The 250211-nt window shown below is 34.8% G+C and overlaps 4 protein-coding genes across 4 annotated transcripts; 2 read left to right on the top strand and 2 right to left on the bottom strand.

The window, feature by feature from the left end:
- Positions 1–21176: 21176 nt before the first annotated feature.
- Positions 21177–40686, bottom strand: LOC132551224 (ferric-chelate reductase 1-like). Its single transcript, XM_060215337.1, has 5 exons — positions 40647–40686; positions 37514–37738; positions 22559–22817; positions 21823–21899; positions 21177–21343 (listed from the first exon to the last, which is right to left on the bottom strand). The coding sequence occupies exons 1-5, from the start codon at positions 40684–40686 to the stop codon at positions 21177–21179; spliced, it is 768 nt and encodes a 255-aa protein (XP_060071320.1).
- An 11143-nt stretch (positions 40687–51829) lies between these two features.
- LOC132551225 (uncharacterized) lies at positions 51830–54221 on the top strand. The gene is given in 4 exon segments (XM_060215339.1): positions 51830–52049; positions 52602–52808; positions 53219–54154; positions 54157–54221. Coding segments are annotated over 4 exon segments (1428 nt in total).
- A 6216-nt stretch (positions 54222–60437) lies between these two features.
- On the bottom strand, positions 60438–82054 carry LOC132551226 (uncharacterized). Its single transcript, XM_060215340.1, has 18 exons — positions 81977–82054; positions 80015–80135; positions 78698–78776; positions 78048–78101; positions 77119–77214; positions 76159–76238; positions 75680–75750; positions 75221–75346; positions 73394–74536; positions 72102–72241; positions 71191–71268; positions 66978–67080; positions 65752–65874; positions 64312–64424; positions 63832–63963; positions 62380–62459; positions 61863–61938; positions 60438–60985 (listed from the first exon to the last, which is right to left on the bottom strand). Exons 1-18 carry the CDS (start codon positions 81996–81998, stop codon positions 60833–60835), a joined length of 2790 nt encoding a protein of 929 aa, XP_060071323.1. The 5' UTR covers positions 81999–82054; the 3' UTR covers positions 60438–60832.
- A 139-nt stretch (positions 82055–82193) lies between these two features.
- On the top strand, positions 82194–176638 carry LOC132551211 (uncharacterized). Its single transcript, XM_060215325.1, has 12 exons — positions 82194–82310; positions 84882–85204; positions 88426–88586; positions 89415–89541; positions 89846–89967; positions 91084–91206; positions 91522–91608; positions 92115–92203; positions 93434–93653; positions 94805–94927; positions 105550–105706; positions 176381–176638. The coding sequence occupies exons 1-12, from the start codon at positions 82194–82196 to the stop codon at positions 176586–176588; spliced, it is 1857 nt and encodes a 618-aa protein (XP_060071308.1). The 3' UTR covers positions 176589–176638.
- The last annotated feature ends 73573 nt before the right edge of the window (positions 176639–250211 follow it).

Here is a 250211-nt window from a genome sequence, read left to right on the forward strand (position 1 = left end):
ATCTCTCTCTGTCTCTCTCTGTCTCTGTCTCTCTGTGTTTCTGTGTCTCTCTGTGTCTCTCTGTCTCTCTCTGTCTGTCTCTCTCTCTATCTCTGTCTCTGTCTCTGCCTCTGTCTCTGTCTGTCTCTCTCTCTCTCTCTCTCTCTCTCTCTCTCTCTCTCTCTCTCTCTCTCTCTCTCTCTCTCTCTCTCTCTCTCTCTCTCTCTCTCTCTCTCTCTCTCTCTCTCTCTCTCTCTCTCTCTCTCTCTCTGTCTCTGTCTCTGTCTCTCTGTCTCTCTCTCTCTGTCTCTGTCTGTCTCTCTCTGTCTCTCTGTGTCTCTGTGTCTTTCTGTGTCTCTGTGTCTCTCTCTCTATCTCTCTCTCTCTGTCTCTGTCTGTCTCTGTCTTTCTCTGTCTCTGTCTGTCTCTGTCTCTCTCTCTCTCTCTGTCTCTCTCTCTCTCTCTCTGTCTCTCTCTCCCTGTCTCTGTCTCTCTCTCTGTCTCTCTCCCCTCTCTGTCTCTCTCTGTGTCTCTCTCCCCTCTCTGTCTCTCTCTCTCTTTGCTATTTATCTGCACCAATAGTATGATAATTCATTTTCTTTTTTTGTGCGCTTCTCTCTGTCGTGTAACTTTCGTATCTGGTGTATACTTTATATGTCTATTTCTCTCAATCCTATTTTTCTGTCACCGTATACATCCCACATCCCTTTTCCTTAAACTCCTCTCATCATTGAAATGACTTATATATATATTCTTCCCTCCCCTCTCCACCTCCTTTTTTTCTATTTTCAATATCTTATAGACATTGACCTTGATTGAAATATAATATATATCGTCATAATCTCATCACTGCCTTAATATCGCCCCCTCCCCCGCAACCCAATCCCCCCTCCCAGCCCCAAACGTCCTTAAACATTTAGTGCATATTATAATTCATTATATTTAACAATTTTATCCTAATTCTATGTTCCGTCATTTCAATAGACAATGAGATTGACTAGCGTGATATCGTGTTCTGTAATATCTGATGTCACAAAGGATGTTAATGCTCCATTTTGTAGTTAAACCGACTACACGTGCCAACTTGCTAATTACTAGAGTGGTGTCGCTGTGTGTTGTTACCCAAGAGGCAGGGCTGGACGTGATGATACCTAAATAGCTCGCGACATAAAAATCACGTGGACGTAATCGCCCAGAGTCAGAACTGCATATTGTATCAACGAGTCCTTGTATACACGTTAACTTAACACCTTGTATAGAGAAGTATTTAAAAACAAAAGTCGAACACTATCAATTCTATCCATCATTTTTTTAAACTTTTAAATAGACAGCCATGCAATATATACATGTTATATACCTGTACACATGTGTTACATACACTTTTTATTTTCTGTATACACACATGAAACACTTGTTATATATACTAATACCTGTACCCATGTGTAATACATCGTACTGAAGTATGATACACTCGTTACGTGTTTTGTACATGTATATCCGTGTGACACATACATGTTATATACCTGTACTGACGTGTAATACACACCTGTTATATACCTGTACTGACGTGTAATACACACCTGTTATATACCTGTACTGACGTGTAATACACACCTGTTATATACCTGTACTGACGTGTAATACACACCTGTTATATACCTGTACTGATGTGTAATACACACCTGTTATATACCTGTACACACGTGTAATACACACCTGTTATATACCTGTACTGATGTGTAATACACACCTGTTATATACCTGTACTGACGTGTAATACACACCTGTTATATACCTGTACTGATGTGTAATACACACCTGTTATATACCTGTACACACGTGTAATATACACCTGTTATATACCTGTACACACGTGTAATACACACCTGTTATATACCTGTACTGACATGTAATATACACCTGTTATATACCTGTACACACGTGTAATATACACCTGTTATATACCTGTACTGACGTGTAAAATAAACCTGTTATATACCTGTACACACGTGTAATATACACCTGTTATATACCTGTACTGACGTGTAATATACACCTGTTATATACCTGTACTGACGTGTAATATGCACCTGTTATATACCTGTACTGACGTGTAATACACACCTGTTATATACTTGTACTGACGTGTAATTTACACCTGTTATATACCTGTACTGACGTGTAATATACACCTGTTATATACCTGTACTGACGTGTAATACACACCTGTTATATACCTGTACACACGTGTAATATACACCTGTTATATACCTGTACTGACGTGTAATATACACCTGTTATATACCTGTACACACGTGTAATATACACCTGTTATATACCTGTACTGACGTGTAATATACATCTGTAATATACCTGTGCTGACGTGTAATATACACCTGTTATATACCTGTACACACGTGTAATACACACCTGTTATATACCTGTAATGACGTGTAATACACACCTGTTATATACCTGTAATAACGTGTAATACACACCTGTTATATACCTGTAATGACGTGTAATACACACCTGTTATATACCTGTAATGACGTGTAATACACACCTGTTATATACCTGTAATGACGTGTAATACACACCTGTTATATACCTGTACTGACGTGTAATACACACCTGTTATATACCTGTAATGACGTGTAATACACACCTGTTATATACCTGTAATGACGTGTAATACACACCTGTTATATACCTGTACTGACGTGTAATACACACCTGTTATATACCTGTAATGACGTGTAATACACACCTGTTATATACCTGTAATGACGTGTAATACACACCTGTTATATACCTGTACTGACGTGTAATATACACCTGTTATATACCTGTACACACGTGTAATACACACCTGTTATATACCTGTACTGACGTGTAATACACACCTGTTATATACCTGTAATGACGTGTAATACACACCTGTTATATACCTGTACTGACGTGTAATACACACCTGTTATATACCTGTACTGACATGTAATACACACCTGTTATATACCTGTACTGACGTGTAATACACACCTGTTATATACCTGTAATGACGTGTAATACACACCTGTTATATACCTGTAATGACGTGTAATACACACCTGTTATATACCTGTACTGACATGTAATACACACCTGTTATATACCTGTACTGACGTGTAATATACACCTGTTATATACCTGTACTGACGTGTAATATACACCTGTTATATACCTGTACACACGTGTAATATATACCTGTTATATACCTGTACACATGTGTAATATACATCTGTTATATACCTGTGCTGACGTGTAATATACACCTGTTATATACCTGTACACACGTGTAATACACACCTGTTATATACCTGTACTGACGTGTAATATACACCTGTTATATACCTGTACTGACGTATAATATACACCTGTTATATACCTGTACTGACATGTAATACACACCTGTTATATACCTGTACTGACATGTAATATACACCTGTCATATACCTGTACTGACATGTAATGTACACCTGTTATATACCTGTAATGACGTGTAATACACACCTGTTATATACCTGTACTGACATGTAATATACACCTGTTATATACCTGTACACACGTGTAATATACATCTGTAATATACCTGTGCTGACGTGTAATATACACCTGTTATATACCTGTACACACGTGTAATACACACCTGTTATATACCTTTACTGACGTGTAATATACACCTGTTATATACCTGTACACACGTGTAATACACACCTGTTAAATACCTGTACACACGTGTAATATACACCTGTTATATACCTGTACTGACATGTAATGTACACCTGTTATATACCTGTAATGACGTGTAATATATACCTGTTATATACCTGAACTGACGTGTAATACACACCTGTAATATACCTGTACACAAGTGTAATATACGTCTGTTATATACCTGTACTGACAGGTAATATACACCTGTTATATACCTGTACTGACATGTAATATACACCTGTCATATACCTGTACTGACATGTAATATACACCTGTTATATACCTGTACTGACGTGTGATATATACCTGTTATATACCTGTACTGACATGTAATATACACCTGTTATATACCTGTACACACGTGTAATATACATCTGTAATATACCTGTGCTGACGTGTAATATACACCTGTTATATACCTGTACACACGTGTAATACACACCTGTAATATACCTTTACTGACGTGTAATATACACCTGTTATATACCTGTACACACGTGTAATACACACCTGTTAAATACCTGTACACACGTGTAATATACACCTGTTATATACCTGTACACACGTGTAATATACACCTGTTATATACCTGTACACACGTGTAATACACACCTGTTATTTACCTGTACTGACGTATAATATACACCTGTTATATAATTGTACTGACGTGTATAACACACCTGTTATATACATGTACACACGTGTAATATACACCTTTTATATACCTGTACTGACGTGTAATATACACCTGTTATATACCTGTACTGACGTGTAATATACACCTGTTATATACCTGTACTGACGTGTAATACACACCTGTTATATACCTGTACTGACGTGTAATATACATCTGTTATATACCTGTATTGACAGGTAATATACACCTGTTATATACCTGTAATGACGTGTAATACACACCTGTCATATACCTGTACTAACATGTAATATACACCTGTTATATACCTGTACACACGTGTAATATACACCTGCTATATACCTGTACACACGTGTAATACACACCTGTTATATACCTGTACACACGTTTAATATACACCTGTTATATACCTGCACTGACATGTAATATACACCTGTTATATACCTGTACTGACGTGTAATACACACCTGTTATATACTTGTACACACGTGTGATATATACCTGTACTGACGTGTAATATACACCTATTATATACCTGTACACACATGTAATACACGCTTGTTATATATATGTACACATATTCTACAAAAGTGTTATACAGCTGTAAAAAACTGTGAAACACACCTGTTATGTACTTGTACACGTGTGATGCACACCTGTTATATACCTGTATATGTGTGTAATATGTAATACTTGTATGTGTATATCTGTCATATTCTGATCATACCTGCAACACATCTGTACTGACTATGTAATAGACGTGCATATGAAATATACATATAGTTTCACTGACCGCCTACTTCAACAGCCTCGTCTGCCAAAACTCGAGACATAGATGTGATATTAGTATTATGAACTAAAATATTAAAATTTGTGACGAAAGCAAAAATTTCAGATATTTTTTTAAATAAACATTTACCTGCTATTTCGTCCATTGTGTCATCCAGGTGAGGTTAAGTAAACCAGACATTGAATAAATATCCTGGTAATTACAGGTATTTAGTACCATCCACGTGAATTATAAATATAATCCGCGCTATTCGTCCTCTGTTGCTTTCTGTTATATCCGATCTTACCTGAACACACCTGTCGCGGTAGTTTGTCACACAGCCAGGTGTTTCTCAGGTAAACGGAAAATGAAACACTCGCTGACTCTTGGGAAAAAATCATTCAGTACATATTTTCCGTTTCACATCATAAGTTATCTCATCTCCAATTTACCACAGCTTCGTGTATGATTCGTTTGATTTTTTTTATCGAACACCAGCATTTAAAATTCTATTTTTAGCTCTTTTTGTACTAACAATGCTCAATGAAGTCACCTGTAGCGGGTATACACACGCGGTATCCGGTGTTCATGAAGAGTACATCGGGAAAACTAAAAACGACTCAGGTGCGCCGGTGACTGCCAAACAAAGACACCCCGTAAAAATCCTTCATCGTTGTCTCAGACCAATTGTTGACGAGCGCTCATTACACGATGGACCAGGCGTGGTCGTGCCGTTGTGTGTGACCATGCACTTGTATGTGGTGCGCTGTTTATTCGGAACTCTTCTCATTTTACCGATATTCCTGTTAAAATACTGCGTGATGCTGACTAGTTCTGTTCATCGATCGATATCGAACAGCGTATGCTCAGATCACACATGCGCAACACTAAGAGTCCTTGTGAGTATACTCTAGGGTCTGTATCAAATCACATAACCGATCTTATTTCATTGATGTTCCGTGTATAATTGGTCCTTGTTTTGACAATTAAGCTGAAGTCAGATATATATTACAGAGCGACGTACAAAGACGGTATATAGGTTTTGTTTCAAACCTCCATATCAATGAAAATGTTTCATTCATTTGATTGATAAATCGATAAACCAATAACTATTTTTTCATTGTGTCTTCGTCCTGACAGTTAGTGAAATAAATTCGCCCCTGGTTTTATAAATGGAAAAACCTCTAACGACGTGAAAAGACGATATATTAGTGATTATATAATCACGTGTTATAGTCTGGATAAACCCGACAAGGTTAAGTTTTTTGTACTTGTGATTTATATTTTTATATATCTATTTTTTTATTTATTTACTTTTTTTATTTGCACTTTACTCTAGGTTTACCCGGTATTGCATTTCAAACAGTTATATTTAATTCGGTGAGAACTTCAGATAATATTATATCACTGGAAGACATGAACATTTGTTAACTCATTTTTCAATAAGAAGGAAGAAGGAAATGGTGGGTGGGTCGGAGGCGAGGTGGGGAATATTTTCTTCCAATTTTCTCTGCATAACAATTGATAATTTTAGACACACAAAAGGCGAGATCTCGTCAGCAAATCTGTTGTGTGTTTTTTTCTTCTTTTTTTTTTTTTTTGCGAACACGCGTTGCTGGAGATATTAGAATCGGCCTCATTGTCATGCGACTCATGCGAACGATCCCGACTCAGAGACATGAAGATTTAGTAATATTTTACAATACGCCATGTAACATGTTAAAATTGGATGTTTCAATCCCGACACAAGATGTGCTATCAGCGCTCTGAACTTATAATTAAGTTTAGACCTTCCAAAAAAATCTATTACCCAGTTAAACTGAATTATGGAGTCTCTTAAATTTGTATTTTTTAAAATTTATTGAGTAATTAAATTGGCACTATTCGTCATGACTAACATTTTTGAAATTAAATCAAATGATTTTGGTACACATCGAAATCGCATTTGGACTCCACACATATATTTTATCAGCAGCCAGCAAACCTCATGTACGTTATTGATATGATAACCTTGTAAAGCGAGAGTGAACGGGGAGATCTACGATATGATGAAATTGAACATAACTCGCACAATGTTCCCACCTAAAAAGTTTGGGAAATTATTTTTTCAGCTGATTTTTCCCGAGTTTTTTTTCTTATAGAATAAAACTTTGTATCGATCAACTTCTAGAAATATATATGCCATGCGTGCAAGATCTGATGAACGGAACCTGCAGGTACCGTCAAGTCAACGCTTGGCGTCATTAATAATAAATTTAAAAATATGATTTTGGTTTAAACACGATTTTATTCAGAAACATGTTTACATGAACAAAAAAAATTTAATTTATCTAGATATATTTATTTGGTACGCAATAAAAAGCCATCAAAATTTAATTTAAAAATATTTAGATAACACTGCGATTTAAAATACAGTAAATAAAATCATTGATATCAAATTTCTAAACTGTACAGGAAGCTTGATTTAGATACGTACCTCATTTCATATAGTGATTCTCGCGCAGCGCGTGTCATTTTTACAAATTATAGAGGTCACACATGTATATTTTAGATACTCGGTTTACATTTTTTTAAATTACTGAAATTTCATGGCTTGTTCATGGCAGTAGAACGTTAACTGGTGTAAGCTTAATAATGCAGCGATTTTATTAGGAAATAAGATTTTTATGAAAGACGGATTTAATTAGTATATGCATGTATAAACTAGGATTGTTTAAAGATGCTTATCCCTAAATAAAACAGAAAATTCCATTAAAAATGCCCTACCCTTGATTATTAATCAGAAGAACACTCATTAGGTATTGAAAGTTTTATGCCAGACGAACTGACATTTCTTTATGTTTAAATAGGTAAAAACCGATAAATTGACCGGTAGTACCTATTTCACCGTAGTATGAGTCGACATATGTGATATCGAATCGGGTAGGATACGGGGATACGGGTGACATTGGGGTGGGGTGTATTTGTAAACTCTAACTACGGAACATCAGTCACTCAATATCTTACCTTATCATTGTAACAGTGTCATTGATTGGTTGAAATGTATCAACTGACAGGGAGATTCGACATCGAATCTCACCTTAGGGAAATAAAGCAGTGTAATTCCCGGGACCACGTGTCTCAATGGAGAGTCTCAGTCCTATTCCTCTATAAAGTGTGAATTCCGTCATTCAGCAGTCGTTTATTTGTATAAGTTAAAAAATCTTTTAAAATTTCGTAAAGTCAGACCCAACATCAAAATGACACTGTATTCTAAAAACCTTTCATGTTAGGAGTTGTCGTTCCGATCATTCCCTTTGCTTTGTGCTACTGGTTGAAAAGAACGATAACTCTAGACCATTGTGTTTGGTCTTGCTACTGTGTAAGGCGGAAATATGACCCATTTAAAAAATACTTGGGTCGAAATTCCCTGTTACACCGACAACGCAGTTTAATCGCCATTGATTTGGGTCTCAAGTCATTCCAACGTTCATTCGGTTTATGTCGGTTATTGCCGGCTTGAGTAACTTAACCGGGGTTTTGTTACCAATATCAGATTACACGACACACTATGAATATTTTATTTGATTAAAACTTCCTTATACAATAAATTGCGCACGTGCTATATGCAAACACAGACAAATAAGAGATAATTTCAGCAAAATATTCCTGTCGGTCTTAAATCAAACCATAAAATCAAAAAAAGGCTAGCGTGTTTCCGACCCTGCCGTATGAATTAGAATATCAATGTCTGTGATACTGTTGAGCGTAGAATGGCAGTTACAAGTTGACAGGTACTAAGTCACAACAAATTCAATGATAAATGTGTTTTAAATCACTCCGCACGAGATTTATCTTCGTTATAATCAATGGGAAATTTCCGTCGTGAATTTTCAGTGAATGATTTTATATTTGAATACACGTCATTAGATGTATTCAAATTGAATTTGAATTAGATGTGAATTTTTGACTGAATTGCGAGCTCAAGCGGAATTACCTTCAGATAAGCCTCACGGCAAAAGTACTTGATCTTTAATCGTTAGCAAATGTAAATAAATTTTGTACTTGGTATATATTTGCTATCTATTTACCAACTGTAATGTGCAAAATAAGTATATCAAAGTCATCAAATATATTTTATCTGTGAAAATTTAATCAGGTCGGGCGTTAGAATGATACCTACTGTCCTTATTGCATGATCGTAAAACCAGACTATTTGGGATGTGATATCTCGTACTTCTTCCTAAACAACATTTTTTTTTATTATTCCTTGATATAGCCTCAGGTTTTGCTTTAAGTTGAATGTTCGCCCCCGTAAGGAAGGATTTTGGATCAGTCCACTGATCAGAGTGTTTCAAGTTGTAGTTTTAAAATACTTCCTGCTTAATGTTCATGCAGCTGAACTGTCATTATAATGTGACTAGCATACTTCACTATGACAGCACTATAAAGTCATCTTCCCCACTGTTAAATAGAGGCTTACATGTGCATATCGCAGCCTCCTATAAACACACGCGCTTAACACATGCACTCACCTCGCTGGACTGTCATTATAATATGACTAGTATACTTCAGTATGACAGCACTATAAAGTCATCTTCCCCACTGTTACATAGAGGCTTACATGTGCATATCGCAGCCTCCCATAAACACACGCGCTTAACACATGCACTCACTTCGCCGTCATTAAAATCCATAGCTGTTGATAGGACGTTTAACAATATCAAACCTCCAGTGTCACGGTATCTTATTTATGAGTGTGTTTTAGCCTTGAATCTTTTTTTTCAAATATTAAAAATCAAAACAAATAAAAACTGTAATAATGATATGTAACAAGTTTTGACGTATTACGCATATGTAATACAGCTTTTTGTGACGTCAGGTCTTAATAATGAAATGACGTCACACACTCAAATACTCACGGTATTGTGGTGTACACGTGACAATGGCGACTAGAGCTATCGAACCGGAACGATTTCAAGTTTGATTCCGAAATACCTGTTTTCTACAACATTTGCACCCCAAAATGAATTCATTTCCATTAGATATGTTATGTATGAAAATCGAATCATTTCTTCATTTTCCCTTCCCAGAAACACGATAAAATCTAAATCTAGGCTCGTTTCATAAATCAGATATCAACTTGTAGCTCGTGTAAGATTCATATATGTATGAATATTAATGACTTAAACAAAACGCGATATCAATGACTCTAATGGTCAGAAGTAGAACAGTTTAATATATAATTTCTTTCAAAGTTCTAAAATCCCAATATCATGACATGCCCCTGAATTTAAAGAACGCTTTTACATTAACAGTTCTGTATGCAGTAAATGGTGACAATTTTTTAAATGACACTTTATTCAAGATCGTTGTCAACTTTCTTTGTTTTTTTAGATGATTCTTCGCTGTAACAAAGTATGACAGAGAGTGTTTCTAGGGTAACGTAGCCTTATATCAGACTTCCAATTCAATTGGCCTTGAGACTCCAGATATATCATGTCATCACTTTCGGTTCGTTGGCAATAAATTCTGGGGTTTTTTTCGTATACGCATTACATCTGAAGCCAAGTTAAAACTGTTTTGTATTATTAGGAAACCTTTCAAGGAACAATGACCTCCAGCTGTGAATTCGCATTTCATAATCATGTCATGATTGTCGACATGTGAAGGTCAGCCTTCTGTGCAATATCACACAAACTTCACATACACACGCGCAATGCTTTCTTATCTAAGTTCGTTTCTATCCGTGACTGTTTCTATCAAATATGTGATCGATTATATATATAATTATACTTCGGGACAAGACGAGAAAAATTCACTTCCGAAATAAAAAAAAGCTTTGAAGAATATGGTAATTATATCAGTATGAACTTTATTTATTTCACAACCATTGCGAAACAAATTATTCAACTGGAGCCGCGGTGGTATTACGGACAATGCCCCTGACTGTCTTTACACATCTCTGGGTCGCGGGTTCTGGATCTACGCGGGCAGTCGCTAGGTATGGCTGCAGGGCATTGCTCCACCACCCAAAACCTAACATGTCCCTAAATGACACTGGCTGTTTTTAGGACGCAAAACAACAATAAGCATAAACAAAAAGAAGTTTTCCAACCTATTATAATCACTCATGCTGGCCTGAATTGAAGCGCGCGATTGGTCTTACCATGGTAGGTAACCAGGATACCTAAGGAGACCCAAGTGGTAGGGCAGGTGACTCCATGCCTTACCACGTCTGTTCGGGGAATCGAAACTCGAACGTCTTGGTTAATTGCTAGTGCTAACATTATACACAATCTACAAGTACGTGTAATTTGTTAGATTCCCGTATGCATTTTTATTTTGCTGTAGAAGGTGAGTTGAACATCACGTGTGTTGGAACTGAATTATAAAAATTGTAATATATATGAAAAAGCAAGTGATGGTAAGACTGTGTGTATGAAGAGCTTCACTTCATTTCCGGAAGCCACAGAACATGGCAACATTAGCGCCGTTGTGCCTAGCTTACAGAATATAATCTAAAGAAACCAATAGGAGTCTTCGAGGTCAGATATACATAGCCGTTGTCGCCATTACCGACGACTATTATTCCAGGTATACGTATGCCATGTAAATTTTTATTAAATGTCAAATGGATATTAGATGTTCAGAAATAGGTCACATAACTCATTGAAGATGTCATTCGGCAAATGAATCCCCATAAACGAAACTTATGATGAATGAAACTAAAATGAGGAAAAATCCTATTGAAAATAAGATTCTTATCGAAAACCATAGCCCATTTGTAAAATTCCGTATCACCCGCTAAAATTTTTATCATCGAATCTGCAAAAATTGAACCACCGAAATTTTCTACCCATCGGAAAAAATAATGAAAAAATAATTACACTCTACTGGGCCTACCTTTATAGGTGAATGTTATTTCATTGTCTTTCAAACAATTAGAATCTCCCACACACTTTTCTCTGTAATAGTAGTTTTTGCCATAAATAACCCAGTCTAAATTCCCAGAGTTACTTCCCTTTGTTTTATTCTTTTGGTCGTATAGCCATAGCTTCCGTCAAAGAATGAAGTCATTTGCCAACGCAAACCGTTTGTAATTTAAATCTGACTCTCGTCAGTCTAGACAAGGGAATTTATTTTCAGCTGACACCATTTTTTTGATTACATGGTTATACTATGTCTGAAGTTTCAATCAGACATGTAATTTTATACAGCGATTATTCTAGATCACTGTACCATTTTGTGTTGATCGAATGAGATGGATTTGGCACATGTCGGCTAGAAGACTTAATGATGAAGCTTATTGGATTTGAGAAACACTTGTTCACAGATGGTCACTTGAGTATAGACAAGGCCAAGTTACTGTATTGTCGCATGCGCGTCGATGTCTATATCGTTTTAGTAAGACAAGCATTACGTAAAAAATAAAGAATTTTATAGTATGAGTATGTTACGAGATCAGTTAAATATAGCGAAAGGTCAGAAGGCATTTACAAGTATAAAAGACAAACATTATTTCCATAGGGAAAGGTCAGGGGTCAAAATAGGAATGGATTACTTATGTAAGCATAGATTAATTGCGGCCGAATATGCAAACGCAAATGGTCTGCCACGGTAGATCTTGGTCGTTTTCAGACTCGTTGAAAATGTTGAAAGGTCAGTCACGTAGACAGAGGCGTGCAGAAGGTCACGCAGATGAAGTTTAATGATCAGTCAGGCAGAAAGATTCCAATGGTCAGTTATGTCTAAAAAGTCCAATGGTCAGTTACGTCTATAAAGTTCAAGGGTCAGTTACGTCTATAAAGTTCAAAGGTCAGTTACGTCTATGAAGTCCAAGGGTCAGTTACGTCTATAAAGTAAATTGGTCAGTTACCTCTATAGAGTCCAAGGGTCAGTGACGTCTATAGAGTTCAAGGGTCAGTTACGTCTATAAAGTACAATGGTCAGTCAAGTTGATAAAGTACAAGGCCAGTTCCAGTGATCAGTTACATAGAACTTGAGGTAATGGCCAGTCCCCATAGAATATTGTCAATTGCAGCCATGTACACAATTCCTAATGGCCAGACCTGTCCGTTGTTGGTGACAAGTTCCGTATATATTTCTCAATAATCCGTCAAGTTCATTGTCGATGGTCTTTCACAGCGGCTTTTCTCAATGGACACTCAGGTAGGCCATTGTAAATAGCACGTCACGTGGACCTTTGTAAATGATGAGCCCGAACGTTTGTCAATGGTAAGTCACGGAGACCTTTGTTAATGGTCAGTCATTGTCAGTCACGAAAACAAAATAACTCACGCAAACAAAAGTCAATGGCCAATGTCGTGCGTAATATTCAGTCACGTGGGGGAAAATCACACTCACGAACCGAACAGGGATTATTGACTCAAAATGACTAAAAATTCGATGGTTACTCACATACACCAGAAATGTTAACTGGTACAATGGAGCCAACACCATCTACGCCACTGATAAAACACCATTAGGTCAAGGCCATCCTGCCAGACAGTTCTATCCAATGGGGAAGATACAGGCTCGATAGAACACTAACGTTGGTCGGTGAGAAAATGCCGTAAGATAGGACGAGTCACGGAGACGGAAACTTCGTAACCAACTAAACAGGTTACTCACATCAAAGAATATAACTAGTAAGTGATCAACAACGACTTCGCACGCGCACGTGCACGTGCACGCGCACACATAAATATATCTTTTACACTTTACGAGTGTCAACAACCATGAACACATACCAATAGCCACATACATGGTCACCAGATGACGGTCACTTACCTTTCCAAGGGTCAAAGGTCAAGAGTAATTTACACTGTAAAAGTAATTGGACAAGATCGTAGTCAAAAGATATCGTAATCTTTCGAAACAGTGAGTATTGTTGTACATATTATAAAGGGTGCACGCTCATACTTTACCTCCACAGTGTGAAAAACACAAATCAGCGGAGGAACCAGCGCTAATTATCACACAGAAATGTAGAATAAATATAGAAATTTTATTGCTATCCGTACGTACAAGAGTTCAGGCAGGTGCTCAATAATTGCTGACATATTCTGTGTTACGGATTTCAACTCCCACATATCTGTGGTCTATATATATATATCCATGGATATTAACCATCACTTTCCATTCTGATACTTTCTACAACGACGACTGATAAGTAACCCCGCTCCGTCTTTTTCATGTAAAATAAAGGAGGATATCTAGACTTTTTTCCGATTAGCATTTGCTTTCGTAATCATTCATCCGTGCTCCTTGCACTTGCTTTCGTAATCATTCATCCGTGCTCCTTGCATTTGCTTTCGTAATCATTCATCCGTGCTCCTTGCATTTGCTTTCGTAATCATTCATCCGTGCTCCTTGCATTTGCTTTCGTAATCATTCATCCGTGCTCCTTGCATTTGCTTTCGTAATCATTCATCCGTGCTCCTTGCATTTGCTTTCGTAATCATTCATCCGTGCTCCTAGCATTTGCTTTCGTAATCATTCATCCGTGCTCCTTGCATTTGCTTTCGTAATCATTCATCCGTGCTCCTTGCATTTGCTTTCGTAATCATCCATCCGTGCTCCTTGCATTTGCTTTCGTAATCATTCATCCGTGCTCCTTGCATTTGCTTTCGTAATCATTCATCCGTGCTCCTTGCATTTGCTTTCGTAATCATTCATCCGTGCTCCTTGCATTTGCTTTCATAATCTTTCATCCGTGCTCCTTGCATTTGCTTTCGTATTCATTCATCCGTGCTCCTTGCATTTGCTTTTGTAATCATTCATCCGTGCTCCTTGCATTTGCTTTTGTAATCATTCATCCGTGCTTCTTACATTTGCTTTTGTAATCATTCATCCGTATCTGCTTGCATTGTTTACTTCCGGTCATGAAATACTACTTTTGTAATGTTCTTTTTATTTCTCTTGATCAATTCACGCCGTTTAATAAACAAACTTTTAATTTTTTTGTGTACAAAACACTTAATATACCCAATGAATTGATGATAAACATGTAAACATGCTAAAAAAGTCGGATTGGAGGGGGAAGGTTGGTTTGTTGGTTGGTTCTTTGGTTACAGATTTCCTGCCTCCTTGACTCGTCCTATATCTAAGCGTTGTCTTATCGATGAACGTCAGTGTTCTGGCGACGTTATAAGGGATTCGGAAACAAATGTTTCGCCTTTAATCACATGTGTATACGTCTTTGTGGTTTAAATATTTTTTTTCTATGAAGTACAATTGTCATGTGAGATCACTGATACCTTTTTTATCAGCTTGTCTATATTTTACGATTTTTGATTAATCTTCAACTGTACAAAATATTTACAACTACAAATCTTCAATACTCTTTGGAAGATGATCTTAAGGCTCATGAAAAGAGTAAAATGATTAAATAAATCACATTTCATGAATGCTTTATAAACCACAATTAAAATTGTCTAGAGAGTTGCAAGCAAAAGGGAAATAACTCCATGTTATACTAATTAATTCTATAGGCCTCGGACCACAATTAATTTAATGTTCTGCCAAAGGGAAACGAAACTTAAAACATCATAGAATTTTGCTAATGATGTGATCGTTATACCATTTTGAAGATATAATCAAGCTGAACCAACAGTGAGCTGAACAGTACTCTGTAATGTTTTGACTTTGAGTCTGCAGTCAGTTCTCCAATTTTATCGCAGTTTTTTCCAGTTTTATTTCAGATTATTTTTAACAGATTCTACAGACATTTCTCAAGTTTTATTATGCCTCGACACGACAATGGAAGGGCATGAAGCGTTTCCGCCAGACTGCATGGTCACGTGATGATGTCTGTAACATGAAGTTAAATGTATTCTAATGTCACATTAAAGTTTTCAATGTCAATTCGTAATTTTATATTTCTAATTTTTCTGTAGACAGCTAAAAGGTTTTGTTTTTGATTGATCGGACAAATGCTTTCTTGCCATATTAAAGTTTCAATTATAACTGAAGAGTATCCCAACATATAAAAAGGAAGTTAGACGTCTAATTGCTGATAGAACAATAAAAAAACTGTTTATTATCGTCGTCTTTCTTTTAGAAAATATAACAATTTTGGTATTTTTTATAGCTACAAGTTCCATTTCTGACAATATTCTTGAAATTCATTCATTATTGTTTGTAACCCTTCAGCTGTCTCCGATAACAGGGCTGTATCGTCAGCATATAAAATGTCCATTCATATTGGACTGTCATTGCCTTCTGCGATATTTGTAGATCACTGTGACCTATATTTCTGAGTAGATTTGGCTTGTTCTTTTCAGCAATTGATTAACTTATGATTTTTACCATTGCCAACCAACAATGCTGAAAAACTTTGGGGATACGTCTTACAAAAGTACAAAAAACATAACCCAGACTTCTCAATGCTTGTCAGCGGGATCCTTATTTCCGTTATACCGCCACATCTAATCTTGAAAAGACTTTCGAAGCTGTCAGAAGAACGGAGGGGTAATATAATTTGTAAATAAATTGCAAGTAAATATATATATATAGTATTATGCAGATTTAATGATAAACAATACAGGTTTTCCAATATGTATTAAATGAAATAATATCTGAACAATATTTTGAAAAGTGGTTGCCGATTATGAATTTCAACGCTTTACAGTGTAAATGTATACATGATAATTAGTTTGTCGTGGCGCACCCTTGGGGAGGGCGATAATTAATCTTGTATGAATGCTGTTGACGTGTGCTATGTGGGGGACGTCTCTAAATATGTAAATTTTATGAGATTTTTTCGTTTGAGGTTACTGGTGTCACGTGGATAATACACAAAATCCAACATGACAATTTTTTTTTTATTTGTATTTTTGCACTGCAAGTCATGTCATTGATCAACGCCAATTGTAAAAGAGTTTCATTAAGAAACTGCGAAAGAAACGAGACAAATTTCTACGTATGAATCACAATTGTTTTGGAATATCATGAACAGAATCGATAAATCAAATAATCAATACAATACTGACTTCTCAATCGATGAACTGTATCTATGATAAAATACTGAATGGTCCAATCACTCCCGAAAAAGTTGTAAACTCAAATTAAAAACTAGATAATAAAGCACACGGTATAGACTATGTATATAATGAGTATGTAAAAAGCACAGAGGATATTATACTACCTTCATGCGTTATAATATAAATATATATAAACTTTATTTATTTTACAACAAGTTATTTCAACTTATACTAATCACTCTTGTTGACCCGGGTACAAGCGCGTTAGGGGTCTTATTGTTTAATTATTATGAAACAGAGAGTGGTATCTGTGTGTTATGGGTAAATGAAGGTTTGTGTGTAAGGGAGGGTGTGTGATGGTGTGTTTGTGTGTGTGGTGGTGTGTGTATGTGTGTGTATGTTTGTTTGTATATAATTGGTTCATATACTGATGAACCAATTGGTTTAAAGTAATAAAGAACTTAACTTATATTATTGTGGGAGGAAACCTACGTACCCGGGGAAAACCTACGTGGCCGGGCAGGTGACACTTACCTTTTCACGTCCGTTCCAGGAGTCGGACACCGGAGGCGAGTGCGTTACCACTGCGCCATGCCGACCATCCTCTTCATACGTTAAACCTTTTGATATTACACTAGATACTGTTTTAATACTGGAAAGTTTGAGAATTGGGATAACTAAACCCATACACAAAAGTAAAGGTGGTCCTATAGACAGAGCAATAACGCTTGTTTCATGCACTGATAAAGTATTTCGATCGATTTTGAATACCAGATTATATCAACTATCCGATGAAATCAATGCTATTAGTAAAGCTTAGAGCATAGAAGGGTTTCAGGAAAGATAATACATTTGTCTTTGGGTAAAAAACTACACTGTGCCTTCATTGACTTCAGAAAAGCATTTGACCTGGTGTGGCGTGTAGGTTTATTGATCTTTAAGAGCAATTTAACCGGTAAAATAGCTTTATATGGTATGTATACCGATACAAAATCACGTGTAAAAATGGAAATGAACTATCATAAATGTTCACATCTAATATCAAGCTGAAACAAAACCTTTTTTGGCCTTGTATCTTAATGATCTTTAAACTTTATTTACTGAAAAAGTATGTTGACTGCTTGCTCAAAACTGATGATTTATGTCGTGATGATATTGACATGCATGTAAAAATGTTTGCTTTCTTATATGCTGTCGATACACACTTTCTGTGTCTGAGATAAATAAAAAAAAATCTTGTCTTGTCTTAAAGAATAACATTACAACCGAAATTTTAATTTGAATATTTTCTGTATCGTCGATGTAATTGTTTCTTAAAGATAAAATTATAACATAGGACAATGTGTCATTTCCATTTTGAAGCAACACTAACCTCTTTAAGCCAAGTTCAAGTTTTATGTTACAATACACTTCTCTTATGGTGTGTCACTTAGTAAATAATAACAAAGAAAAATATCCTTCGTAATATTTGTTGCAATTTAGATAATAGATATATAGATGTACTGTGATATACTCTCGATCCTCCTACTCAAAATGTTGTCCAGTTTTGTTTAGCTTGTTTTTCGTATTCAAGTCGAAATGTTCGACATGACTTACAAATTGCTTGCTTGTAAGCACAAGCCTCAGGAACAGAAAACGGCGAATGGAAAAAAAGTGCAATGAACATTTGACAAAGGCTTTCAGACAAGTGTATACCAAAGGAATTGGTCGTGCATGTTTTGATATCAACGTGTCTGTGATCAAATTTGTTGCCATTTTTAATACTGAAAGAATAAAAAGTAAGAGCAAGATATTTGGATTTACACTGTTTTCACATTTCATATATCCCCTTCCAATGACCATCTAGTTTTTCAAGTCATTTACACGTGATCGGTACAACTTAACATTTTGGTACACAGCAGCATCCAGCTTATCGTCATCCTTAAATTTCCGGCCCCGATGGTGGCTTTCAACTTGGGGAAAGGTGGATGTCATTTGGGACTAGGTCTGGAGAGTGGTGTGGGCGAGAATCGCCTCACCTACGCACACCTTCCATTTATGTTCCTTCGCCTTATTGTTTCATCTGGTTAGCGTACTTCCCCCTATTAAACAAAATGATGTCGGTGTGTATGATTCATTAAAATTCCTAAAATACGATCACTTTAACCTTCTTGATGGACCTGATGACTGTGAATGTCTTTTTCTTTGACGATGCGGCGTGTCACCATTCCATCGATTCCTGTTCACTCGGCAGATCACAACGATAAAGTCCCGTATCATCACAAGCTACATCCCTTACATCATTGCCAATATACGAATTAGCAAATCTAAACCGATAGTGATCTCCAAAATGACATCATATCAGCCGAAATCATTCCATCTTACACGTACTTTGGATAAGCTTTTGATCGTGATGAAGAATGCTGTGTAGGGATACATATGAAAGTCTCATACTAACTCATTAAGAGAAGTGCGGCCGTTTTCAATCACTAGTTAGTGCACAGCATCAACGTTTTCTGGACTAGTACAGGATGATGGCCGTCCTGACTTGTAGTCATCATATAAACTATATTTCTGTGCCACGCTCGGATTCCATCACCAAGTGTTTGATAGTTGCAGACTCAGGGGAAGACTTCCGATAAACAAAGTACTATAACCTGTTTGGCAGATTGACTCTCCAGGTCTAAAAACATTGATCATACACAATTTTGTTCGCTCACTGGGGTATGTTTTAAACCTTTTTAAAACAAGATTATATATTAAGTGATGGTCATTTCATATCCCAACAAGGAAAAAAGTTTCCGGCTCCAAACATTTTGGTAACCCCTCGTAGGCGTTCCGTTGCCTGCAAGTATACCCATTGTTATAGACCATGCTTTCATTTAAGAGCTGAACATTTCTCCAAAGGTGTCGTTGATGAAACAAAAGACATTTTCCCTTCTGGTCTAATTCCCAATGTATTCTCCCCACAAGATTAATTTCGGTTGTTCAAACTTTGACCTTTGACTTTGCGTTTGAGTAACAATGACCTTTACATTTCGGTATTATCATGATGTTTCACATTATATCGTAAATTCCAATTTGCTGTTATGCTATTTCTAAAGTCTAACGTTAGAGACGTACAAATACAATAAAGATAATACTTAAATGTAAACAGAAACCTAATCTGAATTCAAATTCAATAAAACTTGGGCAAAATACGAACAAAAGACAGATCTGCATGCAGAGGTTTGAAAAAGCAAGGAAAATAAGACCAGTTGCTCCGGAAGAGTAAGCGTCTTCTGCTTTATCGACGACATATTGGTCAATGTGAATAAATAATGTCATGTTCAGGAACCAACAGGTTCACTAATGAACGTCAAGCACGAAACCCGAAATAAAATAAATTTCTGAAAATAGCCAGAAGGCAGAATCGTATTAAATTGCTCCACGAGAATGCAATAAAAATTGAAAATGAAAACAAACAACATCAGATTTATCTATCAATTCTTTTTAATCTTATTACAATGACATAATTAATTTCCTCGAACGCAAAAAGTCTGCTAAGTAGTATATCTGTTCCGTCGATATCTAATACTTACATGTGCCATTGTTGATGATGTGTAAATGTATTCTGGACATTATCTTCGATTTTTATAGGACAGACAGGGAATATCCACTCCGCATCTCATGCAATTCTATAAAGATTTATTATTTTGGGATATTGTCCGAGATTGCTTGGAACTTTTTTTTTCATCACAACTCAATCTTGTTTTATATGTGTATATATAATATACATAAGATTATCATTCTGTTCCAGAAAATCAAAAACAGGTAGTAAAAAGACAAGAGGTCTAACAAACGAAAGCTAAGTCATGAATATTCATTGTTTGTCAGTAACAACAACACGTTGTTTTCCCATTTATGTCAAGAAAAACATCGTAACGAAAACCTACACGTGTTTTTTCAATGTTCTGACTTTCTAACCCTGTCGTATCGTCCTACCTATTACCCACGTGTTCTGTCAGTGCGTATATTTATTTCTACACAACCCCAACCCATGTAAGTCCAGCAAGCACGTGCTTGTTTTGGCTCAACCCTGTTGAAGACCTTGTGGGACCATAGGTGCTCCCGGACGATTGGCAGCCCCTGGTTGCCTGACATTGGCCATCTGTAGACGTCTAAGCACCTGCAGTACTTGCTGTTGTAGTCGCTGGTTAAATGGATCGTAATACAATCGGCACAACAAACTTCTTTGTCCTGGATAATAAAAAGATGGTTTATTAGTATATAAATCTTCAGATCGATGTGTATATCAACTTATTGCGAATTCTGCGTTCCGGAAATTCCGGACAACCTAATATTATCACTAACGAAGCAATGTCTACAATGGAATAGTATCTGACCTCAAAATGACGTTTTATATCATCGTCATTTTGTTCAGTAACCAATGTCCTTGGCCTTTTACAGTTAGGAATGATAACTCTGATTAGAGTTTTGATTCTTGGATTGTACAAAAGCATCTTTTGATACAAACTTTCGAGCTCGATATTGTAGAGCAAAACAAAGAATTAAAATGCATTATACAGCTGTTTCGTCCTTCTAAGACTCGTCAGCGATGAAGTTATCAAGTCTAGGAGGCGATTCGGAAACATCCAAAATGATTGAAAGAATTTCAAATTTAAATGGGGAGGTACGCAAGACCCAATTTAATCAATTTTCGTATATCTGATAAATACCTTGGAATCCAACAGGTGAGACAGGGTCGGACCTCACATCCACCCAATACTGACTATACGTCTTTACTACTGTAGCTCTGTAAAACAAAATATAGAAAAAAAATCATATTTCATATTGCCTCACAGCACAGTTCTTAACACGGATTTTAATCCACGAGTTTGATTGTCATTCTGTTTATAGAAGTGTGTATTTGTAATGTTTCACGAGATCAGATCATTTGAACTGTCCAAATGACAAATTTACAAATAAACAAAAATGAATCAACGTAGTTTTGTGTTCTATTTTGTCGTAGTTTCATCTTTGGCCTGTTCAATTAGTCTAGCGGCTCAGGGCAGTTTTAAATATATTATACAAAATTATTTCAAATTATTTTCATTTAAATTTGGCCGTCGCTGCTAAATCACATCAGTATATATTGGCTGGTATAATGGTGAATATATTGGATTTACTCTAACGTATAAGATGAGTTTAAGTAATATTGCTTAAAGTGTTTTCAATGTAGAAGATAAAATATTTTCTAAATACAATTTATCTTCTGGCAATTCTTCAACGGGATTTACCAAAAAACTAATAAACCTATGTATAAACCCCCACAGTTTAATGGCGTCCTTTTACTTTTTTGAACATGATGTAACAAAGAAGGAAAAGAAGAAGAAGAAAAAAAAAAAACCAATCATGCCAAAGTTTGTTTTCCAATGCGGTGAAAGGGAGTTATAAGCCGAAAATTATACATACACAAACTGAATGTCTCCTAGATTGCATCCGACCGGAAGTATGAAATCAACAGACACTTCAGTTTTGTTACTATTTCCGGTGTGTGTGATTCCACCGACTTGTCCGACAGCTGCCCGACACAAACGAGGCTGTGAATTAGAGTCGACTGGCCTGAAGGTTCCATATGCAGGTCTGTCCTGGGAATCTAATGGATAATTGTCACGTGTCGCTTGGATGAAAAACCCTCTGAAGAAATCCCCTGGTGCTGCCTTCAATGTTACTGAAAAGTAATTAAACTACTTAAAGTACTGAGGACACAAAGAATGTTGTTTATGTAAATATTGTACATATATGCATGTATATGCTGAATATATTTACAGTAGTCAGTTTTTTACATGACATCAGTGTTATACAATGTATTTTTGTTTAGATATTTTTTGTAATGTCAACATGACCTTTCCATGATAAGCAATAATCCAGTTACACATTTTACAGTTTTGTCTTTCCCGACTCTTCAAATCCAGTGTCACAAAGCTTCAAATGAATGATAGAATCACACACACGAAAAATGTTTAAGCAAAAATCAAAAGCATTTACAATCAATATGTTTGTATTCTCTAAATATGACTGTAAAGCATATTTTCTACAGATTTTCTTCGAAACAAGGATCCGCAGTATACATTGTGGTATTTGCATCAAAAGATAGTGATGAATTATATCTAAAAGATAAAAACAGTAAAGGACCTGAAACTGAACCTTGCTGCACACCATGTGTAATTGAATTTGTTTCCGACGAAGACCACGTGATATCTTGTGTCTACGTGAAAGATGTAATTCAAACCAAGCAATGAACTTTCAATACAGCCTAAAAATCCAACTTTTCTGATGAAACACAATGACTTACTAAGTAAAGTCCCTTCTTGAAGGGTCCAAGAGTTGACAAGACTTAACATGACTGTTTCACACGAAGGTATTTTCCCCTAATACTAAGCGGTTATGAGAAAGTGAGCTTATGCATCTTCAATACATATTCAAATTACTTTCCAGTATTTTCGATAAAATATGTTTTTTTAAATGATAGGTACTATCCTTGTTTAACGTGATCGGGCGGGGTGTCCTGAAAGAAGCTTTCAACAGTTTACTTCAGTGTGGCAGCACTATAAAGTTGGCTTCAGTTCCGCACTATCATGAGAAGGTTTACAAATACGGATGCACTCGCAACATACATTCACCTCGCCCACACCGAGAGGCCGGTGTTAAATGCTCCTAGCTGTTGATAGGACATAAAACAATGTAAAACAAGACCAAATCACCCAACATACATCGGGAGGTCGTCCTCATAAATAACCAGAGCTGTTAATAGGACGTTAGCAATACAAGCTAGACATATTGTCTTTCCATCAAAAGATTTCGAGAAGTTATCGACAAAACCAACTGAAATGCACGGGAGAGAAAATCTGTCCTTCAAATAATGTACCGTGTTATGTGAACATAGAAATTCATTTTTGTCAAAACCGTAATAAATAGATTAATATCGTGTATCTAGAAATTAAGTCAGTATTAAATGATTTTATCATGTTATTGGAATCTACTTATCACGAATTTCCTTTTTCATATTTGTCTGTCCCGAACGAAACAAAACCCTGAAGGATAAAAATTTTGCTTAATGAGCACATCACATGCCCATATTGCCATCCACACACGCAAACCAGTCATTTCACAACAGATTAGGCTAATACTTGAATATATGAAGAAACTGCATGATTTGAAATTCTTTCCTGCATCGATAAGCTTTTATTTACACTGAGATTGAAAGTTTCTTTCGGAAAACAAATCTTTTTCATTGAGAAAGACACATTTTCCTCATAATGCCTGCCTTTCTAGATCTTTGGTCTCAGGATTCCTTATACCACAATACAGTAATATTTCGAAAAGCAAAGCCGCAATATTTTGCGTACATGGTTTATCTCCGTGATCATTTATCTATGGTTACAGAAACGTTTGCTTGTTACGAACATCATCTTGTATGAATATGATAGAGACAACATCACTTAATATCAAAGACAGTATTACGACTCTCACATTATTACAAACGAGGGACATTATATAAAAAAATCACTGTAAATCACAAACAGAGGACATATGTCGAAGTTTTCACTGTATTTTACAAACAGTGGCATTTTGTCCAAGTTTTCAGTGTAAAATTCAGACGGAGTACTTCTATCGAAGTTTTCAGTGTATATTACAAACGGGGGCATTATATCGAAGTTTTCACTGTATATGTCACACAGGGTACAGTATATCGAAGATTTCACTGTATATGTCACACAGGGGACAGTATATAGAAGTTTTCACTGTATATGTCACACAGGGGACAGTTTATAGAAGTTTTCACCGTATATGTCACACAGGGTACAGTATATCGAAGATTTCACTGTATTATGTCACACAGGGGATATTATATCGAAGTTTTCACTGTATATGTCACACAGGGGACAGTATATCGAAGTTTTCACCGTATATGTCACACAGGGTACAGTATATCGAATATTTCACTGGATATGTCACACAGGGTACAGTTTATCGAAGATTTATGTATTATAAACGTGGAACGTAATGTCGAGGTTTTTAGACATGATATAAACAAAGATTTAAATAGAGGTTCTTTCTGTATATAACAGGTATAAAAGGGGACATCACATCGAGGTTTCCATCTCTAATCATAACCGATCATGTTACCAATGCTATGTAACAATGCTTTTATTGTATATCATTAACAAGCGACATTATATCAAGATTTTTCTGTGTAATGAAGAGAAAGATTTTTCCTTCAGCGGTAGAGTGGGTTATTGCCAAAGTGTCTTTTTTATCATCGTTTATAAGGAAGAAGATATATATCTCTTATACACACCAATCGATCATGTACATGTCTCATTGTCCAATCATTGCCCACTTCCAATCAGGACAATATGTCCTGGACCATCAAACTGTCCAAACTGACCAGTGGTTCACATGCACATCCTTAGACATACATCACCTGTCCAGTGTAATGTATACACATATATATCGTAAAATATATCACTGTATGGGCGATTGTAATCAGTGTAAATCACCTCTCTTATCCGATCCCTGAACTATTTCAATACCAGTCAACGTCACGTATAAACCAAGAATATCTAATGTAATCCTATGTCTGACTAATTCTACCGATAAAGCAAGCTTATTCCGAAAGTCTATCCATTCTGAATGATACCACAATATCATATAGTGTCAGATTGGACAGGTGTTGTTTTAAACGGATTTCGTGGAAGTATTCATTGAATTGCAGAGCCCCTCCTCATAATATGGTTATCATGAATGTCTTTTCGTTTTGAACACAACCTATAGAGTCATTAAAACTGTTGTAGAGTGCTACTGTGAACGTATTTATTTTGGCGCAATACCCTTTGCAATGTTTACAGTATTTGCGTATTATTTTCACTTCGTTTGAGCTGGATTTAATGTACATCTACAACTTTCTTTTTAAAATGGGTGTTCTTTTCTATCGAGATGTATATATTTTTACAGACAAGTGTTTCCCGGCAGGTGTATATTTCTACGGGCAGGTATATATTGTTACAGACGAGTGTTCATTTCTACAGACAGGTGTTCGTTTCTACAGACAGGTGTTTATTTCTACAGACAGGTGTTCATTTCTACCAACAAGTGTTCGTTTCTACAGACAGGTGTTCATATCTACAGATAGGTGCTCATTTCTACAGACAGGTGTTCATTTCTACAGACAGGTGTTCATTTCTACCAACAGGTGTTCATTTCTACAGACAGGTATATATTTCTACAGACAGGTGTTCATTTCTACAAACAGGTGTTCATTTCTTCAGACAGGTGTTTATTTCTACAGACAGGTGTTCATTTCTACAAACAGGTGTTCATTTTTACAAACAGGTGTTCATTTCTACCAACAGGTATTCATTTCTACAAACAGGTATTCATTTCTACAAACAGGTGTTCATTTCTACCAACAGGTGTTTATTTCTACAGATTGGTGTTTATTTCTACAGATTGGTGTTTATTTCTACAGACAGGTATATATTTCTACAAACAGGTGTTCATTTCTACCAACAGGTGTTTATTTCTACAGATTGGTGTTTATTTCTACAGACAGGTATATATTTCTACAGACAGGTGGTTGTTTCTACCGACAGGTGGTTGTTTCTACTGATAGGTGTGTTTTTTCCAGAGAAATAATTAATTCGGGAGCAAATGGAGATTTCTATGTCTAACTCAAAACTGATGACCATACCTTCTCTACAATGGTAACTTCTCTCATTTTTCTTTTCGTCAACCATAAAGCAGTTGATCTTTGGAATTTTTCGCTTTGCGAAGAGTCAAAGAATTTTGTCTCAGAATTTTGAGTTTTGCCAGCTATCTAAAGTGATGTAATCTTGTGCATGCGTTATTCTTCCGTAGTATTCCACTTGAGTAACTTTCGTTTGTTTAATCAATTTATCCCGGAAAGCGTAGATTCTCTGGAAAGGTAGATCATCTCTAAAAGTCATTCATTTAAGTTTTAAACATTTACTGATATTTTCTATGCCCTGAACTATTCCTAAAACCTATCATTACTCTAGCAAAGGGGACGAAATTTCTTTCCGCAGATAGAGACTATCCGTTTCCGTAAATCTCACATTCTTGTTTTTACTTCTTAACTTTGTTATGAAATATACTACAATATGAAAATGAATTATTGTGTCTAAGGATATATTACCTCTTATCCTCATCCGGTTGAAGTATCTCCTTGTGGATGTTTCCAGTGTATAAGGACTTGATAGCATATGTTGTGGAAAATAAAATCCGACATGGCTGGAATTAAGTCTCCGGGAATGAAAAGGGGCTGGATCTGCACATGTGTTATAAGGGGCCCCGGAGGGATAGGACCTCACAAGGGCACACAATAATCCCCACACAATCCCTAACAAGGGTAAACTTTTCACTACTTTCAACGATATCATAACAGTGAATTCCTTGGAACGTTTGATAATGTTCGGCAGACTGGCCTTGAGACAAACGAGCACGTGATGTCCAGACTGGACCCAGGCGCTTTGACAGATGACCGCTCTGTCAAAAGTAGTTATTGTGCTGAATGGCGAGACAAATTAATGACTTATTGTCTGTCATATGCTCTCAATACCACCAAAAACTCCAAGAGAAAGGGACAACTTCCACCGGATTGTACACTACCTGTATCGAATTCTTCACAAAAAACTTTCCTCGGAAGACCTCAAATAATTATAAAGGAAAATAATCTATTCACTTAAGAGAGAGACAAGTGTTTGGTCCGAGTCTAAGGTTAATTATAAAAGTGGTTTTCTTGTGCTGGAGTTGTCATGTAAAATATGTAAGAAAATAGCCACAAAATTTCAGCATCTGAACTAAAGCCTTTTATGTCCATCTACCATCGGCCGTACCAACATCATAAGCTTGGTTGTACATATGTTGAATCACCTATTGTGGGAAGAATGTCAGAAAAATATCGTACAAATAACTCCTCAGAAGTTCCAAGTAAGGTGTGAATAATCTTTGTAACCCTGTCTGGGAATGTATCCTTCGATCCCTATCTCGTGTGCGGTGGAATATGAACAAGTTGCGCAAGTCCACGGACTTTGTTCTCCCGTATCTTGTAGGACTGTGCTGTGGTACCTGAAGTACCTATGTGAGTAATGTATATGAGGTGCGTTCGACAAGGTGGGAGGCAGTTAGAACATGTCGTTAGTGTTTTGTATGTCAGACAGGGAACTATTTAATGGCCATGTTTGTACGTCAATAACGACCATCAGACAACAAACTCACAAACCTGTACATAGCTTAATTATTACAGGCTGCCATCAAACACAATCATTTCCGATTGTCACTAATGTCTGTGTTGTATTTACATTAATGTCCTGACTCCTTCCTTGTACTTACCATCACGCGTATAGGCACGTGACGTCATTAACGAATACGTAGTAATATAAGCAGCAATACCAATTAATCAATTATCAATCTATAATAAATAAAAACCCCGCCATTGAAACACGTATTCGGATTATCAAACTGTTTTGGCTTGTATCTGATGTAGCTTTACGGTTAACAAGGTCAATTTATCAACCTTGATTTATCACGAATCCGCCTAGAATCACGGTCATATTTTTACGTATGCATATAAGGAATTAACTTGTTTAAGCTTTAAGCGTTAGGTGTTGTCCTTTGTAAGAAATTTTCAAAGATTAATAAAATGATAAAGAAAATATTTGCCAGTGAATCGCTCTCTTTATTTTTCAGGCCAGCTTACTTCGTGATATTATAAATATATTTTTGAGGGCAGAATAAAAATTGTTTATTCACAATGTCCAAATTGTTTATTCATAATGTCCAAATTGTGCTTATTTATGATAAAAGATAAAATGAAAAAAAAAAATAAAAAAAAATAATAATAATAAAAAAAAAAAAAAAAAACACACAAGCAAACAAAAATCCATGTTGCCTTCCCCAAAATTAACGTGCAAACATCACGTACATGTAATGTTTTTGTTAGGGTTGTTGTATGTACATACAATACATGTAATATCTAGGTGCAGTGTATCAACGCCTAAAACAATTTTTATTTTGGCGGAAATAAAGAGAAAAACGATAAAATCCCGAAATATTCGATAAAATATTGATAATAAAATGGCGTTTTTACATATTGTGGGTATATATCGTATAGAACGTTAAGTCTCCAATGTAAAGAGAAATTGCTTTGTATTGATTTGATATAGATTGATCCCCCTAACTAATCATTGACACCACTTTAATGTTCGAAGATAAAACTTCTGTCCCTTTAAAGAAGAAGAAGAAGAAGAAGAAGAAGAAGAAGAAGAAGAAGAAGAAGAAGAAGAAGAAGAAGAAGAAGAAGAAGAAGAAGAAGAAGAAGAAGAAGAAGAAGAAGAAGAAGAAGAAGAAGAAGAAGAAGAAGAAGAAGAAGAAGAAGAAGGAGGAGGAGGAGGAGGAGGAGGAGGAGGAGGAGAAAACAGGAAGGTATGTAAAGAAAACGAAAAAACGAGACACAAAGACCTTATCAGTCAGTCAGGAGTGAAATTTGATTCACTGCGGGCTTAATCACGCACATCCAAGCGATCAGTACAAATAGCCCTTGGCACACGTATAGTGCTCTGTTTCCGTGAAAAGTGCGGAAAACATTAGCTCTGGACTTACGTACTTCCTATAACCAGTAAAATTTATGATACGCCGATAAATATGTACAGGAAAATTGCCATCGTCGTTCATTGACTTGTGTCCGTCGTGAAAAAAAACACAACAGTGAAGTTTTATTGGTTCCGGAACAATACCATAACGTCATGACCCGGGAGAAATAATCTGGACAGTGTGTAGACAGATATGATTCTGGGATAAATCTTGTTTGAAATGTCCTTTAAATGATATCACGATAACGTGAACATCTTGTGAGAATGCAGCCCATGCAAAAAGAAATTTGGAGGTTTTTGGCGGACCAAGCTGTCAATAGAAGTAACAGAGAATTTGAGATAACCTTTTAAATATGGTCGCTTTACTTAAATAATATTGCTGCAAATGAAATTTTACCGACGCTGAGTAGTGACAGCAGGGTATGTACTCAGAGCAGACCTGAACTTTGTAACTTATATCACAAACACGATACATTTTAATCAACAAAAATATTTACAATTACAGCTCCGAAAAGATGCAAATTAACATCACAGGAAAACTTGTATATGATCAACATATTCAACATTTCAGAAAAGTATTATGAAAGTTTGTAATTAAAATTTCGTTGTTTTACAATCACTAAAATTTATCAGGAACATCTTGTGTATTTACTAATGTTCGATTGGCAGAATCGATAAAACACCAGCCATCCCTCACACCGCCTGCCCTATCAGATTGCTTTTAGGAAGAAAATGCGCCCTGGCAATTTGACAGCTGACTTTACACTTTGCCAAATAAAGACTTAGTCATTCGTTCACTTTGCTTCATAAAAGATACAGTTAGCTTTCAAAAATCGGTTACAAATACAGCTTTCAATCCACGTTTGTGTTTAAGATAAAGAATATCCCCGCTACATCAAAATAGTTGATTTGTTCTCACTGTCATAAATAAGTTTATATATATCAATAAGAAAATTACTGTAGATCGCATTATCATGTGAAATGGAATAAAACATCAAGTTAACGGAGACAAATGAAAAATGGCCTACAAGACGGTAAACATTCTCTATCAGACGGACATTCTCTATCAGACAGACATTCTCTATCAGACTGACATTCTCTATCAGACTGACATTCTCTATCAGACGGACATTCTCTACTAGACAGACATACTGTCCGACAGACATTCTTTATCAGACAGACATTCTCTATCAGACGGACATTTTCTATCAGACGGACATTCTCTACTAGACAGACATACTGTCCGACAGACATTCTCTATCAGACAGTCATTCTCTATCAGACGGACATTCTCTATCAGACGGACATTCTCTACTAGACAGACATACTGTCCGACAGACATTCTTTATCAGACGGACATTCTCTATCAGATGGACATTCTCTACTAGACAGACATTCTCTATCAGACAAAAATTCTCTGTCAGACAGTCATTCTCTATCAGACGGACATTCTCTACTAGACAGACATACTGTCAGACAGACATTCTCTATCAGACAGACACTCTCTATCAGACGGACATTCTCTATCAGACGGACATTCTCTATCAGACAGACACTCTCTATCAGACTGACATTCTCTATCAGACTGACATTCTCTATCAGACGGACATTCTCTACTAGACAGACACACTGTCCGACAGACATTCTCTATCAGACGGACATTCTCTATCAGACAGACATTCTCTATCAGACAGACATTCTCTGTCAGACAGACATTCTCTATCAGACGGACATTCTCTATCAGACAGAAAGATTTCTACGAAAAGTGATTTTAGTGAAGTCTTTGCTTTAAGTTATCGGAGCAATGTTAGTTGGTTCAAAACCATTATACAAAAGACAAATTTAGATAAGATACGTAGTGGTAAACAATTAATTACACTACATCATACAGCTGTTCCGCCCTTCTAGGACTCGTCAGTGATGCTACATCATACAGCCGTTTCGCCCTCTAGGACTCGTCAGTGGTGCTAAGGACATAAAGGTTGAAGCCTAGAAGTAGGAGGCGACTGAGGAAAATCCAAAGTGGTTGAAAGAAGTGTCAAAATTTTGATATGGAGATTCAGAATTCAGTTAATTTTATACTTTTTATAAATCAGATAATTCTAGGAGAGTGCCACGTACATGTGTATATTTTGAACTGTGCCTCTATTTAACTGAATTATGCCGTTCAGGTTAAAGCAAACCTCGAGGATACAGCGGTATTTGACAATACAAGGGAGGTAACTCTCATCAAATCGACAAATTCTTAGGTATAAAGTACATCGTGTCAAAAATTGAAATAGCAATTTGGTGATATGTCCGATATCACAATTATGGAATATCAATTACTCATCAATAAAATAATATTTTTTTGATAATAATAAAACTGATTCAGGATTCTGATAATTCATCACCGAGATATTAGGCAAGCATATCTAGCAAACGCCTTCAGACAATGTTTTCCGTTTATTTAATTTTTTATTCCAGCTGAGATTTTCCGGCTACATGTGTCGGTTCTTAATTTTAAATCTTGCAATACATCATGAGAAATTTTACTACCTGTCAAAAACAACCATAAAAACCATCATTGTCCGTTTCCCACAGAACATTTATGATGTATATCCAGCAAACATCGCCATTTTGATGTTCCATATTACATGAAAGCAATTAGATAAACGCTTTTTCATACAATTGTACTTAGAAATTGAAAAACAAATTATGACGTCAAACTCTATTATGTTACAAATTGAAACTTTTTTTCTTTTCCACAATTAAATGAAAACACAATAAAAAATAGCATGTTACAGCATTACGTAATACTTTTTTTTCTGACAAACTACATTAATCATTAAGACCAATCGGGAACCTTCGTCACTTTCCGTAAAAGGGAAAATGTCGCCCTAATCCGATTGTATAAGTGTTGTTATGTCGTTTTCAACACAAGGGCTTAGAAATTTATTTCTGGCATCTTTACATTATAAAGTGTATATTTATGGGAGATATTGAGACACTTTATCATGAATTATAATAATTTCCGTACTTTGAGGCTTTTGAAATCTTTTTAGAAAATAGAAAATAGTGTCAATCTATATACATTTTATTTCCATAGGGCTAATATTTTGTGGTTTTCCACAAATACAAATTTTCGTGGGTAAATAATTTCGTGGATAACTCTTGCTCATAAAATCCGCTATTAGTAATATTGTAATCCACGTCAACGACTGCGTATTTATCAGTTTGTAGATTTAGAGTATCCACTAATCAAACGGAAATAACTTCTCACGGAAAATAATTGATTTTACAGCATGTTCTAAATAGCATTATTGATATTCTTATGAAAGGAAACGAAAGGTCGCTGGCCTGCTTAAAGGGAGATAATCAGATAACCGTTCTGATTTCATATAATATTGATAAATAGGTCGAATGATTCCATACTATTCAACCATCGACAAATGTTACTGGAGGCTCAAAACTGTGCGGTGGGACACTCAACTTTAAGACTCTAATGAGAGGTCTTGAATTTAAAAGAGAATTATAAATAAACTGTCTTTGTTTATCTTATAAAATTTACAAAGGGATATGTTTTCATGAATATGCCGAAAAAAATCTATGTTCCGCTTTTATTTAAGGTATATTATATAGATTGTATATAGATTGAAACGATAGACACAAAAATAAATAATAATAAAAAAAAAAGAAAACACTAAAAAAAAGCGAAATACCTGACGATATTATGACGACTGACATCCCATTTTTGCGTGTGGCGAAGTTTCTATACCTCAAAGAGTGGGATAAACACTAATGAAAAAGCGATATAATAATATTTTAATTTCAACGTGTAAAATATAGTTAATATTTTTTCCTGAAGAGGACTATACCTTTTTTAAGTAGGTAATATTTATTGTCTCTTGTCACCATAAAGAGTCAAATCGCTTTCGTAATATATTCTAGAATATAAAGAACGGACCGGGTTTGGTTTTTTGAGCGTGTCATTAACGCAGACTTGTCTCACTTTATCACCCATTAATGTCAAACGTATTAATGATATTGACATTTTTATTGTCTCCTACTCATTATGTACACCTGCGTCTGCGTCTTGCTTATAAAATGTAATTCATCATTACTTCCGGTAGTCACAACAATAATTGTCATCAACCACTACCTCAGAAATCAAAATTTCTGTTTATGAAATACGAGACATAAATATTTCTGTGTTTAGTGAAAAGCAAAATTAAGTTTAGCGTGAATGAATTAATCAAATGTGTCATTTTGGCTTAGAAGGAAACTACATCTTTAAGACACCATTTCATAACTTATATATGTCTTGGAAATAGACTTTATACAAAATTTTAGCCGAACAAATACAAAACAGCATCAAGTTTTTTTATATATTGATTTCAATTAAGATTTGTATGAAATAATGCGTGCGCTATCATGACGAAAACAACGTGTACTTGGTCTCTTGATTGTAAACATGGTTTCGGTAAAAAAAAAAAAAAAACTTTTGTTAATCGAATACAGACTGATCGCCTAATTTCCCCCCTTGTACCAAATTAACATATCAACGGCCATAAAAATCTGTAACATTGACATATCAATTAGCATATCCAAATACGTAAAATAGCACATTCACCAGAAGCCTGTTACACCTAACGACAGTATGTACTGGTGTTGACCTTTATGTAGAGCAAGGAATTAACACCAACTGAAAACTCCTTGTGTACATGAATAACGGGGTTTTTAAAACCCGAATTGATACGCAAGACAAAGAGTCCTAGATATTAACCTTACTTCTTATAATTAACCTTTTCACTAAAACTATTTGCGTAGTAATTTCATGGATCTAAAATCGATCCTATTTTTTTTCTTTTTCTGTTCCGTAGTGGAAAAACGTTACTAGTACAGTAGTGTGTAACGATTGCGTTGTGAAATTTTATAACAAATGGCATTGACATAAAAATGAATATCCGAATATTCGAGTACTGAATCAGACGAATATTCGAGTACTGAATCAGACGAATATTCGAGTACTGAATCAGACGAATATTCGAGTACTGAATCAGACGAATATTCGAGTACTGAATCAGACGAATATTCGAGTACTGAATCAGACGAATATTCGAGTACTGAATCAGACGAATATTCGAATACTGAATCAGACGAATATTCGAGTAGTCATTTTTAACAAATTGACGTCCTTATTGTAAACACATTACACTTGATAAAAACATTGCTAATATTTTAATTCGGTGTTATTATTTCTTATTCTGTGCTAACCTCTCTAACTCTGTGTTTATCTTTCTAATTGTATCTCAACCTTTATAGTTATGTGTTTTCTAATTCTGTGTTTTTAAACTCAGTGTCAACCATTGTAAATTAGGGATGATCTTCGAAACGTTGTGTTAGCTTTATCTACTCTGTCTTAACCTTTCTCATTCTGTCTTAACCTTTCTCATTCTGTCTTAACCTTTCTCATTCTGTCTTAACCTTTCTAGTTCTGTCTTAACCTTTCTAGTTCTGTCTTAACCTTTCTAATTCTGTCTTAACCTTTCTTATTCTGTCTAAACCGTTCTCATTCTGTCTTAACCTTTCTCATTCTGTCTAAACCTTTCTAATTCTGTCTTAACCTTTCTCATTCTGTTTAACCTTTCTCATTCTGTCTTAACCTTTCTAATTCTGTCTTAACCTTTCTAATTCTGTCTTAACCTTTCTTATTCTGTCTAAACCGTTCTCATTCTGTCTTAACCTTTCTAATTCTCTGCTTAACATTTCTAACTCTGTGTTAACTATCACTTACTTACTTTCTAATACTATGTTAACTTTTAAAACTGAGAGTTAATCATTATACATTAGGAATGATCTCCCAAACATTGTCTTAGCTTTTCCTTTCTAACTCTGTGTTTAACCTTTCATACACTATGTTAATTTTCTATCTCTATATCCACCTATTTAACACCATATCACATTCTCTAACTTTGTGTTAACCTTTCTAACTAAGTGTTTACCTTACCCACAAAAGTGTTAACTTTTCTAACAGGTACACAGTTCTTACACAATGATTTTAATACACTTTCTTGTACACATTAAAAACTTTGTTGATACAATGATAAGCTTGATCATAGGCTATCATCCCTCCTTGTCGATTATAATTTACAACACAATCAAACTATGTAAATAACACTGTGATTAATCAATCGAAATTGAAATGGTATTTATAGGCAATATGAATGACATACCTTTCCAAAAAATCATACTTTTCACACTAAATTGATTACCAATATCATAAATTTATCTGAAAATCTGCTTCATTTACACTGAATGTAAATGTCAAATAAAATCATTTGGATGGGAGAACTGTTGTGGTCAACAGGGATAGGTTGTTATCATAAAGATCACTTGATTGATAGCATTTACTTTTTGATAAATGCCACTTCTGTCTTATATATTTTTACGGGTTTATAGAATCGCATTGCATATGAAGTCGAGGAAAGCTGTTTTGATGTGAAGTTTTACTATAATATAATATAATAATTTTGTATTGTACAATATTGATTTTCAGAAATTAATTGAGAGAAATATAATCCTGGTCAGATTTTTTTTATATTTCTTTTTTAAAGAAGCAAAATCATGATGACAATATTCGTTCATTGTTCAATCATACAATTGTGAAATGCTTCCCGGATAAGACTTAATATATGATGTTATTATTAGATATAAAGTATATATACACAGGTAACATTTACCTTTGACCAATCACGAATCATTTCCTGGTGTAACAAAACTCCTACATGTATACGGTACAGAGTTTTTACAATGTTTACAACGTTATGTAAGTAATACATTTCATATTAATGAGATACACTTTCAATTTTCAAAAAAAAAAAAAAAAAAAATTAATTAAAAAAGTGACAATTTCATATATTATGAAATTCCAGTCAAGCAAATTTCAGAAATTAAAACTCGTGTTCTTGTATATTTGAAGGATCATGAATGAGTTTCTATTTAATAAGGTAACACGTCTCTAAGAATTGTTAATTATAGTGAAATGTTAGCGAGTTCAGATAAAACAATATGACGAGTTTCCTAAATAACAAATTAAATGGGAACGAATTAAAAATAATAAACATCACATAATTTTGCAGAAAACGGACAATTTCATATAAAACATTTAGTAATTTCTTTGTCGATTTGTATGATATCCATTGTCACGTCACAATCCTATCTGTATGACGTCATAACATAAACCTTACGTCACAATACATTACACATGTGTAATACGCAAAAAAACATCACGAGTGTAATAACTGAATATGAGATGATCAGATGACGATTGCACATATACGTCATCTCCAATTCTCAGACGATTGATGACGTCATTAAGGAATGACGTCATAAAGGGGTGGCGTCATGTTTAGTACCGACTCAATGGAACGCATCGCTAAGCAGCTTGTGAATAACAAAACTGTCTCTATATAGAAGATACGTATCACAATTTAATTGTATTTTTTTTACCTGAATATGGACTCCTACACGTACGATTCATCTTGTGACGTGCTTGATGATTGTTTACATGTAGTTACTCTATTAAGATATTAAACATAACAACTATTTTAAAAAAATCAACAGAAGTCTTGTGAATTCTAGTTTGGAATAGATAGTCCATTAGTCCCAATCCAGTGAAACCTTTTTGGAACATTTTTCTTTCGGAATAAACTATCGATATACTTTAAAGCATCTCTTCTAAAACTACTGAATAGAATTGAACCAAACTCACCTCGAATGATGTCACTTTGTTTCCGATTGCCGAGAGTTTTGTTTCGGTAAAATACCTTTTCGACCACAAGTTTGTAATGACTAGTAGATGCATTCTGTGCAAGAAATTGTCCCACGTGAGTTTCATTTAAAGCCTCGGTGTGAAATGTAACGGGATTTCCGCATGAATCCGGAGGTGCACCGTAAATAAACCCATGTACGACACAAAGGAATATAACGATTAAGAAAATCGACAGCACCAGTCTTTTTCCTCCGAATTGGCACAATACATCCCCGGCCATTTTCGCAACAGCAGGCTTAAGTCACAGGTAGACAAACCAAAGAACTTCTCACCTGTGATCACGTGATTATAAAGGTAACATGTGCATGTCAGGAAAGACCTGTCAATCAGCTACAGGTAAGACAATCCAATACGAGGTCAAATGCCAGCCAATATCTGATGAGACGAGACTTAGCACATGGTATGATAAATACGTTAATGTCGACAGCGGTCATAAAACTTGAAATGTCAACAATAGCTTTGTCAGGCCTTGTGTGACCAACGACAACGACCGTTGAATCACATTTAGTCTAACTTCACTGACAAAAAATGTAAAAAAAAAACTAATGACTTTAACGTGTCTCAGCGTTCAGGTAAATTAGTAATCATAGACATGGACTTTGTCAAGGTATAAAAAACGTACTTCGTGAGCACGCGACGAAGCATTAAGTTTGTATAACCGTCTTCAAATGTTAAGTGACAGGTTTATATTGTTTGGGGAAATAAATAGCCACATCCTAAAATTATAATTAAATTTCACACTTGACAGATAGATGAACTACAACAATACGGTTTTTGAAATAATTCGAATATAATGAAATATATGTAGGAGATTTCTGTGTAAAACTGAGATTTGAATTCGTCCGGAACAGAAAGATCAGCAAGTGCACGATATGGAGAAACGTAAAACAAAATGATCAAAAGAAAAAAAAGGGTGAAAAAACAACAATAAAAACCCGAAACAAACAAAAAACAAAAACAAGATACAAAATGAACAATGGACTCTGTAAATTTGGTTACGTGTTCATCACACCACATGTTCGATCTTCGCGCAAATCAATTTTGGCGGTGAGAGGTCCTCCACGTAAAGACAATATATAAATGACCAATAGCACGTTCCAAAATTCCCAACATTAAAAATTAATCAATAACCGCGTAAGAGTACAACCTCAAAGAGTTCAGATATTATTTAAATACATTAAAGTGATAATGTAAAACATTAAGTAATTGCTTTACTCGTTAAAACGTGTCAAATCTGACGCATAAATTATGTCATTTATTATCACGTTACCATTTTAATTATCTCTAAATGACGTGAATTCTTCCTAACAATTAACAAGTGTCAGATTAATGTCTTATCATTCAGTCTAAAAGGCGTAATCACTCAGCTCAATCGAGTAAAAACAACAAGTAAATACCAGCATGTCAACAAAATCAAAATCCAAATTCAAATTCAATAAAAATTATGGCAAAGTATAAAAAAAATCCTCAAGGAGACTCATGAAAAAGTAGAAGCAGAAAAAAGACCAGGTGTTCCTGAAGTTTAAATGACGACAGCAGCCATATTAATCTTGGTCAATCAAAATAAGTAATGATACGTTATCTCGTAAGAACATGATGTAAACAACGGCAGACTAACGAACATCAAACTCGTCCAGCTTCATATCGCATAAAAATAGAACATTTTCAGTGGGATCGTGCTAGATTCTGTATCTGAAACAGTTCTTTTGGATCTCTTTTCAATTTGTCCTTACTTCCCAACTGAAACTCGACATTTTTCGTCCCTATTTCCACGCTGAAGGATGAAACAGATGTATTGTACATTCATATATACATTCACTTATTTGTATGTAATTCCAAATGTAGTTCATTTGTGTGTCTTTTAGTGAGTATTGACCAATACTTAAGACTGTGCAGAAATTTAAATCACGATGATTTTGTCACCTGGAAAATACGGCATTTGTTTGAAACTGTGTAAATGATAAAATAGTTTACTGCCTGGTGACTTTTGATAATGAAATGCGTATGCCATGAAACTGTATTGAGGCAGTGTTTGAGAACAACCCGTTTGGCATGTAACTTTGTATAGCTTTGATGCCTCGTCTCGCCCCAACCAAGCCCCTTCAGTTTTTAGGAAACGGAGCTCTAAAATGAATCTCTAACAGCCAGGAGAGGGACGCGATTACGATTTGCTCGCAGCAAATAAGATAGCATAGCAAATGCCAGGAACGTAATCATGATTTCGTAGCATGTGTCTAGATAAATAATCATGATTATTGTACAACGTCAGAGGACAGAAATAGATTGGCATGCAGTTGCGAGAAGCAGAATCATGATTGATGCAAAGAAATGCTGAGTTGAAGAAGGACCTTCTCACAAAAGTACAATTCATCTGACATGAAACTGACATTGTTTGTAGCATAATATTTCCTCTAGGTATATTTACAACGGTCAAATGGCCAAGCCACAGACGTTAATGTGTGGCCAGAGGGCCGATTATTTGTCATTCCTTAACCGTATCCGAACAGAGTGACCATCGTCCAAACTCGCAGCTGACAGGGGCTGTCACTTAAGGGTCAACAAGTGGAAATTATAAAGAAATTTATTACATGGCCATTGGTTACTAAATAAACGTGGATCTTGACCCTTTGTTTCACAACAGACACTAGGACAATCCAAATTGTTACATAAATTCCTAAAGAAAGAATCTGCAATTTTCAATGTTTCCCGGCGACATATCCAATACATTTCAAAAAAAATTTTTAATAAATATATGACTTTACACGAGTTTCAGACTGATAAGTGAACTTATAAAACGAGTACTACTCTTTTTTTCAACGCACGTTTCTATTAAATTTGAAGTCATTTTAGCTCTATGTTTTTGGTCTCTTTGTTTCGTCATAATGCAAATCTTTGAATTTGTGACGTCATTTCATTATCTAAAGTGGCGTCATAACAAGCTATATATTAGCATATGTAATACGCCAAAATATTACGCGAACATCTTCACAAAATATAAAATATCGTGTGGTACACCATTGTACTGTGAAGTTTATTATTTTCGGTTGTTCAAATTTTCGCGGCTCTACAAAACCTTGAATCACTCGACGTACTCTCCGTGGAGGTGATGACATACTTCTGTTATCTGTTATACATCATCTAGATTCGTGATTTTATCCATCTTTAAATAACGAAAAAATAGATATACTCTCGAAGTTAAAAATACTTATCATAATGATCATACTAAATATGAAGGGGATAATTGATCATTTCATCAAGGAATGTCCAGAAATATGCTAAACAACATTGTATAATGCTTGTGCGATAACAGTAGCGCCTCGCGGATGATGTCGAACCCTGTGCCAACTAGTGTGAAAACGATATACACGATGAACGTATTTAGAACAAATAAAGGTTGTTTACGTCAGAATTCTTAATACATTATTAAACCTGAATAGTTCTTGGTGAAGATGATCGTAAAAACACACTTGAAAACAGCGGGAAAAGGATGAAGAAAACGAAGAATCGTGACGAGTTTAATAAATCTCGTAAATAAAAATCATAATGATAGATTCTATTTATCACATAACTTAGATTGACTTAAAAGCATTCGTGAAAACAGCAATTTTTACTGGTATAGAAAATAAGATGAAATGATATTCACAGTCCAGCTCTATTTATTTGGTGACGTCACAAAGTTATGATGTCACAATTGAAAAAAAATGAACAAGATGTATCTCAGGGGTTTCTATAAAATGCAACGTTGACCTGAAACTGGCGATTTCCTGCACGATAAGGTATCGTCGCGAATTCATAAACTAGACTAAAATAGTAACCAGGGATTTCAATGACGCGAAGTTATAACTGCAAATTCATAACCTGGACTAAAAATAGTAACATGGAATTTTCGTAACATGAGGTTTGCATCGCAATTTGATAACGTATAAAAACGTGTCATATAGCAAAATAGTGTCTATGTTTTTATGAGGATTTTTCAACCTGAGAAATGTAATAACACATGCGGCCTCAAGTTAACAAATCCTTGTATCAACCTAGGAAACAGTCAATACTTGTATATCATTACACTGACAATAGAGTTCATGGGAGCTATGTGAAAACAAAACAAACAAACAAAACTTAAGTCCCGAAAACCTCAGCACACAACATCATATATCATCATAAACATCACATTTGTTGATTTTGCTAAAATTCAGCAACATTATTGATAAATACTTATATGTATATACTCATTTATTTATTGTCATTATATCCTTTGACTTATTTGGAGAATATTTCTTTATTTGCATATCTGATTTGTACGTGCTAAAGATGTTGACGATCCATGCGAGCTAAGCTACAGAAACGCTGTCTTGACCATACTGCAAACATTTCTATTAAGTGAAAGGATATATTATTACACACAAAACGAACAGTTTTGTAAGACTTACATTGGATGTAAGGGGCGATAACTCATACGGTTAGAGCGATCGAAAACGTAACGTAGGTGAAATAACATTCTGTAATATAAAATTGTGTCGTGGCGGTTTGTGTTTTCACGGATGATCAGAAGCTGAGAAACGGACCGGTCTTTGCTACTTAGTGTGGTTGTGTCCTTGGAGATGGCATGTCAACAGCTTCCAGCATGTTGTTCAGTAAGTTAGTCACCGGCCATTATAAGGAGACCCCTCCTTATAATGACCCAGGACGTTAGATTAAACAAACGAACAAACAAACCGGAAATAAATAAATAAATAAATAAATAAACCCATTGATTATTTGTACTTTTGTCGTCCATTATGATAACTCCTTCATGACACCAGCAGTTTTCGTGGACATAAATAGAGTACATGTACTTTATTCTGATAGATAACATTTCATCCAGTTGATACTAAGAAGGCCAAACATGTAATTATGCAGAAACTTTTCAGATTTCACAAAAATTCATTCACAAAAGCAATATTAGATATAACGATAATATGACAAATGGAAAACAACTATTGATTGCGACATTTACTGATGCTGAAACTGGAAGATTACTTCCGGAATGGAGATTTCTGAAAATGACATTGTTTGTGTTGATTTCTATTAAAATTGAACTCGACCCACGCGAAAAAAAGAATTAATTTTACAAAACAACTACTGATGTAACGACAATGTAATCAAATTTTAAGTTGTAGTCGCAGTATATCTGTCTACAGAAAATATAAGCGAAAGATAATGTATCTATTCATTAAAATACAAATAAGACTCAAAGTTTATGATAAAAAAAAATTTAGTCGATACTTGATTTTATGCCTTTTTGTAACGAAATTAGCAAAGATTAATACCCAATTAAAAGAAAGCTTTAAAGAATAATAATTAATTAATGACGTCACAGAATTGATGACGCACGAAGCAGTTTTATACTGCTTCATTACGTATTTATCAACTGACATGAGAAATGCAGAAGCGGTGATGTATGGATTAAGAAATTCTTTAAACTTCAGGGCGCAACCGATGACGTATGATACTTTGACTTGAAAAGGCATGAAAATGGCGTCAATGGGTCAACACTGACCATTCACGTGACCGGGGCGATTTATAACCATTAACTGCACACCTGGGGCGACGTCACCGGATATTATTAATGCTAACCTGGTCACATTACTACATAACGTTTTAATACACTCATATTGACCTACTTGTTTCGTGGACAATTCATCAGGGCATCAGTGTATATTTTTATTACAACATCTAAGTACATTTCATTTCAACATCTGTGTACATTTCATTACGACATACGTGTACATTTCATTACGACATCTGTGTAAATTTCATTACGACATCTGTGTACATTTCATTACGACATCCGTGTACATTTCATTACGACATCCGTGTATCTTTTGTTACGGCATCTGTGTACATTTCATTACGATATAAGTGTACATTTCATTTCGATATCCAAGTACATTTCATTACGACATTCGTGTACATTTTATTACGACATCCGTGTACATTTCATTACGACATCTGTGTACATTTCATTATGACATCCGTGTATATTTCATTACGACATCTATGTACATTTCATTACGACATCCGTGTACATTTCATTACGACATCTGTGTACATTTCATTACGACATCCGTGTACATTTCATTTCGATATCCAAGTACATTTCATTACGACATCTGTGTACATTTCATTACGATATCCAAGTACATTTCATTACGACATCCAAGTACATTTCATTACGACATCTATGTACATTTCATTACGACATCCGTGTACATTTCATTACGACATCTGTGTACATTTCATTACGACATCCGTGTACATTTCATTACGACATCTGTGTACATTTCATTACGACATCTATGTACATTTCATTACGACACCCGTGTACATTTCATTACGACATCTGTGTACATTTCATTACGACATCCGTGTACATTTCATTACGACATCTGTGTACATTTCATTACGACATCTATGTACATTTCATTACGACATCTGTGTACAATTCATTACGATATCCAAGTACATTTCATTACGACATCCAAGTACATTTCATTACGACATCTATGTACATTTCATTACGACATCCGTGTACATTTCATTACGACATCTGTGTACATTTCATTACGACATCTATGTACATTTCATTACGACATCTGTGTACATTTCATTACGACATCCGTGTACATTTCATTACGACATCTGTGTACATTTCATTACGACATCTATGTACATTTCATTACGACATCCGTGTACATTTCATTACGACATCTGTGTACATTTCATTACGACATCCGTGTACATTTCATTACGACATCTGTGTACATTTCATTACGACATCTATGTACATTTCATTACGACATCTGTGTACAATTCATTACGATATCCAAGTACATTTCATTACGACATCCAAGTACATTTCATTACGACATCTATGTACATTTCATTACGACATCCGTGTACATTTCATTACGACATCTGTGTACATTTCATTACGACATCCGTGTACATTTCATTACGACATCTGTGTACATTTCATTACGACATCTATGTACATTTCATTACGACATCCGTGTACATTTCATTACGACATCTGTGTACATTTCATTACGACATCTATGTACATTTCATTACGACATCTGTGTACAATTCATTACGACACCTATGTACATTTCATTACGACATCTATGTACATTCATTACGACATCTGTGTACATTTCATTACGACATCCGTGTACATTTTATTACTTTATTTGTGTAGATTTCATAACGTCATCCCTGTAGATTTCATTGCGAGGCAGACTTTAAAACCGATGTCATACTTTAAATTCTACCAGTACATACGGAAGAAAAGTCAGCAGTAAGCATTGTAGAAAGTTATACAATCCGTGACTTACCTCTGAGACTGTTAGTGGCTGGATTATAGGGACTAGCCGTAATCGTGTATTGACTGAATCGTCCGTTTTGTGCTGAAGCACCCATGTGTCCCGGTTGCAGGTTCACATTTCGACTAGCGAGATTATCGTAATAGCAGAAATTGGTTGGAGCACCTGATCGATACCCGGCTGTTACACCGATCAGGATTAACAGTCCAAAACATACAACGTGGGTGTCCATTTTTATGGAGCAATGATTTTGGTGTGTAGTCTACAAATGATTGTTGTTTTGTGAAGGACGTAGCACCACAAGACGCGAAGGACACACGTGCTGTTTTAGGCGCCCAAGGCAAGAGTCATCTAGACCGATGGTCAACAAGCGATGGTCATTTGATGTCAAGCCGCTTATCTCACATCAGGCGGAAAACTAAACCAATCTAGACATATACGTACATGTATGTGTGTCGGATATAAACGACTTTTGTGATAAAATAAGAAAACTGCGTCCCTGATACTAAAACCACAGATGACGTCACTACCAAGATTTAAGCTCCAAAGAGACACATACTGGCTCCTCAACTTATTCATGAAGATGTTTAAATGGTGTTCAGATACAATTTAAATCACCATCACACATTAATTATGTCCTTCATTAGCACATATTTGTTTGTTTGTCTTACACGTTAATGAAAAAGGCCAATGACCCCGGTGATAAAAGGTCATCCTGACGTCAACTTTATAGGTTGTAAAATAAGTACGTGATTTGTTTTGACAATCTAAAATCGGCTATCACTATTTTTGAAGACAATGTAATATGCAACGTTTTATAATACTTATCATTAATATAAAATTATGACGTAATCACGTCTTTTCAATATGTCTCAAATATTTCATAATCTGTTCAATTCTCAATAAGTCCATTTTTGTTAGACAAGACTGATTGACTAAGCAAGATAAAATAACAATTATTGTGGTGAAATGCCATCTTTAAGGACGGAAGGTTTGTATTTTGATGAAACAGTCCAATTTAATGTAAAATATCAGCTCTCGAGCACGAAAATGTAAATTTTCCATATATCATGTTTCGTTGTATATGTATGTATTTTGTAACGAGAATTGATATTTTCAACTTACTACTTTTCAACAAGATATTTAAAAAATCATGTTGCCGATATACATAACATGAACTTGTTGTTTACTGATGATTTTTACAAATTCTTACCTCTGTATGATGACGTTGTTGGATTGTAGGAGTCAACCTGTATACTATATTGACTTAGCTGCGGTTCCGTCTGTGGGGCTATCCCCCTGTGTCCGGGGCGGAGACCAACATTTCTATTCGTCAAATCGTCGTACTGGCAAAAATCAAAAGGTGCCCCGGAACTGAATCCATGCACAGCACCTATTAACGATACTAAACACATGATTACACCCTCCATGTCTATTAACGTGTACTACCAGTACTTTGAAAAATCCGTCACAACAGAATGGAGTCCTCACTATTTATCACGTCAGTTCAATTGTTTTATGTGCTGTATATGACGAATATGCAGATAAGCCAATTTGACAGGTGTGAGTCCGGATCAACGTTGCTTGTCAGTATCTGTTTATTATTGACAAGTGAAGGCCAAACGAGCGTGGTTGACCAATATGACGTCATATTGACGTATCGTAATAAAGATATCTGGTCTAACAATTGTCGATGACAGCGTGTTGTTGGTATTTTGTTTTTATTTCCTCAAAGCTGATGATGAATTACTAATGGTTTTAAACATAGCTTGTACAAGATGTATCTTCATGAATAATTGTTATTACTGAGAAAGACAAGACGGATGGGGTCTGGTGGTGGTGGGCTGGGCGGAGAGGGCGAGGCGAGATGAGGGAGTGTGTGTGTGTGGTGATGGTGATGTGTGTGTGTTTGGTGGTGGTGGTGCGTGTGTGTGTGTGAGTGAGTGTGTGTGTGTGTGGGGTGGGGGTTGGGGGTTGGGGGCTGGGGGTTGGGGGGGGGTACTTAAAAAAGGTAAAGGAAACTAACTTTTACATTTTATATGAATTCAGCTATTGCGGAGGAGGAAAGAGTTTCTCAAGGCACATAACCCCACTGAAATATTTCCATACCACCAACATTAGTAATTCATACAAAACTTGCAAAAGAATCCAGCAAGAACTGTAGAAAAACTACAAGTCGAGTATCATGATTCTGCATTTAGACATTTAGGTTATCAGAAGGTGGCATTTAAAATTTCGACAAATTTCGCCTTTTGCACTAATACATCGGTCAAGGTCATTTCTTTCGCCAAAGTTTGTTGGACTTCATCCCAGGAACCTATATGACCAATTCTAGGCCTTTTGGTTAACATAAATATTCTAACAAATGTAATCCCTGTGAGCTTGAATGTAGGTCAATATAGTTTCTTTACGCATATTGTGTTGGCAATCATCCGAGGAACGTTCTAGAAAAAATGTTATGCTTCTATACCTTTTGTTTATTGAAAAAAAAAGTCATTTGAATGATTACCAAATTTGGTCTTTGTGATCTTGAATATGAGTCAAGGTCATTTGTTTTCGTACACTTTCTTGTGCTTTATACAATAGACCTGAAATAGCCTTCTGTTAAACCTGAGAAAGATTTAAGCAAATCTGACCCCAGTGACCTGAGTATGGGACAAGATTGTATACTTTTCATAAACTGTGTTAGCCTATCCTGGAAAAAAACTTTATTATGATATAATATTAAATCACTTTTTGCGCTTAATGGGAAGAAATCATGTTTAAACGAAAAAAATTATGAACGGACGATAGACATCCCATCTGAGCTTACTTGGCCCCATGGGCCCGTTGAGCTTAAAACCGTAATTTTCGTTGTTATGACATTTCACAAAAATCATCTTGTGAACTGCGTACATGGTACATACCATACAAAGGTAAACAGATAAATATACAATGCATGTTATCAAAACTGGTTATATAAACAAAAGTAAACTTCATTATCCCCCACACTCTTTTAGAGATATGCGAGACCCTTGGGTCATTTACATTTGTGATAAACCATCTTAAGACACTTCTTCATTTTACCATATCTAGAGCTTAAAAGGACGATTTTTATATGACCTGTTTCATGGTATATGTCATATTGCCTACATCCCAATTTAATCTTTATTGTGTGTTATTTGCAGTACCCAAGTAAACTCCTAAGAAGTGTGTTTAAAAAATCCAAAAGTCACCAATGGCCTGCACTATGACGTTTTTATGTCCTTGTCATCGGCGCGAGCCAGAACGCACGCCTTACCCCCAAATCGTGTTCTAAAATCTTTCGTAAATCATTAAATTGGGTCAAATTTTCTTCATTAAAGTCTGATGCATCTTTTAAACTCAAATATGAAGCGAAGTGTTGCAAATATAAAAAAATTTATTGAAGTTTGACTTGGTAAAAAATTGATAATTGTTCATGAACATTTCAACAAATTCAAGTTTTGGAAAACTGTTTGACAATCGTTCAGTTGCTGTTTACTACCTAATATATTTACACTGTTTTGGTCGGATATATGTACTTACAGTACCGAAAATTTCATCAATTCCGTAACCGGTAAATTTGTTCCAAAGACAAATACTCTTGTGATGGCAGAATCATGAAAATATTTAAAATGTTCTTTCTTTTCATAATGGAACAGAAATAAATAGGCGTGGCTATAACTTACATGTGTTAAGACAATTCTTTTTAAGAAATAATATTAATTTATAATTTATCATAATTTCAGATAATGAATGATGCCTTACTTCAGGCGTACAATGGTGATAATTCAAATTTCTGATTTTCTGTCTTTCACTGAGACATTGGTAGTTTAGTTCATAGAAAAAATCTTTAAGTTTGATACTGTTGCAATGGTTTCGGATGTTCCAAATGCACATAATACCCCAAGTAATATATTATTGATGTAACTTGGGTTACACATGCCAGAGATTCTCTTTCCTGTAGTACATAAACAATAGTATACCATCACTGAACCGTCAGATTCATTCTCGTCAATCATTGTACTTCGGGACGACAATGAGTCTGTCCTCAAATGAGATCATCGTGCAGATAGACCCAAATATCGTTATCACCGTTATCTGTCTGATGTTTCATAATGTAACCAGGTGACCGTTTGATTTGTTACATACCGCATGTGATGGTCTTAAGGTATTCCAGATTCACACGAGGAAATGGGATATCAGATGCTTCAAGTTTCTGCCATTCACATTCAGTTTGGCGTGTCATGTTGTGGTCTTCACCATCTCGCTTTGCTAAAACGTTGTCTTTTTGTAGAACCGAAAGCATTCGCTGAGCCATTTCAGTATATCGCTGAGCCATTCCAGTATCTCGCTAAGCCATTTCAGTATCTCGCCGAGCCATTCCTGTATCTCGCCGAGCCATTCCAGTATCTCGCCGAGCCATTTCAGTATCTCGCTGAGTCATTTCAGTATCTCGCTGAGCCATTCCAGTATCTCGCTGAGCCATTCCAGTATCTCGCTGAGTCATTTCAGTATCTCGCTAAGACATTCCAGTATCTCGCTGAGCCATTCCAGTATCTCGCTAAGCCATTCCAGTATCTCGCTGAGTCATTTAAGTATCTCGTTGAGACATTCCAGTATCTCGCTGAGCCATTCCAGTATCTTGCTGAGCCATTCCAGTATCTCAATGAGCCAGTTCAGTATCTCGCTGAGACATTCCAGTATCTCGCTGAGCCATTCCAGTATCTCGCTGAGCCATTCCAGTATCTCGCTGAGCTATTCCAGTATCTCAATGAGCCAGTTCAGTATCTCGCTGAGACATTCCAGTATCTCGCTGAGACATTCCAGTATCTCGCTGAGCCATTCCAGTATCTCGCTGAGCCAGTTCAGTATCTCGCTGAGACATTCCAGTATCTTGCTGAGCCATTCCAGTATCTCAATGAGCCAGTTCAGTATCTCGCTGAGACATTCCAGTATCTCGCTGAGCCATTCCAGTATCTTGCTAAGCCATTCCAGTATCTCGCTGAGCCAGTTCAGTATCTCGCTGAGCCAGTTCAGTATCTCACTGAGCCAGTTCAGTATCTCGCTGAGACATTCCAGTATCTCGCTGAGCCATTCCAGTATCTCGCTAAGCCATTTAATTTCCGTATCTAGCTCCACTTGAAGTGGATCTGAAACATATATGTGTCCTCTGAAAACATTCAGACATGCAGTTACAATGCGAACTAACTTGCCAATGAGCTCAATGAAGTAATTTGATAGAAGTTAATCCTTGAAAATCACCCACTTCTTTAAACGTCCGTGGTAAGACCTTGCAACCAATCGTGTTTTGGTTCAACAGCGATCGCTATTAGCTGTTTGAGAGTCCAACTGTGATTTTCCCGCTGATAAAAACGACGACATTCTAGTATCATACCCAAGCTCAGCAAGAAGATCTAAGACGTCCCTGAAACCACGATCCACAATCATATTGTCGTTCATATCTCGATCTTGAAAAGAAAGGTTTTGAAATTCGATGCCTTTTTTTTGTCCAACCATTGGGCCCCTAGGGAGTGGGAACCATACAATTCACAACATGGGTTCATATTTTGCCATAAAAGGCTTCAACAAAATTTCAGTAAAAATTACAAATGTAGTTCAGTGTTTTCTGAGATGTCAAAAATGTTAATTGTTCGCGAGTGCAAGCGCACGACAAACGACTGACGACGCCGGACAAAAGGCGATCGTAATAGGTCCATGAGACTCGGGTGACGTGTTGGTTTACGTTACTATATTGCTATACATGTACATCGAAAAACCATGTTTGCGTCTTTAGAAATGGTAGTTACTTCTCCTTGCTGAACGTTCAACATCATGGTAGTGTAAATGGCTGGTTCGCCCATACGTTGTCAGTATGATTTGACCGCGTGGGGTGTCCAGCTGATGTACGTTCCACACTTTCACTAGGAAGTTGATACAAATTTATCACAGCCTTCCAAAAACACACGCATGGAATACACGAATTCATCTCGTATACATCAGGAGGCCTTCCTCAAATGACCTTTGTAATGATAGAACATTATGCAATATAAACCAAAGCACAATTTGCATGCATGTATTGATCGATAGGATAGGTGCTCAGGTGTCCTTATACGTGATACTTCTTTATCATCACGTTCATTTATAATCAACCCTTCGATATCTTATCTACGTGAGCTATACATTGAATATATGTCATTAAAGAAACAACAATACAGATTATCTCATCAATAATTGATACTAGATCTTACGATAGCCTAGAAAGGTCAAATTTAGAAGGGCAAAAAATATAAAATCGCGTTACTACGCGAATACAAGCGTAATAACATCTGTCAAAAGTCGTAATAACGCGAAAAAAAAAGTCGTATTAACGCGAAAAACGTCGTTATAAAGACTTTTACAGGTAAGAATACAAATGTCATTGCTTCTGTTCAGTCTACGAAAGCCTTTGAAAGGCGTTATTACGACATTTTTCGCGTTGTTACGACATTTTTCGCGTTATTATGACTTTTGAAAGGCGTTATTACGCTTGTATTCGCGTAATAACGCGATTTTGTTGGTTTTCCCTTCGAAATTTGACCTTTATAGGCTTCCGTAAGATCTACCTTGGTATGAAGTAACGATGGGAAGTTTTGAACATTCTTATCGACTGATTACCAGTCACACGACCGTGGTCACGTGATAGTGGCGGACACACGATAACAATGTTCACTTATTTATCACTTGGTCGTACTAACCGTTATGTGATTGTTAACTGATTAAAGTAACTTGTAAATCCAGGGTACATGGGGAGCTAAATTCTAAAATGTCATGATGCTATCGTTTGGATTCCTGACCAGTTGCATATACCGCGGATATACCATTAGCTAAATCACCGGACGAACAGACACCCAACATGTCGAAAGTTAATCGAAAGTTATCTGATGTTATAGCCACCAGTCAGGAATCGGACCGGCTGTTTTCTCGAGCCTCGACCCCCGGGAAAGTGACATTTCTGAAACGCCTGCTGCCCCTCGGGGTTGGCTGTTTAGGGATGATAGCAGCGGGTTCTGTCTTTGCGTTTGGTGCCTACACGAATGCTGTCAAGAAACACTTCAGCTATTCACAGTCGGAAGGTATTCTTAATATATACTACACTTATGATTAGTAAATTTCATCGGGGGATATTTAATGTTAATTCAACAGAATATTTGTTTAAACAATTACTTCACGGATAAAGTGAAAGCGCCGAGAAAAATAACTTTAACCGGAAAAAACCGTCACAAGTGAAAATCGTTATTTATACAATTACAGGACAACCTGAACAGGTCTATATCTTTACAAATAAATAAACAGATAAATAAATCGATAAATAAGTAAAAACCGGTAGGTAACAATATAAATATTGATCCAGCGTTATAAAGAATCGATTTGAAGAAATTAATTGATCTTAACGATACTGGTTTAAGTCATACTATGAGGAAATCTTAAAGGCGATTAGTCATCATGTACTACTCCACCCAGATATTAACCCGACCTGAACTTTTCACTAAATTGCAAAACGAACTATGGATTTCTCTATTTAGATTTATTTATTTATATTAAAATACATCGAAAATAAAATCCCTTGAAAATTAAATGATATAAAACAAATTTTACATAAACATGTTTCCTGCACCTGTTTACAGTCGAGGTGATATCTTCGATGGGTAACTTCGGTATATGTATCGGACTGCCAGCAGGGTTTATGTGCGAGAAGCTGGGGGCTCGCTGGACATCGTTTGCTGCCCTATTGATGACCTCGACGGCAATGATGTTACTTTGGAGTACGACTTTCTCAATAGACTTTTACAGTGGGCGTGCGCCCCTACAATATGTCTACTTCTTCTTAGTCGGTAAGTTGGTATGTATGTATAAAAAGGACGGAACGTATGTATACTTTTCTAACACGGGCGAGTTAACCATTTTTAGATCGACATGGAGAGGGATAGCAACTAAATCGTCCTTGAGTCGAGTAAAGTAATTTTTGGTCGACACACTTTCGTCGTAAGTCACTTAGCTCTTCCTCAGACTGTTGCAATGACTTGCCCAAATATATCGCCAACCAAGAAAATTCTTTTATAAGTCGACACGGAAGTGTTAGCGTCTTCTGCTTCATCGACGACACCCGCCATGTAATGTCTGGTCAGTCCAACTAATAATGTCACGTTCCTAAATAAGAACAAGGTAAACAACAACTGCACTAACCGGTTTAATAACGAGAATCAAACACTACCATGAATTCACATATCTCCTTTTGTTTCAGGTTTTGGAGCTATATTCATGTATATGGCGTCCCTTATCACAAGTATGGAGAATTTCCCTCCAAAACACCGTGGAAAGGTCGTTGGAACTCTTGACGCTTGCTTCAGTGGTGGACCCGCCCTTTTCTCACTGCTTTATGGCGCGTTCTTCGTCAATGGTCACGTGAACGACGAACAGAATCAGGACTTGAGGGGATTCTATCTACTCAATGCGATAGCATTTGTTGTAGTTGGTCTACTTGGAATACTTTTATTAAAACGCTACCCTCTGGACCTTTCGGAACATGACTTTACAATCACGCAAGATTTAGAAGCAGACCGGAAGTCAAGTCATCAATATCATAATTCTGAAGTCCCGGATGTTACCGGGTGCGCATTATGTCGCCGATCCGAGTTCCATTTTATGTTATGGCCTTTTATGTTCTGTTCTGGACTTCAACTGATGTACCAAAACAACATTGGTGTGTATTTGAAATCTTTTGATATAGAACAGTATACAACTCTTTTCACCACGCTAAACCCAATAGCCGCCATCTGCTGTAAGTTCACAGTTGGCGTACTGTCTGACGCCATAGTTCACAAAGTTCCACGACCGGCCGTCTTGTTGTTCTTCTATTGTTTACAAACTCTTGTACTCACCTTATGTATATTCTTCTCGGATAACTTCATCCTTCTTGTCATAACCCTTCTAGTCATCGGATTCGCAAATGGCGCTCTCTGGTGTTTATCCCCGACGATCATCTCTGAAGTATACGGTTTGAAATACTTTGGTCGGAACTGGGGCACGGCTATGATAGGTAGCGGGCTAGGCGGTTTGGGCTGTCAGCAAGTATTTGGTGCTTTGTATGATTACAATATTGTGGCAAAAGGTTCTCAGGACTGTTATGGTATAAAATGCTTTACTCTCAGTTTCATTGTCGTGTCAGTGTTGAGCCTGTGTTCTTGCTTATTCTGTGTCGGGCTGTTACAGTCAGTTATAGAACAACGGGCACGTGTCAGTCGTGAAATAGAAGAAAGATAATCTTCAAAAATCTTTTAAAAAGTGTATGACCTGAACCGATATCGCAAATCTAGAATGCCTTTGATCGCTTCCCACTCTTCAACAACAGCTTAATGATGTTGTTTAATCTAAGTATATAATTTGTATTGAATGGTGTTAACAGACTTGTGTGTCTTTTGTATATTTCATTCACGTTTTCACACAAGAAGAATTAATTTCATTTTCTAAAGAGAGAGAGAGAGAGAGAGAGAGAGAGAGAGAGGAGAGGGAGAGAATTCTTCATACTATTGAAAAGTGTCAAATTATTAAATGTTGACTTGTTCGTTGTCAATTGCAATTTTCTTAATTCTTGACAATGACTTCGATGTTTTATCGTATAACTGTGATATTGTCACGGTCAGTGAACATTTCAAATCTGCTTTTCGTCTAATTTTCGAGGTAGATGTATTTCGAAAAAGAGGTCAATAACGGATAAAGAGATAAAGTACCAGTCATGGACGAATTTAGACCAAAATTCGACACTGATTCTTCACAAATAAATCAAAATGCGTAGCATCCCAAAAGTATGCAGTGTTTCAACGTTGTCATTAAGTTTGAAACAATTTCGATCAATTTTCCAAAGAAATGTTTACAGATTTCCGACGTACAACTAGTTTTCTGTTTCTGGTTCTTGTAGCGATTGATAAATAGATTAAGGAAAGGCAACCGAAAATGAATTGATCATCACAGACTGCTAAATATTACGATTTCCTGGAGCGTGGATACGGCTGGTTCCGATAAAGCGACTTTCAAATATCTTTTTCACCTGTTTACCGAATCCCCGGTCTCTAAGCATGTATATCTCTTAATTTTCACGGATTCGACTTATCGGGTTGCTCATACCAATATCAATATTATCGGTTTTCTTGAATTCTTCTGGTCTCCTCCGTGAGAACATTTATTTATTTGCTTGGTTTGTCGCCCCGTAAATAGCCAGAGTTATTTTGAGATGGTGTTTTGCTTGTATTAGCCTCGCTGAATATCATATGAGAGGCCAGCCTCATATCATACAGAGCGACCGGGATAAGGCGACTGTGATGGCCCCCAGATCTTAGCTTCAACAGAACACAAACCACTCAGGAAGGGATTGGATCCAACGCATCGAATTTTCAACTATGGTTGAAAATTCGGCGCCCCTTGATATGCCTCTTATGAATTGGATGAATAACTTCATTTTCAGACATGTGTGACGCTTTATGGTAGACGAAACCATTGGCGGGGTAGGGGTCAACTTCGGTGCCGTGATTCCACTGACAAAAGTTTGATACATATTTTTTTTCGACTAAAATATATGGATAATGTCGTTTATAGCCATAACACTTTTTGAAAAGTGATATTAATCTCTTTCAATATAAGCGATATATATAACAATACTTGTTTTTGCATGGAAGAAGGTAAAAACACCTAAATTTCTCCTAAACGATCAGACTCAAGATTGTCATTGTTTAAACATTGGTTATCGACTAGATCCAACTAAACTTGTTTGTTTTAAAATAATTTTCTTGCCCTGAAATCTGAATTGTATTTTTATCCACAATTTCCATAATTTTTACAAACTGAATGAAACTTGGCTGGAACAAGCTAGAATTTTCAAAATCATTCTCTGGTATTTGAGTTAATCGACTCAAAAAAAAAAATTTTTTTTCACATATTTTATAATTAGTTCTTTCAATCCTATGAAGTTTTTAGGAAGTTACCTATGACAGGGACTTAAAGCAGTACCAGTTCCAACAGTTAAAATTTACCTGTAAAAAACTCACCTGTGGGCACTCTGTTATTACTTATATTTATCTTTATGTGTATGATACTGTTTTTAATATAAATATTGAAGAATATGTTTAATAAATATTCATATTTTAATTAATTGAATTCTCTATATTCTTATTAAGTATGATAAAACCTATTTAATATATCTTGTGAAATATTTAAATGTCTTTTTGTTTTATTTTGAAAGTAATATTGATGATAATGCTGTAATGTTTAGATAACTAATATTTCTAGTATCTGACATTTATGATCTTTGACTATATTCACATATACATTGTACAGTGTGTTTAGGTACACCTGTAATATTGATGGGCCCTTTGGCCAGAAGTTAATAAAAATAAATAAAACTGAAATAACTATTAACAATTTCTCATTGATGAATTAGTAGATTTGATACCAATTACCAGAAATGTGATATTTTTATAACAATAATTTTATATTAAGTGAATTTGTTTTTATTTCAAATATTACCGTTTGATGGCCCTAATGACCTTTTTTGTGTTGACGGGCTGTTAAGAATGTAATAATAATAATATTTCAAATATTCTAATTTTATATCTTTCAATTCTCTATTAGGTTTTATTTCCAGTATTTTTTCTCTCTATTTCAAATACTCTAGTTTTATTTCTGGTATATTTGCTTTTATTTCAAATACTCTATTCATATTTGAAATACTTTCCTCTCTCTTAATTTTCAAGTTTTGTTTCGGGGTACTTTATTGTATAACACTAAAATGATTATCGTTTAAGTAATGTATAGTAATTAAGTTAAATATAATATCTTATCTATGATATATTACTTTGTTCAATACTAGTTCTATAACAGGTACTTTTCTCTTCGTATTATAATAATTTTAGAAATATGTTAGGGTGTAGTGCTAAATCATCAAACATCATGATTTACTTACCTATTTAAGTGAGATACTTCAGTTTGCAGGAACCGCTGTATATAGGGAAAATTTTGACATAGTTTGTTAACTCAATATTTATTTACTATTTTGTCAAGAAAATAAAAATCAAACATGGGTTAAAAGAATAAACAAGAGGCCCATGGGCCTTAACGGTCATCTGACAAAAAGCAAGTAGAAATTGAGGTCAATTTGAACAAACTTGGTAGCCTCTCCTCCAAGCATCTTACGGGCCCAATATCAGCACTCATGGACTTTTGCTTGTTGAAAAGAAGTCGTTTGTATATTTTAACATATTTGACCCCTGTGACCTTGAAAGTTGTTCAAGGTCATTTAATAAACTTGGTATCCCAGCATGCTACAGAATATGCTTATTTGAAGTCCTTTGTATATTTTTGACCCCTGTGACCTTGAAAGTGGGCCAAGGTCATTCATTTGAACAAACTTTAAGGGCTCCAACATGCTATGGGCCAAGTATTAGCCCCCTATAGTATTTGAGAAGAAGTTATTTAAACATAACCCCTGTGACCTTGAAAGTTGTTCAAGGTCATTCATTTAAACAAACTGGATAGCCCTTCATCCCAGCATGCCACAGGCACAATATCCGCAATCTGAGCCTTTTGGTTATTGAGAAGAAGTTGTTTAAAGATTTTAACATATTTGAAATCAAGGTCATTCATTTGAACAAACTTAGTAGTCCTTCATCCCAGCATGTCACAGGCCCAATATCTACACTCTGAGCCTTTTGGTTTAGTTGTTTAAAAATTTTAAATATTTGACCCCTGTGACCTTTAAAATTCATTTGAACAAACTTGGTAAGCTCCATGCCAGTTGTGCCAAGTATTAGCCCCCTAGACCTTCTAGTATTTGAGAAGAAGTCGTTTGAATGAAAAGTTTACGGACGGCGCACGGCGGACGGCGCACGGCGCACGGCGGACGACGGACGAAAAGTGAATTTCCAGATGACCTAAAAATGCAATGTTTGTTTTCGTATTTTAAAAGTAAATTTAATAATTAGATAAATATCTATGTAAAGCTAGTAAATTCCCTGTGTGAATATTTTTTGTAAGTAAAACCAACACAATGAAAAATCTAAACGCAGAATGTTACATATTAAAAGATTTCTTTATTGTGTCACGGCAACATTAGGCTTCATTGTATTATGTAAATAAATATTATTCACAGGTAAATTAATATATAAATAACCGTACAATGAAACAACACATGTTGAACATTCAAATAAAATATCAAAATTTCTGATCAATTAGATAAAACACGGGTAATATGAAAATAAATACTACTACGCTACGTCGGTTACTAGAATTTCCCAACAACATTAATGTAAATGAAAAAAAAAATGTTTAAGTAGTTTGGTAACCCACACCAAATTTTAAGTAAAATCTTATTTTTTAAACTCTTAAAATAATATGCAAAATTAAAATACATGCATATTTGTTTAAAACACAATTATATCTCTTTCTTAATCACTGGGAAGAATTAAGAATGTAAAAGAAAAGTACACTAGGGTTTGATTTTTGCAAAAAAATAGATTTTTAAACATTTATAGCACAGTTTTAACACATACTATACATTTTTCATTAGAATCAATAATAAGAAGAAAACCTGTACTTACATTTACAGCCGAATATATTTCAATATTGTTATAGATTTCTGATCATAAAGCACTGAATTTATTTCACTTATTGAAACTTATGTCATTCTGGTACAATAGATTCTATGAACTTGTCAAAGGGCTATAACTCTGTATATCATTTAAAAAGCAGGACAAGTCTTTTACTTTGAAGAACTGTCATTGCAATAAGAAAAATTTTGATTACTAGAAACAAAAACACAATTGATAGCAAGGCCATTTTTCGTCATAACAAGTGACGATAATTGTCTAAATAAAGGTTGTTCTGGGGCTAAACCCGTGGAGTTTGAAGGTATTGGTCAAAGAGGCTTGACAGTGTGATATTTACTTTTTCAAAATTAACATGAAATAAAGTGTTCTTTTTGAGAAAAGGGATGACAGGTACCACAGAAGTACCTCTTGTTTAAAGCCTGGGATGAAAAAAAATAGCTGAGATGTATGATCATCACCAAGCCATTTGATTGGTTGAAAATATCCTGATCCATTGTGATTTGAAGACTGACATCACTAAGAATCGACAATGTGTAGGATGCCAACACACAAATACAGTTTCCAAGTAGTAATTTCACAATCACTCAGAATTTATACAAACGGTTCACTACAGATAATTAATTGACACTACGGCAGAAAACAGTCAATTACCAAAAACACAACTTGCATTAAGGCTATTTCAGTAAGAAAACCTATTCCACCTTATAGACACTTCTATCCATGACTTTGGTTGCTTCAACGTTCTTGCCTTTTTTTTTACAAATTAAAAAAATTAAATCATATGGTTGGTTTCTCATAATGAAACTAGGGAATTCTGGGAATGGGAAAATATTTTACTGAAAGAGCTCTTTGTTAATTTTAAAAATCTTAAAAAGAAATCTTGCTAAAGCATGCTAATTTGAAATAAATTGGAAAACACCTCACTGGAGTCAGAAAAGAAATTAACCTGCATGGAATAATCATTTGTTCTACAAACCTAATATACATTCTTATGTATAACAAATGTTGGGTGTCATATTAAAATTTTCTTGCCACAAATTTGTCCTGAAAAATCAGCCTACACTAATGAAATATGCATCATGCATTCACCCAAACACCTGGTAATATTCCTGCTTCATATACAACACATTCTCCTCCAATACGTTTGGCCTCTTAAGTCATAGGTTTGACCTGTGGGTCTAATGAAGGACATCCGCAGTGATCTCTCTCTCTCCCTCACTCTCTCTCTTTCTCTCTCTCTCTCTGTATACTGTATATTTCACATGTAGCTTCACACAAAGCTCGGACAAAATCTTTATTGTACAAGTTATACTTTACCATAAGGAGACTTGGCACAGATCAAATACCTACATGGCCTGTATTTGTGTGTTACTGGCATAATTTCCATGTGTGGGTGGACACTTACGTCAAATACCTGTGATGCATGGACTTTTATCACACACATTTTTTTATAATATAATTTTTTTCTCTACATCATTAACCATTATTTACCGATACATACAATTTATCTTCTTTAAAATATGCAATGACTACTTGATTAAAAAACTGATTAAGGCAGTGAAACCCCACTATGTTTTGCATCTCCAAATAAAAATTTTTAATATTGTTCAAAATTTCTTTCTGCTTTCAATTTTTTCTCAATAACTAAAACCAAAAAGGTAAATAGAATTATGAAAAAGTTAAGATCTACTGCATGTCCCTGAATTACTGCATAAATTAAGAAACATATTTGATCGAATGATTTTTCTCCTGTTGTACTCCACTGAAAATAATTTTAAAAAGTTAAGATTTTGTTATAAAAGGAAAACAACCTTTCACTTTTTCTAAAATATAAGTAAAATAGCTTTAATGGAAGAATATCTTAAAACATGTTTTCAGTAAAAACAACGAAATTTTTTAATCATCATAGGACAACTTTGTACACCATGTTCAATCTTTTGTTCAGTTAAATATCCCTTTTTTTTAAAATACACAGGTAAAAGCATTTGTTGAAAATCTCATTTTTTCATTAACTGCATTGCGTAAAACTTTAATTTTTATGAATTCACAATTTCATTGCTTACAAGCTAACCGTAAAAGTCTATTTTCTGTCTTATATTTGGCAGCTGGTATTTTTTTCACTTGGTTTCACAGTAATGTTTTTTTTTCTATATAACTGCTCTTTTAATAAGTAAGAATGTATATTGTAACATATTAATCTTGGCAATACATCAACCATCTGCCCTTATGACCTTTTGACCCTACTACCTCCGTGTCCTCTACTACCGATGAGGAGAGTAAGCATAATCATGGATATCCGGTGTGAGAGCCTCACTATGACCCAGTGATTTGCGGCTATCTCGACGATGACATTTCGGACAATGACGAGTGTCTGTTTTACAGCTTTTGTGAAAGACAGACTTACATCGATGACACTGAAACACATAACATAAAACAGTAAAGAGTGCTTGTAAAACACACAGATCACAGCCAGTCAACATATTTACTATAATCCTGACTCTAGTAAAGCCCTTGAAGTCCAAGGGCCATAACTCTGGTTATTCAAGAGTTGACTAGAACAAAATTTGAATTGGTGCTGTATCTTCTCAAAATTCAAATTAGTCTAAATTATTCTGATATTCTTTCAACTGTTTTTATATCGATCTTAAATCAATGAACACCTGCGTCAGCATTCAAACAATAATTGCATAAAGGATATGGCACATGGACCAAAATGACTGTTCTTAAATATACAAGTTGATACTAATGTCACATCGTATATCAGTGAAGATATTTGTTTAAATACTTTTTCTGTATCTGCCCATATTTTGATGGCAATTTGGGCAGGAACTTAACCCACTTAACAAGATCCCAAAAATACCCAAGATATTTCCCAAAAAATGTATACTGCATATCATTACAAAAATAACCTAGACAAACATGAATGTTCTCTGATAACATTTACCTTTTTGTTTTTAATTTTAAATGAATTACGTCACAGTGATATCTTGAGATATGTCTTCATCCTTTGTGAAAATGACATAGAAGTGACGATGATGGGAGCAAAATGCCTTTGTTTAAATAATTGTCTGAATGTCAATGCATTTGCAAGGAGTGGTGAGACCACACACAGGTGATGAGAGGAGGCGTGGATAATACAAAGGTAAACCAAAACAGAGCATGATGAGGAAATTGTATGTTTAATGAGTGTACTGGTATAATGAGATGCATCTTGTGTAAAAAAAATATTGTAGATAAAATAGAAACATATATTAGAAATTATCTTGACCTTTGACTTATAGATATACTTACCCTCACAGTAAGTGCCACCTCAAATGGGTAGATGACATTTGGGTTGTTACAAAGCTCACAGATAAATCCTTTCTGGCTGCTTGAAAGTGGGTTGAGGTCATTCATTTGAATAAACTTGGTAGCCTTTCCTCCCAGCATGCTACAGACCCAATATCGGCACTCATAGACTTTTGCTTATTGAGATGAAGTCCTTTGTATATTTTGACATATTTGACCCCTGTGACCTTGAAAGTGGGCCAAGGTCATTCATTTGAACAAACTTTGTAGGGCTCCATGCCAGCATGCTATGGGCCAAGTATTAGCCCCCTAGGCCTTCTAGTATTTGATAAGAAATTATTTAAAGATTTTGACATGCGACCTTGAAAATTGTTCAAGGTCATTCATTTAAATAAAGTAGACCATTTGAACAAACTTTGTAGGGCTCCATGAGCATGCTATGGGCCAAGTATTAGCCCCCTAGGCCTTCTAGTATTTGAGAAGAAGTTATTTAAAGATTTTGAGATATTTGACCCCTGACTCGTACACATGCTTGGAGGCAAACTTGATGACCTTTTTAAGGCTCTGCTGTAATTGTCCTGAAGGAACTTGAAGGAGATCCTGCAAAAACAAATGTGTTTTAATGATTCAATGCAAGATATAAAAATTCCACATACTTTGAAACTATTTAATGCTTGGATATAGAATAAAAAACATCTGGAGCGAAGATGCTTATTTCACATTACTAGTAAATAATTAATGACAGTGCAATTGGCAAAAACAATTGCCATGGCAACAGACGTATCAGACAGTGAAATAGGTAACAAAATTGCTTCATAGTGCAATAGGTGACACAAATGGTCCCAAACAATTGCCATGGCAACAGATATGCATGAAAGTGCAAAAGGTGACATTGATGGTCAAAAACAATTGCCTCGAAAGATAACCCTGACACTGCAATAGGTGTCAAAGATAGTTGAAAAAATGTGTCATATTGACATACATACTTTACAGTGCAATAGTGCATTGTCATTGCTCCTCCACTGCTACAGCAAGAATTTATTTTGTGGTTATATGACATTACAATAATTACAGTTATGATTCCTTGTCATGGAGACAAAGAAAATAATTAGCTAGCTGGTATTCAAAAGAACATAAAAAACAAGACAAGAGCATCAGTGAACCTGATGAATGCTCTTAATTGGACACAAAATTTTAACAAAGGACAATAACTCTGTAATTGAGGGGTTTCAGCTCATCGTCTTAGTATGATCAATGTGTACAACAAGTTTCATTATCCTGGCTTAAAAAAAAGCAAAATTTTGCTCTGGACACAAAAGGGGCTTCGAACAATGTAGCACCAATATGCTCCCTTCAAAATGTTTCCCAGAATATAGAAATCACTACTCAATAGTTTACCGTTAATTTAGAATTCCATTTGAAAATATCAGCATTTCAAAAATTCCAGATATTCATTATTTACAAAAAGATTTGAGTCAATGTTTGCTGCTAGAATATTTCAAATGCATCCTATGCTACGCTAGAGTGTAAGTAAACTGGACAGAAATGTAGCATGGATATCTGAAAGTAAACTAAGCTTTAAACTTAATTTATCACATAACAATTATGACATCGAAAAATTCTTAGTGTGGATGAAAAGTGAGGGGTTTGATCTCTGAAGGAAACAGAAGTACACATAGAAAACCCAATTGGTCAAGCAGGTGACCCTATTTATAATTTTGTTTTTGTTTTTTTATATTTGTGCCAGATTCAGGAATCAAACCTTGGCTGCTTATGTGAAAAGACCTTTGATTCAAAGTTATGGGGTGGGCTTTTAACAGGACAGTTAAAAGGCATTGGTTGGTATTTTATAAGTAAAGCAATGAATGATATGGATTAATTACGTCATATACTGGAATTCTTAGATAAAAACTGAAGTTCTACCAAAGCTGCAGAATCTCTTGCAGTATTGTAGACGTAACTAGATACTTACTGTCAGTGAATACACATCCATTGTATCGTAAATGTAATCTTTTGGCCAAACGCTCTTTCGGAACTCTTCAGCGATGGATTGTTTACAGGTGAACAAGTAAGTCTTTAGGTAAGTAAGCTGCATTCGACTCAGCTGGACAGAAAAAAAAACATTGATCATGATTATAACAAAAAATTAAAAAATGTATATTGAAAGTATTTTTGACCTCTTAATGAGACCATAAAACCAATTGGTTTACCAAACTTAAACTGATCTGTGACCATGACTCTGTGTGATACCAAACAATTAAATATATTACCAAGCGTGACTGCATTACTGATCATGACCTTTGTGATCTTGACCTTTGAAAATGACCTCTGTGACTTTACGGCCTGCTTTTCCCTCCATGCATGCAATATGTATTGGTGGCATATATATATGTTCATTTCTGGTGCAAATTGCCCTCTGACCTTAGTAGTTCAGAGGTGAAATATTACATACCTGTACATCTTCCATTTCTTTTACATGTTCATATAATTTGGGGTTAATTTCTGAAATATTGATTAAAGCCTGATCTTCAGTGTCTTGTAGAAATCTTAAGTTTCTTTTTGAAACTGAAAACAAAGAAGAAAAAAATTACATTAGAATCAAATATTTGCCAATGACTCCATACAAATGTTTGTTAACTGATACAAGTATTCATAATAATAACCATTGCATTTATACTGCAACAAGTCCAGGGATCCAGCACATGACATCTGACTCAAAATTCAGGGGATGGGCTTATTACAGGACACTGAAATAGCATTCACTGACAAATCTACTGATCATGAATAGTTATAGGTGGGCTTATTACTAGACATGAACTTACAAATTGATATTAAAAGTATGGTTTGTGTGTATATGACATAACGTAAACAACTTTTATGTCATTAACCTATGTAAGAGTTATCCCCCTTATGTCAACAGATATTGGTGAGCTTATTACCAGACATGAATTTACTTCTTGATATTAAAAGTTTAATAACTTTTATGTCATTAACCTATAAAAGAGGTATCATCCTTATGTCAACAACTAATGTGTATTTAACATGTTTTATCTTTATACTATTGTCTTATGTTAGAGTTATTCCCCCTGATATGTTAAGTTAAAGATGCTTTTTTTGTGATAAGTATCTGTTTATAGAACCATATACTTCTAATTCTTAATAATCAGAGGACAGACCAACAGTACTCCCCCATTTTGAATGTAATATTAACATAAATACAGAAATAGTTTTCTGAAATGTAACAGGTAAGACTTCATGCGGATCAATTTTGACAGATCTATGAATTAACTGCAGTGTTTGTGGAGAAAGACACCCAAGTTGGATGTACATAACTATATTTCAAAAACTGGATCAAATCACACTTATTATCCTGCAACCATTGCTGCCGTTTTTGGAATACATCTGACACATATATTTTTGCTGTATCGGGCAGTGACAGAAAACAGCAGTATTTTAGTATATGTGTTATTTCGACAGAATTACATAATTACTTTCTGAATTTGTTTAAAAATAAAGTTTACCAATATAATTAACTTAAAATAAAGGCTTGCCACTTTTTGTCTTTCTTCATCCTTGTCAAAATACAGCTTATATTTTGAGAAACTGTTCATGTATTCTCAATGTATTCACATTTTCGAAATTGGACATATTTTAAAGACCATATCCGGTAATAAGCCCATCCATGTTGAAATATGTAACCTATTGGTTTTCAGCAGAACAAGAGAAACCTATATTGTTCCACTGACCTTACATGCTTTGAGTGGTAGTTTCTGTTTTTACCCTGGTCTTATTAGAGGATATCATCAATTTTTTTCTAGGTTACTCATGGTGAATTGTTTTTATTACAATTTATTCAGACGTTTGATCTAAATTGAATCTATCGTTTTAATACCTTTATGTTTTCTGAAATCCCAGTTATGTATGATGAAGGCAGGAATGTAATATTCTTCATTCTCATGGCATTCATAACAGTAATACATGCCATCAAATGTACAAAGGCGTGGGTTACCATATACTGTGAAAATAGGAAAACAGGTACAAAATCATCAAAAAAATCATATCATATCAGATGATGATATCAGATAAAGGGTTACCCAATGACATTTACCATTGAAGTAACAAGAACAATAGGTTACTGTTGACTTAACCAGAATGGAAAACAGAAGTTACTGACCATAAGTTAAAAATTCATAAAAAATGAATGTATTTTCTATGGTGGCAATTTCTTTTTTTTGTAATTTTAGCTAAGATATCCCACTTACTTTGAAGTTACAGAAGAATGAATATTATTTGCAACTGGTGTCTTTATTATGTATCAACTGAATTTTATTTTTGTTAAAACACAGGAAAATGATTTCAGATACCTAATGATTAAGGAACATTACAATCAATCATTGTATCACATATGAGGTTAAATTAATAGATAATCTATTATATCTGGTCTTTGTCCCATCACTAGATAACATGTGCTATACAATACTGCAATAGGGATGCGTCATTTTTTATGATGCGTAATATATGTAATCATGTCACAAATTGATTACGTAATCAATTTCAACGCATATTGCATGGAATATTGATGATTGATTTGTTTCACAGTATGTTGATTTTTTTTTTAAATTATGGCAGAAAAATAGTACAAATGAGGTCTCTTCCATGAATAGGGATACCTCAACCTTGTATATGAGCTTGGCTGGTCAGCAAAATGCAATAGAGCCTCGCATTAACAAGATAAACTCTTACATTCAGGATAAGATAGTTCTGACTCAGGTGAAATTCTTTTATTTACCACAAATGAGGAAAACACTGTATCTTTCCCTAAGTATGTGATTATGGAACATAAAATCTTGATATCTGTCGACTACTGTAAAATTAGATATTTTTGTGGAGCTCAATTTTCATGATTAAAAAAAAAAAAAGAAAACCCAAAAAATCATGGACACTTAATCTTGTAGTTTCATAAAATTCATAAATCTATTTATACTAATTTCAATAGTTTGTGAATTCCTTGATTACAGTTGCACCTAAAATCAACAAAAATATTTCCCCCACGAAAAATGAATAATTTACAGTATGTGTGTTTTTATATATACATATTACCATCGTACATATACTTACTGAGACCTACAGGCCTACTACAGCCCCCACACTTATAGTTTTGTGCATCCAGTCCTTTCTCACAGGCAATCTCCCCAAGTAGAGCTAGTCGGCTTTCCATGTGCTGAAATACAGAATTATCCCCTCTTTTAAATTTCTAAACCTTATAAGCATCATGTATTTTTATATCATTGCTACATATACTGTAGCCCATTGAATATATGACATAAATCAATTCTTTTAATTTTCCGAAATGCTGTACATTTTATCAACACATACCATATATCTGGTGATTTTTACAGGTCTTGATTTTCTATCAAAATAAATAGATCATATCTTAAAAATACTAAAGAATGATATTTTCGTGACCTAGTTTCAAAAGAATATATAAAACACTAATGTTTTATTATTCCATGAATTAAATTTTTGTGGTGACTTTCATATACCGCGAAATAATGAAAATATCACCCCCACCAAAATAATAGTCTATACAGTATGATATTTCTCAGCCGTGTTTATTTCTTTAAAAGTAAAATCATATTAAGTTTGTCTACAATCACCTGAAACAAACCTGAATTCTATGTTTCAATCAATTCACACTATAACAAACCTTGCAATGTAACACAAACTGCATGCACCTGTAATACATATTAAAATAATACAGAAAAGATGTATGATCACTTTAGTTTTCTGCACCCCTCGAACATTTCATAGCAAAATTGAAAGCACAAAGACAGTACATGACATTATATTTTTATTTGTCTAGAGAGGGTGTCAGGAGACACAAAAATTATCAATCACAGACTGATATGCTCTTTTGAAGATTACAAAGAAATGATATCCTACTTCAAAGCCAGTACAACACACTGTGGAGATTCGTTTGATGTATGTCTAGGGATCAAACTCGCCTTCTGGTTTTATCCAGTGGTGTTACATATGGAACATTCAATTTTGTCATGAAATATTCAAGATTTGTAAAGAGCAAAAGTGACCTCTGGGGTATCAAGGATGATTTTTTTTTTTTTTTTTTTACAAAATTACAGCTAATGTTAAATATATAACTATGTTCTATAGTGTTTACTCCTGATTAATTAAGATGTATGAAAGCATAATCTGATTAAGCATGATTGTGAACAGAAACTAAGATTAGTTGCTGCGATATTTAATGCCAAGGCCAGCACTCAAAGAGCAGTTTGAAACCTTTGAGTGTTCAAAGCATCGTTATCAAAAGATATTTTTAAATTCCCACCAGAGTAAGGCAAACTTCTTTAATTCATTTTCGTCAAACTTTTATTGATGTTAAAGTTGAAATATACATTTTTATTTATATATATTGTACTTATACGTGTTTAACACCTGGTGATACTAAAAATAGATAATTTTTAATAGGGATGAAAACAAACCTTAAAAAGTTGTTGAAACTTTCATATCAAGTGTTTAGTGGAAATTCCTTTGAAGAATCACTGCCATATATTTATTTGTAAGTAATAATCTTATTACTAAACATTATAAACTCTGTATCACCTGTACTGCATTTATGAAGCAAGACCCAGGGGTCAATGATAAATTCTGACGTAAAGTCAGGGGATGGGCTTATTGGAGAACAAGAAAATGAAATCTATTTATAACCTGCCTGGGATGGACCAATTTGTCATTGTAAACTGTGTTCATGCCATTTGTTGGTTTGATTTTTTGTGCTTTTTTGACTGTACCTTTTAATTTTATATGTAATTTTAGTTCTGCATGAGCTGAGATCTTCACTTGCTAAAATGCCATTTTGATTTGCATTGGTAGTGTTGTTATATTCAGGGACATGACGTCTCTGTAATATCCTAGTACTGCTGTGTCTACTTGTTTTGTCTGTGATAATTTACAGAGCTTGTCCTCCACTTATTGATGTAAGTGTACAATATCATATTTATTCCTGGATCAATTTTAGTCATGATTTGAATTAATTAACATAATTTATGCTTGCTTGAATTATAAGCTCTCCAGAGCTTATGTTGTACGTCTGAAACACATTTAACAAGGACGTAGTCTTCAAGATCCCCTACCCATGTTCATTTTTAAAATATATACATTTAAATTGGGACACATGGAAAACTGGAAAAGATATCAGCCAATCAGGTCACAGCAGCCTCATTAATCATGCGCAGAATTTGTCGATAATCAAACTTGAACAACCGTTTAAGGTAAAAAGTTTACCAAGCAAGTCTCGTCATAATTAATTTGTTCCTTCAAAAGGTAGCGTGCAAAAAGCATTCAATTTGAGTGCAGAAAGATATCAGCCAATCAGGTCACAGAAGTCTCATAAAATATGCATAGATAATCAAACCTGAACAAGGAGCTAAGGTAATAAGGCTACAAAGCAAGTTTCTTTAAAATCTGGTCATTCCTTCATTGTGCAGAAAGATTAAATAAGTTAAGATTTAACAAGTGATTAAAGAAAACAGCCTCATTAATTATGTGCAGAATTCGCCGTAATCGTACTTGGGCAAGGGATTAAGGTAACAGGTGTACCAACCAAGTTTCATCATAATCCTCCCAGTCCTTCAAAAGATATCATCGGGAAAGCAGAGAGTGATAAAAGAAATCAGCCAATCAGGTCACAGCAGCCTCATTAAATATGCATGGAATTCGCTGTTAATCAAACTTGGGCAAGGTATTAAGGTAATAAGTGAACAAAGCAAGTTTCCAAAAAATCTTACCATTCCTTCATAAGATAATATGCAGTACGATTTCCTATTGAGTGATTAAAGAAATCAGCCAATCAGTAGCCTCATTAAATATGCGCAGACTTCGCCATTCATTGAACTTGGGCAAGGGATTAAGGTAACAAGTACATCAACCAAGATTCATCAAAATGTGACCAGTAATTCAAAAGATATGTGGAAAGCAACATCCCAACTAATGGAAAGACAGACAGAAGGACGGACAGAACTCATCTGAATATCCCCCTGCCAACTTTAGGGATAATAAAAATTGTTTTAGTGTATCATATCATATAAATAGATATTTGGGTGGGCTTATTACCAGACATAAGCTTATCATTGGATAAATATGGTAATATATATATGTACAAAGCTTTGAAAGATTAAAAATCTTCCTACTGTCCAGTTATCACAAAGTTGGGACAAGGGAAAACAGCTACTTTATAACATGCAGAGAAATAAAGATAGAAAACACAGCTAATTAATGTGAAACCTGCCATAACAAACTTCATCATACTCTCACATAACCTGTCTAATATGTCATAATAATTTCACATGAAAACAAGACCAGTGACTTCTGAACAGTTACTGAATGATACCAGCGTGTTGTGTTAGGCAAGTAAATCATACCAATATGTTGCGTCAACCAAGATGTCAGATTAGACAGGTAAATCATACCAATATATTGTCTCTGACAACATGTCAGATTAGACAGGTAAATCAAACCATTATGTTGTGTCAAACAAAATGTCAGATAAGACAGGTAAATCATACCGATATATTGTCTCTGACAACATGTCAGATTAGACAGGTAAATCAAACCAATATGTTGTGTCAAACAAGATGTCAGATTAGACAGGTAGATCTCACCATAATATGTTGTGCCCCACAATGTGTCAAGTTAGACAGGTAAATCAGACCACTATGTTGTGTCAAACAAGATGTCAGATTAGACAGGTAAATCAAATCAATATGTTGTGTCAAACAAGATGTCAGATTAGACAGGTAGATCTCACCATAATATGTTGCGCCCCACAATGTGTCAAGTTAGACAGGTAAATCAGACCACTATGTTGTGTCAAACAAGATGTCAGATTAGACAGGTAGATCTCATCATAATATGTTGTGCCCCACATTGTGTCAAGTTAGACAGGTAAATCAGACCACTATGTTGTGTCAAACAAGATGTCAGATTAGACAGGTAGATCTCACCATAATATGTTGTGCCCCACAATGTGTCAAGTTAGACAGGTAAATCAGACCACTATGTTGTGTCAAACAAGATGTCAGATTAGACAGGTTATTCAGACCAAAATGTTGTGTCAAACAATACATCAGACAGGTAAAATTTAACCATCATGTTGTATCAAAGAGAGGGTCATTATAGACAGATTTCACTTAAAGCTGGATTAGTAAAAAAGTTGTGTCAAAGAGAGGGTTATTATAGATTGGTTTCACTTTAAGCTGGATTAGTAAAAGAGTTATTTCCCATGCAGACAGAGTTATCTCCCATGCAGACTTACTCCATCAAGCTTCTCATGAGAAGCATAGCTATAGGCTGATACTATTTCAAAGTCATCAGCACTAGTTTCATTATCCATCTGCAATCAAACAAGCATGGAGGCCATCAGTAACAAGCCTAGCGAGTAATTATAGCTCTCACACAGGAAAAGTTTATCAAGCTGAATTAATTACACATCATTACATGTAATTACATTAATCAATTAATTTAATTGTTTCTTAAATGTGTAAATGTTCATAATCCCTTCCCCCTCCCCCAACCCAACCCCTCAAAAAAAAAAACCTTCTTAACAAATTAAATACCGTAAATTTTCGCGTATAGTGCACACTTTTTTAAGCTAAAAAAGGGGGTGCGCATTATACGCAGGAACATGCCATTCTTATACAAAAATGTATTAGTAATCAATTTAATATTGAAAACAGGTAAAAAAAAAAAAAAAACAATTATACAGTCATAAAGTAAAGGGTCAAATTATTTCAGCTGGCGATCCTTTTAAAGCACCAATATATATATATTTATGTGTGTGCGTAAGTGCATGAAATATCAAACATAGATTTAAAAATTCTTAAAATGTTCTTAATTCTATTGAAAAATATCTAACAACTTATTGAAACAATAAAAACATTTCTTACTTCACTTAGAAAAAGAAGTAAGCCAAGGTGTTCCTATTTAGGAATATCTTTAATTTGTCTTATTTTGTGTATGGAAATCGCATATCTTTGTCCACATTCATAGAATATGCCGAAGTCCATTGATCTGACCATAAAATTCTGTATATAAATTCTGTACTGCAATATCTTATTTGGAATATAATTGTGTGGGTGGTGACCTTCTAGCAATGATGAGTCTATATCAGGAGCTGTGTATTGCAGAAATACATGCTTGACTAGCTAGTAAACAAAGAATAGCAACCTGTTCTGCAGGAATGTTTCGTTTTGGAGAAGATACTTTGTTTAATACAGGTAAATCCTGAAGCACATCTTCAAGGGACGGAGACGTCATGGCCGAACTGGAGGGAGTGTAGTTCTGTAGAAGAGTTCCGAAACTCTCCGCTGCAGAAAAAAAGTAAATAAATACTAACATGTCAATAGAATATTGCTTAAAGTCATATTCGCTTGTTGAGACCCCCTTGAAAAGTACATGGATGGAGATTAAGACCAGGTGTTCTGAAAGGGTAAGTGTTCTCTGCTTCATCAACGACACCCATCAAGAAGATAATGTCAGGTTCTCAAAATGAGAAAAAGGTTATTTAAGTAATGGCAATGAGGCTCAATACATTTTTTTCTGTAATTTATTAAGCCCATGCCTGTTAATTAGCCCATCCATGTATATTAGTGCTAGACACAAACACAAACTAATATCATTTTATCAATATAATAAAAAAAAAAGCTGTGAGGTAATGTTGTAAAGAGTAATATGCTTGACCCCTTGAGAATTGTTGCAGGGCAAATTTGGTAATCACATTGATACAGATTCCTAATAAGTACTTTCATATCATAATTTTTCTAAGACAAAGGACAGTAAATTGTTTGTAGCAGTAATACAATTATAATGTAGCTAGTGTATCAGATATAACATATATATATTATCTTACCTGAGCTCCCATTTACGGTTATATTTGATTGATGAAAAGAGTCTGAGAATTTTTTTATTTGAAATGAAAATGAAGAATTTGTGACAAGTCTCATAAATCACATGACAAATGGAAGTGAGTTTCAAATTTCTTTAAAATTGTAAGATGTGATGAATTATTCAGACAAATATTGTGGAAAACAGACATTTCTGTGTTAAACATGAAGTCATTTCGATTCTATATTGATGGTCTCCATACTGTTTCGTCACAATTTAATCTGTGAGTTGGCGAGCTTGAGGATCATTTCATCGTCTAAACCAAAGGTCAAAATAGATTTATATATTACATTATAGTTTGATACAAAAGAATTATTACATTTCCTATCATTTCTATTTTAGATTTAGAATGTACAAATGTCATTGCTATGTTTTCTATAATTTTTTAACTTTATCTGCAAAGAAATGCTTGCAAAACTGTTATTGAATACAGGATCACAGATTCCATGAAAACAGAAACTAAACAACTTTTGCTTACTTTGTCTATGCAATTAAAAGAAAGCACCACTCTGATTGGTTGAAAATTTAAAAGTTTCCTCATCAAATAAATAGGTTGATTTTTTAACGGTACTTACATTTGGGTCGTCCTATGGTCATTGTTTCACTGGCCCTGGGTGGCGGTAGGGGCTGAACAGTGTCCTGAGCCTCAAGGTCAAATGAGGATGACCATCCACTTTTAGCACCAAGACTGTTACCAACATATGGTGAGCCTACCTGAGAATCATGGTCATTTTCCTCATTTAACTGTCCTGGAATGTCAGGCTCTGATTGAGCATCAATAACACCTAACCTGTTCCGTGGTTCCGACATGGCTACATTACGAATGTCAGGCATGGATAATCTCCCCCTTCTTGACATTGCGCCTGCTGTTTCTATACTAACTGCCACAGCAGGTGACAATTCTGGTGCCACAGAAGATTTTTGAGGAGGACTTAAATTTGGTTTAAGTCTGCGCATCTTTCCTTTCACTTTAGAAGTTTTTGTCCGTGTTTCCGAAGGACTAATCGGAGAAACAGATACTCGATCAAAATCTGGTGTTGAAGATAAAGACTTTGAAGCAGGTGAAATATCTGTATTCAGAGATGTAACTGATAAGTCGGGAAGTCCTGATTGCTGGAAATAGTTGGAAGCTTCAATTTTTGTACTTTCTTCGTCACTTTCATTCAAAATATCATCAAGAATTCTTGCATTTATGGCATCGTAGTCTATATTATTAATTTCTGGAGAATTTCCAATTTTAAACTTTGCTGTCTCTTCTGGTTTTGTTGTAAAATTCTCACAAACAGCTGATTCCCTATTCTGCGACTCAACAATATCGTTATCTTCTGTTAAACTGAACATGTTTTCTTTTTCATTTTCAATGTAGGACACTGGACTCTTGTTGTATTTCACAGGATCTGGACAGGAAATATGACTAGAACTTGAACACTCAGACATTCCTGTATCTTGAGATGATGTCCTGCCCATATTTCTAATTTTTTCCACATCGCTGCGAGTGAGTTCAGAGCTTAAAGCTAATGTTTTGTTATCAGAATCACAGGAAGAATCTTGATTTTTTTTCTGAGACTTTTTCACCTTATGACCTTTAAACGCCCTTGACTCACTTTCAGAGCTACTTCCTCTTGACCTCGTTCTTAAACTTCTCACATCAACAGTTTCAAGGCCATTAGAAACCTCCCCATCATAGTATTTCTCATCAGGGCTGTTCTCTTTTTGTTCTAAATCCAAACAACATAAAAGCACACACATAATATATATACATCATATATATATATTTTTTTTTCTCTCTCCAGATTAAATTTCACGGTTTCTCAGAATATTGCTATTTTGTATGTTTCATGTTTCATTGACATGTGAATTTGCAGGTTAAGAAAAAAACTTCTGTGAAAATTATTTGACCAAATACAATTTTGTGAAAATAATACCACTTCAACAAATTCAGTATTGTTTGAAACAAGAGGCCTGATCTTGGTACATTGTCAAAATCAAAAAACTGAAAACATCAATGATACAGCTGCTTTTATCCAGTGGTTCATATTTTGCAAAAGGGACATATTTTTCATAAAGGTCTTGGATCAGACTTTGGTTTTCTTCATCAATTTTATTTTGTTATAACATTTTTTAATTTCATTTTTTATTTCAAATGATCCCAAGTTACTTAGTACTTTGTGTATAGACACAGCCAAAGATAACATGCATAATTTCATATCCATCAAAATTTCTTTTAAAAGCATCTTCGATTTAATTTCCAGGGCATGTAAAAGAGTAGAGTTTAATGTTAAAGTTATATTTTAGCTTTGCAACGTTTCTGTGTAAAGATAACAATTTTACCTGCTGTCAGGACCTGTAATACGTTATGGAGGTGAATTATCTCCCCATACACAGACTTCAAATAAATATACCTGAAGATATCACAGGTAGAGGGGTGTTGTCTGGCTGTAGAAGTCCTGCTAAGACCAGTGGAGATTTAGACCAGCTGTTCAACACTCGAGAGTTGTATGACAGTTTGAATTCCAATGACATCAAACCTGAAATTCAATATTAATTGCTTTTAAAATGAAGACATCAAATGAAGTATCAATTATCAGTTTTAAAATAGCACAGGACAATGTTAGAATATACAAAAATCCAATAATTTACCACATCAAGAATTTCCATGAAATAGTTGTCATCATGACATTTTTAGGTCAAAGGATATTATTTATGTGTCATCAGTCATAAAAAAAAAAAAAAAAATTGTCAAAAGCTTTTTGCTGAAGACCAATACTTCCTTCGGCAAGAGTACAAACAGTGAATGAAGCATTTAATTGATCACTGCAGAAAATACATGTACTTAATTTTTATTTGTATAGCATACCCACCTTTAAGATACGATTTGAATATCTCTGGTTGTTCATGATCACGAAGGTACGCTGTTCGATGATAAAATGTCCTGAAACAACAATAATAACAAGACATTGCGAAACACTATAGAAATTAAAGTTATATATTCTTCATATGTTTTATGTTTTTCTAAACAATTTTTTCTAAGAATCATATCCTACAGACCATTTATATTAGATAAAAAATTAAAAATTACATTGACTTCAGATAATATTTCAAAGGCAAAAATATAATTTCTATAGAAAATAGAGCCAGTGCTTGTTTCAGTTTCTTTTTCTTAAGTGATTTTTGGCCAAGTTTTGTCACGCCCATGTCGTCGGAAAACAAGAAGAACACCAGTGTTGTTGTACAATACTACCATTTCATATATTTCGTAAAAAATCTGAGTTGATGAACAACAGACTAATTTTGTCAGCTGATCTAACAAGAACAACAGTGACACAGAATAAGTACTTACTCTAGTGTTTTCTTATCAGCTAACATCGCATCAACGTAACTCTCCATCAGACAGTCATTCAGAGCCATACGGATCCAAGCCTAATATATCAATCGAAAAAATGAATAAATAGATAAACAAGAAAATAAATAAGAAATTAATTTTTAAAGAAAGATGTGTTATTTACTTATAAAGAAAGGTCAAAATCTTGGTAGGAAAGTGTACTAGGTTCACATATCTGATAATTTCATAAGAACATTGAGTATATTGGTAAATTGTGAATCGTGTCACTATTCAAATGAATTAACCTCGTGACATAAGTCCACCAGTATTGTTTACCATCTACAATTGCAAAGGATAGTGAAAAAGATGTACAAGAGAATAGCACCTTTTAATAGAGAATAAGATAAAAATGGTTACTCATACATAAATATACCCGAGTTACATTGTATATATTTATATATACGCCAATGAATGGTAAAAAAACGCATATTGATTTCTTTCCACTATTCAGGTAAGACACAGTACTGCATACCTGTAATAGCCAATGCTAATACACTTTATTTATCTAACAACAATTATGAAAAAAAGTTTTTTCAACTTATATTAATCACTTTTGTTGACCAGGATGGAAGCATGAGAGGGGTCTTCCTGTCGGAGGAAACCAGAGTACCCAAGGAAAACCAATGTGGTTGGGCAGGTGACCCCCATACCTTTTCACGTCCATTCCAGGAATCGAACCCCGAACAACTAGGTGAATGGTGAGTTACCACGGTGCCACCTGACCACCCATACATACATAAATATACTTGTAATAGCCAAGGGAGACAGCATACCAACTTTTACCCACAGTAAGTAGAAGAGATTATAACAGTGAGTAAAATAACACTGACTTGAAATTATGGATAGACTTATCACCAGATATGGTATCATTAGCTGATAAATATGTAAGGTCTCCAATTCCTAAATGTTGAAAGTTACCCGACAGAGTCCGATTTCTGTTGTGACCTGACCAAGCCTCTTCAGCTGGGCTGAGACATCACTGTGTGTGAACTTCACAGCAAACTGCCAGAAACTCTGCAGAAAAAAAAATAATGCAATATGATATATAAATACATGAATATATGCTTCAAAATATGTAAAGAATAACATACAAATTTCCAATAATCATGATTTCAAACATATATTTGATAAGATGTGCTGTACCAGATGACACCTTATAAGGAAAACACACACATCAGTGAATCTGTCTTTATATTCTTTAACTATCTTAAGAAAATATGTTATATACCCCTACTTTGAGAGTATAGAGTAGAAATTGCATCTCATTCTCAATGTGTAATCTCAGGCTTGTTTCAACTTATGATTAGATATTGAAAAATCTCATCCCAAGGATTGAGACCTTTTGATATACATGATGTATATATCATCAACAAAGAAGTGAGTTCTCTTTATGTAATATCTTCCAAATAAGATATCAGTATTTAATTTGCCAAGTTTTTATCCATACAGAGTAATATCAGGGCTCTCACCTCCCATTTTGGGACTGGGCCCTTAGAATTTGGAAAAATAGCAGTGTTTTCCTTAGAATTGGGAAAACTTGGGGTCTAAATTGGGAAAAAAAGATACTATCTTGCTTTGGGAATGGGGCCAAATATCGGCCCCAAATCTGGCAGATCGAGAGCCCTGAATATATTTCACATCTGATATCAGTATTTTCCAAAGGTAATCAGTGATAACTTTTCAGAATTTCTTTGTCCAATAGTGTCACTTCACTCTTATCTAATATATTTCCAGTAAATAATATAACATGCTTCACATGCATATAAGATATATCTGACTTCCATTATACAATAATCAAAATCCTTCAAATAAAAAATCCATTTGATTTCCTCTTCACATGTACTCACAATTGAAGTATCCGCATTCTCTCCAGTCTGAGTAAGACCCATATAACTTGCAAACTGAAAATAATGCAATTCTGTAAACATTCATTTCTATATACACATGTATTGTAAGGAAATATACCAAGATAAAAAAATAGAATTTTAATCATTATTTTTTTTTTTATAAAATTACTGATAATTACATTCACAAAATACTATAAATTCATTGAATAACCGTAAATTTGCTTACTATTATTACAAAAATTACAATATTTTTTACGATGTTTGTAATTTTGGCAGTATTACTATTACATGAAAGGGACATCCCTTTCTTGGAGTGGCAGAAATTTGACATACCATTACTTTAAAACATTTTACCTTCAAGATGATCAAACTATCATGGATAATGTTACGTTGAAAATAACCATTGACAAAAACCTATCATTTAGATATCGTGTTTTAAGATTCACACTTACCTTTTTAGAAACTGAATTCTTTAGATTGTGTAGAAAAATAGCTTCTAATATATTACACACACTTACCTTTTTAGAAACTGAATTCTTTAGATTGTGTAGAAAAATGGCTTCTAATATATTACACACACTTACCTTTTTAGAAACTGAATTCTTTAGATTGTGTAGAAAAATGGCTTCTAATATATTACACACACTTACCTTTTTAGAAACTGAATTCTTTAGATTGTGTAGAAAAATGGCTTCTAATATATTACACACAGCGTTTGCCTTATCCGTACTAAAAAGGAAAATAATAAAAAGGTTAAACAAGTTGTTCATTATTCATAAAATGGTTATAATACGATCATTTGCATTCATATATTAATCAAACTTATGCTGAAATTTTTTTAAAAAGAAGATCTCATTAAATATTTCATCCTATGATACAATTTGCTGTCCCCACGCTGGAGTGCTTTCCCTTGTCACACGCTCTCTGACATATATTATCTGTTGTTTACACTCTGTAGTTCAGGTTCATACAAGTACCTTTCTCATTTTTCAGTTTATAAATAACGTAGCATGTACTTAGTTCTGTCATACTGACACAAGTCATATATTAACATACTGGATTGAAACAAAAGACTTCTGTAAATATATTGATTTTTTTCTATACATACTTGTCATGTTCATTCATAGTTCTAAATACACAATAAATAGTAGCATTCATAATGGAATTTGATGGATTGAAAGGTACATGTATATATCATCAAACTGTATCAGGGAGCTTAACTTAAACAAAATATTGATCCTGAAATATTCATCTCATATACAATAGCCTAAACAATATTGATTGATTTAAAATACAAATATGTATATCGTGCCACAAAGATGCATACATATGCAATTTAATACTATACGATATCTACAGCATAGAATATTATAATGAATTTCTCATTATCATTTCACAGGCTAATAAAAGAAGTCAGATATTTCTCTGCCCCCTATGCCAGATATTGGACACTTTGATTGACAGATGCCTGGTGTAGAACCAGAGAAAAATGAGCTAATAATTATAAGTATAAGTATGTATATGAAAACCTTATTGCAATAGTAAATCTGACCACTTTATACAGTTTATCAAACAATATCATTTTAGAATTATTAACACAAGAATTTCATTAAAGTATGTATTTCAACAGACAAATGAAATTTTACAGAAAGTCAGGTTTTTCAAACATATAACCCCCTATATGAATTACCTAATGGTTTTACCACAGGGATTGGTCACAATTAATGTCATAAAAGTTGACTTCTATATAACAATAAAAAGTAACCAGTAGCTGTGGTACATTAGATGATATTCCACTTACAATATCCCATAATACAATAAGCCAAGGAGGTCACACATTCAAATTCTGACTTAAAATAATAACAGAGTCACAGGGTGGGCTTATTGTGGGACATAAAATAGATCTTCTGGACAGCAATTTTTATGATGGGCTTATTATCAGACATGGCTTATTGTTGGATTGATACCTTGTGATGACTTCATCTTTGCGGTGATGCTCCCTTTGGAGGGTTCGTATTGATGAGGACAGCTCGTTTGTAATGGTCCTCTTAATTTGATTCTCACGTGCCACATCTTCTGAGGTAGGACCTACAATTGATTAAATTGTACATATATGTAAAAGGTGAATTATGAGCAAACTGATGTACATCTGTATATGTACCTTTGATGGAATTTGTATCCAAAAGTGACGAGGACAGGATAAAACTGATGGCAAACTAGAATATTTGAGATGTACATTATATGTGAACTGGCCCCACTTGTATAAAACATCTCAATTTAAGATTTCCTCAAGCCCAAATTTTCCTCAGCTAATATCTCCTTGAAAATATCTTGTATGAAAATTCCTCAAGGAATTTCAGGACATCCTAGCCAATGACTTCCTCCTGTTCCATGAGATAATTTTATACAAGCCCGATTTTTGAGTTGAGATGTTTTATACAAGTGGGGCCTGGATTATCAGGTCAGAGATCCAGATTCAATTCCTGGTATGGGTACTCTACCGGATACTGTGTTTTTCCTATTCTTTCATACATGTTACTTGAGATGAGATGGTATACCTGGGCTGAACCACATGATTTACACTTTTAGATGTTATAATCACAAACTTTTGAAATTCAGTGGGACCTGGAATCCTAATATGGATGCCAAAATAAAGTAAAACATACAAGTTTAAAGAATCAACAACACTGAATCCTACATGTTGTTCTCCTCAGAATTTCTCAACTCAAATTTGAAAGTAAATTTACATATAATGTAGAAAAATAAATGGAACTTAACTTCACATTTTAACCTACAACTTATGAAAAAAAATAAAAATAAAATGTTTCCAGTGATGTATAATACTGAGTGATGATTATATAAGGAGTAATTTTCTATATCTCTTGGTAACGCTGGATTCAGGATAACTAGCCTTGCTGTTTTTATAAACAATTTGTCTTGCAAAAAGTACACCATTCCAAATAAAGAGTATGAGAAAGTTTTAATAACTTTCGAATTTATGAACTTTTGTAACAAATAATTTGTTAGCTTTTGATATTTGCGGAATAAAATGCATGTTTTTAAACTATTTACAACTGAAATACCATCCTAAATTGTATATCACTTTGGACCCGTAATATTAAGGAAACCATCTTTAAAATTGTAAGGCCGAGTAATTTTCTGATGGACTTATTGAGATACACTTTTCTCTGTTAGTATTATTTTTGTTATGAAAATGAACTTCACTTTTTATCGGTCGACAATAGACCCTTCTACATTAACTACATCACAGAGGCACAGGTAGATAAGATAGACAACAATAGGAACTAAAAATAGAACAAAGATGGAAGGTTCAGTAGATTCTAAAATATTTTCATATTGAACATCCTGTAGATATATGTATATTTTGATCTGAAGGGTTTTGCTTCCCTGTCTATGATTTCATCTTATTTTTGTCTTTGTTCCCATCGATATCAAAGACAAAAATATTTTTGTGAATATATATAGAACCCTTCGGCTATCATACATGATTTGTCAGAATTTTTGAGAGAAACATAATACCATTTAGAGCTTTTCATTTCCCTAATTAATAATCTGGAAGAATTATGAAACGACAAGCAAATAATGAACCCATAACAGGCACAAGTGTATCTTCCTGAAAAAAAATTATGAAATAATATAAAAACGTTTGAACTGTGTTTTACACAATACACCACCCAACTGTTAAACTGAGAGGGTGAATTTTTTCGCGATTATTTCGGTGTATCCTCTCAACGATGCTCTGGCTCATCTTTTAAAAGGCCTATATGGATGAGCCATTTTAAACAAAATATTCAATTGCTGAAAGTGAAATTGTTGAAAGTGGGTGTCCCTGCCCATTTCATCTGACTTAATTTCCATTACTTAAATCACAAATAATCGTTCTCTCACTCTGATCTCACAATATTTACCGCGCTTTCTAAATAAACTCATCTGGGTGGATCATCACAGTTGATAATGTTTCCAATTTGATGTAAAACGCTTATGTATTTCCTCGTGATGGGTGTTTTGTCAACAGAACTTTCCCCTTAATTGCGCCCTCTTGTGGGGATTCCCTTAACTTCCTGTGACTTTCGGATCAAAATATGTTGGCAAATCAAGAGAGATTCCGAGAAAAAAACAGCAGCAATGGCTGCGGCAAGAACTTCAACGGCATTGGAAATACGAAAGTTGAGAAAGAAACTTCGGCAAATTGAAAACTTGGAGAGAATCGACAGGGAATTGACGGATGAAGAGTACTATAAAGTATATAGCATTGTTTGAAAAATGTCAACCGTGTTATTTTTCAATACAAATCATTTAATACCCGTAAGAAAACCAACCGGTTTGTAAAACGTGTCAATATTACAGTATCACTTTCGTTTTTTCACGTTTAACACTCTAATTATTGAAAAAAATATTCGACGTGATTATAAGACTTCCATGTTTGTACTTTATATTGTTTCTATATCAAGTAGGTAAAACTGGACTTGAAACAATAAAGGCCCTAGTTTACATTTATATGCACTGCCACAAGATACAAAAAAATTATTTTCTCTCCTATACAATACAACATGACATTAACCCGGAAGAGCTATCATAACGACAAATATATAAAAATAAACATAAAGAACAAAATTACAGAATTAATATTGAAAGGAATGAAAGGAAACATGCATGATGTAATAGACATGGTATCAGCATAAACATTATCACAGTGAGCTAATGAACATAGCACAACTTAAAAATATTATGGCTTAATGAAATCACAAAATTTAATTATGATTACAGAACTAAGTCATTTAGAAATTGATTTTTGGTAAAAATCCGTTAGATTCAACGTATATACAATGCACAGTATAGTGAAAAGAATCAAGTTTACTTGTGTTCCGGTGGATCATTTTGAGTCAAAAGAGGTTCCTGAAATTGCCTGTTGAAATGTTGATTGTGGTTAATTATTTATTTTCTCATCATAGCTGCTAATGTCACATGCACCTGGGCCTATTACTAATGTGTCCAGCATCAAAAGTAAACATGATGCAGTGATGATGCTGTGACATGGCAGTTTTCATGAATGGGTAAATAAGAGTTGCATAATCATATCTGAGATATGAGTTTTGGTCCTTTCAAAGATCAATCTACACTTTATTTTCATGAGTCTTTTTCAACTTTATTGTTAAAACAACAGATCCCACAATGTAAAAATAAAAGTATTTAATGAAGTTCTATCAATCCCATCAAAATTCTATGAGTACAGGACTTGGGAGTCATATGTAGAGATATCGCTGCATGACAGTTTTAAATAGAGTTAAAAATTTACAACAATTTTATAAAAATATCTTTTTGCTATGTGTTTAAACAATGGTAACACCTTTCTGAATACATTTTCTCATCTCAAAGCCTGACAACTCGTCTCTGTTCATGCTATTATGTCCTAATTTTGGGAGCAGTTATTGCGAGGGTGATGTCATTGATCATTACAACATTTTATTTTTATTACTGTTAACCTGAATTTATATCCTTCATACTCCAGAGGTTTTGTTTACTATATCTCTCTGCACCCCTGGAACATTTCATGGCAAGCTTGAAGGTTCCATGTTCAATGTACACCTTGTTGATCAGACAAAAAGGCCTGTTGGATACTTTGATGTACATGAAATGAATCTTGAGGTTGCATAATGGTATGCTGTTGGATGTTGGATGGATGATCAGTCTGTGATTGGTCAGATTTTTCTCCTGAAGCCTGCTCTAGACCAATCACTTTGCTTGTACCTTCTATTTTGCCATGAAAGGTTCGCGGAGTGCAGAGATCGATAGTGATCATAACCACTTGAGTATCGAGGATGCTGAATTTATACCTCGGTTTAAATCACAATTTTTTATTTTCTCTGGAAGTTTGACATGTTACAGCGACATGTGAGGTCACACAGGTGAACAGTGTGTGTGTTACGCCTGGACAGAATTGCTGTTATGAAATACATAATGGACCAGAATCGATGTTCAGACGATACTCTTCATTTTTTTTTCATTGTGCTGTTTTTTTTGTCCTTATATAAACTGCGCAGGTATATCAACCGCACGCCTGACAGCTGAGGAAAAATGTGTCAGCTTATACTCCGAAAATACAGTAGCTTATTTTTAGGACACATACAGCATTCACATGTCGTTTTGTCATTTTTGTCAATATTGAAAGATATCTTTTACTGAAAACAACATTTTAGGTATTAGTACAGTGTTGTCATAGATATGTGTACAACTTCTTTCCTGGAGGAGGAGTATGTAACTCCAGTAAATACTACAGCTGCAATAGACCGCTCGGCTAGAGAGAACCTCTCTTTAGCTCAATCGACTGAGCATCAGACTTCTAAACCAGAGGTCCTGGGTTTGAATCCTCTGTTACATTCATGTTTTACACAATATAGTTAGTTCGAGAGAACTTCTCTTTAGCTCGATCGATTTAGCATCAAATTAGTAAACCAGAGGTCCTGGGTTTGAATCCTCTGTTACATACACAATATACCCAGTATAGTCAGCTTGAGAGAATTTCTCTTTAGCATGATCAGTTGAGCATCAGATTAGTAAACCAGAGGTCCCTAGTTCAAATCCTTTCAGGGGCATTGAAATAAATAATGACCTCTAGTATTGTTACATTCTTGTAGTTAGGAGTAATATATTACCCATTACACTATTATGGATACCAGACAATTATAAAAGTGTACATTATTTCCTTACAAAAAAAATCCTGATTACAAATTTTCTTGCTGCTGTTTCCTTCGTTAATTGTGTTATTTATTTTGGGCTGTTTACAAAATTGTTATTGATGTTTTTCTTTTTCAGATTGACAAAAAAGATAAAATCAGAGAATCCCTGCTGAAATTGTTAGCCACTCAAAATGAACCTGAGTTTGAAGGAAGCATCACAGAATCTACAAGGTCAGAGTTCAGCAGTCAAGGTCAGAATACAAGCTCCATAGCAACAGATGATTTTTCAGCTTCCTTTTCTGAAATGGATATCGGTAATGTGGAGGTTACAGTGATTGAACAAGAAGATGAAGAAAACTTTGAACAAATTGATGTGGAGGAGATTGATATGCCAGCTGAAAGTGCTATTAAAAAAGGAGTACATATAGTTACACCTGAGTCTGCAGACACAAACTTAAGGTAATATCATGCACTGAACCCACCCGTATGTATTGTTGTTACCAATACTATTTCTTCATCCTTCATGAGCCTGTATATTTTGATTTTGACATGGTTCAGAATAAAAACATGTAGGTACTTTAATATATCCTCTAAAATTATCAGATCTATGGAATTTACAAAATTTACAGAATTATGGGGCTAGCGCACATCTCAATCAATATTTTTGAATTTTTGTCATTTGCCTCCGAGATTTAAAATTTAGGCCCTTAGCATTATTGACGAGTCCTAGAAGGATGAATCAGCTGTATGATGTAGCATCACTGACGAGTCCTAGAAGGACAAAACAGCTGTATGATGTAGCATCACTGACGAGTCCTAGAAGGACAAAACAGGTGTATGATGTAGCATCACTGACGAGTCCTACAAGGACGAAACAGGTGTATGATGTAGCATCACTGACGAGTCCTAGAAGGATGAAACAGCTGTATGATGTAGCATCACTGACGAGTCCTACAAGGATGAAACAGCTGTATGATGTAGCATCACTGACGAGACCTAGAAGGATGAAACAGCTGTAGTCTAATTCATTGTTTGGCTCTACTGTATCTTATTTAAATTTGGGTTAAAGGTACTATTCATTTGTGTGTCTTTAGTACAACCTTTGAATCAGAATTTTTGTGCTGGCCCCTTTGTTTATTGGTGAACGAAATTGAGACAGTATATTGTGATGATGAGACAGTATATTGTGATCAGACGGTATATTGTGATGATCAGAATGAGACAGTATTTGTGTATATTGTGATGCCCCAGACAGTATATTGATGTGATTGTGATGATCAGACAGTATATTGTGATGATGAGACAGTATATTGTGATGATGAGACAGTATATTGAGATGATCAGACAGTATATTGTGATGATGAGACAGTATATTGTGATGATCAGACAGTATATTGTGATGATCAGACAGTATATTGTGATGATCAGAACGTATATTGTGAAGATCAGACAGTATATTGTGATGATCAGACAGTATATTGTGATCAGACAGTATATTGTGATGTTCAGACAGTATATTGTGATGTTCAGACAGTATATTGTGATGATCAGACAGTATATTGTGATGATGAGACAGTATATTGTGATGATCAGACAGTATATTGTGATGATCAGACAGTATATTGTGATGTTCAGACAGTATATTGTGATGTTCAGACAGTATATTGTGATGATCAGAACGTATATTGTGATGATGAGACAGTATATTGTGATGATCAGACGGTATATTGTGATGTTCAGACAGTATATTGTGATCAGACAGTATATTGTGATGTTCAGACAGTATATTGTGATGATCAGACAGTATATTGTGATGATGAGACAGTATATTGTGATGATGAGACAGTATATTGTGATGATCAGACAGTACATTGTGATCAGACAGTATATTGTGATGTTCAGACAGTATATTGTGATCAGACAGTATATTGTGATGTTCAGACAGTATATTGTGATGATCAGACAGTATATTGTGATGATGAGACAGTATATTGTGATGATCAGAACGTATATTATGATGATGAGACAGTATATTGAGATGATCAGACAGTATATTGTGATGATGAGACAGTATATTGAGATGATCAGACAGTATATTGTGATGATCAGAACGTATATTATGATGATGAGACAGTATATTGAGATGATGAGACAGTATATTGTGATGATGAGACGGTATATTGTGATGATCAGACGGTATATTGAGATGATCAAACAGTATATCAAACAGTATATTGTGATGATGAGACAGTATATTGTGATGATCAGACAGTATATTGTGATGATCAGAACGTATATTGTGATGATGAGACAGTATATTGTGATGATGAGACAGTATATTGTGATGATCAGACAGTATATTGAGATGATCAGACAGTATATTGTGATGATGAGACAGTATATTGTGATGTTCAGACAGTATATTGTGATGTTCAGACAGTATATTATGATGATGAGACAGTATATTGAGATGATGAGACAGTATATTGTGATGATGAGACGGTATATTGTGATGATCAGACGGTATATTGAGATGATCAAACAGTATATTGTGATGATGAGACAGTATATTGTGATGATCAGACAGTATATTGTGATGATGAGACAGTATATTGTGATGATGAGACAGTATATTGTGATGATGAGACAGTATATTGAGATGTTCAGACAGTATATTGTGATGATCAGACAGTATATTGTGATGATCAGACAGTATATTGTGATGATGAGACAGTATATTGTGATGATGAGACAGTATATTGTGATGATGAGACAGTATATTGTGATGTTCAGACAGTATATTGTGATGATGAGACAGTATATTGTGATGATCAGACAGTATATTGTGGTGTTCAGACAGTATATTGTGATGATGAGACAGTATATTGTGATGATCAGACAGTATATTGTGATGTTCAGACGGTATATTGTGATCAGACAGTATATTGTGATCAGACGGTATATTGTGATGATGAGACAGTATATTGTGATGATGAGACAGTATATTGTGATGATCAGACAGTATATTGAGATGATCAGACAGTATATTGTGATGATGAGACAGTATATTGTGATGATGAGACAGTATATTGAGATGTTCAGACAGTATATTGTGATGTTCAAACAGTATATTATGGTGATGAGACAGTATATTGTGATGATCAGACAGTATATTGTGATGATCAGACAGTATATTGTGATCAGACGGTATATTGTGGTGTTCAGACAGTATATTGTGATGATGAGACAGTATATTGTGATGATGAGACAGTATATTGTGATGATCAGACAGTATATTGTGATGATCAGACAGTATATTATGATGATGAGACAGTATATTGAGATGATCAGACAGTATATTGTGATGATCAGACAGTATATTATGATGATGAGACAGTATATGTATGTATATTATGATGATGAGACAGTATATTGTGATGTTCAGACAGTATATTATAAACCCTGATTTAATGTTATTATCATCTTTGTAAGATAACTACAGTCATAAGCATGTTTTCTGGCAAAACAGTTTTGTCCATGCTGGACAGTCATACAACTGGATAGTTACCTGTATAATCTTGCAGTATTGCTGGGCTTTTAAAAGCACATCTCATGCATGCATTAAATTACTTAAAATTAAATTATTTTGTTTCCATATTTTTGCAATTTTGCAATTTTAGGTCATTAGAGGTTTCAACCTCACCAGAACCTGTGCAAAGCATTAAAGAATCCCAAAGAAAGGAAGATTCTGTATCAAACACTGGTGAATCATCGACAAAACCAAAATCTAGCAGTTCTCTTACAAAAAAGAAGACCAAGAAAAATGACCAGAACATCAAAGGTTTGAGATCTATTTTTCAACAAAGATTTCTTTTATTATACAGCAGATTGTTTCCTTAACTAAAAGTTGATACGTTCTTCTCCTTTTGATAACATCCACACTTGTTGTCAACTTTCACTCTGAAAGTCTTATTTAATTGATAAAGGTACATAATTCTTTCATTTCTAATCATTGGAACAAGGAAATATTAATTGATTGTTCCCTTAACTAAAAGTTGTTATGTTCATCTCCTTTTGATAACATCCACGCTTGTTGTCAACTATAACTTTGAAAGTCTGACTCTAATTGAGGAAGGGAGATAACTCTTGCAACTTTAATCATTGGTATTATAACAATTAAATTATTATTAGAAAGAAGAAATGCTGATTGATCTTACTTGAAGTTTTCAGAAGTAAAGAGAATTTAATTAGAGGGATTTTTATTGGCGAGTTGACCATGGCTTTATGGAAATCGCAGCCAGTATCATTTATTTTCTTTTGTTGTAATATCTGGAGTGTACCTCTTTTTCCAATCAAATAACGATTATCATATCAGTATGTTTCAATTCAAAAATAGAAGATAAAAAAATGTTTGGATTAAAAAATAGTTAAAAGTGAAAGTTGGCAATAAATACTACACTGATTTTCAGATAGACTTGAAAATAAAAAACAAAATATATTTTTGTTTGTTCATTCATTTTGTTTCTGTCAGTTTTTATTTATTTTTTGACTTAGTGAAACTAAAAAGCAACAATTTGTGAAGAACTACAAAGCAAGAATATTATTCTGAGAAATCTTTTCCCAGTCTGAATTTTCTGTTTTGATTTTAAGTTTTATTGGTTTAACACAGATTGTGCTAAGCTGAAAGCAGTTATTCAGCGGTGGCGTCAGTGTAGATTTGATGTCGTGGAAATGGAGGGTCACAGTGACCTAATTACAGATGTCTGCGCTGAAGGAAAACTTCTTGTGTCTGCTAGGTAAAGATTCTTGTTTCCATTTTATCGATCACAATAAGAAAATCATTGGTATCATTTTACATAATCAGTTATGGAGATAAGCTGAAAACTGTACTGAAATAAAAGAGAGTTGATTAATTGTAAACATAAAGTCAATGAAAACTAAAACCCTATGAAGATACATGTTATTTGTGTGATTCTTGCATGATAGGTAGATTCAACATTATCAACATGTTCGCACTTAACGAATATTAGACTCTAATGTACCAGTGACAACTTTTTACTACATTGTACAATATGTATATAGTTTGTGTTATTTTGACAGTCGAGACACCACCTTGAAACTGTGGGACCTTGACACCCTGACAGAGTTGCACAGTTATGGAGGTCATACTGGCACTGTTACATCTGCTATCATCCTCAACAGGGACGATACTCTCAAAGTTTGTATGTATTGTCATTTTTTTCCCCCCCCTTTTTTTAAACAGATTTTTTTTCCTCATTCCAAAATTTGGAACAGACATAGGCTTGTGAGTAAAGACCAATTTTCTTTGGCTGATGTTTAAAAAGTAGATGTCACTTGCAAGGAAATACATGTAAGCAATTTTTACAAACACTTCTATGACAGACAACCATGTACGTGTAGTCAATAGATATATTTCCTTGAACCTGCATATGTACCATATTTATCTGACAATAAAGCTCATACCTGGTAATGACCCCACCCATATGGGCAGATTATTTCATATCTGACTGCCCTGTCTTAAGCCATATTTTAGAATCAATAGCTGATTTCCATGGAAACATGTGATGCAATATCATAGGTAAACATTTGTAAAAGGAGAGTGTTCTGTGGTTTATACATGGTGTGAAATACAGTTTCTCAGCTGATAGGGCGTGCTTCTTTAGCCCACTCGGTAGTGTTGTAGATCATCACGCTGGAGACTCAATTTCAATTCTTGTCTTCCCCTATTCTTTCACATAGGAATCCTAAGGGTCGTGGTATTTATAGTCTCAATCTCAGATTAAAGAAATCTCAGGAGGGAGTAGTGTAAAAGGAGGAGGTCTGTGGGGCTTTAACTTAGTGTTAAATTCAGTCTTACTCCACTGGCAGACCATGCTCCTATGGCTCAGATGGTAGAGTCCTGGCCCCACTTGTATAAAACATCTCAAGATCCAGATTCAATTCCTGGTATGATTTTCTTTAGCTAATATCTCCTTGAAAATATCTTGTATGTCAAGAAATTTCAGGACATCCTAGACAATGACTTCTTGCTGTTCCTTAGAAAATTTTATAAAGCCGTTTTTGAGGAGATATCAGGTGGATGGAAAGGAGAGAGGAAATCTCAGTGGCTCTCTGAGATGTTTTATACACGTAGGGCCTGGATTATCAGGTCAGAGATCCAGGTTCAATTCCTGGTATGGGTACTCTACCGGATACTGTGTTTTTCCTATTCTTTCATACATGTTACTTGAGATGAGATGGTATACCTGGGCTGAACCACATGATTTACACTTTTAGATGTTATAATTACAAACTTTTGAAATTCATTATTTTGCCAGGTGAGTCGGTGGATGTTGATGAAGGAGAGAGAATTGTAATCAGTGGCTCTCTGGACTGTTCTTTTAAAATATGGTCTACTGGACTTGATGTCATCATACCGCCTTCAACAGTCATCAGGGGAGGTAATTACTGATCACATTTTAGATGCTGTATCCCTGGAACGAAATTAAAGTCTTCATGAAATCATAACTTATTCTGTATATGGAAACCCTTGCATTTCAAAAGTAAAATCTTAAGAGATTTCTCTGTGTTTAAATATATCAAGGGAGGTAATTAATCTTTATACTTGTGAAGCCTCTTCAGTGTCTCAAAAACAATTTTATTCCAACCTTGTAAAAAGAGAAAAATTGAACTCCTTCAAAACAACAAAAGTTCTGTTTTATGATACATCAGTTATATAGTCCAGATCACTTACTCAGTTTACCTTCCTTTCACAGGTCAAGCACTGCGGTCAATTTACACCTACAACCCTGTCACTAGGGTAGCATTTCATTCTTCTGCTGGAGCAATTGTCACAGGATCAGGTAAGTCAGACCGAAGCAGAAATTCTGTTCATATTGTCGGAGGTTTATGGATAAAGGTATGGATCAGCTTCATTAGATCTGAACTGATATTAGCTACAATTATAGTGTTGTGATTTTAGATAAAGGAAATCTCGACAGGCCTCTGCAGGTTTAAGTTGAGAATCTTTCCCTAATTCTTAAAGAATTTATTGAATATTAAAAAGTGTCTTATGTTTATGTTTGACTGCAAAACTGTGTCATTTACTAGGCCTATATATGCCATAAGAAAACAACATTTAGATTTTAAACATTTTTTTTCATTTTTCTGTTCAACATCGCTTTCATAACATCAGTTAAATTGATAATTACCCAATCTTTATGATGGAACAACCATTTTGAAAGTATACCTCTGTGATGGGTATTATTACAGAATCACAAGTAATTGTATTTATTGCCAACAAATTTACTGATGTCTGACAGGTTTATGTAAAGGTAATTAAAACTACCTAATCAGTAAAACATTGTAGATGGTGGAAAAGTGGAACTGTGGAATGCCAGCAGCTGTGAGAACATGGAGAGCACCAAACAGTTTGATTCAGCTGTCACTGGACTAAAGGTAGATAACTCCGGCATGTCTAATCTTACATCACAAGTAAATCCAGTTCTATGGATTTACCTTATTGTGCTTGTGTTGACTCTATAGTTGTGTTGTGTAGTTGTGTTTCATTTTGAAACACCAGAAAATATGTGGGATTGAACTTGTAAAATCTCCAAGCTCCCTAACATTGACAGTTGGAAAATCTTACAGTGCAGGACCTCCTACATAGTTACAGTGTATGTAACTTTTATTTCACATAAATCAAAAGAGTCTAAGATTCAACTCTAAAATTATTTGGAATTGATAGGAGTTGTTTTCGTTGCACACAGCTAATATTTACAACTAAATTAGAATTGTTTGCCTGTTGGATTTTTTCCCCGTCAACAGTCAGGGTCATTTTGAGGCAGGGTCTCCTTAGAGTAGCCAGTGGTCTCGTTACTGCACAATCAGTGGAAGGCCCATCACATGTCATACAAAGCAGTCAAGGCTTTTTTCATTTTTCTGTTCAACATAGCTTTCATAACATCAGTGACTAACTCTAGTCCTAAGCCAAAGGGCACAAACTGGTCTGTTTCTCAGCTTTCTAATCAGGAAAAAAAAATACTTCAATTACACATGTCAGAGAAAACTTAGCTGGTAAAAAACAATTTTCATTTGTAAGTATCAGTGTATGGTTCATGTGATATGAACAGAAAGTGTTAGAAATCAATGAAATACATGCCATATCCGTCAATAAGCCCATGTCTGGTAATAAGCCCACCCGAATCTGTTATTGCTTATCTGATTTACCAACACATGCTATTTCAGTATGGTGCTTCTTAAGCCTTCATAACCTCATATAAAGATTAGAGGAATGTTGTTTGTTGCTGGCTACTCTTGGCAGTTTGTGTTTCTCAGGAAGCTGAGAAATGGACTAATTTTGATGTGGTTGTGTTCTTCGGCAAGACACTTTACCCTAATTGCTCTGAATGGCATGTGATGGGCCTCTCATATGTTGTTCATTGAGGCAGCCACCAGCTGCAATTGGGAGACTCTGTGTCAAAAGACGCTGGCTGTTTACAAGGCAATAGACCAAGCAAGCAAGCAAACAGAACAGCTAATCTAGTAGCTATGTCCTAATAAGCTATATATTCTAATATGTCATATATTCTAATAATTTGTCAGTAATTATGTGGAAACTGCCTAGACTTCTTGCAGGAAAAAATATGATACATGTAAATGTCAAAAAATATGATTAATCTTTCACAGGTCCATGGTGATAGAGTGTACTGCTGTTCTGAAGAAGGACTCATTAAAGTGTTTGATATTAAAGATGGATGCTTGTCCTGTTTGTTTGCATCTGAAAATGTCAAACCAGCTCCAGGCTGTAACCTCACTGAACGACCAATCAGAGGCCTGACTGTTGCCGAGGATACTGTTTATTACGGGGATGAAGGCACCAATATCAAGGTTCTCAGTTGGAAAAAAGGTAAAACTACCAAAATACAAATTTAAGTATTTTGAAATACTTTGAAACAGCTATGAAACTATATCCTGATGAATAAAGATTCTGTAACATGTAGTTGATTTCATTTTACAAGAATGCTACAAAAATACAAATTAAGATTCTTTCATATGTAGCGAATTTCTGCAACGTGTAGTTGATTTCATATTTCGAAATTGCTATGAAAATACACATTAAGATTTTTTTGATATCTACCAAATGTTTTGTAACTTGAAGTTGGTTTCATATTACAAATTCCATGTTACAAAACAGCTACAGATAAACAAATTCAGATTCTTTTTTTGTCCATTGACATATTATTTACAGATATCTGAACATCTATTTCATGTATTTTATGTTACCATGGAAACATAGTAAATGAACACAAAATAAGTGTAATATCTACTCTCAAGGCTACAACTTTGAAAGCATTCCACTCAACTCCACAAAACATTCTGTATATATTAGGTTAGTACCCTGGTTGTGCATTTTCTTATTGAGGACATTTTACTATTTATCATTTTTCTGTTACCATCCAATTTTTCAATTTCTTGTGACTTCTTGTATTAATCAAGAACTTACAGTGTTGCATAAATCTGTTCATATACAATACCAAGCTGTATTCAAATATCAACAGTCAAACACACTGGATCTACATCAAGATATAAACTCTTACTATGAGGTTGATATATAAGATATATATATATATAATGCTGAAGTTGAGGAGATGCAAGGAAATTTAATTGATAATTGACAAAAGAAGGCTCTATATTTTGCGCTAGTGCTTTCACTCTATTAGATCTTCAGATGATAGTAGCGGTGCATAATTGAATGATGTCACCAATTGTTATAGCAGTAAGTATATATCATAATAGGATTTTACACAAACAGCTGGGTGCGGGGGATAATGCCATGCTTTGTGGCTCCTTTTTGTATCTTTCACTGGGCTACATATTCATGAAAGATACTAAAATATTAGACATACTTGTGAAAGATATTAGTTATCACTGAAGACACTATTAAATGTCCTTGATATCTTTGTAAGCCTCTTCTTACATTGTTTTTATTTATATTTGAAATATTTTGATATTTTTTTTACGTCACTGTAAAGTAACCTGTACCTTTTGTTTTTGAAGGTGAAGTTAGCAAGTTAAAGAACCATTCAGATGAGTTTGGCATGACTGACAGTCTGTGTTGTCATGGTGATACCCTTCTGACCTCATCATATAACCTTGACACTGGAAGAGGATCCATAAATGGTGAGTCTTGGTCTGTAATTTTGACATCAGGAGATGTGTTTTTTTGGACCTTGGCCTGTAATTTTGACATGAGGAGATGGTGTTTTTGTGAATCTTGGTCTGTAATTTTGACATGAGGAGTTGATGTTTTTGTGGATCTTTGTCTGTAATTTTGACATAAGGAGATGGTGTTTTTGTGAATCTTGGTCTGTAATTTTGACATGAGGAGATGGTGTTTTTGTGAATCTTGGTCTGTAATTTTGACATGAGGAGATGTGTTTTTGTGAATCTTGGTCTGTAATTTTTGAGGAGATGGTGTTTTTGTGAATCTTGGTCTGTAATTTTGACATGAGGAGATGGTGTTTTTGTGAATCTTGGTCTGTAATTTTGACATGAGGAGATGTTGTTTTTGTGAATCTTGGTCTGTAATTTTGACATGAGGAGATGGTGTTTTTGTGAATCTTGGTCTGTAATTTTGACATGAGGAGATGGTGTTTTTGTGAATCTTGGTCTGTAATTTTGACATGAGGAGATGGTGTTTTTGTGAATCTTGGTCTGTAATTTTGACATGAGGAGATGGTGTTTTTGTGAATCTTGGTCTGTAATTTTGACATGAGGAGATGGTCTTTTGGAGAACCTTGTTCTGTAATTTTGACATGAGGAGATGGTCTTTAGGTGAACGTTGGTTTGTAATTTTGATAAAGGGGGATGATCATTTGGTGAACCTTGTTCTGTAATTTTGAATTAAGTGCAACCTTAGTGTTTTGAAATTATGTGTCGTACATATGAAATATTAAAACATCAAAGAAAATGAGTAATTATACTGTGTAAAAGACGTTCAATATTAAAAGCAATTTTTCATGTCTATTTAAATAATAAAGTTTTAATATTAACAAGTCAGTCGAATCTGTATGTGATAGGCATCATCACTTGGTAGGTGTTGCCTGTATGTGATAGGCATCATCACTAGGTAGGTTTTGTCTGTATGTGATAGGCATCATCACTAGGTAGGTGATGTCTGTATGTGATAGGCATCATCACTAGGTAGGTGATGTCTGTATGTGATAGGCATCATCACTAGGTAGGTGATGTCTGTATGTGATGTCTAGGTGTTGTCTGTATGTGATAGGCATCATCACTAGGTAGGTGATGTCTGTATGTGATAGGTATCATCACTAGGTAGGTGTTGTCTGTATGTGATAGATGTGGAAGGTGATGTCTGTATGTGATAGGCATCATCACTAGGTAGGTGATGTCTGTATGTGATAGGCATCATCACTAGGTAGGTGTTGTCTGTATGTGATAGACATCATCACTAGGTAGGTGTTGTCTGTATGTGATAGACATCATCACTAGGTAGGTGATGTCTGTATGTGATAGGCATCATCACTAGGTAGGTGATGTCTGTATGTGATAGGCATCATCACTAGGTAGGTGTTGTCTGTATGTGATATGCATCATCACTAGGTAGGTGTTGTCTGTATGTGATAGGCATCATCACTAGGTAGGTGTTGTCTGTATGTGATAGGCAACATTACTGGGTAGGTGATGTCTGTATGTGATAGGCAACATTACTAGGTAGATGATGTCTGTATGTGATAGGCATCATCACTAGGTAGGTGATGTCTGTATGTGATAGGCATCATCACTAGGTAGGTGTTGTCTGTATGTGATAGGCATCATCACTTGGTAGGTGTTGTCTGTATGTGATAGGCATCATCACTAGGTAGGTGATGTCTGTATGTGATAGGCATCATCACTAGGTAGGTGTTGTCTGTATGTGATAGGCAACATTACTAGGTAGGTGATGTCTGTATGTGATAGGCATCATCACTAGGTAGGTGTTGTCTGTATGTGATAGATGTGGTAGGTGATGGCTGTATGTGATAGGCATCATCACTAGGTAGGTGATGTCTGTATGTGATAGGCAACATTACTAGGTAGGTGTTGTCTGTATGTGATAGGCATCATCACTAGGTAGGTGATGTCTGTATGTGATAGGCATCATCACTAGGTAGGTGATGTCTGTATGTGATAGACATCATCACTAGGTAGGTGATGTCTCTATGTCATAGGCATCATCACTAGGTAGGTGTTGTCTGTATGTGATAGGCATCATCACTTGGTAGGTGATGTCTGTATGTGATAGGCATCATCACTAGGTAGGTGTTGTCTGTATGTGATAGGCATCATCACTAGGTAGGTGATGTCTGTATGTGATAGGCAACATTACTGGGTAGGTGTTGTCTGTATGTGATAGGCATCATCACTAGGTAGGCGATGCCTCTGGTAAGATGGAGACTAATTAAAGTGCAGACCACATTTCGTTCTAACTATTTCCTCTCTGAGGCATAATCCATCACACTCTGTCTTCTGAAGCTTTGACTTCAACTACATGCTGTGAGGTTCAACTTGACAAGGATAGGTAAGGGATGATAGAAATATTTTAAAGCCATATACAGTCATATTTATGTATTTTTTCTCAATTCTGTGATGCCTACTATGTATTTTTTAGTGCCTATTCCTTGCTTGGAAATATCAAAACATTCTAAAATTTTGTTAACTTGCTCTAAAATTAAAACATTGAAAATTCTCAGTTTTTGATCTGTGGTCTATTATCTAAAATGGCTAGAACTTCCCTCAATTCTTACTACAATAGATGTGACTGAGGATGGCAGGAAGACTGACTCATTTGTCGTAAGATGGAGATGGTTATTTTCACTCAGTGATTATGCATAATACAGATATATTGTACAACAAACACACATTAAGTGAATAGTACCATTTAATACAACTTAAGATTAGAAAAAGTAGAGTCAAGTAATAATTAGACTTCATCATCCTGCCATTTTATCTTATTTGGTCTTGTCATTGATGAGTCTAACCATTAAACCTAGGAGGTGACAGAAGAAAGTCCAAAAAGAATGAAATGTTAAAATCTTGATGGGGAGGTGCACTTAAGCCTGATATTGATTAAATTCTATAATTATCATATATCTGATGATCTTGAAGAATGAAAGAAATGTGGCATGCAGCTTACAGCAAACATCAGGGTCTAAAAGTTCATCAGGGGTGTCTACCAACTGTTATATAACATATCTAACCTCAGCACTGCTAAAAGACTTGAAAATTCCCAGTGTCATATCCTTTAATCCTAGTGACATAACCTCTAATCTGATTGCCTTATCCCTTAAACCTAGTATCATATCCTTTAATCCTATCGTCACAATCCTTAATCCTTATGTCATATCCCTAAATTTAGTGTGCTATCCCTTAATCCTAGTGTGCTATCCCTTAATCCTAGTGTGCTATCCCTTAATCCTAGTGTCATATCCCTTAAACCTAGTATGATATCCCTTAAACCTAGTGTGATATCCCTTAAACCTAGTATGATATCCCTTAATCCTAATGTCATATCCCTTAATCCTAGTGTCATATCCCTTAAACCTAGTGTCATATCCCTTAAACCTAGTATGATATCCTTTAATCCTTATGTCATATCCTTTAATCCTAGTATCATATCCCTTAATCCTAGTGTCAATCCTAGTGTGATATCCCTTAATCCTAGTGTGATATCCCTTAATCCAAGTGTCATATCCCTTAATCCTAGTGTGATATCCCTTAATCGTAGTGTCATATCCTTTAATCCTAGTGTCATATCCTTTAATCCTATTGTTATATCACCTTTTCCTACGAAGTATTTCTGACCCTTTGGACCTTCCAATCAGCTGTTGAAGCACTGTCTGACTAGGACTGAATTACTTCCTGACAGCAATAGAGAAACAGCTTGTGATAGGAAACAAAGCCATAAAGGAACCGTTGATACACATATAAACAGGGAATCATTTGTTGTAGAATGTAGGTCACATAAAACCTGACCTTCTTCTCTGAAAAACACTTGAATTTTAATGCCTTTTCGAAAAAAAAAAAAAAAAAAGATTAATGACTTGAACATTTTTGTTCTCTTGCAACATAAACCAACATAATTTGTAAATATCATAAATGAAATTGTTTAGAATATTAATATTTTATAATTGAATTTTTTTCCCCTGATTTCCAGACTTTTTCCGTTCATGACCCTAATTCTTCCCAACTTATATATGAATGTAGTTTATACAATATTTGTAAAGTTTACTGTAATAATTAAAAATTAATGAAAAAAAACATGTTGAAACCAGTATCAATTTAAGTTTCTGATATCTTTAACCATATTACACCTGTAAATTTTATATATATCCTTAAGTTCAAACAAAACATTATATGTTTTATCCTGTAATATGGTCGCCAAATTTATGATAGGTAAGTAGGTAAGAAATTTTATTTCAACAAGTAGTGTCATATTGTTTATATAGGAGAGAGATGCTGACTTTAAAAATGTTTCTTTGAAAAGGTATAAATGTATGTAGGGTTACTTGAAACAGGAAAATATAATTTGTTTGGCCTAAAGAATACCTCTGTAATTTAGGTCCTGTTGGGTGTTTGTGGAAATATAACAATTCTTAGAGTCTTTACATTCAATAATCTAAGTAACAGAATTTGTCAGCATATGTATAAGTTTAAACATGGAATCACCGTCATACCGCAGGCTAACACACGAGTTAAAGGTGCATGGGGCAGTCACCTGACACTGTCCTCATGGGTGAGATCAATCTCTTTACTTGTTTATATGTACTCTTACAGATGTACTGGTACTAACCTGTCTCTAAAGTAACGGTGTACTTTTATATAGAAAAGCTTCAGTGTATTGGTTTTAGACGTGATTTTGCACTGTATGAAATATCAAAACTCACCAATGTAAGGTATATATTCAGAACAGGAAATCACAAAAAAGCACATTTATATACCATTTATGAAGTAATTTGGAAAAAAAAAATTCAAGCTGCTGTCAGAGTGGGCCTTTGATGGATAATTGGGTTTTTGAAATTATAAACAGATTTATTAATATTTCTAAATCTATACAATGAAATTTCATCCTCGATAGTGATACAGTGTTGCATTGATTATTTCAACCATAATGTATATGTAACAGGGAATTCTTAATGACAATATATGAGAAAAATGTTGAGTGTGAAAAAAAAAGCAATTGTTAAAAGTTAATAGCAGGATAAAAGTACAGTACAATTTCTCCCAAATGGTTTGTTTTTGAAATGTGGTATCTCTTAATTGTAAATTAGAATTGATTGTTTTTTGACAGTATAGTGTCTCCCAAATGTTAAATAGAATTAATTGCTTTTCGCAGTACAATATCTCCCAAATGGTAAAAAGAATGGATTGTTTTTAGGTCATCTGGACCCGAAGGGTCCGATGACCTATAGTCATCATGCTTCGTCCGTCGTCGTCCGCCGTGCGCCGTCCGCCGTGCGCCGTGCGCCGTCCGTAAACTTTTCATTCAAACGACTTCTTCTCAAATACTAGAAGGTCTAGGGGGCTAATACTTGGCACAGAGGATACTGGCATGGAGCTCTACCAAGTTTGTTCAAATGAATGACCTTGACCCACTTTAAAGGTCACAGGGGTCAAATATGTTAAAATCTTTAAACAACTTCTTCTCATTAACCAAAAGGCTCAGAGTGTAGATATTGGGCCTGTGACATGCTGGGATGAAGGACTACCAAGTTTGTTCAAATGAATGACCTTGACCCACTTTAAAGGTCACAGGGGTCAAATATGTTAAAATCTTTAAACAACTTCTTCTCATTAACCAAAAGGCTCAGAGTGTAGATATTGGGCCTGTGACATGCTGGGATGAAGGACTACCAAGTTTGTTCAAATGAATGACCTTGAACCACTTTAAAGGTCACAGGGGTCAAATATGTTAAAATCTTTAAACAACTTCTTCTCAATAACCAAAAGGCTCAGATTGCTGATATTGTGCCTGTGGCATGCTGGGATGAAGGGCTATCAAGTTTGTTTAAATGAATGACCTTGAACAACTTTCAAGGTCGCAGGGGTCAAATATGTCAAAATCTTTAAATAACTTCTTCTCAAATACTAGAAGGCCTAGGGGGCTAATACTTGGCCCATAGCATGCTGGCATGGAGCCCTACAAAGTTTGTTCAAATGAATGACCTAGGCCCACTTTCAAGGTCACAGGGGTCAAATATGTTAAAATATACAAAGGACTTCATCTCAATAAGCAAAAGTCTATGAGTGCCGATATTGGGTCTGTAGCATGCTGGGAGGAAAGGCTACCAAGTTTATTCAAATGAATGACCTCAACCCACTTTCAAGGTCACAGGGGTCAAATATGTTAAAATCTTTAAACAACTTCTTCTCATTAACCAAAAGGCTCAGAGTGTAGATATTGGGCCTGTGACATGCTGGGATGAAGGACTACCAAGTTTGTTCAAATGAATGACCTTGAACCACTTTAAAGGTCACAGGGGTCAAATATGTTAAAATCTTTAAACAACTTCTTCTCAATAACCAAAAGGCTCAGATTGCTGATATTGTGCTTGTGGCATGCTGGGATGAAGGGCTATCAAGTTTGTGTAAATGAATGACCTTGAACAACTTTCAAGGTCACAGGGGTCAAATATGTCAAATTCTTTAAATAACTTCTTCTCAAATACTAGAAGGCCTAGGGGGCTAATACTTGGCCCATAGCATGCTGGCATAGAGCCCTACAAAGTTTGTTCAAATGAATGACCTTGGCCTACATTCAAGGTCACAGGGGTCAAATATGTTAAAATATACAAAGGTCTTCATCTCAATAAGCAAAAGTCTATGAGTGCCGATATTGGGTCTGTAGCATGCTGGGAGGAAAGGTTACCAAGTTTATTTAAATGAATGACCTTGAACAACTTTCAAGGTCGCAGGGGTCAAATATGTCAAAATCTTTAAATAACTTCTTCTCAAATACTAGAAGGCCTAGGGGGCTAATACTTGGCCCATATCATGCTGGCATGGAGCCGTACAAAGTTTGTTCAAATGAATGACCTTGGCCCACTTTCAAGGTCACAGGGGTCAAATATGTTAAAATATACAAAGGACTTCATCTCAATAAGCAAAAGTCTATGAGTGCCGATATTGGGTCTGTAGCATGCTGGGAGGAAAGGCTACCAAGTTTATTCAAATGAATGACCTCAACCCACTTTCAAGGTCACAGGGGTCAAATATGTTAAAATATACAAACGACTTCTTCTCAACAAGCAAAAGTCCATGAGTGCTGATATTGGGCCTGTAAGATGCTTGGAGGAGAGGCTACCAAGTTTGTTCAAATGAATGACCTCAACCCACTTTCTAGGTTTGGCTTGCTTTTTGTCAGATGACCGTTAAGGCCCATGGGCCTCTTGTTAAAAATACGATATTTCTGATATAGTAAATACAATGGATTGTTTTTAACAGTACGATATCTCCTGATGGTAAATAGAATGGATTGTTTTAAACAGTACGATATCTCCTTGATTGTAAATAGAACGGATTGTTTTAAACAGTACAATATCTCCTTGATTTCAAATAGAATGGATTGTTTTTAACATTACGATATCTCCTTGATTGTAAATAGAACGGATTGTTTTAAACAGTACAATATCTCCTTGATTGCAAATAGAATGGATTATTTTTAAACATTACGATATCTCCCGGATGGTAAATAGAAGGGATTGTTTTTAACAGTACGATATCTCTCGGATGGTAAATAGAATGGATTGTTTTTAACAGTACAATATCTCCCTGATGGTAAATAGAATGGATTGTTTTAAACAGTACAATATCTCCCAGATGCTAAATAGAATGGATTGTTTTTAACAGTACGATATCTCCCGGATGGTAAATAGAATGGATTGTTTTTTACAGTACAATATCTCCCTGATGGTAAATAGAATGGATTGTTTTAAACAGTACAATATCTCCCAGATGCTAAATAGAATGGATTGTTTTTAACAGTACGATATCTCCCGGATGGTAAATAGAATGGATTGTTTTTAAAAGTACGGTATCTCCCGGATGTTAAATAGAATGGATTGTTTTTAAACATTACAATATCTCCCGGATGTTAAATAGATTGGATTGTTTTTAAACATTATAATATCTCCCTGATGGTAAATAGAATGGATTGCTTTTAAACATTACAATATCTCCCTGATGCTAAATAGAATGGATTGTTTTTAACAGTACGATATCTCCTTGATTGTAAATAGAATGGATTGTTTTTAAACATTACAATATCTCCCTGATGCTAAATAGAATTGATTGTTTTTAACAGTACGATATCTCCCGGATGTTAAATAGAATGGATTATTTTTAAACATTATGATATCTCCTTGATTGTAAATAGAACGGATTGTTTTAAACAGTACAATATCTCCTTGATTGCAAATAGAATGGATTGTTTTTAACAGTACAATATCTCCCTGATGGTAAATAGAATGGATTGTTTTTAACAGAACAATATCTCCCAGATGGTAAATAGAATGGATTGTTTTTAACAGTACGATATCTCCCAGATGCTAAATAGAATGGATTGTTTTTAACAGTACAATATCTCCTGAATGTTAAATAGAATGGATTGTTTTTAACAGTACGATATCTCCCGGATGTTAAATAGAATGGATTGTTTTTAAACATTACGCTATCTCCTTGATTGTAAATAGAATGGATTGTTTTTAACAGTACAATATCTCCCTGATGGTAAATAGAATGGATTGTTTTTAACAGTACAATATCTTCCGGATGTTAAATAAAATGGATTGTTTTTAACAGTACGATATCTCCTGGATGTTAAATAGAATGGATTATTTTTAACAGTACGATATCTCCCGGATGTTAAATAGAATGGATTATTTTTAAACATTACGATATCTCCTTGATTGTAAATAGAATGGATTGTTTTAAACAGTACAATATCTCCCAGATGCTAAATAGAATGGATTGTTTTTAACAGTACGATATCTCCTGGATGGTAAATAGAATGGATTGTTTTAAACAGTACAATATCTCCCAAATGCTAAATAGAATGGATTGTTTTTAACAGTACGATATCTCCTGGATGTTAAATAGAAGGGATTGTTTTTAAACATTACGATATCTCCTTGATTGTAAATAGAATGGATTGTTTTTAACAGTACAATATCTCCCTGATGGTAAATAGAATGGATTGTTTCTAACAGTACAATATCTCCCTGATGGTAAATAGAATGGATTGTTTTTAACAGTACGATATCTCCCTGATGGTAAATAGAATGGATTGTTTTTAACAGTACGATATCTCCCGGATGTTAAATAAAATGGATTGTTTTTAACAATATGACATCTCCTTGATTGTAAATAGAATGGATTGTTTTAAACAGTACAATATCTCCCAGATGCTAAATAGAATGGATTGTTTTTAACAGTACGATATCTCCCTGATGGTAAATAGAATGGATTGTTTTAAACAGTACAATATCTCCCAGATGCTAAATAGAATGGATTGTTTTCAACAGTATGATGACTCCTGGATGGTAAATATAATGAATTGTTTTTAACAGTACGATATCTCCCGGATGTTAAATAGAATGGATTGTTTTTAACAGTACGATATCTCCCGGATGTTAAATATAATGAATTGTTTTTAACAGTACGATATCTCCCGGATGTTAAATAGAATGGATTGTTTTTAACAGTACGATATCTCTCGGATGTTAAATAGAAGGGATTGTTTATAACAGTACAATATCTCCCTGATGGTAAATAGAATGGATTGTTTTTAACAGTACAATATCTCCCGGATGGTAAATAGAATGGATTGTTTTTAACAGTACGATATCTCCCGGATGTTAAATAGAATGGATTGTTTTTAAACATTACGATATCTCCCGGATGGTAAATAGAATGCATTGTTTTTAACATTACGATATCTCCCTGATGGTAAATAGAATGGATTGTTTTTAACAGTACGATATCTCCCTGATGGTAAATAGAATGGATTGTTTTTAAACATTACGCTATCTCCTTGATTGTAAATAGAATGGATTGTTTTTAACAGTACAATATCTCCCTGATGGTAAATAGAATGGATTGTTTTTAACAATAAGATATCTTCTGGATGTTAAATTGAATGGATTGTTTTTAACAGTACGATATCTCCCGGATGTTAAATAGAATGGATTATTTTTAAACATTACGATATCTCCTTGATTGTAAATAGAATGGATTGTTTTAAACAGTACAATATCTCCCAGATGCTAAATAGAATGGATTGTTTTTAACAGTACGATATCTCCCTGATGGTAAATAGAATGGATTGTTTTGAACAGTACGATATCTCCCGGATGTTAAATATAATGGATTATTTTTAACAGTACAATATCTCCCTGATGGTAAATAGAATGGATTCTTTTTAACAGTACGATATCTCCCTGATGGTAAATAGAATGGATTGTTTTTAACAGTACGATATCTCCCTGACGGTAAATAGAATGGATTGTTTTTAAAAGTACGGTATCTCCCTGATGGTAAATAGAATGGATTGTTTTTAACAGTACCATATCTCCCTGATGGTAAATGGAATGGATTGTTTTTAACAGTACGATATCTCCCTGATGGTAAATAGAATGGATTGTTTTTAACAGTACGATATCTCCCTGATGGTAAATAGAATGGATTGTTTTTAAAAGTACGGTATCTCCCGGATGGTAAATAGAATGGATTTTTTTTAACAGTACGATATCTCCCGGATGGTAACTACATGTCTACCCTGGATGATGAGGAGACGGAGAGAATCATAGCCATTACCAGTACTGTTATCTCACCAGCAACAATCACCTTAGTAACAGCTGGACTGCAACTGAAGATATGGACACTGGTCCCACCAAACAGGTCAGTCTCTATCTTAAACATACTGTATTTATTTATCTGACAGCAGGATTATGTTTTGTGATAGATACATCCTAGCTGATTGCAGTATCATTAGATAATGTGGAGCCAGTTATTTTCGCAGGACAAAATTTTTATGATTTTAAATTAAAATTAGAGTATTTTTCCGAAAATTTAAACGAATGAAAATTTTCTTGATCAGGATGTAAGAAAATTTTGTGAAAATTGTTCCCAATGTCAGCTTCAAAATAAATGAGTGTTTATTTATTAGTCAAACATTGTCATGATATTTGCTTTGAATAATAAACAATAAATGATAGCAGATAATCTATTTCACACGTCCATTTCATCTGTTCAATCAGCTGTGTCTGTGGATAATTGAAGAGTCAACAAGGGAAAGTACTGATATGATAAAAGTCTAACAAGTTTATCATACTACAGATAATACTTAAATGCGTCTTATAATTTCAGAGAAAATTTTCTCAATTATGTTATTGCAATGTGTAATAACAAAAATATCATCCCGTTGAAAAAAACTGACTAAACAATATAATACCAGATAATTTTATCTTCTGTATTTATCCGGCCCCGTTTAACTTTAAATCAGATAATTACTGTTGGCCCCCGTCTTGGCTGATTTCAGAGTGAATACAATTTATATATTTCTTTAGACTGTACTAAATCTGAATGCATTGATTTCATAATGAATATTGGTTTGTGGGGTTATCCTCGCTTTCCATCAATATGTTTCTGCCTCAGTGAAGTTTGATTGTGCTTCCTTGAGGAATACTCACCAATCTTCACACACTTATCAAGCATCAAATTATCATGGACAGTTTGAGTTTCAGGATTATTGAGTCCATGTTACTATTTTTAGAAAATTTGTAAATTATTGCTGTGCTACAGCTTCTTGGGGCTGGTAGGAAACATGTTCTGTTTCAGCAATACTTTGTATGGCTTTTTCTTATGATTGTCTTTAATCTGCATGTATCAATTTCTAAATCAATCACTGGCTTATTGATTCAGATATTGTGTAAAGTGTCATTTAGTTATTTAAATTTCCAAGATCCAGAATGTAGGATATAGATGTTAATTGAATATCCATTTTATGTTGGATTCTATGAAACAAGTCTTAGAAATTTTTAATTTTTTTGTGCCATTACTAATTAAATGATATTTAATTCAAAATGAAAACAAATTTTAAGACACTTTTTATGATATAGCTTAGCAAATTTAATGAAGAAAAACTGAATATAAGGATTAATTTTCTATTTTGTTAATCCAGGGAGATAACTACAATTGTACTCAGTAAATTTGACATATTTAAGTATCAACACAAAGGAAGACCTTTGCCCCTGAAAATGACCTTGACCCATGTTAAAGGTCACAAGTTTTTTTTAAACCATAAAGTGACTTTTGATGAAACCGAACAGCCTAGAATTATGATATTTGCTCAGAAAGTTTCACTGATAAAGCATAAAAATGTTTATAGAAAGAAATGACCTTGACCCATATTCAAGGCCACAGAGGTCAAATTTATTAAAACATTCAAACATCTTCTTATTAATCTAAAGGCCAAGAATCATGAGATTTGACTGGAAATCTAGATCCTTATGACAAATGGCAATGATGTGAAATGCTAATGTACCAGGTATTTGTGAAAAGCTTTGAATACCAGATGAGTGAATTGTAGGTCCCTTGGGCCTCTTGTTTGGATGACCTGTATCTGGTTACATTGAATCTTGCCTTGAGCAGTCAAGAATTTCCCTCGGTATTGGAACCAACCCAATGAACTGTGTTTCCTGAGGCTACAGGTACACTTTTGATTATAGAATCAATCTTGAAATCTCAGATTTGACTTTGTCAGTATATGTGTCAAATCAATATTTGGGTTATGAGGACAAACTGGTGCATTACAAACAGATCTCATTTTCCAATTTTATCAACTTCCTTTGTTTTCATTTTCTTTTTCATATTAGAGAAAAAATATTTGTGACCTAGAAAGCTGACCCTTCTGTCTATTCATGGGAAGTCAGGCATTGTATGGTGTCAATTCTTTGTACTGTTATGTAAAAATGTTATCGTCATTTCTACGATGAACATTTGTTGCTAAGGTGACATCTGCAGAAGTAAGATGTAACCTTCTGGGAAATGACCCCAATCTTCTACTCTTGTGTACTTTTATCATAGAGTTATAAAATGGCATACTTAAAATAGCTTCTGGGAAGCATAAAAAAATCTTTTATTGCATGGATTCCAACAAATGTTGACAATCTGATTGATCCTAGAGGTAAATTTAAACGGTATACATCTGGAAATAAGCCCATGCCAGGCAATAAACAAAAATATGAGTTGCTCCAAAATTACCCATAAAAATGTTTTCTGGTTCCGTTCTTCGAGTCCATGCAAGTTATTGCCTCTCCCTCCCTCCCTGTAGAAAAATTTTGTATCATTCCATAATTTTCGAAATTAATTAAGTTCTATTTGAAAAAAAAAATAATGGTAACTTTTGATTTATAATTAGATTTTTGACATTCTGGTGAAGGTCATCATTTTTAAGGGAGCTAACTGTGATTTTTGCTACTGGAGAAGATTGGAAAGCAAAACTTTGTATCGGATTTATCATTTAACAGGTGTATTTTATATGTTCATATCATCTACTCATTGCTTGTTTAAACCATTTATTTATCACCATGTCAATAAATATCATTTTGAGCTTCACTGTGTTTTGATGATGGTGGAGGAAGTTGGGCTAGGTGTGCCTGCAGACAACTTTTCCTATTAATATCTTCCTGATATTGACAAACTTCTTTCTTTGACATTAAGCTTGCTTATAAAATGTTGAAAATCTGTTGATGAAATTGTAACCGGCCTTATATTGATTTGATGCATGAATGTTTGAGACATGTTGACGTCTAGTGGTGACAGTCTTTGACAGATCACTTAGCTCTGCTGTTAATCTGACGGGCCCCTGCTGTGTTTCAGAGGTAGGTCATCTGGGTATATCAACCTGTGATCATAAATCTGAAATTAGCTGAGTCAGTTTTGTACAGTTTTTGGCATTTACATCAAATTTAATGGAATCTTTGCCATAAAATCTTCTTTTATAGAACTGCAAATCCAACAGTCATGACATTTTATATTTATAGTTTTGATATATTAAATCAAGTGTCGTTGAGATGAAATTATCTTGATGATACTGATGGAAAAATGCATTGACAAATTGTCTTAAAAAGCCCTAAAAACAAAAAACTAACTGAACAATACTTAAATGCTTCTAAATGTGTAACTTTTCAATTATAACTTTCCAAATGAGCCAGATCTTATTAAATGGACCTTTTTCTTTGTTTTTTTTAAAGAGCTCCTTTGTTTAGTGTCTAAATGTAGCAGCAGTAGGTGTTTACAGTACAAAAAGATTTCAGTAAATATGTAACCATTTCTCAGAACAAGGAAAAGTTGTCTTAATATATAATGTATTATAATGATTATTTTCATAATTTGGCTAAAGTTCATCTCTGAAAGAGTTCAGGTTAACCACAGTGATTGGATCGAGTAGACAGGCTAGTTTGTGTCTATTATACAGAAGCAGACTGATTTAAATTTATTTGAGGTCAGTAACCAGTGCTGCAGAATTGATATCAAACTTGCCTGTTCAGGCCTGTTTCTTTAAGTGAATAGTCTTAATTTGTACTTACATACACAAAAGTGAATTGATTTCAAGAGCTCTTTGAGAAAAATATTCTGTCTAAAATACTCTCTTGGTGTGAAATTCAGACCTATAGTTGGTGGTCGATCCTGACAGTGTCACTCAATGTTAAAACATTTTTTTGGCTTTAATTACTGTGTTTCAAAGTGGCAAGTCTTAAAATCCATGAGGATATTGATTTTTTTCATCTCATTCACAAAAGTAGATTTAAAAAGACTGTACATCTGTAGATATGAGGGCGTCAGTTGTTGGTTACTGTATATTTTTGTTGATTTTGTGGGTTCTTTAAATCCACGAATCCACGTGTCCATGAACCGTCACAATAGGTACTGCATTTATAGAGTTGTATTTATCCGCAAAATTGTGATTCTTTTAAAAAAAAAAAAAAATGGAGTCTCATGAAAATTTGCGAAGATGATTTACAGTATGTAAATGTGTGAAAAATATATTCTAGAATTGACCAGAATGTGACATTAAAAATGTGTTTATACAAAAAACAACCCAAGACTTGACTACTAGTTAAGGTGTTTATTGATAATGCACGAGAAGCCTTCTGTAGCAACAAAAAACGATCTCTTTGGCGTGACGATCTCTTTGGCGTAACAGGGGCTACTCACTCATAAGCAAACTATTGAACATTTAATTGTGACAAGCTTGACTCTGCGACATCAGAGAAGCGAAGTAAAAGTGAACTGTGCTTGACTTCGGAACAGGAGAAATCACTTGACTCTGATGAACAGAGAAGCAACTAGACTCGCTGATGCCAGAGAAGCCAGGAATGATAGGGCTAGACTCTGTAAGAGTGTAGAGAAGTACTTGACTCTTAAGAGACTCAGAAAAATGTGTAAACAAAACATTTCAACACCAATATGATTACCAGTATTTTAAAGGCACAGCATTGGGTACACATTAAGATGGCTACTAAATTATGTGCAACACAGTATCTCGGAAGAGAAACTTTACAGCAATATTCAAAGTGAATTTTTCACAAATTCGGCTAATTCTATCGTAGAAAACTTGAAAATCGAAAATTTCTGCTTTTGTAATATAATACAGATAACAGCTTGAGTTTCCAGCAAGTTAAATGAACTACGGGAGGCCTTAAGTTACTAAGGTCCATTAGAGGTACAGTTCAAAAAAGAAAGTTGTTTGTAACATTAGACATTTCTTCATCCAGTTATAAGCTCAGGTGATCAGCGTTCAAAATCTTATCATGTATAAATCTAGGAGAGGAAAATCCATTGATAGGATTGGTTGACGATTTTTTGAGTCTAGGCATTTGTACATATCCTGAATTGCTGCCACATAAATATAGAGTTTATTTTTGTAAGCAACTGAAAGTCTTCTGTCCTGTGTTTTAGATTAGGATTCAAGAAATTAAAATTTTTCCCATAAGTGGTAGGTCATGTCAATTGTAAGCAACAGAAAGTCCGCTGTCCTGTGTTTTAGATTAGCGTTCAAGAAATTAAAATTTTCCCTGTGTGTGTGTGGTAGGTCATGTCAATTGTGGGATCGATTCCCGATGTATGTACCGCAAGGACATTTTTATGGTTGACAGGTTACAGGTGTAAACGGAATCAAATGTGACTTGTCCCTCCCTGTCACAGAAATGTTCGTGTGTTTCAAGGTGTGTAGTTATATCATGATAAATCAATGTCAGAAGAGGGATGTAAAGATTGACATTGGTGTACTTAAAGTTCTTCCTGAATCTGTAGGAGGGCTCAGAATTAGTGCATATCCTTCATCAATGGCAGACAGACTGGAGTTTTAAGTGACTGAAATGAAAGTTCATTTAAGTATTGATGACAGGGCTCTCGATCTGCCAGATTTGGGGTCGATATTCGGCCCCATTCCCAATGCAAAATAGTATCTTTTTTCCCAATTTAGACCCAAAGTTTTCCCAATTCTAAGGAAAACACCATTATTTTTCCCAATTCTAAGGGCCCCGGGCCCCAGTCCCAAAATGGGGTGTGAGAGCCCTGGATGACCACGAGAAGAAATATATTTCCTAAAAAAATGTTTCAGTCTAAGATTACCAATGTAGCTGCTGATTTATCAGAATTTAAACTTAGTCTGATATAGATGAAATTTAGCATGTAGTTGTGTTATATAACACTAAAAACACTTCTACAACTTTATTTGTCTGATTAAACAAAATGGCTGCCTTTTCCTGGGTTCTGATTGGTCTGTATTTAAATATTGTCCATTTTGTTAACATTTATTTCATATACATGTAGGTATGTTAAATTGCTTTGATCTAAGAAGTTCTTCTGCTTTTCCAATTAGCTGATTCAGCAAGATGTATAGCCACCATTTCCTGGCCTCTGATTGGTTGAAATTTATATTGTCAGATTTTGACAAAAAAAAAAAAAAAAAAGGTTAACATAGTTGACATAGGCATTACAATTAGCATTCTGAAGGTCAATAGAGCATAACAAAAACCCTAATTTTTAAACTTTGGTGCTTAATTTTCAGGTTACTTACACCTTATCTAGATTAATGGGTTAAATCTCTTGAAAATTTGAACAGATGTTCAATGAAATAAGAAAATGACTCATTAAATTAGATGATGAAATTTAAAAATTAGACAGAACATGCTACAAAAAAATAGACCTAAATTATTTTTGGCTGTGATTCCAAAATTAATACTTAAAATTTAGAAAATTATTCCCCAGCTCAACGTTTACAAAGGAAATATTTTTTTAGGCTGTGATTCCAAAATGAAGACTTGAAATCTAGAACATTATTCCTCAGCTCAACCTTTACAATGGAAAGGAAGATCCCCTATCTCAAACTTAAGTAAGGGAAAGGGGAATCCCCTATCTGAAGCTTAAGTATGGGGAAAGGGGAATCCCCTATCTGAAGCTTAAGTATGGGGAAAGTGGAATCCCTTATCTGAAGCTTAAGTATGGGGAAAGGGAAATCTCTTATCTCAAACTTAAGTATGGGGAAAGGGAAATCTCTTTATCTCAAATTTAAGTATGGGGAAAGGGAAATCTCTTATCTCAAACTTAAGTATGGGGAAAGGGAAATCTCTTATCTCAAACTTAAGTATGGGGAAAGGGAAATCTCTTATCTCAAACTTAAGTACGGGGAAAGGGAAATCTCTCTATCTCAAATTTAAGTATGGGGAAAGGGAAATCTCTTATCTCAAACTTAAGTATGGGGAAAGGGAAATCTCTGATCTCAAACTTAAGTATGGGGAAAGGGAAATCTCTTATCTCAAACTTACATATGGGGAAAGAGAAATCTCTTATCTCAAACTTCAGTATTGGGAAAGGGAAATCTCATATCTCAAACTTAGTGTGGGGAAAGGGAAATCCCCTTTCTCAAACTTAGTATGGGGAAAGGGAAATCTCTTTATCTCAAACTTAAGTATGGGGAAAGGGAAATCTCTTATCTCAAACTTAAGTATGGGGAAAGGGAAATCTCTTTATCTCAAACTTAGTGTGGGGAAAGGGAAATCCCCTTTCTCAAACTTAGTATGGGGAAAGGGAAATCTCTTATCTCAAACTTAAGTATGGGGAAAGGGAAATCTCTTATCTCAAACTTAAGTATGGGGAAAGGGAAATCTCTTTATCTCAAACTTAGTGTTGGGAAAGGGAAATCCCCTATCTCAAACTTACATATGGGGAAAGAGAAATCTCTTATCTCAAACTTCAGTATTGGGAAAGGGAAATCTCATATCTCAAACTTAGTGTGGGGAAAGGGAAATCCCCTTTCTCAAACTTAGTATGGGGAAAGGGAAATCTCTTTATCTCAAACTTAAGTATGGGGAAAGGGAAATCTCTTATCTCAAACTTAAGTATGGGGAAAGGGAAATCTCCCTATCTCAAACTTAAGTAAGAGAAAGGGGAATTCCCTATCCCAAACTTTAGTGTGGGGAAAGGAGAATCCCCTATCTCAAACTTAAGTAAGAGAAAGGAGAATCCCCTATCTCAAACTTAAGTAAGAGAAAGGGGAATTCCCTATCCCAAACTTTAGTGTGGGGAAAGGAGAATCCCCTATCTCAAACTTAAGTAAGAGAAAGGAGAATCCCCTATCTCAAACTTAAGTATGGGGAAAGGGAAATCTCTTATCTCAAACTTAAGTATTGGGGAAAGGGAAATCTCTTATCTCAAACTTACGTATGGGGAAAGGAGAATCCCTTATCTTAAACTTAGTGTGGGGAAAGGGAAATCCCCTATCTCAAACTTAAGTATGGGGAAAGGGAAATCTCTTATCTCAAACTTAAGTATGGGGAAAGGGAAATCTCTTATCTCAAACTTCTTTCTCAAACTTTAGTATGGGGAAAGGAGAATCCCCTATCTCAAACTTTAGTATGGACAAAGGGAAATCCCCTATCTCAAACTTTTGTGTGGGGAAAGGGAAATCCCCTATCTCAAACGTTAGTATGGTGAAAGGAGAGTCCCCTATCTCAAACTTTAGTGTGGGGAAAGGAGAATCCCCTATCTCAAACTTAAGTAAGAGAAAGGGGAAATCTCTTATCTCAAACTTAAGTGTTGGGGAAAGGGAAATCTCTTATCTCAAACTTACGTATGGGGAAAGGAGAATCCCTTATCTTAAACTTAGTGTGGGGAAAGGGAAATCCCCTATCTCAAACTTCAGTATGGGGAAAGGGAAATCCCCTATCTCAAACTTAAGTATGGGGAAAGGGAAATCTCTTATCTCAAACTTAAGTATTGGGGAAAGGGAAATCTCTTATCTCAAACTTACGTATGGGGAAAGGAGAATCCCTTATCTTAAACTTAGTGTGGGGAAAGGGAAATCCCCTATCTCAAACTTAAGTATGGGGAAAGGGAAATTCCCTATCTCAAACTTAAGTATGGGGAAAGGGAAATCCTCTTTCTCAAACTTAGTGTGGGGAAAGGGAAATCCCCTATCTCAAACTTTAGTATGGGCAAAGGGAAATCCCCTATCTCAAACTTTAGTGTGGGGAAAGGGGAATTCCCTATCTCAAACTTTAATATGGGCAAAGGGAAATCCCCTATCTCAAACGTTAGTATGGTGAAAGGAGAGTCCCCTATCTCAAACTTTAGTGTGGGGAAAGGAGAATCCCCTATCTCAAACTTAAGTAAGAGAAAGGAGAATCCCCTATCTCAAACTTAAGTAAGAGAAAGGGGAATTCCCTATCTCAAACTTAATTAGAGAAAAGAAGAGTCCCCTTTCTAAAACATAGTGTGAGGTATGGAAAATCCCTTATCTCAAACTTTAGTGTGGGGAAAGGGGAATTCCCTATCTCAAACTTTAGTATGGGGAAAGGGGAATTCCCTATCTCAAACTTAATTAGAGAAAAGAAGAGTCCCCTCTCTAAAACATAGTGTGAGGTATGGAAAATCCCTTATCTCAAACTTTTGAGTGGGGAAAGGAGAAGCTGCTTATTTCAGCCTTTAAGGTAAAAAAGGTGAAAACCTACCTTTTATGAGAAAAAAATAACAATAAACATGAATATTCTATCCATGAGAATTACCCTGTTGTAGAATTTTTAATAGACCATTTTGTTGTTCTGAGTATGTATATATATGAATTTAATGTTCTTTTATTATATACATGATAATAAAGTTCTGCGTGACAATGAAGAAATGCTCATAATCAGTATAATTTTCAGTATATGGAAACCATTTCTCAGACGTCGTGATATAAATCAACCCCAAACACTCATTTTATAACGAAACTAATCAATCAATTTCCTGTTGGATGTGATTGATGAATCACTTTGTGGAATATTTTGTCATGTTATTCAAATAGCAAGGTTAATGCACTAAAGCATAGGATGTCCAACTTCTCAGACAAGTCATTTGCTTTCTGAGTTGGTGAGATGCTAGTCAGGAATTAGTTTTTGCTGATTAATTTAATTAACTGTAAAGAAGATAATGTAATTAGATATACTTGATTCATCTAAATTCTACCGCAACAATTTGTGTTTGAAGTCTTCATTTTAGACTCAATTCATATAGGAATGATATGCATTTTTTTTTTTTTAAAGTTCAAATTTTTATAAAAAGCTAGAAAAGGACAAATGTTTTGTGAAAGCTATGGAATGGACTGAGCTTTTGCAATAAGTTATATTTTAATGGAATATATTTTACTTAATCCTTGAAAAAAGTGGAAAATAACACCCCTCGAAAAATAACTCTGATTCTAGCTGAAATTTTATAATCTTCATTTCATTCATATTTCATCTTGTCTCATCTTTGTTTTCCTTTAAATCCCCGCTTCTTCAGGTTTTTTAAACTATTTTTTTAAGCTTCATTTTCTGCTTAATGGCTCTGATTTGAATTTCAGCTAGTGACACACTTATTATCTTATTAAATTTAGAGTTTGATAAAAATAGAAAACAAATTTATAAAATAAATGAAAGTTAAAAAGTTCTTGACAAGAATGGATCTGAATATTTTGTATAATTCTGTTAAATATTAAAACAAATTTAACCATGGATAACTCTTGTAAGATTAAACATTTTAACTAATTATCTCAGATTTATAAGAGTTACTTCCCTTTAAATATTATGCCAAATACCAATATGCACTGTTAAATGCTCTATGCAGATGATAGTCATTGACTCATCAACTAGGAACCTGCCTGACATGTGTTTACATGAGATGTACTTGTGTAGGTGAAAATATATATCAAATTGTTGTGAAGCCCATAAATAGAATTCATGAATATTAAATAGTGACTTTAGCAAAAGGTGGTTTTCGTGACTGGGAGTTTGGCTGTAAGTGCACAAACAGGTCTATAAAACTGTGACAAGTTGTGTTAACTATAAACATGTATTACAGGAATTTCTTAAAGCCACAATATATGCACTTTTCACTGAAAAGCAAAAGTAAATTATAAACTATTCATATCGATATAGTGAAAATTAATTTATCGGAGAAGTTTTAACGGCGATATCGTGCATTGGTATTTAAGTTAGAGCTGATGTATTTCACTTTTTTGTAAATCTGCCTCCATACCTGATCTTTTTGACATTTCTATGATAGGTTGGTATTTACTATAAACACATATACATCCTACGCAGACATCACACCTGGATTCTACCTGTGTTATGACATCATGAAATGCATGCAGCAATATCGCACCTGTTCATTTGAGTATGCAAATTGGTCACATGGTTCATCTCGTGACAGCCTTCTGAACTCCATATATTATCACTTCATATCTTAATGGGACCCACTGTTATTAATTTTTATTTGTTATGATAGCCATACAAAGTGAGTAGTTAAAGATACTATTCAGGTTGAATATGTTTTCATCTTATCATTACATAATGACTTAGTGGGTTTTTTTTTCAGAAAGTTTCTGAATCTCGTAAAATTTACTGAATGGTGTATATTTTGGGGCTTTATGAGTACCCAGATCTACAGCGCCAGGTTGCTTCAAAGGAAAACACAAGTCAACTTGGCAAAAGTTATAACAGTGAGAAAATGAACACTTGACTGAATACCAAATATAAATAAACATTTTAAGTACCTAGAATGGGAGACAAGATCATTTATGTTTGGAAGAAATAAATGGAAGATAGGAAAAACAGAGTTACATTATTAGATAGTTTTCGATTTAATCCCAGATCCACTATTTTAAAACAATCATTTTCAGTCCTGTCAAACCACACAGTATTTCTCCCAAACCACACAGTATTTCTTCCCTGTCAAACCACACAATCTTTCTTCCCTGTCAAACCACACAATATTTCTCCCCTGTCAAACCACATAATATTTCTCCCCTGTCAAACCACACAATATTTCTCCCCTGTCAAACCACATAATATTTCTCCCCTGTCAAACCACACAATTTCTCCCCTGTTAAACCACACAATATTTCTCCCCTGTCAAACCACACAATCTTTCTTCCCTGTCAAACCACACAATATTTCTCCCCTTTCTCCCCTGTCAAACCACACAATATTTCTCCCCTGTCAAACCACACAATCTTTCTTCCCTGTCAAACCACACAATATTTCTCCCCTGTCAAACCACACAATATTTCTCCCCTGTCAAACCACACAATATTTCTCCCCTGTCAAACCACACAATATTTCTCCCCTGTCAAACCACACAATATTTCTCCCCTGTCAAACCACACAATATTTCTCCCCTGTCAAACCACACAATATTTCTCCCCTGTCAAACCACACAATATTTCTCCCCTGTCAAACCACACAATATTTCTCCCCTGTCAAACCACACAATATTTCTCCCCTGTCAAACCACACAATATTTCTCCCCTGTCAAACCACACAGTATTTCTCCCCTGTCAAACCACACAATATTTCTCCCCTGTCAAACCACACAGTATTTCTCCCCTGTCAAACCACACAATATTTCTCCCCTGTCAAACCACACAATATTTCTCCCCTGTCAAACCACACAATATTTCTCCCCTGTCAAACCACACAATATTTCTCCCCTGTCAAACCACACAATATTTCTCCCCTGTCAAACCACACAATATTTCTCCCCTGTCAAACCACACAATATTTCTCCCCTGTCAAACCACACAATATTTCTCCCCTGTCAAACCACACAATATTTCTCCCCTGTCAAACCACACAATATTTCTCCCCTGTCAAACCACACAATATCTACCCCGTCAAACCATACAATTTATCCCATGTCAAACCTCACAATATCTACCCTATCAAACCATACAATTTATCCCATGTCAAACCACACAATATCTACCCTATCAAACCATACAATTTATCCCATGTCAAACCTCACAATATCTACCCTGTCAAACCTCACAATATCTACCCTGTCAAACCACACAATATCTACCCTGTCAAACCACACAATATCTACCCTGTCAAACCACACAATATCTACCCTGTCAAACCACACAATATTTACCCTGTCAAACCACACCATTGTCCTGTCAAATACAGGCTTTGTCCTGTTAAACCATTCCCATTGTTCTCTCAAATCACAGACTTTGTCCTGTGAGAGCATTCCCTCTGTTCTGTCAAAAACACTCTTTGTCCTGTGAAAGCATTCCCTCTGTTCTAGCAAATACACACTTTGTCCTAACAAAGCATTCCCTCTGTTCTAGTAAATACACACTTTGTCCTGTCAAAGCATTCCCTCTGTTCTAGTAAATACACACTTTGTCCTGTCAAAGCATTCCCTCTGTTATAGCAAATACACACTTTGTCCTGTCAAAGCATTCCCTCTGTTATAGCAAATACACACTTTGTCCTGTCTATTAAGAATTCCGGCTGTTCTGTAAAATACACTCTTTGTCCTGTTTTGTTGAACTACACACCATTTTTCTTAAACAATTACTCATTTTCTGTTTTTTCAGACCATTTATTCTGTGTCCTGACCAACCAACCTAATAAAAAAACTCAAACCACACCATGTGACTCTCTTTCTGTACAGTCAAATTAATCATAATTTGTCCTGTCATACCACAATTTCTCTGTCCTGTGAAACCACACACTTTCTTCGTCCTGTCAAATAACTATCCTATTAAACTACACATCCTGTTCAATCAAACCACTCTGCATATCCTATCAAATACACATTTTGTCTTGTCAAAAGATTCTCACTTTTCTTTCAAATACACACCTTGTCTTATCAAAGCATTCCTTCTGTTCTATCAAATACACGCCTTGTCATGTCAATGAAGAATTCCCACTGTTCTATCAAAAACAATTTTGTTCTGACAAAGCATTCAATCTGCATTTCCTGTCAAACCACACTCCATGTCCTATCATACCACACTCCATGTCCTATCAAACCACACTCCATGTCCTATCAAACCACACTCCATGTCCTGTCAAACCACACTCCATGTCCTGTCAAAGCACACTCCATGTCCTGTCAAAGCACACTCCTTGTCCTACAGACCACACTCCATGTCCTATCAAACCACACCCCATGTCCTATCAAACCACACTCCATGTCCTATCAAACCACACTCCATGTCCTGTCAAACCACACCCCTTGTCCTGTCAAACCACACTCCATGTCCTATTAACCAAATTCCATGCCTATTAAACCATACTCCATGCCAATTAAATCACATTCCATGTCCTATCAAACCACACTCCATGTCCTATCAAACCACACTCCATGTCCTTTCAAACCAAACTCCATGTCCTGTCAAACCATGCTTAATGTCCTATCAAACCACACTCCATGTCCTATCAAACCACACTCCATGTCCTGTCAAACCACACTCCATGTCCTATCAAACCACACTCCATGTCCTGTCAAACCACACTCCATGTCCTATCAAACCACACTCCACGTTCTGTCAAACCACACTCCATGTCCTGTCAAAACACACTCCATGTCCTACCAGACCACACTCCATGTCCTATCAAACCACACTCCATGTCCTGTCAAAGCACACTCCATGTCCTGTCAAAGCACACTCCATGTCCTACCAGACCACACTCCATGTCCTATCAAACCACACTCCATGTCCTATCAAACCACACTCCATGTCCTGTCAAACCACACTCCTTGTCCTGTCAAACCACACTCCATGTCCTATTAACCAAACTCCATGCCTATTAAACCATACTCCATGCCTATTAAATCACATTCCATGTCCTATCAAACCAAACACCATGTCCTATTAACCACACTCTACCAGCAATCTCTGTCCTATCAGATTTGAACAGTGTGGCTGACTTAACCTCAGGTGATCTGAGGTGAGATGTGGTGTGAGGTGAGATGTGGTGTGAGGTGAGATGTAGTGTGTGGTGAGATGTGGTGTGTGGTGAGATGTGGTGTGAGGTGAGATGTGGTGTGAGGTGAGATGTGGTGTGAGGTGAGATGCGGTGTGAGGTGAGATGCGGTGTGAGGTGAGATGCGGTGTGAGGTGAGATGCGGTGTGTGGTGAGATGCCGTGTGAGGTGAGATGCCTTGTGAGGTGAGATGCCGTGTGAGGTGAGATGCGGTGTGTGGTGAGATGCGGTGTGAGGTGAGAAGCGGTGTGAGGTGAGATGCTGTGTGAGGTGAGATTTGGTGTGAGGTGAGATGTGGTGTGAGGTGAGATGCGGTGTGCGGTGTGAGGTGAGATGCGGTGTGCGGTGAGATGCTGTGTGAGGTGAGATGTGGTGTGAGGTGAGTTGCTGTGTGAGGTGAGGTGAGATGTAGTGTGAGGTGAGATGCCGTGTGTGGTGAGATGCCGTGTGAGGTGAGATGCCGTGTGAGGTGAGATGCAGTGTGAGGTGAGATACGGTGTGAGGTGAGATGCGGTGTGAGGTGAGATTCAATGTGAGGTGAGATGCGTTGTGAGGTGAGATGCTGTGTGAGGTGAGATGCCGTCTGAGGTGAGATGCTGTGTGAGGTGACTGGTTCTTCTCTCACATCCCCTGATGGATTGTGCTTTCCAGGGAAAATCAGACTGGTCTATGGTGACATGGTTGTGCCTTTGGGCAGGACACTTTGCCCTAATTGCTGTAGATGCCATATACACCTATGTCATTCATTGAGTTATATTGCCACCAGCTGTTAGAAGGAGATCCCGCCTCAATATGACCCTGTATATTCAGGGGATAAATCTAGTAAACACATCATCAAATACACCTTTCTGTGTCCTTTTTCTGTGTCAAACCACACAAGCTCTCTGTCCTGTCAAACCATTCTGTCAAACTACTCTCTTTCTTGTCAAATCATTCACTCTGTTATATTAACCCAAATTCTCTCTGTCCTGTCAAACCACACTCTGTCCTGTCAAACCACACTCTGTCCTGTCAAACCACACTCTGTCCTGTCAAACCACACTCTGTCCTGTCAAACCACACTCTGTCCTGTCAAACCACACTCTGTCCTGTCAAACCACACCCTGTCCTGTCAAACCACACCCTGTCCTGTCAAACCACTCTCTGTCCTGTCAAACCACTCTCTGTCCTGTCAAACCACTCTCTGTCCTGTCAAACCACACCCTGTCCTGTCAAATCACACCCTGTCCTGTCAAACCTGATACATTCTCTGTGCTGTCAAACCAGTCTCTATCCTGTCGAATCACACTATGTCCTGTCAGACTTGACAGTTATACTCTGTCCTATCAAACAATAATTTGTCCACAACCTCTCTGTCCTATGAAGCCACAAACTCTTTGTCCTGTTATACCTTGAAAATTCTCTGTCCTGTCAAATTACTCACTCTCCTTTCATGGGAAAACAAACTCTCTTTCTGTCTTGTCAGAGTACTCTCTGTCCTGTCAAACTATTACTCTGTTCTATGAAGCCATTCTGTCCTGTCACACCACATTCTGTCCTGTCACACCACATTCTGTCCTGTCACACCACACTCTGTCCTGCACACCACATTCTGTCCTGTCACACCACATTCTGTCCCGTCACACCACATTCTGTCCTATCACACCACACTGTCCTGTCACACCATATTCTGTCCTGTCACACCACACTCTGTCCCGTCTCACCACATTCTGTCCTGTCATACCACATTCTGTCCTATCACACCACATTCTGTCCTGTCAGAGCTGACACACTCTATGTGCAATCAAACCATACCCTGTCCTGTCACACCACACTCTGTCCTGTCACACTACATTCTGTCCTATCACACCACACTCTGTCCTGTTAAGCCATATTCTGTCCTGGCACACCACATTCTGTCCTGTCAGAGCTGATACACTATAAGTGCAGTCAAACCATACCCTGTCCTGTCTAACTATTCAGTCTTCTTTCCTGGAAAACACTGGGCTCTCACACAATCTCTGTTCTATGAAGCCACTCACTCTCTGTCCTGTTATACCTTGAAAATTCTCTGTCCTGTCAAATTACTCACTCTCCTTTCATGGAAAAACAAACTCTCTTTCTATCTTGTCAGAGTACTCTCTGTCCTGTCAAACAATTACTCTGTTCTATGAAGCCACTCAGTCTGTCCTGTCACACCACATTCTGTCCTGTCACACCATATTCTGTCTTGCCACACCACATTCTGTCCTGCCACACCACATTCTATCCCGTCACACCACATTCTATTCCGTCACACCACATTCTATCCCGTCACACCACACTCTGTCCTGTCACACCACATTCTGTCCTGTCACACCACATTCTGTCCTATCACACCACCCTCTGTCCTATAACACCACACTCTGTCCTGTTAAGCCATATTCTGTCCTGGCACACCACATTCTGTCCTGTCAGAGCTGATACACTATAAGTGCAGTCAAACCATACCCTGTCCTGTCTAACTATTCAGTCTTCTTTCCTGGAAAACACTGGGCTCTCACACAATCTCTGTTCTATGAAGTCCTGTCACATCACAGTGTCCTGTCACACCACATTCTGCCCTGTCACACTACATTCTGTCCTGTCCAAGCTGACACACTCTATGTGCAGTCAAACCTTACCCTGTCCTGTCACACCACATTCTGTCCTGTCACACCACATTCTGTCCTATAACACCACACTCTGTCCTGTCACACCACAGTGTCCTGTCACACCACATTCTGCCCTGTCACACTACATTCTGTCCTGTCAGAGCTGACACACTCTATGTGAAGTCAAACCATACCCTGTCCTGTCTCACCACACTCTGTCCTGTCACACTACATTCTGTCCTGTCAGAGCTGACACACTCTATGTGCAGTCAAACCATACCCTGTCCAGTTGAGCCATTCTTTTCTTTCCTGGAAAACACCGGGCTCTCACACCTAACACACTCTCTTTGCTGTCAAACCATACACTGTACTGTCAAACCTGACTTACTGTCTGACCTGTCAAATCACACAATGGTCTGTCAAAGCTAACATACTCTCTGTACTGTTAAATCTGACACACTCTGTCCTGTTAAATCTGACACACTCTGTCCTGTTAAATCTGACACTCTCTGTCCTAAATCTGACACACTGTTAAATCTGACACACTCTGTCCTGTTAAACCTGACACACTCTGTCCTGTTAAATCTGACACACTCTGTCCTGTTATGTTAAATCTGACACACTGTTAAATCTGACACACTCTGTCCTGTTAAATCTAACACACTCTGTCCTAAATCTGACACACTGTTAAATCTGACACTCTCTGTCTTGTTAAATCTGACACACACTCTGTCCTGTTAAATCTGACACACTCTGTCCTGTTAAACCTGACACACTCTGTCCTGACACACTCTGTCCTGTTATATCTGACACACTCTGTCCTGTTAAACCTGACACACTCTGTCCTGTTAAACCTGACACACTCTGTCTGTCCTGTTAAATCTGACACACTCTGTCCTGTTAAACCTGACACACTCTGTCCTGTTAAATCTGACACACTCTGTCCTGTTAAATATGACACACTCTGTCCTGTTAAATCTGACACACTCTGTCCTGTTAAACCTGACACACTCTGTCCTGTTAAATCTGACACACTCTGTCCTGTTATGTTAAATCTGACACACTCTGTCCTGTTAAATCTGACACACTCTCTGTCCTGTTAAATCTGACACACGCTGTCCTGTTAAATCTGACACACTCTGTCCTGTTAAATCTGACACACTCTGTCCTCCCTCACACATGTCCTGTTAAATCTGACACACTCTGTCCTGTCTCACATACCCACAAACCCACACACCACACATGCTATTCTGTAATTGATCACTTCCTAGTACTGTCTTACATGTCATTCTTTTCCCTCTCTGTCATTATTACCTTAATTCCATCCTTATCAAACCACTTATCTCTACTCTTCCTCACAAATAACACAGCCACCTAATCCTATCCTGTGGTAACCTTGTGGAAGCTGGCTGCCAGCCAAGTATGCTAATGCTGAGGATATGTCAAGGGCTGGTTAGATGTAGGTCAAGAACACTTTATCTGTATACCAATAATACACTTTTTTTACCAGCTATTAACTCAAAGTTGCCCCATACATTTAAATTACACCATAACAGAGGATTGGTATGGATGGGTGAATATGTCTCAGGGTGGTAATGGCTGAGAATTTCGGCGGGGCATGTTTTTATCAAACAGTGTTAATTTTTCATTCTATAACCCTACCTCCCTCTAGGATTTGTCCCAGTTGCTCAGATGTACTTTAACAATTATTAAAACAGCTTGATCTAATGTCATAAATCTTTTTACGAGCATCTACACAGAGAAAGGTCAGAAAGATTTTTCTTTCTTCTCTGATACACATTTGCTACTTGAACATAATTGTTATGTCAGAGTCTATAAAGAAATCTTCAGGCCTGGCTTAGAGAGATTTGTAATAAGGAAATCTAATTTATGACAAAAGAGAAGACTAGATATGATTACAAGGATAGTTTTTGAATGAACTGAACTTTTCAATTTTAACGTAAAGTGTTCGTGTGATATGGCCCCATAGATAATTTTCAGCTTTCCTGCACAATTTTGTCTGTCAACATTTATTAAAATTTGCTACTGGTTTTGAATGACTGGATTTTTTATCAGATTTGTTCAGGAGAATCCTTGGGGGAAGGGAACCAATTTTGTATAAATGGTACAGGGTCATGCCTCCATGGGGCAAAGTCAAAAAGGGGATGTTAAACAAATGTTGGAAAAAGATGTAGAGTTAACTTCAGGACCACCACCCTAAAGAAATCCAGTAAATATTAAAAAAAAAAAATATTAAGCTTCTTTTGCGACCAGTGGCAGTTTGTGTTTTTGTTTCTCAGAAAACTGGAAACAGACAGGCCTGTTTTTAAATGGTTGAATCCTTGAAAAAGTTTACCCTCATTGCTTATTATTGATAACATTTGATGGGCCTCCAGTATGTTGTTCAGTTAGGTAGGTTCTTTATACCCCTTAACTGGATACCATCTGCTATGCAGTGTGATTGAAGAATAGTGACAAAAACAGTATAAGAAAGTCAATCACAACAAGCTTGTGTTAATTAAAAAGCTGGTCTTCTTTTACCATTACTATCAAACAGTTTTGCCCAGAAATTTGGGCCTTTTCAGCTGAAAAAATCCAAAGATAGGGATGAAACAGTCAAATGAAAAAGCTCCAAGTTTTCGGCAAAACAAGTCTGTGGTAAAATTCAAGGACGACCAAGTCATCGGCTTTCGCGCCAAAACTTCAGTCTTCTTCAGCTGAAAAAGCCCACAAAGCTCAAGGCAAATCAGTCTACCGTAAAAAGAAAAGAATACGAAGTCAACTGGTTTCGCCCTAAAATTTAGTCTTTTTTAGCTGAAAAGGACCAAAGTTCAGGGCGAACCAAGTCAACAGTAATGATGAAGAAGACCAACTTATCCCAAGCTTGCTGCATCTGACTTTGTTGCAAAAACGTAACTAAATTCATATGGACAATATGCTTGTCGCTGTAAATACACCTAACTGAAGTACTTATAAAACACAGCTTTCATTTCTATTTAGTTACAACATAAACCCTAATAAGTATATATTTCAATACTCACATGACTTTTAAAAGTGCAGAAAAATGATAAATGGGCATGATTAATAGTTCTTACTCAGAAATTGAGATATTTATATAATGATAGGCATCAAATTACAAATAAATTAAATTCAGATGACAGGATAGAAAATAACGAGAAATAATATTTATGTAATGGCTCTTACAGACTTTCATCACTTTGAGATCCCCCGTCAGCTTGCAGCTGAGATCTTACTGATTTCAAAAAGTGATGCAATTAATTGACGAAACTAACAGCATTATAGGTGATTTAAGGAGTCTTGTGTAATTTTTTTTGTTTGGTGCATATATGATGCATTTAGCTGTTTTAACATAGAAATAGGTAAAATATTGCACCATTATAGCAGTGTATAAAATACATTATGTCTGTATGCACCTTGCAAGGTTAGGAGATTGGCTGTCCTTGATTTCAGAGTACAGGGACTCCAAGATAGCAATCTTCGAAAACGTTTTTAATATTTTTCTTTGAAAAATATCTTAGAAGCAACAACCTTTTCTGAAGGGTAATAGAGTACACATTTCATATAAACCTTTATTTAACTACAGTATCTCTGAGTCTGTTGACCTGTACTCTGGTACCTGTTAAAAGCTGTCCTTGATGAAACGTAATTTGAAGGCAGCCTGCATTCGTTACAAAACAAAAGTTAACAGATGGTAAGTTAAGAGTCGCTTGAAGTCAGATTATTTGCATTTTATTGTTTTCATATTTTCTTAACAGAAAAACAAGAAAGAAAAATGTTTTCTTTGAATTCAAGAATTTAGTGTCAGCAAGGACTTACTTATATATTGCTGGTGTAGGACCAGATGATTGAAAAGATTGTGAAAAGGCAAAAAATTCCACTCAGACATGTTAAATTTTTAATCATTTAAAAATAGACTTGAAATATGGCTGACGTTTTTCCCTTGTAGGGATTTGTTAAAAAAGATTTTTAGTAATTATTGATGAAGTTTAATTTTTTTTCTTCAAATCCAATTTCCTTTTCTAATAAAACATACGCATTAGTCAGCACTGAATTGTATGTCGATTGCAATGAAGAGTGCACTTTTCTTTAAATAAAAGTACTTTGTCAATATTTTTTTTTCAAATCATCCACGGAGTGTCTAATATAGTCTTATAAACACACAGCATCAAAAGCTTGTTAGAAATCTGATAGATATTTTCTGTACTCCCCAAATATTTGTTGGGGGGCATAATGTCACCGCCTTGTCTGTCTGTCCATCTGTCCAGCCATTTTTTCTTGTCTGGAGCGTAACTTTGTCTACAGTAAAGCACAAATCATGAAACTTGTTGTGCACTTTGATCATACTAAGGCAATGTGCAGTGTACCAAATTCAGGGCCATTGACTCCTCAAGCACAGAGTTATTGTCCTTTGTTAATTTTTTTTGTCTGGAGCAAAGCTTTGTCTACAGTAAAGCAAGGATCATGAAACTTAGTGTATATATAAATCATACTAAGGCTATATGCAGTGTACCAAATTCAGGGCACTCAACCACTTAATTACAGAGTTATAGCCCTTTGTAAAAATTTTATGTTCAGATCATTACTTTGCCTGCATTAAAACTAGGATATTAAGATGTTTAAGCAAAGTCAGGGCCCATGAGCCTTCAGTACAGTTATTGTCCTTTGTTAAAATTTTGTTTCAGAAACATCGCTTTGTTTGCATTAAAACTAGGACGATGAAACTTGGTGTATACATTGGTCATACTAAGAGAATGTGTAGTATACCAAAATCAGGGGCCATCAACCCCTTAATTACAGAATCATTGCTCTCTGTTAAGTTTTTGTGTCCAAAAAGTAATTTTCGGGGAGAATCCATCTGTTTCACTGATGCTCTTGTATTATATTTACATATATATCTGAAACATTGGTCTCAATATTCTGACACTATGAGATAGCAGTCCCACTCTTATTTCCGAAATAACCTGAAAAGCAGAACATGATACATTATGTCACAATGTAGAATGATTTTAAAATGGAGGTAAATTTTTACATTTCCATTGAGGAACTCTTAAACAAACGAGGCAGATTGTCAGCGTGAACCAAACCACAGGATGTTCAAATCAAATATCTCAACCTTATCATGTTTCATATGTTTCTGTCTTCAGCAGGAAAAAACTAAATATGATCAATGAGGAATTTCAACAATGTGACATTAATATTCAATTAAGTGTTTCTTTTGGTTAGGTAAGATATGTGCTATTTAAACTTGACTGCCTGTCTTGTTTGAATTTTTTGTTCATTTTGACAAAATTTGTAGAAGTTTCAGGTTTTCCATTGCTACACTAAACCTTTTGCCTCCAAAACCTCATGATAAATGACAAGATTAAAATGTTTTTAACTCCAGCACATGAGATTCTTGGAAGGGAAGTAACTCTGCAAGCGAGAAAGCTCCTGTTGTATGATAAACAATATTTGATAGATGTAGACATCTGTAACAGAATTTCCACAAATATCATATACATCTAGAATGATAAAAGGATATCTTTGCTTGTCATATTGAAATTGTTGCTGAACTTTTGGCTTATAAAACAAAACTGTTTTTTTGTCTAGAATGGATCATGCCATGTTTGTCTATATCATGCATCAAACACAATGGCTGCAGGCTTCACAGCGATGTCCAATAGTTGGGTTGTCTCAAAACATTTTTCTAGATCGGATAAACCACCTAATACATACCTGTACAGAATTTTCTATCAGCACTCTTGCTCAGAATCTTCTTTTTGATGAATGGAGATCCTTTCACAATGGTCTCACTCATTCGTCTTTTGGGTCCAAATAAATGAAACCAAATTAAAAAAAATAATACAAAATGCTGAATTTGCACAATCTTTGATCGGTTGAATGTCTGTTGTTGATTGTATGTTACATATACCGGTAAGTGAATTGAAATTTCAATTTTTTTTCATTTTTTCCAAAGCACTGACTTGCATTTTAATATTTTGCATGCATGAGATACTCACATGTCTAGGTTAGATTATTCAGCTGTTGATACATTTCCATAGAAGTTTTTTTGTTCTGTTAATCTTAACAGCATGTGCAGCCTACAGGTCAAGGACTTGTTGAACATTTTGTTGTAGTTATGTAAACATTTTTTTACGCTGTTACGAAACTTAGCGATTTTTAAACAAAACAAATAAGAGGTTAAAGTTCAAAAGCAAGAGGTCAAGGATAAATTTCGTATCGTCTTAATGGAAAATATTTTGTTATCAGTTTTTTCAAACTGTCATTTAACTAGTACTGTCTGCCCTGGCATCCTGTACCACTCTCTGTCTGATCATCCTGTCCAGATTCAATGTAAGACTCTAGAAACTCAATTGTATGACAGATTTTGCCGAACTTAATACAATGTTAGGGGGCATTTATGTCTTACAGGCTTTTTTTATATATATATATAAAACTGTATGTAAAAGTCAAATAGGACCATTTTTTACAGAGACTTGGAGATAAAAAAAAATATCAAAATCATTAGCTTCTATATTTAGAACAACTCATTCAAGAAATAAGTCGCAACAATCTAGCAAATTTCTTTCAGACAGGATCTTGATAAAACATTATGGAAAGGTCTTGTTTTGGAATGACTGATAAGTTTGTGTTTCAGGGTTGCAGCGCTTAAGGTCAAGGTCAATATTCATGATTAATGGAAAATATCAAACCACTGAGTGATACCTGAATCTTGAAATTCTTAATTTCCATGGATTTTTATCAAATTGTATTATTAAAAAAAAAACCTTGGGTTGTTTTTGTTAATTAATAGAGATAATGAAAATTTAAGGCAAAACTAAAGATTAGGTTTGATGGTAAAAATTACACGATGATTCATGACGACTGGATCGGTTTCAAAGTACCATTTGGATACACAACTATAGCAGATAATACTGCCATTTTGATTTATTTACAAATGAATGCTTTTATATAACTTGATAAATCAGTAATATTAGGTAATATATTCAGTGTGAATGTCAGTAGAGGGTGGTAAATGTCACTCACACACTGTCTGTCTTTTATACACCTTAGACTGAAACTGTCTGGAGCACCAGTTTTTGCCCCATACAGATCTGAATAATTCGGTTAACACAACTGTCCCCCTATTTACGTGTAGACAGTGTTGATTGTAAGTCAGGGAATCCATAAGTCTGTCTGTGTGGGCACTGCAGAACTGTTAAAGCATGTGAAATTTGTGCTCCTTAAACTATATTAAGCTTCTGATTGGTCAGAGTAATGACAGTCTAACTGTTGACCTGCTAGAAGGGTCAGGAGATTCATAAAAATCAGTGAAGTTTACTTTTTTCAAAATCGCAGATTTATGTTAACATCTTTACAAAACATCTCCAGAAATACATTTTGTTTGCAATAGTTTTGTTTTCTTTATTCCCGAGGTCATAGGAGACGGATAATTAAAAATCTTTACCCAACTTTTTCTGAATAATTGTAAACCCTAAATCAGGATACTTTGCAAGCAGTGATAAAAGGCAGAAAAGACCAGAATTTTTTTTTTCCAAACAAATGACCTTGATTGACCATGCTTTGATTAAAAAATTTGAATTGTAAAAAATAACCGGACATTCTGGGATAAAGGACTATCAGGTTTTATCCGTTGGGTTGGAGGGTAGAGGGTTGGAGATTGAGGCAGAAGTGAGAGAAGGCTGATCACATGGCAGTCATGAAGAGGGTAATGGGAGATCAGAACTTAAGTCACATATAGAGGTAGGAGTGGGAGAGAGACAGGTCACATATAGAGGTAGGAGTGGGAGAGAGACAGGTCACATATAGAGGTAGGAGTGGGAGAGAGACAGGTCACAGACAGATATAGAGGTAGGAGTGAGAGAGAGACAGGTCACATATAGAGGTAGGAGTGGGAGAGAGAGAGACGAGGTAGTCACATATAGAGGTAGGAGTGGGAGAGAGACAGGTCACATATAGAGGTAGGAGTGGGAGAGAGACAGGTCACATATAGAGGTAGGAGTGGGAGAGAGACAGGTCACATATAGAGGTAGGAGTGGGAGAGAGACAGGTCACATATAGAGGTAGGAGTGGGAGAGAGACAGGTCACATATAGAGGTAGGAGTGGGAGATCAGAACTTAAGTCACATATAGAGGTAGGAGTGGGAGAGAGACAGGTCACATATAGAGGTAGGAGTGGGAGAGAGACAGGTCACATATAGAGGTAGGAGTGGGAGAGAGACAGGTCACATATCGAGGTAGGAGTGGGAGAGAGACAGGTCACATATAGAGGTAGGAGTGGGAGAGAGACAGGTCACATATAGAGGTAGGAGTGGGAGATCAGAACTTAAGTCACATATAGAGGTAGGAGTGGGAGAGAGACAGGTCACATATAGAGGTAGGAGTGGGAGAGAGACAGGTCACATATCGAGGTAGGAGTGGGAGAGAGACAGGTCACATATAGAGGTAGGAGTGGGAGAGAGACAGGTCACATATAGAGGTAGGAGTGGGAGAGAGACGGGTCACATATAGAGGTAGGAGTGGGAGAGAGACGGGTTACATATAGAGGTAGGAGTGGGAGAGAGACGGGTTACATATAGAGGTAGGAGTGGGAGAGAGAACAGGTTACATATAGAGGAAGGAGTGGGAGAGAGACAGGTTACACATAGAGGTAGGAGTGGGAGAGAGACAGGTTACACATAGAGGTAGGAGTGGGAGAGAGACGGGTTACACATAGAGGTAGGAGTGGGAGAGAGACAGGTTACACATAGAGGTAGGAGTGAACAGGTCACATATAGAGGGGTGAAGTATACAGGTCACATATAGAGGGGGGAGTGAACAGGTCGCATAGAGGAGGATAGTGAACAGGTCACATATAGAGGGGTGAAGTATACAGGTTACATTTGGAGGGGGAGTGAACAGATCACATAAAGAGGGAGAGAGTGAACAGGTCACATACAGTGGTGGGGAGTGAGCTGGTCACATATAGAGGGAAAGAGTGAACTGGTCACATATAGAGGGGTAGAGTGAACTGGTCACATATAGAGGGAGAGAGTGAACAGGTCACATATAGAGGGAGAGAGTGAACTGGTCACATATAGAGGAGGAGAATGAACAGGTCACATATAGAGGGTAAAGTGAACAGGTCTCATATAGAGGGGGAGAGTGAACAGGTCACTTATAGAAGAGGAAAGTGTGAACAGGTCACATATAGAGGGGGAGAGTGAACTGGTCACATATAGAGGGGTAGAGTGAACTGGTCACATATAGAGGGAGAGAGTGAACAGGTCACATATAGAGGGAGAGAGTGAACAGGTCTCATATAGAGGGTTGAAGTATACAGGTTACATATAGAGGGGGAGAATGAACAGGTCACATATAGAGGGGTAGAGTGAACTGGTCACATATAGAGGGGTAGAGTGAACTGGTCACATATAGAGGGGTAGAGTGAACTGGTCACATATAGAGGGAGAGAGTGAACTGGTCACATATAGAGGGAGAGAGTGAACTGGTCACATATAGAGGAGGTGAGTGAACAGGTCACATATAGAGGGAGAGAGTGAACTGGTCACATATAGAGGAGGAGAATGAACAGGTCACATATAGAGGGTAAAGTGAACAGGTCTCATATAGAGGGGGAGAGTGAACAGGTCACTTATAGAAGAGGAAAGTGTGAACAGGTCACATATAGAGGGGGAGAGTGAACTGGTGAACTGGTCACATATAGAGGGAGAGAGTGAACAGGTCACATATAGAGGGAGAGAGTGAACAGGTCTCATATAGAGGGTTGAAGTATTCAGGTTACATATAGAGGGGGAGAGTGAACAGGTCACATACAAAGGGGGATAGTGAACAGGTCACATATAGAAGGGGAGAGTGAACTGGTCTCTTACAGAGGGGGAGAGTGAACAGGTCACATATAGAGGGCGATAGTGAACATGTTGCATACAGAGGATGAGAGAGCTAATTGATCAAAGTTAGTTAGATAAAGAGTAAGAAAGAATGTTAATCACACATAGAGTATGAGTAAAAGAGCTTGTCACATATAGGGAGGGGAGTTGGAGAACTGGTCTCACACAGAGGGGAGAGAGAGGTGGTCCCACATAGAGTGGAGAGAGAGATGGTCCCACATAGAGGGGAGAGAAAGGTGGTCCCACATAGAGGGGAGAGAGAGGTGGTCCCACATAGAAGTGAAGAGAAAGCTGGTCAAACATGGAGAGGGGAGTGAGAGAGCTGGTCTCACACAGAGGGGAGAGAGAGGTGGTCACACATAGAAGTGAAGAGAAAGCTGGTCACACATACAGAGAGGAGTGAGAGAGCTGGTCTCACACAAAGGGGAGAGAGAGGTGGTCCCACACAGAGGGGAGAGAGAGGTGGTAACACATAGAAGTGAAGAGAAAGCTGGTCACACATGGAGAGGGGAGTGAGAGAGCTGGTCACACATAGAGGGGAGAGAGAGGTGGTCACACATAGAAGTGAAGAGAAAGCTGATCACACAGACAGAGGGGAGTGAGAGAGCTGGTCTCACACAGAGGGGAGAGAGAGGTGGTCACACATAAAAGTGAAGAGAAAGCTGGTCACACATGGAGAGGGGAGTGAGAGAGCTGGTCACACATAGAGGGGAGAGAGAGGTGGTCACACATAGAAGTGAAGAGAAAGCTGGTCACACAGACAGAGGGGAGTGAGAGAGCTGGTCACACATAGAGGGGAGAGAGAGGTGGTCACACATAGAGAGGAGAGTGGAATAGCTGGTCACATATAGAGGGGGAGAGAGCTGGTCATACATAGAGGGGAAGAAAAAGCTGGTCACACATAGAGGGGAGAGTGGAATAGCTGGTCACATATAGAGGGGGTGAGAGCTGGTCATACATAGAGGGGAGAGAGAGGTGGTCACATATAGAGGGGAGAGTGGAATAGCTGGTCACAAATATAGAGGGAAGAGAGAGGTGGTCACATATAGAGGGGAGAGTGGAATAGCTGGTCACAAATATAGAGGGAAGAGAGAGGTGGTCACACTTAGAGGGGAAGAGAAAGCTGGTCACAAATATAGAGGGAAGAGAGAGGTGGTCACACTTAGAGGGGTAGAGAAAGCTGGTTACACATAGAGAGGGAAGTGGAATAGCTGGTCACATATAGAGAGCAGAATGGAATTGCTAGTCACATATAGAGGGAAAAGGAAAGCTCACCTTTGTTACAAATTTAGGCAATATGGGTGATGAGTTCCAGCTTTTGGATTGCATGGGAAACACTATCTACTGCAACGTAATGATTCCATGATGTAAGGCATATACTGAAGATTACTTAACAGCCTCTGATATTGTTTTCAAGTAATTCTTCCACGCCAGATTCGTGTGACCTCTAAACCTTAATCAAATGTCACTGATGTATCCTAAATAGGTCTTTTGCCAAAGATGGAAACAACAAGCCCAACTTTTATTAGATTCTTCATTAGAAGAATGAAAAATAGTTACTTGGAAACAATCAGATACAGCGGGCTCGCATTACATTTGACTGACGTCGATTGTGAAAGTCTATTTTGAGAGACTGCAGAGGACAAACATTGCCTCATTAGGTTGTACAATGCCTTAGATTTGCTTAAAAAGAATTGAAAAATTATATTAGAATTTCAAAGAAAAATTGTTTTAAAGATTGAAGTGAAAAAAAAAAAGACCTTGACCATTTATTTTTTACGTGTAAAATCTGAAGTCAATTTGAAAGAACCCATCTTGAGCTTGTTATTGAGACAGGAATTGTTCAATATGTTCGCTGAAACAACATTCACATTTTGTTTATCTTCTGTTAACGATCTTAAAAAACACCAGTATAACCTTGACTACAAATCAGTTCGGAGTAGACTTGTAGTATTAACTGTTTACTGGCTTCCAATGTTTCAAGCTGATTTGTTTTTCCATTTTTCTGACTGTTGTCGATTGCAAGCCTTGAGATAACTCTTAGTTCCACCGATAATGGTTGCATTGTCCTTGGAAATAATTTCCCCTGTGCTTTCAAGCACGCTAAATCCATTTATTAGCACTAAATTATTCATAAATGTTTTATGACAAACTGTTATGGGAAGAGAAATGAAGAAATGCATTCAAAATGATTGAAATTAATGATGTTTTTCACAAACATGATAGGGGCAAAATTTTATTACTTGTTTTGTTTTGAAGCTGTTTTGCAATGATGTTGGCATTTCACGTGTCTTATTTTCTTTCTTCGTTTGAATTGGTATATTTTGTTTGTACAAATCTCTCCTATCTTCTACGTAATTTTCTCATCATCAGCAAGGTCATGTGACCAGTATCATTACATCATCTGTACAATGCATTGTTAGCTTCAGAATTAAAAAAAATAATAATAAAAATTTTATTCTATGATTAATTAAATAATTTATTTTATTTTATTAGTTAACAAGCATGGAAATTATAACTTAACTTAAAAATATTGCCTTCGGTGTTTCATTAATCATATTTAAGTTGGTTATTTTGTTGAAGCAAATATTTAAGTAAGAATTTATCTGCTTTACTCACTGAATGAAATGAAATCAGTAAAATACATTTCAAGCAACAAACATCACCTGTATTTATCTGCAAAAGTTATGTTTTCTGATTGGGCTGGAATTACGTACTGATAACACTTTAATCCCATTCATAACAATACAAATTATTCATATTAGTTACATCAATTTGTTTATATGAAGATACATTGAGTAATTTAATTAATATATGATTAAAAAGCGATTTAGGGCAGTGTCACTGATCATATACCCTGGAAGTAACATAAAAAATTGATGTTTCGTTATATGAGCTTTAAGTCTGAATGAAACTGTCCAATGAAGTGTTCTAACAGGTATATCAATTGTTATACTGATGTGGATTCTTCATATCCTATCAATGTGATAAATTTCTAGCAAGATGAATGAAAATTTAAAACTAATTGGAGATGTCTGTTTTGAAACCTGTGTATATTCATACAAGTGTTAAAACTTTGGGTGTATTGAAAAACGATAAAAAGGCTAATCTAGATTCAAATAAAAGTCATTAAGAGGATCATGAAATCTGTATTTTAAGATCCACATTAGTCATTATACACAGACTGGCCAATAACTGCAAAAGTACTTTTAGGTTCAGCAGTTGTGTAAGCCCCTAATAAACTCCAAAAGTACTTTTAGGTTCAGCAGTTGTGTAAGCCCCTAAATAACTCCAAAAGTACTTTTAGGTTCAGCAGTTGTGTAAGCCCCTAAATAACTCCAAAAGTACTTTTAGGTTCAGCATTTATACAAGCATTTCATTTTCCCAAACAATACATGATTTGAGTTTACCTTTATCTTTACAATTCAGAGCCATTTTTATATTTATCACCAAATAATTTCTATTTTACTGGAGAAAACAATGTTGTCATAAGCTTTAGTTTTTATCTATAGAAAAGACAACTGGCATGTGTATTAAAATTGTTCTTGTTTTAGAACATTTGAAAAAATTAATTCTAAATCTGCTGTCATTACAAAATAATTATTAGACTCGCAATTCCAAAATTGCCTTCATTTCAGTTTAATTAATAGACTCACAATTCTAAATATGCCCTCAATTTGAGATAATTATTAGATTCACAATTCTAAATTTGCCCTCATTTCAAGATAACTATTTGACTCACAATTCTAAATTTGCCCTCATTTCAGGATAAATATTTGACTCACAATTCTAAATTTGCCCTCATTTCAGGATAAATATTTGACTCACAATTCTAAATTTGCCCTCATTTCAGGATAATTATTAGACTCACAATTCTAAATTTGCCCTCATTTCAAGATAACTATTTGACTCACAATTCTAAATTTGCCCTAATTTCAAGATAATTATTAGATTCACAATTCTAAATTTGCCCTAATTTCAAGATAATTATTAGATTCACAATTCTAAATTTGCCCTCATTTCAGGATAACTATTTGACTCACAATTCTAAAATTGCCCTCATTTCAAGATAATTATTAGACTCACAATACTAAATAAGATGTCCTCATTTCTGGACTAAAGGTAAATGAAGTAAGACATGAGACTAGTTGTGTGACCACTATATATCAGAATTCTTGCTGTTCTTTAACATAAACTCAGTCCTATGAACCATTGAATCACAAAGTATTGGGTAACTTATATTTGGCCAAAAAGTATGTGGGGTCCTAGAACCCTATAAACCAATGTCTAAAATTTGATCACAAATTATCAGGCCCTAATTCTTGTGTACCGAAGTCTAAGATTAGGTCACAAGTTCTTGAACTTTGACTGTAATGTACTCTTAAAAAAATGCCTAATCTTTAAAAGTTCAGGCAGCCAGTCCTTGTCCTACTATGTACCCAGTACAATCAAGTTAAACTCCATTTCATCTTTCTGCTCAAATTACTTAAGATAACCTTTAGATATACCTTAATGCTAATTCAGTATATATAGTCCCTATTGTTTAAATGTGACCTTTGACATCCAAATCTTTGAGACCAACCGTGGTCATTATGTCTTCTGTGCGATCACTGTAGATTTTATATATGGGTGTACATGGATGATTGATTTTGAACATATATATATATATATATATATGATGTACAGGGATGATATAAGCATAGCTACAGACAAACCATTCAAGGTCAATATGTCTGATAGAGTTCTTGTTGAAAAAATGGGCGGTTGTATAGATATGTGACCTACTTTTTATATATAGATTCTGGATAGATTCCAGGTTAACATAATGCATGTATATATATATATGTAATGAGGTTAATGGCTGTTAGTACTGATCATAGACAATGATATTTCATTTAGATTACAAAAGACATGCTAATGTTTAGCACCTATTAACACATATTTAGATTCAGATACAACTACCTGGTCATACTTCATATTTTTATAGTTCTTAAAAGGATAGCACTTAAAATATTTAAAAGTTTTGACGGGAAAAATAAGTTAAAAAATGGATCAGAGAAGTCAGTTGTTTTGAATATAGATGGGGCAGGTTACTCAATTGGTTAGAATTAAGATCGGGGAGGTTATGTGGTTAAGATATAAATGAGAAATTTACTCCTTTGGTGAAAATATAGATGGGGACGTCACTTAGTTGATTAAAATATAGATACAGGAGGTACTTAATTGGTTAAAATGTATATAGATAAAGATGTATATGGATGATGTCTGGTGGTTAAGATATTGATTGGAAGATGTATTTTAAAAAATCTGTCAATTTTGACAAGTCAGTTAGTGGTAAATATTCAATGGAATTTAGTATTCCATAGAATTAACCTTACTTATTTTACAAAATTTTTGAAAAAAAAAGTTACTTCAACTAATACTATCGCTGTTGTTGGCCCAGACATAAGCATGAGGGGTCTTATTGTGGGGGGGAATTGCATATTTGTATTGTATTGTTTGGTTAGTATATTTATGGTCAGTATATAGAAAATGTATGGTCAGTGTTATACAAATACATCTTATGGTTTCTGACCCTGCATACTGCTGAATGAAGGCACTTGAGTGCTGACAAACTTTAACAGACAAAAGGACAGACAGACAGACAGACAGAGAGCCATTTGTCCAGGGACATTAATGTTATGCTTATTTATGATCAATGTCACTCCAAAATGATAATATGTGTGGAAAGTTTTATCTAACAATCAAACAAACATATTAGTTCTCATTTATTGAAACAAGTTGGCAATTGGAGGGTCGGACAATACTTTTCCTCTCTGTCAGTCTGTCTGTCTGTCCTTTTGTCTTTGAAAGTTTGTCATGGCTCTTGTGTCTTCAGTCCTTTAGGGATTCTCATTAAACTTCAAACGCTTATTAAGCATCAAAATATGTTGGGCATGTCAGAGTTTCAGGGTTTTTTAGTCAGGATCAGGATCACTGTTACTATTTTTAGAAAATACATAAATTATTACATTTTAATAGCTTGTACCGGAGCTTGTTGTGGGGACATGTATTGCTTCAGTGATACTTGTTTTGTTAGATTTTGACATCTTAGCTCTGACATTTATGTAATTCAGAAAATAATTCTGACAAAATAACACATGCTTTAATGTACAGCTGTTTACCACCAAATATAGCAAAATTATTTGTGGCACATCTATTTGGACAACCACACTGCCAGTTGCTGAATAAGTGTAATTTCTGAGTTATATTTGTATAATGGGACTGTTTAGATTGATAATTGACAGATGTGCGATTAACATTAACATTATGTCTGAAAACCGTCTAATTATGATTTGAAAAAAAAAACAATAAAAAAATAATTCCTTGAAATAATTAGCTCCCTATCTGTATCATAACTTTTATTTCAACCAATTTTATTGAAAATATATTTATAGATACCGTATGGCTGGATATTTTTCGGCAGTGACATGATTTTCATTACACATTAATGTGAACTGGGAAACTGAATCCATGTGATAATAAGACATACATGTATTATATATCCTTTTACATCCAAATCACAAACTTATGATTTGTCATTGTATAATACGAATGATTTCAAAGGCTTTACATTAAACAGCATTTGAGTAAGAAGATGTTTTATTTTTTTTGATAGCACAGCCATCAGACATTAATATATATGTATCAAAATACATTAAAATATAAACTTTATTTATTTTACAACAGTTGCGAAACAAGTTATGTCAACTTATACTAATCAGTCTTGTTGGCACGGATGTAAGCGCACAAGGGGTCTTAACCTTTTCACGTCCTTTCCAGGAATCGCACCTTGGTCGGCTAGGTGAAAGGCGAGTGCGTTACCACTGCGCCACCCGACCACCCAAAATACATTATATTCACATGTGTAGAAGTTGAGGGTACAAATTACCTTACTAGCCTCAGTTAGTGAGAATTTTCCTTTAGTGAAGTAGTAAAGTGTCTGTCTAGAGACTGAGTGGTCACTAGTTCGAATCCCACCGATGGAAGGATGATTTTCATTACTCTATCCTATTACGGATTTCGTGCTGTTGACCATTCCAAGTGTAGAAGCTATAGGAGATTGAGATGCTTTCTTGGAAATATTGTACCCGGGTTATTGTTGTCTTCAGGGTCAAATACTTTGTGAAGGAAGGATTAATTTAAAAGTTAAGGGTACAGGACACCTGACTAGCCTCGGTTAGTGGGAATTTCCTGTTAGTTGAACAGTAGAATTTCCGGCTAGAGACAAAATGGTCGCCAGTTTGAACCATAATGGTGGCAGGGTATTTTTCATTATTCCTTCTAGTAATACACAGGTATACAGGTACTTACTCAAGTTTCTTGAGTTTTTTGTGGTATCATATTATAAATATCATGTCTACAGTGTCATAAATGTTTAATAAATTCATAAATAAACTTGTGGGACTCTACTAAGTTCAATCTTTCACAAATCTTATACTACTGTACAGCACTGCATGCATTTGCAAAATAAATTTAAATAGAATTTGTATTACTTGTCTTGAACATAGTCAGCCGATTTTAATCAATCATTTGATTGATTTCATATGAAATTGAAATTCCTAATCTGACAACAACATGATCCAATCCTCTTATTACGATTTTTAGTAAGGACTCTGTATACTTATAGTATCCACGGCCTTTCCTGGACATATTTCACCGATCTTCGCTGACAGTGGGACGTTGTACCTCCACCCCGCCTGCTTTGATTAATATAAAATTGTTTATTTTTCGCAGGGCTCTGAATCATTTCACTGTACATGGAATTATGAATATTTTTCATGACAAGAAATTTACTAAAATTTCAACACTTCATAGGTTAATGGATATTTACAAATGTAAAACTTGAATTGACGAAAAAAAAATAAGTCCCACAAAATGATATGACAAATTTACAGAATGTTCTTTAAGTAACTTAAAAATATGTCATTTCTTTTTAGATTTTAATCTTTTTACACTCACCTGTAAACTTGTTATGTAATATGTATATGAAAGATGGTGGAAGCTAATATGTAGTTGTCCTTGGAATGTAGCAGAACTTTTAGTAACATAAATAGCCAGATTTCCTTGGAGGGAGGGACAGTAATCTGACATTTAGTGATTAAATTTTTTGTTTTTATAGTTTACAGACAGATCTGAAAAGTGGGATCTTGTGTAAACTGTTAGTAAATATGAAGTCCTTGAAGGCCTCGTATTTCATATAAACTTCCTTGTAGATCTGCTCGTGAAGGAAATAAAAATTGTATTAAGATTATATTAATGAGAAAAAGTCTGTTCACCTTTAGTAAATTGTCTGAGATCGTCTGGCATCATCCTTGAGTGCTAATAACTCAGTAAGATAGCAGGTCAGGGTATTGATTGTATGATCTCTGTTAATATGTTTTCCGAGAAATTGTTTCCATTCATAACCTCCTTGTTTTATACTGTCGCATATCAAATTTAAATCAACTGCAGCTAGTTCTGTCTCCTATCCAGTTAAATTGCCGCTAGTTCCAATTTCTGTCATATCCAGTGAAAATTTTCTCCAGTTTCATTCTGTCTCATATCCAGTCCAAATCATCTCAAGTCCCATTCTGTCTCATATTCAGTCCGAATCATCTCAAGTCCCGTTCTGTCTCGTATCCAGTCCAAATCATCTCACTTACCATTCTGTCTCATATCCAGTCCAATCATCTCAAGTCCCATTCTGTCTCATATCCAGTCCGAATCATCTCAAGTCCCATTCTGTCTCATATCCAGTCCGAATCATCTCAAGTCCCATTCTGTCTCATATCCAGTCCGAATCATCTCAAGTCCCATTCTGTCTCATATCCAGTCCGAATCATCTCAAGTCCCATTCTGTCTCATATCCAGTCCGAATCATCTCAAGTCCCATTCTGTCTCATATCCAGTCCGAATCATCTCAAGTCCCATTCGGTCTCATATCCAGTCCAAATCATCTCAAGTCCCGTTCTGTCTCGTATCCAGTCCAAATCATCTCACTTACCATTCTGTCTCATATCCAGTCCGAATCATCTCAAGTCCCATTCTGTCTCATATCCAGTCCGAATCATCTCAAGTCCCATTCTGTCTCATATCCAGTCCGAATCATCTCAAGTCCCATTCTGTCTCATATCCAGTCCGAATCATCTCAAGTCCCATTCTGTCTCATATCCAGTCCGAATCATCTCAAGTCCCATTCTGTCTCATATCCAGTCCAAATCATCTCAAGTCCCGTTCTGTCTCGTATCCAGTCCAAATCATCTCACTTACCATTCTGTCTCATATCCAGTCCGAATCATCTCAAGTCCCATTCTGTCTCATATCCAGTCCGAATCATCTCAAGTCCCATTCTGTCTCATATCCAGTCCAAATTATCTCTAAGTCCCATTCTGTCTCATATCCAGTCCAAATCATCTCAAGTCCCATTCTGTCTCGTATTCAGTCTGAATCATCTCAAGTCCCATTCTGTCTCATATCCAGTCCAAATCATCTCAAGTCCCATTCTGTCTTATATCCTGTCCGAATCATCTCAAGTCCCATTCTGTCTCATATCCAGTCCGAATCATCTCAAGTCCCATTCTGTCTCATATCCAGTCCGAATCATCTCAAGTCCCATTCTGTCTCATATCCAGTCCGAATCATCTCAAGTCCCATTATGTCTCATATCCTGTCCAAATTATCTCAAGTCCCATTCTGTCTCATATCCAGTCCAAATTATTAGCCTATCATCTGAGGAAATTACTTTTAACATCAGTGTTCTGTGATCCATAGTCTGTCAATAAACAATTTTTTGTTTTCTTTTTTTCTTGAGAAGAACTTGGTGTCTATATTGATACCCTTTAGATTTTGGGTCAGATATAAAAAAACAAAATGGCTTACAGGTGGCCATCTTGAAGTTTGACAATGAAAGTTCATAATTGCTATTCCCTGAAAAGTATTGGTGAAGGGCCCCTCGATCCCTAGTTATGCCAATTCGATTTCAGCTTATTAGAAAAACAAAATGGCTGCCATTATAGTCATCTTGAATTTTGCATTTTTGCAAGATCATTATCAAATTTAACATAATCAAAAGCAAAAAATTGGATTGAAGAGGAAAAAAATGAAAAGAACCAACTTGTAAAGAACAAAGAAAGATAAAACGAAGGTGGTTGCAAATATCCCTTTTGGGGTCTTGTGTCTCCAGTTCTATTCTATCGTATACCTGGATCAATTAATCCTAGCTAGTTTTTCTTCTCATTATACAGGTAATTATACAGTCCATGTATTAATCACTGAGTGTTGTCTTACGGTTTCCAATTCTTATTAGTCTCAAATTCACTTCAAAAATTTTTTTTTTTTATTTTTTTTCTGATGTTTAAATACTACTTAAAAAAATAATGATTGTCATTCATTTGATTTTATATGCATTGACAGACTAGCTGGACAACTGATGGAATAGCAAGATAACAGATTCTGTTAAGGGGGTAAGGTTTTCAGACCTGATGTCCAAAGTCCAAAATATAGAGAGTGCATAATGTACATGTGAATATTTCAAATTATTTCCAGTTCCATACACTCTACATAACTGTAACTTCCAAATTATGTCACATTTATTCTAAGTCTAATTTAGTCTCCTGTATCTTAATCCCTCATATTAAAGGTATCATTGTTTATAGAAAATACTTACTTGTCATATAATCAATTTTTATTGTTTTTTTTTTCTCTTTGCTCAGTCAGGGAAGTGAGGTCTTATGCAGAAATATAAATATGCTAGCAGTTGCACCTGCTGGTATACAAAGTTCAAGTTCAAATAAATGACGACGTTCATGAACTTTTAACATATAACGATAATAGACTTGAAAATTATTCATTAGCAGGATTTTGCAGAAACTACTTAAGTCGTCAATTTAATAAGTATGAATATAAAAACAGAAACATGTGACCTTTTCGGGAATCTGTAGAAAGAATCTGAGTGATTACAAATGCATTTAATTAATTTTTCTTTTTTTTTTCATACAAAATGCTGCAATCTGATTGGTCTAAAAACAAATTTCATACCTCTATGAAAAAAAATAATAAGCCACGCGCTCATTTGCATATCATTCAGTTCATGGTTATTGCGCATATATAAAATATAGAGAGTGCATAATGTACATGTGAATATTTCAAATTATTTCCAGTTCCATACACTCTACATAACTGTAACTTCCAAATTATGTCACATTTATTCTAAGTCTAATTTAGTCTCCTGTATCTTAATCCCTCATATTAAAGGTATCATTGTTTATAGAAAATACTTACTTGTCATATACTCAATTTTTATTGTTTTTTTTTTCTCTTTGCTCAGTCAGGGAAGTGAGGTCTTATGCAGAAATATAAATATGCTAGCAGTTGCACCTGCTGGTATACAAAGTTCAAGTTCAAATAAATGACGACGTTCATGAACTTTTAACATATAACGATAATAGACTTGAAAATTATTCATTAGCAGGATTTTGCAGAAACTACTTAAGTCGTCAATTTAATAAGTATGAATATAAAAACAGAAACATGTGACCTTTTCGGGAATCTGTAGAAAGAATCTGAGTGATTACAAATGCATTTAATTAATTTTTCTTTTTTTTTTTCATACAAAATGCTGCAATCTGATTGGTCTAAAAACAAATTTCATACCTCTATGAAAAAAAATAATAAGCCACGCGCTCATTTGCATATCATTCAGTTCATGGTTATTGCGCATATATAAAGTGCCACTATAAAATTCGTTTAAAATTACTTCCTTTTATGTTTTATTTTAAACTCAGATTTAAAATTAATTATAAGCGTTGATGTCATTTTTTTAGTTTCATAGGGGTATGAACAAAAATTTGTTTGCAAACTTTTGAATGAATCCGCTATGTGGATTCATACAGTTTGCAAACAATTTTTTTTTTCATACCCCTATGAAACTTAAAAAAATGACATCAATGCTTAAATAAAATTAGAATGACTCCAGATTGACAAAAAATTACTGAAATTTGATGAAAAGGGCTGTGAATAGATTAATCTCTGAATTTAATTATCCTTGAAGCAAAATAATCTAATTATGTAATACTTGACATTGAAATGGACTTAGGGAACTTCCTAATCTAACATAAACAAAAATAAGAAAAAAACAAATACTTGGTTTCCTAGCAACCAACTTAATTATGGCTATGAAGATCACTTTATTTTCTGTATGTAATATAAATTCATATAGTAATTGACCTTCAATATGGGCCACATGTGAAAAAAGGCCACTTTGTAGGTACTTTGTGAAAAGTTATTCATAATTAGTTAAAGCTCTACATAAAGGCCACCCATGTCAAAAGGCCACTTTTCTCTGCTCCCTTGAGTGGCCTTAATAGACAGGTTTGACTCTTCGTCCGATGTCGTGCGCCGTGCATTATGCCACATGCGTTGTACGTAAACATTTTCTTTAAAACCCTACTCTTCATTCATACCTGGATGGATTTCAACCAAATTTGGTCTGATGCATCATTGGTTATCATTTCTTCAATTCAGAATTTTGATTCGACCCCTAGGGGTCTAGGGATTGGGCCCCAAACGGGGCGGTGCTGAAATTAGATTTAAAACTCTACTCCTTCTTTCTTCCCAGGTGAATTTCAACAAGGTTTTTGCCTGATTCATCATTTAGGTTAGGCATTTACTTCTTGAATTCAAAAATTTAATTTGACCTCTAGGGACTTGGGGGTGGGGCACCAAAACAGGAAATTAGTCAAAAGTTTCTTCAAAACACTACTCCTTTTTAGTGCTTGAATGGATTTCAACCAAATTTGGTCTGAAACACCATTGAAAGTCGGGAATCATTTCTTAAATTCAGAAAGTTGTTTCAGCGTCTGGGGACTTGGGGACGGGGCCTCAAAACAGGGAGTTAAACAATATTTTGCTTCAAAATGCTCCTCTTTCTTAATGCTTGAATTAATTTCAACCAAATTTGATGTGAAACATCATTTGAAGTAGTGAATCATTTCATAAGTTCAGAAAGTTGATTTGACCTCTAGTTAATAAGAATGACCTTGATCTGCTTGAAAGGTTACAGGCATCAAATATGTAAAAATCTTTAAATGACTTCTTCTCAATAACCAAACTGCCAAAAATTATTATATAAGGCCTGTAGCATGCTAGGATAAAGGGATACCAACTTTGTTAATGAGAATGACATTGACCCACTTTCAAGGTCATAGGTATCAAATGAGTTAAAATGTTTAAATAACTTCTTCTCAATAACCAAAAAGTGCAGGCTGCTGATACTGGACCAACTTTCAAGGTCACAGGGGTCAAATATATTGAAATGATTAAGCTTAAGCTTTTTCAATAACCGACAGGCCAAGGGTCTTGATATTGGCCTGCATCTTGCTTTTCAACAAGAAATGCATCTGAAGAAATGGCAATTGTGTAGTGCATGTACAAAGAATATAATTTCAAGTTTGCAGAAAATGTCTTGTTGAACAAACAGTCTCTTCTATGTAAGCTGTAGAGTAGCTGAGCAATTTATTTTAGGCCTATTTTGCCTCTTTCATATATAGATCTTTATAGTCAAATGACCGTCAAGGCCCTTGGGCCTCTTGTTTTTCAAAAAGTTCTTTTAAAAGCTGTTTTGTGTAAGTATAAATTGAAAAATAAACGTTATGTAGTTCCTATTGGTTAATTGTTGCTGTTGAATCAAACTTACCAAAATATAAAGTGCAAACTGATGTGGAAAATAAGCGATTGTCGGCAACATCAAATTGGTATGACTGTGAAAAGCCAAGATGTTGTTTTCTTTGAGTAAAACCATACCATTAGCCTCAGGTGACCACTTTGCTTTAGACTGCTGAATCTGACTTTTAAGAGTCGCCATCAGAAATGGTCGTTATATTAGATAAAACTGTGGCTGTGAATTTGACCTCAAGAGTTCAGATCTTCGATGCTTGAAGTACAACTGGCTTCTGAACTTTAAAACTAGCTTTACAAATTGAAGATAGCATTATGTCAGGGGGGATATGCACTATGCATTACATGATCTGAAAACAAATTTGTTTTATCGCGGTACTGACATGCAACTGTCAAACCTTATAGATGCCAATAGTGGAGAGTACATCTGGTTATGAAGGCTTGTACTTGCTTGGGAGGCTAAAGGTACTTTTAACACAGGACCCAATCGATAGCAAGCTACCAGCCATAAATATATGTGTTAAGCATTCTATTATTCATGGCTAACTGCATCTCTAATACTGCTGTACTATACACCGGAATAATTGATGACACTGAATAGGTTGTAGTACGTGGAAAAGGTCGGTGTACCTTAACCTATTTGGATACTAACAGGTTTAAAAGGGGAAGCAATTTTATAATTGTACCAAAATATGTTTGTTAGGGAATGATTGTTTTCCTATTGAGAACAGGAAAACCAGCATTTCTGGTTAAATAGCTCTGTAATGATTTTTTTTTTTTCAATCTCAATCACTTAATGGAAAAAGTGCCCTCTTATTCTGTTTAAGCTCACATTCATCAGATGATGGGCTGCTCGAATCGGTCCATCCGTCCTCTGTCCTTTAACAATTCTTGTTATTGCTTTACGTATAGAGCCTGGCACAGTAAGGATCTTATCTGAAATTTCCTATACCGCTCGGTCCCTGCTGTAGTATTGCTCTTTTAATTTGGAAACCGACTAGAAAAACAAAATGGTTGGCAGGTGGCCATCTTGTTCTTTGACAACGAAAGTTGGATTTTACTAATGAAATTAAACCTTTTTAAGAAGTTCTCGAGTTTCAATAAAAGTTAGATTTTACTAATGAAATTAAACCTACTTCTTAAGAATTCTCGAGTTTCATAGGCTCTTTTGGTTCAAAGCGATGCCCTTTAAATATTGACCTTAATCAGAAGGACAAATTGTCTGAAAACATTAATCATCAGTCAGAGTCAAGCATCTGCTTGATGTTACCATATAAGAGTCTAAAATACTTATCTTTGTTGCTCATATTAACAGAGGTGTCCATGTAGGTTATGTAGATTGAGTTGTAAACCAGTGTCTTGTGGCGTATGTGCTGTCAGCTGTCGGGAGAGGTAGTCATACAACACATTGTCAAAAGACAAGTGAGCTTTTGCTCTTAAGCATCAACTTTCTGCTTAAACAACTTCTTCTTTACAACCAATAGGCCAAGGGTACTGATATCTGGCCAGTATCGTGTTCAGACGAATGACTACCAAATTTGTTCAAATGAAAGATCTTGAACCCATTTCAAGGTCAAAGAGGTCATATTCATAAGATGTTCAAATTTCTCCTTACTTAGGATGACAACATAAGATACTGATAGTACGGTAGCCCAGCAGCATGCTTGGATGATCTGCTCCCTTGAGTGAGCTATTTGTATACCACGGTGTCCATTGTCCATCCCTTTGTCCATCTGTCCATCAACTTATAATATAAATCACTACTCCTCATGAATGACTCTGCCGATTTTGACCAAATTATACCAAAAGTATCCTTGGGGAAGGGGAACAACTTGTGTATAAACGGTTGTTGTCGGCCCTTGGGGCAATAGGGACGGGGTCCAATAGGGGAAAAAGAGCAAATTCTTTAAAATACTAATCCTCTTGTAAGAATAATTGAATTTTAACCAAATTTGATCTGAACCATTGTTTTAGAAAAGGTAATCAATTCTTATTAAATGGTGGGTCTCGCCCCCTTGGGGCTGGATGGGCAGGGTCCAATAGGGGAAATTGAGCAAATTCTTTTAAATCCTACACCTCCAGTAAGAATAATTTGATTTTGTCCAAATTTGTTCTGAAGCATAGTTGGGAGAAGAGTATTAAATTTTGTATGTTGGTAGATGTCGACTTAATGAACACCCAAATTTGTCACTTCTCTCGCAGGTGGCTTGTATTCCTTTGGGGATTTTCATTGTGCCTCAGGCAATTATAAAGAAATGTAGTGTATCTGACAAGTTAGAGTCTCATTATCAGATGCAAGGTCAAAGTCTCATTTTTTAACAAATCATTGTCAGTGTTCTAGTGACATCATTCATTTATAAATTTTTTTTATCAAACATCAAACACTTACCACGGAATATACAATGATAATGTTAAACAAGTTTGAACTTCAGGACTGTAGATTCAAGGTCACTGTTACTATTCTAAGAAAATCCTTGTAAGCACTCCTAAGTTGCTTCATTCCTGAAAGTATTCTAATAAAAGTCAACACGCTAGCATATTAGATCATTTATGAAAACTTGGACAAGTACTGTTTTTTATTTCAAAAATATTTGTCAGCATGTTAGTATATATTTTTTTGAAAATTTTTGCGAGCACTCAAATGATTACAATTCTTTAAGGGTTTAATTCAAAATATGTTATGTATTTCACTAATAGCACAGTTTATTTTTTTTGGCATCAGTCAAGGTTGAATATCGGGAATATGGAACGTTTGATGGTCACCTGAGGCAAAGTATGTTCACCTTTTGTCTGACGTTGTGTATCATGCGGAGTGTGTCATGTGTCATAAACTTTTGACATTTTCGACTTCTGGAAAACGTCTTGGATTTCAATGAAATTTTGCAGAAACTTTCCATGTTGAAATGTAAACTGAAAATATTAATTATATGGTCCACGACCCCTAGAGGTCTGAGGGGCGGGGCCAAAAATGGTGAAAATGAAAATTTCAAAAATCTTCTTTTCAAAACCCAAGAAGAGTAGAATTAAATACTCTTCATGGACGGAAACAAAACTCGAAGATGCTTTACCAAATTGTGTATTTTAGGACCCCAAAGGTCTCACACATTTCCCCCTGAGGTAGGGGTAAAATTTTCAATAGTCTAAGTTAGGAAATTACATTTGTGAGCATATTTTGTTTATTTTCTATTGGAATTAGTTCAAAGTTGGTGAGAATTACTCATATAAGATGATATTTTGATGATATGCACATGTTGATCCTTGTTGACTCCATGTGGGCTGATGGACGGATGTAAGATTGACTCAAATTTCAAAGGTTTACTTAATACTTAGATATGATTGAATCTGTTATATACTGCAGTTCATGGATGGGAGAGTTTATAAAGGAAAATTTCATTTTTTAGTATAATTTTTTTTTATTAAAATGTGGTTAGAAGCTTCAGCAAAGGATTGCAGTTAATGTTATGCACAGTTTAAATTTTATCTACATTTAAAGTACATTGTAGTTCAAGTTAATCTAGTATGTTAACAAGGTGGTTTCCGTGACATGTTGCAAGAAGGATGACACCATTTTGACTCAGGTGATCCGTAAGGCCCGTGTTAATGTTATATTTCGCTTACGTTCTACAGTTCAAAAGTCAGTGTGTGGTGAAACTAGGTTACTTTTCATCTTTGAATGATTCAATGAATTTCAAACCTTATGCACAAGTGTAATGCTTTTATTTAATTTTTAGGTTACCTGAGACAAATAAAGTGTCATGTTACCTAATGCGATTGCATTTAAGTCCTGTGTCACACTTTGTAAACTTTTAACATTTTGAACTTCTTCTCGAAAACCCCAGAACATTTCATTGAAATGTTGGATACACCTTTCATGGACAAAGATGAACCAAAATTATAAATTTTCACTGATTGAAGGATCCAAATGGGGTCAGATTGACTGAAATTTCACAAATCTTTTTCACAACACCAAGCTACGTTAGAATAAAATACTCTACATAGATGGAAGGAACCAAAGGTGTTTTATCAAGGTAATTTCAGAGCCCCTGGGTCTCACATTTCCCTGTGGGGAGGGGGTAAAGTTTACTATAGTTTACATAGGAAAATTACATTTTGAGCAAATGTTTATGAATTTTAACATGGTTGTAATCCTTATCAGTTGGGATGACAGTCAATGTGACATTTGTATAATATGTCGTTCACATTGTCTTACTTGTTAACAAGATAGTTCAGGTGACATGGACAATTAAGCTCTGTAACTATGGTAATCATTTAGATGCTTTGGTCTTTTGTTTTCTAAAAAGCACTCAGGTGTGGCGAGGATAATTTATCACTTATACAGTGATTTTACAACAATTGCTAAATTTTGATTTTTTCGTTCAAACAGTGGTTTTGTTTACTTTATATATTCTGTAAAAAGTCAAGGGGGCCTGCAATAACTTAATAAGCCCACCCCTTATGTTTGAATCAGATGATCTGTCTCAAACTTAGAGGGTGGGCTTATTTAGTTATTACATGTCAATAAAAATATTATTAGAATTGTTGAAGAACACAACATATCTAAGTTATGACTAGATTTATGAAGAGTCCTTGGCTTATTGTCAAATAGATACACAAATTCACTTGTCATATAATTATATAAATATTATGCTGTGTCATTTTCAGCTCCCTGCACATCTGTTAATATCCAATGCCCTCTGTCTGTCAACTTTTTAATTTCCTATAAATTGCAGCTAGTCATAAAACATTAAGCAGATTTTGACCAAATTTGGTCATAATTATCCCTGGGGGAAGGGGAACCAATTTGTAGAGAAATAGTGTGTCACATCCCTCAAGGCCAGAGGGGTGGGGCCAGAAATGTTTCAAATTCTTTAAAATATCTGTAAGAATGATCTGATTTTGTCCAAATTTGGTCTGAGGCATCCCATATTGTTACGAAGAGCCAATCTTGTAAAAATTGTAAGTTAATTAGCACAAGACTGAGGTGAAGTTACCTTGAACATATGTGAGTAATACAATATTTAGAGATTCTGTTTCTCGTACATTATAGTGTTAAAATTGTTTTTCTCAACTGGTTTCATTTCCAAATCATTAAAAGACTTCTATTATTCTACAGAAATAATTCTATTCTATCATTTTATCTTCTGTTGTAGTTATGTGTCAGAATGATAACTGAATGTGGTTTCATTTTAACTGTGTCATCATTTACTGCCAAATATTTGCAGAATGGATACCTGCAGACATATGTAAAGTTTCCTTGCTTCATGTATGAGAAAAAGTTGCCCACGTATTGTATACCTTGTGATAGTCATTATTAGAGCAGAAATAATTTCGGAATAAAAACATTCAAGAGACTTAATTTTGTACAGAATTTGTTGAAATGAAATTAGAATGCAAATTCGATGAAGGATGCAAATTCTTCGTATCTCGGGAATCCAAGTTGAGGTCAGGTATTACCGTAACTTTTATATTAAATTATTGGTCAATTTTAACTGCTGATTGTTCTATAGCTAATAGATTATGTCCATCACTGATATAAGGTGATGGTATAGGTTTTCGTTGCACCTTTGTCTCCATAGAAAGATTTTATTCAAGATATCTCATGGGGTGGTCAGGTGGCGCAGTTATAACACACTTGCCTTTCACCTAGCTGCCCGGGGTTCGATTCCCGGAATGGATGTGAAAAGGTATGGGGTCACCACGTGGGTTTCCCCGGGTATTCCAGTTTCCTCCCCCAGTAAGACCTAATTCCATGCAGGTCAACAAGAGTGATTAATATAAGTGGGCAAAACTTGCTTCGCAATTGTTGTAAAATAAATAAAGCTTATTAAGAAACCCCTAAAAAGATATTAAACACCTCATTATCACACTGTCAAGGTCGGCCATCTTCATCTGATTTGATTTTGGAGGTCACCAGTGACAGATCATTGTTAAAAGGTCTATGAAAGGTCAACCACTTTTGAAATAAAAATCATGAGTATCCCATAAACCTAGACCATGAACATATACAGTTCATACATGACTATCACATTGATCTGGAATAGATTTTCAAGGTCTGCACAAAAGCTATTTTCGAAGATTAATGACCAGTTTCAATTTCAATTCACAATGGCTTCAATCACTTTCAGGTTTTTGACCAAAATGTTAGAATGCACAGGATATATACTTTAGACATGTTCGTGTTTCATGCTTCCAAGGTCAAGGTCACTATTACTATTTATAGAAAATGGAAAATCCAGTGTCATCTTTCAATAGGCCTTGATAATTTAGTGGATATTGAGTCAGACCTCGCATTCATTTGAGATCAAGCTTCAGGATACTCTCATGATTTTGTGTTTTGGCTATGATGCAGCAATTGATAAGATTCTTAAAGAATTTGATGAGAGCACATATTTTAAAAGGAAATGAAGCAGACTTTATGTCAATAAATTCATGTTGTGCATTCATTATGAATCAGTCTGTCACATGTGGTTGAATTTTACATGTAAGTACTTTTGGGAAACTTTATATAATTGGTCAAAACATACTTAAGCTAGAAATTAGGGGTTCTTTACTGAACCTGCAATTATCAAGTGTTGTGTATTATTTACTTCAAAGATTATCTGGAGCTAGTGTGTCTATAGATAGAGGGGTTGTATGGTTAGCCAGGGATGTTTAGTTGGTTGGGGCTCTGTTGATAGCTTAGGGGTGTATTGACAGGGCTATGTGTAAAGGGTAATGTTTGGATAGTTGGTAGGTGTATGGATAGCATGGTGTCAGTAGACAGTTGGTTTATGACTATTAGAGGATGTATGTATAGCTTGGGCTCAAATTGATAGATGGGGCCTTTTACACAGAACAGTTAGAGGCTCAAGTTGATAGATGGGGTCTTTTACACAGAACAGTTAGGGGCTCAAGTTGATAGATGGGAGTTTTTTTACACAGAATAGCTAGGGGGTCTATGGATAGCTGGGGGTCTTTTACACAGAATAGCTAGGGGGTCTATGGATAGCTGTTTTTTTTACACAGAATAGCTAGGGGGTCTATGGATAGCTGGGAGTCTTTTACATAGAATAGCTAGGGGGTCTATGGATAACTGGGAGTCTTTTACACAGAATAGCTAGGGGGTCTATGGATAGCTGGGTTTTTTTTACACAGAATAGCTAGGGGGTCTATGGATAGCTGGGAGTCTTTTACACAGAATAGCTAGGGGATCTATGGATAGCTGGTTTTTTTTACACAGAATAGCTAGGGGGTCTATGGACAGCTGGGAGTCTTTTACATAGAATAGCTAGGGGATCTATGGATAGCTGGGAGTCTTTTACACAGAATAGCTAGGGGGTCTATGGATAGCTGGTTTTTTTACACAGAATAGCTAGGGGGTCTATGGATTGCTGGTTTTTTTACACAGAATAGCTAGGGGGTCTATGGATAGCTGGGAGTCTTTTACACAGAATAGCTAGGGGGTCTATGGATAGCTGGGAGTCTATGGATAATGGGGTCTTTGTCAAGGAGGAGGGATGATATGAATCATGAAAGATATATGGGAAGCTGGGGGTCTGTGGATAGATATGGGGTCTCTGTCAAGCTAGGAAGGGGATATGGATTGTGAAAGATATATGGATAGCTGAGAGGTCTCTGGTTAGCCAGTTGAAATTGATGGCCATGAATAAATTGGGGTCTTTGGATAGGTAGGGGGTCTATGGATTACTTGGGGAATCTTATCTCAAGCTTGGGGTGAGTAGAGGACTTGAAAGTCCATATCAAGCTTGGGGTCTTGTATACAACTATGGACTAGGTATTGCATAATATTCCTAATTTTGATCTGTTTGAAATTAAAGAGCTTAATACAACAGTATCAATCATGTACAAACCCCTGGGGACCGTGAATTTTACAGCTTTTAATTCAAATGATGTAGGTCATAGGCTGAACAGAGGATCATTAAATATTAGCTTTCGTTGGTGATTTTTATACAGAGCAGCAAAGAAAGGCTAAGGTGTATTGCCTGAAGACTGAACTACCTGCAAAGATGTATAGATGTACTTGTAATGTTAAAATTATTTTTCACTATTCTTTAGTCGTGTATTATTTTACTAAGCCTTAAGGCATGTTTTTTTTTTTTTTTTTCTTTTTATAAATACGTCTGTATACTTCCCTATTCAAGATCAGATAATTTATTTTAATATTTTTGGTTTTTGATAATTCAATATTAGTTAGAGACAGGTATGAGAGATCTTGATTTTAACTGTAAATATGATATTTAAATGTTGTACGTTGATTAAATTTTTTAAAAGATATTCTCTAAAAGCTAGTTACGGAGATGATAGCATGCCAGCCTGAAGCTGTCGGGGCTCACCCCGATGGTGACATGTCCACACTCTTAAGTTAAAGTACAACAGAAGTACATGTACTTTTGTTTAAAGTACAATTGTTAGATGAAGTGGAGTTTCAAAGGGAATTGTTTACAAAGGGAATTATTTATAATCTGTTACAATAACTAGTAAAAAACCAAATTTATCATTCTTTTGATATCGAAAACGATTTTTCAATTCTGTTAATTATATATGATTAAATGGCACCATGAAATCTTTTTGATGTGATAAAGGAAATTGGATTTTATGTTTTTGATATTAAAGAAACTTGATTTCATGATAAGAAAATGCTGCATTCTTATTATACTTTTTTAAACATGTAACTGCTGGAATTATTTCCGAGCATTTTCAGTTTGAACGAAAAAAGAAAGAGGAAAGCGATTTTACAGTTGAATCGTGTGTCAGATAAGACGAAACTAGATCTTGACGATTCTCAGTGTTTTCACGTTAATTCAATGTTGAAAATTTCATAGCAGAATTTATTGCAATTTCATGGCTTTTGTTTTTAAGTCTAACTGACCGAGAATGGACATCAAAAAACTGGCAGGTCCTGTGTACTTTCTTTGAACCGGATGAGGACATCAAATTGTATTTAATATGTTGAAAGGTAGTTGATACAGGACAAATTAATTAACATCTGGTTGCTGTCAAATTTTTTTTTCGTGGTATTGACCGATGTTGTTCACAAATTTCAAATAACTTACATTTTATGCTTATTTTCATAGTTCTAATGAAATGATATGATACATGTGATACATTCATTCAAAGTCATGTATAAATTAATTATGGTGTCCAGCAGGATTCTCAACCGGTTCTAGCTGACACTGATCAAAAAGCTTTGGGAACAGCACTGGAAAAGCCAATATTCATTATGAACAGGCCTCATACCTTATCTTGGTTGCTGTGTGGGTATTTGAGAGGCGCTATCATTCCTTCATTACATATCTAATTTAACTCAATCTATTTACTTTTTACATTGATATGTCATTTTAATTCAAAATTTTAAATTAATTTTTTTTTTCATTTTAATTTCTTTTGTTATTAAAGTGAAAAAACTAAATACTCTTTAAATGATGAAAGTGACAAGACATGCTCCATTTGTCATGTATTTATGCTCTCTAGACTCTACAGTTTCAGGCCTTAAGTACATATCTGTTGGCCCCCGTTAAATAAAATCTTATGAAAAGCTTCAAATAAGGCACAGGGGACCAAATTACAACAAAACTCTGTGTCAGAATTCTGCTGGAACTACCGCAGCATTTAAATTATCTCTTGAATGCTAAAAACAGGCTTTATTTTAGTTTCAATCCTGGAAAAGTGCTAAGAATTTCTCTTATCGAGTGTTGTGTGTACTTTTCGATCTACCAATAGTACAAATGACACTGGTGCTGCCTCACTTTCCCCCACTATAAAACATTTCTCTCAGCCGACAAGTACAGCACTCCAGTGGAGTTATGGATTGTGAGGAATTATGAGTAAAACAGCAAATGGAAAAATTCTCTATATCCTCCCCACCAAACTGACTGGTAACAGAAGAAGAGATTTTTTGCAGAGCCCAGCTGGCCATTTAAGCTGTCACAAATTCTGTAAAGTCTTGACTGTCATATTGTAGATAAGTTCTGGATTTTATTTTAGAGAGATGTATGCTGAGTGTTGTATAGAAGCAAACTTTTTCAAAGTAATTTGCTTAGAGAACAACTTATTTAAAGTGCATCAGTGTTCACACAAAGTCCAGTTTAAAAATCTTCCATCACAATGTACATGAATTAACTTATGCAACTATTTACAAAGGCTTTCTCAGTGTATATATGGAAGGATTCTTTGTCCTCTCATTCTGTTTAAGATTTCTTCAAGTAATTAAGAATAAAGATTATTACATTTGCATATTTAATGCAAATTTGTGCAAAACTTGCTATTGCAATTATTATACCTTAAAATATTTCCCGTTCAACTACTGGAAATGATTTTCTGTGAAATATTTACAGTCTAGAAATATTCCATTACAATGTAGGATTTACAGTTGAAGGTTCACTTACAAAGATTTATACAATAACTGTGGAATAAATTAGTTTTGTCTGCTAATGATGTTCAGAAGACTAATTGCTTTTTATAGAAAAGTCCAGCAAATGTTGAGACACTATTTTTAGATAATTTACATCCCTCCCCCTACGAAAAAATTAAAAATAAAGATTGAAAATTTAACTTAAAATAGTTTGGGAAATTGAATGTTTTTATTTGAAATATCAGATCTACCTGTTTCTCATTAAAATAAATATTTTGTAATTGAGAATTGATAAAGATTCTCTGAGAATTGATACCAATATATAAACACATGGATGCTTCATCTCTATAGCAGATCCTGATATTTACATGGTCGTCCGTTTTTATTGGTTATGCAGCCACGAGAATTCATGATCATCACCAGATGATTTATGATGTGTTAAAAACATAATACCAAGGTCAAAATTTTGAAGAAAGGATCGTAAAAACGCTGGTCCAGACAGTGCAAACTGCTGAAGCAATTATACTGCTTCCTTGCTTATCCCTATTGGCATTTCTTGGTGGATTTTATAGTCAGTGGCAAGTGTCTTGTGACTTGTGTTGGTAGTAATTATCTGTCAAATGTAGCCAAATTGTCTTTGAAACTATCAGAAAGGTCCTGACTTTTGACCTCTCTAATAGAAGCTTACCATTGGACAACCCTATGTTATCTGTCGACTTACCACTGGCATGTGCAGGCTCTTGTGAATTGTTTGAGTATGATACTGTTGGTCCTGTGATCGACTAGTCTTAGTACCACTTGTCAGTCTCAAAGCGTAACTGCATGCAGTCTTAGTACCATTGTCCAGTTTAATGTGAACTTATATAGTTCCAAGGGTCAGTATCATAACTGACTTCCTTAGAATTAATGCTAAGTCTCATATGAACTGGCTAAGTACCAATTGTCAGTCTCCTGACTGACCAGTCTTACTACCAATAGTCAGTCTACTGACTGACCAGTCTCACTACCAATTGACCAGTCTTACTACCAATAGTCAGTCTACTGACTGACCAGTCTTACTACCAATGGTCAGTCTCCTGACTGACCAGTCTTTCTACCAATGGTCAGTCTCCTGACTGACCAGTCTTAGTTCCACTAGTCAGTCTCATAGCTTAGCTGCATACAATTTTAGTACCAATGTCTATTTCCATGTAAATTGTCTGAGTTCCTTGGGCCAGTCTGATGACTGACTTCCCTAGCACCAATAGTCAGTCTCATGTAAAATGTCATAGAACTAATGGTCAGTCTCATGACTGACCAATCGTATGTCACTGGTTAACCCCATGTGACCAAGTGATCTGTTTCTCAGTATTCCACATTTAATTCTAGTATATTCATTCTGTACTATTTTATCAGAGCAAAATATCAATTTATGAAAATGAGTCCTTCATTAGAAGTCTTAGGGTTGAGAAAACATACCGCTTTATATGTAAAAAGATTGTATTATATGCAGGGATATTACAGAATCAGGTAAAATCTGAAAGTTTAGTTCACATTTTTAAAATAATAATCAAAAAGTTCAAACAACTGCTATAACTGTTGTTATTTTGAGGATTTCCCTTTTCTAATTGTTCCCAAGAATGAAATTAAATTGTGAAAAATAGATATGTAGACAACAGAGTGAACCATACATATATATATAAAGGCCTGCTTCAAAATTCTCGAAAATATCTTTTCTGCTTTTGAAAAGTCACAAAAATGTGAGTCATGAATGAAGCAGTCTTTACAGTGATTGTAGAGTTTAAATATCTGTACAGTGATTGTACTGAGAGTTGAAAATGTCTGTACAGTGATTGTACTGAGAGTTGAAAATGTCTGTACAATGATTGTACTGCGAGTTGAAAATGTCTGTACAGTGAATGTGCTGAGAGTTGAAAATGTCTGTACAATGAATGTGCTGAGAGTTGAAAATGTCTGTACAATGGTTGTACTGCGAGTTGAAAATGTCTGTACAGTGATTGTACTGAGAGTTGAAAATGTCTGTACAGTGAATGTGCTGAGAGTTGAAAATGTCTGTACAGTGAATGTGCTGAGAATTGAAAATGTCCGTACAGTGAATGTGCTGAGAGTTGAAAATGTCTGTACAATTATTGTACTGCGAGTTGAAAATGTCTGTACAGTGATTGTAGAGTTGAAAATGTCTGTACAGTGATTGTAGAGTTGAAAATGTCTGTACAGTGATTGTAGAGTTGAAAATGTCTGTACAGTGATTGTACTGAGAGTTGAAAATGTCCGTACAGTGAATGTGCTGAGAGTTGAAAATGTCTGTACAATTATTGTACTGCGAGTTGAAAATGTCTGTACAGTGATTGTAGAGTTGAAAATGTCTGTACAGTGAATGTGCTGAGAGTTGAAAATGTCTGTACAGTGAATGTGCTGAGAGTTAAAAATGTCTGTACAGTGATTGTAGAGTTGAAAATGTCTGTACAGTGATTGTAGAGCTGAAAATGTCTGTACAGTGATTGTGCTGAGAGTTGAAAATGTCTGTACAGTGATTGTAGAGTTGAAAATGTCTGTACAGTGATTGTAGAGTTGAAAATGTCTGTACAGTGATTGTAGAGTTGAAAATGTCTGTACAGTGATTGTACTGAGAGTTGAAAATGTCTGTACAGTGATTGTAGAGCTGAAAATGTCTGTACAATGATTGTACTGAGAGCTGAATATGTCTGTACAGTGATTGTACTGAGAGCTGAAAATGTCTGTACAGTGATTGTAGAGTTGAAAATGTCTGTACAGTGATTGTAGAGTTGAAAATGTCTGTACAGTGATTGTAGAGTTGAAAATGTCTGTACAGTGATTGTAGAGTTGAAAATGTCTGTACAGTGATTGTACTGAGAGTTGAAAATGTCTGTACAGTGAATGTGCTGAGAGTTGAAAATGTCTGTACAGTGATTGTACTGAGAGTTGAAAATGTCTGTACAGTGATTGTAGAGTTGAAAATGTCTGTACAGTGAATGTGCTGAGAGTTGAAAATGTCTGTACAGTGATTGTACTGAGAGTTGAAAATGTCTGTACAGTGATTGTAGAGTTGAAAATGTCTGTACAATGATTGTACTGAGAGTTGAAAATGTCTGTACAGTGAATGTAGAGTTGAAAATGTCTGTACAGTGATTGTGCTGAGAGTTGAAAATGTCTGTACAGTGATTGTAGAGTTGAAAATATCCGTACAGTGAATGTGCTGAGAGTTGAAAATGTCTGTACAGTGATTGTACTGAGAGTTGAAAATGTCTGTACAGTGATTGTAGAGTTGAAAATGTCTGTACAGTGATTGTAGAGTTGAAAATGTCTGTACAGTGATTGTAGAGTTGAAAATGTCTGTACAGTGATTGTAGAGTTGAAAATGTCTGTACAGTGATTGTAGAGTTGAAAATGTCTGTACAGTGATTGTATGTCTGTACAGTGATTGTAGAGTTGAAAATGTCTGTACAGTGATTGTAGAGTTGAAAATGTCTGTACAGTGATTGTACTGAGAGCTGAAAATGTCTGTACAGTGATTGTACTGAGAGCTGAAAATGTCTGTACAGTGATTGTAGAGTTGAAAATGTCTGTACAGTGATTGTAGAGGTGAAAATGTCTGTACAGTGATTGTACTGAGAGATGAAAATGTCTGTACAGTGATTGTAGAGTTGAAAATGTCTGTACAGTGATTGTAGAGTTGAAAATGTCTGTACAGTGATTGTACTGAGAGATGAAAATGTCTGTACAGTGATTGTAGAGTTGAAAATGTCCGTACAGTGAATGTGCTGAGAGTTGAAAATGTCTGTACAGTGATTGTACTGAGAGTTGAAAATGTCTGTACAGTGATTGTAGAGTTGAAAATGTCTGTACAGTGATTGTAGAGTTGAAAATGTCTGTACAGTGATTGTAGAGTTGAAAATGTCTGTACAGTGATTGTAGAGTTGAAAATGTCTGTACAGTGATTGTACTGAGAGTTGAAAATGTCTGTACAGTGATTGTAGAGTTGAAAATATCTACAGTGATTGTACTGAGAGTTGAAAATGTCTACAGTGATTGTAGAGTTGAAAATGTCTGTACAGTGATTGTAGAGTTGAAAATGTCTGTACAGTGATTGTAGAGTTGAAAATGTCTGTACAGTGATTGTACTGAGAGTTGAAAATGTCTGTACAGTGATTGTAGAGTTGAAAATATCTACAGTGATTGTACTGAGAGTTGAAAATGTCTACAGTGATTGTAGAGTTGAAAATGTCTGTACAGTGATTGTAGAGTTGAAAATGTCTGTACAGTGATTGTAGAATTGAAAATGTCTGTACAGTGATTGTAGAGTTGAAAATGTCTACAGTGAATGTAGAGTTGAAAATGTCTGTACAGTGAATGTAGAATTGAAAATGTCTGTACAGTGATTGTAGAGTTGAAAATGTCTGTACAGTGATTGTAGAGTTGAAAATGTCTGTACAGTGATTGTACTGAGAGATGAAAATGTCTGTACAATGATAGTACATAGAGTTGAAAATGTCTAGGTCTCAAACTATTCCTTTGTGTAATTTATTGTAAAATGTAAACTTCATATATTTTACAACAACTGGAAAACAAATTATTCCAACTGACATGAATCACTTTTGTTTACCTGGAAGGGTCTTGTGACCCCCATACCTTTTCACATCCGACTCAACCCCTTGATAAAAGGTGAAAACGGAATGTGTTCTACTCTGCCATCCAAACACCAAAATTTCTATTTTATGTTTTTATTTATGTAAAAGTGAAGATTTTACAAAAATTCAGAAAACATCTAATTACCATTTTCAACACTGGTTTATTTTTGTGACAATAAAGAATTTATCTGCATGAATCCAGAAACATGATTAATTCAGGATTATGTATATATATATAGATATTTTCCGATTTAGCGTGGGCTAAATGCCACAGGAAACGGGTGCCTATAACAGTTCTGGGTTAATCGGTTTTGGATGGTTTTGAATCGTTGTATGTTGTATGCAAGACGTATTGAAAACTTAACCATAGATTCTGAAGCAGTCTCTATATATAGTGTATCTTTCAGAGTTTTTTTATTATATGTGGTAGCCAACAGGAAATGGAAAAACAAGAATAGGCTACTCAGTGTTACATCTGTTTGTAAATTCTTCATTCAAAATATGTCTGGTAGGCTTTTGAATGTGTTGAATATCCTGTTTTGAAGCGATTTAAAAACATTGGTTTAGACTTCTGCGTTGATTTCAACTGATGCCAATGTTTGCTTCAATTTGTCAATAATAGTCTTTTTGGGTTGTTTGAAATGTCACTTGTAGACAAGATGGCTGTGATAACTATGACTCGTTTTGATTTTCCGATATTCCAATATCCATAAACAATAAGAAAATTTAATTGCTCAAACTGAAAAATTAGAAATTAAACAAATGTTTGTACTGAAATAAATGACGAATTTTAAATAGATTTAATTTGGAATGCGTTAAAAATTATATTTAAAAATTTTGATTTTAGTAATGTAAAATATGATGTGCTTTTATTAGAAATAATCTACATGAGTTTTTAAGCTGACAAGTCTGTCACAAAAATTATCTACCAGATGTTCCTGCATATCTTGGCAAGTAGAGCATACACATTCATCCAGGCATTTAGCACAGACTATTTGAAATAGAAATGAGGGATGCGGAGAATTTATATTGTCTGATGCTGGAGTAGCTAAATATAGATATTGGTGTCTGCGGTTAGAGGCTAAAATAGACTTCTAACACAAGAAACATGAAGGTTTATGCTGCACGATTTGTCTGCCTTTGTTCTGGCATCCGTTCACCGAGGCGGAGGTCTTGGCTCACATCTGTTTTGTCTGTATAGCAAGCCAGATAAATATGTGTTGGTCTCTTAAACTCTCTTTTTTCAGTCTTTCAGTTTTTCTTTCATTTATCATCTTTCCTCCCACTGTGTATTTGTCTTGATAATCTACCTATTTAACTGTCAATATGATGTAAAGGTATTTAGATATTTCAATCTTAGGTTTGGTCTGTTTGCAATATATGACTTCTTCATCTTTAAATTGTCCGTTCAGCAATCCCCCCCTGTTTCCTTGCTTTCTCTCCTCCTCTGCTCTTCGTCCCGAATCTCACATGTAAAACACTGCTCAGCTGTCTGGCAGATTGACTTAGAAGTGTTATAATTGTGACCCACATTGCCCCTACCAGCTTGATACACCTCATTCTTCATAATAAGGTTAGGTGGCTGGTGACCTTGTGAGGACATTGTGAACTTCAATAGCACACATCAGTCAAACTCATACATTATAGAACTAAGCATTGTCAAAATGGATGATTACTGTGATAATTAAACTATTTTGTGATAGATGGTTCACCTATTTCTGTGACAGCTGAGTACAATGACCAAGATTTATATAAAAATGTCACCTGGATGTTTGACAGAGATTGCGTTTGATGTAAAAGTACTTATGAGAAAGCCAAATTGTATTTTTGTATAGAGTGGAAAATTTATTTATTAATCTTTTTATTTGTATTTTCTCGTTAGCATAATATTGTAATTGATAATTATTGTCTCATTTGATAATAATGGTTGTTGCATTGATATTAAAGTCACAGTGAGATATCAATATGTATACCACTGAAATAATACATCCATTATTCCAAATCTTTTACCTGTAAACAATTTGTAGGTGTGTTCTCGTTGAGGTCATTCGCAGCGAGTGTGTGACGACCCTTGATTTCTATACCTGTACAGGTACAAAGTCTTTAATCTTTTGGAAGTTAAGACCTTTCTGACCTCTACCTTATAACTTCAAGTCTACATAATACCTGTGTGATTTGCACCTGTCTGGGCTGGCCTCTTAGACAATACATTGCTTTGTGTTTTTTTTTTTTTTTGTATTAAAGGTAACAATATTTGTTTCATACATGGACTTTCCAGTTCATAAGGGTTTCCTTATCCATTTAAAGTTTTGAAATATCCATTTTCATTTAGGGCATTTTTAAAATACATCCCATAACTTTCTAAAAAAAAATGTCTTATCAGCTTTTGTATTTTTTTTATTTTGTATTCCGTTCCCTTGAAATAAAATAACCTTAATGTTCGAAGGATATCAGTTTCACTGTTAACCTTGCAGCTGGTTGGCTTCAAAATAAAGAAGGTCATAAAACGTAATGAATATTCATGTGTTCGGGGCCTGTCCTTGAAAACCAATATTTAAATACACTGTAAAGCAAATGTCAGCGTGGTTGATCAATTATGTAAGCAGTGAAGTCTTTTAAGTGATCAATTCAGGCAAAAATGCACAGTTCTCCTGAATGCATTTAATACATATAGAAAAATAAGATGAAAGAAAATGTTTTTATATAGACCGCCTTGAAGACATCTTTGAAAGATTACAATACACAATGTTAAGACTTTGTGTTAGATGTAAAAAATATTCGCATGTTAGTATAAAGTCTGTCAACTATGTGATATTTTCATGAAAAGACCCATTACAAGGTTTATGTAGCCATACAGTCTTAAGAAGTGCGAAACGTAGCTGCCATATGTCAAGGTTTTTCTGGGTTAGAAAATTGTAAAGAGGGTGGGGTCGGGGGAGTTCCTTTTATTCAGACGCTGGCTTTGGTGGCATAAAAAAATATGGACATGTAAACAAAGAATTAATTCAAGTCAAAATTGGGGACAAAAACGAAAACGAAGTGTGAACAAAAGGTATACATAGCAAGGCTCTTGAAAAATCAAAACCAGGTGTTACATGTGATTTTTAGGCACAACAAAGATGTGATTTAATCAAAAACTTAATATCAGTGAAATTAGGGCAAAATATGAACAAAAGGGAAATGAATTCTGAAACTCGTGGAAAACTGTTATGAGAAATAAGGCAAAGTGGTGAAAAGTTATTAATCGAAACAAAAACAAGAAAAAAATTCACCTCTGAAAAAAATTGTAATTCGAGCTCACAATCTTTGAAACATGAAAGATTGCAAGGATGGCTGAAGACCTTGTGATCTCTAAGGGTGCTGGGATATATGCTGCTTCATCATCAGCATCCAGCATGTTAATCTTGGTGAATCCAAGTTAATGTCATGTTCTGAAATGAGAACCAAGTCAACCATGATTTGATATCTAATGACAAATAATTACTGTAGAAAACTATAATTCTAATCACAGAACATTTTCTTGGAGTTGATGACATGTATTGAATAGAAGTTTTTTATCACACTGAGGTTAAATGAAAACATCATGAAATTGTAATGAAATAACCATGAAAATACCATGAACCCAGGAAAAATGCCATCAAAACCTGTTTAAGGTTTTTTAATGGTAATATCAAATTGCCATGAAGTTAGAAAATTTGTGTGACTTTTGATGACTCTGCTGTCACTTTCATCATACAAATGATGAGTGTAAATGAGAGAGCAGTAAATTCTCAGGACTTTTCAGCTGTAGTAAAGTCTTACATACACTAAGATAGAAACTGATTGTGATGAGATGGCAATACAATTATATAGCAAAAACGGGAAGAATTGCAGATTTAAAATGTCGCACGTAATTTTGGTTATGGTTGTGATATGAGAAAATCTACTTAAACTAATTTCTCCATGTTAGAAAATACTTAAATCACAGAAACACATTTATGAAAACCGCAGATATCCTGCATGAAGCTGAGGGGATAGGTATTAAAGGCCACAGACCATGACTGGACAAATATGGTTAAGCATATTTTAGCATTTCCTCTAGACTGAAATAGATATAAGGGTTATCAGCTTACTATACACACTGACTTATTGTTAGATAAAGTCTGTTGTACAAGGGAAGATTCTGTAATGTATTTTGAGACCTGAAAAAATATCTTAATATGTGCAGGTATCAGTTCCTTATTGGAGCTGTCTTAAAATTTATTATATTGGAAAATTGTCTATTGTGCTTTAACAAAAGGTAATACACATTACTACCTCCTAGTGTAAAAGAGTTCTTTAATTTAATTTTTTTTACATAGGTATTTAAATACTGACCTGACCTGATATTTCTGTGATGGTCTGGAATGTAAAACATTTCTGGTATTTCATAGCCTTATATGTCAATAACTTTCTGGGTCATGTCATTTGATATCTTGTATATATACATTTACCATCATTTCTGAAGCCTTGAAAAAACAATTAAGAACCTTTCGGTATAATGGAAGATTCCTGGGGCAGCACTGTTTAGATCCAGGACTATCTTGTTACATATCTGTCCAAGCCATATAAATGGACACACAAGAGCACTAATTTCTGTATTGATAAAATCTGAATTATATGCACAGTGTGCTAGGATTTGAAGTATTAAATGGCCTTAGGAATTAGGAATATGATTATTAATCAATTTACCAAGCTAATTTGTATTTAGCTGAACACACCTTGAATTTTAAAGACTTCTTGCAATATTGAGACAATGATGACTTTCCAAGGATGATCTGAACCTGAAAAATACTACTTTTAATTGCTCTGTTTGTATATAATTCATTCGTATATCATTGACATTAATGTGTTGTTCATAAACCTGCTGTCAATGTTGAGGGGCCTTAAGGCATTTACTATAGATGGATTTCTAGATCCACTACCCAGGAGCCACCTCCCAAGATAAAAGTGTCCATCTGTTTCAATATATTGTGATATCATACAATAATAGATGTCTTCAACATTTGCAATATAGGTAGTGGAGTTATGTCCCTTTACTGAAAGACATTTTCCTTAAAGTATTCTTAAAATTAGGGATTTGGGTTAAGTAAGTCAAGGAAAGGGATAAAATTCATGTAACTCTGCTGCTGGAATCCTAATTACGAGAATTACTTTTAACGTTGTACAATATGAGAAACCTGAGTAATTGTGGAATGTAGAAGGACATTTTCTCGAAACTTTACTGGAATACGTAGAATCTTGATAGCAGGAGAAGCAAGATTTGTTTGGTTGTTGATGGTAGATTTATCACTCAGCCAGGGACATTTTGAGAGAGGGTCTCCTTGTTGGTGACTTCCTCACTGAACATAATACTGGAGGCCCTCATAATTGCATTTTAGAGCAATTACGGTAAATGTCTGGCTCAAGGACACAACCAGGAAAGTGTATAACATTCCATTTCTCAGATTACTGAGAAACACAGACCGATAAAGGTCGGGCCACTATTGAATCACACACCTCAAATCTTCACCTGCAGTGTCACATAATAAGGCCAACACTCTACCAACAGTGCTATCTTGTCCCCCTAATAGGAATGTTAACACATGAGAATGAATATGTATCAAAACATATCTTCATTGATCGGTACAAAAAAAAAATTTATTTAAAATGAGTGAAATTCTTGCAGATAAATTTTCATTCATCATTTCCTGGCAGATATTTCCTTGTCCTGTAATATGTAATCAGTCTATCCCTTGACTTAATGTTTTGTTTCAGTTCTTATTAAAATATATAAATCTCCACAAAAAAAAGCTTGAAATGTACTTATAATGTATTACCCGTCACAATTTCAACTAAAATAGCATAGTGTTTGAATTAAAAAAAACATTGCATCTAAATAAATGATGATATATATATGAAAAGTATAAACAAAAAGTTTTAACTTAATTAAGAATAATTAGTGCCCTGAAAATCATGCTTATATTTTATAAAGACGAGACTATAGTTCCAGAGAAATGGCTTATACATTTTGAAATAGGCTGTGCTATTTTGAGATGAAATAATTGCCCAGAAAACAAAGATCAAGGCCTCGGAGACTTAAGGTGTCCAGGATGATTACAGGTAATTATCTATTCTGAGTTCTTAATTAACTTTTGTGTAATTAAAGGTTACTTGTGTAAAGCCGTTTCTAGGTAGGTTAAGAGTAGATCCAACAAATGTCAACAGGATTTTTATACGTGTCCCTTATTTTTTCATCTGTTTCCTGATGGAGAATTTCTGCGTGGAAATGTCTAATTCTTGTTCTAATTCTACATCAGCTTTCTTTAGGTAATTACATATACATGTTTTATCATCAGGAAAGATATTTTTCAATGTCAAAAGAAACGTTTGTTTTTATATACATATTTTTCTTAGGTTTTTTATCCTTGATTTTGCTTTGAAAGGAAAATTTTATAATAAAAGATTTTTAAATGTTTTATAAAGGACAAAAAATGTTTTATTAGAAAACCAGGTTTGCACTTTTGGTGTCAGAAGGAAGCATTTATTTCCAGTACATTTTTTCCTTGTTTGTTTGTTTTTTTCCCCTTGCCTTGTTTTTGTGTTGAAAGGGAACTTCTATAATGAACGATTTTAAGCTAATTTTTAAAGGACAAATATGTGTTTGCTTTGAAAATCAGGTTTTTCTCATAGTTTATCTTCCCTTCTACAATTACAACTTGATCCTGCTTAATATTGAGAAACGTTTTCACTTTCTGTTTCCTTAAAATGGTGTGATATCATATATTGAGCAAGCTAGTCAAAACATTTTAATAAGTCAAGGGAAAGGTCAAGGTTAATGTTAGGTAAGATAAGGTTTAAGGTCAAGGTTATCAGTAGGTAAGGTTATAGGGCAAGTTGAAGGATAATGGTAGGTAAGGTCAGAGCAGAGTTTAAAATTAATGGTAGATTAGGTCAGGGCAAAGGTCAAGGTTAATGGCAGGTAAGGTCATGACAAAGGTCAAGGTTAATGGCAGGTAAGGTCAGGACCAAGGCTGAGGATAATGAAAGGTAAAGTCAGAGCAAATGTTGAGGCTATTGGTAGATAAGGTCAGGGCAAAGGTTATGGTTAATGGCAGTTAAGGTCATGACAAATGTGAAGATTAATTGAAGGTAAGGTCAGGACAAAGGTTAATATTAATGAAAGGTAACATCAGTTTGAAATATAGGTACCAGTATTTGGTAGAAAATGGTATTTATGGATCAACTATAATTTATATCATAACTGGAATTATTTAATAGACAAAATGAAAACTATTAATATGTTCATGAAGGGATAAATGAATCCCGCCAATCTCCATCCCCCACTTTTGAAGATGTGGTATTTGTGACCTAATTTGATACTGATTTTACCTTGATTTATGGCCATCAGGTGTTTAGATGTACAGATAAATCTGTGCCTTTGAAAACAGCTGTTTACATTCCTGGTGGCATCCTCTCCTTACTACTGCTGCTGGAAAACGAAAAAAGAACAAGCAAAACAAAAGAAAAAACAAAGTTTTTAAAAGTGCTGTTATCAAAATACTGGTAACTAGATGTCACTGTCTGGTATTGTGTACATAAGCTCAAAATACTTATTGTTTTTTGACTAGTTATCCTACAATAAGCCCAGACAGAAGGTGGGCTTATTGCAGGGCAATGAGATAGAATTGGTTCACATTTTACTGAAGTACAACAAAGGACCCTGTGTGCTTTTCCTGTTAAATTTGATAAGATCAATAGGTGTAGATGATGTTGTATTACCAGGTAGTAAAACAATTGTTTTATATCGGCTAATCTGATGGCATATAGGATATCATACTATACAACTCTATACACTAAGATGGTCCGAGGTCAAGGTCGATTCCCAAACAGGTCATGGCAATTATTGAATGACCTGCCTGACCTTAGAACTGCCCAACCTCCTCCTGAGACATGCCCTCCAACTAAGGCCAATAATAGTGGTAAATTAGGTTAGTTTTATATACAATCTTATACAAGCTTTCAGTTTATATAGAATTGATGAAACAATTAATCTTTACACTTTTTTATATATATATTTCAGCTAAATCTGTTGTGTTTTTCCTGTCAAGATATATTTCATAGTACCTTTTAAGTAGCACAGGTAATTACAATCATGCCTTCCACCACGATGTAACCAGAGTTATTGCTCTTTGTTTTGTTTTTTTTTTTTTTTTGGACTGTGTGATACCTGCACTCCTGGGTATTTATTCACACTTTGTTACTGTAAGTACATCATATCCTGTGTGCAGTACAAGTGACATTTGTGTCCTCTACTGTAGACCTAATTGTGCCCACAACAGGGATCAATACAAGACTGTTTCCCTGTCAGAACTAGATGACATTATAGGATGTGCTATCTGGGGGTTAGGTCATTACTCATTTCTTTATACGTTTAGTTACAAAAAATGTTTGATCAGAGGTAGCTCTTGGTGTTCTTGTATAACACTTTACATGCTGATGTGGTCATTCCTCACAAGGCACAAAATTGAAATCATAAAATGTGAACATTTTAGAAACTTCAGCAATTTATGATTGCTGTCATATGACAATGATGCATAACAGCTAGCAAACAGATATTTTAGTTTTTTGATAATGTCAGCACACAGTAACAATGGCATAATGAAAAGTAAGAAATTATGACATGTTTAATAAGACTACATATTGAGAAAATAAAGGCAAAATATTAAAAGGGAAAAAAATTTGACTGAGATTCTTGATAAAGTACGAAGAGCTAAGACCATGTGTTTTGAAAGGGAGAGTGTCTTCTACTTCATTGACTATGCTGCCCTTGAAAAATTTTAACGAATATTAATTAGCAATGTCATGTTCTCAAATGAGAACCATCAGAATTATGTAATTACCAACCATCAAACGTGACTATCTTCAAATATTGTATTCTATAAAATATATGGGATACTGAGTTACCAAAATGAAGAAATGTAATGTATATAACTAACCCCCATTCTGACAGTGTTAACTCTATCTTTATTTTTTCTGTCAAAGGTTTTCTCTTGTGTACATACAACACACCCACTCCAACTGTAGAGGGAACTATAGCCCAACTTCAGTGTGTATATACATATGTGAGTGTACAAAGGTGACTGGGTCAAGGTCACTAGGTCAAGGTTGCATTATTCCATGTTTCAGTCTGGTATTTCTTGTGCTAGGTGCTGTAGGACTAGAACAGTAATTAACACAGATTGTGTGAGATATGTTATACACATAGTCAAGTGGTGACTGATTGCAGCATATTACTTTCTATTTCTCTTGAGAAATTTCAATGGCACTTGATTAATATCACATGGTTTTTTTTATTCTACAATATGTGGGCAATTGCACTGCCCACCTATGATATGAAATTCAATATAATATACATATATCACATTTAATATTGAATTGTCCACCAATGATACGAAACTTAAAATATTCATCACATATGATATGGATTTGTCCACTAATGATACGAAATTTAATATCTCAACGCATATGATATTGAATTCTCCACCAATGATACGAAACTTAATATCTCCATCACATATGATATGGATTTGTCCACCAATGATATGAAACTCAATATCTCCATCACATAAGATATGGATTTGTCCACCAATGATACGAAACTTAATATCTCACCACATATGATATGGATTTGTCCACCAATGATACGAAACTTAATATCTCAATCACATATGATATGGATTTGTCCACCAATGATATGAAACTTAATATCTCACCACATATGATATTGAATTGTCCACCAATGATACGAAATTTAATATCTCACCACATATGATATGGATTTGTCCACCAATGATATGAAATTTAATATCCACCAATGATATGAAATTTAATATCTCACCACATATGATATGGATTTGTCCACCAATGATATGAAATTTAATATCTCACCACATATGATATGGATTTGTATTGAAATTTAATATCTCACCACATATGATATGGATTTGTCCACCAATGATATGAAATTTAATATCTCACCACATATGATATGGATTTGTCTACCAATGATACGAAGCTTAATATCTCAATCACATATGATATGGATTTGTCCACCAATGATACGAAATTTAATATCTCACCACATATGATATTGAATTGTCCACCAATGATATGAAATTTAATATCTCACCACATATGATATGGATTTGTCCACCAATGATATGAAATTTAATATCTCACCACATATGATATTGAATTGTCCACCAATGATACGAAATTTAATATCTCACCACATATGATATGGATTTGTCCACCAATGATATGAAATTTAATATCTCACCACATATGATATGGATTTGTCCACCAATGATACGAAATTTAATATCTCACCACATATGATATGGATTTGTCCACCAATGATATGAAATTTAATATCTCACCACATATGATATGGATTTGTCCACCAATGATACGAAATTTAATATCTCATCACATATGATATTGATTTGTCCACCTATACATTCACACATGATCAGCGTATATTCTATTATGTACACCCATGATCAATGTATGCAAATTCAAAATTCCTGCCAGTTTTAGAAATTGGGAAAGAATTCAGATTGATAAATAGAAAGGGAATGTCACAGTAAATGTCTTTTTGTCATACAGTTGTGATGTAGATACACACTACTCATGTGTGTTAAAGAGATGTGCAATTTATACTTGCTACAGAGAATCAGGCTTCAGTTGTAATAGTATATGTCCTAGTTCTCTACTTTCTTTCAATACTTCACCATAAAAGTTTTGTTTGACAAAATACCTTAGGTTGTCAGATTCTTCAAAATTCATTGACCATAAAATATCGACATAGAATGTTATCAAAGGTTTGGCTCCAACTGTTTGAAAAAAAATAGAGGAAAATTGTGTCCTGAAATGTCTGCATATGTAATTTTATACTTGAATAGTGTTCTTCATTGGGACATTTGCATTGAAGGTACACCAAAAAGTGAATGTTCTTATAAAATAAATAAATATATTTCTTATTAAATTATTAGCTGCAACTTTTCATTTACCTTATTCAAAGTCAAAGGCTTGCAAAAAGAGAAGAAACAACAACATGTGTTTAAGAAATACTATGCCCCCTGTTGCAACAAAATTCTGAAGTGGGGCATTATAACTGTACAGTGTAAGGCATGTGTAAATTGCATGCACACTTTGTGAAACACATGTGTCTTCATTGTGCAATAGTTTAGGCCAATATTTAAGTTTTTCAAATGTAGGTCAATGGTCACATGGTCAAAGGTCACATGGTCAAAGGTCACATGGTCAAGGTCACATGGTCAAAAACTTTGGTACCAACAGAAAGGTCTTGTCACAAGGAATAAACAGACTTGCCAAATATGTAAGCCATACCTCTTATGATGCAATAGTTATGGCTTTAATTTTTTTAATTGTAGGTCAAAGGTCAAGGTCACATAGTCAAAAACATTGGAACCATCGCAAAATTCTTGTCACATGGAACACACATGCAAAATATGAAAGTTATACCTCTGACAGTGCTATAGTTAAGGACAGTGTTAAGTTTTTAAAATGTTGGTCGAAGGTCAAGGTCACATAGTCAAAAACTTTGGAACCATTGCAAAATTCTTGTCACATGGAACACACATGCAAAATATGAAAGTTATACCTCTAACAGTGCTATAGTTAAGGACAGTGTTAAGTTTTTAAAATGTTGGTCAAAGGTCAAGGTCACATAGTCAAAAACTTTGGAACCATTGCAAAATTCTTCTCACATGGAACACACATGCAAAATATGAAAGTTATACCTCTGACAGTGCTATAGTTAAGGACAGTGTTAAGTTTTTAAAATGTTGGTCGAAGGTCAAAGTCAGTGTCACATGGTCTCTCTTGTCACAAGAAAAACATGCCAAATATGAAAGCCCTACCTTTTACGATGCAAACATTGATGTCAGACTAGTAAACAGAGCACAAAAACAATATGCCCACTATCATTCGACCTGGGGGTATAAAAATTGACTGACTATAAATGACGTATAAAATGGCGAAAACTCTGTAACACATCCTTCTATGTAAACATGTATTTTCAACATGATCATTTCATAAATAACAAGATTTTGATGAGAGCATTAATCAATGACATTACATGACACATCAAATTTTTTATGTCTTCTAAGGGAAGTAATTTACTCTGATTAACCTACTTTCTTATGAGTTACAGCTAAGATCACTTTCCCCAGTGCAATAATGAATGGAAATACTTTGATATATAATGTCTGCTGTCTCTCAAGGCAGGTAACGTGTCAAATTATTGACCTTATTTTCAGAAATCTATCTAACTATAAAAGTAATAATCAAGCTGTGAATTTTTTTCTCGCCAATACCACACCTTCCGATAGAAAACACAAAAAACTATGGTATTAGTATATATAATCTATTGCAATAATTTACTTTTATGGAAAATGAAATAAATTTGAAAAAGAAAAACAAAAATAGTCACGTGTACTGTTGGTTTGATTACCACTAAATGACCTGACAGTAACATTTCACAAATCCATCCCTCCATCCCTCCCTCTCCCCCCAACCAACCCCCACCTCTACCCCTTTACCTCTATCAGAACAAATGACTTTTAAGAGAAAGTAATTATATACTTATTTAGTTCTATCAAACTCTGATCATAACTTTACTTGTATATCCTTGTACAAATTCACAAACCGTGAACTCGGTAAGGAATAGAATAAAAGGATTGAATTTTCATAGCTGGGCCTTTGAAAAAAACTAACTGCTTAAACAGGTAAATCATCCATCTAATTTTTATTTCTTTTATCAAATGAAGATCTGACCTAATTCTGACTCCAATGACCTGGATCAGACATCAACCTCACCCTTGTTCAATGTGACATTCTGTTTTTCTGCTAGGCATGTTAACCTTCTGGGTGATGATATGTCATCTCGGCTCCTAAGTAGGTGTAACACTCCTCTTAATATCTCTGGTTTCACCACCTAAGAGTATGATCACAATCGTTGTACAAAGCTCTGTCGAGTAAAAGGTACCAGTAACAATTTTTTTTTTCAGCTTTTGACACAATCAGAGAAAAACTGAATACAAACTACACATATGAGAGATAAATTTTATATCGTTGAACAGTTTTTTAAATTTAATTCAGCATTGAAATTTTTTATTCTTTTCCGTGGGAAACTTGCCATTGGTTTGTACAAGCACATGTAATGAAGTTTGACCCTAGTTTTGTAGCTAGGATTTTACCTAGTACTACAAGCTTTGATTACTCCATGGTTATAGACAATGTTTGTGGACTTTTCCCCCAAGGTTTGTTCCAACCTAGATGCCACGTTCTAATTCACTCAAACAGTGGCACAGTTCAGAATATACACATGTACATGACGTTTCTTTTCAAATTAATATTTAATGCTTGGGGACTTTTCCCCAAAGGTTTGCTTTAACCTGGATACCTCATTCTAATTCGATCAAATAGTGGGTCAATTCTGATTATACACATGTACTTGGCATTCTTTTGAAATAAAATTATGAAATTTATTGAATTTATAAATTTATTGAATTAAGGGGCTCGTGCACCTCCCTGTCCAGATTTAAGATATTCTTTCGATCACTTTAATTTTGTCTCAGTAGCTGCCTGTTTCAAAACTTTAGTCCTTATATGTGGGGCAGTTACCATATAGGTACTGGCTGCAGGTTGGTGGTTTTTCTCCAAATTCTAGCTTTCCTCTACCACCTAAACCTGGCATGCTGTCAAATGACCTTGGCTGTTTGATATGACATAAGGCAACTATATTCCGAACGGAACTCTAATCTTGAGTCGTAGAAGGTTGAAACTGCTGTATGATGTAGTTAAATTCATCTTTTAGCTCCGACCTAATTCTAAACTTGTAGTAAAGCAACACTATTCCAAACCGAACCCTTATCATGAGTCATAGAAGTTGAAACTGCTGTATGATGAAGTTAAATTCATCTTTTAGCTCCGACCTAATTCTAAACTTGTATTAAAAAATGCTTTATACTTCTGAATCATTTGTTCATTCTTCAAGGTTTAAAAGATGTTTCGCAGGAATGGAGCTTAACTGAATTGATTACTGTACAGATCTGTGAGGCCAAATTTTTGATGTTAAAAAAAAAATAATGTGCTTAGTCGATTTCATGGATAACTATAGCTCGAGAAGTCCACTATAAAGTTTGTGGACACGAATTTCTGGATTAAGTGTACCTACGAAACCATCAAAATAAAAAACCCACAAAAGTAGTGAATTTACAGTAGTTCATGAAAGGTTGTTTTTTCTCTGTATGACGCTCAAAGTTTGTTGCGTTAAAATTTTTGTAGTAGTTGTACCCTTGTGCGTAAGATTATAAATACTACTTTTTTGTTGTGTATCTTAAATTTGTACATCATTTGTGAGTGCTGGTGTTAGACATAAGACCTGAATTGAGGTTTTGAAAAAAAAAATGATGTGCTCAGTCGATTTCATGGATGATTACAGCTCAATAAGTCCACTATACTTGTGAACTGAAGTGTATTATGTTGTAGTTTTAATGATTTTTTGGCTCTTTTGTTTGTGATGCTTTAAGTGAAATGTTTTTGTTATGATTGGCTGGTAGGACTATATAGTTATTCTCAGAGGAAAGAAATGGAGAAAGAAAATAATATGTACTGTGTTCAGTTTAGATAAATTTATTTTTTAGAGTTTACCCATACATTTATGTTACAAGTAACCTTAAAATTTAAATACACAATTTAGAAATCTCAAAACTTTCATTTAATTAGTAAACAGGTCAATTTATTACGTTACATTTTTGACACATGACAATTTAATTGGATAAGAAAAATATTCTGTAATCTTTCCTGCATGACTTAATGTCCATGACCATTGATACTTGCCTTTAAATGATTTTTGAGTAACATCATTTTCAAGAGTTAGTTGAGGCATTCTGTATAGTAATATTTCCATGTTTGACTTTAAACCTGTAGCTTATATTGTATGATAAAATTCTATCTTTGCAGTGATGGTGAAGGTGATTTGTTCAATTCAAAATTCATCACACGACTTGCTGGAGTTGCAGTAGATTCAGAGGCTGAATCAGATGCAGATATGAGCGAGTCAGAAGAGGAATACGCTGGTGATGGTCCTCCCGTGAGGAGAATGGGCAGCAAGTTGTCAAAGAAGTCAGAAGAGAATAACAACTGGATGTCATGGTGTACTCTCCTGTGAAAAGATTAATTTTAAATTAAAGCAAAGTTACTATGCATATACCAAAACAGTATTCTTGTTTGTCTTTTTTCAAATTGTGGATTTTTTTTTTTATATGATTTTAGATATAATTAAACTCTCCGCATATTTGATTAAAAAAACAGTAACAACTATGCATTTAGCCTTGTCTTGAAATTGTCATTTCAGACTATGAATCCAGAAGATCAAAATTTGATTGTTCATTTATTTTATACATTAGTTTTAAATTAGATTAATTTTTTTGAAAAAGAACGTTTCCTAGGCGATAGAAATTTGTAAAACAAAAAGATACGTGTCAACAGAGTTTCACTTCAAGCATACAACACATCTTTTTAATGTACTTTTCATCCACTCACCCAAATGCCTTACAGATATAGATTTGAGTTACATTTGATTTAATTCACTGTAGGTGTTCATCAGTTCTACCCATCTTTATTCCCTAGCAAGCCAATATGAAAAAATGCAGTATCTAGATAATAGGGCGTGATAGCATAGACAGTTGACATAGCAAAGAAAATAAAAATAAAAATTATCTGCTGCATTGAATACAAATGCACTGCCTAGATAAGAGATACTTATACTGGTAATGAATACAAATTAGTAAGCACAATGACAAAGGAAGAAGATTTTATATCACAGACTATTAGTTAACTATAAAAATTTGAATTCTTTGTAGGCAGGGATCAAGAATGCGAGATTCCGCTCAATTATGAATCAGATTTTAAAAAAAGAAATGGAATAAAGCATTTTCAACATTTACAATAAAATTTACAACTTGTGAAAATACAAGTGAATGAAAAAAGCTCCGATTAAAATTCTGATACCTGTATTTGAAGGATGCAGTTCATAGAATTTAGTGTGATTCTGACCGACTTTTTTAAACAAAAATTAGTGTTTATTTGTTAGAATCCAGAATAAGCTTAAGGCTGTACTCCACTGAAAAGTCAAGAAATTTCATTATTAAACCTTTTTTCTGACCATGATTTTTTGAAAGGTGTGGTTTTAGAAAGAAGATCAAAAGCCAGAAATCAATATGTACTTTGTCCGGTACAGGCATCAGAATATGTGTATCAGCAAATAATTCATTTCCATATATATATCTGGGTTTTTTTGTCCTGAATCACGGACATCCTCTGTTCTTTCCGTGACTACATTTTTTAAAAATAAATATTCGTCTTGCAATACAAGTAAGGGTATTATACTTGGACATTAAGAACAAAAAATCAACAAAAAGTCATTTGAAAATGTTTAAATTTGACATATCAAGTTTTAATCTCCACAATAAGCAAAAATGAAAGTATTAAAAAATAACTGTTTTTTTCATTTTAACCTTGTTCTCATATTAAACTCTTTTTTTTTGTTGGGGAAATTTTCAATGATACTATTCTTGATTAAATAAGAGGGGGGAGGGGGGTGTGTGAGCTTAATTTTTTGCAATTTTCAACTAAATAGTTAGTTTTGCAAAGATTAAGAAACCATCTGAATCTGGGAAAATGCGGGAAAGTGGCCACCAAGTCGGAATTCACAAATTTTAAATCTGTGATTCGTGATGATTATTCATGCGAAAATTTAGACTCCCAGAGTTAATATTCCAGAGAAGTATCTTAGTAACCAGAAAACATTTAAATTGTTGAGACTATTGACCGAATTACGCCGTCAACTTCGCTGCCACAAAATGTAGTCCACAAGCGAAATTTCGAAAAATTCATAAAAAATTTGCCTGTTTTCAGCTTAGACGTATAATTGCAGATGCCAGAATATATAAAAAGACAAAAGTTCAAGATATTAAACTGGAATTCATTTTGTGTTTATTTATTTTTTCTTCTGGTAAACACATAGTAGATAAGGTAGTCTCTTTTGCATATAGGAAATCTTCTGGTCCAATACAAAGGTCACAATTCAATATGGCTGACATTCAAATGTTCGTTTCACAGGAAGCAAATTTTTCTTCTTTTTTCATTCTTTGTTTTATATTAAGCATGAATGTCATTGTTGCATGAAGTACGATTGTGAAATTCTTAAATAAACATGTCATTGTTCATTTATAGCAATTCTACGTATCTTTAATACCTTCCTTCGACTGAATTCTTAAAACCAGATTCTTATTTAGGAAATAAAAAAACTTTCACACCCATTTTGACTAAAAAATTTGCAAGTGTGCATACAAAGAGGCTTATTATGTTTGTGTCTTTTGTGCTTAGGATGCAACCGTGAAAACTGTGTTATAAAAAAAAAACCAAGAAAATATCAACATGTCAACAGTCATTATCCAAAATCACATTCAATAAAACTAGGGCAAAACATGAACCAAAAACATCTACATGGGTACTCCAGAAAAAGTATAAACAGAATAAGACTAAGTGTTCCAGAAGAGTAGGCGTCTTTAGCTTTATCGACGACAATCGCCATGTAAACATTGGCCAATTTAAACAAGGAATATCAGGTTCTCAAATGAGAACAAGGTATCTTACAAAGGATCAACAGCCAAAGTAGCGAGCATCAGACATGTCTAGTCTTATCGCACAAAGAAATAGAATTTTCCTCAAGGCGATCACTATGACAACCGTAAAAATTTGGATTAGATACAATAGGTCAAAATGATTTATCAGACTGGATCATACCACTTTGCTGCTTTCTAGGACTCATCAGTGTTGTTAAGGGTCTCAATCTATGAAACCTAGGAGGCGACTGAGGCAAGGCACAATTCATCTATGTGTCAGGCACCAGATTGGGGGGGATACAGTAGGCCAAAGAAACCTACATTTTAGATAATACTTGATTGTTTTTAACAAAAACCAAAGAAATACCGAAAGATCAACAAAAATATACTTCATACTAAAATCTGATAAGTATGAACAAAATAAAGAAACATTCGGAGCTCTGCAAAAAATCAAAATCCCAAGAAATGCAACGAGAAAATGTTTTTGAGCACGCTGAGTGTCTTCTTCATCTACGACACCTGCTATGTAAATCCTGATCCATTCATGAAAGTAATGTTACATTCTCAAGGTAAATAACAAGACACCAGGCATATTAAAAGAGCATCAAACATGTCCAATTTCATATCACATAGGGTCAAAGAATGTGTAGTATACAGTACCATTCATCTCGAATTTGATTATGGTTTTATTGGAACCATGCTGTGTACAATAAACCATTTGTTGGTGGAATGGGGTCTGCTTCAAGAACAATTGAATACCAGCGTGTGAAAAGAATCATAATCCCGGGTCAATGTGATTAAAACTAGGGCAAGGTATGAACAAACGAAAGATTTACACAAGGACTCATGAAAAAGTACAAATATGATAGGACCAGGTGCTGCAGAAAAGTTACGACACCCACCATGAAAATCTCTGTCAATCCAAAGAAATGTCACGTTCCCATATGAGAATTGGGGTAAGATAGACAAATGTTTTCTGTTACTTAAAATTTGTTGCAAAATTTTAAGGCAGGACAAGAGAAAATATTTATTTCTTGAATAGATTCATGAAAAATATTCAACTGCTAATTGTAAGGATTACTTATGAACGAAAGCACACTAGCCCTCATCTGCTAAAATCCAAATAAATTTAGTTCTGATATGAGTGACATTCGTTGAATAGCCTTGCACAGACGAATGTATGAGTTTATGCATAAAGCTGACCAAAATGGAAGAAAATAATTCATGTTTAAACCATGTTAGGGATTATTGTGTCTATAAGTGAAAAAAAGACAGGCTATATACGTTTGCAGTGAAATAATTGAATATTCTTGCAGGTGCGCGACCTTAAGTCTAGCGACTGACAATTTGAAAGTATGCAAGTAATCCCATACCAGTCACATTTTCACTTGTGAAATGTAAACGTCAGTTATGTAACAGAAAGAGTTGTTCGAAATTTAATTATAATGTAAATCCACTAACAACATTCAGCTACATAAATGCAAACAAACGCCCTTCAATACACAATCGTTTATTTATACACAAGAATTAATTGTTTAACGGATATTATTCCGAAATTATATGTAATATGTTTTTAATTGATGGTCTATTCTTTTGTAGTTAAAATGTTAGAATACAAAGTGTTATTCTGTTACCTGAAGGAATATAGTTTCCTATAGGTCACTTTAAATACTTTAAGAAACCGTGCAAGAGATTGGAAGATAATTATAACCTTGCTGTATCTATTTCATGTCGTAAAATGTTGCTAATTGAGCAAGACACCTCCTGTAGGTCAGATATATATTCTTGTGTATCAGATATCACAGACACATTGAAAAAAACAAAATACAACTACTGCCCCTATTGCAACACTTGGGATGTTGATCCTTCTGCTTTCTGTCTTTTTGTGTCCCTCTTGACACCTGTCCTCATATGCTCCAGATTGCTACGAAGATGTTCAACCCCGATTTGATATCACATTTAGATCTATAAATAAATATAATTCTTCACAGGAGGTATGGTAAAACGCCTTTTGAATCAGAATAGGATATCCTCTTTCATATGATAATCACAAATAGGTTTTTCACACTGGAGTCTCTCAATTATGATATTTTTCATCTCATTCCTCCGTTGATGAAGCTATGATTGAGACTTAAAGCTATATTTCAGTGTTTTGCGACCTGGGTATATCAGGTACTCTAATAAATGTTTTGATGTACCAAATCTCCCTCAAACTCAAAATGCCCTTGACATATTTAAAGTACCGATATGTCCATTAAATAATGTCAGTATTTGTCTGGCTGGTTCACAATTATTGGTAAATACATAATAATACTGGGCCTACATTGAAGTGTACCCTAAATTGTTTTCATATACCCCTTTGGAGAGATATTAATTGGCTAACATATGTCCATACACTACAAAACAGAATGAGCAAGTCAAGTATTTCAAATAGGCACACATCGGTCAAACTAGATTGCCGAACCTACTTAATATATGGGACGCTAAATGGAAAAATATGTGTTTCTATTTGAACTTTGTACGGCTAGTACGACGGGCTTGTTATGAAAACTGGTCATGGCCACCAGGACAACAACAAAGCGATACTAGTCTGGTTTATGGGAAGTGGGTTATCAAAGTCAAAGGACGTGCTACTTACAGCTATCTCGTCCCGAAAATAGATTTCAAATCTAATAGTTTTGTATGATTTGATATTGTTAAAAACAAATCCGACAACGATCTGTTTGATCTGTTTACAACCTATACAACTTGGTCAAGTGGTATAGATCTTTTAAGTTAAGGAACGAATGTGCACAATAATACATTGTGAAATCATATACTTCGACTCCTATGTCGTGGTTTCCTTAAATAAAATAGTGCTCACGAAGTCAGCTGGTGCCAAAAATTGGTTGATATCATTTTTTTTATTTATCTATTTATTTCATGGAAAGAGTCACACAAAAATTAACAAAAAACAAAATTAAGAACATTTAATGATTTCATATGGTATCAATTAAAATCTTATATATTTATAATATTTCTTAATATATAGGATTTAACTTCCACACTTATTTACTAAACATATGGCTACTTCAAAGATATGTTGTCTCGCATCAAAGTTAGGTTACGATGCCCTGTATATTTCACTCGTACTTAAGTTATTTTATAGGATAAAGGAAAAAAATCAACAAAAACAAAAATCAATCAATGAAATAAATTAAATAAATAAAACAAAAAACAACTTTCAAATAAAAATAATCTGTTGCCTCGAAAAATTCTTTTCGTGTCAGACATTTGGTTAACCACTTTAATTCTGAACCATCGTAAACCGGGCAAAAAATTAAAATTCAAATTAAGTTTATGTGTGCATTAGGGATGATTAAAATGATTTATATTTTTTTTAATATTGTGTACCTATATACATGAAAGTGGATCCCGCTTTTAATATTTTCATTGCATTCATATGTCTCCGAGGTAGATTATTATCACAATTTTTCACATCGCTTTCTTTTTATATTCCTATCTAATGCACCCCAATAGAAAGAATCTATCTAGATGTCGCGTTTGTGTTTTTTCAGCTCCATCATTTTAACCTTTACACGTACTTTCTCATCGAAAAGGAATATTTGAAGTCCTCTTTTTACAATTTGCCCTGAACACTAAATGTAGTTTTTACTCATTAATCAATACCACTTACTGTTTGTGATAATTATTTACATAATGCACTCTATTTGTGAAGGTAGGTTTAACTTTGAAAGTGAAGAACAGTACAGTCGCACCAAGTCGTCCTACCTAGCTATCTGTAGTCATGTTCCTGATAAGAGACTTCTAAGGCTAACTAAAACACTGTGCATTATGTAAGATGAGAGGGCATTTGTACTTATATCTCATATACTCTATTTACTGTAGGGGAAAATGTTCAAAAGAGTGTTACTGGGGCCTAATAATGATTTTTATTTTCACAAGAATAATTGTTCTTGAGCCTCGGATCACTATCTTCGTTTATTTATTGTTTTAGATCCTTTGAACAGTATCACATGAGGACGTTTGTTAAGGGAAACATCATCAGAACAACACGCACAGATATAAGAGTTGATTTTTTCTTTAATGTCCCGTTATAGACGCAGTTGAAGATGTCTCTTTTGAATTGCAGAGCAAGCATATTCAATCCCAGCTCCTGCACTGGTAAGTGGTACGTTTTAATGACGTAAAATTAGCTATGAAAATGAAGGAAATTACAATTTTTTCCATAATTTTTAACAGCATCATAATTCCAACTCGAAATTAATGAAGAGGCCAGAGTATGGACAAAATATCACAAATATCCTCAAAAACAACGTTAACAACAAATTTCAAATTCTTAAAAATGGTTTTCCTCAGAATCTAGCAATAATCCTAATTTGTTGCTTTGCCGTCACTTCCACAGGAAATTATTTAGAATTCAACAACTTTGTTGTTAATACAATGTAGGTAGCTAACTCTATGTACCTAGATTATGACATCGAGCTAGCTGTTAAAACGTGGTCACTAAATGTAAACCTGATAATTATTGTACTTGTGTGTACGAACGAAACAGACACGCATGTAACCTGTGCAAACACTGATCAAATTCCATTCAGTTCGTTCGTATAATTCATTTCATGTGTTACCTTGTACTATAAAACTATTTTATCTCTCGAACTTTGAAGCAACAATTTAGAAAATGATACACTGTTGATATCAATATATATCATAATACACATTGTTATGTAAAGTTCTAGAACGACATCTGGTGTGTAACTATTTGCTTGTTTACAATTATGTAATAAAGAAATAAGTAAAACAAGGTTTTATTTACATTCTAAACAAATCAATAAAGATCATCCGATTTTAGTAACAAAATGTGGCCATTACGCAATATTATATTTTACATGGCGGGTGTCGTCGATGATGCAGAAGACACTTACTCTCTCAGAATGCCTGGTCTTATTCTCCCTGTACTTTTTCAGAAGACTGTTTAAATCTTATTTTTGTTCATATTTTTCCCGTATAAGTGAATTTGAGTTTGGATTATAATTGTGTTGACATGTTGGTATTTTCTTGGTGACTGAATATTTTGATTTATTTTCATCATAAAAGCGGACATTTCTTTTACCAGAGTTATTGATAAAACGTTGCAAGACACTATTGAAAATTCATTTATTTATGAATTGTTCGTTAATGCATATTCTGATGTCACCATTTGACTAGGATATGATGACTGCATGATAATGATCAAATCCAATATGTGTGTAACCTTACCTGTCCCATTATATAGCATAACATACCACTTCTCGACCAAACTTTTCGTTTCCGTCCTGTAAAATTCAAATTAAAAATGTTCTTTTGTGTCCCAAACCAGTTTCGCAAATGCACAATTGAATATGATAACATAATAAGACGACCCAAATTGTTTGTCAGGTGTTTTCACGATTTGGTGAAAAGGTTTTAACTTAAGACAGTTTGCAATACATACTACGGGTTTTTTTCCTCTATATATTAGTGACTTCACAAAAGGGCAGATTGCAGGTGAAATTAAACTTATATCTTTACCCCATTGTCAGTGTCACAAAGATTTTTGTTAACTTTGTAAACAGGCGTACGTGCATTTGAAAGATTACCAAAAAGATACACAAGTGAATAGCGCCTTGTAATAACAATTGGAATAAGAAGTAGAGCTGAACAATCATTAAAACTACATCATGCAGCTCTTTCGTCTTTCTAGGACTCGTTAGTGATGCTATAGGCCTATATTTTGCAACCCAAAGGGCAAATGTGGAAAATCAAAACTGATCGAAGTAAAGTCAAACTCTGAATGGTGAAAGGCTCTAGCACCACAATTCTATACATTTTCTTTCATATCTTTCACAATTTCAGAAGAACTTTTAATTGTATTTCAGTCCTGAGTGGTACCATATTTTAAATGCTGTTTGATTTCGATTTATTTTCATCTTTTATTTCTATTTAGGTGTATTGTTTGTTTCGATTGTTTCGTAAACTAATTAATGTCTCGATGATAATGTTTCGGTTCTTAAGATCAATCTATCTTGCATAAAGCAGCATTGGTTTATACAGTGGTGATCTGTATCAATATCATCCTTGTATACATGGCAGTCAACTCGCATTTCTACTTTTCCTGACATTCATTGCATCCATTAAGTTTTTTAATTGAAGCTATATTAAGACACAAGACAATAAACTTAAATGTCAACCGCCATTCCTGAAAGGCCAATGGTGAGTATACAATCATATCATTAGGTGATGTTTTAAAACTTATTAGGTACTGCTTTAAACAGCCATTTCTGAAGGGTACATTGACCTCGCTAATGCATTTCATTTTAATTCCTTCTACACTAAACAATGTTTGTAATTTTTTTCCTTAAAGATTTCTTTTTGTCTTTTTATTGTCATTGTCAGTCCATTTTGTTTATTTATATTTACTTAGAAATGAGACCGGTTCCATCCAAGAAGTTGTATACAATGAGCAATGGGTGATAGTGAGGAATCTTGGATGGCACACTTTCATAAATGCAATATGAATGGATTCTCTTTTATTTCCTTTCCTTTAAAACTATTTTTGAATTTCTAAAATAAAAATCATTTTTTATCATGAATGCTGAGATTCTACTAGATAAAGCTATATATGATATATAGATTTGGTCGAGTAATGACCAATAAATGTTATAAGAAACATGATACTCAGACAAGTTAATGATTGCTTTACTTGGAACACGAGAACCAACATATCAGGTGTAGCAATTTTCTTAATTCCAAATGACAAGTTCATGGCTCGAAAAAATATCAAAGCTTCAATCCTAAATTTGCAGAATAGCGATATCTAACGAACACAAAAACGAAAGCATTTGGCGGCATATGGAGGCATAAGTTTCTTAGTCACCTTTTATATTTGCTTCCTCCCTCGGGCGGATTTGTTGTGTAATGACATATATTTTTAACATTCCTTCCACGCATAACAATTTAAAGGTCCCTTGAAGCATTTAAAGAAAAGAATCCCCCGATGGCGTATAACACTTTTGCTCTAAACGTCAATGGATATTATGTATTGTCCTTTGTTCTTGATTTGAGGCACCCCTTGCTGTTTTGATCGTAAAATGACTATTATGTACCTGTCTTTTACGAGGAGTTGTGAGAGAAACAATGCATCCAAGCTCTCCTAAACTGACTATACCGCTGGTAATGTTGAAATAAGCCATTACTTTATCGTTTTCTACATACAATTTTATTTTTAAAGAGAGCAGGGTTTTTTTTTTTCAATTGGATCAGCAGATCAATTTAAGTTTCTTTAGTTTGAATGTTTTTTTTTAAGTTCTGAACCAGCGCTGCTCTATAAAAGACCTCTCCGCTGTCTCTTCATTTATAAACTTCAGTGTTAATTGGCATATTAGTCGATTCTTTCAATTATGTTATTCATTAAAGAAAACTAATCTATTTGCATAGGTGACAGGCTCTTGTACAAAAAAGGAACAACAGCTTGTTTTGCTCACTGTTTAAGATTATTTTCACATTAAAAATGACAACTGTCCATTTGAATGAGATGACAAGTGAAATTCATTGTTTATTGATGTGGACACCTATTGTAGACCTATTTTTAGAAAATATTAATCTTTGACGCAGTGATTCATTTTCTTGAGTCTTAATGTTTTTATATCTTTAAATATATGTCTTTACACAGATTCATGAATCTGATGCAGAAACACTTTTGGAGATTAAAAACAGTTCATGAATGTTGATCAATAATATTTTGAAAAAAATTATGTGTTTAAGTTCATTGTTGGTGTGAGATATAACAGAACTAATGAGACAGCTCAAAGTTGTTAAATAAACAATATCAGGAACTAAGATAATAGCTCACAGTTGGTAAATAAACAATATCGAGAACTGTTGGGACAGCTCAAAGCTGCTAATGGAACCATATCGGGAACTACTGGTATCCATTACTGTTGGTAAATGAGCAATGTCAGAAACTACGGAGACTGGTCATAGCTGACAACAGAACAACATCAGTAACTATGGAGACTGGTCATAGTTGACAACAGAACAACACCAGTAACTATGGAGACTGGTCATAGTTGACAACAGAACAACATCAGTAACTATGGAGACTGGTCATTGTTGACAACAGAACAACATCAGTAACTACGGAGACTGGTCATTGTTGACAACAGAACAACATCAGTAACTACGGAGACTGGTCATTGTTGACAACAGAACAACATCAGTAACTATGGAGACTGGTCATAGATGACAACAGAACAACATCAGTAACTATGGAGACTGGTCATAGTTGACAACAGAACAACATCAGTAACTATGGAGACTGGTCAATGTTGACAACACAACAACATCAGACACAGTAAACAGGACAGTTGGTTAATGACAAATATTAGGAGCAAAGCGGACAGCTCAGCTCACAATTGACATATGAACAATATGAGACAATAAGAGGACTGATCACACATGATTATTGAACAATATCAGGAAATAAAGTGACTGGTCACACTATATAAATGTACAATACGCGACCTGCAGAGACAGCTCATAGTTGGTAATATAAATAGTTCCATAAACTAAGTTGACAGCTCATAGTTGGTAATATAAATAGTTCCATAAACTAGGGGGACAGCTCATAGTTGGTAATATGAATAGTTCCATAAACTAAGGGGACAGCTCATAGTTGGTAATATAAATAGTTCCATAAACTAAGGGGACAGCTCACAGTTGGTAATATGAATAGTTCCATGAACTAAGGGGACAGCTCACAGTTGGTGATATGAACAGTTCCATGAACTAAGGGGACTGGTCATAGCTGACAGCTTACAGTTGGTAAAAAACAATAACAGTAACTAGGGAGACATCTAACATTTGGAATCTTACCAATATCAGGAACTAAGAAGACAACTCATGGTTGATAAATGAGTAATGTGTAAAGCTAAGGGGACAACTCGTAGTAAATGATCAAATAGAAACTAAACGAACAGGTGATAGTTGGTAAAAGAACAATATGAGTGAACTGATGGGAATCATAACTGGTGACTAAGGAGATTGATCACAGTTGTTAAATGAACGGTTTCATGATCTAAGGAGACAGCTCGCAGTTGGATAATGCACAATACAACAAACTTAGGGACAGCTCATGGTTGGTAAACGGATTATACCAGGAACTAAGGGGACAGCTCATGGTTGGTAAACGGATAATACCATGAACTAAAGGGACAGCTCATGGTTGGTAAACGGATTATACCAGGAACTAAGGGGACAGCTCATGGTTGGTAAACGGATAATACCAGTAACTAAGTGGACAGCTCATGGTTGGTAAACAGATAATACCAGGAACTTTAGGGGACAGCTCATGGTTGGTAAACAGATAATACCAGTAACTAAGGGGACAGCGCACAGCTGGTATGTGAACAATACCAGGAATTAAGGAGACTGATAACTGTTGACGCATGAACAATATCAGTAACTAGGGAGACAGCTCACAATTGGAAACTTAATAATATCAGTAACTAAGGAGACAGCTAACAATTGGAAACTTAACAATATCAGTAACTAGGGAGACAGCTAACAATTGGAAACTTAACAATATCAGTAACTAGGGAGACAGCTAACAATTGGAAACTTAACAATATCAGGAACTAAGAAGACAACTCATGGTTGATAAATGAGTAATGTGTAAAGCTAAGGGGACAACTCGTAGTAAATGATCAAATAGAAACTAAACGGACAGGTGATAGTTGGTAAAAGAACAATAGGAGTGAACTGAAGGGAATCATAACTGGTGACTAAGGAGATTGGTCACAGTTGTTAAATGAACGGTTTCATGATCTAAGGAGACAGCTCGCAGTTGGATAATGCACAATACAACAAACTTTGGGACAGCTCATGGTTGGTAAACGGATAATACCAGGAACTAAGGGGACAGCTCATGGTTGGTAAACGGATAATACCAGTAACTAAGTGGACAGCTCATGGTTGGTAAACGGATAACACCAGTAACTAAGGGGACAACTCATGGTTGGTAAACGGATAACACCAGCAACTAAGGGGACAACTCATGGTTGGTAAACGGATAACACCAGCAACTAAGGGGACAACTCATGGTTGGTAAACGGATAACACCAGTAACTAAGGGGACAGCTCATGGTTGGTAAACGGATGATACCAGTAACTAAGGGGACAGCGCACAGCTGGTATGTGAACAATATGAGGAATTAAGGAGACAGCTCACAGTTAGTAGATGAAGAAAAGCAAAATAAAGGGACAGCTCACAGTCTGTAACTAGACAATACTAGGAACAAATGGAACAGCTTGCTATTGTTGTACAATGGACATTAACAGGAACTAAGGGGATAGCTCCTAGTTGGAAAAATATCAGGAACCGAGGAAACGATTCAAAGTTGATAAAAGAAATTATCGAGAACTGAGTGGGCAACTCGGAGTGGGAAAAGATCAGGGACGTGGGAACACAGTACAGAGTTAGAGAAAAAAACAACTTCTTAAAATGAGGAGACAACTCAGAGTTGGAGAAAGGACTTTACAAATAACATAAGTTCAATACACAGTGTTAGAAAAATATGTTCCGTTAAATTGTGTTTATCATTCTTAGAAGTACAAATACCAGCCCGACCAACAGTAGTTCGAACCTCTCGTCCGCCTCCATTTGGCCCAAGAATTGAAAGACTGGTGACCTTTCGAGATCACTGTCCTGAGGTGTGACGTTTACATTGAAAGTCGGTTCAGGCGTTACAAATAACGCATCATGGTTATAGTACGGTGTGATGTGTACTAGGAATGACTTAGGTCAAGGACCTATCCGACATTTTATCATCAGGTCAAATGCTTGTAATACACCTCGCTCTGTAGACTAAAGCCTTCCTACCCACTTACTAGGGTTGGGATCAGGAAAATGAAATTACAAACAGATCCTTACATCAATACTAAAGGGTAACCTATCTGTCTCTCATTGTCCTAAATTTTGACCACGTTCTGTTTACCACACCCAGTCCTGGCCAAGTGACATTTATTAACATTTTTTAACAATAGTTGATATTTTATCGTCATACATGATTTTAGGACTATGATGTCACTTTAATCACAAACGAACTGGGGACATTTTTGTAGTATTCGTGACAAAATCAGACTAAACGTGTATTTATTATCAACGTTACCGGTAAGTTGGTTAATAGGCAAGTACTTTTATCACCTGAAGAATAATTTATCTTGATTCATTATCAATGTTCTTAAGTTTTCATTCTATCATTGTATATTTGCCGTCAAGTTCGGATGTATCATCATCACTACGCACCAAGCTCTCTGTAGACATTCAGATATCCACATGTGTAATAACAAGTTACCTTTTCAATCAGTCTCAAATCTTACTATGGATGGAAAAGCAAAACAAAACGAAAACTTTTAGTTGAAATTTGGTTAGTGTGTAGAAATCAAAGACACGTGTTTCTTGTAGACCTTTTTCATTGTACCAAGAACTGAACATCAGACACTAGGGACCAAGAAAAACAGACACTTACATAAACGAAATTTGCGATAAGGAAATATGACAATTTAATTCTGATATTTCATTTATTATATTCTTCTATGGCTATCTAATACTAAATAAGATAGATTATTAATTAAATAATTTATATGACTAATTAACATACATGTAGCAAGGCTTTTGTACTGTGTGGTATAGTTATTTTCTTAAATACGTTTATTTGTATTACAAGAATATATGACAGGTGGCCAATTAAAAGATCCTGTCGGTTCACTATTAACCTTATACATCAAACATTTTATATCAGCATAAATATTTATTTAATTAAAACTTGTATATCGATTTGTATGTCAATCATATTCAATATTTTTAATTTCTTGTCCTCGTGCGTCTTAATATAGTATCGTCATATCCTCTTTAACATACAAAAAATGCATAAGGAACTATCTCATTCATATGATTTATATAATTCTTTCTGAGACTAATTAATAACTGCTGGAAATGTTGGATGATTTAAATTCAAAATTTGAGCTAAGTGTTTATACATATATTCATGTATTATATATTTATACTGGGACGTATCTGTGACCTTCTGAAACTTACTGATGAAATAGCCGAACACTTATGACGACAAATCGCTATGAAAGTTGCATGCATTCATGATACATACAACATGTGTCGACTAAATTTAGCATTTGTGTTCCTAAATGAGAAATACCTCAAGTACGTCTTAACCTTGGTGAGCTTCTGATAAGGCGTAACCCTGCCCAGAAGTATACTACAATTACACGAACCCAGTGCGTCTCTTCGACAAAGTTCTAAAAATACAGCATAATAAAATATGCTGGCTACTTCTACACACCTACACAGAAATATATAAACACACACCCTTCGTGTCTGTTTTCATTCCAGTATTTATCCGTGTTGACCTTATTGTTTTGATGAGTTCCATTTCCGAATATGACGTTAACATTTTTAAAAAATCTTATTATTTTCAAGTTGTCCCATTTTTTTTTTTTTTTTTCAACTTTGTGGTAAACACATCAATTTCATAACATTCTTCACCTAAGGAATTAAAGGTGTAAGTCATGTATTTGATGTCTGTTACGATAATAACAGGATTCACGTGTACACAGCGTTTAGAAGCATTCACGATTTCTTGGTGTTTTCACCTACTTAGATATCTAATCAACGGTCCCTCTCAGTTCGGCTTGCCTTTTATCTTACATCACGTGGTATATGACGTCAATCTGTTACGTTAAGTGGTCTGTTCACGACATGTCCTTGATGACTTATTCTCCAGTGATATTGTGAAAGTTCTAGATAAAGTATGGTTAAATGTAATTACATACGAAGCGAATTATGCATTATCTCTTATACTTCCCATATATATATTTATTTACATTGAATATAAAACATTTTTGATATTCTAATCACCATCTTCCATACAACAACTTGGGATGAATTCTTGTCCCTTACAAAGGGCCATCGGCGTCCATTGGTTGAAGGGATTATCGAGACACCTAAATTTACACCACCGATCTGGAGTTTAGTTTATAACTTTGTATTTGTTTTATGTTCTATGTATGTGATGTACATTATGTATATTTGTGTCTTGATACTGGGACAGGTTGCCTCAAAATTTGACAATTCACTTGTCCTTACTGTTGCTATTACTTCATTGATCATATATCTATCCCATTTGTTTGTTAGGATCCAGTAACAATATTGGACCATACGTTCAATATTACTTACTAGATTCTACATTAATATATATATATATATATATTGTATGTACATGATAGTTGTATTTACCTTTTAAATGTATATCTTACTTGATATAAACACAAGCATTTGCTCATATGGCCTCATTGCTGGACATTTCCTTTACATTCAATGTTTTAAAATCTTTCTAATCTAAAGGACGTTTATTGAAATCTGTGACTTGATATCATATCATTGATTATTATCATTTAATCTTTATATACCAGTGAAACTCTCTTTACATCTTGGCTTTGATCATATTTCGCTGTTTTAAAATAAAACATTTTTATTTAGTGATGAAGAATGTTAATGACTAGGGTTTGACAAATACTCACTTTAGCTATATGGGGTTTTTTTAATAAAAAAAAAAATGAAATAAATTTTGAGTATTTTTTTTTCTTCATATATGCGTGAATATAAACTTTGTAATCAATTTCCATAATTTTTGTTGTCGATTTCATGAATAAATATGTATAATTCGACAAGTATATAACACAAGAAAATTAGTTATATGTTTAATATGTTATATGTATACCATTACCTGTATGTGAGACATAATATTACAGACACGTAAACCGTTTACAGACAATTTGTAACAATAATATACATAAACCTCGACTTAATAATTACGTTATAATTATAATGTGATCGTTTAAATTTTTGACCTAGCTCAGTAGTAACACACCTTCCACTCCCCAGCCGAGTTAGACTTGCACTAACTCACACAGATAAAAATTTGCAAAGAGATCTATAATTACTCCCATGATGTGTAGCATGTTTGATATATTATAACTGTAGTTTCAAGGACCACGCAAAACAATTATTCTGCAATGTCTCTTGTCCTCTGTCTGCATTAACTATCATTTACCTGGGACATTTAATGTCGTTAAATTCATCATGTCTATGTTTTGCAAATGTAACAGAATGTAGAAAGGATATTTTGAACTTGTGACAGATTTCAAATGATTCCATTTCGCATACTTTATATTAAGAACCGTTCATACATATCTATAAAGGAATCCTCTTTTTTATAATAATTATCAAAAACAGAAAAAAAAATTATATATTGTTTTGACAATCAAAAAAGTAATACCAAACTTAGCAAACCTTTAGTTAATATTTTCAACCCTTTGTAGTCAAATATGAAATTTACTTAAAGTAAACTGTATTGATTGATAAACAATTAAAGCGCCACAAACCGTGTCGGCAATAATTTCTATTCACCGCATGTATCTATGTTAAACATTGCGTTTTATCATTATTCATTCCATGTAAGTAAGGTATTTCCATTTCTGTCGATTATGTTGTTTTTAAATTAACCTGGGAAAAGAATTGATAGCAGATCCAAGTGTGTTTTCCTTTCCCATATGTAATATATGTTTGTTTTTTGTATTATTGAATATGAAATTTTAAAAAAAATTGTTTACACATATTTTCAATCGTAAAAAAACATCTTTGTCACATTCTTGTGATCTGTCGGAGCAAGTTACAATTTAAATTTTCAATTGTGTTTTTATTTGCTTCTTTGTATAATAATTATCACGAATGAACTAAACTGCATCATACAATTGTTTCGTCCTTCTACAACTCGTCCCAACCGACATGAACCTTAATATTAAACACTAGGAGGTGACTGAAGAAAATACAGAGTTATCGAAACAGGTGTCAAAATCTATACCCAAAATATCGATTTTCTATTTTCAAATGAATACCTAATAAATAAGACTTTAATAAGAGGTTTCTTTGTCCTTTTTTCCAATATCTACTGTGATAAAAAAAACTTGTCTTCGTCATATTTTGATTCTTTGTGAGGTAAAAATCATATTTGCAGTTGTCTTGTTTCTTTGAATATCGTTCATAAAGCTTGAAGAAAACACACGTGCCTATACTTCATTTTTACATTTTAATTTTAATTCATACCGATCCGTATTTTACTTAATGATATTTGAAATTGGTTTTATATACATTTACACAAATAATAACACATAATTTTTGTTTTTGTATCGATAACTCGAGATAACTGTACATGTATGTAAAAACCGACAAGAAAATACGAACACGGCAACATTAACTTACTCAGTAATTTACTTTTTAAAGATAAAATTTCAGCCATTTTATTAAAAATGATTAAAATGTTATATGCTCTACAATAATTTCCATAAATGTTACACATTTCATAATTTTAGAAGCTTGTTTTTATGTTAGTGGCGCCCAGCATAGATAAACCTGTCTACTTTATAACGACACAATTTAAATGTGTGAACTGATGCATAAGATTTCGCATGCAAAGATATACTGCTGACACTATATAAGTTTGTATATACGTAATTTATTCCTAGCATGACCTTTTATAAAACACCGCCCCATCATTGCTGTACGACCTTGGTACACTCCACGAACCAACATCCTGTTTCCGATGGTAACCAGTGCAAGTTATGTTGGCTTGGCCCTGTAACGGTCATAACAAGGCCAACACGTCCTTCAAATGTGTATTTGCACCAGGAGTATGATTCATTTTCTGGCGACAAAACAGAGATTTGCAAACAAACATAAAAACCTGTGTCATTTTTAAAAAAAGAAAAATATTTCTAAGTGCATTAATTTAATTTATCAAATCAGGGAAAACACTCATTTCAATATGAGATAAAAAGAATATAATTTAGCATATTGTACAAACGTTGCCGTGTTTACTTTGATGTACGTCCAGAAAAGTCAATTTTCTTTTACCTGAAGTAACATAGGATATGCCAGGAACGTAATCTGGCTGTTTAAATTTCACACTTCGTCGGAAGATGATTTTAAATAATCGACATATTGTTTCGTTACACTTTCAAATGACTCAGAAAACTGTATGTTCTCTTAAATAGATCAATGAAGGAGAACTTCTCCGTCATGACTGTGTCACAGTGTGTGTCAAATGTCCTTGTCCACTTTTGTAGGTTCTGTAGGATGTATTGCATATCAACATCCAGGGTCAGTTTGAGGAGGAGTATTCTTATAGTAACCGGTGTCCAGCTCAATGAACAACATACAAGAGGTTCGTCGGATACTTTCCAGAATAATTTGTGTATATTATTTTGCCCATTGACACAACTTCGTTAGCACACACCAGTCTGTGTCAAAGTTTCCTGATAAACACAAATCACCAAGAACAGGAAGCTTCCCCACCACCCAGAGTAGGGAGCTTCTCAACCACCCAGAGTAGAGAGCTTCCAAACCTCCAAGAGCAGGAAGCTTCCCAACCTCCAAGAGTAGGGAGCTTCCCAACCTCCAAAAGTAGGGAGCTTACCAACCTCCAAGAGTAGGAAGCTTCCCAACCTTCAAGAGTAGGAAGCTTCCCAACCACCAAGAGTAGGGAGTTTCCCAACCTCCAAGAGTGAGCTTCCCAACAACCAAGAGTAGGGAGCTTCCCAACCACACAGAGTAGGGAGCTTCCAAACCTCCAAGAGTAGGGAGCTTCCACACCACCAAGAGTAGAGAGCTTCCCAACCACCAAGATCAGAAAGCTTCCCAACAACCAAGAGTAGGGAGCTTCCAAACCTCCAAGAGCAGGAAGCTTCCCAACCTCCAAGAGCAGGGAGCTTCCAAACCTCCAAGAGCAGGAAGCTTCCCAACCTCCAGGAGTAGGGAGCTTCCCAACCACCAAGAGTAGGGAGATTCCCAACCACCAAGATCAGAAAGCTTCCCAACAACCAAGAGTAGGGAGCTTCCCAACCTCCAAGAACAGGGAGCTGCCCAACCTCCAAGAGTAGGGAGCTTCCCAACCACCCAGAGTAGAGAGCTTCCAAACCACCAAGAGCAGGAAGCTTCCCAACAACCAAGAGTAGGGAGTTTCCCAACCACCCAGAGTAGGGAGCTTCCAAACCACCAAGAGCAGGAAACTTCCCAACAACCAAGAGTAGGGAGCTTCCCAACCACCCAGAGTAGGGAGTTTCCCAGCCTCCAAGAGTAGGGAGCTTCCACACCACCAAGAGCAGGAAGCTTCCCAACAACCAAGAGTATCGATCTTCCCAACCAACAAGAGTAGGGAGCTTCCCAACCACCCAGAGTAGGGAGTTTCCCAACTTCCAAGAGTAGGGAGATTCCCAACCTCCAAGAACAAGGAGCTGCCCAACCTCCAAGAGCAGGGAGCTTCCCAACCTCCAAGAGCAGGGAGCTTCCCAACCTCCAAGAGTAGGAAGCTTCCAAAACTCCAAGAACAGGAAGCTTCCCAACCACCAAGAGTAGGGAATTTCCCAACCTCCAAGAGTAGGAAGCTCCCCAACCACCAAGAGTAGGGAGCTTGCCAACCACCAAAAGTAGGGAGCTTCCCAACAACCAAGAGTAGGAAGCTTCCCAAAAACCAAGAACAGGGAGCTTCTCAACCACCAAGAGTAGGGAGCTTCCCAACCACCCAGAGTAGGGAGCTTCCAAACCACCAAGAGTAGGGAGCTTGCCAACCACCAAAAGTAGGGAGCTTCCCAACAACCAAGAGTAGGAAGCTTCCCAAAAACCAAGAACAGGGAGCTTCCCAACCACCAAGAGTAGGGAGCTTCCCAACCACCCAGAGTAGGGAGCTTCCAAACCGACAAGAGCAGGAAGCTTCCCAACAATCAAGAACAGGGAGCTTCCCAACCACCAAGAGTAGGGAGTTTCCCAACCACCAAGATTAGGGAGCTTTCCAACCACCCAGAGTAGGGAGCTTCCCAACCACCAAGAGTAGGGAACTTCCAAACCACCAAGAGCAGGAAGCTTCCCAACAAACAAGAGTAGGGAGCTTCCCAACCTCCATGAGTAGGGAGTTTCCCAACCACCAAGAGTAGGGAGCTTCCCAACCACCAAGATCAGAAAGCTTCCCAACAACCAAGAGTAAGGAGCTTCCCAACCACCAAGATCAGAAAGCTTCCCAACAACCAAGAGTAGGGAGCTACCCAACCACCAAGAGTAGGGAGCTTCCCAACCACCAAGATCAGAAAGCTTCCCAACAACCAAGAGTAAGGAGCTTCCCAACCACCCAGAGTAGGGAGCTTCTCAACCTCTTAGTGTAGGGAGCTTCCCAACCACCAAGAGTAGGGAACTTCCCAACCACCAAGATCAGAAAGCTTCCCAACAACCAAGAGTAGGGAGCTTCTCAACCTCTTAGTGTAGGGAGCTTTCCAACCTCCAAGAGTAGGGAGCCAACCTCCAAGAGTAGGGAGCTTCCCAACAACCAAGAGTAGGGAGCTACCCAACAACCAAGAGTACGGAGCTTCCCAACCTCTAAGTGTAGGAAGCTTCTCAACCTCCAAGAGTAGGGAGCTTTCCAACCTCCAAGAGTTCGGAGTTTCCTATCTTCACTTGAGGTTGCATTCAACTCACAGCCATGTTTTCGTGTAGTTTTATTGTTTTAACATATTTCGATCATCTTTACATTAATTATTAAAAAACATCCTCCGTGTTACACCTATGTCACCGTGACCTATGCTCATGATCCACTGAACTAGAAAGGAAAACAACATGAGCAATCTTTCTGGATTTGCTCGATTTTCTGAAGTATTGGAGAGTAGCATTTCCTGCAAAATTGCATAAAAGTTTGATCATTTAAAATAAAACGGAAATGTAGTTTGATAAGATTCAATATCAGATTTATGAATCTTTGATTCACGAATCTCCCTTAATTGAAGAGGAAGAAAACGAATCAATTTATACAGAAAATACCTTACAAAAACAATGTATACTGTTTAGTTGTTATACTGGTAATATTGGTGGCTATTTAATTTCGTTTTATTCGCGGTCACTAAAAATAACTAAATGCTAAATTCAGTTTCCAATATAGAACAGCAAAAGTATCCAAACTTAAGCAAACGTATGCAATGTGCCTGTCTACATGGGTACCAACGTAAAGGAATGCACAAAATCTATTTCCTGTGAGCTAGTCCTAACCGTCAAATCCGTGAAATGTAAGCTACGCGAATTTTAATATCTATACAGTAACATATACAATGATATCATTACACTTGACACAGATATTGATACTTGATGTAAGCAAATGAAATAGCGCATATATCTATGGTAAACAAATGAACAGTGATGCAACTGTCCATAGTGTTTGTACTCACGTGAACAACCTTGTGACAGTAATCACGTGGATGTTTGTTCATTGTTTACGTTCACAAGTTTGAACGAGCTGTTACAAATGTGTCAGGTATAATATTTGACTTACGAAAAAAACAAAAAGGGGCTTGGCATGAATTTCCCATCTATGGTTAATAAAAGCAGATGGTGACCGTTGTCATGTTTGCGACTACAAAATTCGTCATTATCCTCATACTGGAATACAACGAAAACATTGCTTGTGAATATGTATTGGTTTGTAGACTAAAACAGGAGATATTGAGCATTGTCCTTTCCCAAATATTGAAAACAATAAAAAAAAAACATAATTGTTGTTTACGAAAGTGTTAATTTTTTATATTGAAACTGAAGTCATAGACACCAGTAATGCAGAAATGACGCTCCCAAGCAAGTAGATAATCACACTTTAAATTCATAAATGTTGTTAAAAGGATTTAAAACCAATTACACCTGACTAACACGAAATTCTTCCTTAAAGCATAAAACTTCTTTATCACACTCTTTCCTTTGATCTTGATATTTCTGAAAAGAAGATAAATAAAACGTCAAATGTTTAAAGTACATTTTAAAACGTTAAACAGTCATTCCATAAGCTTATCTAAATTAATCATTTATAAACACACTGGGGGTTCGTAATGAGAACTGTTTAGACTAGTGAAGGCAAATATGACACCGATTTGTGTGTTAGTCGCTGGTTCTTTTCCTTCACGTCGTTTAAAGATTTCTGAACTTCGTGTGAACTAGAATATCACAAAATAAAGTACGCAATAACATAATAAATTAAATCTAGTTGCTTCAAATGACTTTTCAAATGAGTTTGAGACCAGCTGATAATATCTTTTTTGTTTTTAATTCATCCAATGGCAGAACGCCTGGCGGTTTATGATAATATTACAGCGTCCAATTTCTTGATTTCTGAGGATTATATTGTCAGTGGGTCTTCTACGGGAACACATAGAAAAATAACATATAATTTATACTGTATGCCGGAAAATGTTCGCCCCCGTTGAATTTTCGTCGTTTTCATCCAGGAAGAGAGAGCGCGAATTTTAGATGGGGCCAAACATTTGTTTCTTGGTTGGTGGGTTGGTTGGTTGGTTGGTTGGTTGACAGGTTTTCCGTCTCCTCGAATTCTCCCGTGTCCGGGTATCGTCTCACCAACGAATGTCAGTGGGTGACATGAACATGAGATGAATTCGTGTATAATGTTACAGAGGTGAAAGTAACCTGGGGTGAAAATACCCCTGTATAGATAAGCCGGCTCTACACAACCAGATATTTCGTTTGTACTTGTTTGACACGTCTTCTGGTATTGTTGGAGGTGACTAAATCATGTTGTAATTGAACGTTTTATTTATAACTAAACAGTGTTTTTCTCCATGTACATTTATTCATATCTTTCATATGACCTTGACAAATAGCAAGATGTTGTGCTTCAAATGAATCATACTAGATTCAACTAGAAATTAATGGAACGTATCTGTCATGGAAAATATATTCTTGCTTAAAAAGGCATATCAATTCATTATAATAGGAAAAGTTTATCATCTGTGATAGTATGTCTTATAAATATCTTCAAATGCCAGATATCTTCTTGTAATCAAAACAACAACTTTTGCTGTATGAGGTTTCATTCATAACTATCTACCCAAGATGTAAATATTTTTGATAAATAAAATTGTTTATTCGATGTAACTGTTATTTATGTAAACTATTAACCCTTGTGTCTATCTCCATGTGATCACGTGTTCAGTGCATGTCGTATTGACATGATCCAAGTGCGAACCACATATTAGATAACATACAAAATCCTATAGTGAACTGTGTTACGCTTTCACAATTCTGTCAGTGTACCTGTTCACACAGCCTCACTCTCCAACCGCATTTCGTCATAACCACAGTAGGTAAGGATCCGGGTGCAGAAACGAGCCTATATAGTTACACATGGCATCACTGATCACAGTTTAAGATATAGATTTATGACAATCCTTAAGTTTAAGTGGTTTAAACTATTTATATCTTATCAGTTTAAATGTAAATAAATATTCTATACAAATTTAATAAAAATCTTTAAGTCATAATTTACCATATATTAGCTCCTGATTACTATGTTATATATAGAACCAGCCCCCCTCCTGATCATTGTCAGTGAATATTCTTTACGTTAAAATCATAAATTTTCGTGGTGCTCAAATTTTGTGGTTTTCGGGAAATATATTTTGTCGTTGGCACTTGATTTCGAGAATAAATTTGTTCACAAAATCCACTTGTACTATAACCCATGTCAACCTTAATCTGTTTCTCATTTCGTGGACATATGAATTCGTTGATTAAGTGTATTCGCTAATTAAACGAAAATAGATCCCCACGAAAATTTGTGATTTCAAAGTATTTATTTTAGCCCTTTGCTGGCTACATATTATATTCGAAGTGTACATAAGATTACAATGTATCTTAAACCGGATAAAATACACAAATAGTCATATGTACATTATAATGTCCTGTCTTTTCGTAATGCAGAGTTATCTCCTCTTGTGGAGCAGGTATCGATTGCTCCTTCATTAATTTCCGTGATAGAATAACGTCGTTTTTAATGACGTTATTCTCACAAACCAATGACGTCACAATCAATATCTGCTCACAAGAGGAGATAACCATGTATTGCAAGAAGAGAGTGGACATATTGACAGATCTGTTGATGCGTTTTTATCGAAATATTCTACCTTTTTCAATGTTCATGCTTAATACTTCAAAATTGACAAGTTATTTATTTGCTGAATGCAGAAATATCTTAATACATTGTAGGGCATAAGATGTTTCTGTGTTCACCTCTTTATAGGACATAGTTATTACATAATGCATTGTGGGTCAGAAGGTTCCTTTCTGTGCTCACCTCTTTATAGGACATAGTTATCATATAATGCATTGTAGGTCACAAGGTTCCTTTTTGTTTTCGACTCTTTATAGTACAATGTAATTATATAATACATTGAAGGTAACAAGATATCATTAATAGTTGACCTCTTTAAACATGTAGAAGATGTGATGCTGGTGACTGAGTCAGTATTAGCAGAAATTGAACCAAACCGACATCTTACACTTGGCCTAGTTTTAGGACGAATGAAAAGATGAAAGAATTTTATTCTTGGAAACTAATTAACCTTCCAGGGTGAACTGAACAATACCGTCTGATTATCTAGGTTATGTGATGCCGATTCTCATTGAATCCATTTGATTAAAATATTGCTCCTAGCATCACTGCCAGTATCCGAAAAAAAATCAAGAAAATACCAACATGGCAACATAATCGTGATTCTAACTCAAATTTTATTTTAAAAAATAGGGCAAAATATGAATAAAAGAAAGATTCACACGGAGACTCCTAAAAAAGACAGGGGGAATAAGATCAGGTGTTCCGAAGGAGTAAGCGTCTTCTGCTTCATCGACGATACCCCCCATGTAAGCCAGCTAAATAACTATATATAGCAGTACGAATTAACAGTTTAAGTATAAACTAACCTACTAAAAACTACTTGAAGGTGTTATTCCTTTTTGTGTCTTTTGTGGAAATAAAGTCATAGCTACCGGTCTCTGACACGGAACTGTAGTCCCGCTGTAAAGACGCAATTATAAATATTAGTTGGTAATTGTCTGTGTTATACACCAATAAGAGCACGTAACTATTGACAGAATGTCATCTTTTATTGGGGTTGCAACAAGCTTAACGAAACAATTCCAACCTGGAGTTAGTCTTTTTGTTTTTAATTCCGATCTTACGAACATTTCTTGAAATTTCACTTTAAATGAGGATTCTGTTGACATGTCTTTAAATCTTTCTTTTTTGTTTTAAAACGGGCATGAAAATAAATTTAGTAAGATCTATTGCGGTACTATTTGATAATATTCCTGATTAACAGCATGTATACATAAACTCTCTCATTTAGGCAGAAACCAACGCTTACCTAAGATCAACGAAGGGGGTTTTACCCTACCTAATGAACCAGATTCAACCTTCACATTTCCATAGACCTACTTCTGTCCCTGGGTTTGACAGGGGAAACATTTTGAAAAGATATAGCCTTTTCTCTCTTGGTTTACTTAAGGAATTCACGTCCATGTGAACGTGTATATCATAGGGAATCCATAGTGTATAATGTTAGTTCTGCTTAATATCATAATAGCTTTCTCATTTGTACATCGAACACATTAAAATGATGTATATTTGTCCTGAGGGCGATGAATGAATATCTTAGATAATAAAAATATTTCAGTGAATACTCGTGACCAATAGCGGACGTCGGCAGCAATCGAGAATTGTTTGGGGTCAAAGTGCCTCATATACTCGGTCACAACTGTGACCTACTTTGTCACTCTTAGATATCAATTTGGCGTTAGAAAAGGTATTTCTTTTGGAAATTGTCCATGACACGAGCTGATTATGGCATCGATTTAAGATTATTTTTTAATGAAATTTATGTGAAGTTACAATTCAAATGGACAACATTGAACCTGCTTAAAACGCACATCTTCCAATGATAGTTTTATCCTAATAAATTTAGCGATATTTCGCTTTGATATGAGCGACCAATTCGGTCAATGTTCCTTATCCGTATACCAACTTTTGGTTGAAAAAAATGATCATGGTGCTACATTTTTCGAAATTGACGAATTTTACATTATCAAATTAAACATGTGTACATTATTTCAATTATATCATTTCGCTGTATACCTTAAGATGTAAATATGTCGAACAGGCGGATTAACTAGATTATAAAGACTCGAGATGGATAGCAATACACTCCCATTTAAGACACGTGTAATGTTTAAGTGTGTCAATATGTCAAGACAAACGTGAAATCATTCAATCATGGAGCTGATTGAAGCGGAACGATCCGAAGTGCTTATTTCGCGATGTTAGTGCAAATGTACTTAAATCTTGCTTCATCAGGGTTCACATCAAAATCTCTATTGATGAAAAAAGAAAATAATAAATAAATAAATAAATAAATAAATAACGTGTGCATCCTTGTTTGTTTTTAAGATGACAGAAACGAAATTAAACCAATTATTTAGGAATATACATTTCGAAGATTCGTTCTTGTATTTACAGTACAATATTAAAATGTATTCATTTTTTACTTTAGAAATCATTAAAAATCGATGATAAATTGTTTTAAACCATCTATATAGAGACATTTTTTTATTGGATTTGAACACAAATATATATTCTTGGATGAAAAATAATTCAATAAACAATGAGTTTCACTGGCGTGATATATATTTCCTTCATGACAGTCCAGAAGCTCACAAGTGAATGGCACCTTTTAATATTTCTAGAGTTAGAAACGATAGAGCCAAACAATGAATTAAACTGCATCATACAGCTGTTTCGTCCTTCTAGGACTCGTCAGTGATGCTACATCATACAGCTGTTTCGTCCTTCTAGGACTCGTCAGTGATGCTACATCATACAGAACTCGACAGTGATGCTACATCATACAGCTGTTTCGTCCTTCTAGGACTCGTCAGTGATGCTACATCATACAGCTGTTTCGTCCTTCTAGGACTCGCCAGTGATGCTAAGGGCCTAAAATTTTGAAACGTAGGAGGCAAATGAGAAAAATCCAAAGTGATCGAAAAATAAGCAAATATCTAGATGGGGAGGTACACTCAATCAACTGAAAAAATGTAAATAAACAAAATGTATTAAAGACATTGTTCATCTGTTTAAACTGAAGAAAAAAACAAACAAAAAGCAAAAACAATAAAAACAAAACAAAAAAAAAACTTTTAAAGGAAATTTGGTGGAAATAGGAATCACATTCCAACAACAGTCTAACACATCAAAGTGATAAGGGTAAAGGATATTCATTGTCTGGTTTAATACATTAAGCAATATTCAAAGGGATGGTTTACTGTAATGTCTGTCACGTGACCCATGTAAAGTTGTACTAATCAGCGTGACTGTTTATTGAGGCATGGTGATTGATACACCTGAACATAGCCACAAACTTGATACTGTGCTCCATGGCCTTTGGGTCGTTTAGTTTAATGTGTAGGTTCAGGGAGAGGCAGCTATCTATGGGTTTGGTACGTTGCAGTAAATATTCATATAAAAGTTTGAGGTCATTGATTTTTATTGTTTCAATGTTTTGCTGGGTTTATCGTTCCTTGAAGAACTAGGTCATTTAGAGGCGGGGTCTTCTACTAGTAGCTGGTCACTACCTCAGTGAACATTATGCGGGAGGCACTGTTATTTCAGAAACTTGCAATGGAAACAATCTATGAACTACATTATATCAGACAGGTTTTGATGAGGAAAGATTATATTTTGTTGATCTCATATAAAAGAGCGTATTTTTTTCGATGGCACGAAAAAACAGGATGTACATGTGTTTATGTATACTAAACTTGATATTAGCCACGTTGACCTTGACAAACTATGTTTTAAACAAAACTTCCAAGGAAAATAAGGAAAGAGCATGTCGTGTAAGACCAGGTGTTCCGGAAGAGTAAGCGTATTCTGTCATATAAATCTTCGTCAATCCAAGTCAGCAATGTCAATTTCTCAAACAAAAGCATGGTATACAACAACGAAACCAAATGGCAAACTAACGAAAACAAACGAGCATCAAACACGCCCACCTTCATACCGCGCACACGAATAGAATGGTTCTCAATGAGATCACTATGACGACCGTCAAAGTTCTCCCATAATTTTCACCAAGCTACATCTTTTGAAACTCTGTGTAATGAGTTTGTGTTATAATATACAAAAGCTGAGGATAACACAAATCCAACAAAGAAATTTATATCCAACACATAGTTATCGTCATCAGAAAACGTTTTTAATAATAATATTCAATAATATAATGAAATATAAATAAAAAATGTTTGTTGTTTTTGTTGTACAATTCTAATTGTTATTAATTTTTTTTGTAAATTCATTTTTTTCCTTGATAGTGACTGTTTTGAACTGTAAAACATTTCTATTAGGTTTCCTTTGTCAACCAAATTCCTGCTCATTGCGTCAGAATATGCTTGATAATCTTCTCCGTAATTGGTTTTTAACAGTGTCACACATTTCCTCCTGCAAGAAGGTTCATGCCAGTGGTTAGTGGGATTGATTTATTCACCAGTGAGGGCATTTGGAGGTCATGGCCAGTGCGAGAATACAGTGACCATTAGAACTGCCAGTGTGTGTCAGGACTTGCTACAGAGCTACAGAAACACCGTAGTGTAGCCTTGAAGTTGGATAGCATAACAGTTGATATGTGTACGCTTGATTGGACAAATTATTGACCACTACGTCACTCCGGCCAACTCCGGCCAACGGTCAATCTGGGTTGAACTCCGTTTATAAATAAACACAAATGGCCAAAATGTACTCGTCTGGCGATTGTGTCAATTTAAGGTCAAAGGCAATTAAATCTTTAGGACACGCGCATTTTAATACTGAAATGACCTTATCAACTAACCGGACGGCCTTTCAAAGGGTCAAATAGTTACCCTCGCTGAAAAGGTCACACATTTGTGGCTTTTATTTTACAAATCCAGACTCTTTTATCGTCGATAATTATGTCCAGTTTTGTTGTTGGAACATTTCCGATGGTCAAGAGAAGGTCATCTTGTAGAGTTGAACCCAGGTCATGGCTATAGATGTGTAGCGCCGTGTGTCTGAGAAGGCAACTGATTTGAGCGGTGTTCCTTTTAGTATTGATGACAGATGATTTGAAATATCGCTATCAAAGTATATATTTAAAGGTAAATTATTACAATATTGGAAGAATGTGATTAAATACATTCGACCATAGAAAATAATTTCGTTATTTCTCGTCTGATATTTTAATTAATTGACATAAAGTATGACGTATTTAATTTAATTTAAAACTTTTCATCATTTTCAAAGGATTGTACGAATAAAACTAAGTATGGAAAGTATTTCTCAATACAAATTAAAAACAAAATATTAATAAAAATTATGAATTATACATAATATACAAAAAAGCAAACGCAAATGAATAGCACTTTTAATACAAATTTTGAGTTAGGTACAGCAGAAGCAAAAAGATAATTAAACTGTATCACACAGCTGTTTCGTCCTCCTTGGACTCGTCTGGACTTAAATTTTGAAGCCAAGTAGGCAACTGGAGAAAATCCAAAGAGATCAAAAGAAAAATCAAAATATAAACAGGGAGATGCACCAGCCGAATATTTGAATAAATTTCCTAATTTTTAATTATCAGATGATATTAGAACAATTTCAAGCACATGTGTATATTCTGAACCGTGCCACTATTCAAATGAATTAAAACGAGACATTTAGGTTACGGCAAACCTCTGAGACAAATAGTTCACCGGTAGTGTCTACCACCTGCAATCGCAACAACCGAAATCGTCACAATATTAAATTTGGGCCTGTAATTAAGGGCCACAAATGATTCTGTGTATCAAGTGACATTGTGTTTATCTACCAATTGTCAAAATAGTGCACCTTATGATAGACATGACCTGTGTTTTGATAATATTTTTTTTTGTAAGAAACGGATTCCTTGTATGGTTGAATTAATCCTCGATATTCCCCAGGAGCCCGTTTTGTGATTGATGTTACGTAACTGTCTAGACGGTTACAACGACAGGCCGGCAAGTACGCCAACGGTCTTATACCCAAGGTCAAACAACGTGGCGATAGCTTGTACATAATTGACGTCTGTTACAGTCTGCTGGAACAACAAGATGTCAATTTTAATAAGCGGACACATCACATCCAATGTGTCATCATACCAAACATGGCCATTCCACGTATTAAAGTATTCATAATACCACATCAAGACATTATTTTGCAATTTGTAATACACAAATATATTAATTGCGATAATTAAGATGTATACTGTCAGTCAATATATATTTGCGAGTGGATAATTTTCGCAATTATTGGGAGCCGAGAAAATTTATTTCCACCAAAATGTTGATCTTATAAAACAAACTTATATACACATGTTATTTAGGTATGGTTATTATATTAACGTGATGATATTTTCTGTGTTTCTTTTTTTATAAAACATTATTTCAATTAGCTGTTTCAGTATTTCAATACTAAACATCACCTGTGTAAATGATGGATGTTTTTGAATATCGAGCTCTGTATCATATCATATTTTTGAATTGAAGCTTTAGCACAAAAACAATTCAAGCAACATACGATGGTTTCAACACAGAAAAATAAACAGAAAATGAAAGCCTAGCCAAAGGAATCAGATTCGTGAGTTTGAGGCCCTGTTGAAGGTTGTTATCTTGCACCCGAACGGATCTGAATGATCAAACACTTACCATCTCTTTTCATCTCGTTCCTTTCGACAACAACCTTTTGTTTATGAACAAGCGAACAGATGGTTACACTTTGTCTTCATGATCTCAAAAGTCTATCACGTGTAACATGTATCTGCACAAAAAAAAACCCGAACTACTGTTGAGTATTGTATAAAAGACACACAAGTGAATAACACATTGTAATACTCTTTTTTTTTTAGATAGATACGTATTGCAAAACAATAAATTAGGACAAAAGCAATGAATTCGTCCTTCTAGGACTTGTCAGTGATTTCGGGGGCCTAAATCGTGAAGCCTTGGAGGCGACTGAGGAAAACCTTTAGTAATCATAACGAAAGTCAAAATCTCAATAGGGAGGTGCAGCAGCCCTATTAAGTCCGAATAAAGACTTAAGTTTTAATTTTAATTCTTATAATCTGACGTTTTTATTGTTTATACTTTCATGAGATTTATCTGGCGGATGTCGTCGATGATACTTAAGACGCTTACCATTCAAGTACACCTGGTCTCATTTTCCTTATATTTTTCACGTATCTTCATGTAAATACTTATATTGTTCTCATTTTGCAATTGTTTGATCGCAATTGGGACTATATTAACATTTTGATACTTACTGTGTTGGTTTTGCAAAGATTGTTCAAAAGACACAACAGTTAGTAGCACCTTTCCATACAAATCAAGAATTTGATACAGCAGAGCTAAAATGAATTAAACTGTATCATACAATTGTTCCGTTCTTCTTGGTCTCATCAGTGATGCTAACTCCAAAATTTGAAAACATGGGCTACTGACGGAAATTAAAGTGATCAAAAAAGTCAAAATGTAGGTAGGGAGATGACCTTGACCCACCAATGAATAGTGGGGTTTAAAAAGAGAGAGAAACAGACTCAAATACAGCAGAGTCAAACATATGGATTCTAATGCGTCATATCATATCAATTTCATCCATACTTGTCAGCATGAACCGTTGGCAGCAAGCTGTTTAAATCTGATCATTTAAGAAATGGTCACGTCCACGCGTAATACGTTTAATATGGCATAAAGGGCAGAAAAGTATTAAGGTCAAAAGCTCGTGACAATGGGTTACTAGGGCGCTGTGCATCGGATTTAGATTTCCTCTGGGTAAGAATTTATTGTATAATTTATGGTAGTGAGGAGGAAAATTCACAATAAAGGCATATCAAACTGGATCGAGTTAAAACCATGCATTCTGTTTTACTATATGCAATTCCAAATTAAAATTGAAAGGTGTGGTTCATATCCTGTTGTATTTGCATGGAAACAGGATTTTCCAAAAGCAAAATAAAAAATCACGGTATTTTCCCCAGTAAAACTAATTGAAAATATACATTCTGACGGTATACTTTTTTGTTTATAGGAACGGTTATGATATATGTGATATAACTTTCCAATCTATCGACAACTGTTGATTTTATGTTTACTGTACTGTTAACAGGTATGGTAAGGACGACTTTTTGGTGTCCGCAAGGAGACTGCGTGCAGTGTGCATGGTTTTCAGACGTTTAGACGATTCGTTCGTGAGGGCCGCCTTATGATAAGACTGAACAAAAGCCGACTTTATAGTGCAGCCACACTGTAATATACCACTGAACAATCCCACCTGGACACTCCACCCGGTCACATTTTTGCCGATTAAACACTATAAATTTCAGGACGTCTTGTTTAATACAGATGTCACTGAAACGTAAATAGGTCTGTATGGACGCCATAACATTCATTTCAATCCGTGATATTTGTAGTATGGAACATTTCTATAAAGAAAAAGTTTCATAAACATTTTCTTTCTTGTACGTAAATATTTTGTTCCCAAGTTTACCTTACATAAGATGAAGAAAGATTTAATTTGATGTTGATACTTTTACATTTCTACGAACTAATAAATATACATATAATTCATCTCTTTGCCATTTATTTAACTTTCATGAAAATATGTGGATGGTTACTCATCGAAAATTGTTACTAATATTTTCTCATTTTAAGGGCGAATGTTATCGATTTCATCAAGGTTAATCCCAGCTTTGGTTAGTGCTTGCCCTCTATAACTGACCCACTTGTAGGCAGTGCATTTACAACACACACAATAGTAGAATGACCGCTTCTGTGTGTCAAGGTCTAGATAGTCGTTTGTTGGTCAAGACTAAGAATAGACGTAAATATGATACACAGACAAAAGGGCTCTAGGTCAGAAAATGGTCACTACAAATATTCAGTAACCCAGGTCAAGATTAAATACGATTCTCGGCTTATTTATACACATACAGCGATACAGATCCCCATCGACTGTAAAATGTTCTATAAATTAGACTGACTCATATTTTTTGTGAAATATTTTTTTAAGTTGTAATCTTCTATGAGGTTATAATCCTTCATTATACACGAAACAGCTGCTTTTCTAATCGCCAAGGTACTGGGGGATGCGCTAAGATCATGAATCTAGCTGGGATGTGATCAGAGACAGTTGCCTCGTCTGATTTCAAGGTGGTTGTAAAGTAGGGGACAGGGCACTGGGCAAGAAGATGGCTGTTAAGAGATATGATAATGTATATATTAAAGGATTTATAACTTTACCACCAATACCTCAATGCAAACCTAAACAGGACGACTATGGTACAAAAATTCTACCGTGTGCCTCCATATCCTAAGAACTAAAGGGTCAAACGAAAACGATTTGGTTGTATATATTTGAAAAACTAGACAATACCATTAAAATGCACTTCGAATTAAAACAAAATCAGGATTCATATATAAGGTATGATTTGTCTGTATCTATTTATTTGTCTATTTATTTATTCATTGCTATTTAAATCATCCAATAAGAGTTTGTGTTATCAACATTGTAACCTGCATGTCACGTTTCTGTTCATTCTAATAGTGACACGGTTCAGAATATACACATGTATTTGACGTTCTTCTAAATTCATCAAGTATATAAAAATTACAAATTTTACTGATTTATGGGGCTAGCGACCTCCCCATCTTTCGGCCACTTTGAATTTTCCACGGTCGCCTTCTAGGCTTCAATCTTTAGTTCCGTCGCATTACTGGCAAGTCCTCGAAGGGCGAGAAAATCTGTTTAATTCTTTGTTTGGCTCTGCCGTATCTAACTGTATATTACAAATGTTAATCACTTGTGTTTTGTACTGTATATCTTAACGTGCAGGGATCACAAACGAAGGGATTACAGAATGTTCTGGATATTGCAGTGTACATCAAACACCAGGTTTTATCGTAAATACTTCATTTAATATAGATATACTGTAGTGTAGCTTTGTCCCACCGCCACCCCCCCCCCCCCCCCCCCCAAAAAAAAAAAACAAAACAAAACAAAACAAAAACAAAAAACAGAAAAACAAAAAACAAAAAAGATGTACGTATCTTAAGTTTTACTAATTACCGGCGGCTGATATTAGTGTTTGAAATTTAATTTAAAATTTAAATTCGTTATAAACTTTGATTTAGACTTAGTATTTATCGTGTTAACATATAAATTAATTCAAATGTTGTGTCCATTCAGGTTTTTTTTCTTATTTCATGTTTAAGATTTATAAAAAAAATAATAATAAAACAATGAATGAAACTAAATAGTCATTGATTCCTCAATAATATACAGAGATCATTATTGGCATATACACCAGACATAAACCGACGGTAAAGTTAAGAGTTAATCAAGCATTAACACGTGTTACAAAAGTCACGAAGTAAGTAAAAGATTGATAAAAACGTTCCGGTCTGGTGAATATCCATCAGTAGGATGGATATGCGGGATAGCCCTTTAATGTAAATGGAGACTGATGTTTGCAACAGGTCCATAAAACAACACCACCAAACGTATTGTTTCAATAACGATTTCAAATGAAAGGTTGATTAGAATCATGAAACGTTTAGAATTTTAGATACATAGAACATTCTGGCTGTTTACCTATCTTACACGCCCTTGATTGTTCGCAGGACACGTGACTGATCTAGACAGACCTGATGATGCTCATTACCACCAAGGTCACACGTATTCGACTTTCCCCACCAGTATGTCTGCTTATTGTTCACATAGGCAAACACACAAAAAAAAAAGGTCGCCCACAACAATATACTTGTGTTCGCTGATTTCTGCCGTATATACATTACAGGAAAAAACTGCAGATGCGTCCGTATTTTAGGAACGGAATCATTTACAATGATATTCGGAAAAGTAAACAAAAATACTACCATGTCAACAGAGTCACAATCCAATATCAAATGCAATAAAGAAAACGAGGTCAAAATATGAACAAGAAAAGAAAACACATGAAAAGATAAACGTAGAATTAGACAATATGTTCCGAAAAAGTAAGCGTTTTTGCTTCATCGAAGAATCACCCCTTGTTCATCATGGTCCATATAAGAAGGTAATGTCACGTTCCCAAATGAGAACAAGGTAAATAACAACTGAACTAACAGGAATATTACACCTCCAGCTTCACATCGCATAAGGAAATGGAATATTTCCCAAGGAGATCATTATGACGACCCTAAAACATTCTAAAACAGTTTCCTTCAGCACTTTACGATAATTTTAATTTCTGACTATGTTCTTTAATAGCTGTTTTATCTCAGATATATATGTTCTTTAGAAAATATATGACATACCAATATGATATGAAGTTTAACTTGTAAACTTTATGCCACAGTGCACAAGTATGATATCAAAGTAGTGACAAAATAAAAAAAACAACAACTGGGGATTCAATATGGCGGCTATGACGGCCATCTTTAATATCGTACTACCTCGGTTTTCATTTTGAAAGAAAAATACTCAACAAAATACTCTTTTTCAATATTTCTTGAATACACAAGTGAGCAAAGGCCATCTTTTATTACATAATTGTCGCATTACTAATGACCAAACCTATGTGGTATTTTGTGTATTACACAACAGTTGTTATTGTAACAGTCATGACGTCAGGTTTTAATAATGAATTGACCTCACAAACTCAACTTTTGTATTTGAGATAACAACTGAAGCCATAGAAAACTGGCCAAAGTGACTTAGTTTTCTGTTTCTGTTAATAATGAATGACCTCACGAACTCAACTTTTTTGTATTGTGAGATAACAATGGAAACCATAGAAAACTGGTCAAAATGACTTAGTTTTCTGTTTTCAGCTGTATTTACCTATATGATAGACCATGAGATAAATAGGATATTAAAATTATCTACATTTGAAATATGATCTATGAAACTTGTTACGAAGTTTTCATTTAAGTTCTCTAGCAGCCCGAAAACTTCTAAAACTCGTTAAACAAATTCAGGTCAGTAAACTCAATAAAACCGCAATGCGATTTCTTATACTTAAAATAAAAACAACACATTATGTAACAACACCACTGATATAGGGAGAAGATAAGGAGGTATGAATTTGACGTAGGAGAACCAGCTGCTCCCGGATGTAAAAACCTGTTCCTTCGCCACAGGTTCAACCTGCCATATCTTCCTTAAAGTCAAATAGGCATTACAGTATACAAAACCCTATCTTTAATCGTGGTTTGTACTTAATCTTTCAGATTTGTATGAAATCACGATGAGGAACAAAAAAAATTTAAAGTATATAAATACCATACGTGTTCTCAATTATGAAATGTTTTATTTTCGAGTATGATACTACAAAATTCTAAAAATCATCGTTTTCTGAATCATGTGATATCACGCTATCTCATTGGACTTTAAGTATGTTAAGTTCATGGAAATCCTTCTTTACTACGTGTTTATGAGCGTAATAGCGGTAATTCCGTTCTGTTAGTAACGGAGTACTATTTTTAACACACTTATAATCAGATGGTTGTGTCATGGTGACAAGTGTTATTGGTACAATTGGTTCAAGTATGCTGAGGCCATCCTAAAACATGAGGCTACATCAGGTTAATAACATTCCATTTATCACAACACTCCAACAGACAGATATATAGACAGTCACGTGGACATTAACGAAAGAGAAAAAAGAGAGAGCGAAAACAATAGAGTAGAGAGGAAAAGAGAGAAAAAGAGAGACGTGTAGAAAGATAGAAAGAGATAGAAAATATAGAGATACAAAGAAAAGTCGAAAATTAGGGATAAAACTGCTGCAATTTGAAAAACAAAACACAGGAAATATTGATTCTTTTACAGGTAAAAAAGAATTCTCGAAATTAATCAGACAATGCTGTCAACATTATTTGACTTCTTACTTCTAAAATAACAATTCTCGAAAATAATATGATGTCCGTTATGTTTACAGTATGTTTACTCTTTCCCTCTAAAAGGAAAATTCTCAAAAAATAATCAGACATTGTCTATAATGCTAACAACTTACCTTCATTTCTTATATCCAGCTTGTAAAATTTTCTACAAAGATATTTAGAACTGTTAAATCACATGAAAATATCGTTCGATGAATTACAACCAAACCACACAACACAAAAAAAAGAGTTTTTGGTCACTTTGAATTAGCCTCTTAACTTTAAATTAGACAAAGGCGTCATTGTGTAATCAAGTAGTGAAACGTTTTAATTAGTTGTTCAAGCATCGTTCTCTTGTGTACTGTAACTATAACGAGATAGAAGCCTTACTGACGCCCCCGATTAATTAATGTTTAAACAAACTGAACGGCCCTCTTTTTTTTCCAGATGCAGATGTCGTTTAAATGTCACATGGATTTGTTTACTGTTGGATTACCCTTGCACCAACTGGTACCAAATAAAAGGAAAATCTGTACATTATATGGCATTTTGTTATACATAAAATGATTAAAATTAAACAAGAACACACGGTGTAACGACAATCACATAGTTCTAATTCTGTAAGATATAAAATCCGTTATATTTATACTGGTCTAAAGCGTCATATGCATAAATTATCGCGTCATGCATATATCTATAAATAGTACTTAATATGCATTATCACTTGGTCACTAGACTGTATTTTTTGACTGCTAAATGATTGTGCGTTTTGATTATGACTTACATTCACTTACTAAAGTAAACACTCCATATAGAAATTTCGAAATACAGTTAAATATGCACTTGAAACCGCAAATAGTTTTTATCTCGAATTCCAAAGTAATTGGACAAATAAAGGACAATAAAAACCTAAATATTAAGTAAAATAATTCCAGGCTACATTCTGTAATAGAAAAAAAGATTGTCCTTTTCATTCCCTGGCACCTCTATTACTGATGAACAAGATTGATGCAGAAGGAAGTCGGTTAGTTCGGATACCGAATTATCTTGTTTACTCAAATTCCATTACATTCCGTTTCTAAAAAAGTAACTGAAAAACATTAATAAGGCTGTATCTCAATTTTGAAACAATATATCAAAGTTAATCTTTTTAAGATGCAAAACTTCTTGTATAAAAGGATTTATTTGTTTACTTGTGAATCTAAAATATTTTTAAAAAAAAAATACATGCTTACATAGTAAAAAGTAACACGTTTAACCTCAGGATGCCATGTGTGGTAGCATTTTTGCGGCCTGGGATTGGTCCCGAGTCCCACGTGTCACTGACCTGTGACGTCAATGATTGGTTATGGGCAATCACTTTGTCGCCCGACCGAATTAGTACTCAAGTTGTTTACATCAGTACCACGTCATTTACCGAGATACTTGGCTAAATACCCCGTGGGTACACATTGGGTGGCTGAAATCACGCGTGAATTTATTCGATTCCATATGTGTGTACCAGGATACTATTAACTCTATGATATTTCCTGGTCTGTGCTGATTATACATGTCATTGTGTAGTTTATCGAATACATTTGCCTTTATGAAGGTAAAACATTGCTTCAAGTAAATTGTGATAAACAGGGAGTGAGTAAGGATAACTTTAACGAATATATCATGAAAACGTTACAAAACATGACACAAAAGTTATAAATAACAATCTGTCACAAGTTAGAAGCAGTTTAAATTTAAGCTAAATATACTTTACAAAAATTTGTAGAAACCACATTCATGATTAGCTGTATTCAAAAGTGTCAATTCATTTTTGAAGATACGCTTATGGTGAAACGCTTAATAACCAGACATCTGTCTAAAAATAAATCTTTATCATCGCTGATCTACGCTAAGTTATATTATTTGGGTGAACGTACTGAGATTCAGAATCACATGGAAATGAACATGATGTAAATATGTTGATATGAATATTTAAACAGTTTTTTTCCCGTTCTGCAGACTAAATATTAAAATCAGAATAAAAACTGATGTATCTAAAAGTCATATATACGTTATATATATATGTGTGTGTGTATATGTGTACTGTTTATTTGTATGCTTTGTTATTGACAAATACGTATGTGCTAGACTAGGAAATGACCTTGGAATGATCTGCTAACTTGTTTACGGACTTTCAGAGAGGTTCTTGGTGCCGATGAACGCTCCAGTAGGGTGACGATACAGATCTAGTAGGTTACATTACGACTACAGATTGCACTCACTTGTCACAAAGAGCATACCTTGAACGGATCGATTTTAACGAAAAGAAGACTAATGTTACACTGTATCACTAGCAAAAAAAATAACTATCCCGAAAATCTGTATGTATGTTATCAATTAATAATTTTGACTCTTGTTTTTTTATATTATGATTGCTACATAATTATGAATCGTGTATTGTAATTTAAAGTTACGCATTCACATTTATTCAACTTAACATGTCATTTAAATTTTATTCAATTTCGCATTCAACTTAATCAAGACATCAAATTACATTATTGCACCTATTCAAACATAAAGCTACAGAGTCGCACTAATACCTTTTGCACCTACGCAAATTCTACTTATTTGAATGTCTGTCTTGTCTCTTTTAAGTTAGCCAAGTATACACCAACATATCTACATACATAGGTACTCTATAGATGATGTCTGTCACGTACACGATACGGAAGGTCAGAATATAAAATTTCAACGCTGTATTTCAAAATATATTTGAGGAAACCACTGTCCGTTTGATATCCTGAAACTTTGGATCTGAAATATATAAAATAAATCATTATTCAATGACTAATCATCTAAATGAAACACAAAGGAAATTTTAAAAGAAATATAATGAGGAAATGTGGTAAACATGGTTGTTGTTTTTAAATTCTAAAATGTTATTGAGTGCGGTGATTATAGACATTCCTCTGACGTGTGGCTGACGACAGAACAACCCATCAAGGATTATCTTAGTGTTGTAAGCCTCTTCAAGGATGGGTTTCAGAAGATGTGCCAAAACTTTCAGGAATTTGATAACATTTCCCCCTTGAATGTGTAAATAAATAAAATTCGTCATTCCTGAACATTGCCTGTATATATCATACATCGTATCATCAAGTGTACAGAAGATAAATGGTAGGTTTGTCCATGCCGTCTTTATACAGCTTTCGCGAAAGTGCAGTGGGGTTCATTCAGTACAAAACACTGGAATGTTCTTCTTTACTTATCCTTGCTGTTGGGATATGTAGTAATGGTACTGCTTTGACCTTGGTATTATTGAATGTATATATTATGACAGAATCAATGGAAATGAACTTCGTTACTACCTCTCCGGGGCAAGTCATCGACTCCGGCAATACACGTGCACTGGGTGACCTCGTAGTTCATTCCTTAAAGTACAAAATCGGAAAGAAATAACTTTAAAGCAGACAATTTCTAGCAAGGTTGTTGCGTTACAATGAACTTTACTCAATCTTTGTTTTCTTTTAAGATCTGAAGGTTCTATTTTTTTAAATTCGTTTATTATTAGATAAGACCAGATAAATGAAATGATATCACTTTGTAACAGTGATGATTTTTTGATCGATTTTTGTTTTACTTAGTTATCTCAAAGATTTCTAAATATAATCCGGTCTCTTAACATTGCTAATGAGTCCTGGAGGGACGAAATAAATGTATGAAGAAGTTTGACCCTACTGTATTTGATTCTCTTGTCGATAGTTAACACAGTATTTAACAATATTTTCATAATTAGCACTTTGTGTTCGTAATTCGAATTATATTTTTTCAACACAAGTCTGTTCATCTCAAAGAGAGTTATTAACAAAATTGGAAGATGGCAAACCTGCACCACAAGACCCTGCCAGCAATTTGGTGAAGAGTACATCCGAGTAGTATTCATCAGGATAGCAACAAAGGGAATAACATTTGTACTAATGAAAAGACTCAATGCCCTCTTAACGAAGCGTGGAACTCCTAATATCAGTCAATCACCAGTGTTGCATTGACAAGTTGGGTTGTCACTGCAATCAGTCAAAATTATACTACTCCTCACGAGTACTTTCTGAAGTAAGCTGAATTCACAAGTTTTATCGGTAATACAATAATGATATTTGAGTTTTTTCCAACCTGATTTTATTGGAAATGACAACCACAAATATGTCAATTTCAGTCCAAAAAAATAAGATAAAAAAAAAAACAAAACAAGATAATATCTACAAGGCAACATAATCATAATTCAAACTCAAATTCCATAAAACTGGGGCAAAGTATGAACAAAAGAAAGATATTACACAGAGACTCCTGAAAAAGTACACGAAGAATAAGATCAGGTGTTCCGGAAGAGTAAGCATCTTCTGCTTCATCGCCATGTAAACCTTGGTCAACCTTTGTAAGTAATGTCACGTTATCATATAAGAACATGGTATTCAAGGACGGAAATCAAAATTAACAGTGAATAATCATACTTGAATACAAGAATATCCTGTTTTATTTCGTAAAATTTCTCAATCATTTCTAGAATGAACGGGATTTTCTTTTACAGATACATGTTTTCGTAAGAAAACTTGAATGGCATTTAAAGAAAAAATGACAATTTTCGTTTTCAAAAGAGAACAGAATTTCCCTTGGTTGTGAGGCTATCAACATCACTGTTCATGTCTCTGGTGTATTCAGTGCAAGTAGTGTCACCACATAATCAGTCTAATGATAATTTGAAATTTTCATTTATTTCGGCGTATTTTTTTTACAGAATCTAATGAACAAAAACAGGAATTTTTAATGAATTGACTAAATTACAGTTTAAATTTAGGGGAAGCAACCAAGTAACATAGCTTGCTAAACGGGATTTTGCGAACTAAGTCAGAGGTGAAATTGGTGCAGTTCTAGTGTTTACGATTTTAATTAACAAAAGACACAATCTTGACAGTTCTGTAACGGAGATGAACGAAATTCAAACACCGCTTAGGCAAAAGAAAATTAGACGGGCTTTGTTTTAAAACCAATATCGGGAAAATCTTAAACTAAGCGAAGACAGACGTATAACATTATTCAATTTACATTGTAAAAACTTTGAAGTAGAAATATATTTTATCAAAGCCTTCGCTCAATATCACTTACTAGAACACTTTTAAAAGAAGCTTGCATTTAGTGATACTATCATTCTTGACTATCAGGAGACATTCATCATTACATATCTTTTCAATAAAATCTTCCAACAATAAAATATGTCTCGGGGAAAGGAGGTTGCACTGTTAAAGCACAAAGGTTCTTTGGACTTTTCTGATGTGTATATGACCACTAGTCAATCTTGGATGACCTTTCGTTTCCTCGAGACTTTTTTCGGACTCTTAGGTAGCTTATTGTCTGGCTAGCCATGTCTGAAACAAGATTTTTTTTTCAGTGGTGCATGAGATCAGGAACTGTGATGTTCCCGCGCACGTCACCATAGGAAGGCAGACGGTCAAGTCCTTAATGGAGTACAAACACTGAGTCCGGATACCGAGGCAAAAGTACAGTCAAAAGAATAAATTACAAGTAATTCCATTGTTATGTCCAAAGATATTGATCAACGTCTATGCAAACGCTTTAAGAAACGTGGAGAATGTCTGATGGACTTTATGGATTTGTTCCCAGACGCTTGCCAATCTGAGCGAGGTCACCATGCACTATTCATCCTTGGAAAGGTTGATGGATGCGTGTGGTATACAGTCTGTGTGTTCGGTTGCCGTCCTAATCAAAAGTAATTATTTCTAGTATGTGTCTTTAGCTACGGTTCAGCCTGTAGATGCATTCCAATATCAAGCAATGACCTAAACCCCTACGGTGGGATAGCCTGGACTGTCTACGACCTTAACTGCCCTTAGCATTACATTTGACATGATGATATCGCCGATAGCAGCACAAACACAAATATTGTCATATCTTGTATATTCTACAAATAAAATTGTTTTCCGTGAAGCGATGTACATTTATATCAAATCATCACTATATACTATACATACTTGCCAAAACGTTTATTGATTCAATATATCGTTCACGCTTTATTTGTATTCCGTCGGATGATTTATATTCTGGTTAGACAACACCATAGTCGGTGTTGAATGATAGACATGAAGTAACAATGTAAAAGAAATATTTGATTGTCAAAATGCACATCATATTTTGACAAATTGTACTGATCTGGCGTCAAATCTGATTTAAAGTTTAAAAGAAATTTCTTTCGGTGACTTCTCGTATTTAAAAACAAAATATTTCTGTTATTTTTCATGGTTAATATCATTGCTTTAGATGAGACTACGTTCATATTATGGTATCTCGAGACCTGCCTATTTCAATAGATCTAGAGTTCATGTATCAGAATATTTTGATTTCATGCAAGATGTTGCCTAGGATACTACATAGCTATCTACAAGGGGAGAGCGGATCTACTCTTCACTACTAAGACCAGACCTATTAATATAAGATTTACCCAAGGTAGAGTGGAAGGTATATCATCTTATATAAACTTTATTTCGCTCAGTATTGAATTCATAACAACACATAGCACACAGTACAAATGAATAGGATCCGGAAACAAGTTGTTTCAACTTATATAAATCCGTTTCCAGAAATATTTACCAAAATGTTCACCAACTTTTGAATATGAACGTGTTGGAATACTGGTAATTTGATATCCTTCTAAGTGACATATTCCATTATCTGTCTACCTAAGTCATAATAAAATAAACGCCTATTTCTTGAAATGCTATTCCCACTGGTAAGTCTTTTTTCTTCCTTGAAATGCTATTCCCACTGGTAAGTCTTTTTTCTTCCTTGAAATGATATTCCCGTCGGTAATTTTTTTCCTCAAGCTATTATGGTTAAGGTCACAAAGGCATTTTCCCATATTTTGTCACGTCAACACATATGGCAAGGATAGAAGTTACTGGCATCTGTGGACTGCAATTCTAGACAGACATATCAATTGTGTTGCATGTGGGGAATTAACCAAAAATTGGGGTTTAGACAGCTGACATATGCTAAACCGGAAGTACGGAGCTTTGAGACGTAATAAAGTCGAATTGTCTGTTAGGACCTACAGCTGCTTTACTGGAAATTGTTAAAGTTAGTGATGTTTATTTCTGAGAGCTAAGTTAAATCTGAATTATTTTGAAAAGTTATTTTTTAAAATGTCAATATATGTTAAAATATCGGTTAAATTTGTTCTAAATAAATTGCTATGTACCGTGGCTGTCTATAGGTCGCTAGGCAACATAAATCAATTTAAAATAACTATTTCTACATATCTAATTAGATTATCACATTATGTACGTGGTGGAGGACCACTAACGTCGTCCTATTTCACTATAATCTTATCGCCATCTCGTCACACTTCTTTCCACATTAGTGTACACAAGATTATACCACAGCCGAAATGTCATACGATCTATCACCGTCTCGTACACAATACATCAAAGGTCAAAGATGAAGACGACAGTGAAGTCATCAAAACGTCATGCTTAATTTTCTAACTAGTTGTGATATTACAAAATCTATTAAATGTTATCGGATTAGTATATTACATTCATAAATTCTCCACATACGTTTACAAATACACCAATATTCAATATAAAAGAGGCCGGCGAGTTTTCTTTCATCTTCCTGGGCTGAGGGAAATGACATATAATAAGACCTTGTGATCTGGAACGAAATTCGTCTTCTGCTTCATTGACGACGCCTGCCATTTACGTTTCCATTCGTTCAAGAAGGAAGGTAATGTCACGTTCCTAAATGAAAACAAAGTAAACAACAACGGTATTGTATGAACATACCGACATCTTAAAATAATCTAGAGTTCAAACGCAACATCGTTAGAAGGAGGACAAAATATATAAAGAATAAATATGCTTTCGATAACTCCTGGAAAAGAGGACAAGAAGGATGCAAACATGTGCTATGATAGAGTGAGCCTTTTCTGCTTCATCGATCAGTTAACATTGATTATATTATATTAGTTTTTTTTTTATTTCTGTCTATTATTAATTTATATGTCACACTTAATCTATACAATTACTCTCAATATCAGACAATAACAAACAATTATAATACGGGTATATGGAGCCACCGCGCCCGCTTCATCCATCAATTATTTATTCATTTAGATCATTATGTGTATATTTACATTAACATGTTTGATCAAGTCTGCTGATTCCACTCTAATAAACAAAAGTGCACATTATTAACTCCAGAGGACTCGTGTACTGATGCAGCTGCGTGTCGTTAGTCACTAACTAGTTCGCCAACTTTTTCTTTTAAAAACTATTGGCTAAGAACCCTATTTCGGACCGAAATGTGGTGAGGACATCATTTGTCAAAAGGGATCGATTATGTGTAATCTCTTTTTATTTGTTGAGAAATGAAAGAAAATAATATATCAAAAATTGAAGTGCTGACTAAATTCGGGCTTGACAATGGACTAAATTTTTGTCCCATGACAATTTATAAAGTTACCAAATTTTGTCTAGCGTATTATGACTGAAGGAGTGTGTGTCATGGTCCCTTGGAGGAAGGCATATGCAGCCTAATAGCAGAAGTGTGCGGTCTAATAATGTTATAAAAACCTATTAAATATATCTGGACCAGACTTGATCTCTTGAGAATCACTGGTTGTAGTGAACAAATCTCTGCGTTCATGAAGTATCTTTGTGGAAAGGCACAGTAGTGGGATTCAATAACGAATTAAGAATCACATTTTGAACCTTGTGTTATAACGTGTTGTTTTTAATCTACACTAGGCATCCAAATGTAGTTCACATATCTGGTTTTTATGAAATCATGAATCACAACAGTAACAAAATGAATCATTAATCATCATTAAAAAACAAAAAAAACATTAACAACAAAAACCAACAACAACAAAACATTACCATAAACACTGTTTACATGCTTCTAGGGTGAACTATGAAATAAAATATTTTCATCAAGATTTAAAATGACTTTAAAAAGTGTGCATTTTCCTAGTAGTATACCATAACTTATTATATATCTTTTATCAAAATCTAAACATGATATAAAAAGATTTATTCGGAAGTTTAATGTGAGAAATGTTCAATATATCAAATGCCTTTATCCGATACTTAAACATACAGAGAATTAGATATTTTTCTAGATTTGTTTACCAACTCTAAAACGTTTTTAATATACTCTGAGAAATTCCATGTGCAGGTTTGATACTTAACTTCTTGTTGACATTGTACATAATGTGAAAATACCTACTTTTTTCTATCGAAACATTTTTTTTTTTTTTTTACTTTTTTAATAAACATATATTTGTAGACTTTCTTAAGGCAGTTTGACATATAATCAATGATTCGTGATATAAGTAAAAATCATTAATTCATTTTTAAAAGTACAAACTAACTGATACAACTAGAGGCAGGTAGACACAAAGCAATAAAACATAGCCAACAGCATCATATACGGGCCAATTGGTTTTGTGAACCGTGTATTTTGATTTCAGGAAAAAGTAATTAGTTCCAGAAGTGTGAGTTAATATCATTTCGTGTTGAATAGAGTGCACGCGACTCCCGCCTATTACCCAAGGTCATGGTAAATAAATTATATGCTCTTCATATTCCCAGGCTAGGGCGTAGATAGAAATCCGTCATCTATGCATTATTGACAAGAGCTGCCTCAGTGATAGAAGTGATATCACTGTGGATGAGATAGTGTTAGAATTATGCGTCCTTATGCCCACGCACAACACTACTAGACTGGTAGCGCCATGTAACACAATTAATGATTTTGTTACTTAAGTAAACATCCTCATAGACTAGATAGGGGAGGTCTGTACGGTATGTGTCTATTAATCTGCAGATATTTTGCCAATTTGTTCTCATTTACGTCATACCTACTTACAATATGTCAAATTTTGTTTTAAACTAAAACTCACCTCTGTGCATTTATGATAAATATTTCATGATTTTATTACTACACACATGCACATGAAAATGTTTAACATAAGCCCCCAGCACTAACAACTATTGTAAAACAGTTTTCGTACAGAACTCTAGGGCGGATCAAACGCTTGACGCTTTTTGATGTTTCTATCTTTTGTGTAATGACAACATAAATTCCTTAGGATTTTTGATGCCCTTTATCATCATGAACAATAATTGACTTCCCTTTTTTATTCAGAATCACAATAGTTATTGTGTGTTTTTATCCTACTTTGAATTACAACTGCATTGGTATCGATTCTCACGTTAGAATAAGGTCTTTTTTTACCATTTATTTATCTTTTTGTAGCAATCCTATTGTATTGACATTTATAAATGATATACATTCGTTCGTGGTCTTTTTCACAGATGTGCTGAAACCTGATTAGATGTTATTCATGCTCAATCACGTTAAGTTTTAATCCATTTGTTTCTTTTCAATGGAAAATATGGATATTTTCGCCAGGAGATTACATTAGGTATCAGACACTGCTGGTGGACATCTAGTACTAGAGGGTCTATTCCTACACATCTTTTTGACGGTCTTCGGAACAAATAAGATAAACATAAATTTATTGAATTATAGGGCTAGTAGTGTACTTTCAAATCTGAATTCTGACATTTTATCACCTGTTTTTTCCCTTTCCTCAGTTGCCTCCAAGGCTTAAAAAATTGGGCCGTTAGCGTCACTGAAGAGTCCTTGAAGGACAAAACAGCAGTATATGAGACAGTTTAATTAATTATTTTTTCCTTCCCTCAGTTGCCTTCTGGGCTGCAAAAATCGGGCCGTTAGTATTACTGAAGAGTCCTAGAAGGACAAAACAGTAGTACATGATGCAGTTTAATTACTTATTAACTTGCGTGTCTATTGTACAATCACTATCATCAAAATCATCACTGACAGGTTTCGTTTGAACAATCACCATTGTAAAGGAAAAATCGATCTTATAAACTATTAAACACTATATTATCAGTCTGTGAACATATATGCACAATTCAAACCATGAATGTTAATCTTTCTCAAGACACCAATGAATCTTTTTTATTCCTTCATCAAGCCGTTTTTTTATTACTTGTGCTCAATTCAAGGCCACCATCTTATTGTCTTTTCTATGCCCCTCTACTTTTACAAAATACCATCATTTTACTCCTTGAAGGTTTTAACTGGCAATAACGTTAAATTGCTTTAAAGTTATCCTTCAAGGTCGTTTTAATAGTCCGTAATTTTTTTAATTCAGAAAAAGGAATGGGTATCGTTCCAATAACGTGCCGTCACCACCGTCGTTAAATTTTACTGCACTGTGGAAAGTGCACACGGTATCCACTTATTTCCAAGGTCTTTATTAATCCAATAATGAGATATTTTTTTGCATTCCCTCTACTTCACCAGCTCTGCCTCGGCTCATGTCAGTCGTAATTATGATGTATCTGTTTCATTGTACTTTTACTCCCTACACCAAGTACACGTTGCCTCTACGGAGCCTCATAACTCTTTGTGCCGATTTGGTTTTTTGTGATGTCAGTATCCTTGAGAAAAAGATAATTGCATACATTAACACGAAACAGCGCTACCATCAAACATCATTTTGGAAATTAAATCTGACTACTTCTGTTTTGCGTAATTTGTTTTTCCTGTGTTTATAGCCATATCGATGCTTTGCTTCCTGTGTGTAGTCAAGCCCGCGTGATGTAAAAATATATCGTCTGCTATTTTCTGCTGCCGACCCAGCATCCCCAGCTTGCCGCCATCTTGTCCTTGAATAGTACAGCGACCCGGAGCGCTTGTGGTGCACTAACAGAATACAAGGTGACCCAATTTATTCCACAGCCTCTATTAGAAGCTATTTCTGCACGATCGATACTTTGCAAGCGGCGGAGTGATTTACGCTTTATTGCTTTTAATCAGTAACACGAAGAAATTTATGGCCTAAAAATCGATAACAAGAGAGAGGAAAAAAGCCAGTGTGTTCGCAGGAAACCGTTAAAGTGGAAATGTACTTTATTCTTTAGCTGTGCAAATTTATCAGCCTTCCAGGATGGCTGACCTTCTTAGTTCTGCTAACAATAGTACGTACGGCTTGTGGTCTTCATTACATGCTGCCCGCAGCTACTGAATATGACGTATTTTTCGAGCTAATGACCGTATTGACTTGTTTTTATTGGACGGGTCATCTACCGCAGTCTAATGATAGAATTATACCATCATCTCAATAGCTGTCTTCACAAACACAAACGTAGTTAATATGTTAGAGTTGCCTCTATATGTCTAGCTCTCTTGTTTATGTAAAACTAATCTTAAAACACAATGGAATCAATGACCTGTTGCATGACATCAAATTCAGGAACACTGCGGGGTTGTTTTTTCTTAATTGCACTTCATTAAGCATTTTTAGATTAACCTTTCTAAATATTAATCAAACAGAGCGATGACCTGTTCTTGGTAAAAAGAACAAAAAAGACGAAATTGATTTATTTTATTTTATTTTCTCCCTTTAGAGGAAGTGTGATTATTTTCATTATTATTTTTTTTTATTTCTATCACGCACACGGCGAGAAACGTACTATTCATAAGATTAGAATTTAGAATTATTTCAATGATATTTAAACCCGTCATATTATTGATTAAAGCACACAGTTTCTTTATGAAATCCGATTAGTCATAACTGGCCGTGATGCGCTTTGGTACTAGTCACCTCTGGGCCATTGATTTGTCTGTCGGTAACCTCCATGTTGTCCGACTTATAGTACTCAAGGTCACAGACCACGTAGGTGTCTGACACTGCGTCCATTAGTTGTTTGTTTATTGTTGATGCTAACCATTTGCATAAAAGGTCACTCACTCCTTACGGCCACAAATCAAAAGAGCAGCTGGTTGTGAACTATGTCTGTCGTTTAGTTCATTGGAAATATATTCATACTAACATAATTTCGTTATTGGTTTGCTTATAGTATCGATAAAAAACAAACACCCTTTTGTCTTTTACGGATAAACGACGAATAGAGCAAATCATTTTTGGAGAATTCAAGGGCGAAGAAGAAATTTTTTTCACCAGAGTCGCAATGCGATCACTAATTATTGTCATTCAGAATCAATTAACATGCTATACAGTAAGTAAAAGAAATAGCAAGACCTCTAAACAAGAAGGAAACAAAATGAAATGATCATTTCTCCCGTTTAATGTAACAACAGATAAAATACTGAAATGATGTGTTTGTTAGTCCTACCGAAAAGCGAAAAGATTGATTTTTTTTTTTTCCATCAAGCTTGAAGCAAAACAGTCTTTTTCGTGGAAGTACCAATTACTGGCAGATATTAATTTGATTTTTGTAGCATCCTTTTAAAATCCATTGTCGAATATAACCTAGATAATATCATTGAATACATCAACATTAACAATATTTGGCATTTTATTTTCAATGTCGAAATAAACCACACTCAATAACGAGCCCAGTGTGAATTTCAGTATTTTGTCAACAAAGTCTAGCATCGAAATAGGAAGCATTGTAAGATATTGTTACATTTCAAAATGTAATTCATATTATCGTTAAGACTTTTAAAAATTAAATAATTAAGCTTTTCAAACTTGTTTTATCTTTCTCACTGTATACTTACCTAAGGGAATGAAATAGCGAGTTCTGTTACCATCTACGCTTTCCATTGTCACCTAAGACGAGACGCAATGTACTAATATAGATTTAAAAAGCACAAGGCATACACGCTGACATTAAAATGTGTTTGTTTTCTCACCTAATTTAACTTTAAGTCTCTTTATCGAAAATACGCAGGAGAATACACATTTTTGTTGAATATAGAAAAACCGCAACGCTGAAAAAATGAGAAAGAAAATCGTGTTAAGGAAATTTCATTTGAGGACATTTGGAAAAAGACAATCGACAAAACCTACAAAAAACCCCATTCTTACAGTGATAAACAGTATACGCACATCATATCATGTAGAATGATAAGACAAGTGTACAATCAATTACCAGCAAACGACACCACGACAACTGTCAACAGTCTTAAATCAAACTCGAAATGAATGAAAAATATAAACAAAAGAATAATTAAGTTCATAAAGAAACTCGTGGAAAAAGGACGAGAATACGACCAGGTGTTAAGGATGAGAAAGCGTCTCATCGACGAGACCGACAAGGGAATGTTGATCAAGAATATGATAGTTGTGATAGTTTTTTTTCGTACGCTTATACTTCCCGAACACCTGGTCTTATTCTCCTTATACTTTTTCATGCGTCTCCGTGTAAACTTATCTTTTGTTCATACATATATGTAGTTTACCCAAGATTTATTGAATTTGAGTTTGGATTGCAAATATGACAGTATTTTTCTTATTGTCTTAGAATGAAGATTTATTGCATTTACGAACTGTCTTACTACAAGAGCTTTCCTGAACACTGGTAACTGGACACTTTTTTCTTTAATGTTATTTACTATGTAAATGATCACCGGATCGTAATTCTCACCAAGTACGGTAAAAATGTGTAGTTTATGGTGTTATGCTGTTTAACTTATAAGATTAAAATGATCTTCCTTCATTGAAAGTGTCTAATTTACATCAATTGCAGAATAGATTTTTCTCTTTTTCTATTTACTTGACTTAATGCATTCTGATGCATGGAGATATCAGACACGTGTCTGCTATGTTAAATACTATGTGAGCAGAGTGCAGCGACGTTCAACATATTACATAAACATTTGCACAAGTGTGTAGCGTGATACGTCTCACACCTTGACCCAATGCCCTATGTGTGCAAAAAACTATGTGACTTACCCAAGAGAGATATTTACATAAACCCAATCGGAATGTATCTTACTCTAAACTCGTTCAGGTATTCTGGCTGGTCTATAAATAGCTGCATTATGTAGCTAAATCCTACTTGGCACAGATCTCTCCCTCACCTTATTAAATCACCAACCGACATTGGGTCCAATACAATTTCCAAATGTATTCTAAGTTTTATTTTTTACAGTTTCAATATTACAAGGTAAACCTTTGTCTAACAAAAGTATGACAAAGTTTGTAACGTGTTTCGTGTTATCGTGCAGCACCCAAACATGCAATAACACTTAAAACAATGCTTTGTTTGACTACATACATTGTGTTCTATTTCTAATCAACAATCAGTCTTGTGTCATAGTATGTATTGATTTTTAAATTGTGAACCAAAAATAAAATACACAGTTCAAATTGATAGATAGGTAACTCCACAAAGGATTATATTATGACAGCCTTAATTTGTTTTTGCTGATAGACATCACATGGCATCACGTGTCGCGTGAATCACGTGCTGTCTACATTATTTCTATAAAGGAAGGTTTCATAACTTATCAAGCCATTTTAAAGTATCCTCGTTTTTAAATAACTGCATAAAATAAATAACACATCAAATGTAAATGATAATTTTATTGATAAAACAAAATTAAAACTAAACAAGGTTTATGATGTCCCTTTCCCCCCGGCTTGTTTCGCTCAAAATCATATAACATTAGGCTTAAGAAATACCCATTTTCATGTTTAACTGTATATTCTACGAAATGATATATTTTTGAGGGACTCATTTTTTCGTGGGGGTCAGTTTTCGTGGATACTTGATTCCTTAATTGAACAAACCTTAAAAGATATACTTTAATTTCAAAAGTTCAAGGCTATATGAACTTGTAGATTATTGCCGAATGCATATGGTAAACAAATTTCTTTTAAAAGTTTAGAATTAGAATAAGATTTATATGTTTATATCATGAATCAAATCTTTGGTTCACTTTTGAATACAGTAAACATTCCTCGCCACTATCTAGGAAAAAATATTTCCAATATTCGCTCAGACGTTAAGGCGTCGAACCTGTTCAATTAGTCAGGTGTAGTTTGTTTCTCGATATCATTACTTGAAACTGACTTATACGTTTTGAAAATCGAAGCTGAACGAATGGTTTAAAATGTTGTCCTCCAGGCTGTTGATCTCTTCGCGTAATGGTCTCCACAACTTACGTTTCAACTGTCTGCCCTCACTTAACCTGTTATAAAAAGTCAGAGATATTAAATATATTATTTAAAACTACTATACTGTTTCATGAGGTTTCATATGCAAGCATTAGAATGTACAGACTTCAAGTTATCGCCCCACTTGAAATAGTTTTTTTTTAAAGATATGAATATACTTTGATAGTTATACTGATGGGTCGCTCAGCAAGTTGTCTGGGTTTCAGCAGTTTATATAAATCAACAAAATAAGAAGATGAAGCGAGAAGAAAAACAATGTTCCATCTTTTTTAATTGAATGGAAAAAAAAACCAAAAACAAAACAAAAAAAATGTAAAAAGAATAATTAATGAAATTTGAATTATTCTGTAGTTCTGAACATATTTTATTTTCTATTTATAAATAATTAATATTGCAGGTTTAAAATACAATTCAAGAACCTTTTACGAATTCAAACATATCGGATAAATTTGTCGATAAGAAATGTTATCGGTTTAAAAATCTAGACAGACAGTTTGAATTAAGGGACGCTGTACAATATACAAATGTCTATAGATTGCAGCAACTTAATTACCTCTGTCTATGTTAAAGTACTTTAACAAGTGGTGGTGTAAACTATTTTATCATCACGTTAATAAAACCAATTCTTTCTGTAACTCCTGGCCCACTAACGTTTATGTCGACATAATAAATCTAAATTTTGAAGCTTTCTTTAACATATACGTTTTCATATCTCCAAGATAAATGTAATGGGAACGGCTCTTTGATGTCAGGAAAAAAGTAAGCATATGAATTACAAGGATTGGTAAAACTCTGGGTTGTTATTGAAATCAATAAGCCTAACGTCTATGATGTTAGTAAAGCTATTATGAAATGGTTATTTCAAAGAGAGGTAGTTCGCGTGTACTTTTTAAAGCACTGTGCTACGTTATCTGCAATCGATGCCATAACGAGAAAATTGCATTGGTGAACTGCTCTCCCCGAAGCACTTTGGTTTGCACTTTTAACCATGATATAATCTCATACAATTCTATCAGACAAAAATTGCTGCTTATTAAATCTTCTAGGATCACGTGACTACCAAGATGATGTCGATCATATCAACATTACACTATATGCCAGTTCATGATTTGATATCTGTTGATCGTCCAGGCTAACCTTCACTGCACGATAATTGATACACCAGAATGCTATATATTCTACCTGGCACTACTTGTTACATGTTATTGAAGCTTTGTTATTTCAATCGATTGAAAAATGTATGCCCGCCTTTATGTTCTACTTAAATTGTACGTGTTATAAACTGCGATAGAATATGACTTGACGGTTTGTAGTTTTGTGAAGGATTCCAATAATTATCAACTTCAACTGTCAAAAAAAAAAGAATATCGTGGGTGTCTTATTTCGTGCGCGCGCACTCTCCCCCCTCCCCCCAACCCCCGCTCACCCCACCTCTCTCTCTCTCTCTCTCTCTCTCTCTCTCTCTCTCTCTCTCTCTCTCTCTCTCTCTCTCTCTCTCTCTCTCTAAAGTCATACAATGGTTTCCCATTCATTTACCAGATTCTCTCTTTGAAAGCATGACATTTTCGAGTTTAAATATTTTGATTACGCTTGTGAAAACGTCCATTCTCATAAAAACAAACCAAAACCGCATACACTATATCTATATATATATAGTTAATGTTCCTTCTGATGCCCTCTTATTAACATATTACAATTCGCTCTTCATGTGGTTATTTGTAAAATTAACAAAACTGAATACAAAAGTTTGTCAAATATAAATATTACAAGCGCAAGCATTCTTTCCAAGAACATTTGCAAGTTATCATTCAGATAAACGAACATATTTCTCTCAAGTACGTTTACCCTCCTATTTACAAAGATAAACCCCAGTATTTAAAATAGATGTACGTCATCATGAGACGGAATCTCGGCGTTTGTCTGAGGTAGCTTCTGAAATACAGTCAAAGCTATTGATCGACTGAGGTCGGTCTAGCAAGCCGGCACACTCACTCCAGACACATAGTGACAGGAGATTTAATGAAAAGAAAGGTCCTTCGTTCTCTTAACACTCATTATATATAAAAGGACACGAAACCGTCATTTTCAAGGTGACTTTTAGCGTTATTTGTCTTTATTGCCTCATCCCCATATGATTTTAAAGATTGCAACGCAGGATAACAACCATCGCTGACCTGAATGTTCTGTAACATTTGTAGAGGGCATTGGTAATGAAAGCTATGGAATTTTACCGAATCACACAATCAAGAATCATATATGTTATTGATTTATGCCGCAGTATATACATGTTTCATGTATATTTACTGCTAAATCTAGCCATTCAAGCATACATTTGCATTCAAAAAACCATATGATGAGAATTCAGATTGACAATTCAGAACACAACAACACGATACACTGTCTAATGTAGACACTTCCAAGGTCATATTATTTACGAAAGAAGACGTTACATTTCTACATGAAAGCAGGCACCAGCTGCATGGCGATTAACATCTAGCCTTGGCCTACAAACATTATTGCCGCTATAAACGATTAAATTGCCGGTGGGAATGAATAAAAAATTGCCATGTGCTCAAGTAATAATGGCATATTAATTGTATTGAATATTTTATATTGAGTTTGGTGGTTCTGTTGATTGATGGCATGACAAAACGAATGCAATATTTAAAACTTGAAAACGTGAATACTTCAATGAAATGTGACTTGAAATAAAGCTATTAAATAATGCATAAATCGATAAAAAGAATCATACTTTTATAGTAAAGACGAGATCTGAATATTAATCCAGCATATATCTAAAATGTAATTAAATATAATGGATATATTCTCATATATTTTTTTTTTAATTTCGTGTAGACATTTAATACCACATTCGCTGTCATCCTGAATACCTTAAGATACATTCTTTTAACGTTTTGTATGTGCGTGTGACATCCAATATCACGTGCTCGCTATGGTTTGCACATGGTCAAATTTATTTGAATGATTGGTTTCGTCAATAGTGACGTAATTAAGTCTTTATTTTTTTTACAAATTTTTTATTCAATTACATACTTAAAATGATTTTTCAATCAACATCAAGTTTGTTAATATACTATATGTTAAACTCGAACATCGCATCTAAATACTGCAGTATAGTTGATTCAATTTACATGTATAAATATGTATATATATATTACACAACATGGACATGTTACCTGTAAAAACCTATTCCAATTCCAAAGCAAAGTCAAATGTTATTTCATATTTTATTTCATGTGTTTTGAGATCCGATTAAGGTCATGTTGGCAAGTCAATTTTTTTTTTTTTTTTTTTTTATTGTTTTTGTTTTTTATTTTGTTTTTGTTATTGTTGTTGTTTTGCTGGCTTTTTGGGTTTATTTCAAAGTATTTCATGTTCGCACGAATTCTGCCGAGGTGACTCCCTTATCTAAGTATTCTAGATAAATCTCAATGTTCAGTCAAACCGAGCTATTTGACATTAGAGCTAAATATGTAACACAATTACAGATTTATATGTTACTAGAAGCCCTGCTCAGTAGCACTGGTTACCCAGTGACATCATTATACAAAAAAAATCAATATTTCTTGACAAGTACGTAAGATCTACTTCTTTATTCCTTACAAATAAACATGTACCAATGTAGGGATGTAGGGTTGCTCGATCGTAGAACTACAGCACCATCTTTGTTAATTTAGTTTTACATAATAGCAGCTTTAACGAAAACGATTTTGTATAATTCATGATTGAAAAGCAATCATTCGCGGGATATATGATACAGAAATAACAAAACCTATATATTCTCGTTGTGTATATTGTTTTTAATGTTCGAACTCTAGGTCATAGTTGTTTATTTTTCACTACATCATCCTTCAGTATATCATATATCTGATTAAAAATGAAACAGTAACTTCGAGTACTCATTGTCAATAAAAAATAATCTATTCAAAAAATTAAACGTTTTGATTAAAAGTGACGTTTTGTTGACCTCTTTGATAATTAACATGCGTCATTTAATATTTATGTCATCAGTAAACCTCTATACCACAGTAAAATTTGAAATATTTAATTTTAGTCTTTACAAAGAATACAGTAATATCTTTCTTTTCTATTTCTATAATTCATTTACAATGTATATGATATGTTACATGTGAGTTTTGTCAACTAAGTAATACCCAGATAAGTAATATTTGTCTACATCCTGTTGTTTATGTTAAACTACACCTTCGAAATTACTTTTATACGTTTGAAACTTTCATCTAGAAATTATTTCATGTCCTTTGAGAAACTACATTGCTTAGTCGCGAGTCTAGTCATATTTTTTTTCTATTATTAAACACATATCTTATCAAATTCGTCGTTGTGCATTCCCTACGTCGGGTTAAATATTCAAGATGTTTAATACACATGGCCTTGAGTTGTATGAACACACTCCTCTAACGTTATGAAAACTGGTGACCTGTTGGGTGATTTATGAGTAGCTGGCATGTATACACGAGAATGTAGGTTCCAGCTCACCTACTTTAAATAATACCTATGTTAGCATCTACTGGTAGTATGTGGTCATTCACTGGATTCATGACACAGAATGTGACTAAATCAGATATGAACTAAGATATCATAACTACAGTTTAAAATATACTTTTAAAACTATATTATTATTGATTTATGCGATTTTGAACATAAAATGCTACACCTTTTTCAATTCAAATTATTCTGACGTTATATGAACTTTAAATCGACTCTAGACCGATATAAGCGCGCCAGAATGATTCGCACTACTTTTTTTTAACTCTCATTCAGAATCACCTCTTCCGTGCAGCTTTCAATTCATCTTAGCTTCTTGTTTAATCTATATTTCCAAATATTCAAGTTTCTTTGTCAAAGGACTGTTTTTACTGTTTTGTATATATAGACCAGAGAAACACAAATACACAAGGTATACCTGTACAAACCTGTTATCATTACCAAAATTAAAGTTTCTTGGTCAAATTGGTTTTCATTACACTAGAAATTGTGAATAAAGATATATGTATATATTCAATTATAGTCTTAAGTACATACATACATATATATGTAGACATCAATGTACACTACAAAGGTTTGTTTACAAGTGTTATATATACTCTTCCTAATATGTTGACAGAGGGATCACTATGTTCACTGATGCTACAAAGCTAGAGAATTAGGCGAAGGTCAAAGCAAACGTCAGGTCAAAGCGATAGGGATTTATATAGACACACAATATCTCATACACTTTAGTTCAGCAATTTGAAATATTCAGGAATCTTTGTATGTTTAGAATATCCATTAGTTTAGTGCATGCCCAACCGACCTCGTCGTAATAATGTAGTTGATTTCCATTAACAACAGAATTTTATAAAGAATATTTTGTAGACAACAATCCACATTTTCAGTTTTGTCCAATATCGGGATGAAAACCGTATAAATGTAGTTACTGTATTATTAGTGTTTGTACAAACATATATACAATGAAATTAAAATCTATTTCATAATTGTTATTATGAAAGTAATAAATACAGTTAAGGTAATCTCTTATCTTATAGTATTTTGACATGAAGACATGAATTATAGAAAGCCAATGGAATTCCTTAATTTATTCATTAATGGTCGATGGAGAATTTTTTAAACAACTCATACATGTTAAAATATTTCAATCCAAAATTACTTCTACATGTATGTACATGCAGGGCGGACGTTAATAAGCCTACATATCCACCTATATCCAGAATTTGACCGCGTTAGCCTTCACGATATTGACATATGTATTGTGTGTACAACCTTGGACGATATTTGCTGGCACTCCCCGGCGGTGTTGCGATAACTAATCGGTGTTTTGTCATGTGACATACCCAAACAATGCCTATGTGGGTTAGGAGTTCTTCAATGTACAGTATATCCTATCGTGTCCTATATTTTACCCATACACCCGTGACACGTACGATTCTAGCAATGTGAATCCAGTTGTAAATATTTGAATAACACATAGTGTTGACCAAGATTTGTTTAGACTCAATATGAAGTATATTTGCGAGATTGTACAAGGGACACATATGTGAACAACGTCTTTTGATACCACTTAATAGTTGAGCACAGTTAAGCCATAAATGAAATAATTTTTTATTATACAGGGCCTTGATTTGGAAGCCTAGGGGGCGACTGAAGAAAAATCCGAAGTATTCGACAAAAAAAATTAAAAAATCGTGAATTTCCATGTAAATCTTTCTTTTGTTCATAAGTTGCCATAGTTTTATTGAACGTGGTATTTTTCTTTTTACTTTGTGTTAATTTGTGCAATCTTCCATAAAAGGTCGTTTTGAATTGACTTGTCAGCACTTAAGAGTTTTCCTGACTGATTATCATCATGTGAACGATGTTTTATACGTTTATATTAACAATAAAACATATTGTATCTCGCACAGTATACATAATTTTGTATGCACGCCTTCTGTGGCCTTATCGCACTCGAAACCTGTCAAATGACAATGAGTCAAGGGATTAAAATTTCGGTTTGTCACATCGCTCAGGTATAGTCAAGAAACAGCTGTGTAGATAAATCAATAAAGCAGAAAAAAATTTGCGTTATCAAGTAAAGATGCACCAAGAAAATTGACTGAGGATGTTAACATATAGCATGTCATTAGGAAGGAAGTCTATCTAGTAAGGATTTCTGTTCTTGGCGAATTTTAATTCAAAATTTTTTACAACATCTAGATATATGATATTAGAATGTACAGTGCTTTATACAGTACCTAGATATATGATATTAGAATGTATAGTGTTTTATACAGTACCTAGATATATGATATATGTATAGTGTTTTATACAGCATAGATATAATATAAAATAGTGTTTTATACAGTATCTAGATATATTGTAATATAATGTATTATACAATACCTAGATATATGATACAGAAATGTTAAGTGTTTTATAAAATACCTAGATATATGATATTAGAATGTATAGTGTTTTATACAGTACCTAGATATATGATATTAGAATGTATAGTGTTTTATACAGTACCTAGATAATGATATTATAATGTATATGTAGATATATAGTGTTTTATACAGTACCTAGATATATGATATTAGAATGTATAGTGTTTTATACAGTACCTAGATATATGATATTAGAATGTATAGTGTTTTATACAGTATTAGAATGTATAGTGTTTTATACAGTACCTAGATATAGATATTAGAATATATGTTTTATATTAGATATATGATATTAGAATGTATAGTGTTTTATACAGTAACTAGATATATGATATTAGAATGTATAGTGTTTTATACAGTAACTAGATATATGATATTAGAATGTATAGTGTTTTATACAGTATCTAGATATATGATATTAGAATGTATAGTGTTTTATACAATAACTAGATATATGATATTAGAATGTATAGTGTTTTATACAGTACCTAGATATATGATATTAGAATGTATAGTGTTTTATACAGTAACTAGATATATGATATTAGAATGTTCAGTGTTTTATACAGTACCTAGATATATGATATTAGAATGTATAGTGTTTTATACAGTACCTAGATATATGATATTAGAATGTATAGTGTTTTAAACAGTGCCTAGATATATGATATTATAATGTATAGTGTTTTATACAGTAACTAGATATATGATATTAGAATGTATAGTGTTTTATACAGTAACTAGATATAGATATAGAGTATAGATATATATTAGAATGTATAGTGTTTTATACAGTAACTAGATAAGGGATATTAGAATGTATAGTGTTTTATACAGTAACTAGATATATGATATTAGAATGTATAGTGTTTTATACAGTAACTAGATAAGGGATATTAGAATGTATAGTGTTTTATACAGTTTTATAACTAGATATATGATATTAGAATGTATAGTGTTTTATACAGTAACTAGATATATGATATATAGTGTTTTATGTAATAGATATATGATATTTTATACAGTTTTATAACTAGATATATGATATTAGAATGTATAGTGTTTTAGAATGTATAGTGTTTTATACAGTACCTAGATATATGATATTAGAATGTATATACAGTAACTAGATATATGATATTAGAATGTATAGTGTTTTATACAGTACCTAGATATATGATATTATAATGTATAGTGTTTTATACAGTAACTAGATATATGATATTAGAATGTATAGTGTTTTTATACAGATATTAAGTGTTTTATAGATAGATAGGGATATTAGAATGTATAGTGTTTTATACAGTAACCTAGATATATGATATTAGAATGTATAGTGTTTTTATAGTAACTAGATATATGTTTTATACAGTAATATATATATGATATTAATGTATAGTGTTTTATACAGTAACTAGATATATGATATTAGAATGTATAGTGTTTTATACAGTAACTAGATATAGATATTAGAATGTATAGTGTTTTATACAGTAACTAGATACTAGGGATATTAGAATGTATAGTGTTTTATACAGTAACTAGATATATGATATTATAATGTATAGTGTTTTATACAGTAACTAGATAAGGGATATTAGAATGTATAGTGTTTTATACAGTAACTAGATATATGATATTAGAATGTATAGTGTTTTATACAGTAACTAGATATATGATATTAGAATGTATAGTGTTTTATACAGTAACTAGATATATGATATTAGAATGTATAGTGTTTTATACAGTAACTAGATAAGGGATATTAGAATGTATAGTGTTTTATACAGTACCTAGATATATGATATTAGTGTTTTATAATGATATATATAGTGTTTTATACAGTAACTAGATATATGATATTAGAATGTATAGTGTTTTATACAATAACTAGATATATGATATTAGAATGTGTAGTGTTTTATACAGTACCTAGATAAGGGATATTAGAATGTATAGTGTTTTATACAGTAACTAGATATATGATATTAGAATGTATAGTGTTTTATACAGTAACTAGATATATGATATTAGAATGTATAGTGTTTTATACAGTAACTAGATATAGAATATTAGAATGTATAGTGTTTTATACAGTACCTAGATAAGGGATATTAGAATGTATAGTGTAGATATTAGTGTTTTATACAGTAACTAGATATATGATATTATAATGTATAGTGTTTTATACAGTACCTAGATATAGGGATATTAGAATGTATAGTGTTTTATACAGTAACTAGATATATGATATTAGAATGTATAGTGTTTTATACAGTAACTAGATATATGATATTAGAATGTATAGTGTTTTATACAGTAACTAGATATATGATATTAGAATGTATAGTGTTTTATACAGTACCTAGATAAGGGATATTAGAATGTATAGTGTTTTATACAGTAACTAGATATATGATATTAGAATGTATAGTGTTTGATACGGTGCCTAGATATTTTGCCGGAGTTTTGTATTTTTCATGAGACTGTTCTTGAAATTTTTAATGTGTGATAATCATGCTTAGTCTTTTCTGCGTTTTGTCACAATTCCACTCGACTTTAATTGTTTCAGTGCCATGTCCTTTTGTAATTATAGACCGACTTTTGAGAGATTATTTTAGCGTTCGACACAGAACTTAAGCTACTATTACCACAAATAGTTCGCGTTTCTCCAGCATTATGTGTTATTAAAAAAACCCGGTCACACTGTCATGATTATACTATTAACATCGGTTGGTGTTTAATCTTTTTTGTTATGGTTGAAATATGATTCCATAAGATTTGTTTTTTATTTCTTAATTTGACAGTTCTCGGGAGGTTTAATGACTCAACATTTATTTAAATAATTCTCGTTTCAAAAAAATGCTGATATCGTATTTTTGAGGTCCTTCTATGAAAGGTATGAAAATGCTATTGATATATACTTTTCGTTCTGTTTGTTTATGCATGTGACTATTTCATAAGTATTCATATTTGAAGTATAGAATAGTAATTAACACAGCATTTCAAGCTTTGCAAAATGATGATCTCATGTTTCACATAAGTTCCTTTATGTCTAAGATGCGTCACATCAAGAAAGCATGAAGGGCAGGTTATAATTGTTATTTCTAATTTGAAGTTGTCAGACAGGCGTCTGTAAATATGGGTTTTTATATATGTAAACAAGTGCAAAACAAAGAGGTAATATTTTCCTTTACACAAAGCGGCTAAGTTATATTTAAAACCTACAAATGACAATGAATTTGCTGAAGACATTTGTTTTTCTATCATTTATTCCTTGGAAACTGACAAGTCATCACGATGTTAAGAATGAGAAGATTTTAACCTGGCAGTTGAAACCTAATGCCTACATGATGACGACAAATTTTGAAAGCGTTCATGATGATCAACTTCATATGTTTATTAGTGATGGGGTTGGGTTTGTTGCATCGGTCTACCATGATACCATATGTTTTTCTTTATTTGAAACAGAAGAAATAAAATAATATAAATAAAACATTCCAAAATGTTTAACTTTATTTGTTTAATTATATATCTAAACGAATGCAGGGAATGAAAAAAAAGTCATTGTATGTATTTCATAATGACTATAAAGGATATTTTCTGTTGTTTTAATTTGAAGGCTTCATTTTACAATTTACATAATGAGGTGATAATATATTCAAATAGATAATTTTTCATTGGCTTTTTTTTCAAAGTTTTTATTTTATCAATACTGGAATCAGGCTATTTAAATAAAAACTTCAAACACAACACGACTTCAATTTGTTCCATGCATAAAAAATCAGTACGAATCTTAATGGATATTTTACCTAAGAAAAAAAATTGATTATCCTGACCTTTGTAGAACGGTGTAGCCAAAATGCCCCGGGGCTGTAAAAAGATATTATGTTCTAAAAGCAATTGGCCAATCCCATTTTCTTAACTTAATCACCATACATTTTAGCATATTTTGGCATATAATGAAAGAGGCATGACCTTGTATGTTAATATCTCTTAAGTTAAAAGTTGTAGATGTCAACTCGGCCATAACAGCCGTTTTAATATGACATTCGTGTAGTACATCTAGTTCATATGTGTTCTATATTAGGACATTTGGACAAAGGCTTTTATTACGCTTAGTTATTCGGGTAATTCGTAGTCCTTGAATTAACATAGGTCTAACCTAAATATCCTCTCAAGCAGAGCGTGTAAAATATAGTGTTTAAAACGCAATGTGTGTCCTCTGTGTATACGCTTGAAAAGATATATACAGTCAAAATCTCTTCCACTTCAGCAGATTAGTAGGATATATATATATATATATATCAATGGACACAGAAGTAGTCCAATCTCGGTCACAAGGACACTCACGCGTTCACGTGACTCTGAAATATGTGCGCAGTATGTATAGAATCAGTTGTACAAATGTGCACCTATGAACAACGTTCAAGTGCCTGTGTACTATGGTATGTGTCTGCCGCATCATCTGGTAAATGCAATGCGACCACATGAACATGCAAACGAACACTTTATTTAAAAAAATTGTAGTTAATCAGCTGATAAGTATAACATTAAAATCTTCTATCACAAACGGTTTTTAATTCTTTATAAAAGACATAAACAAACTATTAATACATAGATAAATACATCAATTAATAAGGTAGATAAAAGGAATAGATCGATTGTGGAAACTGATAGGATAATTTATGCAACAGCAGTATAATGCTGATTCATGCCTTATTCAACAACTATCAATTATAAATGTACGCTGAAACGAAAAGTTTAAAAAAAATAAATAAATAATGAGAATTTGATATTATGTAACTGAGCGACGTAAGTGAAACGTAATTTCGCACCTGTATGTGTTTTTGTAAATAAATAATTTTCAATGAAAAGAAGAGGAAAATAAATGCGTTTTTAAACTATAAACCATAAAAAACGTATTAGTTATCTATCTATATCGTTTATAATTTACATGTGAGAACTTGATTCAAATTCAAATAAAATTACCTAACATGAACGTTTTAGGTTTCCAGTTAGGCATGATCGAATTACGACGTGGATGTCATTCTATTTTAAGAAAGCAAAACTTATCGTGTCCTTATTTCACTCTCTTTTATATCTGGGCCGCTGTATGGTGTAATTTTCTTGTTTGGTTCTTAAACTGCATCTACTTCTAAGTTAGCATTGAAAGTTGCGTTAAAATTGTGTGTCTTTTCTACAATCTCTGAGATGGCGATAAACACTATTGGTGAAAATTTAGTCCCAGTTCACTGTAACCTGCATGCCAGGTCGTAAGTCATCGGAATAGTGGCACGATTCCGAATATACGAACTTTGTTCTGAAATTATCAAATATGCGAAAATTGCTATACTCATTGAATAATAGGACAATCTAGATTTTTGCATTTCTTTCGATTACATTGGATTTTCAGCTCCAACTTAGGTCTGAGAATTTAAAACCCTTATCATCACAGAACAACGTAGAAAGGCGATACAGCTGTGTGCTTTAGTTAAAGTTTATATTTCGTTTGTAAGGTGCTTTCTAGATCTCTGTACAATCTTCGTGTACTAATGAAGTCCAGATAAACTTCACCCAATACAAGATCCATGTACTGTAAATTTTGGTGGAAATTTTACTTTCGTTGATTTCATTGGTTTAAGTTATTAATTATGATATATTACTTCAAAGTCATACACTTTTACGGGACTCATATTTTGTCGTTTGAAACCAATTAGATGCACGTGATTGAGTAGTTTATAGTGATAACTCTGTTAATGTTTACAAATTCATGAGAGCATATAAAATCGTCGTTTGAAAATTCTTATGAAAACTTTTTTTAAAAATTCGAAAACTTTGGATTTTTAAGAAAAAACCGTTATGAAAACATCATTGTCAAATATTTCATGATTGAAACTCAGAGAAAAAGTTCCTTTGAAAACTGACCGGTATTTGCTAAAGCCCTAGGTTATTCACCGTCAGATGGAGGGTATAATGTATAGGGTTAGTGGCCGTTTTAATGTAAAGCATAAACTTATACGGTCAATGACCTGTCGAACGTTTACAAGGTTATTCTGAATTAAACTTAAACCTATCAATCATGAGTGTTTTATACACTAAGATACATACAATGGCCTCAGAAGAGTATTGCTTGTACACACAAGGAACAGATATAATTTGTCAACACTCATTGACAAATGATAGTATGGTGAAGCTAAGTAAAGAGGGCAGGCTGACACCACGGCGAAAAAGAACGCATTCTCAAGGATAAAGATAAACCATGACATTATACACAAAGTAAAAACAATATATCAGAGTCACATTATAAAGACAGAGATAAAAAATATTATTGCGTTGAATATATTGACGAACAATACATCGACGTTAAAGCCCAAGGTTAGCATGGCAACCCTTACCACACAGGGACTACCTATACAAAGACCTTTACACACAGGAACAAACTATACCACGACCTTACCACACAGGAACAAACTATACCACGACCTTACCACACAGGGACAAACTACACCACGACCTTACCACACAGGGACAAACTATACCACGACCTTACCACACAGGAACAAACTATACCAAGACCTTACCACACAGGGACAAACTATACCAAGACCTTACCACACAGAGACTAATTATACCAAGACCTTACCACACAGGGACTACCTATACCAAGACCTTACCACACAGGGACAAACTATACCAAGACCTTAACACACAGGGACAAACTATACCAAGACCTTACCACACAGGGACTACCTATACCAAGACCTTACCACACAGGGACAAACTACAACAAGACCTTACCACACAGGGACAAACTATACCAAGACCTTACCACACAGGGACTACCTATACCAAGACCTTACCACACAGGGACAAACTATACCAAGACCTTAACACACAGGGACAAACTATACCAAGACCTTACCACACAGGGACAAAGTATACCAAGACCTTTACACACAGGGACAAACTATACCAAGACCTTACCACACAGGGACTACCTATACCAAGGCCTTACCACACAGGGACAAACTACAACAAGACCTTACCACACAGGGACAACCTATACCAAGACCTTACCACACAGGGACAAACTATACCAAGACCTTACCACACAGGGACTACCTATACAAAGACCTTTACACACAGGGACAAACTATACCAAGACCTTACCACACAGGGACAAAGTATACCAAGACCTTACCACACAGGGACAAACTATACCAAGACCTTACCACACAGGGACTACCTATACCAAGACCTTAATACACAGGGACTACATATACCAAGGCCGTACCACATAGGGACAAACTACAAGACCTTACCACACAGGGACAAACTACACCAAGGCCTTACCACACAGTGACAAACTGTAACAAGACCTTACCACACAGGGACTAATTATACCCATGACCTTACCACACAGGGACTACCTATACCAAGACCTTCACACACAGGGACTAACTATAACAAGACCTTAACACACAGGGACAAACTATACCAAGACCTTACCACACAGGGACAAAATATACCAAGACCTTACCACACAGGGACTACCTATACAAAGACCTTTACACACAGGGACAAACTATACCAAGACCTTACCACACAGGAACAAACTATACCACGACCTTCACACACAGGGACTACCTATACCAAGACCTTACCACACAGGGACTACATATACCAAGGCCGTACCACATAGGGACAAACTACAAGACCTTACCACACAGGGACAAACTACACCAAGGCCTTACCACACAGTGACAAACTATAACAAGACCTTACCACACAGGGACTAATTATACCCATGACCTTACCACACAGGGACTACCTATACCAAGACCTTCACACACAGGGACTAACTATAACAAGACCTTAACACACAGGGACTAACTATAACAAGACCTTACCACATAGGGACTAAATATACCAAGACCTTACCACACAGGGACAAACTATACCAAGACCTTACCACACAGGGACAAAGTATACCAAGACCTTACCACACAGTGACAAACTATACCAAGACCTTACCACACAGGGACAAAGTATACCAAGATCTTACCACACAGGGACTACCTATACCAAGGTCGTACCACACAGGGACAAAATATACCAAGACATTACCACACAGGGACAAACTATACCAAGACCTTACCACACAGGGACTACCTATACCAAGACCTTACCACACAGGAACAAACTATACCACGACCTTCACACACAGGGACTACCTATACCAAGACCTTACCACACAGGGACAAACTATACCAAGACCTTCACACACAGGGACTACCTATACCAAGACCTTACCACACAGGGACAAACTATACCAAGACCTTACCACACAGGAACAAACTATACCACGACCTTCACACACAGGGACTACCTATACCAAGACCTTTACACACAGGGACAAACTATACCACGACCTTCACACACAGGGACTACCTATACCAAGACCTTACCACACAGGGACAAACTATACCAAGACCTTACCACACAGGGACAAAGTATACCAAGACCTTCACACACAGGGACTACCTATACCAAGGTCGTACCACACAGGGACAAACTATACCAAGACCTTACCACACAGGGACAAAGTATACCAAGACCTTACCACACAGGGACTACCTATACCAAGACCTTACCACACAGGGACAAAATATACCAAGACCTTACCACACAGGGACTAAATATACCAAGACCTTCACACACAGGGACAAAATATACCAAGACCTTACCACACAGGGACAAAGTATACCAAGACCTTACCACACAGGGACAAAGTATACCAAGACCTTACCACACAGGGACTACCTATACCAAGACCTTACCACACAGGGACTAAATATACCAAGACCTTCACACACAGGGACAAACTATACCAAGACCTTACCACACAGGGACAAAGTATACCAAGACCTTACCACACAGGGACTACCTATACCAAGACCTTACCACACAGGGACTACCTATACCAAGACCTTACCACACAGGGACTACCTATACCAAGACCTTACCACACATGGACTACATATACCAAGGCCGTACCACATAGGGACAAACTACAAGACCTTACCACACAGAAACAAACTATAACAAGACCTTTACACACAGGGACTACCTATACCAAGACCTTTACACACAGGGACAAACTATACCAAGACCTTAACACACAGGGACTAACTATAGCAAGACCTTACCACACAGGGACTAATTATACCCATGACCTTACCACACAGGGACTACCTATACCAAGACCTTCACACACAGGGACTAACTATAACAAGACCTTAACACACAGGGACTAACTATAACAAGACCTTATCACATAGGGACTAAATATACCAAGACCTTACCACACAGGGACAAAATATACCAAGACCTTACCACACAGGGACAAAATATACCAAGACATTACCACACAGGGACAAACTATACCAAGACCTTACCACACAGGGACAAAGTATACCAAGACCTTACCACACAGGGACAAAGTATACCAAGACCTTACCACACAGGGACTACCTATACCAAGACCTTACCACACAGGGACTACCTATACAAAGACCTTACCACACATGGACTACATATACCAAGGCCGTACCACATAGGGACAAACTACAAGACCTTACCACACAGAAACAAACTATAACAAGACCTTTACACACAGGGACTACCTATACCAAGACCTTTACACACAGGGACAAACTATACCAAGACCTTAACACACAGGGACTAACTATAACAAGACCTTACCACACAGGGACTAATTATACCCATGACCTTACCACACAGGGACTACCTATACCAAGACCTTCACACACAGGGACTAACTATAACAAGACCTTAACACACAGGGACTAACTATAACAAGACCTTACCACATAGGGACTAAATATACCAAGACCTTACCACACAGGGACAAATTATACCAAGACCTTACCACACAGGGACTAACTATACCAAGACCTTACCACACAGGGACAAACTACAACAAGACCTTACCACACAGGGACTAATTATACCAAGACCTTACCACACAGGGACTAATTATACCAAGACCTTACCACACAGGGACAAACTATACCAAGACCTTACCACATAGGGACTACCTATACCAAGGCCGTACCACATAGGGACAAACTACAACAAGACCTTACCACACAGAAACAAACTACAACAAGACCTTACCACACAGGGACTACCTATACAAAGACCTTACCACACAGGGACAAAATATACCAAGACCTTACCACACAGAAACAAACTATAACAAGACCTTACCACACAGAAACAAACTATAACAAGACCTTACCACACAGGGACTACCTATACCAAGACCTTCACACACAGGGACTAACTATAACAAGACCTTAACACACAGGGACTAACTATAACAAAACCTTACCACACAGGGACTACCTATACCAAGACCTTACCACATAGGGACTAAATATACCAAGACCTTACCACACAGGGACAAACTATACCAAGACCTTACCACACAGGGACAAAGTATACCAAGACCTTACCACACAGGGACAAACTATACCAAGACCTTACCACACAGGGACAAAGTATACCAAGACCTTACCACACAGGGACAAACTATACTAAAACCTTACCACACAGAGACTAACTATACCAAGACCTTCATACACAGGGACAAACTATAACAAGACCTTACCACGCCGGTGCTAACTATACCAAGATCTTGCCACACAGAGACTAACTATAAAATGACCTTGCCACACAGAGACTAACTACACCAAGACGTCAGACATTTGAATAAGTAATAGATAAAAGGTCTATGCATGTTCTCCCATCCCATACGGATTATCTGTTTTATATTGGATGTGCTGTAAATTTGAATACAGAATGAAATATTGAGTAAACTAAGACATTTGTACAAATAAAGCAAATTTATTAGCCTACAACCTTCCTCATATCACTCAGTAATTTGTAAAATACTCAGCCATAATTATTGGAATGAGTTACGATGCGTTTTAATATATACTGTTGTAATTTGGTATGGTCCATGATTAAAAACACTGCCAGAACTGGTATGATTGAAAGACGAGTATCGACAAAATATTTTATATAAGACATAGCCAATGGAATTTGTTGAATGATAACGATCATGTCAGGTTGGTCTGATAACACAAAATCACGTGAATGGATGAAGCAAATTTAATATGGCAAATGAAATATGATACAGGATCCATGCAAATATATATTGGTAAAGCAAACAAGATCAGTGTACCGTGCAGAACACTCAAGGTTAACAAATAAATACTGACCTGACTTAGGCATACCTGAAACACATTAAGACATGATTTAATGACTTAAATGCAAAAGCAGGTGACCGAATTATACAGAACGTAAAAAATAACTAATTAAATAAAATTACTTTATTTATTGATAAAACTGTTTAATATTAACACAGGCGATTGTCAACTGAAAGAACAGGTCCCTAATCTCGTGGAATTAGGGAAACCATTCAATAGATTTTGAATGACCCCAAGGGTCTCCAACAAAGGTTGATTCGAAACAATCAATATGACAAATTAATACCAGTTCGACCAGATAAGTCAGTCAGCGTGCGTAAGTGTAGCCCTTCAAAAAAAATATAGTTCATATAGTTATCCGCTATGAAGTTTATATTTTTTATTTACAAGAAAAACGTGTCATCGAACGTACGATGGACGGACGGACGGACAAAGTTCGCCACCATGTATGCTAATCTCTTTTATGACAGAGTGGTAAGTGTGACTTTTGATTTTGCCCTTAATAAACTAATCAGCCAGATGCCGTTTGTTTCTACCTTATCACTTGATACAGCTATAGAGTGTGTTGCCTTAAGACTGTAAGACGGTGAGCTACAGAACATAACAAGGTGACTCTCCCAGTTATCGTGACCTTGCTGTATATAATGCCACGTCATTGGCTAAGAGACTTAGTGTTTACATCTTCATCTCGACCGATTTATTATGTTATTTACGCAGGATAGGTCAAGTAGAAAAAATAACTAACATGTTTGTTTTTTTCGTACAAGTTATTTACGTTTTGTTTTATTTCTGATTCAGAATATATCATAGTAGTTAAGATAACTTCTTTTGTCACAATATATATCAGACTAGTTTTAAATGATACCTTTACAACGAACCTTCATTAATTTTACAGGAATAATTAGAACAAATATTATTTTGTTAAATAGAGATTTTTCCGCCAATCTTTGTTTGTAACTAAAATAAGATTTTAATTTTATAGGACTGTGTTTAGAAAAATATTGTCTTGTTAAATATAGATTTTTCCGCCAATCTTTGTTAACAACTATAATAAGATTGATTAACTTTGCATAAAAACTAGCAAGAAAACACTGGCATGTCAAATCAAAGCGATCAAACGGAGGCAAATATCTCTACATTCCTACTTTGTGATGTTCACATGTCGCCATGGATTCAATATTCAAAGGGGCATTTTCCAAATTGAGAAACTCATAACACAGGGTTTCGAAAGATGACGGTTGTGTCACGGCCATCATAGTAATCACCTTGAGAAACATGGCTTTGTCCGAAGTGAAGCTGAACGTGTTTGTTGCTCGTTAGTCTGTCTGTTGGTTCCATTGTTGTATACCTTGCTCTCATTTGAGAACGTAACATCACTTATTTGGATTGACTTATATTTACATGATGGGTGTAGTAGATGAAGTAGAAGACGCTTACTTTTCCGAAACATCTGGTGTTATTCTTATTTATGTACATTCACACGAGTATCCCTGAAATCTTTCTGTTGTTCATGTTTTGCATGGTATGTGTTGTTGTTATTGAAAACAGGCATTGTCTTCCACCTGCAATCTCAAAAGTATATATATATATTTATAAACGAAACAAAATTACACGTTTACATGCGAAAAAAAAAACATGAATAAGTTCGGGTTTACCTAAAGGGGATAAACATTTTCTGTGTCATGTACAGCACCTGATTTGTAAATTGAGATCAATCCAATTTTGTCATGACATGTCATGTCCTGAAATGAGAACAATGTTACCAGCAAAGAGACGACAAGTCATATAGATGCACACGTGTATACTGGGACATGAACTGCAGCAATCATACAATCTACAGATCCATTAACAGTGAGAAAAAGTACTAAAACCTATCATGAAATAAATGTATATGTACTTCAATAAGTATTTGTTATGCCTTTCAGCTAATAACCACATACCTTATACATAGGTTGTACATGCCTTTCACGTACCTTCTA

Source organism: Ylistrum balloti, unplaced genomic scaffold (genome assembly GCF_031769215.1).
Source record: "Ylistrum balloti isolate Yb309-2 unplaced genomic scaffold, AGI_CSIRO_Ybal_v1 Utg370186, whole genome shotgun sequence".
NCBI classification, from domain to species: domain Eukaryota; kingdom Metazoa; phylum Mollusca; class Bivalvia; order Pectinida; family Pectinidae; genus Ylistrum; species Ylistrum balloti.

Coding starts and splice junctions, on each gene's coding strand:
- LOC132551224 (XM_060215337.1), bottom strand. CDS start 40,686: ATGTCATCACCTCCACGGAGAGTACGTCGAGTGATTCAAG. Junction 37,739..40,646: donor AGTACGTCGAGTGATTCAAG/GTTTTGTAGAGC, acceptor TGCTGTCGATTT/TCTTAATCGTTATATTCCTT. Junction 21,900..22,558: donor CTAGGAGACATTCAGTTTGT/GTATGTATAATT, acceptor TTTGTTTTACAG/AGCTACAGTAGTAAAGACGT.
- LOC132551226 (XM_060215340.1), bottom strand. CDS start 81,998: ATGAGTTTATTTAGAAAGCGCG. Junction 67,081..71,190: donor CTCATGAGAAGCTTGATGGA/GTAAGTCTGCAT, acceptor TCTGTATTTCAG/CACATGGAAAGCCGACTAGC. Junction 61,939..62,379: donor GCCTCCAAGCATGTGTACGA/GTCAGGGGTCAA, acceptor ACTTTCAAGCAG/CCAGAAAGGATTTATCTGTG.
- LOC132551211 (XM_060215325.1), top strand. CDS start 82,194: ATGGCTGCGGCAAGAACTTCAACGGCATTGGAAATACGAAAGTTGAGA. Junction 92,204..93,433: donor CAGCTGTCACTGGACTAAAG/GTAGATAACTCC, acceptor AATCTTTCACAG/GTCCATGGTGATAGAGTGTA. Junction 105,707..176,380: donor ACACTGGTCCCACCAAACAG/GTCAGTCTCTAT, acceptor CTATCTTTGCAG/TGATGGTGAAGGTGATTTGT.